Here is a 213,716-nt window from a genome sequence, read left to right on the forward strand (position 1 = left end):
TTGGGTTTTTACAGGGATTGCATTCAGTCTCTGTATTGCCTTAACGACTCTTAGCAATGTTGTTTGGTTTTATTTATTATTATTTTTTTGTAGAAATGAAGTCTCACTCAGCCAGGCTGGAGTTTAGTTGTTGGCCGGGATGGGCCTAATCTAATGACATCAGGTGATCCACCTGCCCCTGGCTCCCAAATTGCTGGGATTCAGATGTGGGCCACCATGCCCAGCCAGTTTACATTGTACAAGTCTTTCACCTTCTTGGTTCAGTGAAGCTCCAAGTATTTTATTCTTTCGGATGCTCTTGTAAATGGAAATGGTTTCGTCATTCCCCTTCAGATTATACACTGTTACTATGAAAAAAAAAAAAAAAAAAAAAAGACACACTTAAATGTCCCAGTGCTATGAAGCCTTGTCTGACCCACAGACACAGTAAGTGTGTGGCCTTCTTGGGTGCACTGACAGCAAGCCCATCTCTCTACAAGCCCCCGTGCAGTAAGCACTCTGAATCCTAACTGCCTATTTAGATGTCAATCTCTCACACTGAACTGTGAATAACAAGAGAGAAGGTGGACTAATCACCACCACACCCAGCTAATTTTTGTATTTTGAGTAGAGATGGGGTTTCATCATGTTGGCCAGGCTGGTCTTGAGCCCCTGGCCTCAAGTGATCTGCCTGCCTCAGCCTCTCAAAGTGCTGGGATTATAGGTGTGAGCCACTGCGCCTGGCCTACAACATGAAATCAATATCTAGGTGTAGATTTCAAGCAATATAGAGAATCAGTTTGTGAGAATGACATCGTTCAGTTGGAACAAAGTCCAGCTTTGGCAGCCCTGTTGGGAAAGGTAGATCTTGCATCCACCTGTGTGGAAAGTGGGGAGGATGGGGTCTGGAGAGAATGCTGGTGTGGGTGTATGCGTATGTACATATGTATGTGTGTGTGGCAGGAGGCTCTCGGCTCATACACTCTTTGTGACTATAGGGGAGGCTGGGGCTTCTTGCCCTCAGGCTCCTGAATTCCCAGAGATCTTGCTGACAGAGGTCCCTAGAGTGCAAGAGCAAGCTGGGATTGTTCAGGAAAATGGGCTTCCCAGGCTGGGGTGGCCAAGAGACCATTCATAAAAAACCAGGGAGCCCGTGCTTAGCAGTGAATGGCCCAGAAGCCAGGCAGTGTAGCTTTTCCAAGCAGGTAAATGTCCTCACCTGTGCCCTCATTGAGGCACTTCACCAAATACAGCAGCGGGTGGTGGGCGCCCATCGTGCAGGCGCTGTTGAAGAACTGCTGGTGATAGCAGCCCAAGTCTGTCTCGTGCTTGGATAGTAGGAACTCATAAATATCCACCTGGTCACACAGCATCATCATGATAATGACACCAAGTATCGCAGAGGATGGAGGCATCACTGAATCTCTTCTAGGGAGATTTCTTGCAGGATGTCCCACAACTCCAAGGCACCCGGGACTTGAGGATGTAAAAGGGCAGATTGGGGTGCAGCTTACGATAGCTCTTGTAGTTATTAAAGAAATTATAGTCTGGATTCTGGTACCACTTTGAAATATCTGAATGATATATAGATGCGTCCCATACAATTAGGATTCCTTCATTGTACAGACTGTCTCTGAGGAAATGCCTTTTCGTGGTGACCAACTGAGAGTTCAGCAGGCGAATGGTAGTTTTGTGGCTACATCTTGATGGAAGTTGGCTGTGGGTGCTTTATTAAACCTCAAGACTGCATCATGATCATCTAGATCTCTGCCCAGTTGTGAGGAATTCAGAGATCCTGCTGACGAGAAAACAGCACACTTGCTCCAAGACGTGGCCTCGGTCCTAATGCTGCCCTTGGGCAGGTAACCCTCCTACGCAGAGGTACTGAAGAGAAAATCTGTGGTCTCTACTGTGGATACGTTCACATGGTCCAGGGGGTGGCAGCGCAGGGCCTCTGCAGTGAACTTAATGGTGGGCCCTGGCCCCTTGTAGGACACTTTGTACTTTTTCATGCTTAAATAATTCTTCCAGGTGGTTTGCAGCCTGGGGATAAGGTTTTTGGAAAAGCTGTCATTGTTCCACACCTGGAAGGAGGCCTCTGGATAGCCTTGGCTGGGCCTCTGGGGTTGCTGAGGGCCTCACTGCCCCTGTGGGGGTCTTGGGTGCTGCTTGAGGATGCAGATTGGTAATAAGACCTCATGGCCACTTTCCCCAGACTCTTCAACATCTGGAATTTCTTGGTTTGAAATTTAAGGGAATCATAGTAATTCCCTTTCTTCTTTTTCCTTCACACACAGATGACCGCAAACAGGAGAAAGGCCAGGACAGAGCAGCTGAAGTTTTCTGCAGGTTGGTGTGAGCCAGGAGGAAGATGTGTTCAGGTAAGCCACTTCGTTCTGAGAAAGAAAGCAGGCCCTCCAGGTCCTCAGGAACTAGCACTATTGTCTCTTTTTTTTTTTTTTTTTTTGAGACGGAGTTTCACTTGTTGCCCAGGCTGGAGCACAGCCCCACGATCTCGGCTCACTGCAAGCTCCGCCTCCCGGGTTCTCGCCATTCTCCTGCCTCAGCCTCCCGAGTAGCTGGGACTATAGGCCCCCGACACAGCACCCGGCTAATTTTTTTGTATTTTTAGTAGAGATGGGGTTTCACCGTGTTAGCCAGGATAGTCTCGTACTCCTGACCTCGTGATCTGCCCACCTCAGTCTCCCAAAGTGCTGGGATTACAGGCTGAGCCACCACGCCCGGCTAGGAACTAGCACTATTCTCTATGGGAGAAAAGTTCGCTTTATTTGGCCTGGAGGCCAAGGCTTATTTTTCTCAAGATGATCAAAAACATCTCAGCTCTGGGATAGAACTCTGGCACCAGGGCTTGGGTCAGGTTCAAGGGGACCAGTTCATTTCAGCTGGGCTCCATGACACTCACTGCTTTTCTCAGGTCTGCTGGCTGCAGGGCTCTGCAAAACCAGCTCTGCCCTTGCTCCCTGCACTCTGGGCTACAGAGGCTGCGGTTGCTCCACCCTACTTGGTTCTTGGTAGCTCCCTCTGTTAACACTGGGCAGTGCCCCAGACGTCTTCCCCTGCCAGGCCCTGCCCAGGACGTCCCTTCCCCAGGTGCCTGCGGAATATGTGCCTGGCAGGCGCAGGAGAACCAGGGGGCTGGGAGCCCCAGAAGGGAATCCCAGAGAAGGGGTCTGCTGGGGAAGAGCTGGGACAGAGGCTGCATGGTGGAGGAGACCAGAAGACTGGGGAAGGAGGAGAGGCTGGAAGAGGGGAAGAAGAGCGGGGTGGAGGGGCAGGAAGCCAGCTGCATTCTTCTAATTTAGGTCCAGATGTGACTACCAATGGTACGACAGATAAATGACACTCTCAAAAAAGAAAAAAATCCAGTTGTTGAAAGAAGGATGGAAGAACCTCAATAAAAAATAACGCTGTAACAGGAGAGGAGAACATCAAAAGGTGGTCACCAGTTCACAGCACACATTACCTCCCTGCAACACAGGAGCAGCAAGCGCAAGCGCTCTTGGCTTGGGCAGCAGACACTGTTCTTCAGTTAGCCCACTTCATTGTCTCTGGGCTGCTCCCTTTGCCCATCCTCTTTGTCCATTGTCCTCCGTGATCACATCTAAAGTGTTTCTGGGATGGATTCCCCTTCTGAATTCTGCACAGCTTTAGCAGCTCATTTCCTGTTGATGCAAGATCTGAGAGCTGAGGATGCCTTAAGGTTATGCCAGCCATACTTGCTGGTCATAAGACTCATTTGGAGTGCTCATTAATACTTTAATTTCCAGCACTGCTTTTTACCCTAATGAAGGAGAAGATCCTGGGAAATTGTCTTTGCCTGGATTCCCTAGAGAATAGAGCAAGAGGCAAACGTTTCATGGGAGAGCCTTAATGGGAGGCGCAATCCTAGGGTAACAAAACTTAGGGACCAGGGGAAGGAAGGCAGGCAAATGCAAGATGGTGTATTACTGAGCTGACCACAGCTGCACAAGAAAACATAGCTTGTTGTGGCTGGGTGCGGTGGCTCACCCCTGTAATCCCAGCACTTTGGTAGGCTGAGGTGGGCAGATCACCTGAGGTCGGGAGTTCGAGACCAGCCTGGCCAACATGGCAAAACCCTGTCTCTACTAAAAATACAAAAATTAGCCGGGCATGGTGGCACACACCTGTAATCCCAGCTACTCAGGAGACTGAGGCAGGAGAATCGCTTGAACCTGGGAGGCGAAGTGAGCCGAGATTGCACCACTGCACTCCAACCTGGGGGACAGAGCAAGACTCTGCCTCCAAAACAAAAAGAATTAAATACTAGAAATTACAAATACTAGAACTGAAATGAAATGATAGTTTTAGGCCAGCTCTAATAGAACTGTCAGTAGTGATGGAAATGCTCTGTATTTGCATTGCTCAAATGCAAAGGAAGCGCCTTCTCCCTTCTCTTGCCTTACAATCTACAAATCAGGGAGATCTAATAGGCCAGGCTAGGCACAGTGGCTCATGCCTATAATCCCAACACTTTGGGAGTCTGAGGTGGGCAGATCACTTGAGGTCAGGAGTTCAAGACCAGCCTGGTCAACATGGTGTAACCCCATCTCTACCAAAACAAAAAACAAAAAAAAACAACAAAAAAAAGTACAAAAAAGATTAGCTGGGGGCGTGGTGTCAGGGGCCTGTAATCTCACCTACTCAGGAAGCTGAGGCAGGAGAATCGCTTGAACCTGGGAGGCAGAGGTTGCAGTGAGCTGAGATTGCACCACTGCCCTCCAGCCTGGGAGACAGAGCAAGACCCTGTCTCCAAAAAATATATATATATCTCTCTCTATATATCTATATATATATCTATATATAGAGAGATATATGCACACAAAATACACATAATAAAAAGAAAACACTGACCAAATCAAATTCAAAGTGTGGACCTTGTTTGTAACCAACTGTATCTTAGCCTGGGTTCTCCAGAAAGCATAATCTGATACAAAGGCTACGTGGGAAGGTTTTATGAAGGAGATCTCAGGGAACAGGAGAGCAGGGTGGTGATTTAAATAGGGAAGCTGGGAAAGCCAATGCAAGGAAGCATGATTACGTTGGCCACCACTAAGAGTGATTCTTTAATCCCAAAGGACCTCTGACAAGCTGCATGTGGTGTGTTTTAGGACTGTTGATCTAGGAAGGAAAGGGGGAAGCAGTTAAGGAGGGTTCTTATTTCCCATTGGTCAAAGTTTGCCTCTAGGAGTGCTAAGACCATGGGCATGCCTGGGTACAGAGCTGATTTCCACTGTATTCCATTCTGCAGCATTAAAGAGAAGTCCTGAGGGAGTGTCAGGCTATAGCTGTGTGAAGCTGGTGAGAGTCTATACAGAATTGAGGCAGCGATGGCTGGATTAAGAGACAAGTGAGCTTGAGAGGTTCTGGAGTAATGAGCAGAAGTTATGCACTGATACAAACTGTGCTCAAATGAGAAAAGATTGGCCATGTTATGTGCCGGTTTAAAAATGTTCACTAACTCTGACATTTCTCTCTTTAAAAGGTGGAGCCTTGCCAGGCACAATGGCTCACAGCTGTAATCCCAGCACTTTGGAAGCCTGAGGTGGGTGGATCACCTGAGGTCAGGAGTTTGAGACTAGCTTGGCCAACGTGGTAAAACTCCCATCGCTACTAAAAACACAAAATTAGCCGGGCGTGGTGGCTCATGCCTATAATCCCAGCTACTCGGGAGGGTGAGGCAGGAGGATGGCTTGAACCCAGGAGGTGAAGGTTGTAGTGAGCCGAGATTGTGCCATTGCATGCCAGCCTGGGCAACAAGTGCAAATTCTGTCTCAAAAAAAAAAAAAAAAAAAAAAAAGGTGGAACCTGATTTCCCTCCTCTTGAGTGTGGTAGGACTTAATGACTCACTCCTAATGAATACAGAAGTATGTCCCCCAAGACTAGGTCATAAGAGGCTTTGCCACTTTCTCCTTGCTCTGTTTCAGATCAGTGGCACTGGGAGAAGGTCACTCCAGCAGCTCTGTGGAGAGATTCACAGAGCCAGAAACTGGTGCCTCCTGCCAACAATTTAAGAGCCATAGGTGTGAGCCACCTTAGAACAGCTCCTTTAGCCTCTGTTAAGGCTTCAGATGACTGTAGCCCAAGCTGACAATTTGACTGAAAGACCTCAGACCAGGACACCCAGATAAGCCACTCCTGAAGTTCTGATTCACAGAAATTGTGTGAGATAATAAGTGTTTATTCCTGCTTTAATTTGCTAAAATAAATTAATTGTTGAAGTGACCCAGGTATTGCATTCATTGTACTATTCTCTCTACTTTTGTGTATGTTTGGCATTTTCTATGATTAAAACTTAAATATTGGGTTCCTATATTGCATCATTATATAACAATGTCCAGGTGGACTAAAGACTATCTCTAAAAAGTGAAAGTTTAAGATGCCTAGCTATCATTTTTGTTAGCACAAGATAAAGATTTCTTCTTTCTTTTCTTTTCTTTCTTTTTTTTTTTTTTTTGAGAAGAAGTCTCACTCGGTCGCCAGGCTGGAGTGCAGTGGCGCCATCTTGGCTCACTGTAACCTCAGCCTCCCGGGTTCAAGCGATCCTCCTGTGCCACCCTCCCAAGTAGCTGGGACTACAGGTGCGTTCCACCATGCCCAGTTAATTTTTGTATTTTTAGTAGAGACGGGATTTCACCATGTTGGCCAGGATGGTCTCCATCTCTTGACCTTGTAATTGCCCACCTTTGCCTCCCAAAGTGCTGGGATTATAGGTGTGAGCCACTGTGCCTGGTCAAGATAAGAATTTCTTAAATAAGACACAAAAAGCAGAGACTATAAAGAATAGATTGATAAATTTATCTATATTAAAAATGTAAATACTGGCCAGGTGTGGTGGCTCACGCCTGTAATCCCAACACTTTGGGAGGCCGAGGTGGGCAGATCACTTGGGGTCAGGAGTTTGAAACCAGCATGGCCAACATGGTGAAACCCCGTTTCTACTAAAAATACAAAAATTAGCTGGATGTGGTAGTGAGTACCTGTAATCCCAGCTACTCAGGTGGCTGAGGCAGAAGAATTACTTGAACCCAGGAGGTGAAGGTTGCAGTAAGCCGACGACTCTGCACTCCAGCCTGGGTGACCGAGTGAGACTCTGTCTCAAAAAAAAAAAAAAAAAAAGAGAAGAGAATAAATATTTATTAAACAATACCACAGAGAAAGTTAAAAGGTGAATCACAACCTGGAAAAATAGCCATACATATAATGAAGAAAAGATTAGTAACTGGATATTGGATATAGAAGTAACACTTATGAATCAATATGAAAAAGATAAACAACCCAATAGAAAAATGGGGAAAGACTATGAATATATAATTCACAGAAGAGAGACCCAAATGGCCAATAAACAAATAACAGATTGATCAACCAGGATCTGAATCTCTGTGTTGGCAGAGTAATTAACATCCTCTCCCCTAGTGACCCTCAACAATGGCTGACTGGCGTTGGTGTATAAAAACCCCAAATATGCCAGCCACCTTCCCTCTCTCATTTTCCACAGTTTTTCCTTGAAATTGAGCTCTAATTGCTCACAATAATAACTGGCTTGATATTGCACCCTGTACTGACCGCCTTTTCTCCTTCCTTGCCTCACTTCCTTCCACCCCTACCTGCTTCCTCAGATGATGTCCCACATTAACGTTGAATCCCTGCCTCAGGGCTTTCTTCTGGGGGAACCTAAACTAACATAAAATTGTTCAAGCTTCCTTGCCTGAATCAAACAGATTCTGAGTCCCTAGCAGCTCTGTGGGAACTTTCCACATTAAAAAAACACCAAAAAACAAAAAATGACAGCCTCCCTTAAAATGCATATGGGAGACAGGGCCTGTTGGCTGGGGGCCCAGACTATGGCCACAGTCACAGACTTCAAAGCTGCCTCAAGCCTGGGACTCCAGCTCGTGGACATTCTGCAGGTCTGTTTTCTTTCTGTCCTCTTTGAACCTTGTCCATAATCAGTGCCCTTGGCCCTGCCTTGCTTGTGTTCATAGCTAAACTCTCCCTGTTCCTTGAGCCATTTTTGATACGCGGATCTGACTGCAGTCTGTTTAACTTGGTAAACACTGCAATCTGGGCCATATCTCTAGTCACAGGCTTTTGGTCAGCCAGTTCCACAGACAGGGTTATGTGTCACCTATCCCCCATTTTGGGGTTCCTGCCACAGTCACAGCGCAAGTAAATGCAAGAACCACTTCACCATAAAAAAGGCTGCCTCACTGCCAGTGGCTTCTCAGATAATGCGAGTTGGTGCCAGTGGCTTTGGCAGCAACATGAGATAGGGACCTCTGTACAGGCATCAGAGGCCTTTGATCATGACCTTGGCAGTAGTCTGTATCAGGGCCTTGAGTAAGCACGAGATGGTGCTTCTGGTGGTGCCAGGACAATGTGCTTGTTTCTTTCTTTTTTTTTTTTTTTTTTTTTGAGACAGAGTCTTGCTCTGTCGCCCAGGCTGGAGTGCAGTGGCCGGATCTCAGCTCACTGCAAGCTCCGCCTCCTGGGTTTAGGCCATTCTCCTGCCTCAGCCTCCCGAGTAGCTGGGACTACAGGCACCCGCCACCTCACCCGGCTAGTTTTTTGTATTTTTTAGTAGAGACGGGGTTTCACCGTGTTAGCCAGGACGGTCTCGATCTCCTGACCTCGTGATCCACCCGTCTCGGCCTCCCAAAGTACTGAGATTACAGGCTTGAGCCACCGCACCCGGCCTTCTTTCTTTTTTTGAGATGGAGTTTTACTCTTGTCGTCCAGGCTGGAGTGCAGTGGCATCATCTTGGCTCACTGCAACCTCCACCTCCTGGGTTCAAGCAATTCTTGTGCCTCAGCCTCCCTAGGAGCTGGGCTTATAGGTGCACACTGCCACGCCTGGCTAATTTTTTGTATCTTTAGTATAGTCAGGGTTTTGCCATGTTGGGCAGGCTGGTCACTCCTGACCTCAGGTGATCCGCCCACCTCGGCCTCCCAAAGTGCTGGGATTATAGGGGTGAACCACTGTGCCCAGCCAATTTCTTTAGTTAACAATTAGAATACTTATCTGCTCTTATTAAGAAAAAAACAAATGTCTTCCTCTTGAGACCCTCTCTTTTCCACTGAATAAACCCAAGAAATCTGGGGCTTATTCAGTCTAAAACAGCCAGTCCAGCCTCCAAACGAGTCAGCCAAGCCAGGGTTGTGCATCTAACTTGTGAAAAACAGGTCACCTGGAGCGGACACTGTCTGAGAGCCACCCCACATCTACATGGAGATGGCACAAAGGAATGTTGCCAGCTGTGGCAACCGTGAAAATTCATTGTTCAGCTCTCCTTCTGTGGGGAGCGGAGTTGACTGGCAGCCCCAGCTGCTCCCCCTCCGGGTCCCCCACTGCATTTGTGCTAATGCAGGCTGATTCCTACAAGATGCTGCTGCTCTGACAGACAACTCCGGCTCCAGGACTCCCCACTGGCCTGGGAGAGCCTTCACTGAAACTGCACTGAGATCTGACACCCTTCTTAACCAATCTTTTCTTCCCACTTTCCTTCACAGCTGTCAGATTTTTATTCCTGTCTGAATCCTCTCTTGCCATTTCCTGTTTCCTTCCCCTTTATCCTTCACAGACGTTTCCCCCAATAAATCCCTTGTATGTCTAATTTGGTTTTGGCATCTGCTTCTCAGTAGACCTCCCAGGCGTACATGGTGCTGGAGCTGGTTCCCATTGGCTTGTGAGGGCTGAGCCTATGTCTCTCTTTCCAATTCCACACTCAGTGACATCATCATGGGAGCTCCAAATAGGTCATGGTGGGAGTATTTACACCATAGAAATCAACTAGTGCTACGCATGAAGGCTTTTTCTTCCCAGTGAGCTGGTTCCTAAACATTTATCAGCAAACCTCTGGTATCTACCCAATAGAAATGTATACGTATACTCACCAAAATACCTGTATTTGATTTCCAGATGATCATAGCACCATGATTCATAGTAATCTCAAACTGGAAACTACCCAAATGTCCATCAGCAGTAGAATTAATCAATAAATTGTCACATCATGATGTTTGTATATAAGTTTCTATTTTATTTTATTTTTTTAGACAGGGTTTCCCTCTGTCACTCAGGCTGGAGTGCAGTGGTGTGATCACTGCAGCCTCAAACTCCTGGTCTCAAGTGATCCTCCTGGCTCAGCCTGTCAAGTAGCTTGGACTACAGGTGCATGCCACCATGCTCTGCTAATTTTTATTTTTATTTTTGAGACAGCTTCTTGCTCTGTTGCTCAGGCTAGAGTACAGTGGTATGATCATGGCTCACTGCAGCCTCGATCTCCTAGGCTCCAGAAATCCACCCACCTTGGCCTCTCAAAGTGCTGGGATTAGCCGGGCACGGTGGCTCACGCCTGTAATCCCAGCACTTTGGGAGGCTGAGGTGGGTGGATCATGAGGTCAGGAGATCGAGATCATCCTGGCTAACAAGGTGAAATCCCATCTCTATTAAAAATATAAAAATTAGCCGGGTGTGGTGGTGGGCGCCTGTAGTCCCAGCTACTCGGGAGGCTGAGGCAGGAGAATGGCATGAACCCGGGAGGCTGAGCTTCCAGTAAGCCAAGATCACCCCACTGCACTCCAGCCTGGGTGACAGCGAGATTCCATCTCAAAAAAAAAAAAAAAAAAAGTGATTACAGGTGTGAGCCACCATGCCCAGCCTGTTTTTCTTTTTCTTTTCTTCTTCTTCTTTTTTTTAAAATACAAGCTATTCCAATGGCATGAGGAAAGAGAGGAATTTTGACACCCTTTTTCATTTCTGCCTCCTGGAGCATAGATCAGTGTTTGGTACACAGCAATCACTCAAAAAATGTAAGTTGCTTAAATGAATACACTGAATGAATTGACTGCCTGTGTAGTGTGTGAAGTGGGCTGAATGGTGGCTCCCCCAAAAGATACGTCCATGTTCTAATCCTTGGAACCTCTGGATGTTACTGTATTTGGAAATAAAGGTCTTTGCAAATGTTGCCGGGCACGTTGGCTCATGCCTGTAATCCCAGCACTTTGGAGGCCAAGGCGGTAGAATCACCTGAGGTCAGGAGTTCCGGACCAGCCTGGCCAACATGGTGAAACCCCGTCTCTACTAAAAAGTACAAAAATTAGCTGGGTGTGGTGACGGTTACCTGTAGTCCTAGCTACTTGGGAGGCAGGAAAATCGCTTGAACCCAGGAGGTAGAGGTTATAATGAGCCAAGATGGTGCCATTGCACTCCAGTCTGGGCAACAGAGTGAGACTCCGTCTTAAAAAAAAAGGTCTTTGCAAGTGTAATTAATTAAGGATCTTGAGGTGAGTTCATCCTGGATCATCCAGGTGGGCCCTAAATCCAATAAATGTCCTTATAGGACATACACACAGAAGACGGACATAGAGAGGGAGGTGATGTTAAGATGGAGGCAGATAGGGGATTTGTGGCCGCAAGCCAAGGAAGCCAAGGAATGTGGACAGCCACCAGGAGCTGGAACAGGCAGGGAAGTGTTCTTCCCTAAAGTCTCCAGAAGCCTAGCCTGCTGATACCCTGATTTCAGACTTCCGGTCTCCGGAATTGTAAGAGAATACATTTCTGTAGGTTTGTTTTTGTTGTTGTTTTAAAACTTTTATTGTTTTTAGCAGTAATCATATGTGCTCATTTTAGGAATATGGAATACACAAATAAGCAGATGAAAAAAAAACTTTTATAATCCTCTGTGGAGAGATTGTAACCTTTGTCTTTCACCCTTCACAAGTTTTTTTTTTTTTTTTTTGAGACGGAGTCTCGCTCTGTCGCCCAGGCTGGAGTGCAGTGGCTGGATCTCAACTCACTGCAAGCTCCGCCTCCTGGGTTCACGCCATTCTCCTGCCTCAGCCTCCCGAGTAGCTGGGACTACAGGCGCCTCCCACCTTGCCCGGCTAGTTTTTTGTATTTTTTAGTAGAGACGGGGTTTCACCGTGTTAGCCAGGATGGTCTTGATCTCCTGACCTCGTGATCCGCCCGTCTCGGCCTCCCAAAGTGCTGGGATTACACCTTCACAAGTTTTTATGTGCATGTATGTAATATCCAAATGTACTCTTACCTTTCAATAATGTTATTCACAACTGGGCGTGGTGGTGCGTGCCTGTAGTCCCAGCTACTGGAAGGTTGAGGCAGGAGGAGTTTCAGACCAGGAGTTTGAGGTTGTAGTGTGCGATTATCACATCTGTGAATAGACACTGCACTCTAACCTGGGCAACGGAGCAGGACCCTGTCCCTAAAAACTAAAAATTAAAATGATATTCACATATCACTTAGTAACCCTTTTTTCATTTTATATGCTGTCAGGAACCTCTTTTTTTTTTTTTTTTTTTTCTTTTTCTTCAAATGAGTAAAGCTCTTCTATAAAAGAGATTTGAAGATTGGTCCAAATATGGTAAACAATGAGATGAAGATAAGTGATGTATCTAAAACCACTAACAACAACAGGTTAAAAGTAGAAAGATGGACAAACGTATATCAGAAAAATACTAATAAAAAGAAAGTTGTATGGCATCGTTAATATCACATAAAATAAAAATAAAGGAAATTGCATTAAATAGGGGCAATGATGGTTTTGATCAACCTTCCAGTACATCCCTACAAGTTTGTTTCTTACTCTCCTTATCTCGCCTATTTCATCCACTTCTCCAAACATAACTTTATTGCTTAAATGCCTCTTATGTACATCTTTATATTCTGGAGAGATGGAATTAACCTTTCTCTAAAAGTTCCTTCTGCGTTTTCCTCCTTCTCTGACTTTTCCTCAAAATTTGGTTCACTATTTTCTGGCCTTCCTTCCATTGTTGGACAGGGTTTCATCTTATGTCTGTGGGGTTTCTCTTTCTTCCTTCCATTCTTTCTTTTTCCTTCCTTCCTTCTTTCCTTTCTTTTTCCCTCCTTCCTTCTTTCCTTTCTTTCTTTTTTCCTGCTTATTCCCCTTTGAGTGCAGTAACTTCTGGCACTGATCAGGTAAGTTTCTTTCTCCTCTTTGTCTAGTCTTGGATAGTGCTAAGAATAACAGGCCTGCAAAATTTCCACAAGTTGACTCCTCCCTTTGTTGGCCCCCAGCACCTTCGCCTACACTGCTGAAGGAAGCTGGTACCCAGGTGGGAACAAGAACCAGACTAGTAGGACTTCTGCACATGTCAACTCTTAAATTTCTATAGTTTTATGCCACCAAGTTTGTGGAAATTTATTATAGCGGTCACAGGAAACTAATACGTTATCTGTAATTAGGAGAAATTCTAATGGATTTTAATCTGAAAGGATGGCTTCAGTTTGGGAACTTCTAATTTGAAGTCCTTCGTGGCCATATTTAGCAAAGTCATTTGTCTTTTAACAGTAGTACTGTTTTCATAATATCTATACACAAGAGAAACTTTTTGTTCTCTGTTGTAGAAATTTGGGGGAGGGGGCATGAATCTAGCTCATTCAATAGAAATTTCAAGTCTTCTGCCTTTAAATTGATGCACTCATCCCAATGCAGGGTCGTGTCCCTTGAGCTGATATACAGGTCAACTCCTGAACTTGTGGGACTTGTATGAGGAGGCCACCAGGAGCTCTGCCCACAGCTCAGAGGTATAACTTTATGCTCCCAGATCAGGGACTGCTAAACACTTTCCGTTACAGTCTGCCAACAACTATCAGAATCTTATGCTTGTTGGTTGACAGTGGGATATCCATTGGAACTTTCGATGGCACTTTATTCCTACCTAGAATCCTCTCAGTTGTGTTTGTTCCAAACCTTCAGGATCAACCTCTTTCACAGGCAACATAGTACCTTACATTCTAGGTGAGATTTTAACATCTATAATCAGATAATTGCTTGGTCTCACATTGACTAAAAGTATAAGGAGAACTTTGGGACAATAAAATATATCGATGTTTCAAACCGTGCAGAATGAGGACCGGTGATGTTTGGGGGAAAGTCAGATGGTCAATCAGATCTTATTTGAGCAGTGTTCAATCTTTGCTATCTAGTAGATATTTGATAAACAAACATTTGTTATATGTATTACACACACATGGAGCTATCTATTTGTATCTATTGGTACCCCTCCCAAATTTCCTTTATAGGATCCTTCTTACTGCTGTGAATGTTGTTTGCTGAAAGAGATGTGTGTACAAAATGCTGCTCCCTTACCTCAAAGTGGAATCAATCCTATGGTACAATTCATGCTCTAGGGCTCTCCATAGGATCAGGCTGCAACTTAACTCTAGATAAGACCAGACCACATCCTTTCTCAACCCTCTCCTGGGCTCTATCTTGCTTCCTTCACTGTGTTTCTTCCGAGAGCAATCTTCCAATAAACTATGCACTCAGATCCTGTTTCAGGATTCTGCCTCTAGGGAATCTGACTGAAGACACTGCATGAGTAAAAGTCAAAAATTATAAAATCTATTTATGTCCATGACTCGGAGACAATGCAAGCAAAGATACAGGAAGGGATGGCATGAAATCAGAAAAAGGGCCAAGGTGAGTAAGATGCCTTACTTGAGTGAAAAAGAATAGGCACAGGCACCTTCAAACCACCCTGCACTAACCAAGTGGATACAAACCCTTTTGCTCTTGCAGTTGGCAAGAACTGTTATTTTAGTGTCTGGACTTTGAGCAATTTGTATCAAAGCCTGGGTGTTCTTTGCCATTGGCATTACAGTTTCTGGGACCTGGAAATAACCACCATGACAAGGACCAGTGGAAAAAAAGGGATTTCAGGAAGAACAGTTGCATAATCTTTGTGATAAGGCACGTGGGGTCCAACAGAAGCACTTCTGAAGCTACGATGACTACGGTGACCTCCTCCATGAGAAGCAACTGGACAATGATACTAGTGTATTACATATAGATGACTAGTTGTAGATTATATATTTATATACAATTATACTGTCATTCTTAATTCTTAATCAAGTCCCCATCATAAGACTTATTCTTGTCCTTGGAGGAACAAGGGTACGGAGTATTCTGGTAATTTATTGTTGTGTAACAAACTGTCCCCAGTTGGCTCATGGCTTAAACAAGTACACTCATTTATTTTGCTTACGTATCTGCAGTTTGGGGTGGGTTCAGCAGGAACAGCAACCCCCCTGCTTCATGACTGTATGAGGCCCCAACTGGGAAGACTTGAATGGCTGGGGGCTGGCTTCCTCACAGCCTGGTGGTCTCAGGGTAGCTGTAGATCTTTTATGGAAGCTGGCTTTCCCAGAGCAAGTGTTCCAAGACACTTCAGGAGGAAGCTGCAAGACTTCTTATGACCTAGCACAAGGTCCCATTTCTGGGACCTCAGAAATCCCAGTACATCACTTCCACCATAGTCTATCAGTCAAGCAAATCACTAAGGCCAGGCTAGATTCAAAAAGTAGGGTAGGGCTGGGGGTGAGGGTGGGGCCAAGGATTAGACCTGATCTCTCCATAGAAGGAATGTAAGAGAATTTGCAGCCATCTTTAATCTGTCACACAGACGTAGAATGTGTAGGGGACTCTTTGATAAACGCAGTAAAGGAAAAAGAAGATAGCAGGTAAGATTTTGTTTCTTTATTTGTTTTTAGAGACAGGGTCTTGATCTGTTGCCCAGACTGAAGTGCAATGGTCCAAACATAGCTTACTGCAGCCTCAAACTCCTGGGCTCAAGTGATCCTCCTGTCCCAGCCTCCCAAGTAGCTAGGACTACATGTGCACACGACCACATCTGACTAATTTTTTAAAAAACTTTTTGTAGAGACAAGGTCTCACTATGTTGCCCAGGCTGGTCTCAAACTCCTGGCCTCAGGTGATCCTCCCACTTTGGCCTCCCAAAGCCCTGGGATTACAGGCATGAGCCACTGCACCCATGGCGTTTGTTTTTTAAGGTCAAAATAATTTCAGCATGTTCAAAAGCTATGGAAAAAGAACCAGAGAAGGAAGTAGATTAAGGAAGTAAGAAAGAATGTTTGCTGCAGCAAGATTCTAAGGCTTCAGAGTAGCAATATCTAGTCTAGGGATTGCTGTTCTTCAGATGCATACCTTTTCTGTTATCCCTGAATGTTGGTAAAATCATGTGAAACTTCACAGTCTGGATTCAGTCTTGCTGTGGGGAGGGAAAGGAAAGAAAGGGCTGGTTCACTTCCGGCCTGGAAGAGTAGGGGGAGCAATGTCTCCTATAGCTAGGGCATGGCCTATGCCAGCCTCCCCCATCTGATGGGGTACTGCCAGAGGGTAGGGCCATGTCTTCAATTTCTCTGCCTTATCCTACATGGCAAAAACATAACCTGCAAACCAGAATGTCAGTGCTAGGGCCTAGGCCAAACAATAGTTTTCCTGTAGGAATGGGGAGTATGTGTGGATGCATAGCAGGGGGTGAGGCTTTTGTGCAATTCAGCTTCACCAGGCTTGAAGAAGATGCAGTGAGGACAGTCAGGACTTGAGTATGAGAGTGGGACCTGGGTATGAGTGTGGAAGTCCGTCTTAGAACCTTAGAATTCAATGCTCTGAGGTAAAGCTGAGGGGCTCCACAGGTCTATGAGGGTTTTTCTTTGTTTCTCAGGGACTGTAAGGTGCTCAAATTCTGAGGTAGGTGCCATAGGAATATTCCTCATAGCATAAGCGTTATGTCAGACAATGCTCTACTTATCTATTAGTGAGTAACAAACTTCTCTAAAACTTAGAGGCTTAAAATAACATAAATCATAATTTATGAAAAATTATAAATAATTCATCATTTAAGGGTTAAATGATAAATGAGTTATTTCTCATTTTGGGTAAGTCACAGTTAGGAAAGACCTGTTACTGTTGTGGGTAACATGGAACGGCCCAGATGGTTGGAATAACCCAACCCAGACAGCTTCTTCACTCAATGACTGATCCCTTAGCTAGGATGGCTCCACCAGCCTAGTGGCCCAGCTCTCCCTCTCCAAGTCCAAGTGGTCTCTGCACGTGGTTTCTCTACAGCAGGGTGGCTAAAGGGCAGCAGCTCATGACCACCAACAGCTCAAAATCAACGATGGCAGGTCTTTTTTTTTTTTCAGATGGAGTCTCGCTCTGTCCCCCAGGCTGGAGTGTAGTGGCATGACCTCGGCTCACTGCAACCTCTGCCTCCCGGATTCAAGCGACTCTCCTGAGTAGCTGGGATTACAGGTGCGTGCCACCACGCCCGGCTAATTTTGTATTTTTAGTAGAGACAGGATTTCACCATGTTGGTCAGGGTGGTCTCGAACTCCTGACCTCGTGATCTGCCCACCTCAGCCTCCCAAGGTGCTGGGATTACAGACGTGAGCCACTGTGCCCGGCCAAGTTTGCCAGATCTTTTTTAAGCTGAGAGTTAGAACCAAGACATTGCCACTCCTACCACCTTCTTCTGTTGGTGAAGCTGAATCACGGTTTCTCATGGTCTCAATCATGACCCAGTCCAGATTCCAGGGTCAAAGACCATAAAAGGCTACATTGATGGAAGACATGTCTCATTGAGGGACGCCAGAATAACAACTACCAGACAAGAGGGGGCAGGTCTATGGGAGCCCCAGTTCCTAATTCTATGTGGCCCTGTCTTCAGAGAAGATGGTTGGAGGGCAAATTGTGGGGAGCAAGGTAACTCCAAACTTTTACAAAATTAAAGGTAGGGGGTCTGGTCAGCTACAGTCCGTCTGTTACCAAGAGGCCTGGCTGTGTGTCTTCAGTCTATTAGGCATTTACTGAGCACAGCCTACATACCAGGTTCTTCATTTTCTGACACAGGGTCTTGTTTTGTTGCCCAGGCTGGAGTGCAGTGCTGCGACTGCAGCTCACTGCAGCCTTGACCTCTCCAAGCTCAAGCGATCCTCCTGCCTCAGCCTCTCGAGTAGCTGGGGCTACAGGCGCGCACCACCACGCTCGGATAATTTTTCTGTTTTTGGTAGAGACAGGGTCTCACCCTGTTGGCCAGGCTGGTCTCGGATCCCAGAGCTTAAGTGATCCGCCTGCCTCGGTTTCCCAAAGTGCTGGGATTACAGGCGTAAGCCTCCGCGCACGGCCTATGCCCGGTTCTACATGTGTTCTTGCTTTACTCCTGTGTTACAGAGGCTCGAATGAGGCCTGGCTTCTACAGTACCGCACCCAGCACCACACCGCGACGTAGCCTCCTGTGCTCTTTCTGTCCGGCAGCTGGAGTTGGGGTAAAGCGCCGGGTCTCTTGGAGGGCAACACTCAACGCGGTCGGCTCCTAGGCATCCAGTGGGGCTGCAACCCCGCCGCCGGGGGCGACAGGCGAAGGTGAAAACCTAGAGCTGGGATAGCGCAGCCGGGTTTCAGCTGGTTCTAGAGTCCACGTCAGAAGACCGTCCCCGGCGCCGCGCGCGCCGGAGATCACTGTCTGCGCCCCGGCACGCACGGACTCGCGCACGCGCGCGCCGGCCCCGCCCACCGCCCCGCTGTGGTCCCTGTGTGGACCGCGCGAGCCACCGTCCGCACAGCCCCGCCCCGCACGGCCAGGCGAAGCGGAGCCGGCCGTGCGGTGTGTGTGTATGTGTTCGCGGGGCGCCGTCTCAGCCCCGGGAAGATGGTGGCTGCAGCGGCGGCGACTGAGGCAAGGCTGAGGAGGAGGACGGCGGCTACGGCAGCGCTCGCGGGCAGGAGCGGCGGGCCGCATCGGGACTGGGACGTGACCAGGGCTGGGAGGCCGGGGCTGGGGGCCGGGCTGCGCCTTCCGCGGCTGCTGTCGCCGCCGCTGCGGCCGCGGCTGCTGCTACTGCTGTTGTTGCTCTCGCCGCCGCTGCTCCTGCTGCTGCTGCTGCCCTGCGAGGCCGAGGCCGCGGCGGCGGCGGCGGCGGCGGTGTCGGGCTCAGCCGCAGCCGAGGCCAAGGAATGTGACCGGCCCTGTGTCAACGGCGGCCGCTGCAACCCTGGCACCGGCCAGTGCGTCTGCCTCGCCGGCTGGGTGGGCGAGCAATGCCAGCACTGCGGGGGCCGCTTCAGGTGAGTGGCGGGTAGTGTGGGAGGCTGGGGCTAAGGGGCGTTCGAGACAGCTCCAGGCCAGAGGCAGATGCTGGACAGAAAGTGGAGAGGGTAGGGCCGCCCCATGGGGTTTGAGGGCCATTTGCTTCCGGGGAGATCATCGTCTCTGGCCTGGGGTCTTCCTCTGTTGGAAGGTGAAAAGGTGTGGGGCAAGGGTCGGGGCACCCCGACGGTATTTGGGTGCTTGGGTTAGATTGGAAGAGTGCTGAGGGACCCAAAGAGCATCAAAGCCGATCGCTCTAAAACTCGGCTTGTTTCAACTAAATGAGGTATCCAAGGAAAGGTGAGCTAGCCAGGTTTGCTTAAACACTTCCTTTTAACATCCACATGTGCCCTAGGACCCGATGAGTTCCCCGATGCACTGGAGATGTGGGGTGCTCTGAAGAAACAGGGCCCTGGAAATGCTTTGTTGGCTGGAGATAAAAGGGAAAGGGTAGCATTGTAAGATATTAGAGATGTAAGGACCAATGGTCCTTCTAAAGGAAAGTGAGGGAACTAGTCTTTTGGCAAAAGCTCATTGGAGGTGGCAGATTGGAACAGGGTCTGTGGTGAAGAGGGAATGGAAGGAGATTCCTATTTGCCTTGGTTTCTGGACAATATGAAGTTCTGAAGTGGCCTGGTTTGGGGCAGTTCCTCTTGGAGAAATCAATAAATTAATTAGCAGTTACCTGTTATTTGCTTCAGTTGTGCAAGGATTTTCCAGATAATACAGACAAATAGATTAGCCAGACTTTGGCCTTGTCCACAGGGAGTTTGGAATATAGCAAGAGAAAGATAACTTACGCACATAACCCTAGTCATAAGGGTTATAGAGTCATTCACGCGTTTGGCAGGTGTTTAGTTTACTGAACACATGTCTGATGTGGGGGAGTGGGGACATGTGAACAAGAGAGACAGGGTCCCTGCTCTCATCCATCTTAACATTCTAGTGGGAGCAACAGGCACTTAACAAGTAAATGAGAGAAATGAACATGCTAATTTCAGGTGATGGTAAATGCTATCAAGAAAATAAAAACAGCATGGTCTGATAGAGAATTATAACCAGTGGTGACTTTTGGAGAAGGTTCTCATTTGAAATGACATTTGATCTGAGACCTGAATGAGGCAATGGGGAGCCTGTGGGAATTCAGGGATGGAGAGGTTGTGGCTAGCTGGAGGGATGCAAGGAGGACTTTGAGGAGGTGATAACATTAGATTTGAGCATTTAAGATTAAGTAGGATTTGGAAATGTGGAGCTAGAAAAAAATTACAGATGGAAAGAAGGGTGCAAACAAAGTTGTGGAGGCTGGAAAGTAAAGTTTTGCTGCTGCCTATATGGAAGAGAGTTGTGAGAGAGGAGTTTGGAATAGCAAAATCGTAGACTTAGGTAATGTTAGGTCTTCTAAGGAACTCAGAAAACGTTGAGCAGATGAGCTCTTTAGTTTTATGGATGGAGAAACCAAGTGACTTCAGGATCACTATGCAGTGAAGCTGCTTTTGTAACTTAGGGTGTTCCGATTTATGAATTTCATTAATCTCCATGTATTTGTTGAGGGCTCCTGTGTTTTAAGTTGTGAGATACAGTGGTATATAAGACAGGCACAGTCCTGCTCTTATGGAGCTCACATTCCAGCTTGGAGTAAAAAAATCCAACAAAAATTTTATTGTAATTTTGTTTAAGGCTGTGGAGGTAAAGAACAGGAGACAAACAGAGGTCTTGACTTAGTCTGGGGGTAATGTAAGTCACTGAGGAAGTGACGTGAAGTCTAAGGGGTGAGATGGTGCTACCTACATGAGGGCTGGGGTGCTGAGGGGCCAGCAGGTACAGAGGCTTGGGGATGAAGGGGATGATGGCAGCCTGGATGGAAGACCAGGTGGCAGGAGCAGAGAGAGCAAAGGGGAGCTTGACAAGACTGGAGAGAAAGGCAGAAGCCAGACCAAGTGGAGATCTGTAGGTTGGATTGAGAATTTTGACCTTTAGCCCAAGAGCTGTGAAATGGCGTAGTTCACTCCTATTTTCATGACATTATAGGCTTTTAGACTGGAGCCAGAATACAAATGGCCTTGAAGGGAGGCCAGGGCATTTTCAATTTGAGAAGCTTCCAAGATCAGGTGAGTGGATGGTTGAGTCAGATGAGGATCCTTCAAGTTCTGAAAGTCTGGGACACAGTAGTAGGCAGTGGGGACCCACAATGTGGGAAAGGGACTTCATAGCAAGATCAATCTGTAATGTTCAGAGTAGGTTGACTCACTTTGGGCATGAGAAATAGTGGGTAGCTAGGTGGGATCTGTTGGCATGGGTCAGAGCAGTGGTAATGAGAGCTTGTGGTATTGTAGAGGTGAAATGGACAAGTCTTCCTTGTAAATTGGTTTGCTCTTGGAAAGGTGGGGGATGGTGAGGGAAAGAAAACTAGATCCTATCTTGGGTGATAGATTGGACAATGATACCTTTAACAGACACAGGGACACAGGAGCAGGTGTTAGACATTTAATTGCACACATGCCGAGTTTGGGGTGCTCTCAGAGTACACACCTGGCAGTTGTTAAGTTTGGAGTCATTGACCTATGAGGGAGATTGCCAGGGAGCTCTCTCTGAGAGTCCACATGGAAAGCCCAGAGGATTGGAGAAGAGCTACTTGTTGCAGGGAACAGGTAGTCCTGACAATGGTTGTCTCAAATGGTGTCACAGATGAGTGAAGGGACTCCCCTGCTTATTGTGGACATTCCCTTTGAGGTGATTCTAGGTGATGTCAGTGCTGTTTCCTGGGTAGACAATTATGACTTTGGTCCTGATGATACCATTATATTTTGTGGGCTTCGGGATTTTGCATTTTTAAAAATGAAAGTAGGAGGAACTTATGACTCTGGTCTTTTAAAAAAACTCAATAGGCTGGGCATGGTGGCTCACACCTGTAATCCCAGCACTTTGGGAGGCTGAGGCAGGCGGATCATGAGGTCAGGAGATCAAGACCATCCTGGCTAACACGGTGAAACCCCGTCTCCACTAAAAATACAAAAAATTAGCCGGGCGTGGTGGCGGGTGTCTGTCGTCCCAGCTACTCTGGAGGCTGAGGCAGGAGAATGGCGTGAACCCAGGAGGCAGAGCTTGCAGTGAGGTGAGGTCGCACCATTGCACTCCAGCCTGGGCGACAGAGCGAGACTCCGTCTCAAAAAAACAAAAAAAAAACAATAAAATTTTAGTCAAGGCCGGGCACGGTGGCTCATGCCTGTAATCCCAGCACTTTGGAGGCTGAGGCGGGCGGATCAAGAGGTCAGTAGTTGAGATCAGCTTGGTCAACATAGTGAAATCTTGTCTCTACTGAAAATACAAAAAATTACCTGGGCGTGGTGGCGGGCACCTGTAATCCCAGCTACTCAGGAGGCTGAGGCAGGAGAATCACTTAAAACTGGGAAGCGGAGGTTGCAGAGAGCCGAGGTTGTGACATTGTACTCCAGACCGGGTGATGGTGTGAGACTCCATCTCAAAAAAAAAAAAAAAAAAATTTTAGTCGAAGTATTCTTTTGGGGGCAAGAGTGAAATGTTGGTTTTGATTACAGTGGTTTGTATTTTGATTTAACTTACAAACTTCTTTGTTATTAAAAGACATTAAATGAATACCTTTCTGATTTAGAATGGCATCAAGTTGGAGTGTTTTCTGAGGTTTTTAGTCCTGTAAATCCTGTGTTATAATTGCCGTTATAGGGTTTTTTCATTAATTGAAGGGAACATAGGCTAACAAGGAGTGGATTTCCCTAAGGTTATCACTGAATGCATACTATGTGCCACAGAGCATTTTCATGTACATTGTATTATTTAATCCTCAGGACAACTTTCAGGGTGTTATATAAAATTTAGATTATTGAATTATTGTCATTAGTAACATTTTTTCTAAATAAAAGATGACATATAGGTGTATGTATGTGTGTATGTGTATATATATATCATGTCATGTATATATATACAGATATATATATGTATGTGTATATATATTTATTTTTTTGGAGACAAGGGTCTCCCTTTGTTGCCCAGGATGGAATGCAGTGGCATGATTATGGCTCACTGCAGCCTCAACCTCCTGGGCTCAAGCAATCCTCCTCCGTCAGCCTCCCATGTAGCTGGGACCACAGGCACATGCTAACACACCCAGCTAACTTTTTTGTGTGTGTGTGGTAGTGAGGAGCTCTCACTTTGTTGCCCAGGTTGATCTCAAACTCCTGGGCTCAAGTGATCCTTCTGCCTCTGCCCTGCAAAGTGTCGGGATTATAGGTGTGAGCTACCACACCCAGCCACTACTATTATTACTGTATGTGCTGGGCACAAAACAGATGTCTGATAAATGCTTATTTCCTTTCTGTTTTTTCCTACAGAAGGTACATCCTAACATTATCAGGCTCAGTCCGATTCACCAGATTATTCTATTCAATTCTCCTAAACATTTTCTATAGCAGGAACTTAAAATAATTGAATGCACATTAAATTCAAAAATGAGCTTAATTTATCCTATGGGCATATTTATCTTTTGAAGAAAAATTACACTGGTGACATTACAAGTAGAAAAAAATGATCACTGAATTATGAAGATTCACATAAGAATGAATGAAAGTAGTACTGCCTTAGAAATCACACACCAAAGATTCTATAGGTATTTTTATTAAACTGACATCCTTTAACTTATCCTTTAAAATTAGTCATTTCTATGTCATCTTTTATTTAGAAAAAATGACATGTCATGTCATATCATGTCAACTGCCTATTAGTTATTTCTAATAGGCAGTTGATGTGATATATATATACACACACACACACACATACATATACACCTATGTATATGTCCGTTAGAGTGAAGTTATTCCCATTTCACAGATGAGTAAACTTGAATGTACTGAATAACTTGTCCAAGGTCACGGAAGTTGTGCACAATTGGGATTTGAACTCAGGGTTGTCTAATGCCCAAACCTGTGTTCTTTTTATTGTACCATTTGGCGTCTCATTTTTTTCTGAGTCCAATCACTCTTTATGGACGTTCTTTAAAGAACTGACCTAATTCCAACAAACACTTTGAGAAACAAAGGAAGGAAAATAGATTTTTACAGTAGGAAAGCTAACATTTTAAAATCTTAAATTCACTTGAATCTCTCTGGCTGCCGATCTGAGGACCTAAATGCCTTTTTAACTAGTGAAATGAAAATTCTTGCCTGGGTGCAGTGGCTCATGCCTGTAATCCCCGCACTTTGGGAGGCCGAGGCGGGTGGATAGCCTGAGGTCAGGAGTTCGAGACTAGCCTGACCAACATGGTGAAACCCCTGGTCTACTAAAAATTCAAAAAATTAGCCAGGCATGGTGGCGAGTGCCTGTAATCCCAGCTACTCAGGAGGCTGAGACAGGAGAATCGCTCAAATCCAGGAGGAGAGGTTGCAGTGAGGCGAGACTACGCCATTGCCCTCCAGCCTGGATAACAAAAGCAAAACTCTGTCTCAAAAGAAAGAAGGAAAATTCTCGAAAATAAAATGTGAAGAAGTAAAAAGTTAAAAAAATTTTTTTCTTATAGTAATTACTAAGTGATGTTAACCTCAAGCCCTAAATTTATGTTCACAAGTCCAATTTAGGCTCATCTGTTTTCCCCAGTACATTATAAGTTCCATGAGGGCAGGGGCCTGGAGCATAGTGAGCAGTAAATATCTGTTGAATAAAGGAATGAAATTCTGTAATTTACTTCTTATGACTTTTTAAAAAGTCATCTTTACCCACGTGCCTGCCATATATGTCTTCTGTCCTTATATTGCTCCTGAACTTCTCTGTCTTCCACTGTTTGGTGGGCATCTTTGCTGGGATGTTTTATTGTCACCTCATACTGAACCATGTGTAACACCAAACTTCTTATCCTCATTGAAAAAAATAGTCTTTTTCTTTGTACTTCCTTATTTGGTTTAGCTAAATCCAAATTTAGCTAATCAAAGGTCAAAACTTAGGAGTAATCTTTGGCTCTTTCTACCTGTTTGTTTTTTCTGCTCTTACACTGTATAAATTTGTTTCTTTTCATTTCTTCTGTTGCCATTCTAGTGCACCTAGTCCTTTACCTCATTGCTGACCTGCTTCTGTTGCACTTTAACTGTTCTCTTACACCTGCAGAGTCTGTTTCACACTTTGTCATATCAGTCTTCTAAAAACAGTGATAGACTGGATAAAGAAAATGTGGCACATAGACACCGTGGAATACTGTGCAGCCGTATAAAAGGGTGAGTTCATGTTCTTTGCAGGGACATGGATGAAGCTGGAAACCATCATTCTTAGCAAACTAACATAGGAACAGAAAACCAAACGCCTGTTCTCACTCATAAATGGGAGCAGGGAGGGGAATATCACACACTGGGGCTGTCGGTGGGTGGGGGACTAGGGGAGGGATAGCATTAGGAGAAATATCTAATGTAGAATATGGGTTGATGGGTACAGCAAACCACCTTGACATGTGTATACCTATGTAACAAATCTACACGTTCTGCACATGTATCCCAGAACTTAAAGTATAATAAAAAGCAAAAACGTGTCTCTTATTTTACTTCTTTTATTACCTCTAAAATGATCCTCAGCAGAAGGCTCCCATTCCCTTCACATCCCTTTTTTTTCTAACCAAATCTTTCCACTTCATGGTTTTTCTGTTGGCTAAATTCAGCACCTCCCTCCTCACTGCTCCCGCATTCTTTCTTTTCGTCTCTACTTACCAAGACCCATCTTCAGTTCTCTATAATCTATAGTAGTTAATTTTCTCAAATCATACCTTTTTTTTTTTTTTTTTTTTGAGAGACAAGGTCTTGTTCTGTCATCCAGGCTGGAGGGCAGTGCTCCTGGGCTCAAGTGGTCCTCCCGCCTCAGTGTGCCCAGCCAATTTTTAAATTTTTTGTAGAGATGAGGTCTCACTTTGTTGCCCAGGCCAGTCTAGAACTCCTGTCCCCAAAAGATCATCTCACCTTGACCTCCCAAAGTGCTGGGATTACAGGCATGAGCCACTGCACCTGACCCCTATTATCTTCTTTTGAAATAAGTCATCAGCTATTTTACTTCATAAATATCTGCTGAATATTATGTGTTAGGTACTGTGCTGTTCCTTGAGGATATGAAGGTGCGTAAGAATCAGGCCTTGCTTTCCCCTCAGAGAACTTATAACTATGAAGGGAAGACAGCTACGTGCACAGCAATTAGAACTTCATAATAAAAATACAGGCAGTATGTGTTGCTGGACTAAGATGTGATCGACTAACTCTTTTGGGGGTTCTGGTGGAAGACGTCACAGAAGAGAGGACATTTGGGTAGGTCTGAGAGGTTTAGTGTAAGTAGACCATCTTGGGGAGAAAGGCATTCCAGAAGGAATGAAGAGCTGATCTGCAAAGGCAAAGAATTATGGATTATTGTACTTAGTGTATTAATTTCCTAGGGCTGTTACAGTGAAGTACCACAAACTCATGGCATAAAACAACAGAAATTTATTCTCTCATAGTTCTGGGGGCTAGAAGCCTGAAATCAAGGTACTGGCAGGGCCACGATCTCTCTGAAGACTCTGAGGGAGGACCTGTTTCATGCTTTTCTCTTCGCTTCTGGAGTTGCCAGCAGTCCTTGGCATTTTGGCTTGTAGATGCATCACTTCGGTCTCTGCCTCCGTCCTTTCAATCTCACGTGCTACTCTCCCTCCCTTTGTGTCTCTATCTTTTCTCTTAAGAGTACCAGTCATATTGGATGTACGAGTATGATGTCATCGTAACCTTGTTGCATCTGCCAACGCCCTGTTTCCAAATAAGGTCACATTCACAGGGACCCAGGGTTAGGACTTTGACATATCTTTTTGGGGAACACAGTCCAACCCACAGCATGTGGAGAATGGAATGTGGATGCGTGTTGTTGGAACATAACTTGTGAGGGGTGTAATGGAAGGAAGGGGGTGAGATTGTAAGGTTGTAATGGACTCCCTTCCTGACAATCTGCAGCTTCACGTGCATGCTTGACCTAGGATAAGCCCTCAGGGCATTCCAGTTTCTGGCCGTGCTGATTGTTTGGAAATGGGCTTATGATTGATTTTAATGGACTCAATCAGAGTGAATCTCAGGACTTTTGTCGGAGATCCCTTTCCTCTATGGGCATTTAGAAGGACGTGTGTTGCCTTCTTTTCTGTGTGGCGAGGCCATAATGCCTAGAACTGTTAGAGTTAGCATTGCTGTTGTAAGGAATTCACCTCAGGTCAGAGCAACTCCCAGAAGATGGAGGATGACAGAGAAGTGGAGCCGGAGACCTGATAACTTTCTGAATCTCTGCATCAAAACTTGCCTGAAGGTGTAATTTTTGGTTTGTGAAGTACTGCAGTCCGTGTTTTTCTTAAGCCGGTTAGAGTTGGATTTCCTGCCACTTACAGTAGAACAATTCCTAACATACAGAGGGAGGGAGGGAGGGTCAGCTGACTAGGGTTAGTCAGTTAGGGCTTCTGTAACAAATTACCATAGACTTTATCTCTGTGAAAGGTTCCCAAGATGGGCAGATGCTTTTTATTTACCACAGTATAGAGGACAGGTATGTACATAGGATAAAAAAGAGTATGTTTATGATCAAAACAGTTTTGACCATGTAAATGTGATTAAGTGATTTAATATATTTGTAGGATATTTTTATCTTAAGAAATACAGAAGTGGGTACCTAGTGTTATGACTGAACAGAAATCTTACACTGGGTTTTCTGTTTAACACAATCATATTTCCAAAACTGAAATGAAACTGTAGTTGTACTTTTTGAAATACTTGTGTCTGGAAATTGATTGGCCATTAACTTACTATGAAACTTGTTTCCCACTTAAATAATACTGTACTATTTTCTGTGAATTCACACATGCATTTTGGCAAGTGACTTCCATCTATATATTATATACTATTCTCATCTTTCATTTCATTACTTTGTTCCATCCATTTTCCCTTTCTATACTTTCAAACTGGTCTGTTATTATTAACGTGACTTCCTTCTTATGATGGCTTTCTTATATTTGTCTTGCTTGTTTTCCACTTTTCATTTTCTTTATGTCATATCTCTTTAACTGCTTTTCTTTTATCACTGAGACCATGGTTTGATATCATCCTTTCAATTAAAACATTAAAAAAATTTTTTTTTCTTTTTCTGCTAGTAGATTGATCTTTGAGTATTTGAGATAGGGTCTTACCCTGTCACGCATGCTGAAGTGCAGTGGTGCAATCACTGCTCACTGCAGCCTCAACCACCTTGAGCCTCTGGGCTCAAGTGATCCTTCCACCTCAGCCTCTGAGTAGCTAGAACTACAGGTGCGCACCACCATGCCTGGCTAATTTTTTAATTTTGTAGAGACGAGGTCTCACTATGTCACCCAGGCTGATCTCGAACTCCTGGACTCAAGCAATCCTCTCATCTTACCCTGCCAAAGTACTGGGATTACAGATGAGAGCCACCATGCTTGGACCCTTTAAATTTTTAATTCTTAAGTTTTCAGTTTTTCTGTTTACGTTTTGGGTGGACTTCAGTTCTAGCTATTTATTTACATGTTTACCTATTTAGAATTTTCTGGTTTTCACTTAGAGAAGTTAATTTTAGTAATGGGTGAATTTCCTTTTTTTTTTTTTTTTTTTATAGAATTTGACATTAAAAGTTATAATTATTAAATGAATGAATTTTCCAATTAATTTCTCTTGGTCGTTTTTGTATTCGAATAATTTTTTGATTGGTTTACTAAGAAGCCAGTAAACATTAGGGGCTGGAATTCTGTCAGCTGCTGTTAAGAGTCACATAAGTAACCTCCCTTGACCTGTGTTTTCTCAATTTTTGAATTCACAGATTCTTTCACAAAAATGTATAATCTTATGGATTCTCATAGGAATTAAAAAATAATCCTTTAAAAAAGTATCCTGTTTTTAAGATAATTTTAAATAAAGTAAAAATAGTTTGTTAATAAAGATTGTAAGGTATATTTTAAATATAATTTATAATGATATTCAAAGGAAAATTTGACCTTAACTCTATTTAAAACATGGTGCATATGTTGTTTTATGTGCTTTAATTATGTAAGGAAAAGCATGAGTTGTAGACCAAAAAAAGACATTAAATTTTGGTATAAAATGTGTATTAAAATAGAGATTGAATTTAACTGTGTTTTGTGCTATTAAAAATAGTTTACCTGTCCTAATGTTTTATATTCATAAATTTAGGCTTTCACAATTACTTTTTAGAATTTTTTTGCATGTTTTGATTCTAAATGATAAAATGATAGCGATTTTCAGCTATTTGTAAGCATTTCTCTACAAATATCACACTTCCTGTTTGGATAGTTTTTCTCTAAATTGAATGAAAAGGCCAACCTGGCTATAATTGCCACTCAGTTTTCCCTTTTGAACACTTGTTTTTGAAGTACTGAAGATATCTTGTCAAGGATTTTGATCAGAAGGTTTGGCAAAGATGATCTTGAGATCTGCAGAATTAGGTTCATTTTATGCCTTCTCATAACTTACACATAAATATCATTGTGTCTTATGCTTCTCTTTTGATAGATGCCATGACTGTCTTTTAATGGGAGCAGTATTTGACCAACTCTTTGAGAAACACTGACCAATACTGACAAAATGTATAACTCATTTCTTTAAAGTGATAATATGTTTAGTGCTGGTTCAGTCTCTGAACTAACTATAGCTTCCTATTAATATGAACTATTCGAAGCCTATGGAAGAGATACAAGGAATATCTCTTTGTACTTGCAACCTAGTTTTTCTGAATTTTCTTCATATTAATGTTATTCTAAGTAACAAAATGTTACAGATACTGACCAGGGTCCCCATGTTACCACCCCTTCTTAATCCTGTTCACCATACCCTTTCCCCAGAGGTAACTAGTATGGTGAAGTTGATGTTTATTATTTCTCTTGCATGTTTCTACTCTTATTACAGATATGAGAGAGAAAGTACAGAGAGATATTTCTGCAAACAATAATCTTGTTCCCAAAAACATGTAGCATTTTTTAATCTTGAGATGAGATATGCTGGAGATTTATCTGTTGATAAATATAGTTGTAGCAGATTCATAGTTAATATTAATTACAGAAGGATTCCAGTTTATTGACCCATTTTCCTGCTGATGGGCGTTTAGAATTTTTCAACTTTTGCTGTTACAAATAGTGCTACAATTACATTCTTTTTTTTTTTTTTTTTTTTTTTTGTGACAGGGTCTCACTCTATCACCCAGGCTGGAGTGCAGTGGTGCAGTCACCACACACTGCAACCCTGACCTTCGGGGCTTAGGTGATCCTCCTACCTCAGCCTCTGGAATAGCTGAGACTACATACATGTGCCACCGCACCCAGCTCATTTTTTGTGTTTTTAGTAGAGACCAGGCTTCACTGTGTTGCCCGGGCTGATCTTGAACTCCTGGCCTAAGCAATTTGCCTGCCTGGGGCTCTCAGAGTGTTGGGATTATAGGTGTGAGCCACCATGCCCAGCCCAATTAACATTCTTTACCTATCTCTTTATGCATATACATGTGTGATTTTTCTCTAGGGTGGTGATCTTCAGTCTTTTGAAACACCTCGAAAATAACTGAAATTCTTTTTACTTCCTTGCTTTTAGGTTGACCTGCAGTTGACACATTATTTTTTTAAAAAAATGAATTTAAAAAAAAAAAATTTTTTTTAAATAGAGTTGCAGAGATGCAGTTTCTGTATATTATAAATAGAGCTACTGAAAAAAAAACCATTATACAGTATTACTTTAAAAATATATTTTGAATAGAATCCAAATTCCATAGCAGTTTAATAACCATTCTCATTTTAAAAAATACATGAGGCCAGGCATTATGACTCACACCGTAATCCCAGTGCTTTGGGAGGCTGAGGTGAGAGGATTGCTTAAGCCCAGGAGTTTGAGAACAGTCTGAGCAACACAGTGAGACCCCATCTCTATAAAAAATTTTTAAAATTTGCAGGGCATGATAGCACATAACTGTAGTCTTAGCTACTTGGGAAGCTGAGGTGGGAGGGTCACTTGAGCCCAGCAGTTTGAGGCTGCAGTGAGCTAAGATCACACTACTACATTCTAGCCTGGATGACAGAGAGAGACCTTGTCTCTTTAAAAAGCCCCAAAAAACCAAAACCCATATGTAGTAAATGTTATAATTCTTTTCCTTTATGGCTTGTCCTTTTTGTGTTATATTTTAAAATTCCTGTACTAACCTTGTAAATATACTCTTTTATATTTCACTTCCTCAGAATTTAAAAATTTTGCTTTATTTCTTTCTGATCTTTTATGTACCTGTAACTTACTTCTGTGAATGATGTGTTATATATTGACCTAATTTAATTATCTTTATATGGTAAGCAGTTGTTGCAGTTCCATTTATAGAACAGTTTTGCCCCTGCTCCCCATTTGAATTGAATTGTGCTATGATCATTTAAAACTTCAGATTTGTCTTGATTGTTTTTAACTCTTGGCTCCTCTAATTTCAACAAAAATCCCTGTTGATATTTTGTTTGGAATTTCACTTGATGTTGAGATAAGCCTGGGGAAATCTGTCATCTTTATAATAGAGGGCTTTTCCATCCTTCGCATCCTTCTGGAAAGATGCTTTATATTTCCAGTTATTTAGGTCTCTTATATCTTTCAGTAAATTCTTATAGCTTTTTTCAAATGATCTGACACACTTTTATTAGATTTACTACTAGATAGAGAATTTTGTTATTACTAGAAACTAATTGATTACTATAGTACCTAGGAATGGATTTTAAAATTATTATTGCACTGAGTAATATTTAGCTCATGAGTATCAGTATTTATCTGGTCACTTCTCTGATGTCTAGTAAACTTATTCACCTGTCTGGATCTAGGCAGGAGGTTGACTGGGCTCAGCTGGTGGGGATGAGGGTGTCACAGCTGTCACATCTCTTTGTGTCAGAGGCTGGCTGAGCCTCACCGTCATGGTGGTGGCAGAAGTGCAAAGGCAGAATTGATTTCCTTGTATTTTGAATTTGTATATCTATGAATCCTTCCTAAGCTCTTGTAGTACTGGTAGTTTGTGTGTGGATTCTCCTGTTTCCCATGTTGATAGTCATGCTGCCAGTAAGTTGTGACAGTTTATTTCTAATCTGTATACACCTTCTTTCTTGTCTAATTAATGAGCTAGTTCATGTTGTTGAATATTATCATTGTAGGACATTGTTGAACGGTCTTGATCCTGACTTTAAAAGGAATCCTATGGAATAGTTCCCTGCACATAGAACGTGACCTGTGATCATACTGATTTTTGTCTTTCATCTGTTAATGTGGTAAATTACACTGATACACTTTTTAATTGTTAGACCATGTTTGTATTCCTGAGTTGAACCCATTTTGGCCATGATATGTTTTTTAATACAGATTTTTAGATTTGATTTGCCAATACTTTGAGTTTTTTTTTTTTTTTTTAGACAGAGTCTTGCCCTGTTGTCCAGGCTGGAGTGCAATGATGCGATCTTGGCTCACTGCAACCTCTGCCTCCCAGGTTCAAGTGATTCTCCTGCCTCAGCCTCCCAAGTAGCTGGATTACAGGCGCCCGCCACCGTGCCTGGGTAATTTTTGTGTTTTTAGTAGAGACAGGGTTTCACCATGTTGGTCAGGCTGGTCTGGAATTCGTGACCTCATGATCCCCCTGCCTCGGCCTCTCAAAGTGCTGGGATTACAGGCATGAGCCACTGCGCCTGGCCTGAATTTTTGAACTGTGCTTGTGAGCTTTTCTTTTGGCAAGCATATCAGATTTTGTCTATTGTTTTATTTTGTCTTTACCCTTGAATGCTCATATAGCTGGGGCTGGAATTTAAGATTGATCAGTGTTTTGTTTGAGCAATTTGAATATTTTTTTCAATGTCTTCTGATTTTTATTACTGGTATTTCAAAGTCAGCTGTCAGTCTAATTCATTCATAGGTAATTTTTTTTTCTTTCTTTCTTTTTTAGCTTCTTATTCTGGAAAATTTCAAATAAACAAAAATGGAAAGTATAACAAGTCTGATGTGTCTGTCACCAGCTTCAACATTTGCAGCTCATAGCCAGTCTTTTTCACTTTTACCACTGTCCCATTCCCATGCCCTCCCCTCCTTCCGCCAGCTAGCGTAGATTATTTTGAAGCATATCTCAGGTGCCATTTTGTTTCCTTTTCTTTTTTTCCTTTTTTTTTTTTTTGAGACAGAGTCTTGCTCTGTCACCCATGCTGGATTGCAGTGGTGTGATCTTGACTCACTGCAACCTCTGCTTTCCGGGTTCAAGCGATTCTGGTGCCTCACCTTCCTGAGTAGTTGGGGTTACAGTGTATGCCACCATGACCAGCCACTTTTTTATTTTTGGTAGATGTGGGGTTTCACTATGTTGGCCAGGCTGGTCTCGAACTCCTGGCCTCAAGTGATCTGTCCACCTTGGCCTTTGTGCTGGGATTACAGATGTGAGCCACCATACCCAACCATTCTGGTTTTTTATACGTGCTCTTGCTTTTACTCATAGTCTATCTCTCTGTTATTTTTTTTTTCCCTTCGGTTGATTGTATTAATGTAGTATTACTATGATGTGCCCAAATGTGGATTTATTTTTGTTTTGCTCAGTGTATGTGCATTCTTTATCTGAGGATTCAAGTGTGTCATCATTTCTGGAAAATTCTCAGGTATTATCTTTTTAAAGCTTCCTTTACATTTTGTTATTTTCTCTTAGTATGACTTTTAGACATGTATTGCGTATTCTTTTTCTCTTTACTTTCTACTTCTCATAATTTTTATCTCTTTATTTCCCTCTGTTGCATTTAGAATAATTTCCTCAGATCTGTTCTCTAATTCACAAATTCTCACTTTAACTGTGTCTAATTTGCAGTGTAACTTGTTAAATTTTCATTTTCAGTGATTATATTTTTAATTTAATTTCTAGAGGTTTTACCTTTTATTAATAAAACTGGTCACTTATTTTCATAGTGTTATTTTTTTTTGATACTTTTGATCCTATTGTGCCTTTAAGCAATTTAAATTAATTAATTAATTAATCTTTTGAGACCAAGTCTTGTTGTTGCCCAGGCTGGAGTGCAGTGGTGTGATCTCGGCTCATTGCAACCTTTGCCTCCCAGATTTAAGCAGTTCTCTACCTCAGCCTCCCGAGTAGCTGGGATTACAGGTGCGTACCACCACACCCAGCTAATTTTTGTATTTTTAGTAGAGACAGGGTTTCACCGTCTTGGCCAGGCTGGTCTTGAACTCCTGATCTTGTCATCCACCCATGTCGGCCTCCAAAATTAAATTTATTTTGTGTTCTTTATTGGATTGTTCTAGTAACTGAACTTTATAGGGTCTAATCCTATTGTTAATTTGCTGATTTTTGTTCATGGTGCATTGCTTCAATTTTGTTGAAAATTTGAGTTTCTCTTCAGTGAGACTTTATCAATAGACAGATGTCTCTAGAGAGAGTTTGTAATTATTTTTACTAGATATCTTTGGGGATATTCTGACCTGGGTTACTTTCTATGTTAATTTTATTTTCTTATGGGTAGCTAGAACCCAAGTGAGGGTAGTATATATTAGAACTGAAATGGGTGTGGGACTCATTATGAAGTAATTGGGAGGGATTTTCCCCTGCCTTGATCCATGCTGAAACTGCTTTCTTGTTGCTTTTCTGTGCCTAAGAGCTAGGTTTGGTTTTTAAAAGCTCTTTAAGGGTTCCACCCTTCTTGAAGGGCTCTCGGTTCCAGCTCCCTGCCTTACATTGACCTAGGCCTCAGTGTTTTCCTTTGGAGCATTTAGATCCAGATTCTTTTATAGAGAGTGATGTGCTCTTGGATCATGGAGATTGACAGCCTCTTACAGGACACTATGGAGTTGGCTAACATGTTCCCTGCTCTGATTTTCAGGTCTCTATTTTTGGCCTTTAGTGATTTCTCTTACTTTTTTTCAGGTTCAGCTGGCAGTTAAAATGATGTTATATTGCAGATTGCATTTACTTCTTGATTTTAACGTAGTGAAATGTATTGATTTTTTTCCCTTTGGAGAATGCTTTTTGTGTCTTGTTGAAATCTTTCCCTATTCCAAGATTGTGAAGATACTCTTCTATATTGTCTTCTGGACATTTCATTGTTTTGTCTTTCACACTTAAATCTACAGTCCACCTGGAGAAAGAGGGGTGTGTGTGTGTGTGGTGTGAGGTTAGAGTCACATTTATTTGCTTTATGCATATTCAGATTCACATTTATTAGAGTCAGATTTATTTGCTTTATGCATATCCAGTCCCATTTTTTGAGAAGACCTTTCTTTTCCCAGTGCTCCATGGTGCTGTCTCTGTTATCAATCAGGTGTTTATGTATATATGATCTGTTTCTGGACTTTCTATTCTATTCCTTTGGTCCGTTTGTCTATCCTTATGCCAGTAATACTGCACTGTCTTAATTAGTATAGATTTATGTCAAGTCTCCTTAACTTATTCTTCTTGTTCTTTTCCAAGTTTGTTTTGGCTATTCTTGGTCCTTGGCATTTCCATATAGATTTTAGAGTCACCTTGTTCATTTTTGACAAGAAGAATATCTTGAGAATATGATTAGGTTGGTACTGAACCTATAACTCAGTTTTAAGTGAATTGACAGCTTTTATAATATTGAGTCTTCTGAACCCCAAACATGGTATATACCTTTATTTATTTAAATCTTTTCTAATTTGCCTTAATGCTTTATAATTTTCTGTGCAGAGGTTTTATATATCTCTTTCCAAGATATTTGATTTTTTTTTTTTTTTTGAGACGAAGTCTTGGTCTGTTGCCCAGGCTGGAGTTCAGTGGCGTGATCTTGGCTCACTGCAACCTCCGCCTCCTAGGTTCAAGCAATTCTCCTGCCTCAGCCTCCCAGGTAGCTGGGATTACAGGTGTGTGCTACCATGCTAGGCTAATTTTTGTATTTTTAGTAGAGATGAGGTTTCACCATGTTGGCCAGGTTGATCTCGAACTCCTGACCTCAAGTGATCTGCTTGCCTCGGCCTCCCAAAGTGCTGGCATTACAGGTGTGAACCACAGATATTTGATGTTTTTTATACTTTAGTAAATTGTATCTTTAAATTTTTTTTTTTTTAACAAGATCTGGTTTATTTCTGGCAGAATCTTTTAAAATATAAAACACATCTCAACCCTGCAGTCTGCCAGCATGCCTTGTTTCTACAGCATGCATGCTAGACCATGAGATTATGTAACAAAGGGTCTTTAAGAGGATTTGTTTGGGAGAAAAAGAAAAAGCAGATCTCGGGGGAAGCCTGGGCTAGCCCAAAAGCTGAGCTACATCCCTGAACACTAGAGCAGTCCTTGTCTTTTCAGATCCTCATATGTCTTCTTATTCACAACATTCCCACTTGAGTCTTCATATTCTTCCTCAGTGTCAGGCTGCCATCATTCTGAAGCCTTCTGCAGTTTGAGTTTGGCCCACAAGGAGACAGCATCTTCAATCTGTGTCACATTAGCAAAGTGAGCAGTGCTCGGGATGCCCAAACACCTCATGCCACGAGCATGATGCCATTCAGCAAAGTGTTGCTGGAAGGCTTTGGGCCCTTGGTAGGTGTAGTTTCCACAAACCTCACAGTTATGGTTCATATTTAGGCCATGAAACTTATACAGCCAGTAGGGAATGGGTTTGCCATCCCAGCCAAGTGGCAGGTTTTTGGGGTTGTAAATGATCTCGTTCTTTTCGTCTTCACCCTCACTCTCACTGATCTGCTCTTCTTCCTCTTCTTGCTCTTCTCCTGTCCTTGCTTGCTTGCGCTGTACATTTTCATGAGTGAGATGTCACTGTTCCCCATGAGTCAGAGTATACATAGATCCGGGCTTCTAGAAAAGCGGTGTCTTTGTTCCTCTCAGTGTCTCGGTTGGTGCTCTTTGACTTGGGATTTTTGGCAGACAAAGAGTTATCAGGTGACTCCAGGGACTTTCCTTTGGTACTGAATAGTCTCTGGACTCGCTGTTCTAGGGTCCCGCCACATTTCAAGCCTAAAGCTAAGAGAGCAGATTTCAATCTGTCCAAACCCAGGGAGGCCAACTCTTCCCTGGAGGAGAATGTGGAGAGGTCAAGATGGGCTCCAGCATGGGTCAGAGCACCGCTTGTCTCTTTCGGCCATCCAGGAAAGGTCCCATTCTCCCATTTCTTCTCAGACTCAGCCTGAATCTTCCCAAAAAGTTCATTCTGGTCTTGGAGAGGCTTCACTCTATCTGTGTAATCCTGAAGGTACTCAAGCAGCATCTCTAGGTATGTCTTACACTCTGCATTCTTCCTTTCTTTTTTTTTTTTTTTTTTTTTTTTGGAGACAGAGTCTGGCTCTGTCGCCCAGGGTGGAGTGCAGTGGCCGGATCTCAGCTCACTGCAAGCTCCGCCTCCCGGGTTTACGCCATTCTCCTGCCTCAGCCTCCCGAGTAGCTGGGACTACAGGTGCCGCCACCACGCCCGGCTAGTTTTTTGTATTTTTTAGTAGAGACGGGGTTTCACCGTGTTAGCCAGGATGGTCTCGATCTCCTGACCTCGTGATCCGCCCGTCTCGGCCTCCCAAAGTGCTGGGATTACAGGCTTGAGCCACCGCGCCCGGCCTCTTCCTTTCTTTAGGAATGTCAAATAATTGGTCAAAGATGGACGGGTATGTGATTTAATCCATCTTCTCAGATGCCTTCAGGTTAATGTACTTGAGGTAACAGTCATGGAGATCGAGGTAACGACCACATCCCTCTTCATCTGTGAACTCCACCAAGTTTTGTGCCTCTTCACTTGGATTCTCTCAAAGTCTTCAGGAGCTCCTCAAATTCCACTGACATTAGCACACAGATCTCATTTGGGGGCTTCCAGTGGAATTCCTTTATTTGCTTGAGTCTATTATAGAATTCAGCAAACTCATTGGGTCCTGAAATGGCATTGAGCGCCTCCTCTAGTAATCCATCTTTATCATCATACAAATCCCTCGAGTTCCCACTGACCTCCATATACCTGTCTTGTATGACCTGAGTGCGGTGATCAGAATTGATCTGGTCCCGGAGCGTGGACTTCTTAGTCAGCATCTCTTTGGCCATGACGTCCATGAGCCTTTCCTTCTCATGATAGCGCTGCTGCTGCACCAGTATTGTCTCCATCTTCTCTTAGCCGCAGCCTCTCTTAAAATTTTTATAATTAGTTGTTTGCTGCTGGTTAAAGGAAATGCAATGGACTTTTTGCACCTTTCCTGAAGTATTTTATTTATTCTAATAATTATCTGTAGATTATTAGCTCTCTGGGGGGAAAAGAAACAACCCTTCTTTTATCTCCCATGACTTCTCCAAATGTGGCCTCATTTCTATGTTTCATTTTACAACAAAACTCCTGCAAATGAAATTGTTCTCTTGTCCTACTTCCTCACTTCCAATTTTCTATGTAACTTGTGACTGTCAGAGATCATAGGAGCAGCAGTGTCCATAGCTTGTCAAATCCAGTGGTTAATTCTCTGGCCTTGTCTTACAAGACTTCATAACATTTCACTGCTTCCTTTTTGCAAACTTGCTTCTGGATTTCTGGGACTCCGTGCTCTGTTTCTTTTTTGCCATGCTTGACTGACTGCTCATTTGCAGACTTTGTCTTCTTCTGGCTTGTAAAAGTCAGAGTTCTTCTGGGCACTTGCTGTGCATCTGCACTCAATCGTCTTCTGTATATGTACCTGAAACTCAGATGTTCTTCTCAGTCTGGGGACTTCGAATACTGTAACACTGAACTTTTAATTTTTACTCCAAGCCTGTTTGACCCTCAGTTTTCTTAGCACTTGTATGAGACCACGCAGGCTAGAAACCTGGGTGTTTTCTTTATTCCCATTTACTCACTTGCAAACTGTTGTGAAATCTTGTCTGTTCAGTCCCCAAAACTTTAAGTATCTGCTGGCATTCTTTTTTCTTCATTTATGGGTAGAAGCAAGATTGTGTAGGTCTTTGTAGTCTTAAATAACCATAAAAAATTTCTGGAAAGTGTAAGGTTGAATGTAAATGAAAGGTATCAGATGACTAAGAGGAGTGCAGTTAAATATCAGGATCCTTAAACTTCTTTTCTTTATCTTTGCCCATTGCCTTTTCTTTTCTTTCATTGCTATATATTTACATGGACTCTTTCAAAGAGATTATAGTTACAGAGACCTGATAGCCAACAGGTTGAATGTAACCCTTATTTATGCTTATTTTTGCCTAATATTCAGGGCCCTGTGAGAGATTCTGGTTGTTGAATATACAAGAACGGTTGAAAGCATATTCTAGATAGGGGAATGTGTGTGTGTGTGTGTGTGCGTGCGCGTGTTCTCCGGGAAGGAGGGGGAATACGGTAGGAGCAAAAGCACAGGAGAGGTAAGAGTGGGCACCAAGTGTCTGGGGGACCATGAGAATTGGCTTGGCAGGTGAGAGGAGAAGGATGGACATTCTTAATAGTTAAAATGTCAGAAACAGGAGGAGTTCAGACTTCATTCTACAGTCTGTACAGAGTTATTCTAAATATTGACAAGGGTAGTGACATGGTGACATTGGTGCTTTAGGAATGTTGTTCTGCTGTAAGGTGCTTAGTAGACTTTGTGGGCTGGTCTCAGAAGCTGCTGAAGGTAGCCAGAGGTGTTGGCAATAAGATTACCATGAATTATTTTTGAGCTTGGGGTAGAGTGGGAATGGAGATGAAGGAATGCATCTAAGGAAGTCTTTGATGGCAGTTATATCATAAATTGTTCATACATGTGATGAATGGGATATCAAGCACAGGAAGAAACTAACGAAACTCACATCAACGTTTTGAGCATTGGAGAATGGGGCTGTTTTATCATTTCAGGTGGACTGTAGCTGAATGGGAAGAGATAATTCTGCCATAAGATCAGGATTGAGTTTTGTTGGTTCTGGAACTCAGTTTTTGCTGTTGTTCTGTCCAGGGAGAGAGAGAGAAAGAGAGAGATGCGCGCGCGCGCGCACGCGCACACACACACAAATGACTAATATATAAAAATACATATGTATAGTGGGTATATATGTTTATTTATAATTATATAAAATATAAAGTATATATTATATAATTATCTATAATTATATAAAATGTATAATTATATGTGTATTATAAATAATATATAATTTAATATATATAATAAATATATATACATATGTAGGTATGTTTGTGTGTGTGTGTGTGTGTGTGTGTGTGTGTGTATGTATATAATTAAAAGAAACTTTTTTTTAGAGACAGAGTCTCACTCTGCCACCAGGCCGGAGTGCAGTGGCATTATCATAGCTCACTGCAGGCTTGACTTCCTGAACTCAGGCCACCCTTCCACCTCAGCCTCCTGAGTAGCTAGGACTGCAGGTGTGTGCCATACCACACCTGGCTATTTTTTTTTTTTTGGTAGAGATGGGGTCTCATGATGTTGCCTAGGCTAGTTTTGAACTATTAGGCTCAAGCGATCCATCTGCCTTGGCCTCCCATAGTGTTTGGGATTATAGGCATGAGTCACTGTGGCCAATCTATTTTTTTTTTTTTTGTAGAGATAGGGTCTTGCTGTGTTGTCTAGGCTGGTCTCAAGCTCCTGGCCTCAAGTGATCCTCCCAGCTCAGCCTCCCAAAGTGCTGGGATTACAGGCATGAACCAGTCTGGCTAGCCTGAGTTTTTATTTCTGTTTTAAAAAAACATGAACAACCTCTATATAGCTGCTATAAACCATTGAACTTTCTTTGTTCTTGAACTGAACTAGGCATCCACACAGCACCTGTTCATGTGAGGGAATAGAGTCAGTGTTCAGAAGACTTTGAAAGAAAGGTCCACCTGTAGTTCTTGGCCGGGCGCGGTGACTCAAGCCTGTAATCCCAGCACTTTGGGAGGCCGAGATGGGTGGATCACGAGATCAGGAGATCGAGACCATCCTGGCTAACACGGTGAAACCCCATCTCTACTAAAAAATACAAAAAAACTAGCCAGGCGAGGTGGCGGGCGCCTGTAGTCCCAGCTACTCGGGAGGCTGAGGCAGGAGAATGGCGTAAACCCGGGAGGCGGAGCTTGCAGTGAGCTGAGATCCGGCCACTGCACCCCAGCCTGGGCAACAGAGCAAGACTCCGTCTCAAAAAAAAAAAAGAAAAAAAAAAAAGAAAGACAGAAAGGTCCACCTGCAGTTCTCTAGCTTCTGAAATGTTTTTTTTTTTTTTTTTTTCCCCATACTGTGATGGATACACATGAGATTGTTCTGGACTTCCTTTATAGTAAATTTTGCTCTTAATAAGAGCTTGAACATTTTTGTTGTTGCAAAACTGTGTTAGAGTTGATGCTGTTATTTATTAGGCAACAAATGTTACATGAATATCTAGGATGTTTTAGGCACTGGCGAAAAAGAGGTGAATGAGATATGTTCTTGAGAAAATCTTGGCAGTGTCGTGGGCAGAGATTATTCTCTATAACAGTAATAATCAAACCACATGATGCGTTTACAACGGAGAAGGCATTAATCAGCTCAGCACAGAAAACTTGGGGCACAGGTTCCCAGAGTTCCAAGGGACATTTGAAGCGAGATCTGAAAGGTTGGTTAGGAGAAAATAAGTTATTCTAGACAGAGAAGTCAGGCTGTGCCAAGCCACAAAGACTTAATGCAGGTGAGTTGAGGAAGAAATACTAGTCAATATTGCCACAATATGGTCTGCTCAGTCTGGGGAGCAGTGGCTAGTGATGGAGCAGGCTGGGTAAGTTGGGGTTGGATTGTCACAGACCTTGCATGTTGTGCTAAGGCATGCAAAGGTTTCCAGGCAGGTTTTGACCTGATCAGATTGCCCTTTATAACATTATAAAGAAGATGACAAGTGGCTCTGCCAAGAACTGTCCAGACTGGGGAACTGGGCTGAGCCACAGTTAAGAGACTGTTGCAGTAGACTAGACAGGGAGGAGGAGAATTCAAATGAGAGCATTGGCGTTGGCAGTGGGATCAAAGAGGGAAAAAGATGAGATTGGTTTGTAGGCTGAATGAATGGAGGTGAAGGTGAAGAAAGAGTCAATAATTTTTTGGAAGATAGGGTAGATGACAAAGTTGTTTAAAGAAAACATAAAAGGAGGGGATTTAATGACTTAAGTTTTTGATATAAGGAATGTAAGTCTGAAACATGGGTCTAGCCTTGAGCTGGAAATACAGCTTGGGCAGTTAGCAACACAGAGGTGATAGATGAAGCCATGGATGCAGATGGAATTACCTGTAGGAGTATCTTGGAGACCTTGATCCAGCCAGGACAATTCCAGGGACAGCCCAGGATTTGAGCAAAGGACTGGTCCGTTGCTTTTAATGAATCTTTCAAGGTTCATGATTTATTATTATTTAAAAATATGAGGGAGCCATATTATTTTATGGTTGTTTTAATTATTGTGGATGGGTGTAGTAGAATGTCCTAAATATTAAAACATACAGCATTCATTTATAATGTTATATCATTTATAATGATTGTAGCTTTATTATTATTTTTAATAATTAGGACAAATGCTTATTATTTTACATTTTAGATCACTAGTGTGAGTAAATATTAATGATGAATCTTTGTCTTTCTTTTGAATTTAAGAAATTAGATCAAAATTTTGTGATTAGAGATGAAACTTTGGAATGCAGAAATATTTTTAGTATTGGTGCCAAAAATTTAAGTCAGTTACTTTAACACTTAGACATTACAAGATCATATATAGAAAGTGTTATTGATTTGGTGTATTAGAATCATTTGTGGAGCTTTTAAAGACACCAGTGCAATGCTGAATTCCACCCAAGAGGGGTTTGTGTCAGGGCCACATCATCTGTGTTTTTTAAAGCTCTGCGGATATTTCGATGTTAATCTGAGAACCCTATTATCAGGGGTCTGGGTAGGGGCTTTGTGAGCATATTTTGTGTCTTGTCTATATGGTTAACTTTTTTGTTGAAAGCTGTTAAAGCAAAGGCCAGAATACCAGCAGGTTAGCAATTTGGTCACCACAGTGAGACCATTTGAATTTTCATGTGAATTTAAACTGTAAAACAAAATTCAATAGCAGTTCAGTCTGGGCTTGTATCATTAGAGGGCTAGTTAAATAAAGTATGACATGTTCACAGAGCAGAGTACTATGTAACTATAAAAGGGAAGGAGAAATAGCTATATATTGCTGTTGGGGAGAATATATATATATATATATTTTTTTTTTGAGATGGAGTCTCGCTCTGTCGCCCAGGCTGGAGTGCAGTGGCCGGATCTCAGCTCACTGCAAGCTTCACCTCCCAGGTTTACGCCATTCTCCTGCCTCAGCCTCCCGAGTAGCTGGGACTACAGGCGCCCGCCACCTCGCCCGGCTAGTATTTTGTATTTTTTAGTAGAGACGGGGTTTCACCGTGTTAGCCAGGATGGTCTCGATCTCCTGACCTCGTGATCCGCCCGTCTCGGCCTCCCAAAGTGCTGGGATTACAGGCTTGAGCCACCGCGCCCGGCCACTGAATATATTGTTAAATGAAAAAAAAAACAACCCACTGTAGCAGAACAGTAGTATTGTACGCTATCATTTTTTAAAGAAAGGGGATCTATAAATCTATAAATGTATATTGTGCATACATATAAACACACCAATGGAATGATAAACCAAAAACTAATAAAAATGATTAAGGAGAGAGAGGGAACGGGGTGGATGAAACAGGGATGGAGGCTAGACTTCTGAATGTTCTTTATTTTGTGGATTACATTTAGAGCCATGCCAATGCTTTACCATATTATAAAATAAAAATAAATTAGAATGAGAGAAAAAAGGCAGTCTCTAAGAATCAAGTGCAAAATGGAGTAAGTGAACCTAAATGTATATTAAGTTTGAGGCTGAAGCACATGGTCTTTCAAATGACTTTGAAACATAGTAATTTGATTATACATTTCTAGAGGGACATATCCTCAAGGACAAACAACTGCAAAAATATTGTAAACTGTTTTTAGTAATTGTATAGCTGGAATTATTGGTATTATTCTGGAAGTATGCGTTGTTAAGTAAAACAAGTGGATAATTTTATTGGATTGGGGCCCTGGATTTTGGTGTGGAAAAGAGAGATACAAAGGTAGAAACAGAGAATTTGTTGATTAAGAATCTTGGAATCATAAATTTGGGTTGGAGATGTCAGTATGAACTCACAGTATTTTTTCTTTTTTGAAAATGTATTGTCTGATTTTCTCTGATGGAAAATCCCAGAAAGCAACCTAGGTAGCATTGAGCACTTCTAATGCCAGATTCTGTTCTGTAAATACTAATTCCCACTACAAGGAACTTAGGGTACCTTAGAAAAATGGCTTATTTCATGTTGGGGTCGAGAATGCTATAAGGTGATCCTGTGACATCTTTTTATATCACAAAACAGGCCACTAGGGGGATTTTCATTTCTGTCAGTGGTAGAATAGCTTTTTCTAAGTCAGTGCTCCAACTGAGACCAACTATTAGAGAAGATGGGAAATATTGTTTTAAAAATCTATACTTGAAGGCTTTGGAAAGTGAGCAAGGCAAAGAAGGGACCACAGAGACCAAAATTTTGGAGAGAAGGTAAACTCGGGGGCGAGGGCCAACTTTTGGTACAGCTTTTCCCTTGGGGTGATTGGCCGATTTGAGATGTGCAGCTAAGAGATTGAGCACAAAGTAATGGCAGAGAGACTGAGGTTCTAAGCAGAGTTTTGGTGGTTATGCAGCACCAGGGGACACAGTTGGATTTCAGGGGCTGCAAAGAAAGAAGGGGCACTGGAAAATACCTGAGGCTTTTAGTTGGGAACCCTGAAGGATGGGCCAGACCCTGTGCTTAAGGGTAAACTCAAAATAGATCACCTCTTACAAAGGCTGAAGCCCAGCTTTCACATTACCTCAATCCCTGATTGGATTAAAGAATCTGCTCCTAGCTTTATTGTTTGCTAGAAGCAAATGTAAATCTGTGGGGGAAGATAGCATCAAGCATTGCCTCAAGTTATTATTATAATTACTATGTATAATATTTTATAACATAATAAATATTTACATAATTGTGAAACTTAGTCTGGCATTCAATAAAAAAAATAAGACCTGAAAATTTAAAAATTGACTGAAAATCAGGAGAGAAAACAGATAATTGAAACAGACTTATAGGGAGGCTTTCATTACAAATGAGATAGTATAGACTCAGTTTTCCCTGCTCTTCCCTGCTGAATACAACTCTAAATCTTGGAGTTGGTACAAAAGACACACAAAGGAGAATTCTTGAAGTTTATAAGAAGAAAGTGAACTGACTTGGGATCACAGGATTCAAGAACAACATAGTAATAGAGCATCTTGCATCCTCCCATCCATTACAAGGCCACCTAGACCTGGTGTTTCCTGACCCTCCCACCGAGCAACAGAATGCAGGCTAGGTGGGTAGGCTCATTCTTCCCCTGAATCAAATGAAAGTCCCCTCTGAAAACATCTGGCAAGCCTGACAGCATTGACAAAGGGGATCAGTTAGAACTCTAGCCCTAATCTTAACCCTGTAAGTGGTGAGAGGAAGCACATTCCTTCTTTGCCTGTCCTGAGATGTCCCTTTTTCACTGAGGCAGGTTGGCAGAACAGGTAAGAGAGACCTAACTTTAGCACGCAGTCCAGTTTGAGAAGACTCTTCTTCCCTGTGGATGTGAGATTTTCCTCTTCAGTCCAGAGACACCAGGGTGGGCACTACCTGCAAAAAGGACATAGCCACAGCAAATGGCCCGGTCTGAGAAATCTCTGGCCATGTGGGCCTGAGCCTTTTCTCCCTTACCCAGAGATATGGGCAGGTGGGTGGAACTGGCAAGAGCAAGTGGTCCGTTACAGAAGACCTCTTTGTCTCTGTGGGTTCAAAGCTTGCCTTTTTCACACCAGCGATACTGAGGAAGCTAGGAGTAACCTAGGACTACCCCACCCTCTTCCACCAAGAGACAACTGGCAGCCTGGCTCGGGGAAACTTCTTTACCGTTTCAGGCAGCGCCAGCAGAGACCAGTGGGAGCTCAACGGCACTAGATAAACAAAGCAGGCTAAATAACACTGCAAAGGCTCTGAAAATTAGTCTGCCATTGGAACGATAGCCTAGAAAAGTAGACCAAGATACTCGTGCTAAAACTAAACAGGGTGGCTAACTGTTAAACTAAAAGATTTAGTGGAAGCCTATGTTAGATACTTCTAACGTAATAGACAAAATGTTTATGATACAATAGCAAAGCACTTGTCATACCACCAACAAAGGAAACCACAACTTGAATCAGAAAAGACAATCAACAGACACCAATACAAGATGAATCAGATGTTAGAATTTTCTGACAAGGATTTTGAAGCATCCGTCATAAAAGCTCTTCAAAATCAATTAAAATTCTCCTGAAACAAATAAAAAATATAAAAATCTCAGCAAAAAGCCATATAAAATTAATTAAAACTAAATAAACGAAATCAAAAAGCACCAAAATAGAAATTTTAGAACTGAAAAACAATAGAGAAAAACCACTTACTGGACAGGCTCTATAGAGTGGCAATGACAGAATCAGTAAACTTGAAGAAGGAACTATAGGATTCACTTAATAAGAAGAAAACGAACTGCAAAAAAAAAAAATGACTTGTGGGGCAATAACAAAAGACTTAACATTCACGTAATTGGATTTCCAGAGGAAAGGAGAGTAAGTAGGACTAAAAGAGTGTTTGAAAGAACTAATAGTGGAAATCTTACCACATTTGGCAAAAGAAACAAACCTAAGGACCCAAGAAGCTATGCAAACTTCATACAGGATGAACCCAGTGAAACACCAAGATACATTATAATTAAACTCTTGAAACCTAAAGGCAAAGAGAAAGTCTTGAAAGCAGCCAGAGAGAAATGATGCATTACCTAAAGGAAATACCAATTCAAATGGCAGTAGATTTCTCATCTGAAAACATGGAGGCCATCTGAAATGTTGTGTTACCTATAGGGAACACCAGTTCAAATGACAGTCGATTTCTTGTATGAAAACACAAAGAAGGACAAGACATGATGTTTTTCAAGTGCTGAAATAAAAGGACTGTCAATCGTGAATTCTGTATCTGGTGAAATTGTGCCTCAGGAACTAGAGGAAAATAGAAACATTCTCAGATAATGGATACCTAAAGAATTTGTTGCTAGCAGAACAACCCTTAAAAATTGACAAAAGGGGGCTGGGGCGGTGGCTCACGCCTGTAATCCCAGCACTTTGGGAGGCTGGGGCAGGCGGATCACAAGGTCAGGAGATCGAGACCATCCTGGCTAACATGGTGAAACCCCGTCTCTACTAAAAATACAAAAAAATTAGCCGGGTGTGGTGGTGGGCGCCTGTAGTCCCAGCTGCTCGGGAGGCTGAGGCAGGAGAATGGTGTGAACCCAGGAGGCGGAGCTTGCAGTGAGCCGAGATTGCGCCACTGCACTCCAGCCTGGGTGACAGAGCGAGACTCCATCTCAAAAAAAAAAAAAAAAAAAAAAGGACTAAAGGAGGTTCTTTAAGCCAAAAGGAAATGATAGTAGAAGGAATCTTGGAGCATTAGAAAGAAGGAACAATGGAAAGACAGAAATATGTGTACTTAAATTAATAGACTGTCCCAGGCTGGGTGCAGTGGCTCATACCTGTGATCCCAACACTTTGGGAGTCCGAGGTGGGTGGATCACCTGTGATCAGGAGTTCAACACCAGCCTGACCAACGTGGTGAAACCTCGTCTCTACTAAATACAAAAAAAAAAAAAATTAGCTAGGTGTGGTGGCAGATGCCTGTAACCCCAGCTACTTGGGAGACTGAGGCAGGAGAATCGCTTGAAGCTGGGAGACGGAGGTTGCAGTGAGCCTAGATTGCGCAATTGCACTCCAGCCTGGGCAATAAGAGTGAAGCACTGTCTAATAATAATAATAATAATAATAATAATAATAATAATAGACTGTTCCTTTCCTCCCAAGTTTTATCAGTATTATTTGATGATAGAATAAAAAATATAAAACCATCTAACACTAAAGATGATCATATTTAAATCAAGATAAAGGACTTAAATGGAAGTGAGGTTTCCATACTTTGTTCAGAGTGGTAAAATGTTGTTACTAATAAGCAGATTATTATAAGTTGCATGTTTATATTGTAGTAATTGAAGTAATCACTTAAAAGCTATACAAAAATATAAACTCAAAAAAATATAAACAAATCAAGCTGGAATCCGTGATGATTAATTTTAGGTATCAACTTGACTGGGTTAAGGAGGACCTAGATAACTGGTAAAGTATTCTCTCTGTGTGTGTCTGTGAGGGTGTTTCCAGAAGAGGTTGGCACTGGAATCAGTGAACTGAGAGTAAAGATTACCCCTGCCTAATGTGGGTGGCCACCATCCAGTTGTTTGAGGGTGTAGATAGAACAGAAAGGCAAATCTCATTTCTCTTCTGGAGCTGGGACACCTGTCTTCTCCTCTCCTTGGACTTCAGAACTCCAGGCTCTCTGGCCATCAAGACTTCAAGACTAGCACAAGCAGTCTCCCAGGTTCTTGGGCCTTTGGCCTCAGACTGAGTTATACCATCAGCTCCCTTGGTTCTCAGGCTTTGGGCTTGTCCTGCACTGTGCCATCGGCTTCCCTGGCTCTCCAGCTTGCAGACAGCCTATCGTGGGACTTCTCAGCTCCTGTAATTGTGTGAGCCAGTTTCCCTAATAAATCCTCTCTCGTATATCCAGTTTGTTCTGTTTCTCTGGAAAACCCTAATATAGGACTCTAAAAAATGTTCAAGTGACCTATAGGAAGGCAAGAAGAGGAGAACAAAAGATCAAGAACTTAAGCCTTGATGTATTAATAATTACCTTAAATATAAATGGACTAAATATACCAATCAAAAGACAGAGACTGGTAGAGTGGATGATGAAACATGACCCAACTATATACTGCTTTTAGGAAAGTCACTTCAAATTGAATAATGTAGGTAGACAGAAAAGGATGCAAAATTATACCATGCAAACATTGATTTAATAAAAAAACACAAATGGCTGCATTAATATTTGATAAATTAGACTTCAGAGCAAAGACAATTACCAGAGACAAAGATGGGCATAATGATAAAATGCTACATTAAGGACACAGGGATAGGAGGTATGCTGATTGTAAAAGGGCAACATAGGGAATCCTTATAGTGTTGAAACTGTTCAGTATCTTGACTGTGAAGGTAGATCATTGAATCTATACAGGTGACAGAATTGTATAGACTTGACACACTTACACATACACATATACTTGCACACACACTAATGAGTACAAGTAAAACTCTAGAAACCTGAATGCAGTTGACTTATTAATGTCAATATTCTGGTTGTGATATTGTACTGTAATTTTTAAAAATGTTGCCATTTGGGGAAACTCGTCAAAGTATACAAGAAATCTGTCTGTATTTCTTCTTATAACTACATGTGAATCTGCTGTTATCTCAATTAAAATTTCAGTTATCTAAGAGACTCAAGGAGACCAAGAAGACATGAAAAGTAAATGCAGTGGCCTGGCATGGTGGCTCATGCTGGTAATCTCAGCACTTTGGGAGGCCGAGGCAGGTGGATCACCTGAGGTCAGGAGTTCGAGACCAGCCTGGCCAACATGGTGAAACCCTGTCTCTACTAAAAATACAAAAATTAACTGGGCCTGGTGGCAGGTGCCTATAATGCCAGCTAATTAGGAGGCCGAGACAGGAGAATAGTTTGAACCTGGGAGGCGGAGGTTGCAGTGAGCTGAGATCACGCCACTGCACTCCAGCCTAGGTGACGGAGCGAGACTACATCTCAAAAAAAAAAAAAAAAAAAAAAGAAAGTAACTGCCCTGTGGGGTTCTGGATTGGATTTTGGAACAGACCAAAAAAAAGCCATTAGTGGACACACACACACACACACACACACACACATACACCAATCAGTTTTTAGAATGATTAGAAATAGACTTTAAAATAAATGATTAGTATCTTTAAGAATTTATATAACAAGATCCGTAATTTCAGTAGAGTAATAGAAAGTATAAAAATAAGCACTGGAAACTAGAAATACAGTAATTGATTTTAAGAACCTTAGGTGAGAAGAGAATTAGTTAATTATAAGATATGTTGGGAAGAAATACCTGTATAGAAGCCCAAAGACAAAGGAATGAAAAATACTGGGTTGGTGCAAGAGTAATTGTGGTTTTTGCCAGTTTTCTTTTTTTTTTTTAAATGGCAAAAACCACAATTACTTTTGCACCAACCTAATATTTAAAAATTGGCGTTAAAGGCTGGGTGTGGTGACTCATGCCTGTAATCCCAGCACTTTGGGAGTCCAAGGCGGGTGGATCACGAGGTCAGGAGTTCAAGATCAGCCTGGCCAAGATGGTGAAACCGTGTCTCTACTAAAAAAATACAAAAAAAATTTAGCCAGGCGTGGTGGTGGGTGCCTGTAATCCCAGCTACTTGGGAGACTGAGGCAGAGAATTGCTTAAACCCAGGAGGCGGAGAATGCAGTGAGCCGAGATTGCGCCACTGCACTCCAGCCTGGGCAACAGAGCGAAACTCTGTCTCAAAAAAAAAAAAAAAAAAAAAAAAGGAGTTAAAAAAGGCAAAAACTGCAATTACTTTTGCACATACCAGAAAGAGTGTGAATGATGTGGGACACAGTTGTAATTAGAACTCCAAAAGGTGAAAAAGAGTGGAGCAGAAGCAATACTTAATGAGATAATGTCCTAGAATGTTCACAAAGTGATAGTATGCTTAAAGGTGCTGATTTAGGAAATGCAACAAACACCAAATGGGGTAAGGAAAGAAAAGCATACTCAGCATTTTTGCTAAGAAAGTTAAAAATCTTTTTTTTTTTTTTCTTGAGACCAAGTCTTGCTCTGTCCCCAGGCTGGATCTTGGCTCACTGCAACTTCCGCCTCCCAGTTCAAGCGATTCTCCTGCCTCAGCTTCCCGAATAGTTGGAACTACAGGCGCGTGCCACCACACTCAGCTAATTTTTGTATTTTTAGTAGAAACTGGTTTTCACTATGTTGGCCAGGATGGTCTCGATCTCTTGACCTCGTGATCCACCTGCCTTGGCCTCCCAAAGTTCTAGGATTACACGCGTGAGCCACCGCTCCCGGCCGAATTTAAAAATCTTAAAGCAACCAGTGGGTTGAGACACATTATCTTTACACAAGCAAGAACAAGGCTGAGCGTGATGGCTCATACCTGTAATCCCAGTACTTTGGGAGGCTGAGGCGGGATGATTCCTTGATCCCAGGAGTTTGAGACCATCCTGGGTAACACAGTGAGATCTTGTCTCTGTTTTAAAAATTTATTTTCTTATTTAAAAAAAAAAGCAAGGACAAGACTGAAAGCTACCTTCTTAATATAAACAGTGGAACCCAAACAATGGAATGACAGTTTTAAAGTGCTGAAAAGAAAATAAATGCCAGCATAGAATTGTATACCAAGAGTTGACCAACTTTCTTTTTAAAGGGCCAGGTGGTACATATCTTAGACACCTGGGCCATGTGAGATCTCTGCCACAACTATTCTGTATTGTTGCATGAAAGCAGTCATAAATAATCATAAGCGAATGGGCATGACTGTGTTCCAGTAAAACCTTACTTACAGAAACAGGCTGCTAGTCCATGGGCTGTAGTTCTCTACCGTTCTATATCCAGTAGCAAATGTACTTCAAAAATGAAGAACTAAAGGTATTTTCAGATGAACAAAAACAGAGGGGATTAGTCACCGGCAGCCTTACAGTAAAGGGAGTTCCATAAGCAGAGGAGAATGATTGCAGAAGGAAATATAGAGATTGTAAGAGGAATGAGGAGCAGTGGAAAGAATAAAGTGTGGGTCAACTTAACTGAATGTTAATTGTATGCAATAATAATGTCCTCTGTGATTTAGAATATAGAATTAAAATATACACCAACAAAGCCCAAGCAGCTGGTATAGGTGGATGGGAGAAGTGAAACTTAAGGTCCTTGAATTGCCCAGGAAATGGTATAAGTACTAATTTATATTAGGCCTTGATAAATCAGGGATGCAAGTTATAATTTCTAGGGTAATCCCTAATAGTAGTAAAAGTAAAGGTAATAGCAAAATAAAAGTGAATAGTAAAAGGATGCATAACATAGTAGTTTATAAAGAAAAAATACAATAATAAGAATATTTAATCCAAAAAAAGGTAAAACAAGATAGGAAAAGGAACATAGAGTAACTGGGCAAATAGAAAACAAATAGCAAGACAGTAAATTTAATCCCAGTTATGTCAGTACTGAAATGAAAACTGACTCACGATACCAGTTCAATGACAGATTTGTCTAAGTGAGTTTAAGAAAACCAATGAACTATGATACAAAACTGTACTTAACTGTAGTGAGTCAAATATTGAAAGTAAAAGGATAGGGAAAAAGGTATATTACACGCTAACCCAAAGACAGCTGGTTTATGTCTATATCTGACAAAATAGACTTAAGAAGGATTGCTAGAGGCAAAATAGGAACTTATCATAATGGTCAAAGCACAGTCTACCAGAAAGAATGATTCTAAATGTGTGTTTACCTAATCTCGAAACCTTATGATATATAAAGTGAAAGATGTCAGAGGTAAATGTTAACAATTTTTTTTTTGGAGACAGAGCCTTGCTCTGTCGCCCAGGCTGGAGTGCAGTGGTGTGATCTAGGCTCGCTGCAGCCTCCGGCTCCCAGGTTCAAGTGATTCGTCTGCCTCAGCCTCAGCCTCCCAAATAGCTGGGACCACAGGTGTGTACCACCATGCTTGGCTAATTTTTGTATTTTTAGTAGAGATGGGGTTTCGCCATGTTGGCCAGGCTGGTCTTGAACTCCTGACCTCAAGCTATCCACCTGTCTTGGCCTCCTGAAGTGCTGGGATTACAGGTGTGAGTCACCATGCCCGGCCACAAATTTTTTATTTGTAAATAATTTTAAGCTCACAGAAAAGTGCAAGAATAAAAACAGTGCAAAGCATAACTTTGTATTCTACCCAAATTCATTGAACATCTCGCTACATTTGCTTTATCATTCCTCACCCCTCCCTCCACATAAGCACACATACACAGATATGTGTGTGTATACATAATTTTTCCATCTGAAACTTTCAAGGGTAAACTATATATATCATGGCCCTTGACCCAAAATACTTTAGTATGTGTTTTCTGAGACTAGTGATAGTCTTAAGAGTCTTAAGGTACAGTTTTTACCTTCAATATATTTGACATTATACAATGCTTTAATCTACTGTTTGTGCTTCATTCTGTCAGTTGACCTGCAATGTTCTTTGTGTAATTTTCAACCTGCAGTACAGGATGCAGTCTAGGGTTAGGTATTGCATCCGATTGCCACGCTTTATTCTAGTACAGAGATCAACATTTTCTCTACAGGGTCTGATAGTAAATATTTTTGGATTTGTGTCATAGATCTCTGTCACATCTAGTCACCTCTGCTGTTGTAGAGAGAAGCAGCCATTGACTATAAGTATGTGAAAAGATACAGCTGTGTTTCAGGAAAACTTTATCTACATAAGCAAACAGCAGGCCTGATTTGGCCTGGCAACTGTAGTTTGCCGGTCCCTGATTTAGAATATTTGTACCGCATTTCTTTTTCTTTCTTTTTTGTTTTTTAATGATATTGATAGAATGTCGATATCATTAAATTGATTAATACATTCCCCCTCTTTTAATCCACTTCCTTATTTTGCATTTATTTGGTTTTCCCATCATTAGATTCAAGTTACGAATCCTTGGCCAGAATACTGCATAGGTGAGGGGGTGTTCTTTGATCTGGAGGCATACGATGACCATCTATCTGTCTGATATTTTTTAATGTTGATTTTATTCTCCTGTTTGAGGTGCTATCTTATTTTTCCACTATATAATTACTATTTTTTTCCTATTTGCAATCAATAAGCAATCTTTGGGGAGATGCTTTAAGACCATGCACATGCCCTGCTGCTCGTCAGAATTTCCTTCTACTTTTTAGCATCCGCTGCTAATGGCAAAAGTAATTTTAATACTCTCTCGATAGTTCATAGAACAGAAAGATTTGAAAACACTTGGCCTAATTGACTTATGTAGAACATTGTACCATATAGTTTCTGTATACTTCTAAATATTCATGAATCAAAGAAGAAATCACCTTGGAAATTTGAAAATGTTTTAAGCGGAATGGCAGTGAAAGTATTATCTGTCAAAACTTTGAGATACAGTTAATGGCATTCTGAGAATGAAAATTATAGCTTTAAATGCATACATTAAAAAAGAAAGGTGAAGATCTAAGTTTTCAACTCCAAGTAGAAAAAGCACTGTACAATGTGCTCCAAAGGGAAGAAAACAATAAATATAAATTAGTTGAATATAAAACAGGTACAGTAGCGAGAATTAACAAAGACAAACATTAGAAAAGACTAATGAAATTGATCAACTGCTGGAGAGATTGATAAAGGCAAAAAACAAACAAATGACTGATATCAGTAATAGGAAAGGGGAGATCACGGTAGATCTTATAGACACTGACAAAATCAGGAGGATATTATTAATGACTATTCCAGTACATTGAAAATGTTAGATGAAATGGCAAATATCTAGGAAAGCCGACTTACTAAAAAGAAAACTCCAGGTCCAGATAACTTCACCAGTCAGTTCTTCCCAACTTTTATAGGCATTTCACCAGTCTTACACAGACTCTTCCAGAGCATAGGAAAAGAGGTGAAATTCTATTCTTGTTTTTATACAGCCAGCATCATTTTGTTATGAAAACCTGAAAGAAAAGGAAAACAGCAAGTCAGTCTGTGTTATGAACGTACATGGAAAAAATGTAAACAGAATATTTGCAGACTGTATTTAGTGAAATACCGAAATAATCATGACCAAATGGGTTTATTTGAGAAATTTAAGGTTGATTTAATACTTGAAAATCAGTATCACTCACAACATTTACAGTATAAATGATTATTTTAGTAGATACATAATTTTAAAAAATGGAGTTCAATACATTAATGATAAAAACCTTTAACAAACTAGGAATGGAAAATACTTCCTTGACTGGGTGAGGTGATTCATGCCTGTAATCCTAATACTTTGGGAGGCTGATGTGGGAGGATTGCTTGAGGCCAGGAGTTTGAGGCCATCCTGGGCAACATAGTGAGACTCTGTCTCTACAAAAATAACAAAATTATCCAGGCATGGTGGTGTGTGCCTGTAGTCCCAGCTGTTTGGGAGGCTGAAGTGGGAGGATCGCTTGAGCCTGGGAGGTTGAGGCTGCAGTGAGTCATGATCCCACCACTGCATTCCAGCCTTGGTGACAGAGCAAGACCTTGTCTTAAAAAGATAAAAGAAAAGAAAAAAAAGATACTTCCTTAATATATTAAGAGCTTGTACAAAGAATTTAGGATAACAATCACACTGTATGATGAAATACTGAAAGCTTTTCCCTGAGATTGGGAATAAGACAGGATACTTCTATCAGAAGTTCTTTTCATTTTCAGTATTGTAATGAAAGTCTAAAACAGCTGCAATAAGGCGAGAAAAGTAATAAAGTGATAAATGTTAGAAAGGAAAAATAGAATTTTTAAAAACAGATGTTATGCTTGCATTATTCCTAGTTTTTACTTGGAATAATCAGGAGAATGGTGATACTATTCTGGAGATGAAAATTTGGTTGTTAAAAATGTATGTAGGTTGTATGTAAAGCTTTGAGATAGTGTGAGATCACCTACCCAGTGAATTAGGTAGAGAAACAGGCTTTAGATAGAGAAGTGGGGCTACTTTTTAGAGATTGGGAAGGCAGGCAGATTTAGTAAAGGGAACTGAGAAGAAGCTGCCAGGGAATCCAGAGTGGAGAGTTTTGGGGACCAAGTGAAAAGGGTTTTAAGAAGAGAGTTACTAGCTTTTTGAATGCTATGAGATTTACCTTACGTACCTTAACAAAGGGATTTCAGAGGAGGGTAAGGGTTAAAGTCCAGTTGGAGTTGGTTAAGGTATTTGGTGAGAGCGTTAGTCAAAGTAGACAACTTTCAATAAGATTTTTTATATAAAAGTGAGAAGAGAAGTAGGCAGTAGCCTGAAGAATATGAGCAGAAGGAGGTTTGTTTTTTAAGAAGAGAATGCAACAGCTTGTCTGTAAGCTGATCCAGCAGAGGGTAAAAGTATTGGGTGGAAGTTAGAATTAGGTTTGCTCTGGTAATGCCCTTGATTTGGTGGAGTTTAAAAATTCTGGACCCGGGTAGACGATGCAACTCTGAATGGGCTTACACCATTTATCCTTTGTAACTAGAGGAGAGGCATAGTATGTGCATTTAGTAGTGGGGAAAAATATATATAGTTCTCTCCTCATTAGTTATTCTTTCTACAACTATTCACTGAGTGCCATTAGAATGCCGGGCATACTTTGCTGAATGGATGGGCAGAGTCTTAACCTGTGCTTGAGGCTGAAGCAGTGCTGGAAGATCTGAGAACAGAGAAGACTCCTACAGGTTAACACACAGTGTACTCACAGCCTGTCTGCTTGAACACATCCATGTGAGACTGGCTTTCCAAATTTTAAATTAAAAATCTAGAACATTTAAAATTGTACTCTCTTTAAATGTAAATAGTCAACAGAACAGACAAAAATCCATGCTGTTGTGAAGTTTACATTCCACTGGAAGACAATAGATATGAAACAAGTAGGATAATATACTAATTATCAGCTAAAATTGAAGGGAGGGAAGCAGGTTTAGGAAATTGAGAGAAAATAAGGTGTAAAAAGTGAATTGACTGGGGAAATGAATTATTGGTTGACCCACAGTGTGGAGACTGTATATGAGATGTGTGTTTATAAGTGTGAAGAGAGTCCAAACAGCATAATATTTTGTCTCTAGCCATGTCTAACTGCTTGTTGGTATATAACAGTAAGCAGAGAGTTGGGCTCCTCCAGGTTTAGAGTTGCCATATATATAACTGCACCTTACCAAGGTGCCATTGAGTGCAAAATACACTCTTATTTTGTGAACTGAGAAAAAACACTGTCACTTATAGTATGTGACATACCATAGATTTTATAATATATCCTGATTTCTGAGCTATTAGTTTTAAAAGTGTTCATTTTAGAATTGGTAAAATAAGTAGTTGGGATACTTTTGATTGGAAACAACAGAAAACCCAAACTCAGATGCGCTTTAATAATAAGGAGGAGCCAAGGGGGATATGAAGAAAATGGCAGCCTGAATGAGGCCTGCTTTCTTGGCTCCCTCAGTTACCTGTCTGGTTCTCTTGAGCCAGCCTGCTGTGGTGCCCGACAGAAAACTGCAAGATCTGGTTCTGTAGTGATCCTTCTAAGCAGAGAGAACTGGTGTGTAGCTGGCCATTGTAGCCAGGGTCAAGGACCATGAAGCTGCAGATCCTGGAAGATGGGACATAGCACCCATGTATGTAGTATAGTTGGCCTTCTTGATCTCTACAAGGCAAATGTATTGCTGAATGGATGGGCAGAGTCTTAACCTGTGCTTGAGGCTGAAGCAGTACTGGGAGATCTGAGAACAGAGATTACTACAGGTTAACACACAGTGTACTCACAGCCCGTCTGCTTGAACACATCCATGTGAGACTGGCTTTCCAAATTTTAAATTAAAAATCTAGAACATTTAAAGAGAGTTAAATGTACTTTTTCCAACAGATAACTTTCTGGAGCTGAAATCTATGATTTCCTTATCAAATAATTCAGTAAATGAATTAAAAGAGGGGCAGTGTAAGAAAATTTTGGAGAGCAAATATATAAAGAGATAGAAATCATGAAAGCAAAGAAACTTGGAGGAGAAATTTGAGATGTCCAAAATGTGGATAATATGACTTCCAGAAGGAGAGAAAGAAACAGATGGAAGAAAAGACTACATATTATGTACAGTGTACGCTGCTCGGATGATGAGTGCACTAAAATCTCAAAAGTCCCTGCTAAAGAACCCATGTATGTAATCAGAAACTATCTGTACTCCCAAAACTATTGAAATCAAAAGAAAAGAACCGATAAAGGAAATGGATGGAGGAGTGGCAGTAAGCCACAGGAGAAAAAAAAAGACAGGCATCACATTTCAAATTTGAAAACTATAGCGGCCGGGCGCGGTGGCTCACGCCTGTAATCCCAGTACTTTGGGAGGCCGAGGTGGGCGGATCACGAGGTCAGGAGATCAAGACCATCCTGGCGAACACGGTGAAACCCCATCTCTACTAAAAATACAAAAAAATTAGCCGGGCGTGGTGGTGGGCGCCTGTAGTCCCAGCTTCTAGGGAGGCTGAGGCAGGAGAATGGCATGAACCCGGGAGGCGGTGGAGCTTGCAGTGAGCCGAGATCATGCCACTGCACTCCAGCCTGGGCGACAGAGCGAGACTCCGTCTCAAAAAAAAAAAAAAAAAGAAAAAGAAAACTATAGCTAAAAAGCAGTGGATTACCATCTAGAGCTACTGAGAGAAAAATGACTGCAATCCAAGAATACCATATCCAGCCAAGGTATTTATCTGTACAGGTAAAAGAAAGATGTTTAGGGGGTCTATATAAATTCAGAGTATACCACTCAAGTATCCTATTTGAGGAAAATACTAGGCAAATAAATGAAGCAGAACAGAGACTATAAGACTGGGAAAGGTGAAGAAGAGAGTGAAGAGCAGTGAACAATGAACTTGGTTTTATATTTAAAATTATATCTTAATGGATGAAGTTGGACTGGAAATATGTAAGTGCTACATTACACCTCTTTAATAGAATGTACATAAGGAAAAGTTTTGAATGAGTATTGAGCTCTCTCTGCAGAGTATGGGAGTTAGGGTGCTCTGCAGAAGAAATGTGCCAAAGGTGTCATAGAGTAGAGAGGGAAGGGAAAAGAAGAAAAGGTAGATGTATTTTAGGAGTCTCATTTTTGGGGTTGGGAATGGGAAAGGAGTGGATAAGTGTGGAGTATTTTTGTAGGGGGGAAATGTTTGACATCTTGTTTATAAATTATAGTAAAGACATATGCTTTCAACGGTGAAAGTCAGGAAAGGGAAGATAACCATTGATAAGATGGAAAAGTTCAGTAGTATTTAGGTAAAGGGGGAAATGAAATGAATGACAACTTTTTTTTTTTTTCTTTTTGTGACAGAATCTTGCTCTGTCACCCAGGCTTGAGTGCAGTGGTGGGATCTTGGCTCACTGTTACCTCCGCCTCCTGGGTTCAAATGATTCTTGTACCTCGGACTCCAGAGTACTTGGGATTGTAGGCATGTGCTACCATGCCCAGATAGTTTTTTGATATTTTTAGTAGAGATGGAGTTTCGCCATTTTGGCCAGGCTGGGCTCGAACCCCTGGCCTCAAGTGATCTGCCTTCTTCAGCCTCCCAAAGTGCTGGGATTACAGGCATGAGCCAGTGTACCCAGCCTGCGTGCCAACTTTATCACACTAATAAAATAAGGAAAAAGAAAAAAGATAGCAATGTCAAATAAGCAACAAACAAAATATAGATGGAAAGAATAAAATTAATATTTAGGTCATCTACTAAATGTGAATAAATTATGTAGTCTCATAAAAAGAAAACTGGAGTAGCTATATTAAGATCGAAGTCAACTTCATGTGAATTAACACAGAAACAGAAAATGAAATGCCGCATGTTCTTGTAAGTGGGAGCTAAACAGTGAATACACATGGACACAAAGATGGGAACAGTAGACACTGGGGACTACTTGAGAGGGGAGGTTGGGAGCCGGGGGTGGGTTGAAAAACTACCTATTAGGTACTATGCGTACGACTGGGTGAAAGGATTCTTTGTACATCGAACCTCAGCAACGGGCAATTTACCCATGCAACAAACCTGCACACATACCCCTGAATCTAAAATAAAAGTCAAGAGAAAAAAAACCCAAAAACAAGGTAGACTTCACACAAACAAGGAATATTAACAGAGATAGAAATATTTCGTAAAGACAAACGTGTAAGTTCATCAAGAAGACAAAACAGTCCTACATTTGTAGGTGTTTAATAACAGAGTTCTAAAATACATGAAGTACAAATGGTCAGAACTAAAATCAGAAATGTACAAGTCCACAATTATAGTTGTAGATTTCAACCTTTGGCTTTCAATATTGATAAAACCAAGTATACAGAAAAATAGGACGGATATAGAAGACTTGAATAACATTGTCAATTAACTTGACATAAATGGCTCTTAGAGAATATGATACGTATCAACTGCAGATTACATATTCAAGTGCCTTTAGAACATTCAGTAAAATAGACTATATCCTGGATAATAGAACAAATCTCAATACATTTAAAAGGACTGAAACCGTACATCATGTGTGTTCTTTTTTGAAGACAGAGTCTCGCTTGCTCTGTCATCCAGGCTGAAGTGTTGCGATTATAACTCACTGCATCCTCTATCTCCAGGGTCAAATGATTCTCTCACCTCAGCCTCCTGAGTAGCTGGGACTACAGGTACACTGTACCAAATTCAGCTTTTTTTTTTTTTTTTTTTTAATTTTTAATAGAGATGTGGTTTCACTATGTTGTGCAGGCTGGTCTCAAATTCCTGGCCTCAAGTGATTCTTCCACCTTGGTCCCCCAAAATGCTGTTATAGGCATGAGCCATAGTTTCTGTGGAATTGCAATAGAAATCATTAACAAAAAGATAACTAGAAAAATTCCCCAAACATTTGGAAATTAAGCAACATCTAAATTACACATAGGTCAAACGAGAAATAAGGCAAATTAGAAAAATATTTTGGAATGAATGAAGGTGTAAACACAGTCTGTTACATTTGTGGAATGCAGCTAAAGCAGTATATAGAGAGGAATTTGTACCTGCAAATGTTTTTATTAGAAAAGAAAAAAAGATATAAATGATCTAAACTTCTGTAGCCAGATTGCCTTTCTAGATTCCTCCTCTCTGGGCAGGGCATCTCTGAAAGAAAGGCAGCAGCCCCAGTTAGGGGCTTATAGATAAAACTCCCATTTCCCTGGGACAGAGCACCTAGGGGAATGGGCGGCTATGGGCGCAGCTTCAGCAGAATTTAAACGTTCCTGCCTGCCGGCTCTGAAGAGAGCAGCAGATTTCCCAGTACAGCGCTCGAGCTCTGCTAAGGGACAGACTCCTCAAATGGGTCCCTGACCCCCATGCCTCCTGACTGGGAGACACCTCCCAGCAGGGGTCAACAGACAGCTCATACAAGAGAGCTCCAGCTGGCATCTGGCAGGTGCTCCTCTGGGAAGAAGCTCCCAGAGGAACGAACAGGCAGTAATCTTTGCTGTTCTGCAGCCTCCAGTGGTGATACCCAGGCAAACAGGGTCTGGAGTGGACCTCCAGCAAACTCCGGCCGACCTGCAGCAGAGGGGCCTGTTAGAACAAAAACTAACAAACAGAAAGGAATAGTATCACCATCAACAAAAAGGACGTCCACACAGAAACCCCACCTGAAGGTCACCAAAGGTAGATAAATCCACGAAGATGAGGAAAAACCAGCGCAAAAAGGCTGAAAATTCCAAAAACCAGAACGCCTCTTCTCCTCCAAAGGATCACAACTCCTCGCCAGCAAGGGAACAAATCTGGACAAAGAATGAGTTTGATGAATTAACAGAAGTAGGCTTCAGAAGGTGGGTAATAACAAACTCCTCTAAGCTAAAGGAGCATGTTCTAACCCAATGCAAGGAAGCTAAGAACCTTGAAAAAAAGTAAGAGGAATTGCTAACTAGAATAACCAGTTTAGAGAAGAACATAAATGAGCTGATAGAGCTGAAAAACAAAGCACGAGAACTTTGTGAAGCATACACAAGTATCAATAGCCGAATCAATCAAGCAGAAGAAAGGATATCAGAGATTGAAGATCAACTTAATGAAATAAAGCATGAAGACAAGATTAGAGAAAAAAGAATGAAAAGGAACAAACAAAGCCTCCAAGAAATATGGGACTATGTGAAAAGACCAAACCTACATTTGATTGGTGTGCCTGAAAGTGTTGGGGAGAATGGAACCAAGTTGGAAAACACTCTTCGGGATATTATCCAGGAGAACTTCCCCAACCTAGCAAGACAGGCCAATGTTAAAATTCAGGAAATACAGAGAACACCACAAAGATACTCCTCGAGAAGAGCAACCCAAGACACATAATCATCAGATTCACCAAGTTTGAAATGAAGGAAAAAGGGTTAAGGGCAGCCAGAGAGAAAGGTCAAGTTACCCACAAAGGGAAACCTATCAGACTAACAGCAGATCTCTCAGCAGAAAGCCTACAAGCCAGAAGAAAGTGTGCCAATATTCAGCATTCTTTTTTTTTTTTTTTTTTTTTTTTGAGATGGAGTCTCGCTCTGTTGCCCAGGCTGGAGTGCAGTGGCGCGATCTCGGCTCACTGCAAGCTCCGCCTATTCAGCATTCTTAAAGAAAAGAATTTTCATCCCGAAATTTCATATCCAGCCAAACTAAGCTTCTTAAGTGAAGGAGAAGTCAAATTCTTTACAGACAAACAAATGCTGAGAGATTTTGTCACCACCAGGCCTGCCTTACAAGGGCTCCTGAAGGAAGCACTAAATATGGAAAGGAAAACCAGTACCAGCCACTGTAAAAACATACCAAATTGTAAAGACCATTGACACTATGAAGAAACTGCATCAACTAACGGGCCAGATAACCAGCTAGCATCATAATGACAGGATCAGATTCACACTTAACAATATTAGCCTTAAGTGTAAATGCCCCAATTAAAAGACACAGACTGGCAGATTGGATAAAGAGTCAAGACCCATCGGTGTGCTGTATTCAGGAGACTCATCTCATGTGCAGAGACACACATAGGCTCAAAATAAAGGAATGGAGGAATATTTACCAAGCAAATGGAAGGCAAAACAACAACAACAACAACAAAACAGTGATTGCAATCCTAGTCTCTGATAAAATAGACTTTAAACCAATGAAGATCAAAAAAGACAAAGAAGGGCATTACGTAACGTAAAGGGATCAATGCAACAAGAAGAGCTATCTTAAATATATATGCACCCAATACAGGAGCACCCAGATTCGTAAAGCAAGTCCTTAGAGACCTACAAAGAGACTTAGACTCCCACACAATAATAGTGGGAGACTTTAACACCCCACTGTCAATATTAGACAGATCAATGAGACAGAAAATTAACAAGGATATTCAGGATTTGAACTCAGCTCTGGACCAAGAGGACCTAATAGACATCTACCGAACTCTCCACCCCCAAGCAACAGAATATACATTCTTCTCAGCACCACATAGCACTTATTCTAAAATTCACTACATAATTGGTATTAAAACACTCCTCAGCAAATGCAAAAGAATGGAAATCATAGTAGTCCCTCAGACCATAGTGCATTCAAATTAGAACTCAGGATTAAGAAACTCAGAACTGCACAACTACATGGAAACTGAACAACCTGCTCCTGAATGACTACTGGATAAATAATGAAATTAAAGCAGAAATAAATAAGTTCTTTGAAACCGATGAGAACAAAGACACGACGTACCAGAATCTGTGGGACACAGCTAAAGCAGTGTTTAAAGGGAAATTTATAGCACTAAATGCCCACAGGAGAAAGCAGGGAAGATCTAAAATTGACACCCTAATATCACAATTAAAAGAACTAGAGAAGTAAGAGCAAACAAATTCAAAAGCTAGAAGACAAGAAATAATTAAGATCAGAGCAGAACTGAAGGAGATAGAGACATGAAAAACCCTTCAAAAAATCAGTAAATCCTGCTAGCTAGACTAACAAAGAAGAAAAGACAGAAGAATCAAATAGACACAATAAAAAATGATAAAGGGGATATCACCACTGATCCCACAGAAATACAAACTGCCATCAGAGAATACTATAAACACCTCTATACAAAGAAACTAGAAAATCTAGAAGAAATGGATAAATTCCTGGACACATACACCCTCCCAAGACTAAACCAGGAAGAAGTTGAATCCCTGAATAGACCAATAACAAGTTGTGAAATTGAGGCAGTAATTAGTAACCTACCAACCAAAAAAGGCCAGACCCAGACAGATTCCCAGCTGAATTCTACGAGAGGTACAAAGAGGAACTGGTACCATTCCTTCTGAAACAATTCCAAACAATTGAAAAAGGTAGACTCCCCCCTAACTCATTTTATGAGGCCAGCATCATCCTGATACCAAAACCTGTCAGAGACACAACAAAAAAAGAAAATTTCAGGCCAGTATCCTTGATGAACATCAATGTGAAAATCCTCAATAAAATACTAGCAAACCGAATCCAGCAGCACATCTAAAAGCTTATCCACCACAATCAAGTTGGCTTCATTCCTAGGATGCATGACTGGTTCAACATGACAGAAATCGGTAAACGTAATCCATCACATAAACAGAACCAGTGACAAAAACACATGATTATCTCAATGGATGCAGAAAAGGCCTTCAATAAAATTCAGCCCTTCATGCTAAAAACTCTAAATAAACTAGATATTGATGGAACTTATCTCAAAATAATAAGAGCTATTTATGACAGACCCATATCATACTGAATGGACAAAAGCTGGAAGCATTCCCTTTGAAAACCAGTAGAAGACAAGGATGCCTTCTCTCACCACTCCTATTCAACGTAGTATTGGAAGTTCTGGCCAGGGCAATCAGGCAAGAGAAAGAAAGAAAGGGTATTCAGGTAGGAAGAGAGGAAGTCAGATTATCTCTGTTTGCAGATGACATGATTGTATATTTAGAAAACCACATTGTCTCAGCCCCAAATCTCCTTTAGCTGATAAGCAACTTCAGCAAAGTCTCAGGATAGGAAATCAGTGTGAAAAATCACAAGCATTCCTATACACCAATAATAGACGAACTCATGAGAGCCAAATCATGAGTGAACTCCCATTCACAATTGCTACAAAGAGGATAAAATACCCAGGAATCCAACTTACAAGGGATGTGAAGGACCTCTTCAAGGAGAACTACAAACCACTGCTCAAGGAAATGAGAGAGGACACAAATGGAAAACATTCCATGCTCATGGATAGGAAGAGTCAATATAGTGAAAATGGCCATACTGCCCATAGTAATTTATAGATTCAATACTATCGCCATCAAGCTACCATTGACTTTCTTCACAGAATTAGAAAACACTTCTTTAAATTTCATATGGAACCAAAAAAGAGCCCGTATAGCCAAGACAATCCCAAGCAAAAAGAAGAAAGCTGGAGGCATCATGCTATCTAACTTCAAACTATACTACAAGGCTATGGTAACCAAAACAGCTTGGTACTGGTACCAAAACATATATAGACCAATGGAATAGAACAGAGGCCTCAGAAATAACGCCACACATCTACAACCATCTGATCTTTGGGAAACCTGACAAAAACAAGCAATGGAGAAAGGATTCCCTATTTAATAAATGGTGTTGGGAAAACTGGCTAGCCATATGCAGAAAACTGAAACTGGACCCCTTCCTTACACCTAATACAATAATTAATTCAAGATGGATTAAAGACTTAAACATAAGACCTAAAACCATAAAAACCCTAGAAGAAAACCGAGGCAATCCCATGGCAAAGACATGGCAAAGACTTCTTGACTAAAACACCAAAGGCAAAGGCAACAAAAGCCAAAATTGACAAATGGGATCTAATTAAACTGAGGAGCTTCTGCACAGCAAAAGAAACTATCATCAGAGTGAACAGAAAAACCTACAGAATGGGACAAAGTTTTTGCAAACTGTCCATCTGACAAAGGACTAATATCCAGAATCTACAAAGATCAAATTTACAAGAAAAAAAGCAAACAACCCCATCAAAAAGTGGGCAAAGGATATGAACACCCACTTCTGAAAAGAAGACATTTATGCAGCCAACAAACATGAAAAAAAGCTCATCATCACGGGTCATTAGAGAAATGCAAATCAAAACCACAATGAGATACCATCTCACACCAGTTAGAATGACAATCATTAAAAAGTCAGGAAACAACAGATGCTGGAGAGGATGTGGAGAAATAGGAACGCTTTTACACTGTTGGTGGGAGTGTAAATAAGTTCAACCATTGTGGAAGACAGTATGGCGATTCCTCAAGGTTCTAGAACCAGAAATAACCATTTGACCCAGCAATCCTGTTACTGGGTGTATACCCAAAGGATTATAAATCATTCTACTATAAAGACACATGCACACATATGTTTATTGCAGCGCTGTTCATAATAGCAAAGACTTGGAACCAGCCCAAATGCCCATCATTGATAGCCTGGATAAAGGAAATGTGGCACATGTACACCATGGAATACTGTGCAGTCATAAAAACAAATGAGTTCCTGTCCTTTGCAGGGACATGGATGAAGCTGGAAACCACCATTCTCAGCAAACTAACACAGGAACAAAACTAAACATCGCATGTTTTCACTCATTAGTGGGAGTTGAACAATTAGAACACATGGACACAGGGAGGAGAATATCACACACTGGTGTGGGCCTGTTGGGGAGTGGGGGGTTAGGGAGGGACAGCATTAGGAGAGATACCTAATGTAGATGACAGGTTGATGGGTGCAGCAAACCACTGAGGCACGCGTATACCTGTGTAACAAACCTGCATGTTCTGCGCATGTATCCCAGGACTTAAGGTATAAAAACAAATAGAAAAACAACCAGAAGGCTGGGCGTGGTGACTCACGCCTGTAATCCCAGCACTTTGGGATGCTGAGGTGGGTAGATCACAAGGTCAGGAGTTCAAGACCAGCCTGGCCAAGATGGTGAAACCCCGTCTCTACTAAAAATAGAAAAATTAGCCGGGCATGGTGGTGGACGCCTGTAATCCCAGCTACTCGGGAGGCTGAGGCAGAGAATTGCTTGAACCCAGGAGGCGGAGGTTGCAGTTGAGCTGAGATCATGCCATTGCACTCCAGCCTGGGTGACAGGGTGAACCTCCATCTCAAAAAAGAAAAAGAAAAAAGATGTGGTACATATACTCCATGGAATACTACCACCTGTAAAAATGAAAGCAGTTGTGTCCTTTGCAGCAACGTGGATGCAGGGAGGCCTTATTCTAAGTGAATTAATGCAGGAACAGAAAACCAAATACCACATACTCTCACTTACAAGTGGGAACTAACCATTGAGTACGCATGGACACAAAGAAGGGAGCAACAGACACCGGATCTATTTGAGGGTGGAGGGTGGGAGGAGAGTGAGGGACTGAAAAACTGCCTTTCAAGTATTACACTGATTACTTGGGTGATGGAATTATCTGTACATCAAACCCCTGCGAAACCTGCACATGTACCCCTTGAACCTAAAATAAAAGTTGGAAAGAAGAAGAAGGGCGAAGGTAAGAACAAACGCATTACAAAATAATATGTGCAAATGATCAGTAAACACACAGAAAGGGTACTCAAAATCTTTTTTATTTTTTTGAGACAGTTTCTCCCTCTGTCATCCAGGCTGCAGTGTAGTGGCACCATCTTGGCTCACTGCAACCTCTGCTTCTTGGGCTCAAGCAATCCTCTACCTTAGCCTCCAAAGTAGCTGGGACTACAGGTCATACCACCACACTTGGCTAAGTTTTTTGTAGAGACGAGGTTTCACTATGTTGCTTAGGCTAGTCTTGAGCTCCTGGGCTTAAGTGATCCACCTGGCTTGGCATCCCAAAGTGCTGAGATTATGGACATAAGCCACCGTGCCCAGCCTCTGAAAATCTTTAAATATCAGAAAAATACAAATTTATGTCATAATGAGATAGAATAATGCATACTTACTGGAATAACCAATGAAAGGTCTGATTATACCAAAGGTGGGAACTGATGAGGAATAAGTAGAGCTCTCATACCTTGAAGATGTGATTGTAAGGTGGAAACAGTTTGGCAGTTTCTGAAAATTTTAAGTGCATATCTATACTTTGATCCAGTGATTTCATTTTGTATATTTATTCAAGAGAAAGATATATACCTGTCCACAGAAAGATTTGTCGATGTCTTAGCTTCATTTATAAAAGACTATAATTACATAATCCAAGTGTCCACCAATAAACAAGTTGTGTATTTTCATACAAGAGAATATTACTCAGCAGTGTGAAGGAGCAAACTATTGATACAATACTTAGAAAAGTTATGTTTATAAAAAGGAGCAAGACACAAAAGTGTCTTTAATTCCATTAAATCAAATTTTTTGTAAAACTGATCTATAGTGGGAAAGATAAGATCAATGTTTGAGGCGGAGGTTGGTAGGGATTACCTGGAGAGGGATATAAAAGAGCTTTGGGGGTGAGGGAACTGTTTTATATCCTGTTTGAGGAGATTACACTTCATGTATATATTTGTCAAAGCTTATCAAATTGTACACTTAAGTGGCTGCATTTTATTATATATAAATTACTTTTCACTAAGATTGATTAAACATTTGGTTGGAAGGAATCAAATAGGTATAGCAGTCATTAAACTAAATGCAAATAGATTATATATTGTGCCAGTAAAATACCGTCAGATTATATATTATCCCAGTAAAATACTGTCAATATATTGCACCAGTAAAATACTGTGAGATTAGTTTAAGAAACAAAACCTAACCAAGTTCTGTTTCGAAGAAACAAACTATTGAAAACTTGATAGACAAAGCTGAAAATAAAAGAGTTGAAGAAAGATCTAAGATACAGGAAAATATCCAAAAGATCAGTAATTATAATAATATTAGACAAGGCGAAATTTAAATATCAAACTAGGTAAATGAATTGTTACTATCGTAAAAGGCATAGTTTATGAACTATATATATATTATATATATATATATAATTTTTTTTTTTTTTTTGAGACAGAGTTTTGCTCTTTCACCCAGGCTGGAGTGAAGTGGTGAGATCTCAGCTCACTGCAGCCTCTGCCCCCACCAGGTTCAAGCGATTCTCCTACCTCAGCCTCCCAAGTAGCTGGGATTATAGGCGCTTGCCACCATGCCTGGCTAATTTTGTTGTTGTTGTTTTTGTAGTAAAGATGGGGTTTTGCCATGTTGGCCAGACTGGGTTTGAACTCCTGACCTCGTGATCCACCCACCTCAGCCTCCCAAAGTGCTGGTATTACAGGTGTGAGCCACTGCACCTGGCCAGGATTTCAGTACGTGTTTATCAGAATTAGGTCTAGTAGATGAAAATACGAGTATAAGGAATTGAATAGTGCATTTAATAAACCTGATTATATGTGTGTAGAAATAGTGTTTTAAATTCCTGGAATAGATCTTTTTTTAATGTCGAGGGAACTGTGGTCAAAGTTTAATGTCCAAGGTACTTGACCATAAAGAAAATCTTAACAGATGAGAAAAGTTGAGATTTTATAGGCTGTGTTGTCTGGTAATAATACAGGTAAAGTAGAAAGAAATAACTATGAGATGACTCCTTTGAAACCTGCCTCCTGTTCCCCTATTCTCCCTATATTTGTTTCCACTGCAGAATTGCCTCAGTATTCTTGAACTGAGAAATTGGTAGTGGCAAGGTCTTTATTCTTTATATTTGTAGCCTTACATTATTGAAATGCCTTTCAGTTTGATGCCTTTGTGTGACTGCCAGTGAACTAGGTTTTCCTAGCATACAGGTGTTGCCAATGCCCACACCTAGATTATCAACAATACTGTAAAACTTGACCTGAAATTTTAGGTTGATATTCCTGGCCTTTCTCTTTCAAATTCCTTTAAACTTTCAGTAACCACTTGTGGGACATTTATTAGAACACAGGGAATTTTGAATTAAAAACACATAATTTAAAAGAAACAGGAGCACCTAATGCTGAGAGGATGTGGAGAATAGCATATTCTCATACATTACTGGTGCAAATGTGAATTGTTACAGCCTTTTGGAAAATAATTTGACAGCTTGGTTAACAATTAAAATTCATATTCCTTTTGGCCTAGTATACCTCCTCCTAAGATTTCTAATCTTAGAAATAAAAGCCCAAGGAAGGCCATATGTATAGGGATATTTATTGCAGTGATGCGCATATTGTCAGCCAACTGGAAACGAAATGAACGTTAGTAGGGAAAGGCAGGAAAAATGATACCTCCATAGGTGGGATATTATGCTACATAAAGAAAAAATAAATTAGACTAATACCAGATTAGTTTGAGAAATTTCCGTAAGGTTTTGTTGAGTGAGCAAAGAAAGATGCAGAAAAGTATGTAATAATTTGCGTAACCAAAAAATAATTTAAGAGAACCATGCCTATATCATAGGCTCATGAGTATGAAGAAAAGTATTTAAGAATTCCTGCTAGGTGGTTAAATGTTTACCTTGGTCAAGGGTGGGTCAGAGTAACTGGGGAAGTAGGTTAAAAAAAAAAATTATCTGTGATCATATCTGTGCATTATCTGTAAAATTATATAAATATGTATATTTAAAGATACTAAGTAAACATTTAAAATAAAACTGACCTATTTCCCAGCCTGGGCAACATAGCAAGACTCATCTCAAAAAAAAATATTAATTAAAATAAATTAGCTAGGCATAGTGGTGTGTGCCTGTAGTCCCAGCTACTCCAGAGGCTGAGGTAGGAGAATCACCTGAGCCCAGGAGTTTGAGGCTGCAGTGAGCCATTGAGCATGCCACTGCACTCCAGCCTGGTTGTCAGAGTGAGATTCTGTCTCAAAAACAAAAAAAACAAAAACCACAATTATTTCTTTTCTAAAACTGATGTTGATTTGCAAACCTAAGTGTTCATGTGAAGTCCACTGAAACTCTTAGGAGCAGAAGAGGCATAGTGGAGAGCCATAAAACCTTTTATGTTAGGCCCTAAAACAAAGAATCAAGGAAGTGTGTACACACACACACATGCAATAAAACAATAACCAGTGGGAAATTAACTAAGAAACTCGAAGCCTAGAGTAAGGTGGTTTTTGTGGGTGGTTGATACTATTTTTTCAGGGACTTTGCATTCCTTTGATTTGTCATTTTTGGTGTTGGCTTTGTGTTTAGGCATAGCACAGGCTTTGTGTTCAGGCTGTAGTACTTCCAGCTGTAAAATCCAGCCATAGCCAAGTCCAGAGAAAGAAGAATGAGACGGTCTCTTCTTGGATGTTTGTCATAGGCTGTTTTTTTAAAAGCATTTGCTAAGGCTGATCTGGGTTACAACTTGATTTTAGTGTTATAGGGGAAGGTGTTTTAGGAATTAGGCAGAATTAGGCAAAGGAAGAAGTTGAGCTCCAATGCAGTCCTGACAAAGGGGAACTCTGGGTCAGGGTTGCTTATTTGAGTTGCCCTATGTTGGATTGAAATGCCTGGGCCTTTGTACTCTTTATGGTATGGGCTGCCATGGGAAGGGCAAAACCTGCAGCAAGGCAGCCCCTGAAGGAATTGATGTTCTGCTGACTACCTTCCCTGCTGCTACTGGCAGCAAGTCCTTCCTTGAAGAGGAGATCTAGGTGGCGTGTCTCCCTGTCCACACACTTTCTTAAGAATGAGAAAATATTTCCTGGAAGTCATCCATCAGATGTGCCCTCACATCTAAGTATTAGATTACATGCTGTGTCAGAGGTTCATGGTTACACATCATAGCCTTTTCGTACTTCTCTAGTAAAAAGAATTCTGATTTTGTGATGGGTACATGATTATCTGGGATAACGGCTACATTTTTCAGCCTCCCTCTACTTGTAGACATGTCAGTAATTTCTGACTAATCGAATGTAAGTTGAATTTTCATGTGTGACTTAACAGGGGGAGAGAGGGTGTACCCTCCATTTTCTTTTCCTCCTTCCTGCTGGGTAGAATTTGGGTATAATGGCTGGAGCTTGAGCCACTATCTTGGATTATGAGGTCGAAACCACATGTTGGGGATGACAGAGCAGTAGTATAGAACAGTATTAGGTCCCTGATGATCATGGAAATGCCTTGGATTTCCATGATCTGGATTGCTTACCTTTGGATTTTTTAATCTTGGTGGTTAGTCCATTACTATTTAGGTTTTTCTGTCAGTTGCATTAAAGCCTAATTTTTTTTTCCTCTCTCTCTCCTTATATGTGTATATATATGTGTCTATATAGATATATATTCTTTTTTTAAAATAGAGATGAGGGTGTTGCTGTGTTGGCCAGGCTGATCTTGAATTCCTGACCTCAAGCAATTCTCCTGCCTCAGCCTCCAAACTGCTGTGATTACAGGCAAGAGCCACCACACCCAGCCCACACCTAATTTTAATTGATACACATTTCTAATCAGTCAATGACAAGGGGCATGGGAAAACATGATTGGCTTCAACTAACATTTTGGGGTGGAATGGATTTTGGGGAGTAAGGCATGGATACATCTCTATCAGGCGAGTACAGCAGAGGTAGAGAAAGGCAAGAACATCAAGGGGTTTGCAGGGTATGATTCTTGTGATGGGCTATGAGGTCTTAACTAGGTATGTGAGAAAGTGACATGTGTGGATGGTAGGTGGTGAACAGTGAAGAAATGATAGTTCGGTGTATTGGTGGTCTCCATGGGGCTGAAGACTCATTGGAAAGGGGGAAATAGGCTAAATGAACTGGAGACATGAGACAGTAGTCAGAGGTTAGGGTGCTTTTTTTGTGGGTAATGTTGTTACTGGTAATAGCAAGGGCCAGAGAAGGGGATGGCTAAAGAGGGGTGGAGGAAAAGATAGTTAATGGTGAGGTTAAGAAATGGAGAGGCTGGGTTTTGGATGGAACATCTTAGATGTTGATGCAGATAGCGGAATGGAGTGAACGATTTATTAATATCTTTAGTGCATTAGGAGTAGCTGGGAGATGACTCAGAAGGTAAGGGAGGCAGATCCAGAAGCGAGCTTGTGTTCCGAGTGGCTGATGTTGTTGATGAAAGAGGGAAGAAAAATGATCTGGAAATAGCCATGATGAAGGAAATAGCGTCCTTCTTAAATATTAAGAATTTTTATATAGCAGCAGATACTTGCTGGTTGCAGTGGCTTATGCCTGTAATCCCAGCATTTTGGGAGGCCAAGAGAGGAGGATTGCTTGAGGCCATAAGTTCAAGCCTGGCAACTTCGTGAGACTCTGTCTCTACAAAAAATAAAAAACAAATTTAAGAAATTTATGGCTGGGGCTTCCGGGAGCAAGATGGCCGAATAGGAACAGCTCCAGTCTCCAACTCCCAGCGCGAGCGACACAGAAGACCGGTGATTTCTGCATTTTCAACTGAGCCTCTGCTGCTGATACCCAGGCAAACAGGGTCTGAAGTGGACCTCAAGCAATCTCCAACAGACCTACAGCTGAGGGTCCTGACTGTTAGAAGGAAAACTATCAAACAGGAAGGACACCTACACCAAAACCCCATCAGTACATCACCATCATCAAAGACCAGAGGCAGATAAAACCACAAAGATGGGGAAAAAGCAGGGCAGAAAAGCTGGAAATTCAAAAAATAAGAGCGCATCTCCCCCGGCAAAGGAGCGCAGCTCATCGCCAGCAACGGATCAAAGCTGGACAGAGAATGACTTCGACGAGATGAGAGAAGAAGGCTTCAGTCCATCAAATTTCTCAGAGCTAAAGGAGGAATTACGTACCCAGCGCAAAGAAACTAAAAATCTTGAAAAAAAAGTGGAAGAATTGATGGCTAGAGTAATTAATGCAGAGAAGGTCATAAACGAAATGAAAGAGACGAAAACCATGACACGAGAAATACATGACAAATACACAAGCTTCAGTAACCGACTCGATCAACTGGAAGAAAGAATGTCAGCGATTGAGGATCAAATGAATGAAATGAAGCGAGAAGAGAAACCAAAAGAAAAAAGAAGAAAAAGAAATGAACAAAGCCTGCAAGAAGTATGGGATTATGTAAAAAGACCAAATCTACGTCTGATTGGGGTGCCTGAAAGTGAGGGGGAAAATGGAACCAAGTTGGAAAACACTCTTCAGGATATCATCCAGGAGAACTTCCCCAACCTAGTAGGGCAGGCCAACATTCAGATCCAGGAAATACAGAGAACGCCACAAAGATACTCCTCGAGAAGAGCAACTCCAAGACACATAATTGCCAGATTCACCAAAGTTGAAATGAAGGAAAAAATCTTAAGGGCAGCCAGAGAGAAAGGTCGGGTTACCCACAAAGGGAAGCCCATCAGACTAACAGCAGATCTCTCGGCAGAAACTCTTCAAGCCAGAAGAGAGTGGGGGCCAATATTCAACATTCTTAAAGAAAAGAATTTTAAACCCAGAATTTTATATCCAGCCAAACTAAGTTTCATAAGTGAAGGAGAAATAAAATCCTTTACAGATAAGCAAATGCTTAGAGATTTTGTCACCACTAGGCCTGCGTTACAAGAGACCCTGAAGGAAGCACTAAACGTGGAAAGGAACAACCGGTACCAGCCATTGCAAAAACATGCCAAAATGTAAAGACCATCAAGGCTAGGAAGAAACTGCATCAACTAACGAGCAAAATAACCAGTTAATATCATAATGGCAGGATCAAGTTCACACATAACAATCTTAACCTTAAATGTAAATGGACTAAATGCTCCAATTAAAAGACACAGACTGGCAAACTGGATAAAGAGTCAAGACCCATCAGTCTGCTGTATTCAGGAGACCCATCTCACACGCAGAGACATACATAGGCTCAAAATAAAGGGATGGAGGAAGATTTACCAAGCAAATGGAGAACAAAAAAAAGCGGGGGTTGCAATACTAGTCTCTGATAAAACAGACTTTAAACCGTCAAAGATCAAAAGAGACAAAGAAGGCCATTACATAATGGTAAAGGGATCAATTCAACAGGAAGAGCTAACTATCCTAAATATATATGCACCCAATACAGGAGCACCCAGATTCATAAAGCAAGTCCTTAGAGATTTACAAAGAGACTTAGACTCCCATACAATAATAATGGGAGACTTCAACACTCCACTGTCAACATTAGACAGATCAACGAGACAGAAAGTTAACAAGGATATCCAGGAATTGAACTCATCTCTGCAGCAAGCAGACCTAATAGACATCTATAGAACTCTCCACCCCAAATCAACAGAATATACATTCTTCTCAGCACCACATCGTACTTACTCCAAAATTGACCACGTAATTGGAAGTAAAGCACTCCTCAGCAAATGTACAAGAACAGAAATTATAACAAACTGTCTCTCAGACCACAGTGCAATCAAACTAGAACTCAGGACTAAGAAACTCAATCAAAACCGCTCAACTACATGGAAACTGAACAACCTGCTCCTGAATGACTACTGGGTACATAACGAAATGAAGGCAGAAATAAAGATGTTCTTTGAAACCAATGAGAACAAAGATACAACATACCAGAATCTCTGGGACACATTTAAAGCAGTGTGTAGAGGGAAATTTATAGCACTAAATGCCCACAAGAGAAAGCAGGAAAGATCTAAAATTGACACTCCAACATCGCAATTAAAAGAACTAGAGAAGCAAGAGCAAACACATTCGAAAGCTAGCAGAAGGCAAGAAATAACTAAGATCAGAGCAGAACTGAAGGAGATAGAGACACAAAAAACCCTCCAAAAAATCAATGAATCCAGGAGTTGGTTTTTTGAAAAGATCAACAAAATTGACAGACCACTAGCAAGACTAATAAAGAAGAAAAGAGAGAAGAATCAAATCGACGCAATTAAAAATGATAAAGGGGATATCACCACCGACCCCACAGAAATACAAACTACCATCAGAGAATACTATAAACACCTCTACGCAAATAAACTGGAAAATCTAGAAGAAATGGATAATTTCCTGGACACTTACACTCTTCCAAGACTAAACCAGGAAGAAGTTGAATCCCTGAATAGACCAATAGCAGGCTCTGAAATTGAGGCAATAATTAATAGCCTACCAACCAAAAAAAGTCCAGGACCAGATGGATTCACAGCTGAATTCTACCAGAGGTACAAGGAGGAGTTGGTACCATTCCTTCTGAAACTATTCCAATCAATAGAAAAAGAGGGAATCCTCCCTAACTCATTTTATGAGGCCAACATCATCCTGATACCAAAGCCTGGCAGAGACACAACAAAAAAAGAGAATTTTAGACCAATATCCCTGATGAACATCGATGCAAAAATCCTCAATAAAATACTGGCAAACCGGATTCAGCAACACATCAAAAAGCTTATCCACCATGATCAAGTGGGCTTCATCCCTGGGATGCAAGGCTGGTTCAACATTCGCAAATCAATAAACATAATCCAGCATATAAACAGAACCAAAGACAAGAACCACATGATTATCTCAATAGATGCAGAAAAGGCTTTTGACAAAATTCAACAGCCCTTCATGCTAAAAACGCTCAATAAATTCGGTATTGATGGAACGTACCTCAAAATAATAAGAGCTATTTATGACAAACCCACAGCCAATATCATACTGAATGGGCAAAAACTGGAAAAATTCCCTTTGAAAACTGGCACAAGACAGGGATGCCCTCTCTCACCACTCCTATTCAACATAGTGTTGGAAGTTCTGGCTAGGGCAATCAGGCAAGAGAAAGAAATCAAGGGGATTCAGTTAGGAAAAGAAGAAGTCAAATTGTCCCTGTTTGCAGATGACATGATTGTATATTTAGAAAACCCCATTGTCTCAGCCCAAAATCTCCTTAAGCTGATAAGCAACTTCAGCAAAGTCTCAGGATACAAAATTAATGTGCAAAAATCACAAGCATTCTTATACACCAGTAACAGACAAACAGAGCCAAATCAGGAATGAACTTCCATTCACAATTGCTTCAAAGGCAATAAAATACCTAGGAATCCAACTTACAAGGGATGTAAAGGACCTCTTCAAGGAGAACTACAAACCACTGCTCAGTGAAATAAAAGAGGACACAAACAAATGGAAGAACATACCATGCTCATGGATAGGAAGAATCAATATCATGAAAATGGCCATACTGCCCAAGGTAATTTATAGATTCAGTGCCATCCCCATCAAGCTACCAATGAGTTTCTTCACAGAATTGGAAAAAACTGCTTTAAAGTTCATATGGAACCAAAAAAGAGCCCGCATCTCCAAGACAATCCTAAGTCAAAAGAACAAAGCTGGAGGCATCACGCTACCTGACTTCAAACTATACTACAAGGCTACAGTAACCAAAACAGCATGGTACTGGTACCAAAACAGAGATATAGACCAATGGAACAGAACAGAGTCCTCAGAAATAATACCACACATCTACAGCCATCTGATCTTTGACAAACCTGAGAGAAACAAGAAATGGGGAAAGGATTCCCTATTTAATAAATGGTGCTGGGAAAATTGGCTAGCCATAAGTAGAAAGCTGAAACTGGATCCTTTCCTTACTCCTTATACGAAAATTAATTCAAGATGGATTAGAGACTTAAATGTTAGACCTAATACCATAAAAATCCTAGAGGAAAACCTAGGTAGTACCATTCAGGACATAGGCATGGGCAAAGACTTCATGTCTAAAACACCAAAAGCAACGGCAGCAAAAGCCAAAATTGACAAATGGGATCTCATTAAACTAAAGAGCTTCTGCACAGCAAAAGAAACTACCATCAGAGTGAACAGGCAACCTACAGAATGGGAGAAAATTTTTGCAATCTACTCATCTGACAAAGGGCTAATATCTAGAACCTACAAAGAACTCAAACAAATTTACAAGAAAAAAACAAACAACCCCATCAAAAAGTGGGCAAAGGATATGAACAGACATTTCTCAAAAGAAGACATTCATACAGCCAACAGACACATGAAAAAATGCTCATCATCACTGGCCATCAGAGAAATGCAAATCAAAACCACAATGAGATACCATCTCACACCAGTGAGAATGGCGATCATTCAAAAGTCAGGAAACAACAGGTGCTGGAGAGGATGTGGAGAAATAGGAACACTTTTACACTGTTGGTGGGATTGTAAACTAGTTCAACCATTATGGAAAACAGTATGGCGATTCCTCAAGGATCTAGAACTAGATGTACCATATGACCCAGCCATCCCATTACTGGGTATATACCCAAAGGATTATAAATTATGCTGCTATAAAGACACATGCACACGGATGTTTATTGCAGCACTATTCACAATAGCAAAGACTTGGAATCAACCCAAATGTCCGTCAGTGACAGATTGGATTAAGAAAATGTGGCACATATACACCATGGAATACTATGCAGCCATAAAAAAGGATGAGTTTGTGTCCTTTGTAGGGACATGGATGCAGCTGGAAACCATCATTCTTAGCAAACTATCACAAGAACAGAAAACCAAACACCGCATGTTCTCACTCATAGGTGGGAACTGAACAATGAGATCACTTGGACTCGGGAAGGGGAACATCACACACCGGGTCCTATCATGGGGAGGGGGGAGGGGGGAGGGATTGCATTGGGAGTTATACCTGATGTAAATGACGAGTTGATGGGTGCAGCACACCAACATGGCACAAGTATACATATGTAACAAACCTGCACGTTGTGCACATGTACCCTACAACTTAAAGTGTAATAATAATAAATAAATTAAAAAAAAAAAAAAAAGAAATTTATGGCTGGTGTGAAGGCTTAAGCCTGTAATTCTAGTGCTTTGGGAAGCCGAGGTGGGAGGATCTCTTGAAGCTAGGAGTTTGAGACCAGCGTGGGCAACATAGCGAGACCCATCTTTACCAAAAGGAAAAAGGATGACATAAAATTAAGATTTAGGTATGTTTTGTTCATTCCTGTTGCTTTTAATATTTTGCTGTCTTCTTTTTTCATGTATGTGATAAGTATTTGTTTCATCTAAATTTATGCAATCTGAATATAACTAGTCATTTTCTACTGGTTACAGTATGTGTTAATGTGCCCATTATGTTTAATTTGTATTATATTAGGAATTAAAAAATACTAATATATGAAAATATATAAAAATATATGAAATTAATATCATAGACTTAAGGTTTCTTTTTTGATTTAAATTACAGACTAACTGGATCTTCTGGGTTTGTAACAGATGGACCTGGAAATTATAAATACAAAACGAAGTGCACCTGGCTCATTGAAGGACAGTAAGTAGAAATGGCTGACTTAGTTTTTGTTTTTTAGGATAGAGGTCAGTGTGGCATTAGTTTTCCCACAAATAAAATTAATGATCTGTAGCATAAAGTACTTAAAACATTTACTTGATAACCTTTCATTTGACAAGTGAATTTTATTTTTCTTAGCCTTCATTAATTTAAAAGTTTCATGTTGATTTAATGCTGCAAATGAATTGTACACACCACAAATTTGTGTATTTCCAACTGTAATAGTTCAGAAATGGTTACATATATATATATATATATATATATATATATATATATTTTTTTTTTTTTTTTTTTTTTTTTTAATGGGACAGCGTTTTGCTCTTGTCACCCAGGCTGGAGTGCAGTGGCGTCATCTCGGCTCACTGCAACCTCCACCTCCCAAGTTCAAGCGATTCTCCTGACTCAGCCTCCTGAGTAGCTGGGATTACAGGTGCGTGCCACCACGCCCAGCTAATTTTGTATTTTAGTAGAGATGGGGTTTCACCATGTTAACCAGGATGGTCTGGAACTCCTGACCTCAAGTGATCCGCCCACCTTGGCCTCCCAAAGTGCTGGGATTACAGGCGTGAGCCGCTGCGCCCAGCCACAGTTAAATATTTTTAATGGTTTGCTTAAAGCATTAGAAAATTACAATATTGTGTTATTTTTCTAAGTATCTATTTTTGTTGTGGATAAGAAAATTGTAATAACTGTTACTGCTTAAGTGATCCCTTCTCTGGACCCACTGTGTCCCTCTAGCTGTTGCTTTTTTTCTCCTTGTCTTCATGGGAGACTTTTAAAGCAGTATTTCTCAAACTTTTTTGGTCTCAGGACTTCTTTACACTCTTAAACTTTGAGGATTCTAAATAAGTTTGTTTATTATTTATTTATTTTGAGATGGCGTGTCACTCTGTGGCCCAGGCTGGAGTACGGTGGTGTGATCTTGGCTCTCTGCAACCACCACCTCCCGGGTTCAAGCGATTCTCCTGCATCAGCCTTCCGAGTAGCTGGGATTACAGGCATGTGCCACCACGCCCAGCTAAGTTTTTGTATTTTGTAGTAGAGACAGGGTGTCACCATGTTGGCCAGGCTGGTCTCGAACTCCTGACCTCAAGTGATCGTCCTGCCTTGGCCTCACAAAGTGCTGGGATTACAGGTGTGAGCCACCGCCCCCGTCCCCAAATAAGTTTATGTTTGTCTGTGTTCACCATATTAGAACTTATAACCAACAAATGTTATTTATTCATTTAAAAGCAACAATTAGAAGCCCACTACATGTTATTACAAATGATATTTTAATGAAAAAGAACCTTATATTTAAAAAATTGTAGTGAAAAGAATGACATTGTTTTACATTTTTGCGAATCTCTTTAATATCTAGCTTGATAAAAGAGCTGAATTATCATATCTTCTGCATTCACTTTGTTGCAGTATGTTATTGTGATTGAAGCATGTCAAGAAGATGAGGCCTCACTTAAATATGAAGTAGGAAAAAAGATATTAATAGTACAGTATTATAAAATAATTGTATATAGTCTTCTTTGATACCATATCAAAACTTAACAAGTAGTAATTTCTTAAAAGTAAATTGCAGTTTGGAATCTGAAACTATGTGAAGGAACTTCTGGTACTTGTTAAATTAAAATCCATTGGTTTTCTTGCACTGAATGGATCTTTTGCCCATCCATGATTTGGTAACATGATATATAGGTCATTTGGAAAACAACAAGTCATTGAATTATGCAGATCTTCCATATGTTGATATATTTATTCCCTTACATAATATTTAAAAAATTACATTGGTTAATATCACCATCAGTCTCCTCAAAAGTTCTAAGTATGGCAGATAACAAATTTTCCAAAATCCTGATTACTACTTGAAAGCTTGTATTTTATCTTTGGCAGCAAATACTGTCAGTTGTTTTCTTTGAAGTGACAGGCTTGCTTTCCTAATTTTTAAGAAAATGTCTGCCAGATATCCAACTCTGAATAGCCATAATTTGTTGATTGTTCTTTCAAGTAAGCATGGTAAATGGTGTTGTAAGAAAAAAGTAGCTAATTCAGCTTGCAACTTAAACAGTAGCAAAAGTGATTTTCATTGAGAAAACCATGGTGCTTCTATTAGGCAAGAGAAGTGTTTTATATTTACTTTCCATCTTGTCAGAATATTAAAGAGATGTCTACTAATTGGTCAGGATTTAATAAAATTAGAAGTTTTAAACTGCTTAATCAAGATATCCTTACATGAAACTGGCAGTTTTTCTTTTTCCTGTGAGCAATTGGTGGTGAAGAACAGCAGTGGTCATTAGTACCATTTGCTGCTGTTGTCTTGATTTGTTCTAAGATGCCCACAGTTTCACCCACCATTGCTCTTTGAACCATTAGTAAATGCCAGGATGGCGATAAAATATATGCTATCCTAGTTTTACTGTGAATATAGTTTTGACCTCCGGGACTTCCCATAAGGGTCTCAGGACTGTAGCATTTTGTAGACTTCATTTTGAGAAGTGCTGCTCTAAGGAGCTCTGCTCTGTCCTATCAGTTCATAACCACCTGATGCTCTCTTCCACTTGTTTTTCTGAATATGCTCTCAATGGTGGTTCCTCCTCAGCGTAAGCAAAAAACTAAGCAAAGAAACTTTCATTCCTCCTTTTCCTTATTCCCCACATTTAGCCTCTCAGTAAGTTCTGTCAGTTTTCCCTTTAGAATGTCGGCCGGGCGCGGTGGCTCAAGCCTGTAATCCCAGCACTTTGGGAGGCCGAGACGGGTGGATCACGAGGTCAGGAGATCGAGACCATCCTGGCTAACATGGTGAAACCCCGTCTCTACTAAAAAAAAAAAATACAAAAAACCAGCTGGGCGAGATGGCGGGCGCCTGTAGTCCCAGCTACTCGGGAGGCTGAGGCAGAAGAATGGCGTGAACCCAGGAGGCGGAGCTTGCAGTGAGCTGAGATCTAGCCACTGCACTCCAGCCTGGGTGACAGAGCGAGACTCCGTCTCAAAAAAAAAAAAAAAAAAAAAAAAAAGAATGTCTCCCCAATCCATCACCAGACTCTTTTCACCTCCATCTCTACAACTGGGAGACCCACCATCCTCTCTCTCCTGGGCCACACAGTAGCCTTGAAATTGGTCTCCTGCTTTTGCCCCTTGCCCACCTCCCACTTCTCATCTCTTAAGATTTTCTCTGTTTGCTGTGTTTCAGGCATGTTGATTTTCTTCATGTTGCTTGGACATGTCAGCTTCTTTCTCCCTTAAGACCATGCTGTTCCCTCCCTGGGCTTTTCACATGGCTTGTCTCTTGTCATTCTCATATTGCCAAAGCTTACTGGGCTATCCCCCTACTGCTTTTTGTGCTGCCACATCACCTTCTTTTAATAATTCTTCACAGTATTCATCACCATCTGAGTTTACTTGTTTATGTATTTATTTAGTTGTTAACTTAGAGATGTTAGATAAGTGTGGGGTAGAGGAAAGGTCTAAACTGGAGAAATAGAATTAGGCATCAGCAGGATATAATGATGTTGATATTCCCAGAGCTTTCTGAGTGGAGTGTTGGACTGAAGCCAGGCTAGAGAGTGAAGGGGTGAGTGAGATAGAGGCACTGGAGAAAGCAAAGTTTTCTGTGAAGTTTTACCTTATTAGGAGGAGAAATGGTAGGGCAGGTATTTGGTAGAGGGAGAGTCGGGATTTGAGGCTTTTTGTTTTTATTTTTATTTTTATTTTTTTAATTTTTTTAATTTTTGAAACGGAGTCTCGCTCTGTTGCCCAGGCTGGAATGCAGTGGCGTGATCTCGGCTCACTGCAAGCTCCGCCTCCTGGGTTCACGCCATTCTCCTGCCTCAACCTCCCGAGTAGCTGGGACTACAGGTAACCAACACCACGCCTGGCTAATTTTTTTGTCTTTTTTAGTGGAGACGGGGTTTCACTGTGTTAGCCAGGATGGTCTCAATCTCCTGACCTCGTGATCCGCCCACCTTGGCCTCCCAAAGTGCTGGGATTACAGGCGTGAGCCACCGCGCCCGGCTTGTTTTTATTTTTGTAAAATATGTGATACTTAAGGAGATTTAAATGTGGATGCGAAAGTTCCAGATGAGAGGGAGATGTAAAATATTTGAGAAACAGAAAGAGAGGCAGATAGGTATAGAATTTTGGAAAATAGGAATTTAAGGGTTTTTTGTCTGGTTGCTGAGCATAAGCAGGGAGGTGGGACTGGGTGATTTGAAATAGTCGTTGAGAGTAGCAGTTGTGGAGAGTGAGAGAGAATTGGTAGGATTGCTGGCAGAATCTAAGTGCCATTTGCAGTTGGAGAGCAGAGACCAATGCCAAAACCAATCTACCCAGTGGTGTGGTATAGAGGTATGGCTTTCTCCAATACAGCTTAGGTTTGTTTTTTTTTGTTTGTTTGTTTTACCTCCACCGCCCCCCCTCTTTTTTTTTTTCCTGATTCAATCTTAGAGCAGATAACTGGTTTCCTGTAGAACAGAGCTTTTGCCAGCCAGTGTCATGAAAAATCAGAGGGGCTGGCAAATTTAGAGGATTGGCAGGCATGTTTATGAAATGACGTAGTGTGGAATCTGAAGTTGAATAAGGAAGTGCAGAAATGGTAAGGCTAATTGGTTGGTTCAGAGGCCATTAAAGAGTGGCCACTGAATGGACTGTAAGGCCCAGAATCATGGACCACATCAATTTTGTTTCCCATTGCATGTTTAGTAGTCTTGCACATGGAGAGTACTAAATAAATCTTTGACAAATGAAGGAGTACTGATGGGGCAGTTGTTAGACTGTGTTACATATTATTAATTTAAAAATCTGAATTTTTGTATTCTCAAATGTCTGATAGTTACGATAATTTTATTATAAATTCCTTTTTTTAATTCTTTTCAGGCCAAATAGAATAATGAGACTTCGTTTCAATCATTTTGCTACAGAGTGTAGTTGGGACCATTTATACGTTTATGATGGGGACTCAATTTATGCACCGCTAGTTGCTGCATTTAGGTAAGCTCAGTCATATAAGCGTTCTTTCATCATTGTTTGATTCTAAATTTAAACATATCTTCTGGATTGCATTCTTACTGGGTTCACCTTTATTATCACTTAACACATTTATTTTATGGAAAAAATACTAGTTCTTGAGTCCCACCATCACTTGTGTGTTAGTGCTAACTTGATTTCTGTAGCCCTGAGTAAGTTTCTAGGCATAGTACGTGACTTCTCTCTTCAGTTTCCTGATCTGTAAAATTGTGATAGTTCTATTAAGTTCACCTGCTCCTTCTGGTGGTGGTGAAGTTTATCATTACAAGATATTTTGAAAGTAATATATTGAATGAAACTATTTCTGTGAAAAATTTAAATCAGGAATAACATCCATCACGTTCCTTGTGTAGTGCCCATTGCATAGGCCTTCAGGAGTTATTTGTTGAATTCAGATATAACTGTGTGTGTATATGTATGTGCATCATGAGTGAGGGAAACTTTTTGGAACAGTACACATAAAATGAACAGTGGCTACCTGTGGAGAAATCAGGAACACACTTATTATATATACTTTTTTCAATAAGTACATTTACATTAGTAGTTAAACAGAAGCAATTTAACACCAAATATATGGAGTGTTCTGAATTGTTAGGGTGTTTTACTTTTGATTAGCAACAAGTAGCTGTGTTGTTTGTTATGTTTTTGGCCACATGGGAATTCAAAACTGTCTCTAATTTTCTTCCTTTTACTTGATAGAGGATTTTAAAATACAGTCATGTGTCACTTGGCAACAGGAATACGTTTTGAGAAATGTGTTATTAGATGATTTCATCATTGTGTAAACATCATAGGGTGTATTTACACCAATAGATGGTATAGCCTACTGTACATCCTGCTGATATGGTACAGCCTATTGTACCTAGGCCACGAATCTGTACAGCATCTTACTGTACTGAATACTGTAGGTAATTGTAACCCAATGGTATTTGTATATTTAAACATATCTATACATGGAAAGGTACAGAAAAAATACAGTATTGTAATCTTATACAACCTCTGTCATATATGTGGTCCGTTGTTGACCAAGTGTCATTATGTGGTGTATGACTGTATATTTTTCTAAAATGCATATCCTCTTAGGAAACCACCTGCAACTGGCTTTCTAAATTTCTTTGTCTCAAACGTTTTATTTCCTTTACTTTAAAAAGAAATCAGTTCAACAAATATTTTTTGTGTTTCTCACGTGGGACTTGTCTGGCTGATGTCCTGTGTGGGTGAGGGAGTTAACAGGGAGCAAACAGTACACAAGGACAGGAGATCAGGTGACTGTTGTGTCCTCGTGTTTTTCTACCCGCTTTGGCTTAGAAATCTCTCTGACGTATCTTTGAACCGAGAACCAAGGCCATTTTCTGGGTTTTAAAGGTTCACTTACAAGGCCAAAGAGCAGGGTGGATGGCTGTGCTGAACATTTAAAGTGGCATTGGCCAAGTGTTGGAGTGTGTATCTTTATGCCAGCATTTGAAACGTAACTTGTAGCAAGAAGCATCCCAAACTTTAACACAGGCCCAAAAACTAAGTGTGATGTTATCATAATAGTACTTGTTGGGGATTCACTTGTTACTGTGTTTGTTAATCAGAATTCATGGAGCTCTTGTTGTATGCCAGGCACTTTGAATCAGCTTATCAGGAGCCTTGTAGGAACATGAGCCAAGCAGGGGTACATCACTCTGTGGTTCACCTGGATGGTATATTTGATAAACAGTGGTAGCAGCGGTAGAGCAGAGAGAGTGATTGAGAAAATTCTTCAAAAGAACATTATTCCTTTTAGAGTTTTTTTTTTCTTTTTTAAAGAAAGTTATGTGCTGGTGTGTGCTTTTTAAAGAAAGTTGTTAGACTGTGTGATCTAGAGGAACCCTTCCCCTTCCCCCTTTCCTTTTCCCCTTTCCCCTTCTTCTTCCCACTTCCCCTTCCCCTTTTCCTTCCCTTCCCCTTCCCCTTCCTCTTCCCCTTCCCTTTTCCTTTTCTTTCTCCCCCAGGCTGGAGTGTAGAGGCAGGAACGTAGCTCACTGCAGCCTCAACCTCCTGGGCTCAAGAGATGCTCCCACCTCAGCCTCCCTAGTAGCTGGGACCACAAGAATGCAACACTATGCCCAGCTAATTTTTTTTTTTTTTTTTTTTTTTTTTTTGTGGAGATGGAGTCTCACAATGTTGCCCAGGCTGGTCTTGAACTCCTGGGCTCGAGCAGTCCTCCTGCCTTGGCCTCTCCAAAGTGTTGGGATTACAGGTGTGAGCCACTGCATCCAGCTGAAGATTGCTTTTGACATACCTGTTTCCAGGTGGCCCTGGTCTTGTCAGTACTTATTCCTTCAGCATTTCAAGGGATTCTGGTGTATATAACCAGTGAAAGCATGATGATGGTTAATCCTTCATTTACATCTCCAGTCAAATGTCACCTCTTCCAAGAGGCCTTCCTTTCACCCTTTCTAAAGTAGCACCTTCTATTCTTTCCCTCTGCTCTCCTTCCCTTCATAGCGTTTGTCTCTACCTGGCATTATGTATGTGGGGAGTATCTGGGCTTATTTGTTGTTTTTCTAATGTGAACTACATGAAGGCAGGGACATAGTCTTATTCACTGTTGTATTCCTGGTACCTAGAACAGTGTCTCACAGGTAGTAAATATTTATTAGTTGAATACATAGTAGAAAATGCATCAGTATTTTGTACTCCTGGAGCACCAGAGTTTCAGAGTTCCTAGAGTTCTGTCTTCATATTAAAAATTGAAGGGCCAGGCGTGGTGGCTCACACCTGTAATCCCAGCACTTTGGGAAGCCAAGATGGGCGGATTGCCTGAGGTCAGGAGTTCAAGACCAGTCTGGCCAACATGGTGAAACCCCATCTCTACTAAAAATACAAAAAAAAAAAAATCATCTGGGCTTGGTGGTGTATGCCTGTAATCCTAGCTACTCAGGAGACTGAGGCAGGGGAATTGCTTGAACCAGGGAGGTGGAGGTTGCGATGAGCCGAGATTGCGCCACTGTGCTCCAGTCTGGGTGACAGAGGGAGACTCTGTCTCAAGAAAAAATATATATATATATTGAATAAAGGGCCAGGCACAGTGGCTCAGGCCTGTAACCGCAACACTTCGTGAGGCCGAGGCAGGAGGATTACTTGATCCCAGGAGTTCGAGACCAACCTGGGCAACAGGGTGAGACCTCATCTGTACAAAAAATTTTCAAAATTAACCAGCCATGGTGGTGTGTGCCTGTAGTCCCAGTCACTCAGGAGGCTGAGGTGGGAGGATTGCTTGAGCTCAGGAGGTCAAGACTGCAGTGAACTGTAATCGTGCCACTGCACTCTAGCTTGGGCGACAGAGTAAGACCTTGTCTCAAAACAAAACAAAGCAAAACAAAAGAAATGAAAATCCCTTTGCCTCTTCATTTTGATTCCTTGCTTATGGACTCTTCCAGTCATTTTTGTATGCATTTATATAGGTACATGTAAGTGTACACATGTACTAGGCCCATTGTTTTGCAGCTTGCTTCTCCCCTATGCCCTTATCAGAATGCCTGATGAGCCGCTTTTTAGTCCCGCAGACCTATGTAATATGCAGTGACTTATGCAGTCAGATTTCTGGGCATGAGCATTTAGATGGGTTCCAACCTGTTGCCATCTGAACAGTGCTGTGGTTAGGATTCTTGTATATTGGTCATTGTGTACATGAGCAAGTATTTTTTCTACAAAGAAATAGAATTGCTAGGTCAGAGTGAATGAGCATGAGGTTGTATGTCTGGGACAGATTGCGTAGGGCTTGACAAGGATCTTGGCTTTTACCAAATATGATGGTAGTGGTGGTGGTCGCGAATCAATAATGAGGCAAAAATCATGGACATATGAAGAAATGCAACAGCAGGTAGACATAAGAAAAACGATTAACCTCAGGAGTAAAAAGAACTCAGAACCACAATTTAAAAATTTCTTTTTACTTATTAAATTAGCAAAATTAAAATAGAACCTAGTAGTCCTTGCTGTTGGCAGAGTGAAGTGGGATGGACCCTTCATTCTGTATTTATATGATTTCAAGTTACATATCTCTTCTGGAAAGCAAGTTGGTATTATGGCTCTAGAGTCTTAAAGGCATCATTTAGACCTTTTTACTCAGTGTTTTTGTTTGTTTGTTTGTTTGTTTTATACCAGTCACACAACAAACATTTAGAATCTATTATGTGCTGGGTTGTGAGTGAGGTCCTAAGGAGAACCTAGGGAGCTTTTAATGATATAGAAAATGCATATGTTTTATTTGTAAAATAGAATATACAATGTAAATAACATCAATTAGGCTAAGAAAATGCATTAGAATGCTAACAGTGTTGGAGTTATGGGTGTTTGTTTAGCTTCTTCATATTCTTATATAAATATTTTATATAAAATATCTTGGGCGCTGTGGCTCACGCCCGTAATCTCTACATTTTGGGAGGCCGAGGTGGGTGGATCACCTGAGGTCAGGAGTTCGAGACCAGCCTGACCTACATGATGAAACGCTGTCTCTACTAAAAATATAAAAAAATTAGCTGGGCATGGTGGCGGGCACCTGTAATCCCAGCTACTCAGGAGACTGATGCAGGAGAATCGCTTGAACCCCGGCACACAGAGGTTGCACTGAGATTGCGCCACTGCACTGTAGCCCGGGCAACAAGAGCAAAACTCTGTCTCAAAACAAACAAACAAACAAACAAAAATAACTCATGTCTTTCAGCAATATATGTGTAGTATTCATCACTCATAAAATTTGTAACTTTACGTGATTGTGGAAGTTTATTTTTTCAAAGAAGCACTATAAAAAGTTTTATAAGAAAAAGAATAGGGTCCTTGATTTCAAATCTCATTAGAAATACAACTCAGAATAAAGGAAGCCTAGCAAAAGATTCAGATCTGTTCCTCAAGGATCCAGAACTAGTAGGGTAGCACTATGTATTTATCACAGGAATTTGCCTCTCTTCCTGGATGTGGTTTTTAAATTATGAGGACGGATTTGTTTTAAATTTGTGTCTGCTACAATTTGACATGTCTGTGCTTGTGCTTCCCTCTATAAGAAGTGTGTTTTCATTTCAGTGGCCTCATTGTTCCTGAGAGAGATGGCAATGAGACTGTCCCTGAGGTTGTTGCCACATCAGGTTATGCCCTGCTGCATTTTTTTAGTGATGCTGCTTATAATTTGACTGGATTTAATATTACTTACAGGTAAGATTCTTAAGTCTAGTATTTGTGGTTTCATTCAGGAGACTATCTACTATGTTTTAACAACAATAATGGCTAACATAGATTGAGAGCTTACAGTGTGCCAGGCGTAGCATCAGGCAGTTTACATGGATTTTCTCATTTAAAATTTTTCTATAAATTCATTGAGGTCTGGGCTCTGTTTTTCTACTCATTTATAATTGAGGAAACTGACAGGAAAAGGTTAAGTAGATTGTCAAAGTAAATGATGGGAACACAATTTAAACCCAGGTGTTGCTGCTGTTGAACTTCTCGTAGAAGAGGGGGACTTTTCTGCTAATGGACAAAAACATTGGAATTTTACAAAGTACAGCTCAACAAATATTAGTAGTTGTCATGTACTCAATAGTAGGAGAAATCTATATCATTAAAGTACTTTGATAGCTCATTTATCCCCCTCTTTTAAATTCTGAATTACATTGTTTCAAAGCACTGTCAGTACAAGTATCTTATGTTATTATGGGATGCATTATAGTTCAATTCTTTTTTTGTTTTTTGAGACAGAGTCTAACTGTCATCTGGGTTGGAGTGCAGTGGCACGATCTCGGCTCACTGCAACCTCCACCTCCTGGGTTCAAGCAATTCTCCTGCCTCAGCCTCCTGAGTAACTGGGATTACAGGCACCCGCCACTATGCCCAGATAATTTTTTGTATATTTAGTAAAGATGGGGTTTCACCATGTTGGCCAGGCTGGTCTCGAACTCCTGACCGTGATTCTTCTGCCTCTGCCTCCCAAAGTGTTGAGATTATAGTTGTGAGCCACTGCACCTGGCCATAGTTCAATTCTTACATTAAGTTAAAGTAGCCTGCCTTCTTCCGTCTGAAATGAGTAGATAAAATTACTAAGGAATTTTAAATATACCAATCTGGGCAGTAACCTTAAATTCTATTATATACAAATTTTCAGAGACTATACAGAGGAATATGTACCATGAGGATGGTGGTTTATTGTTGGCAGTGTGTTTTATTCTTTTCCTTTCCAAACTTGCAACCATGAACTCAGCAATTCTGTAAAGCTTATCATTAGCAGGCTACTAAGAAGAATAGGATAATCCTCCCACCCTTGAGGAGCTGACAGTTCTGCAAAAATCTCCTCCCTTCTTGTAATTTCTTTGACTTTATGAGTTATTTATTCTTATCCTCTTATTATGAGAATCCAGCAGGGTTGATTTGATTTCATTACTTGTACCTCAGGCTCTAGCTATGCAGTGTTGAGCAAACCCATTTGGACTGAATCTTTTAAGTACTGAAGTTATGCTTGTGAATGAACTGAGACAGTGAGATTCTTAAACCTGTGTGGGAGAAAGTTCTGCTAAGTTAATCGAAGTGTTGTGTTGTGTTCTGTTAATGTAATTTTCCCTGCTATTTTCACAGTTTTGACATGTGTCCGAATAACTGCTCAGGCCGAGGAGAGTGTAAGATCAGTAATAACAGCAATACTGTTGAATGTGAATGTTCTGAAAACTGGAAAGGTGAAGCATGTGACATTCCTTACTGTACAGACAACTGTGGTTCTCCTCGTCGAGGCATCTGCAATTCAAGTGATATCAGAGGATGCTCCTGCTTCTCAGGCTGGCAGGGTAGGAGCTTCTTTCATTTTTATTTTTTCTTCTATTTATAGAACATTCCCAGCTAAATAAATAGATTGACTTTATTCTTAGCACCTATATAGTTTATATTAATCAAATACCAGGTAGCATTTAAGCTTGAAACATCACTCTATACAGCTGCTTATGAATTTCAATTTCATAGATGTGTGGTTGTGGTCTCTAGAATTATGGAGGGTAGGCCGTTTTTTGTAACCTGTTTGTGAAAGTTGAAGAACTTGGACTCGATCATAAAAGGATGTAGCAGAGAGCCAAGCTGGGAGATCGGACAAGAGCTGACAATAATGATATTTCCTCAGAAACACACTCTAAGTTCAGAGAAAATTGGAATCAGTTATATATTGGAATCTTAAAAGGAGTTAGCGAATAGTATTATCTACAGAAATAATTAAAGAAGCTTTAGGGAATTCTTTAAGGGATGAGTGATAATAACTGTTATTAATTTGGTAATTTTCCTTGTAAACTTACCCCTTCCTCAGAACCTTTTTATTTTGAAAGGAAATATGCTTGTTTAAATTTAGTTTGTTGGGTTTGGCTGACATTGTAGAGTTAATAATTGAAGCATTTCAGTATCTACCATTGTGCAAATATTGCAGCAGAAGCCAAACCTCCCAAGAATGGAGCCTGTCTCTTCAGTTTGTTTAAGTTTCTTGATTTACCAGAATATGGATAGTTTGTATGATTGCTCCCAGGTCTAGTTATCACACTTATTCGTCCATACCCACAAATTCTGCATCTGCAATTTCAAACAACCGTGTGTAGAAAATATTCAGAAAAAAACACAATAAAAGATAATACAGGCTGGGCATGGTGGCTCACGCCTATAATCCCAGCACTTTGGGAGGCCAAGGCAGGCAGCTCACCTGAGGTCAGGAGTTCGAGACCAGCTTGGCCAACATGGTGAAACCCTGTCTCTACTAAAAAATACAAAAATTTAGCTGGGCATGGTGGCAGGCACCTGTAATCCCAGCTACTCAGGAAGCTGAGGCAGGAAAATATCTTAAACCCTCGAGGCGGAGGTTGCAGTGGGCTGAGATCATACCACTGCACTCCAACATGGGTAACAGAGTGAGTGAGATTCCGTCTCAAAAAAAAAGATAACACAAATAAAAGATACACATATGAAAACCATTTACATAGCATTTACATTGTGTTATTTATAAGTAATCTAGACGTGAGTTAGAGTATATGGCAGGATGTGTGTAGGTTATATGCAAGTGCTACACTACTAGTTTAAATTAGGGACTTTGAGCATCTGTGGATTTTGGTACCAAGGGGGTCCTGGAACCAATCCCCTGTGGATATTGAGGGATAACTATATATTTTATCCTTAAGATTTTTCATGTGAATTAATTATTTATTTATCTGGGCTTTCTCCTGAGAGTTGCTTAAGCAGGTATTTCATTACCAAAAAAACTCTAACCTGGATATAGTCAAGTCATCATTAGAAAGTATGTGATTTACCCTTGGTCAATGCCCTGAATAAATTAAAATAACAAATTAAAGGATTTGTCTGATATTTAAAAGGTAAAGGAAAGACTATTATTTAAATATTTGTTACATTTAGATGATGAAAACTTGAAATGCAGTAAGCTTTAAAGCTGTATTTTGTGAAACTAATTCATTATGTTTTTATTAGGTCCTGGATGTTCAGTTCCTGTACCAGCTAACCAGTCATTTTGGACTCGAGAGGAATATTCTAACTTAAAGCTCCCCAGAGCATCTCATAAAGCTGTGGTCAATGGAAACATTATGTGGGTTGTTGGAGGATATATGTTCAACCACTCAGATTACAACATGGTTCTAGCGTAAGTTGTTTTAAACATTTTTGCAAGAAGCTTAGTTTTTTATTTTGAAAATTTATAAAGCACAGATAAGCAAAAATAAATCACCAGTAATTCTACTACCTAAGGAAAATCTCTGTTAATATTTTGGTAGTAGTCTTTCAAATTGTTTTAACATATGTTGAGTTTTTAAAATTGAATGCTACAAAAAATTCATTGTCATGATACGCATTCATGTTTTTCAAATACTGTCTCTGATGTTTTGCTTTAAGTTTTGTAGTAAGTTCTATATAAGTAGGGGATTACTTTATATTTAATTTAATTAATAGTTCCAAGGTCAAATGGTTTGAATTTATAGTTTGCTAGTGGAAATTATACCATCGTCTAATACGTCCCAGGGTTCAAAGTCTATTTGCTGATCCCATGCTGCTCATTTTGAAGGGAGAATATGTGTTGTCATAGTGGAATTAGTTGTGGAGGTGGACTTGTAGAAAAAAATTTATAAATTTAATCTTGCTGATTTTATTACCTGGAACTTTTTTCTAGGCATTTTCTATTAATGAAGATTGTCCAAAAAACCAGCATCTGTTCATTAAGGGATTCTGGAAATATGGCAGCGGTGGCCTAGTTTCTGCATCCCCCCATAGTCGTTAAAACACATTGCACTACTAGTCTAGCAAAATCAAAGAAACACAAGCAAATTCTGTAATAAAACTTGGTCAGACTGGGCACAGTGGCTCATGCCTATAACCCCAGCACTTTCAGAGGCTGAGGTGGGTGGATCACTTAAGATCAGGAGTTTCAGACCAGCCTGGCCAACATGATAAAACCCCATCCCTACTAAAAATATAAAAATTAGCCAGGCATGGTGGCGGGCACCTGTAGTCCCAGCTGCTCAGGAGGCTGAGGCAGGAGAATTGCTTGAACCTGGGAGACAGAGGTTGAAGATCAGATGGTTGTAGGTGTGAAGCCTTATTTCTGGACTCTATTCTGTTCCATTGGTCTGTGTATCTGTTTTTGTATTAGTGCCATGCTGTTATTGTTACTGTAGCCCAGTAGTATGGTTTGAAGTCTGGTAACCTGATACCTCCAGCTTTGTTCTTTTTGTGTAGGATTGAACTGGCCCAATCTCTATTCCCATTGCTGCTGCCTTAGTTCAAGCCCTTTAATTTCTGCAATGGGCAGGTCAGGTTAGTAGTCTTCCTCCAGATTCTTTTCTTTCCCCATACATAGATTCAAACTATTTTCTTTGCCTGGAACACAAATGCTTTCCTGAATATGAATTTAAAGTCACATATTATTATAGTTTTTAGGTATACAGATTTTAGGCATTTTCATGGTTTTCATCAGAAGAACTGTTTGCCAGCACTGGGAGTGGCACAGGTGGCACCCAGAGATCTCATAGGAGATTAGATCTCTACAGAGCTTTTCTTACACATCCCCCTTCCCTCTGGGGGAAAGAGAGCTGTCAGTCTCTATTCTTTCTTGGCTGGACAACCCAGAGGAAGCCCCAGAGTTGTTCAGGGACTCATGCTGTCTTTCCAGACTCTACCTCAGCAAGTCATTTGTGTGGGCACCTCCTAGACTGTGTCATTATCAATAACTGCAGCCCCTCTATAATCTCATTTCTAAATGTTCCACATTCTACCCCCCTTCCGTGGTGGACACTGTTGGTGCCTTGCCCAAATCTCTTTATTTTTACCTGGCTGGTGCACACAGTTACCTGATGCTGTGCAATTTGGCTGTTGTCAGTTCATAGCTGACTCTTTCTCTGAAGAATTCTCTCAGCAGACTGGAGCTGTCTTACCCAGGAACACCTAGAATACGATGCTCTACCCCCAGGACAGCCCCTAGTACAGTGACCAACCAGTTTAACTGGAACTCTCCCAGTTTTAGCACTGAGTCTTGTGTCCTAAGAAACCCCTCAGTACTGGATGAAATGGGATGGTCACCCTGGCCCCCAGCCGCTGACTGGCTGGATGGAGGTACATGAGTCTGACCCTGCTTCTACATGGGAAAATTCATGTTCCAGGGCTCCCCTTGGGATCAGGCAAAAGCTATACTTCAGCTGAGACCACCTTTTTGCTTATCCTCTCCTTCTTCCTGCTGCCTTGCTTGTCTCACTTCCTGATGTTTATCAAGAGAGCATTCCCTCAGTAAATCACTTCTACAGGAATCCCCATCTCCAGCTCTGCTTGCAGGGGATCTTACCTGAGACACTTTCCAATCTTTTCACATCTTTCTCTCTAATACCCTAATAGTCTTTGATCTCCACATGGGTCCATAGTTCATTGATTCTTTCTCTCTCCCTCTCCTGTTCTCCTTCTTAACTCTAATATATTCTTTTCATTTTCAAATTCCTACTTTTCTTCTGTTTTCATTCTCAGTTAATGGCCTTGCTTCCTGCTTCTCTTTTGAAACATAAAGGTCAGAAAACTATTTCCACAAACTCCTGCCACCACATTTCCCCTTCACCTACATCTGTGCCCCTTTATTGTCTTCTGTAGATCAGTGCTGTCTCATAGAAGTTTCAGGCATGATGCAAAGGTTCTGTATTACCCTGTCGTGTCACTGGCCACATGTAGTTATTTCACACCTGAAATATGGCTAGTGTGACTTAGGAGCTGAATTTTTTATTTTCCATTGTTTGTTCTCATCTTACTTGATCTGGCACCAACATTTGATGTAGTTAATCCTTCCCTCCTCTTTTAAATACTTTTCTTTAGTTGACTTCCAGGATGCCACATTCCCTTGATAATTTTTTTAATTCCATATTCCTTCTCAGCCTCTTTAGCTGGTTTCTCTTCAACTGACTGACTTCTGAATGATGTCAGACCAGGGCTTAACCCTTGGTCCATTGCTGTCTGTTTATTCACTCTTCTGGTGACCTCATATAGTATCTTGGCCTTTTATATTTGGTGACTCCCAAATTTGTATTTGCAGCCTAGACTTTTTACCTGAGCCCCTATCTCCAACTCTTTAATTGACGTCTCAACCTTCTGTCTGTGTACTAGGCATCTTATGCTCAGCATGTCCCACACTCATCTTTTTCTCAAGGCTGCTCTTCCCCCAGATGTCCCTATCTCAGTTAATGGCCACTCCATCCTTCTCTTTACTTAAGGCAGAAATCTTGGGTCATCTGCGATGTCTTGTTTCTTCACACCCCATATTAGTATATTTATTAGTTATCTCTCGCTACATAACAAATTACCACAAACTTAGCAGCTTAAAACAATTTGCATTTATTATCACCATTTTGGTTGGTTAGGAGTCCTCTGTAGTCAAGGTGTCAGCTGGCCTGCATTCTCATCTAGAGGCCTGAGTGAGGAAGAATTCATTTCCAAGCTTGCTCAGATTGCTGGCAGAGTCAATTTCCTTGTGGTTATAAAACTGAGGGTCCCAGCTTTCTGCTGGCTATTGACTTGAGGCTGTCCTCAATTTACGGAGGCTGCCTTCAGCTCCTAGAGCTTACCTCAGTTCCTAGAGGCCACCTAGTTTCTTGTCAGCTGGACTTCACCAGTATAGCTGCTTACTTCATCAGGCTGCAAGGAGAGTCTGTAGACTGAGTCTGCTAGCAGGATGGATGTCACAGAAATGATATCCTGTCATCTTTGCCATATTCTGTTGGTTAAAAGCAAGTCATAGATCCTGTTTGCCTCCTAGGGGAGGGGGATTATACATGGGAATGAATACCAGGAGGTGGAGATCATGAGGACTACCCCAGTGTCTGTCTGACACGATAGGTCAAATCTTGTTAGCTCTACCTTTAGAATCTATCCCAAATCTAATCACCTCTAGTGCTGCCACCATGAGAAGAGAAGGTGAAATTAAAGGCATGAAAGTGATTATGCCTTCTGCTGTTATACTAGATGTTATGAAAGGCGCATATTTGCCATTATGTGATTTTACCCTAACATCCTCCCTCTCTCTTGACGCAAGAAATCTGGTAGTCTTTAGATATTTCCATATGTTCTCCTCCTCATACCATAATTTCATATTAAGTGCCCTCAACTCTGTCCCCAAATACATGTCATATTTATTCTTTTGTCTTTATGTACAGCCTGTTATTATCTCTTACTTAGTCTTCAGCAGTAGACTTCTATCAAATCTGTTCATTTCCATTTATTCCTATCAGTCAAATTGCTAAACATGAACTGGGGTGCCATTTAACAACGTAAATAGTATCATTTACTACCTTCTTAAAACCCATCAGTGTCTTACCTTTGGACTTAATGACCCTGCATGATGTGACCACTGTTTACCTTCCCAGACTCAGTCTTTTCCTATCCTGCCATCATTCACAGCACTCCTGCTCCACCAGCCTGCTTTCTTACCCGAAACATACAGTGTACATCATTACCTTAAGAGCCTGTGCGTTTGCCATTTCCTTGGTCTAGACTGTTCCTGCTATTGCGCCTCAGGGCTGGTGTCTTCTCACCCTTTAGATCTCAGTGTGGTTTTCCCACAGAGAGATCATCTCTGACCATCCAGTTCAGACATTTCTCCCTTTAGTTCTTTTTTATAGTCCTCATTTTCTTTATGGCATTGTTCGTGATTTTTAGTTATGTCAGTGCACGCTGTTGTACTTGCTCATTGTCTGCCTTTGTGAAGTTCTTCAAGGTTAGAGACCTTGTTTACTCACTGCACTCAGAGCTTAGCTCATAGAAGGTACTCAGATAAGTATTTATCAAATAAACGGGAGAGTAAATGATTTATTTCCTTCACAAATGTCTGTTCCTGGAAATATTAAAATCATCTATTACTTTTTTTTGACTGACATACTTCATGAGCCGCATTGTTTTTTGGATCATAAATTTTTTTTCCTACTTGATCAAAACATGATTTTCTACAGCTTTATTGGTTTCATGTAAATATTAGCATAGTTCCAAATAATGAACTTTCATGAAAAGTTAATTTAGTGATTCATTTTAGAAGTAGTGTTTCTGGAACTTAGATAACAGATTTTTTTTTTTTTTTTTTTTTTGAGACGGAGTCTTGCTCTGAAGCCCAGGCTGGACGACAGATTGTGTGGCACAATCTCGGCTCATTGCAAGCTCTGCCTCCTGGGTTCACACCATTCTCCTGCCTCAGCCTCCTGAGTAGCTCGGACTGCAGGCACCTGTCACCATGCCTGGCTAATTTTTTGTATTTTTAGTAGAGTTGGTGTTTCGTCGTGTTAGCCAGGATGGTCTCAATCTCCTTATCTCGTGATCTGCCTGCCTCGGCCTCCCAAAGTGCTGGGATTACAGTCGTGAGCCACTGTGCCCGGCCAGATTACAGATTTTATAGTCATTTATACTCTTACATGAAAGTATTTTAGGAATTGCTCTTACTGTCCATTTTCCTCACAGTCCTATTAATGCAAAACTTTTTAGTTGCATTAAAAAGCAGTTCCCATTTTGTTACCCAATGGTCCTCTTGTGAAATAAGTGGTCTTGGTCCCCTGGATTAAGATTGGCAGTTGAAACTTTATTACCAAATTTCTTTCTCTTGAGCAGAAGAGAGTTTTTTTTTTTTTCTTAAGTTTAAAAAAATAATAATAAATCGATCAGCGGTCGACCAAATAAGCAAAATAACATCACCGAATCCAATAAATGTGAAAGCAGACTCATGGAACACCAAGTGTGACCTGACCTCTTACATACCCCACGGAAACCACACTGGGGGAGATTCTGATAATTCTCAGTGGTAGCCCAAAATCTAGAAGGGAGCAAACTGAGTGAGCATTACTGTTTTTGACTATAACTAAAGAGTAGGAGACATAGTTGCTGGGGAGCATCAGGTGAAAAGGGGAGAAATTGACCAAGTGGCTGATTCCCTACCCAGAACTCAGGGCTTCTATTTAAATTAGAATATGATCTGAGCACTGTGGTAGATCACAAACAAAATCTCAGAGGAGAGGAGAGGAGAGTCTGGGTATTTTATTCTAACTGGCTACACACTCTCTTGTCTGAGCCCCAACATTTCCTTAGACTTCAGAAGAATAGATAAAACATATAATACCAGCCCTCACATTAAAGCTATGGAAAGGATGGAAATTCGATAAACTTGTCTTAGATACAGTGGGAACAGAATTAAGAAATCACCCACACTTTGCAAATAAAATGTCTGGAGAGCTATGTCTAACGTCAAACAAGATGAAAGAAGTGGCATCGTAGCTAGTGCAAATATTCTATGATGAAAAAATAAAGAGGAAGAAAGACTGCAGCCTGTAAAATCTAACAAGAACCCATCATGGAAGAAAAGCAGCTTCAAGGAGTAGAAGGAGATTCCTTCCAACTGCTTCGTGCTGCAGATCAACTTAATGAGAATTTGAATTCAGAAAAACAAGCTAGAAGACAAGAAGATGATAGTAACAGAAGAATTGGGAGGTTGTAGGCCTAAAGAAATACGAATAAATTAGATACAGCAAAAATTAGAATGAAAATTTAATTACTGACAGGTTAAGATAATTGTGTAATACATTGGAAAAAAAACAGAAAAGCAAAAACACATGAAGGACAGAAGGTGATCAAATAGAACTATAATTGCTGTCACTGAAGAAAAGAACCTAACACACGTAACAGATGGGTTGAAACAGCACAAGGCGTTTCAGAAAAATTCTATAGTTTCTCAATGACAAAACCTGATTTGATCAAGTTATTGAACTTTTTGTGCTTGGAGTGTATCCAAGAAAAATAAAGTCATTGAACTTTTGGGATAAAGGACAAATTATTATTTGGGAAGCCTCAGGTAGTTTTGTGCCGTCTGCTGGCTGGGGTCATGTCTAGTCTCCACAGAACCTTTGCCTTGGTCTTTAGGTGGCCCAATTGGGTTTCCAGTCTGTTATGGAGTTTGAAACCTGTACCCTGTGGTACATGATGGTCATTGGCTTGCCAGCCATCCTAGAGGGGTCGAGGGAGGTGCTGTCACTCTATGGAAGACATCTTTTTCTGAATTCCTGGAGTCTGTCTTTGTTATCTTGAATTCAGTTCCCAGAAGGAGCATTTATCTGGTACTTGGAATTTATGTTTTATTGCATCAGTATTATTGTTCTTGTCTTATTTTTTTTTTCTCTGTGTTAAGAGATGATTAACATGTTGTTTAAGTGTCTTTTGGCAGTTCACCTTAGCCAGATTTTGGGGACCTGCCAGCACGTAAGTGTCTCTGACAAGCTCTTGGTCTGACTTGTTGACAGAAGAGGAACAAAATACATTAAGAGACAGATTGGGCACTCTCTGTGCCATTTGACAGAAATGTGGAGACCTGTTTCTGTGCTTCCTCTGTTTCTTTCCTTTCTTTTAAACTTACAGAAATAAGCCTCTGGCTTGAATGTAAGGTCTATATGTGTAGTCGGAAGCTATATGAGTCCTCGGGAATCACCTTTCATAGCCAGAATTCCACAGAAGCTTTGCAGTGGTATGCAGTCCATTTTATAAAAACATATTCCTGGATGGATTTATTTCTATTTGAAGTAAAATACAATATCATGTCATAAAAAAATACAGGTTGCGGGTTGGCAGAGAAGAAGAGAGAAAGAGAATGATTCACACTTCTTCAGGCTTCCAGGCAGAAAAGCACACCATGAAAAAAGAGGGAAATAAGCCGGCCACAGACTTCTCCATAGCAACATTTTCAATACCAGCAGTGTTCAAGGGAGCAACATCTGCAAGGTTCTGGAGGAAAAAAAGGATGGTCCAAGAATAGTATACCCAGCCAAGGTGTCATTCTGCTATAAACCTAGAAGGTGGATATTCTCAAACAGGAGCGAATTCAGGGAAAGAGTACTATGAGCTCTTCTTAAACAAAACAAAACAAAAACCCACTTGACAGTGAAATCCAGAGGAGAATTGAAGAGCTCAAGAAAGAGAGGTTGTGGTAAAGGGACTGTGAGGCGATTGATTCAGCTAAAATTCAGGACTAAGTAACTGTGGAATTTTACTGATTGTAGTGCAAATGTTAAGGACCTGGACATTATAAAAATTTTATAATAAAAATTTGAAGAAGAAATGAGAGGAAATGTGAATGCTAAGATTTTTCAACTTTTAAAGCAAGAAGTTAGTGAATTCTGTACAAAAATAAATTGCATATAACTTTAAATTCAACCTCTAAATAATTTTTCATGTATTTTTAAGTGTGTAATATTCCAAACATATGTAAAATAATAGTTGGTGCCAATTTATATGCAATTCATATTTAATAGTTGTCACCATTTGTTATATTTGCTTCAGATCATGTATAAAATATTTAAGATTAAAAAAAGGCTTAGAGAAAATTAACACCAATGGATTCACCACCAGATTAGAAAATAAAACACTGCTAACACAGTTGAAGTCCCTTGCATGTCCCTCCAAAGTCCCAGAGATAACCTGTATCCTGATTTTGGTATCAGTTGTTCATACTTTCATATGTATGTTATACTTTACATATATGTTATACATTATATATATATGAAAGTATAGTATAATTAATAAATTTTCTGTTTTTAGTCTTTATAGAAACAATGTTTTGCAGTGTGCTATTTCAGCTTAACATTGTTTTGAGATTTATGTTGACATATGTTGCTGGAGTATATTTTTCATTCTGTATACTTATTCTTTATGTTATCTGTGTATATTACCATTTATTTGTTGATTTTCAATGGATGGACATTTATTTGTATTCCTTTTTTGCTATTGTGACAAACTTTCTTATACCTTTGTGCTTATATATGATAATGTTTTTCAAAATGTTTTAAGTACTTGGAATATCCAGGTAAACTTTTATAGAAAAGAAACATTTACTTAAGGTATAGCAATATCATTTGTTTCTTTTTGGTTTATTTTTTTCTATTTTATGAAAATAATTAAAATTAACACTTTATTAACATTATCCTCTTATATGCATAGAAAGATGTCTGGAATGATGTTTACTTAATATTAATGATATTTATTTCTAGATCATGGAATGTGGGAACTTTTTAAAAAATTTTGGCTCTTTATTCTTTTATTGGTTACATTCTTTATAATGAACATGTATGCTTTTTATAAAAACGGTAGAGTTTTTCTCAAAAGCAAAAACTCAAAAGTGAGTACTTTAAGATATTGAATGTAATTATTCAATAATGCATGAATAAGTATAAATTGCATGGCAGGATTATACATTATTTTCTTTTTGGCATTTTTGTATTTTAAGGTCTTTATATTCATAGTACAAGTGAAATGCTATAATGGTATTCTGGCTTTTGAAAATGTATTTTTAGTCAATTATATAAAGAAAAGGAAAGGTTAGTAATTTTCTTTTACTTATCATTCCTTTTTTGGTACCTATCTTCAGTTTCTCATGATTAAATAAAAGTTATTGTAATAAAATTTTGAGTCCCTTGAGTACAGTGCAACCTTTAAATGATTTAGACTGTTTATAGAAGAGGTTTTCAGGAAGTGCTAGAACCTTCCAGTAGGTTTCTGTTCCTTTCTTTTCCCAGGATTTCATAGTCCAGCTCCTTTTCCCGAGCTATCACTTGTCCAGTGGGCCCAGGTGTCAGGTTTATTTGTGAAGGTGACAAGTGCCCCCCATATCCATGGTAGATTTAGTGAGCATCTCCAAAGTGGATTATATCACAAATAAAATAGTATGAGATGTTCTGTCTTATTAGTTGGGTGAAAATATGATCTGTTTGTTTTGTAGGTATGACCTTGCTTCTAGGGAGTGGCTTCCACTAAACCATTCTGTGAACAATGTGGTTGTTAGATATGGTCATTCTTTGGCATTATACAAGGTAAAGTATTTCCACTCTGTGCTAAGCAAGAAACTAAGTTTTCCTCAGTTACTTCATGTATTACATAGTTGAAAAGCTACCTCAGTGTTGGTTTTTAATTGGAGACAACTTTTTGTTTGGGGGCATTATAAAATTGCCTAAGTTTTAAGTAGAAATTAAAATGGAAACTTTTTTAACTCAAGAGATTCTAATGGTTTCAAACTGTAATGGGGTATTATAATTATGGCACTAAATGGTTAAAGATGTAGATTAAAAAGTGTAGATTAGCTTTTATTCTCATAAGCAAGTTAGCCAAGAATAGCTACACTGTAATGTGGCTGAATAAACATTTTCATTTCCTCATTTTTGTAGATAGATGGTAAGATGAGGCAACTTTATTTTTCCAAGTCCTTTTGTACTGTAAAAGATTCATGTGAGGAAGTCCAAGAAAACTGGTGAAGTATTAGAGATGTAAAATATGATAAGTTTTATTTCCCTTTTTCCTTTTTTTATCCTTTTCCTAGTAATTCACTGAAAGGTGCCCTTTGCTAACCCTTAAAATTTTTTTAATTTATTTTTTATTGAGGTAAAATATACATATATAATGGTACCATCTTTACCATTTTTAAGTGTACAGTTTGGTGATAATAAATACATTTACATTCTTTTTTTCCGTCTTCATTCTCCCCCGCCAGCCTGCCAGCCTCTGGTAACCACCAATCTATTCTCCATCTTCATGAGATCCACTTTTTTAGCTCCCACATATGATTAATAATGTGATATTTGTCTCTCTGTGCTTGGCTTATTTTACTTAACATAATGACCTCCAGTTCAATCCATGTTGCTACAAAATGACTGGATGTCATTCTTTTTAACGGCTGAATAATGCTCCATTGTGTATATATACACCACATTTTCTTTATCTAATTATCCATTGATAGACACTTACATTGATTCCATGTTTTGGCTATTATGAATTGCGCTACAATTAACATAGGAGTGCAGATATCTCTTTGGTATGTTCATTTCCATTCTTTTGGATATATACCCAGTATTGAAATTGTTGGATCATAGGGTAGTTCTAGTTTTAGTTTCTTGACTAACCTTTTTTAAGCTGAAAATAATATTGAGCTTTTGTTCTTCTCTGTTCTCAGATTTAATCTTTTCAGTGTTTTTTAAAATTTTGTTTGCATTTTTTTCCTAGGATAAAATTTACATGTATGGAGGAAAAATTGATTCAACTGGGAATGTGACCAATGAGTTGAGAGTTTTTCACATTCATAATGAGTCATGGGTATTGTTGACTCCTAAGGCAAAGGAGCAGTATGCAGTGGTTGGGCACTCCTCACACATTGTTACGCTGAAGAATGGCCGAGTGGTCATGCTGGTCATCTTTGGTCACTGCCCTCTCTATGGATATATAAGTAATGTGCAGGAATATGATTTGGGTAGGTATATTTTTTCCAGTAGATGCCTTTTGAACATCAGATTCAAAACCTCTAAGCTTATTATTTTGACTGTTTAGAAAGGTTCAACCTCATATTGATTCAGTACTTTATCTTGAAACATAGTTAACACTGGGCCCCCCGGGGGTGGTGACTCATGCCTGTAATCCCAGCACTTTGGGAGGCTGAGGTGGGCGGATCACCTAAGGTCAGGAGTTCAAGACCAGCCTGGCACCAACATGGTGAAACCCCGTCTGTACTAAAAATACAAAATTTAGCCCAGCATGGTGGCGGGCACCTATAATCCCAGCTACTCAGGAGGATGAGGCAGGAGAATCGCTTGAACCTGGAAAGTGGAGGTTGCAGTGAGCCAAGATTGCACCACTGCACTCCAGCCTTAGGGAGAGAGTGAGCCTCTGTCTCAAAACAAACAAACAAACAAAAACCAATATAGTTAACATTGATGTATTACCAGTGAAATACAGATTATTGATACTTCTATGTAGTATGTGTTTTTTACTGTCAGTTTGGTAAGGAGCCAAAGATGACCCAAAATACTCTGGGTATTTAAAATAAATGAAAAGAAAATGGTTCAAAACAACAAATATTGAAGAAAAAAAGTATTTGCCTAGCCCTTTAGAGATTGGTTTAGCGGAGTATGATTTACCCTTAATATAAAATATTTCCTTTGGTTAAATTTCATTGTATCTGTTGTTGTGCAGTAGGAATACCAGGTATAATTAACATTTTGTGAAAAGTAGGCCTATAAAATATATCTGTATATTGGTCACCAAAGGTTATAGGGAATTAAATGTTCATTTGAGTGAAATCTGATCTTTTTATTTTATGTATTGAGACAAGATCTCACTCTCTCACACAGGCTGGAGTGCAGTGGCACAATCATAGCTCACTGCAGCCTTGATGCCCTGTCCTCAAGTGATCCTCCCACCTTAGCCTCCCTATTAGCTGGGACTACAGGTGCGTGCCACCACTCCTGGCTAATTTTTTAATTTTAGTAGAGATGGGATCTTACTATGTTGCCCAGGCTGGCCAACATAGCAGGCTTCAAGTGATCCTCCCACCTTAGCCTCCCAAAGTGCTGGGATTATACATGTGAGCCACTTCGCCTGGCCCTGAGTGTTTTAAATTTAGTTAATTCTTTTCTTACATGGCATATTAGAACATCAGAACATAGAACAGACTGAAATTAGGCCACGTGGCTTTGTTACAAGTTTAGGTGACTTTCTTTAAAATATAAAGATAAAAAAGTATATGTATCGAGTCTCCTGAAATCCCTTCTCATGCCCTAAGCGCTTTGGACATTTTCAGTAGTAGAGAGGAGGAGCCTGCCATGCTTGCCTTTAACTGTTTTTCCTTTCCAGATAAGAACACGTGGAGTATATTACACACCCAGGGTGCCCTTGTGCAAGGGGGTTACGGCCATAGCAGTGTTTATGACCATAGGACCAGGGCCCTGTATGTTCATGGTGGCTACAAGGCTTTCAGTGCCAATAAGTACCGGCTTGCAGATGATCTCTACCGATATCATGTGGATACCCAGATGTGGTTGGTACTTTTTCTTGAGCTTTCACTTTAAGGTGTAAATTCTGTAGAGGCAGTTGTTGAGAAAATATTGTGCTATCTTTTTGTTTTTATGCCTGGCAGATAATTCTGTTCAGCATTGTATATAGAGAAATTGGGAAATAAACAGAGGGTAATAAAGTAGCTAGTATTTGTTTTGTTGCATTATTCTGTAATTCTGTAGTAGGTTGGTTAGAAAATGCTTAGAGTTTTTTTTAACAAATGTAAAGCAAATTTGAGTTATGAAATAATGTAATTATAAAGCGATGGTTTCTCTTCTTTTTCCTCACCTATTTGATCCCCTGCTATGGATACTGTTTTATATTCTGTCATAAAAATTATCATTTTGAGTAGCTGTGGAATACTCCATTTTGTGGGTATACTGAGACTGTGCAGGTGAAAGTTTTGGTTTCTTTCTAGTTTTTATGTTATTAAGAAACCATTATGCATTAAGCTTCTGTCAATATTTCACATGATTTCTGCCCAGAAACTAGAAGTATGTAGCTACAGAGTGTGAAGAGTTTAAGGTTCTTAATATATTTTGCCAAAATTCTTACAGGTCTTTAAAATTATCTATATTTATTGTTGAAAAAGTTACTTATATGTAGGGAAAAATCTGGAAGGATTTGTACCTTCGGGTCTGAGGTTAATAAAGTGGTTGTGCTTGCATTAGCAGATACATAAATATTCTTTAAAAACTAACCTTGTATTTATTATTTCTAAATAAACTCAAAAGGACCATTCTTAAGGACAGCCGATTTTTCCGTTACTTGCACACAGCTGTGATAGTGAGTGGAACCATGCTAGTGTTTGGAGGAAACACACACAATGACACATCTATGAGCCATGGTGCCAAATGCTTCTCTTCAGATTTCATGGCCTATGACATTGGTAAGTTTCCCAAAACCACTTTAGCTTCAGGCATCTTTTTGTCTATAAGCAACATTTAAAAGGAGACCGAAAATATTGCCAGTTAAAAATGGTCAGGCCTGGCTAACCCGGTGAAACCCCGTCTCTACTAAAAAATACAAAAAACTTGCCGGGCGAGGTGGCGGGCACCTGTAGTCCCAGCTACTCGGGAGGCTGAGGCAGGAGAATGGCGTAAACCCGGGAGGCGGAGCTTGCAGTGAGCTGAGATCCGGCCACTGCACTCCAGCCTGGGCAACAAAGCGAGACTCCGTCTCAAAAAAAAAAAAAAGGTCAGGCCATTTGAAAGAGGTCCAAATGGTATTTTTTATATTCCTTTGACTAATGTTACTTATCTGATAAAAATTATTTCTACATTAAATTCTTTTTGAAATAACTCCTGTTAATTGCTTGAATGCTAATTTTTGAGGCTGAGTTAAGGTGTCTAGTCTCTCCTTTGTAATGTTATGCCTACCTGGTAGTGTTACATAGTTGCAACCACCAGCATTGTGTTAAAATTGGTTCACTTACTAGCTTTATCTCATTCCCTAGAAAACTGGTTTCTCACATGGTCTTGGTGTAGCAATATACTAGACCGGAAGAGGGCAGTATTTGTTCATGCAAAGCAAATGCATACTGGATGATTTCTTTCATAAAAATCATCAGATGTTCATTTTAAACAAATCATTATTTTTTTGTTTGTGGTAAAATACACATAAAATTTACCATCCTAAATATATTTAAATGTCTAGTTTAGTGATATTAAACACATTCATAATGTTATAAATCCATCACTGCCGTCCATCTTCAGAACTTTCTTCATCTTGTAAGACTGAAGCTCTATACCCATTAAACAATAATTTCCCATTTCTTCCTCCCCACAATGCCTGGCAACCACTATTCTACAGTCTGTCTCTGTGATTTTGACTATTCCAAGTTAGACATTTGTTTTTAACAGACATTTGTGTGCCAGCCACTCAGTTTGTACATTGAGAAGATCAGATGAATAACTTAAAGCCCTTAGCCTCAAAGTGGAAGAGGTAGAGAAATGAGCAGACAATAGAATTGCACTTCAGGGTATTTCTGGCTGAAAAGAATGTATGAGAGCACCTCTGAGTACCCTTTAAGTCATGGAGGGTAAGAGTGATGATAAACAGGGAACACTTTCTTGAAGAGGGGCCATCCCCTCTGGATCCTTGGGAACACTAGGTGTCAAGTAGGTGAAGTTAGGCAGCACTCTCCAGTCAGAGGAAACCCACTTTGCAGAGACACAGAGATAGAAAAGACCAGCACATATTTAGGGCTCAGAGAGTGAGACACTGAGTGTGAGGTTGGCATGGTATAGCAGCACCAGTTGGTATTAGATCCAGAAGAGATGTTGCTAGTATGGGTCACAACAGAGGAAAATTAATCAATCTAGGGCATCTAGGAAAGGACTATTAAAAATTAGATAACATTTAAATTTTTTGAAATTTCGTTTTCCGCCTGTATTTTTCCATTTTATTTACTAAATTTGGGCAAATCAATATAGAAAAGAGTGGAAAATAGTTATGAAACCCATATGTTTTGCTGATACAAGCTTTGTAGAATGTAAAGTTTGCTTGCTTTAAAAAACATTCTTGGCCGGGCGTGGTGGCTCACGTCTGTAATCCCAGCACTTTGGGAGGCCAAGGTGGGCAGATCACGAGGTCGGGAGATTGAGACCATCCTGGCTAACACGGTGAAACCCCGTCTCTACTAAAAATACAAAAAATTTGCCAGGCATGGTGGCAGGCACCTGTAGTCCCAGCTATTTGGGAGGCTGAGGCAGGAGAATGGCGTGAACCTGGGAGGTGGAGCTTGCAGTGAGCCGAGATCACATAACTGCACTCCAGCCTGGGCAACAGAGCGAGACTCTATCTAAAAAAATAAATAAATAAAAAATAAACAGCAACAACATTCTAGTGGATCAAACTGATAGGCAATCGGGTGAGTGATCCATATGTCATGGGTTTTGGGTGTGTTTGCTAGTCAGAATTGCGGTGTGATCCCGCCTTTCTTCCATGCCTTGTTGCTCTGCTGCTGCTGCATTTTAACCCAGAAATGATGTAACTGAGAAAATTGAGAGGCATGTTTTATGAGGTTCTCTTTGTTGTAGTAGTCTTCCCAAAGAAAATGTCAGGTCCTATTGATTAGAAATGGTAGTCCCTTTTAAAATACATTTTTCTTTCTCCTAGCCTGTGACCGCTGGTCAGTGCTTCCCAGACCTGATCTCCACCATGATGTCAACAGATTTGGCCATTCAGCAGTCTTACACAACAGGTAATTAGAGAAGTATTGCTCCTTTTCTTTTGTGTTTAAAATGAAAATAAAGGGCAGGGTACGGTGGCTCACGCCTGTAATTCCAACACTTTGGGAGGCTGAGGCAAGTGGGAATACGAGATCAGGAGATTGAGACCATCCTGGCCAACATGGTTAAACCCCGTCTTTACTAAAAATACAAAAATTAGCTGGGCTTGGTAGTGCGTGTCTGTAATCCCCCCTACTTGGGAGGCTGAGGCAGGAGATCACTTGAACCAGGAATCCTGAGGCAGAAGAATCGCTTGAACCAGGGGGTCAGAGGTTTCAGTGAGACGAGATCACGCCATAGCACTCTAGCCTGGCAACAGGGCAAGACTACATCTCAAAAAAAAGAAAAGAAAAGAAAAGAAAAAAGAAAATGAAGTAAAGTGGAATTGGACTTAACGTATTATTCACAAGATTCCCTCATCCCAGTAGTTTTTTTACAGGATTATGTGGGTATAAATATTCTGATTGCTGTTTAAAATATTTGATGTGGAGGTGAATTACGTTAAATGCCATGTTTGTTGATCTGGTTTTGTTAGCACGCAAGAGCACGCTTTTTGGTGTGGTCTGAGTGCCTGGGCAACAAAAGTTACGTGCATGTCCTTGTCTTATGTCCTTTGTTATCATTTTTGGTACTCAAGTTTCTAGTAGTTGTATCTGAATTGTAAGGAGTTTGGAAAAGAGGAGAGAGGTCACTTCAGATGGGGGATAAGATAGGAGAACAGAGGTGGGGAGATTGTGAAGCTTAATATAGATCAAGTCTGTAGGCTCTGGATAATCAGAATTCTGCAGTTCATTGCATTGTATTGCTCAAAAATGCCTGGCCCAAACTACCAGAGCTCTTAAAAAAATCGGCCCTTGGAGAAGTCTCAGTCAAATAAGGGAGGTTTAGAGTGGCCACTCTACTTGCTCCTTACAGTGTGCTTTAGAGATTTTTAAGAAGTTAAACAGCCTAATCATGTTATTAATTTTTCTCATTCAGTTTCTGCTGTTATTACTGCTGTCTGCTTTCCCTTTTAAAATTCTAAGCCATATAAATCCTAAGGATATTTAAGTGTTAGAATGCCTGTATCATGTTAGAATTCCTTTGGCTTTTGAAATTTCTGTTGTAATGATTAAAGATGGATGAGGAAGGTAATTTAACTTAGATTAGGAAAGATGAGAGGCCAGGCACGGTGGCTCATGCCTGTAATCCCAGCACTTTGGGAGGCCAAGGAGGGCAGATCACTGGAGCCCAGGAGTTCAAGACCACCCTAGCAACAGCATGGCAAAACCCCTGTCTCTACTAAAAATACAAAAAAATTAGCCAGGCGTGGTGACAGGCGCCTGTAGTCCCAACTACTTGGGAGGCTGAGGCAGGAGAATCACTTGAACCCAGGAGGTGGAGATTGCAATGAGCCGAGATTATGCCACTGCATTCCAGCCTGCGTGACAGCGAGACTGTCTCAAAAAAAAAAAAAAAAAAAAAAAAAGGAAAGGTGAGAAAGTGACGTATTTTGGAGATGTTGTGAAGGAATAGTTGACACAATTTAGGAACTAGCTACTAGGAAAAGGTGCTATCTTTTATAAGGTAATTATTTAGTTTTTTTAGCAATGTGTATGGTTTTACTGTGAGAACATTTGACAGAGACTAAAATGGAAGGATTTCTGGCCACCTTGCTAATTTGATGTGTTATTATAAATCATAATCTGGGATTTCCTCAGTACAGAAGACCCTTAAACCTTTCTAGCAAGTGCCTCTTGAGATTTTCATCTGGAATGCAGTGGGAACATTTTGTCATTATCATGCCTGCGGGAGCCTGGCCTCAACTGTCTTCGTTTGTGTTCCTAGTTCTCCTAGCACAGGATTTGGCACGTAATAGACATTTGCTAAATTGCAGGTATTAGTACAGTAATAACTAGCAAACAAATGAATCTTTTATAAAACTTTCTTAGGTTTTATTCAAACTCAGAGTAAGTTGAGACTTTACCATAAAATATAATTTAACCATGAGTCAAAATTGGGAATACCTTGCCTGAGTTGTAATTTTTTTTTTAATGTGATTCCAGTGGTATGTTTGAACCCTGATATGTAAGTATCTGTGTGTTAAGATACGATTGGGTAGGTGGCAGGGGACCCTGAGGGAGGCCAGCTACTAAAAGGTCATAGTTTTGGTTTAATTTTATGAAATAATTTACTGAAAAAGAAACTGTGATTCACATCATTTCTTCATGCTTTAAGTGGGTCAACAGCATTGAGTGAGCTGTGCCTTCCTTAGTTGTCATTGAGGTTTTGAGGGAGGCAGGAAGGAGGAGGAGAGATGGCTGTGACACACCAGGGTGGCAGGAGATGCAGCTGTGCCTCTCAGTTGCCTGCTCCATGTGTCTCTGAGGGACTCTCCCTAACTCTGCAGAGCCCCTGTGCAACCAGATGGATTCACAATTGCTGAGAACACCAACTGTACTGGGAAGAGGAGGTTGCTTATTTGGTTTAAGCAACAAATTAACTAGTTGAATCTAGCCTGCTTAATGTGGTACTGAGTAAGCTGATAGCAAGGTTAAAAATGAAACCTGGCAGGCACGGTGGCTCACGCTTGTAATCCCGGCACTTTGGGAGGCCGAGACGGGCGGATCATGAGGTCAGGAGATTGAGACCATCCTGGCTAACACGATGAAACCCCGTCTCTACTAAAAATACAAAAAAATTAGCCGGGCATGGTGGCAGGCACCTGTAGTCCCAGCTTCTTGGGAATCTGAGGCAGGAGAATGGTGTGAACCCAGGAGGCGGAGCTTGCATGAGCTGAGATCACGCCGTGAGCCTGTTATCCCAGCAGTTTGGGAGGCCAAGGCCAGAGGATCTCTTGAGCCCAGGAGTATGAGGCTGCAGTGAGCTGTGATGGCGCCACTGCACTCCAGCCTGGGTGACAGAGTGAAACCCTAACTCAAAAAAATATATATTTCAGATTGCAATTTATTTTCATTATTCACAACTCTATAAAGTAACTATACACACTGAATTCTTGAATATTGAATTATTTCTGCTAGGGAAATACAGGGTTATGTTTCTGTAAGCATCTGATGACGACATCTTCATCAACGAGTCAGCATACATAACTTTCTTTTATGTGTGTTTCTATTTAAAAACATCTTATTTAATATATATTCTTGATTTATTAACATTGAGCTCACAGCCAACAGCACTTTAACTCATGCCTGAACAAAGCTTATGTAACACATGTACTTTCTCAGTAAGGCTCATCACAGCCTTCTTACACTTAGGAACACTAGACAGCACTTCAGCACTGCATAGGGGGCCATTTTCAACAGTGAAAGCACTAACACAAGGTACAAAAATACTTAAAATATGGCACTAGATAGATCATGGAAGGGACACTTGTTTGTAGTGCGAGAGTTGAAACAAGAAGGGAGAGCATCTCCTTGTTTGACCTTAGCTGGGAATATGCATGTGTGTCAAGTCCAATTTTTTGCCATTCTGTGCACACACATGCTGGTAACTGACCGTGAAACTACTGCAAGTATTGATTTTGGAGTTAGAAATAAATTGATTTTGGAGTTAGAAATAAATTTTGTAGGCCGGGCGCGGTGGCTCACGCCTGTAATCCCAGCACTTTGGGAGGCCGAGGCGGGCGGATCACAAGGTTAGGAGATCGAGACCATGGTGAAACCCCGTCTCTACTAAAAATAGAAAAAAAATTAGCCGGGTGCAGTGGCGGGCGCCTGTAGTCCCAGCTCCTCGGGAGGCTGAGGCAGGAGAATGGCGTGAACCCGGGAGGCGGAGCTTGCAGTGAGCCGAGATTGCGCCACTGCACTCCAGCCTGGGCGACAGAGCGAGACTCCGTCTCAAAAAAAAAAAAAAAAAAATTTTGTAAGTAGGTGAATTTGCAAATATGGAATCTACAATCTGCAGATAATGGTCATGCTTCGCTGAATGTTAGGGATACGTTCTGAGAAATGCATCCGTAGGCAATTTCATCATTGTGCCAACATCGCAGAGTGTACTTACATAAACCTAGGCTACACATCTAGGCTATATGGTATGGCTTGTTGCTCATAGCTACAAGCCTGTGCAGCATGTTACTATAGTGAATACTGTAGGTCTTTGTAATGCAGTGGTAAGTATTTGTGTGTCCAAGCATATCTAAATGTAGAGAAGTACAGTAAAAATGCAATATGAAAGATAAAAAAATGTACACCTGTACAGGCCACTTACCATGAAGGCAGGGAGCATGCAGGACTGGAAGTTGTTCTGGGGAGGTCCGTGAGTGAGTGGACTCAACCCTACTGTGTACTTTGTAAACACTGTACACTTAGACTACACTAAATTTATTTAAAAATTGTTTTCTTCAATAATAAATTAACCTTAGCTTACTAGATGACAGCCATTGTACATGCCATCCATCATTGATGGAAACATCATTATCCAGCACCACATGACTATAATGAAGATTGGCTGTCTTTTAAAGATGAAGACTTAATTTTAAAAACACAGCCCCTATACAGTTATCACACTTTTAAAGTTAATTCTTTAAGCCAGGGTTGGTGGCTCACACCTGAAATCCCAGCACTTCGGGAGGCCAAGGCAGGAGGATTGCTTGAGTCCAGGAGTTCAACACCAGCCTGGGCAGCACAGCAAGACCTCATTTCTACTAGAAATACAAAAATTAGCTGGGCATGGTGATGCGCGCCTGTTGTCCCAACTACTCGGGAGGTTGATGTGGGAGGATTGCTTGAGCCCACGAATTTGAGGTTGCACTGAGCTATGATGGTGCCATTGCACTCCAGCCTGGGTAACAGAGCAAGACTCCATCTCGAAAAAAAAAAAGAAAAAAGTTGTTCTTTAATATCTCTCAGTGTCCATTCAGTGTTTACATCTCCTAATTGTCTCAATTTTTTTTTAAGTTTAGTTCCTTCAACTCAGAATCCAAATGAGATCCATATGTTACAATTGGTTAAAATGTCTCTGTAGTTTCTCTTAATCTGTAGGGACCCCATCCATCATTTTCCCCCTTACTTGTTAAAGAGACTGGGTTGTTTGTCCTGTAGAGTTTTCCATAGTCCAGATTTTGATTGTTGTATCCTGGGCTTTCATATAACATATTGTTCTCTCTCCTAAAATTACTGCAAATTAACTTGATCAGATTCTCTTCAGTATTTTGGCAAGATCACTTCATAGGTTTCTTTCCCTTTGTTTACCAATTTTCAAAATAATGTACTGATTTCTTAGCGTTGTCCAAAGATGACAAATTAGGTTTGTTTTTTTTTTTTCAGGAATGAGAGATGTATATCATTATGAACTCATGGATTTAAAAATATTTCATGTGTTTTAATCTATTGTAGTTTGTGTTTTTATTAAATTTCAAACATTTTCCATCTTTAGCCGATGAGGGCATCTTTACATTAGCTTTTGAGTTTATCTGATACTACCCTAGTCTTCTTTTCTTTCCAGTATAACAAGATCTGCTAGACTCATTGTGAACATTTCTTCATCCAGACATGAAATTAGGTTTTTCTCTAAAAAGTTCTAGTATTTAAGGGGTGACAGGAGGGAGAAAGAATGGTTTTTAGATACGCACAATCTAAACACTAGTTATATTCATTGCTACTGGGTTGGCTGTTGTTTCTAGGTTTTTTAAGAAGGCAGGTTAAAGAGAAACTGTAGTGTCCTTTTTTAAAAGGAAAATGAATTATATCTGCATGTTTGTGTGTTTGACCTTCTTGTTCCCTCAGTAGATAAATGACTACATTGTTTAAATACTTTTCTCTGCATTCCATTTTCCCCCTACATAACAGTATGTACTGGAGCTCACTCCATAGAAGTATGTAGAAATTTTCCTCATTCCTTTTACATCTGCCTAATATTTCATTATGTGGATGTATTATAGTTTGTCACATCCCCAACTGATGGACATTTGGGGCTATTTGAGTCTTTTGCTATTATCATTAACCCATTTATGCCTAGTGTTCCATTATTGGAAAGCTAAGCTTGTGGGAGTTATTTATATCCTACTGCTCAAGGTCATCCCCAAGGTCTGATTTTTCACACACACAAAAAATGTGCCCTCTGGCATAAGTGGTTAGTGCTGTAGTGAATAGCCTCATGTACTTCTTCTTGTATTTTTACTGTTCTGTCTTTGTGATAGACTTCTAGAAATGTGATTTCAGATTCAAAAAGTAAATGCAAAGTTTTGTTAGAGCTTGCCAAATCCCTCTGTACTGCACCATTTTACATGCCCAGCAGTAGTGTGTGAGAGTGACTGTTGCCCCATAGTCTCACCAATCCATATATTGTCAATTGTTTGTGCTGTTTTTGTTTTGCTAGTCTTATAGGTGAGAAATGCTACCTTAGTATAGTTTTAATTTGCATTTTTCTTGCACTGAAATTAGAGCATCTTCTCATATGTTTAAGGTCATTTGCATTTTTTCTCTGCAAACTGGCTGAAGCCCCCCTCTATGTTAGGGATAGTCCTTTTCCTATAACATAACTTGTAAATCTTTTTTTCATAGCATATCATTTGTTATTTTACTTTGCTTATAGCATTATTTCCATGTAAAACGTCTTTTTAATTCATATAACCAGATTTTTCAATCTTTTTTCCCCCTACCTTCTGGATTTTAAGTCTTTTTTTTTTTTTCACTCTCAGGTTATAGAGAAATACAGCCATTATTCTAGTACTTGTGTGTTTTGTTTTTTTCAGAAGGTGTGGAATTTATCCTGGAATATAGAGAAATAGATTCAATTTTATTTTTTTCCATATGTTTAGTTATCTTGATACCATTTACTAAAAAGACCATCTTTTCCCACTAATGTAAGATGCTGCTTTTACTGTCTACTAAATGCACATGTGTGCTTTTATCTGTTTATAATTGGGCTCATATCCATGTACCAGTACACAACTTTAATTGTACCAGTGTACAACTTTAATTACAGAGGCTTTTACCTGTGCTTTAAATTTGTACATTTTTATTTTTAATATTTAAAAAATGAAGATATAGAATTGCTGTTTAGTGTTAAAAGATGTGAGCATATCCTGACACTGAAATTTTCCAGTGCCTCATGGTTAAAAGTCACCAGGCTATCATGAGAACTTTTTAATACAGTAGCTATGATGAGGAGGCAGCTTATTGGAACTATTCTGGGTGGTTATAGGCCAGGATGAAAGGATGAATTTGGAAAGGAAGGGAACAAGAATATTTTTTAAGACCTTGAAAAATAGTTTCTTAGAAGACTTATGATATGTAAGATTTGTTTGAAGATTGTCTGTAAAAAGTGTATCATGGTAGCTGGATGTGGTGGCGTGTGCCTGTAGTCCCAGCTACTCAGGAGGCTGAGGCGAGAGGATCTCTTGAGCCCAGGAGTTTGAGACCAGCCTAGGCAACAGAGTAAGACCCTGTCTCAAAAAAAAAAAAAAAAAAAAAAAAAAGTATAGCATGCAATTGTTATCTAAGTCTCTGGTAAATTTATTCTCTCCCTTTTTCCTCTTAGCACCATGTATGTGTTCGGTGGTTTCAATAGTCTCCTTCTCAGTGACATCCTGGTATTCACCTCGGAACAGTGTGATGGGCATCGGAGTGAAGCCGCTTGTTTAGCAGCAGGACCTGGTATCCGGTGTGTGTGGGACACAGGGTCATCTCAGTGTATCTCGTGGGCGCTGGCAACTGATGAACAAGAAGAAAAGTTAAAATCAGAATGTTTTTCCAAAAGAAGTATGTTTTTTTTTCCCTGCTTAGATTTTAATGAATTTGAGACCTCATTTTATCTGAATTGTGAAGGAACTTAGCATATGTATACTTTTTATGTTCACCTTATTATCCAAGATTATTCAGTAATAACTTGTAGAAAGTGTTTTTGGATATTTGAAAATTGGTTTGTAAACATCTCAAATGGGGACATGCCATGTGGCTCGTAGAGGCTGTCTGCGGGTGATGGAGACATAACCTTCTTGGCATTGCGTAGACTTTGCATACTGACCCCAGATCCTGGCTGTGGTTGCTCTGAGGCAGTGCCATCCAGTAGAACTTTATTTTTGATGATGGAAATGTTCTGTGTCTTGACTGTCCCGATATGGTAGCCACGAGCCACGTGGGCTATTAAATACTTGAAATGTTAATTTAATTTTAATTTAAAATACATTTGTGGTTACTGGCTACCATATTGGATGCAGATCTAACATTAAGAATGAAATTAGGAGAGTCAGCCCAGAAAAGCCATGTTGAAGTAAATTATTTTGGTGGAGAGAGGGAGAGCTGCTGTCCTTGCAAAGTATTTTTGTCTAGCTTCTCTAGTTGGATACAACAGTGATATCAAGACAGACAGTTACTGAGGATGGGCAATGATCCCTGCTTCTAGAACCTCCCCTCATGTTTTCCAAGCTGTTTTCTTCCTTCTACCTGCTTTGCTGCTTGTTCTGTATTGCTGTGACATAGAGCACAATGCAGTACAGTGAAGCGATATATTAAAAAGTTCTTTTTTATTTTATTTTTATTTATTTATTTTTTGAGACGGAGTCTCTGTCGCTCAGGCTGGAGTACAGCAGCACGATCTCAGCTCACTACAACCTCCACCTCCCAGGTTCAAGTGATTCTCATGCCTCAGCCTGTAATACTCAAGTAGCTGGGATTACAGTCACCTGCCACCATGCCCGGCTAGTTTTTGTATTTTTAGTAGAGACAGGGTTTTACCATGTTGGCCAGGCTGGTCTGGAACTCCTGACCTCAAGTGATCTGCCCCCCTCAGCCTCCCAAAGTGTTGGGATTACAGGCATGAGCTACTGTGCAGGGCCAGAAAGTTCTTTAAAAGGAAGAATGTTGTCTCTACAAGATATTTATTTACATCAACTAATTTAAAGTATGTTGGCTGAATTTCTTACTAGTAGGATTGGTGTTGCAGTTAACTTGAGAGTTATGATGGATAGAAGCAGCTTTCATTCCTGGAATGCTGCTCCAAGTTAAACTTTCACGAACATAAATTCTCAGTAAGAACACCCTGGGCTGGCCACAGGGGCTCATGCCTATAATCCCAGCACTTTGGGAGGCTGAGGCACAGGGATCGCTTGAGCCCAGGAGTTCAAGACTAGCCTGGGCAACATAGTGAGACCCTGTCTCTACCAGAAACACAAAAATTAGCTAGGTGTGGGTGTGGTGGTGCACGCCTGTAGTCCCAGCTACTAGGATGGCTGAGGCGAGAACGCGTGAGCCCAGGATGTTGAGGCTGCAGTGAGGCATGATTATGCCACTGCACTCCAGCCTGAGTGACAGAATGAGATTGTCTCAAAAAAAAAAAAAAAAAAACAGGCCACCCAGGTTCATTGGTGGACTGGTGGGTGCTGGAGAACCAAGATTACCAGAACTTAGCAGGGTTAGTTCGTCTCTTGAAAGGGATAAAATCAGTGAAATAGTTCATTTTTAAACCAAATTTTAAAAGTTCAAATTACATGTGCATGTTTATAGGAAATAGTGTTGAATTACCTTAGGTGTTCATATCAACCTATTTGCTGTCATCTCATTTGAGACTTCAGTTCCCTGTTTCACCCCACTTTCTGGGTGATCCCAATCCTTGGGATAATGACCAGGACAGCAAGAGCAGCCTAAGGAGCTGACTGCTGGGGTCTTTGTGAGGGTGGGACGTGCCTTTTCTTGTTTGTGAATTCCCCCATGTGTGGAGTTTTTGAGACTCTGTCTCAAAAAATAAATAAATAAAAACAAAATAAAAAAGAACTTTTTAATATATCGCTTCACTGTACTGCATTGTACACGAGATGGTTGAACAGATGAGACAACATGGTTGTGCAGCTTCTCTTTTTTTTTTTTGGGCGGGGAGGGGCAGAGTCTCACTCTGTAGCCCAGGCTGGAGTGCAGTGGCGCAATTTCAGCTCACTGCAACCTCCGCCTCCCAGGTCCTGATTCAAGCAGTTCTCCTACCTCAGCCTCCTAAGTAACTGGGATTATAAGAACGTACCACTATGCCCAGCTAATTTTTCTATTTTTAGTAGAGACAGGATTTCACCATGTTGGCCAGGTTGGTCTTGAATTCCTGACCTCGTGATCTGCCCGCCTTGGCCTCCCAAAGTGCTGGGATTACAGGCATGAGCCATTGCGCCCAGCCGTGCAGCTTCTCTTTTCTAGAGTCAACAGGAGATGCAGCAGGTCTGTAGTAGCCCAGAAGTTCTCAAACTTGCACTCTTGAATTTACATGTACGTACAAAATGCAGCTCAGCCTAATACCTCCTGCGCAGTTCTGTGGTGCTGCCTACTTCCTGTGCCCAAATTAGCCTTGCATTTATAACTAGGAGGAATGACTTGATCTCCTACAATATTTTGGCTCCTGGGCTTCTTTGGTGTTCGTTCTATTACTAGTTGATTTTTTTTTCTTGGAAAGAAAAGTATTCAAAGAGCCAGAATTTACTTTCATTATATCTTACAGTAGTTAAATTAACCTATCCTTGTTTTCACTTTCTGTGTACTTCTGTCTTTGGGGTACAAAGCAGTGTTTCTTTAGATTGTCTATCTCTAAATATTATTTTAACCAGAACATACCGAATATATTTTCCTGCCAGTTTCATTCTTCATTTTACTTCTTAACCATTGTTACGATTTTTTTTAACTTCAGTCTCAGATTGTGCTCAACTGAAGTTGTCCCAGTTGATGAGATTTTCTTTTCTTTGTAGCTCTTGACCATGACAGATGTGACCAGCACACGGATTGTTACAGCTGCACAGCCAACACCAATGACTGCCACTGGTGCAATGACCATTGTGTCCCCAGGAACCACAGCTGCACGGAAGGCCAGGTCAGAGGCTGTTTCTCAAAGATTTCAGAAAAATCCTAATTTGTCATAGGTTTAGCTTTTATAGTGTATATGATATAAATAATGGCCCAGAGTTACTTTTCAAATGGGTTTCTATTTGGATTTTATTATCCCTGAGGTTTTCCTTCAGGAAGAGATGTTCTTTATATTCCAAGGGTCCTACTAGCCCTGGGAATTTGTTGTGTTTTAGAAGAAGGTAGGACTGTTGTCCGTGGGCATGGCCGTGACTAAGCACTGGATCCTTAGTTTGAGGCATCTAATAGTGCCAGGTTTACCAGTGCCAGGTTTTGATAGCAAGTTAGGGTTTGAGACTGAGAGTGAGTCAGGTGTATAGTGGCCCATATTGAACTGTGGAAATGACAGACTTTGCAAAATCTCCTTGTTTTATATCTTGGTTTGGCATAATCTCACTGCTCATCATATATAGATTTTTAAATTTAAGTTATAAGATGACCCAGGCTTTTATAGTTTTTGACAGCTTACAAGACTTTTTTTTTTTTGTCAGTCTCATGCAGTTCATAAAATAGAAAACTTTCAGACTTTTGAAGTGAGCATTTGAAAAGCAGCAAGTTCAACATTCCCATTTTACAGATGAGCAGGTTGAGGCATGGTGTTTAAAAGAGTGGGCTGCTTCCTTGCCAGTTAAAAGCATGTCCTTGAATAGAACATTACACTGTAGTGTTCCCACTGCAGAGCTACTGCAACTTTGTCTGTCTATCTATCTATCTATCTATCTATCTATCTATCTATCTATCTATCTATCTATCTGTTTATCTATCTATTTATTTGCAGTTTGCTTCCTCAATTAGATTTTATTGTCTACAGTGTCCTGTTGGTCCTCACCATAAGTTCTCTCTGTGGATACAGGAGAAAAGCTTTTGTCCACTGTGTTCTAGATCTCCATTTTTAGGTATGAGAATTGCCCCAAGGATAACCCCATGTACTACTGTAACAAGAAGACCAGCTGCAGGAGCTGCGCCCTGGACCAGAATTGCCAGTGGGAGCCCCGGAATCAGGAGTGCATTGCCCTGCCCGGTAGGCCTTGCAGGGTCATCTTGGTCTGTGTGGGTCCAAGACTTCACCCCATTTCACCCAACACTGTGCAGCCTAGCTTGAACCTAGCAGAGGGGAAAAGCTAATTCTGTCCATTCATCCCCCACACCAGTATTATGAGGTATTTTGTTTTTAACTAAAATACGGTTCTTAAGTATTTCCTCTTACTGGCCTTTGAAATAAAGTGAAATGTCCTTCACTGCTCTGGAGAATTGAGTGACAGCTTGGTTCTGTATCACTGAGCCTGCTCCTTGTCTCTTTCCCATCCACCTTCAATAACCTGGGACTAGAACACGACGTCTCAGCAGCCAGTCTCAGCAGCCAGGGCACTTTATGGAGAGTACTTCTTGTTAACCACTGGGATTTATTTGTCGGCACCTGCTAATGGGCCTTCTCTGAGAAGGAGAGGATGGATATTTCTGTCAGCAGCACCTTTTAGGGGTGATCTCCAGCCCTGAAAACCTCAATATATGCTACTTCTGAGGTTCAGGATGATGAATTCAGGGCCTGAGACCAGCCAGCCATGATTGAACCACTGTGATATATTTGTTCAACCAGGATGGTCCAGGAAGGGGAACTTCCTTGGCTCTGCACAACATCTGAGCTTGTTCAGGGAAGTTGGTTTGGACCAGGCCCTTTTTGAATGTCCCTTGGAAATTTTTGATTCAGCTTGCAGAGTGGGACTCTTTTCTTTATCTCAGTGTGTCCCAAATTTTAAGGTACAGCAAAAGACCTGGGAATTTTGCGAAAGGCATATTCTGGTGCAAATGTGGGGTGGGACCTGGAGTGTGCGTTTTATCTGATTGACTGCTACACTGTGAGGAGCAAGTCTTTGTTCTTAAATGATCTCTTTCCCATGGTACCTTTCTTTTATCTCAGTGACTGTTACTGTTAATGAACATTGTTGATGTCTCCAGAGTACTTTGGTTCTGGTGAAGTTACTTTGTTCTTTCATTGTCTTCCAAGAAGCATTCATAGCTTCTGTGCAGTACCTTGTGTGGGTTCAGGATGATCACAGGTAGCAGATTACAAGCTTGCCTTCTATGCTCTAGCCATATCACTTGGGTTGTTTCCCAAGAAGGACCTTCTCATCCTGCTTTTGGGATGCTGTGTATACTCGATTGTACCTTCCACCTGATAATATGAAAATATAATGCAGCTTTTGGAGACTATAGATTTGTTAATTCCTTGATTCGTTTCCATTCTTGCAGTTTTTACCCCAGCCGTCCAATATGCATATTCATTTGTCTGCTCTTCACTTAGGATTTTAGTTTTCTTTCTAATTGTTCTTCAGAAGGAAGTGTACCAATCTAATATTGGCACCAAACTGATGTTTTCCTCTAAGACATAGGAGAAGTGACCTCAGAATATGCTTTTTAGGATCTGGGAGATATCACTAGTAAACATTTTTAAATTATTGTATTCTGCATTTGGCCCTTAATAATGTGTCAGAGGCTCCCACATCCTAATGAAGTGCCTAGAATTTAAATTAGAAAGGCCATTTCGGTATTCAGTAATTTGAACTAATAATATAGTAGTTTTGTCTGATTTCTAAAACTCTTTTTTTTCTCTTTTCCCCTTAATGAAAGAAAATATCTGTGGCATTGGCTGGCATTTGGTTGGAAACTCATGTTTGAAAATTACTACTGCCAAGGAGAATTATGACAATGCTAAATTGTTCTGTAGGAACCACAATGCCGTTTTGGCTTCTCTTACAACCCAGAAGAAGGTAGAATTTGTCCTTAAGCAGCTGCGAATAATGCAGTCATCTCAGAGCATGGTGAGTTAAAATCCTCAAAACTTAAGTTTCTGGTATCCACCTTTCTATCAAGGGCATTACTGCAACTTGCATGTGGAAGGCTGTGGATATGTGTGATGTGCTTGGCAAGAGGGGGAGTTCTGGTAAACACAGCCTGAGGGACTGTGGGTTTGTGCTGTCAGAGTCACTTCCTCATATGCCTTGTTAATCTTAAAATTTTTAATACTTTGTATATATAAGATCTATGAATAATTATTTGGGGGATGAATTGCAACATGTATATGTGTACATACTCTGGTGACATCAGTAGGTGATTTCATATCTGTTTTACCTCTGGATTCTGCTAGGGGAGAAGGAGATTCTCAGTCACTGATAATTAGCTAGGTTGGATTAAATCACCTGAGTTCCTTGAAGTTAAGGTATTATAATAGTGCATAATACTGTATAATTACCATTAAGAAATATACATCTTGGCTGGATGCGATGGTTTACTCCTGTAATCCCAGCACTTTGGGAGGCTGAGACTGGTGGATCACCTGAGGTCAGGAGTTCGAGACCAGCCTGACCAATATGGTAAAACTCCATCTCTAGTAAAAATACAAAAATCAGCCAGGCATGGTGGTATGCGCCTGTAGTCCCACCTACTCAGGAGGCCGAGGCAGGAGAATTGCTTGAACCCAGGAGGTGGAGGTTGCAGTGAGCCAAGATCACGCCACTGCACTCCAGCCTGGGCGACAGAGCGATACTCCATCTCAAAACAAAAAAACAAAACAAAACAAACGAAATGTACATCTGCTTGGGTCTTTCACAGCCCAACCATCTCAAAAGAAGAAAGTACCTTCTTGTCAAGAGTTTCTAAGCCCAGAAAGGCTCAGTTCTCTGCCTGTCCACCCAGTGCTCTCAGGGGGCTTATAGTCGATATTGCATGATCACATTTTGTCATTTTTAGTCCAGTCATAAATTGTGATGCTACCTTCAGTTAAGTAGACTCATAAAACAAAGTTCTTTCAGCAGTTTCAGCTGTGGTACAGAAACATTTAGTGGAAATGTTCTTATCAAGCAGGAAGGAGTTGAGGGCAACACTTCTTTGGGTACAGCCTTCTTCATGTGAAGGTATGGAAATGTGGCCTGGGTCTTGGCTGCATGTGGCCTCTGTGTACCACCTATAGGGCCATTCTGAGACTGGTGGGAGGTGCCCTGTATTTACTTTTCTCCAATTAGTCCCTTTTTTCAGTGCAACTTCATTCTGAGACTGGTGGGAGGTGCCCTGTATTTACTTTTCTCCAATTAGTCCCTTTTTTCAGTGCAACTTAGATAGGGTATAGACACTCAAACATTGGCGACATATTCTTAGTGTGTTTACCTCAGGCTACTGTGACCACATTTGGCATTTCATAATATTTTGATAGCTTTTTCAGATTTCAGAATCTCCATTGGCAACTGTCTCTGTTGTTTCTCTTCCCATGTCCAAATGTGGGTCTCTTCCAGCATTCCATCTTTGGCTGGTAGCTGACCTTTCCCACAGTCATTCGTTTCCTCAGAAAATGGATGGCTCCCAGCTTTGTTGATTACCCTGGCATCTCTAACAATGACTCTCAAGTCCACAGAAGTTAAAAGGGTTCAACCAGGTGGCCACAGATATACTTCTGGTACCCTTTCTCTCTTCCTTAGGTTTTCTAACTCTAAACGTTTCTAGGTATTCTAATCTGCTGTGGCCATGTTTATGAACAGAAATTCACAGTCTTAATGATAAGACTGACAGATGAGGGACAACTGAAGTGTAATGACCTTCCACAGCTATACCTCTAGATGTAGCCCAGTTGGTAGAGCCCAGATTTTTATGGAAAAATAAGAAAGGGTACCCAGCCTAGCCTTTAGGACAGAGACTGGCTGGTAGAAAGCTGGAAGGAGGTGAGCCCTGAAGGTGAGAAGGAGTGAATTAGGATGTCGAAGAGGGAAGGGCTTCCTGTGTATTAATTAGTACCCCCATGTGTGAGATGTAGAGGGAGATGATTAAGGGAATGGCTCTTTGAGTGAGCTGCAGGTAAGTTTGCATGGTTGACTGCAGGCTGGATGGGAGGGGGTTTTTATAGTTGAGCTTCAAGAAGGAACCAAGGCCAGACCCTGCGAGGCTGTGGCTACTGTAGTAATGGATCTGAGTTTTATCATGAAGGCAAAGAAATTATTGAAGGGCCTTTAAAAAGTATTTTTAACTTTCTTTCTTTCTTCTGGATCTATTTATTTTTTAGGTCTTTTAGTAGGCATGTGTATTTTTTCCTCTCAAAAATGGAAATAGACTGGGTATGGTGGCTTATGCCTGTAATCCCAGCACTTTGGGAGGCCAGTGAGGGAGAATTGCTTGAGCCCAGAAGTTCAAGACTAGCCTGAGCAACATAGGGAGGCCCCGTCTCTACAAAAAGTTTTTTTTAAAAAATTAGCCTGGCATGGTGGCGGCACATACTTGTAGTTCCAGCTACTTGGGAGGCTGAGGCAAGAGGGTTGCTTGAGCCCAGGGATTTGAGGCTGCAGTGAGCTGTGATCATGTCACTGCACTCCAGCATGGGCAACAGAGCGAGACCCTGTCTCAAAAGAAAACAAAGGGAGGGAAATACAGTATATCTTTTGTTTTATAACTACCAAAATTAGGAATACTTACCATTCCTTTGCTAAACTTTTTATTTTGATTTTTAAAACTTTTTAAAAATTGCAATGAGAAGGAAATTTCCGGAGAGCAGAAGACAGACTATCCCAGGTGTCACTGTCCTATTATTCCCTATAAAATCCAGTGCCAGGATGGATGAATGGATAAAGCAAATGTGGTGTAAGTTGAATATCCCTTATCTAAAATGCTTTGGATGAGGAGCATTTCGAATTTTAGAATATTTGCATTATACTAACCAGTTCAGCATCCCTAATCTGGAAATCCAAAATGCTCTAGTGAACATTTTCCTTCAGCGTCATGTTGGCACTCAAAAAGTTTTAGATTTTGGAGTGTTTTGGATTTCAGTTTAGGGATACTCAGCTTGTGTTTGGGGATAGCCATCTCTTCGTATAGGTATTTCAGAACTTAAATACTGCTTGCTATAATTTCTGTGAATTTTACGATATATTGTCTTCTCTGAGCTACATTTTTATCCTTTATAAAATGGCCATATTGAAGTGATGATCTGTCCTAATCTACCATGGCTGAGTCAAGGGATAGAGAGGTTTTCCTATGTCTATGGGGTATACTTAACTTGGTGGTTTTTATCTAGAAGCTTGTTTTGGTCAAGATGTTGGTTATATTCAAGCCAGGCATGGTGGCTCATGCCTGTAATCTCAACACTTCGGGGGGCCGAGGTGGGAGGATCGCTTGAGCTCAGGAGTTTGAAACCAGCCAGGGCAACATGGCAAGACTCCATCTCCAAAATTTAAAAAAAAAAAAAAAAAAAAAAAAAAAGTTAGTTGTATTCATAGTTGTGTCTCTTTTGCCTTTAGTCCAAGCTCACTTTAACCCCATGGGTCGGCCTTCGGAAGATCAATGTGTCCTACTGGTGCTGGGAAGATATGTCCCCATTTACAAATAGTTTACTACAGTGGATGCCATCTGAGCCCAGTGATGCTGGATTCTGTGGAATTTTATCAGAACCCAGTACTCGGGGACTGAAGGCTGCAACCTGCATCAACCCACTCAATGGTAGCGTCTGTGAAAGGCCTGGTAAGTTCACGGGTGAATTAGGTGGTATTCAGAGTTTAATGTGAGAGAAACCATAGGAGGCATAGTTCATTGCTGAGATGTGTGAAGTAGTGATGAAAACAGATGAAGTGTTGATTTCAAGCATGCAAAGCAGAGTATAACCCAGATTTCAGAAGCAGAAGGAAATATTCTGGGACCCTAAATAGTTTTTATTATAAACAAAACCAAAAATAACTAACTATTCAAAGTAATAATAACCTACTCAAAGAAACTGATATTTTAATTAACAATGAGATTGATAGGTTTATTGACCAGAAAAAGTATTGAGAATTGCTCTGAAAGGTAAATATACTGGTGTTGGCAGAGAAATGCAGTGGAAGAACAAACAAAGAAGGAAAATAAACACAAGGAAAAGATTAGTAAAGCAAGTCACTACAGGGACAGTGTTCAGAAAGGTAGTGTCACCAGGGAGAAAAGTGATGAGAGCAGTTCTGTAACCGAGGACAGAGGCAACCCAGAACTGCGCGAGAGCTATGGGAGAGTACTGAGCGGACAGACACTCAGAGTAGCTTCCCAGCTTTCAGTCTCTCTGGGCTACATTTCGGCTAACTAAAGGCAGGCCCAGGGGTAGCTGCTGTGGCATGAAGACAACCCAAAACGAGCCTCCTCCTCCTGCAGAGCAACTCACAAGCGGTCGGTGGAACTGTGGGTTATTTTGGGAGGCTGGACTCCATTTGCATTGTGTCCAGTTTTGGGAAAATAATTTGTGAGGAATTACAGAGGTGTAGAAGAGAATTCATAGCATTGTAGAAGTCACCTTAAAATATGATTTTTAAACTTCTCTAGGGGAGCTGCCAAGCAGCCTTTCAGAATTCTGAAGCCTTTGGTGAATTTAATGAATGCCGTGGTCCTTCGTCCCTCCAAAATTGCAAACATGAGATTTTACATACTCAAGTGGGTTGTAAAACCCTAAAGTTCATCCTGGGTCCCCAAACTCTAAGGGGCTTACAGCCCTACTTTTATGGAAAGATTCACTGTTTCCTCATCTTTGTCCTTGATGCTCTTTGAAAAGAAAATTTATTTTTTCCACAAGTATGTAAATACACTTGACTAAACAGTACTTGATGACTTTTACTGTTTTCTGTTTTCTCTCATTTAATTGATTGCATGGCACATTAATGGGTCATCACCCACATTTGAAAAGTCTTGACCGGGCGCAGTGGCTCACGCCTATAATCCCAGCACTTTGGGAGGCCAAGGCGGGTGGATCACGAGGTCAGGATATCGAGACCATCCTAGCTAACATGGTGAAATCCCATTTCTACTAAAAATATAAAAAATTAGCCGGACATGATGGCATGTGCCTGCAGTCCCAGCTACTCGGGAGGCCAAGGCAGGAGAATCACTTGAACTGAGGAGGCGGAGGTTGCAGTGAGCCAAGATTGTGCCACTGCACTCTAGCCTGGAGACACAGTGAGACTCTGTCTCAAAAAAAACAAAAAACAAAAAAAAAAAGAAAGAAAGAAAAGTCTTTAACCTTAGCAGACATGGTGGGGGCTCTAAGTGTCTCTCTTGGGTTTCATTCCCAGCAAACCACAGTGCCAAGCAGTGCCGGACACCATGTGCCTTGAGGACAGCATGTGGAGAGTGCACCAGTGGCAGCTCTGAGTGCATGTGGTGCAGCAACATGAAGCAGTGTGTGGACTCCAATGCCTACGTGGCCTCTTTCCCTTTTGGCCAGTGTATGGAGTGGTATACAATGAGCACCTGTCCCCGTAAGTGAAAAAGGGAGCCCTAGGCACTTATGCATGCCCTCTGTATAGGCAACAACTCAGACATGGGGCTGTGCTCTCAGCCTCTTAACATTTTAGAAACAAGACTGGACATGACCTCTGCTCAAACCTGACCGGAGACTACCATCGAGACATTGCTGCCTGATGACAACCGTTATACAGAATCAGGCACATTGACAGTAAATAAATGTAGGACAGATCACAGAGTACAGAAATAACTTGTCCATCCTCAATGGCATATTGCGCAATCCATGTAATAGCTCCATATCTGAATGTCCTAATTTGTAAAGTAAATGCTTTCCAGTAGATAACCTCTAAGGCCCCTTTTGCCTTCAATATCCTGGAATTGAGAAAGGAGGGAAGGGTCATCTCTGTTATGTATTGGGCAAAATACTGGGTTCTTTACATTCGTTATCTCTTTTAAATAATCAAGACAGAATAGTATTTTTGACTCATGCCAGTTGAATAGTCTGTTAAAGAAAAATGTAATTTAAATACAGTGAATTCAGATCTACCTGTGATAGTCAATTGCAACTTTTTTTTTTTAATAGCTGAAAATTGTTCAGGCTACTGTACCTGTAGTCATTGCTTGGAGCAACCAGGCTGTGGCTGGTGTACTGATCCCAGCAATACTGGCAAAGGGAAATGCATAGAGGGTTCCTATAAAGGACCAGTGAAGATGCCTTCGCAGGCCCCTACAGGAAATTTCTATCCACAGCCCCTGCTCAATTCCAGCATGTGTCTGGAGGACAGCAGATACAACTGGTCTTTCATTCACTGTCCAGGTAAGATGCTTTGCATATCCAAATTCAAGTGTTTCATTACCGATTTATGAAGAATAAAACCTTGAAAGCTACGTTGTGTGTATGTAACTCCCTCCCCTCAGCCCCTTCCTTCTTCCTAATGATTGGTACAAGAAGGAATAGACGAGAAGGTGATCTAAGGCCTGACCTGGACCTGCTGGGAGTGGTGGTGGGTTTCTAAGAAACTAATTCTAAGAAATTGACCTTTGATTCAGACTTGAAGTGACCACTCAGCAATGTGTCTGTCTGCTTCTAGAACAACTGGGAGAGGCTGGGCTGGTGCAAAGACTGCTCAGATTAGCGGTCAAGAACTTCTCTAAGAGCCTGTCAGACAGTGCTCTTGACAACAGGGCTCTTTGTGAGTACTTTATATGGGGAAGTCCACTGTAAACAAAGGTTAAAGGCCAGAGACAGACTGGGAGAAAATACCTGCACTGTATGTAACAACTGATGATCATCCAAAATATATAAACTCCCACCCTCCAGAGAAAAAATAAAAAGCTAAATGTGAACCCAACCGAAAAAGTGGTTATTGGAGATAAAGAAACCATTATCAGAAAAAGAAATAGAAGAGGAAAATGTAAACTAACACCAGGAACCAATTTTTTGTCTACTAAACTGGATCAAATTTTCCATGTTCCCTTTTTTCCATACTAAGATTTGGGGGATCTGCAATTCTATTTTTAATCTACTAGGAGTTAACTTTTTAATGAAATATTTAAATCTCTGCTTTTTCATTAATATCAAGAATGTATCTAGTAAAATGACAACCCAGAGAATGGGAGAAAATATTTGCAAATTATGTATCTAATAAGAATCTAATGTCCAAAACACATAACTCTTAAAACTCAGCAATAGAAAGACAACCCAATTAAGAAATGGGTAAAGGATTTAAATAGACATATGTCCAGAGAAGAAATACAAATGGCCAATAAGCATACGAAAAGATACTCAGTATCATTCATCATTAGAGAAATGCAAGTGAAAGCCACAATTAGATACCACTTTACAACCGCTGAGATGGCTATAATCAATAAATCAGTTAGTAACAAGTATTGGCAAGGATATGTAGAAATTGGAACTCCCATGCAGGTTGGCAGGTCCTCAGAAAGTTAAATGTAGAGTTATCATATGGCCCAGCAGTTTTACTCCTAGGTACATACCCAAGAAAATTGAAAACATATGTTACCCAAAAACTTATATATAAATGCTCATGCTTATAGCATCATTCTCATAGCCTCATGCTCATAGCAACATTATTCATAATAAGCAAAAGTGAAAAGCCAAATAGCTGGCGATTGGATGAACAAAGTGTTGTATATTCATACAGTGTAATATTATTTGGCAATAAAAAGGAATGAAGTACAGACATTTTTTCTGACGTGGATTACCTTAAAAAAGCATGCTGTGTAAAAGAAGCCAGGTGTAAAAGATGATGCATTGCATGATGCCATTTATATGAAATGTCCAAAGACAGTAGATGTTTAGTGGTTTCCTAAGACTGGGCATAGAAATGAAGAATAATAGGCATGAAGTTTTCTGGAGTAGCTGCAGCATTTTATGCCCTCACGTGCTTGCCAATACTTGTTACTGACCATCTTTTTAATTAAAACTGTTCTAGTAGATGAGAAATGGCATCTCACTGTTGTTTTGATTTGTATTTTCCTGATAACTAATGAAATTGAACATCAACTTCATTAGTTAGCCTTTTGTATATCTTCTTTAGAGAAATATATATTCAAATTCTTTGCCCATTTTTCAGTTATGTTATCTTTTTTATTATTGAATTGTAAGAGTTCTTTATGAATTCTGAAGTCCCTATTGGATATATTATTTGCAAATACTTTCTCCCATTATGTGGGTTTCTTTTCACTTTCTTAATATGCCTTTTGAAATCAGAAGTTTTCAGTTTTGATTAAGTTCCATGTATCAATATTTTATTTTATCCCATGTGCTTTTTGGTATTGTATCTAGAAAATCAGTGCCCAGAGCAAATCACATAGATTTGCTCCTAAGTTTTCTTTGAAAAGTTTCGTAGATTTATGTCTTACGTTAGGTCCTTTATCCATTTTGAGTTAATTTTTGTCTATGGTGTGAGGTAGGGGTCCAAACTCTCTTTTTGCCTGTGGATGTGGTCCCTGCACCATTTGTTGAAAAGACTTTTTTTTTTTAACCGTTGAATTTTCTTGGCACATTTGTTGCAAATCAGTTGGCTGTGAATCTAGGAACTTATTTCTAAGCTCTCATTTCTGTGCTGTTGACCTGCGTTTCTCCTTTTGCCAGTATTACACTGTTTTGATTACTGTGGCTTTGTATAAGTTTTGAAATTGGGAAATCTAGTTCCTCCACCTTTGTTCTTATTTTATAAGACTGTTATAGCTATTCTGGGTTTCTTGCATGTCCATATTAATTTTAAGAAGAGCTTGCCATTTTCTGCAACAACAAAAAGCCAACTGGTTTGATAAGGTTTGCATTGAATCTATTGACCAATTTGCGGTGTACTGCCAGTTTGTTTGTTTGTTTGTTGAGACAGGGTCTCACTCTGTCACCCAGGGTGGAGTGCAGTGGTGCTATCTTGGCTCACTGCAACCTCCACTTTCCCAGGCTCAAGTGATTCTCCTGCCTCGGCCTCTACAGTAGCTGGTACTACAGGCGTGAGCCACCAACACCCGGCTAATTTTTGTATTTTTTTAGAGACAAGGTTTTGCCATGTTGCTCAGGCTGGTCTTGAACTCCTGAGCTCAAAGCAGTCCTCCTGCCTCTGCCTCCCAAAGTTCTGGGATTGCAGGTGTGAGCCACCACGCCTGGCCTTTGCCATCTTAACAAGGTTAAATCTTCTAGCCTGTGAACCTGGAATGTCTGTTTACCTCTTTACTTTCTTTTGGCATTGTTTTGTAGTTTTCAGTGTACATCATTGTCTTGTTCCCTTTTTTAGGGGAAAATAATTCAGTCTTTATTAAATATGATATTGGTTTAGTTTTTTTTTATACATACCCTTTATTGGGTTGAGAAAGTTTCCTTCTATTCTAGTTTTTTGAGGGTTTTGTAATGAATGAGTGCTAGATTTCGTCACTTTTTCTGTGTCTACTTAGATGATCATGCAGTTTTGTTCTTTATTCTATTAATACTATGTGTTACACTAATTAAGAATGTTAAGCCAGTTTTGCATTCCTGGGATAAAGCCCATTTAGTCATGATGTATACTTTTTTATCATGATGTATATTTTTAATCTGCTATTGGATTCTATTTGCTAGTTGGGGATTTTGTGTCTGCATTCATGAGGGGGATATAAGTTTGTGGTTTTCTTCTTTTGTGATTACTGTCTGGCTTTCATAGCAGGGTAGTACTAGCCTCTTAGAGTAAGTTGGAACATACTCCTTCTCCTCTGTTTACTGGAAGAGTTCGTCAAGGATTAGCATTAATTATTCTTTGTAATCTGTGTTTTTCTAGGAATTTGTTTATTTCATCTCAGTAATTGAATTTGTTAACGTACAGTTCATAATTTTTTTTTTTTTTTTTTGGAGACAGAGTCTCGCTCTTTCACTCAGTCTGGAGTGCAGTGGCATGATCCCTGCCCACTGCAACCTCCGCCTCCAGGTTCAAGTGATTCTCCTGCCTCAGCCCCCCAAGTAGCTGAGACTACAGGCACACGCCACCACTCCTATCTAATTTTTTTGTTTTTGTTTTTGTTTTTAGTAGAGACAGGGTTTTACCATGTAGACCAGCACGGTCTCGATCTGACCTGTGATCTGCCCACCTCGGCCTCCCAAAGTGCTGGTGTGAGCCACCGCGCCCAGCCAGTTCATAGCATTTTCTTGCAAGGGGTTGCTCTTTAGCAATACGTAGTCACGTATTTAACCTGTGAAGGATTTTTTTTTCTGTCTAATTTGGTTTTATTCATTCTTTTACATTTTGCGAGGGCTCTAAATATTGTGAGGTTTTTTTTTTTTTTTTTTTTTTAAAGAACTTGCTCTCTTATATTGTGGATGCAATAATTAAGCCTTGTTGAATGTACTAAAATTTGTATTTTTCATTTTCTCATATTTCTTCCATTAACCCTTCCTTCAGGATTTGTTGCTGTGCATGTTTATCCTGGTGGTATTTGGAGATTGAGAATTTTCTTATACTGGTTAATCCTCAAGGTTAATTTCTATTAATAACTAAATGTGTAGATCTGTCAATATTGGTCGGTGGTTGGGTGTGCTGAGCTGTTGTAAAGGTGTGGTATGATGTCCTAGAAAAGCTAGCAAGCCAGCCTCAGGACACTCCAGCTCTGGTCCACTTGGACTGTTGTTGACTGGTGTGTGCTCCTCCCTCATGGGAAGAAGGAAGGAGCAATGGACCTGGGTGTCTGGGTGCAATTAGCATGTTCATGGATGTGCCAAGTGCCTCCCAGTCTTGGGTGGTAGGGCCACCTAAAGATAGCTGGCACATTGCCTTGAGTCTGCCTGCCTTTCTTTCTTTCTTTCTTTCTTTCTTTCTTTCTTTCTTTCTTTCTTTCTTTCTTTCTTTCTTTCTTTCTTTCTTTCTCTCTCTCTCTCTTTCTCTTTCTTTCTTTCTTTCTTTCTTTCTTTCTTTCTTTCTTTCTTTCTTTCTTTCTTTCTTTCTTTTCTCATTCTCTTCCTTTCCTTCTCTTTTCTGTTTTCTTTTCTTTTCTTTCATTTTTGAGGTGGAGTTTTGCTCTTGTTGCTCAGGCTTGAGTGCAATGGTGCTTTCTCGGCTCACTACAACCTTCGCCTCCCGGGTTCAAGCAGTTCTCCTGCCTCAGCCTCCCAAGTAGCTGGGATTACAGGCACCTGCCACCACCCCTGGCTAATTTTTTGTATTTTTAGTAGAGACGGGGTTTCACCATGTTGGCCAGGCTTGTCTCGAACTCCTGACCTCAAGTGATCCACCCACCTCGGCTTCCCAAAGTGCTGGGATTATAGGCGTGAGCTACCACACCCAGCTGAGTTTTCTTTCAAACACTCAAATACTAACAGGTGCATAAACAGAACAGGTACAAGGCTATAGAAGGTTGCCAAGATGGTGAAAAACTACATCACATTGATCAACCAAGGCAGATCTGAAGAATCAGATTTTGCTTACAGAGCAGGTTGTGCAACTTGTAAATATCTCCCCCATCCCATTCCTCCTTAGAGTTCTGCAGTGCACAGCCTGCGCAGCTGTCCTGAGCAGTCCTCAGAGGTCCAAGCTTCATATACCTTTCTAGTTGTAAAGCCTTATATCTATTAGGAGTCTTAGTAATCCCACTTGTGGAAATGTTTATCCATAAAGATGGTTATTTTTCTAATAATGAAAAATGTAAAGCAAACTAAATATTAGAATATAAGAGAATGGTAAAATAACTGTTAAGATTCATCAAAATCATTCTGCCATTTAAAGTTTTGTTGATAATTAATGAAATAATGTGGTAAAATAATTATGATCTAAGTTAAAAAAGAAAGATGAATATTAATATGAACATAATTGTGTAACACTGTATAGAAAAATACCAGAAGAAAAGATATCAAATGTGAACAGTGGTCTCTGGGTGGTTGGATTGTATATGATCTTTCCCATCCTTCTATTTTTTAAATATACTGTCATGAGCATATGTTATTTTTTAGTGAGTAACAACAAAAAATATTTTTTAGTGTCACTATGGGCTTTCACCTTGCTGTGATACATTTTCAGTTTTCCTGGACTAGCTCTTCTTTGATATTTTTTATCTTATTTCTCAAATTAGTTTTTAATGGGCCAGTTTGGGTGATTTATCAAAGATAAATTAACTACAGAGATAGTTGCAGATAAATCTTGTTGAACTTACTCCATGCAGTTCTTCCATGGTACAGACCCCTTGAAACTCTTTTTCTTCCAGCTTGCCAATGCAATGGCCACAGTAAATGCATCAATCAGAGCATCTGTGAGAAATGTGAGAACCTGACCACAGGCAAGCACTGCGAGACCTGCATATCTGGCTTCTACGGTGATCCCACCAACGGAGGGAAATGTCAGCGTAAGTCAAATTGGTCAGATTTACTCATGGCAAATCGGTGTGGAACACAGTACTTCTTTTTGACTTGAGTAGGAGGAAAAAAGCCACTTTGTTTTGGATACCACATTTCTTATTAAATCATACTGGTCAGAGGCTCAGCTGATCTGGAAGAAAGAACTAAGGTTTCAGTGTAGCCAGTTAAAGCAACAAGCCAAAAATGTTAGAGTTAAGCTGACCACATTCTGCAGTGGTATAAACAAGGGCCCAAAACCAGAGAAAGTGCCAACTTCTGTTTCCTTTCCTCCCATTGAACAGGGCACAGGTCAATAGTCAGAGGGATCAGCTCAGACATGGGAGTCTTGGGGCTCGTCTCACTGAGGAGAGAGCCCTGGACAAAAGGTTCCAGCAGTATATGGACCCTAAGGTTGTGGGGAGGGCAAGGTGTAAGGGCTAGGAGTAGGAAAGTCCTGAGTTGGAGTCAGTTAGGAAAGTGTCTTCTGAATTCCCCTTCTTCCCCCCATCAGGAGGCCTTGGTGCCTGAAGAAGACCTCAGCCCAAGGCCTCAGATAGGGAGCCTGGGAATGAAGGCTCCAGGGCTAGGAATGTAAACATGTGAAGGAGCGTGACCCATGAGGTAGACCTGAGTCCTTAACTGCACCTCTCTCAGAGCCCCACACTCAGGCCCACCTCATAGGTCACACTCTGCCTGTAGGGAGGTCCCCCTTCCCCGAGGGCAGCCAGGTAAAGCCTATGTCATTGCCTATGGTCAGGCCTAAAAAATCACACAGAGGCTTTTTAACCAGGAGCCAGACTCCTCAATACTTCTAGTGTATTTTAAAGATTTAAATAGTCCCGTGTTGGCTGGGCACAGTGGCTCACACCTGTAATCCCAGCACTTTGGGAGGCCAGGGCGGGTGGATCACTTGAGGTCAGGAGTTTTAGACCAGCCTGGCCAACATGGTGAAACCCCATCTCTACTAAAAATAGAAAAATTAGCTGGGCGTGGTGGTGGGTGCCTGTAATCCTAGCTACTCAGGAGGCTGAGGCATGAGAATTGCTTGAACCTGGGAGGCGGAGATTGCAGTGAGCCAAGATCACGCCACTGCACTCTAGCCCGGGCAACAGAGTGAGACTCAGTCTCAAAAAAAAAAAAAAAGAAAGAAAGAAAGTCCTGTGTTTCCCTTTTATGTCAAATAGAAGCCTGCAAGCAATAGGACATTTTATTATGAGATCAAAAATTATGACAAGTAATACTTATGAACTGCTTTTTTTATTCTAGTTTCCAGCAGAAAAACATATTGAGTACTATAGTTGAAAGACTCTTCAAAGTTCTGAGCAGGAAAAGTAAACATAGGGAAATCTCTACCTACTTCCCAGATCCCAACTCCAAACTTTGGCATGACCCTTCAGAATCTAATCCAAGACCAGCCAGGAGAGAGGCAGTGTTCTAGCTGTATGTCCCTTACTCTCCCTGGGGTTCAGTTTCCTCATAATAATAGGGTGGTTGTTGAGATGAAAGCAGAGCAGTACATGACACACATTCTGCAGGATACTAGTCAATACTCAGTAGACGTGGGCAATTCTTATTACCCTTCTAATGCCATTCCCCACTACTCCTAAGTAAAAGTTCTTGCTCAGATTAAAAGGTACTTGGTAAAAATATTTTCCCACTCTTTGTGAATAGACTTTATCCGTTAGACAGTAACTAGAGTACCTAACAGAGTGGTAGAGTGTACAAGGCATTGTGCTGTTAGCCACTCAAGATACAGGTGCTTTTATTATCCCCAAGATCAAGTAAACTGCCCAGGGTCTCTCAGTGAGATATGGCCAAGCTGAGAACCACGTCCAGTCTGTGCTGACCTTAACTACTGGGCTGGTTGTACTTCCAGATGCCATCATCCCCACATCAGCAGCTACTATCTGGAAGCATCACCTTTTCCTCTGTGAGATCTATAGGGCCTGAGTACAATTGTATAGAACTTAGAGTTTGCCTTATTTTTCAGAGTCCTAATCCACAGTAGAAAGCGTGGTGTTTAGAATACTGCAAATCGGCCGGGCGCAGTGGCTCACGCCTGTAACCCCAGCACTTTGGGAGGCCGACGTAGGCGGATCACAAGGTTAGGAGATCGAGACCATCCTGGCTAACAAGGTGAAACCCCGTCTCTACTAAAAATACAAAAATTAGCCAGGCATGGTGGTGGGTGCCTGTGGTCCCAGCTACTCGGGAGGCGGAGGTAGGAGAATGGTGTGAACCCAGGAGGCGGAGCTTGCAGTGAGCCGAGATTGCGCCAGTGCACTCCAGCCTGGGCAACATAGCAAGACCCTGTCTCAAAAACAAAAAAGAATACTGCAAATGGCACCAAGTCTTTGATGTTTTCTTCTTAAAATTGTATAGTCCTCAGGTAAGGATAGTAGCCATGGTTTCTTGGATGCTTACTATGTTTGAGACATCATACACATATCATCAAAAACACCCCTATGAGATAGGTACCGTTGTTATCCCCATTATATGGACAAGGAAGCTGAGACTCAGAAAGGTTAAGTAGCATTTCCAGAGTGACAGAAGAGCCAAGTAGAGTAAGCTGGATTCAAACCCAGGCAGACGGACATAAGGCCTTTGCTTCTCACTAATAAATTACACACCTTCCCCCAGTCTCAACAGAGCCAAACATCAAACACTCACGATTCTGACTTTAGCATCCATTCTGTTAATCTCTGCACTATTCTGTTTTATAGTTTTCTTTGGGTGATTTTTTTCCCCAAAGGATTTATTTTTAAAGCATACCTTCCTCCAACTGAATGCCTTTCGTTTATTCACCAGCAAAACAGGGTATAAAGTGAAAAGGTGTTGACCAAAAAACCTTTCATTTTCTTCAACTGGAGTATAATATTTATCACAGCTTGTATTATGTTGGATGATAAAAGGAGAGATGTTGAGATGGCCAGAGGAGGGAGATGGAAAGAGCTATTTTCTGTAAAGGCAAAAAAGAAGGTGAAGCAAGGGTGGCACGTCTGGAGGGCCCCTAAAGCGCTGACCTTGGCGTTGGATCCTGGTTCTGAGTCCTGCGGTAATTCCAAATGTGGCCATCATGGAGAAGGCACCTCAGCCAAGACCAGCCCTCCTTCAGAGGACAGTCACCTCCAGAGCACCTTCCTAGAGGCAGCGGCTATGTCTGTGTCCCCACACCCGCCACCTGGCATTCTAGAGATGCTTCACAAATATTTATTGAATGAATGAAAGAATCATAGCAGTGAAAAAGAGAGTCTATTGAAAAGATCAGAATAGTCATTGCTTCAGAAGGCAGTGGGTACCAGCATTTACTTTCCTCCTGTCCTTTGATTTTGGTTCCTTTAATGTTACCTATACATTATTATCATTAGCTGAAAAATCATGAATCTTGCCCATTGAATGCTCTTACTTTAATCTGTCTTTCCTACTGAACTCAATTCAGATAAAATTGCTTGTTTTGGAAAAAGTCTCCAATAGTCAGAATTTTTTAAGCCAGTTGTGACCTCCATTCGTTTTTCTTCTCTGCAGCATGCAAGTGCAATGGGCACGCGTCGCTGTGCAACACCAACACGGGCAAGTGCTTCTGTACCACCAAGGGCGTCAAGGGGGACGAGTGCCAGCTGTGAGTACCACACTCCCTGGACCACCAGGGAGGACCAAGAGGCTGTGCAGCTGCCTGAACCCCATCCTGAGAGCCACCCGCTTCCCTGTGTCTTGTTGCTGTGGACTCGGAGGGATCTCTGGGTTGATTAGTTTGAAAGTTTGCCCATTCTACTTCAGACAGGTCAATCTCCAAACTGAGGAGGTCGTCGAGTTAGCAGCAATTCCTTAATGGCTCTTGAATTCACATTTTTGTTTAAGTGATACTGACATTTCCTGGGTTGTCCATTCGGATTAGTCATTTTAACTTCAGCAACTACTTGATTTTTGTCATGTGGAGAGATTGTACTCTCCCAAAGAGTAGAGTTGGAAGAGCTGGTGTTTTGGTGATGGCATTTATTTGGCGTTTGGTTGTCTGATTGTGGAAATGATCCTCTTACCTTTAACATTTGCTGTTACTCTAGTATTTTCCTTGTTGAAGCATGTCAGGCATCTTCCTGGAGAGGGTTTGGAGTCCCCATCCATGAGGATGCAGGTGCAGCAGCATCAGGCACATTTAAGATTTCAGACCTGGCCCTGCCTCCACTGAGCAAGGTGCTCTTGAGGCAAATCACTGTTCCCCACATCTGTCAATAGTGGGACTAGCCATAGTTGTTTTTGATGTCCTGTTAAGTTGAAATAGAAGGATAGTTCCTCAATCAGTGTATACCGGGCTGTCTCACGGGGAAACCTCATAAAACGCATGCATCCGCATTTACTCATTCTCAAGAGGCGACTTAAAAGTATTTAGTATCAAAACACTGAGCCGATTAATCATTGTAAACATCATTATTTCTTTTTTTTTTTTTTCCGAGACGGAGGCTTGCTCTGTTGCCCAGGCTGGAGTGCAGTGGCACGATCTTGGCTCACTGCAAGCTCTGCCTCCTGGGTTCATGCCATTCTCCTGCCTCAGCCTCCCGAGTAGCTGGGACTATAGGCGCCCGCCACCACACCCAGCTAATTTTTTATGTTTTTTAATAGGGAAAGGGTTTCACCGTGTTAACCAGGATGGTGTCGATCTCCTGCTCGTGATCCGCCTGCCTCAGCCTTCCGAAGTGCTGGGATTATAGGCGTGAGCCACCGTGCCCGGCCAAACATCATTATTTCTTAAATAACAGTAGTAATAATGCCACCAGTGATTGAGACGTCATCGCTAGTGCTACTCAGCAGGGTTTGGTCTGTCTACCTTTTTAGTTTATATTTGCATATATGTTTACTAGTTTCATGTTGCCCTAAAGCCAATATGTGAAGAAAAGTCTAATCCAAGGTTAAATTTAACTTTTAGGTCCACATTCCTTTAAACAGAAAAATATGATCAGGCAAAATTAATCACTCTTACCGTCAGCTGATGCAACAAAGACATGAGGTGGCATCAAGTAAGACTTTCAAGTTCCTTCAAGATCACAGATGTAGGCAGGTGCTGCTCATCACCCTGGCTGAAGGGACACAGCATGCCTGCCTGGGAAAGGCCGTCACCTGCTTCCCGCCCTTTCCTCTTCGTGCATAGCTGTTGTGTTTACCTAAATGGCTTTGTGAAGTGGGAGGCTGGGTTTTGCTGATGTTTATAGATGATATCTATGGGAAAATTGTTTTCTGAGGAGAACACATTTTTTTTCTACATACTGGTGAACACTTGTTCCAGGGTTTTAAAAAAACAGTGATTCTTGGTATTTAGTCTTCTCTCACTTGTGTTTAAAGAAGAGAATTAGTTTATCCAGGGAACATAGGAAAGAAGTGAGAAATTAGTATTTGAAAAATGTTTTGACTGCACTTTTAGAAGAATATGTAGTCCACACAAAATTGAAAATGTGTTTTTCATTATAGCAAATAGGTGTATTGCGTTTGGATTTTTCTCATTGCTTTGGCAAATGCTTGTCAATTGTCTTCATATAGTTGGTGTGTGAACTGCTGAGCAGTCAGTATTGAAACATGCATGCTCTTCGTAGACTACCTGAGCTGAGTTATGGTGAAGGATGCAGTTATAATGACTCCAGACTGTCTGTACTTTATATAAAAGGATCTGCTTGGTTTTAAAATGAATTCAGCTTCAGTTTTAAATAGAAGTATAAATAGTCTTTGTTTTTTCCCCCAGATGTGAGGTAGAAAATCGATACCAGGGAAACCCTCTCAAAGGAACATGTTATTGTAAGTGGTTTTGCAATTCTTATTTCTAGAAGCAAAGTAGTTCAGTAAAACTTCATTGTTTAACCTCGTTTGAGAATGATAAGTGCTATAGGACTATAGCAACCACCAATGAAGTGTTCCCTAACTTGATATGTTTACATTCTGTTAAGTTTACTACTTATAGGAGCACTATTTTAACCTGTTTTAATTGTGTTTGGGGTTAACGTTAATGTGTCCATAGCAGATAGCAGGAGAGAGTAGAGAGGCATGCATCTCTGTCTTTCCATGTTATGTTCTCTGAAAACTTTATTTGCCATTACCTAGTTGGGGTCATCATATTTCGTGTTTTAGGACATAGATCAAAAACAGAATTCTTAAAATATGGTTGAAGTTTTTGTCATTCTGTCTGGAACTGATTTGTGTTAACCACCTTGGGGTGAAAGGTCAGTCTGGCAAGGTCACCAGGTTTTTATGGGTAAATGTGTTTTCTCTTTATGGGAGAATGCACATGGTAGACCAGAGTATGGAACCAGAAAAAAGGAGTTAATGTTATGGCATATCCATTGTAATTATATACCTGCTGTACTGGGTTGAATAACGTCCCTTCAAAATTCATGTGTGCTTGGAACCTGTGAATGTGACTTTATATATATATATGTATATACACACATGTAACTTCTAAAAGAAAATAAGAGAAAAATATCTTGACCTTCCGTGGGGAAAAGTTGTTAGATATGTTTCTAAAAGCATAATTCATAAACAGAAAGTAGATTAATGAAACTATATAAAAATTTAAAATGAAACTATATAAAAATTTAAAACTTGTAGGAAAAAACCATCCAAAACATAAAAAGCCACAGACTAGAGAAAATATTGACAAATTATCATATATTTGATAAAGAGTTTGTATCCAAAATACATAAGGAACTCTTCTTACAACTGAATAAGAAGACAGTTCCAGTTAAAAACAGGCAAATATTTGAAAAGACATTTCATGAAAGAAGATATTACAGTGGCCAATAAGCACATTAAAAATGACTTAACATCATTAGTTATTTGGAATGGAGATACTAAAACCACAGTCAGATACAGCCCTAAAGTGATTAGAATCCAACGCTAATGCCATGGCTTTACAGAAGACAGTGGTAATCTCGTGTCTGCTTCTGCATTCAGTCTGTTGCAGGACATCTTTTTGGTTAAACACATGAAAAAAACCTGGCCTTACCAGACATGCAGTTGGAAAAGGGTATAATAATACCCTTTTAATAGCCTTTTCAGATAATTACAGATGTTATTTGATATTATGCTGAAACTGTACAACTGGTCATTTCTTTAAAGCAGTTTGATGGGTTAACCCAAATAAAATGATACTGCCCACAGACTTGATTTTCTTTGAGGAACCTAGGTACAGGTGAGTTAAAGTGCCTTCCTCATTACTTTATAAGAAAAGCAGCCTGTATCTCTAAAGACCTGTTGTATTTTGTGCGTGTGTGTAGTTTTTAAATATGCATTTCTTTCTTTCCATAGATACTCTTCTTATTGACTATCAGTTCACTTTCAGTCTATCCCAGGAAGATGACCGCTATTACACAGCTATCAATTTTGTGGCTACTCCTGATGAAGTAAGATTTTTTAAAGTCTTCCTATTTTGTTTTGAATTTGTATGGATCTCTTTCTTGGTCATAATGGATAGAAGTACTGCCTTAGCAGTGCTCTCCAAACTGGAGTATACGAGATGATCTCTAGAGGTATAGGAAAGAAATGTTAGAATCTGTATTATCTCCTTTCCACGTAAAAGGCAAAAGTGGTGTTAATAAGATTTACCAGGATCTTAGACGCAGACTGACATTGATTCCACACATACTTACTCTGCCTGTCAGCCCATCACGGCCTCATATAGAAAGGGGACTCCACCATCAGAGGGCAGACACCAGAGCCTGGATTTACTCTCTCAAGAGTGACCAGAAGCTCAAAGACTCTGCTGATTGAAATGCCAGTGATGCAGCCCCAATCAGACAGCAAAGGAGGGAACACTTCTGCTCCTAGAGTGAGTTCTTAGCCTCATTAGGAGGCAAAACGGCAAAGGCTTAGTGAGGTCCAATAAGAATTTAGCCAGGAGTACTTTAAATTGTTAAAATATGTGTGTAAAATGTGGATTTTTTATCTGCTGTCATTAATGATGAAGCCCAGCCTGCCTTAAGGTATTACCTAATGGTGGAAGGAAGGCCACACTGCGTGACATTTAAAACTGAAGCATCCAGAACACGAAGATGCACCTGTACAGCTTCTTCAATGAAATATAAAGCCATGCAGTACCCACCTCTGTATTTAAAGAAATTTTGCTAAACTTAATGGTAAATTATTTAGGAACTTCCTTGGAGATTTCTTACTTCTCATGAACATACACAAAGCCATTTACCATTACACAATTCCATTGACAGTAAATGTGACAAATAATACATGGAAAACAATATGACAGTAAGCCAAAGTATATTGCTTTGTTAACAAATGTTATCTATAAACATTGCTAAATTTAATTTTAAAAGTAGAACAAAGTCTATAGTGTGGTATGTTTACTATACAAGTAAATGAAAATAGGATTTGTTTTTAATATTCTATTTCAATGATAAAATTAAGAAAAAATATACTAGAAAAGATACATTCTCAAAAGTAAATTGCTTTTTAAGTAAAAATAATAAATTACTTTAAGTGAATTATTTTATGGAAAAACTGTAGGTATTAATATATCATTTGAGTGGCTGTATTGACTGGAATTTTTTTCTTAAAGATTTTAGAATAAGATTATAACAAAAATACCACACATGTAATATATTCACTGCCTCATAAGCAAGTGTTTGAAGTGCTCAAAATCTTTCAGGATGTACTTGATGCTATTAATTTCATTAAAAAAATAAATATAGTAGAATCTTTGTAATACTTCTTAACCAGGTGGGAAGTGATCATGAAAATATTTGGACCTTTCTGGATTTCCCAGTTTATCTTAACAGAATACTTACTAGAGTTATCCAAATGCATATGTTCTGTCTTCTATAAAAGCACAAGGATTTTAAGTTTATTGATTCTTTCTGTGGAAAGACGTATAGTTGACCCTTGAGCAATACAGGTTAAAACTGTGAAGATCCACTTATACGCAGACTTTTTTCAACCAAACGTGTAATGAAAATATAGTATTTGCAAGATGTGAAACCTGAGTATACGGAGGGTGGACTTTTCATATGCAAGGGTTCTATGGGCAGACTATGGACTTGAGTATGTGTGGATTTGGGCATGCTCAGGGATTCCTGGAACCAATGACCCACGTATACCAAGGGATGACTGTAATTGTTAGTTGTGTGCTGCCAGCAAATACTAAATACAAATAAGTAAACACTTGAGCTGTCCTTTCAAGATGAAGATGAGGTCTTATCAGTAAATGAGAAGGTAAATGCTTTGTGAGGGCAATTTCTGGTTTAATGATCACATTTTAAAGATAGCTGTTTGGAAATGCTTCCGTTGTTGTGATTTTGTGCTATTAAAGTGATCAAAACAACACCCTTATTTATTCTAACCTCTCAAGATCTTTTAAAAATGAATAATTTCAGTACAGTTGGATTCTTCTGTAAAAGATAAAAATATAACATTGATTAGTTTGCAGAAATAATTAGACTCCAGTTAAGAAATGTACTAGTAAAATTTCAGTTTGACTAATTATTAATGTTATAATTTACCTAATATCACCGACAGTACACTTCCTCCGTTGGCTTAACAGATTCCTCAGCAATATCTTTATTAGTCATTAAGACCAAGGATCAAAATAAATTAAGTTAGATTAGCCCTGTGAACTGCTATAAAGTGGTCGACAAGATTTTCAAAACTAAGAAGCCATACTCAATCATATTTCTCTTGAAATTATATTTTTAGTAAGAGAAAAGTATTTTTCAAATCATGAATATAATAAAATTATTTTTAAATTAAGTACATGTCGGCTTTATATGCTGTTTTTAAAGGCTGTTTCAAGTTTTGGAGAAGTTTTACACTGTATATAATCTATGAGTTTAGAATTACATGGGTTTCAGTTATAAATAAATATAATTTAGGGCACTTGATCAAGTGTTTTATTGATAGGAGTGAACTTCAGACATTTGAAAACAGCTGCCCAGAGAATCTTTAGGAGGCTGATCCCCCAACACGAGTCAGAAGATGCAAATCATTGTGCTCTGATAGGGGTCTTTTTAAAAGGCACTTTCTCATGCAGTTAGGCATTTGATAAAGCATTAAATTACGTATACTTTTTATGGGAGGGAATGAAATTTTATTGGGATATGTGCTTGTATTAAGGAAAATTGGTTAGAAATTTTGCTAATTCTTCTGTGAGTTTCTCTAAAGACATCATAAAATATTTGTTATTAAGAACGTTTAGAGGAGTAAACTTTATTGCTTTATTTTAAAATCTAGAAACTGTTTTAATTAATTTTCTAATAATTTGTACCTCTCATCAGCAAAACAGGGATTTGGACATGTTCATTAATGCCTCTAAGAATTTCAACCTCAACATCACCTGGGCTGCCAGCTTCTCAGGTAAAGACACACCTAGAGAAGACCCCCCAAATGGAGGTGTGATAGATTAAGAAATGTAATATAGGAATTGAGAAAGCGAGCTTAGGAGACAGATTGGTTTGAAACCACCCTTGCCACTTATTAACTATGAGACCTTGAGCAAGTGTCTAAATCCCTCTATAAACCTTAACATTATTTTATTCATCTGTAAAGTGAGCATGATACTTACCTCTTAGAATTGTTGTATAGATTAAATTAGGTTATACCTACCAGAGTTTGCTGTGGTGTCAGGCTCTGTGTGGTTACTACCCTAGCCCACCACCACCATTTCTGTTCTTGCTGTGGCCACTGGCACTACCATCATTGTCTAAATCCATGCTTCAGAAGTGAAAAATTCAAATGACTCATCGTTTCAATAAATGAAAACATTTTAAATAAAATGAGATTTCAGTAGGTGCAGAGAAATGTAACTTGGGAATTACATCAAGCTCTAAAAGCGCAGCTCTTACTGTCTGTCTTACTGTGATGCACTGAAGATCTACTGTGTAGAAAATCTAAAGAAATAAAGGGTGAAGGGCAAGTGCTATGACTCATGCCTTTAATCCCAACACTTTGGGAGACTGAGGCAGGAGGATTGCTTGAACTCAGGAGTTTAAGACCAGCCTGGGCAACATAGTGAGACCCTGTCTCTACAAAAAAAAGAAAAAAAAAAAAAACCGAGTGTGGTGATGCATACCTGTAATGCCAACTACCCAGGAGGCTGAGATGAGAGGATCACTTGAGCCCAGGAGTTGGAGGCTGCTCTGAGCCATGATCGTGCCATTGCACTCCTGTGTGGGCAAACAGAGCAAGATCCCATCTCTTCAAAAAAAAAAAAAAGAAAGAAAGAAAAAAGGATAATCACTACTTGATAACTCAACAAGTAGATACGGGTTTGAAATTTGTCCATTAAATTTACTTGCACTGTGCTGTTAGGCAAGTTACTTAAGGTTTCTGAGCCAGTTTCCTCCTGTATAAAGTAGGATAGTAAAAACGCCATCCTGGCAGGGCGTGATAGCTCTTGCCTGTAATCCCAGCACTGTGGGAAGCCAAGGTGGGCAAATCATCTGAGGTCAAGAGTTTGAGACCAGCCTGGCCCACATGGCGAAACCCCATCTCTCCTAAAAATACAAAAATCAGCCAGGCGTGGAAGTACGTGCCTGTAATCCCAGCTACTCAGGAGGCTGAGGTAGGAGAATTGCTTGAACCTTGAAGGTAGAGGTTGCTGTGAGCCGAGATCACGCCACTGCACTCCAGCCTCGGTGACAAAGTGAAACTCCATCTCAAAAAAAAAAAAATTTAAAAAAACAAACAAAAAAAAAACCACCTTCCCAAGTAGAGTGATGTGAGAATTAAATGGGATAATAAATGAAGTAGTCAGTGTAGTGCTTGAAATGTTACGGTAAATGGTAACTATATTTTATCGTCATTATTACTATTACAATACTGGGTTTTTTAAAAATCAAAAACACAAACCAATTAGAGTGATGCAAAATAAGAATATTACCTTGTGCACGCCACTTACATTTATCGTCTTAAAACATTGTGTTGAATTTGAGAAAAGTTCAGAAACTCGCAATGAGGAGAGACTTTTAAGAAAAAGTCTGAATTATCAGAGTCTTTGGAGAAAGGCAGCATCTCCAGGCATGTGAAAGATTTTCAGTGAGCTGGGCCGTGGCTCATGCCTGCAATCCCAGCACTTTGGGAGGCTGAGGCAGGTGGATTACCTGAGGTCAGGAGTTCAAGACCAGCCTGACCAACATGGTGAAACCCCGTCTCTACTGAAAATACAAAATTAGCTGAGTGTGGTGGCGCATGCCTGTAATCCCAGCTACTTAAGAGGCTGAGGCAGGAGAATTGCTTGAACCTGGGAGGCGGAGGTTCAAGATTGCGTCATTGCACTCCAGTCTGGACAACAAGAGCGAAACGCCATCTGAAAAAAAGAAAAAAAAAAAAAATTTGCAGTGAGTGTCTCAATGAAGACGTGATAATCTGGGCTCTAGTCACAGGGTCTAACTCAGACATGGAAAAAAGTCCATTTCATTAATCTTTATCAGCACTTGAATTCCTGGCTGAGGGAGAATGTGGAACATTGAAGGACTGTCTGAGAATAGGATGGAGTTATACCAGATTAGGAGGACTTAAATACCATGGTAGCTGGCAGTAGAAGGGAGGACCGAGTGACCCCTTGAGCCCCTCCTCCCTGCTACTGTGGGTTAGGCAGTGAGCGGTACATCAGCATTACTGGCATGGGAGTCTGGCACATTGCCAAGGAGGTGTAAAGGAGAAATGCAAAGGAATTGAAGTGGTGTGGGCAAAGTGAATGCCAGTGCTTGTTGATAGGATTCTACTGGTGTCTGTGTTTTCATGATCATGTATGTCGCCTGTTTGGGGGTGGGGCAAGGGTGGAAGGGAGTTACATGGATTCCTGGTAAAACTTTTTTTTTTTTTTTTTTTGAGACGGCATTTCACCCTTGTTGCCCAGGCTGGAGTGCAATGACACGATCTTGGCTCACCGCAACCTCTGCCTCCCGGGTTCAGGCGATTCTCCTGCCTCAGCCTGCTGAGTAGCTGAGATTACAGGCATGCGCCACCACGCCTGGCTAATTGTGTATTTTTAGTAGAGACAGGGTTTCTCCATGTTTGTCAGGCTGGTCTTGAACTCCCGACCTCAGGTGATCCACCCACCTCGGTCTCCCAAAGTGCTGAGATTACAGGTGTGAGCCACCACACCCAGCTGGTAAAGCCATTTTGGTTAGGGGCATAGGCTTGTATATCAGCCTGCCCAGCTTTAAATCTTATCTTCATTTCTTGCTGGCTATGTGACTTGAGGGAAGTTAGTTACTTTCTCTGAACCTCAATTTCCCAATCTGTAAATGAAGATAATAATAGGGCAACTGTGAGGATTAAATGAGATTGAGCTCTTAAAGGCTATTACTGGAACACAGGAAATGTTTGATAAATGTTGTTGTCCTTATTATTAATGAGGCCAGATTCTGTTCTCCCCCTACCCCCCCAAAAATGTCTCTTCTCTTTCATGTTTTTCTTCTAACAGCTGGAACCCAGGCTGGAGAAGAGATGCCTGTTGTTTCAAAAACCAACATTAAGGAGTACAAAGATAGTTTCTCTAATGAGAAGTTTGATTTTCGCAACCACCCAAATATCACTTTCTTTGTTTATGTCAGTAATTTCACCTGGCCCATCAAAATTCAGGTAAGAAGAGCTTTTTGGTCTCATACCTGCAAAGATGGTGAAATCTCTTTAGTAAGACTAAATTTGCTAATTTGGAGCTTGTGATAAATGAGATGTGCAGTGTGGCCTTGCCTTTGTAATGTCTATGGCAGAGAAGTGCTGAGTACATGCATGCTGCACAGAAGATTGGAGTGGGGATGGACTGTATCACTTGGGAAGGACATTTGCAAAAGCACTGTTGAAAGCAAGTTGGCATGTAACAGATTTGGTCATTATAAACGTATTCACTTCCTCAGTAAGCACTTGCCATGTGAAAACCTGTAGGGCTTCACAAAGAACTTCAATTTTAGAGTAAGGTGGATGTAAGTGAAACAAACCCACATATAACGAGTGAAAGCCAGAGTGTGGAAAGTGACATGAGATGATCCCAGAAATGCTATCAAAGTTTAAAGGAGGACAGCTGGGGAGGCTGTGTTGAAGAACATCAGCCTTGTAGTCAGACAGAGGTGGTTTGATTCCTGGCTCCTATACAAATCATGCAGCCTTTCCAAGTCGCCAGTTCTCTGTGCATGTGACCTGAAGGGTAGTTGTCAGCGGCTGTGCGACTGCTGCAGTGTCTTGTTGTCAGCCTACTCCTTTCCTCTGTTCCCAGGGGGCCTCTGTTCCCTCTTTTCCAAGACCCATGGCCCCATTTTAGCTTTTTATACTCATGTCCCCTGGGGCCTTTCCTCAATACCTTCTGCTTCTTACCTTCTTCATTTAGGTGAATGTGGAGGTTAGGGATAGGTGGGCTTTCAGGGACTGGTTCACCTTTAACCACAGAAGCATGGTCACTGGACGGAGGCTGTTGCCGTTTGCCAAAGTTCAGAAGCATAATCAACCTCAGAAGCAAGTCATCACAAACATGAAAAAAGTTCAACATCACTGATCATTAGAGAAATGCAAATCAAAACCACAGTGAGATACCATCTCACACCAGTCAGAATGTCTGTTATTAGAAAGTCAAAAAAGAACAGATGCTGGCAAGGCTGTAGAGAAACAACAATGCTTTTACACTGTTGGTGAGAGTGTAAATTAGTTCAGCCATTGTGGAAGACAGTGTGGCAATTCCTCAAAGACCTAGAGGCAGAAATACCATTTGACCCAGCCATCCCATTACTGGATGTATATCCGAAAGAATATAAATTATTCTGTTACAAAGATATATGCACATGTATGTTCATTGAAGCACTATTCACAATAGCAAAGACATGGAATCAACCTAAATGCCCATCAACAATAGACTGTATAAAGAAAATGTGGTACATATACATCATGGAATACTATGCAGCCATAAAAAGGAATGAGATCATGTCCTTTGCAGGGACATGGATGGAGCTGGAGGCCATTATCCTCAGCAAACTAATGCAGGAACAGAAAACCAGGTACCACATGTTCTCACTTATAAGTGGGAGCTGAGAACACATGGACACATGGTGGGGAACAACACACACTGGGGCTCGTTGGAGGGTGATGGGGAGGAGGGAGAGCATCAGGAAGAATAGCTCATTGATAACTGGGCTTAATACCTAGGTGATGAGATGATGGCACATTATGGCACATGTTTACCTATGTAACAAAGCTGTATATCCTGCACATGTACCCCTGAACTTAAAAATTAACAACAAAAACAAGTTAACGCTCATCAATTAGGATGCCTTGGGACTGTGACTAAAGAACAGTTGATCTTTCCATTCTGGAAATATAGAGCACAAAAACTATGTTGTACTTTTTCTCACCACCCTCTCTCCTTTTCCTGTTTCCATGGTCTAAGATTTGTTAATCCTCTCATTGGCTTCTCCCTTTGCCCTTGCATACTCCCTGTGTCCCTCCTCAGCCAGTCTTGTAAGCATCAGCTACGCTTCCTATTCCTGTTTCCTCTTGTCTAGTCACACATCTGCTCACAATGGTCTGGCCTCTTCCCTTACCACATCCTGAAACCGTCCTATCATAGTGGGCCCCAATGATGGAATTCTTCAGTCCCCTTTTTCTCTCATTGCATGGCTTTGAATCATCATCTTTCTTGTCTTCCTGGATTTTTCTTTCCCTCATTCTCTGGCCAGTCTTTTTAGGGAATCCTCTTCCTCTTCCTTAAACACTGGGCTTCTCTAGGATTCAGACCCCGTCCTTTTCTCTCTTTACTCAGTTTCCTGCATGTGGGACTTGTGGTGCCACATCTATTCTGGTGATTCTCCGTACTGTCTCCAGACCAGCACTGGCAGTTGCTGCCTGGACAGCCCTACCTGGGTAGTCAAAGCTCCCTATGTTTGGTGCATATTTCTTGTTGTGATCTTAGCCCCAGACTTCCATGCTTCCTTTCTCTGTAAACAACACCACCATCACCCTGTTGCACAAGCCAGGGTCTGCAGATCATTTGCACTCCTGGGATAAACCCAATTTGGGCATGACGTATTATTGCCTTACTTTACACATTGTTGGATTCAGTTTGCTAACATTTTCGATGAGAATTTTGTATCTATTTCATGAGTAAGAATGTCCGATAATTTTCTCTTGCTGTCCTCGTTATGGTTTTGGTATCATGTTAAACTAACCTTTAATAATTATAATTTGAGGAGTTTTCACTCTTTCTCATCTCTGGAGAATATGTAAGATTAGAGTTAACTGAACCTCAAGTACTTGGTAGCTCTCACCTGTAAAATCATTTGATCCTAGTGTCTTATTTGTGGAGTTATTTTTTAGCTACTGATTCAGCTTCTTTAGTAGTTATAGGATATTTTGAATTTCCTCTTTATTTGATTCACTTTTTAATATTTTTTCTAGGTATTTATATCATGTTTTTAAATGTATTTTTAATTTTACTTTTTAAATTGATACATAATTGTACATATTTATGAGGTACATGAGATATTTTGATACATGCATACAATGTATAATGATCAAATAAGAGTAATTAGGGTATCCATCACCTCAAACATTTATCATTTCTTTGTGTTGAGTACATTTCACATCTTCTAGCTATTTTGAAATAATGAATAAATTATTGCTAACTATAATCATGATGTGTATTGTGCCATTGAACACTGGAACTTATTCCTTCTAACTCTATTTTTATGCCCATTAACCTCTATCTCCCCAGCCCCTCAGCTGCTGGTAACCACCTTTCTACACTCTACCTCCATGAGATCAGTTTTCTTAGCTCACACATGTGAATGAGAAAATATATTTGTCTTTCTGTGCCTGGCTTGTTTCACTTAACATAATGACCTCCAGTTCCATTCATGTTGCTGCAAAGAACAGGATTTCATTCGTTTTGTGAATGAATATTTCATTGTATAATACATACAACATTTTATTTGTCCATTCGGTTGTTGATGGACACGTAGGTCGATTTCGTATGTTCACTGTTGTGAATAGTGCTGCAATAAACGTTTGTAGCATGCAGTATCTCTTCAGTATACTGATTTTCTTTCTTTTGGATATATACCCAGCGGTGGGATTGCTGGATCATGTGGTGGATCTGTTTTGAGCAGTCTTCATACTGTCTTCCATAGTGGCTGTACTAAATAATTTACATTCCCACCAGCAGTGAACTAGTATCCTCTTTCCCTGTATCCTTGCCAGCATCTGTTATTTTGTCTTTTTAATAATAGCCATTTTAACGGGGATGAGATGATTTCTCATTATGGTTTTGATTTGCGTTTGCCTGATAATTACTGATGTTGAGTTTTTTTCTTATGCTTGTTGACCATTTGTATGTCTTCTTTTGAGAAATGTCTCTTCAGATCATTTGCCCATTTTTAAATCACGTTTTTTTTCTATTGAGTTGTTTGAATTCCTGGTGTATTCTGGTTATAAATCCCTTGTTGGAGGGATAGTTTCGAAATATTTTCTCCCATTCTATAAGCTTTCTCTTCACTCTGTTTCCTTTGCTTTGTAGAGCTTTTTGGCTTGATATAATCCCCTTTGTCTATTTTTGCTTTTGTTGCCTGTGATTTCGGCGTCTTACACAAAACATCTTTGCCCAGACCAATGTCCTGAAGGATTTTCCCGATATTTTCTTCTAGTAGTTTTATGGTTTTAGGTCTTGTACTTAAGCCTTTAATCCATTTAAATTTGATTTTTGTATGTGGTGAGAGAGAGGGACCTCGTGTTGTTTTTCTGCACATGGATATCCAGTTTTCCCAGCACCATTTATTGAAGAACCTGTCCTTTCCCTCACTGAATATTCTTGACTCCATTACTGAAAAACAGTTGGCTGGGAATATGTGGATTTATTTCTGGGTTGTTTATTTTGTTCCACTGGTCTGTGTATCTGTTTTTATGCTGGTATCATGCTGTTATGGGTACTGCAGCTTTGTAGCATATTTTGAAGTAAGGTGATAGGATGCCTCCAGTTTCGTTCTTTTTGCTCAGAAATGCTTTGGTTGGCTGAGTACAGTGGCTCATGCCTATAATCCCAGCACTTTGGGAGGCCAAGGCGGGTGGATCACCTGAGGTCAGGAGTTTGAGACCAGCCTGGCCAACATGGCAAAACCCTGTCTCTAATAAAAATACAAAAATTAGCCATGTGCAGTGGTGGGGCCTGTAATCCCAGCTACTTGGGAGGCTGGGGCAGAAGTGTCTCTTGAACCCAGGAGGAAGAGGCTGCAGTGAAGCAAGATTGCACCAGTACACTCTACCCTGGGCAAACAGAGCGAGACTCTGTCTCAAAAAAAAAAAAAGAGAGGAAAAAAATGGTTTGGCTATTTGGGGTCTTCTGTGGTTGCATACAAATTTTAGAATTGTTTTTTCTATTTCTGTGAAGAATGTCATTGGTGTAGAGATTACATTGAATCCATAGATAGCTTTTGGTAGTATGGTTTTTTCCACAATCTTAATTATTTCAGTCCACAAACATGGTGTCTCTTTCCATTTTTTTGTGACCTCTTCAATTTCTTACATCAATGTTTTATAGTTTTCCTTGTAAAGAGGACTTTCACCTCCTTGGTTAAATTTATTCCTACGGTTGTTTTTGGAAGTTTTTAAAAAATCTATTAAGAATGGGATTGCTTTCTTGATTTCTTCTTCTGCTAATTTGTTACTCCTGTATAGAAATGCTTCTGATTTTTGTGTATTGATTTTGTATCCTGCAACTTTACTGAGTTTATCAGTTCTTAGTTTTTTGGTGGAGCTTTTAGGGTTTTCTATATATAAGATTATATCAACTGCAAATAGGGACAATTTGACTTCCTCCTTTGAATTTGGATGCCCTTTCTTTCTTTCTTTTGCCTAGTTGCTCTGGTCAAATATATTGATAATTTGTTGATGCTGTCCTCTAATCTTCGTAGCATCTGTGTTCATGAAATCCTTTGTCGTATTCCAATGTTGATAGCATTATTCACAACAACCGAAGTGTGGAAACAACCCAAGTATCTATCAGTGGATGAATGGATAAACAAAATGTGGTATGTATGTAGGGGTGTGTGTGTGTGTGTGTGTGTGTGTATGTGTGTATATATATACATACACACACACATACATACATACATATATAAAATGTTATTCAGCATTAAAAAGGAATGAAATTCTGATACATGCAACAACACAAGTAAACCTTGAAAACACGCTAAGTGAAATAAGCTAGTTGCAAGAGGACAGATATTAAATTATTCCACTTACATGAACTGTCTAGAGTACACAAATTCTTTTATTATTATTATTATTATTATACTTTAAGTTCTAGGGTACATGTGCATAACGTGCAGGTTTGTTACATATGTATACTTGTGCCATGTTGGTGTGCTGCACCCATCAACTCGTCAGCACCCATCAACTCGTCATTTACGTCAAGTATAACTCCCAATGAAATCCCTCCCCCCTCCCACCTCCCCATAATAGGCCCCGGTGTGTGATGTTCCTCTTCCCGAGTCCAAGTGATCTCATTGTTCAGTTCCTACCTATGAGTGAGAACATGCAGTATTTGGTTTTCTGTTCTTGCGATAGTTTGCTGAGAATGATGGTTTCCAGCTGTATCCATGTCCCTACAAAGGACACAAACTCATCCTTTTTTATGGCTGCATAGTATTCCATGGTGTATATGTGCCACATTTTCTTAATCCAGTCTGTCACTGATGGACATTTGGGTTGATTCCAAGTCTTTGCTATTGTGAATAGTGCCACAATGAACATACGTGTGCATGTGTCTTTATAGCAGCATGATTTATAATCCTTTGGGTATGTACCCAGTAATGGGATGGCTGGGTCATATGGTAGTTCTAGATCCTTGAGGAATCGCCATACTGTTTTCCATAATGGTTGAACTAGTTTACAATCCCACCAGCAGTGTAAAAGTGTTCCTATTTCTCCACATCCTCTCCAGCACCTGTTGTTTCCTGACTTTTTTATGATTGCCATTCTTTCACAAGCATTCTTATACACCAGTAACAGACAAACAGAGAGCCAAATCATGAATGAACTTCCATTCACAATTGCTTCAAAGAGAATAAAATACCTAGGAATCCAACTTACAAGGGATGTAAAGGACCTCTTCAAGGAGAACTACAAACCACTGCTCAGTGAAATAAAAGAGGACACAAATAAATGGAAGAACATACCATGCTCATGGATAGGAAGAATCAATATCATGAAAATGGCCATACTGCCCAAGGTAATTTATAGATTCAATGCCATCCCCATCAAGCTACCAATGAGTTTCTTCACAGAATTGGAAAAAACTGCTTTAAAGTTCATATGGAACCAAAAAAGAGCCCGCATTGCCAAGACAATCCTAAGTCAAAAGAACAAAGCTGGAGGCATCACGCTACCTGACTTCAAACTATACTACAAGGCTACAGTAACCAAAACAGCATGATACTAGTACCAAAACAGAGATATAGACCAATGGAACAGAGCAGAGTCCTCAGAAATAATACCACACATCTACAGCCATCTGATCTTTGACAAACCTGAGAGAAACAAGAAATAGGGAAAGGATTCCCTATTTAATAAATGGTGCTGGGAAAATTGGCTAGCTATAAGTAGAAAGCTGAAACTGGATCCTTTCCTTACTCCTTATACGAAAATCAATTCAAGATGGATTAGAGACTTAAATGTTAGACCTAATACCATAAAAACCGTAGATGAAAACCTAGGTAATACCATTCAGGACATAGGCATGGGCAAGGACTTCATGTCTGAAACACCAAAAGCAACGGCAACAAATTGACAAATGGGATCTAATTAAACTAAAGAGTTTCTGCACAGCAAAAGAAACTACCATCAGAGTGAACAGGCAACCTACAGAATGGGAGAAAATTTTTGCAATCTACTCATCTGACAAAGGGCTAACATCCAGAACCTACAAAGAACTCAAACAAATTTACAAGAAAAAAACAACCCCATCAAAAAGTGGGCAAAGGATATGAACAGACATTTCTCAAAAGAAGACATGCATACAGCCAACAGACACATGAAAAAATGCTCATCATCACTGGCCATCAAAGAAATGCAAATCAAAACCACAATGAGATAGAGTATACAAATTCTTGGAGACAGAAAGTAGAGTGGAGGTTACCAGCAGCTAGAGGGGAGCGCGAAATGGGGAATTACTGCTTCATGGCTATTATAGAGTTTCCCTTTGGGGTGATGAAAAAGCGTTGAAAGTAGGTAGTGATGTCGGTTGCACAAAATTGTAAATGTAATTATTGCCACTGATTTGTACACTTAAAAATGGTTAAAGTGATTTTATGTTATATCTTACTACAATTTTAAAAAGTCTTTAAAAATCATAGCAAGATGCTTTTGTAGATACAGCAAGCTTATTCTGAAATTTATATGAAAGGGCAAAAGTTCTAGAATAGCTGTAACAATTTAGAAAAAGAAGAATAAAATGGGAAGAATCAATTTACCCAATGTTAAGGCTTACTATTAGGTACAGTAATCAAGACATTGTTTCAGGTGGAGGGGTAGACACATAGATCAATGGGATAGGCTGATCTATAGATCCGAGAAATAGAACCACATAAATATGTCCAGCTGATTAGGATTTGATTCTGTTTTTGGTGTTTTTTTGAGGCAGGGTCTCACTATGATGTCCAGGCTGGTCTTGAACTCCTGGGCTCAAGTAACCCTCTTACCTCAGCCTCCTGAGTAGCTGGGATTACAGGTGCACACCACCACACCGGTTCCAGCTGAATTTTTTTTTTTTTTTTTTTTTTGGAGACAGGGTCTCACTTTGTTGCCCAGGCCAGAGTGCAGTGGTGCAATCACAGCACACTGCAGCCTCAACCTCCCTGGCTCAAGTGATCCTCCTGCCTCAGCCTCTCAAGTAGCTGGGACTATAGGCGCATACCACCATGCCTGGCTAATTCTTTTTTTTTTTTTTTGGTAGAGATGGGATTTCCCTATGTTGCCTAGACTGGTCTCAAATTCCTGGGCTCATGTGATCCCGCCTTGGCCTCCCAAAGTGCTAAGATTGCAGACATGAGTCGTTGCACCCAGCTGATTTTTGACAAAGGCGCTGCAAAGGCAATTCAGTGAAGAAAGGACAGCCTTTTAACAAATAGTGTAGAGCAGTTGGACAACCATAGGCGAACAAAGGAATCTCTAAATCTCACATCTTATATAAAAATTAACTCAATATTGATCACAGATCTAAATGTAAAACATAAAACTATAAAACTTTTAGAAAAAAATATAGGAGAAAATCTTTGAATCCCAGAACTAAGCAAAAGGTTTTTAGACTTGATACTAAAAACATGATTCATAAAAGGAAAACTTGATAAACTGGACCACATAAAACCAAAAGTTTTTCTCTGTGAAAAACCCTGTTATGAAGATGAAAAGGCAAACTATGGACTGGGAGAAAATATTTGCAAACCATATTTCTGGGAAAGCGCTTGAATTTAGAGTATAAGAACTCTCAAAACTCAACAGTAAACAAACAATTCAATTAGAAAATGGGCAAAAGGCTGGGCGCAGTGGCTCATGCCTGTGCACTTTGGGAGGCCGAGATGGGCGGATCATGAGGTCAGGGGATCGAGACCATCCTGGCTAACATGGTGAAACCTCCTCTCTACTAAAAATACAAAAAATGCCGGGCGCGGTGGCTCATGCCTGTAATCCCAGCACTTTGGGAGGCCGAGACGGGCGGATCACGAGGTCAGGAGATCGACACCATCCTGGCTAACCGGGTGAAACCCCGTTTCTACTAAAAAATACAAAAAACTAGTCGGGCGAGGTGGCGGGCGCCTGTAGTCCTAGCTACTTGGGAGGCTGAGGCAGGAGAATGGCGTAAACCTGGGAGGCGGAGCTTGCAGTGAGCTGAGATCCGGCCACTGCACTCCAGCCTGGGCGACAGAGCGAGACTCCGTCTCAAAAAAAAAAAAAAAAATACAAAAAATTAGCTGGGGGTGGTGGCGGGCGCCTGTAGTCCCAGCTACTCAGGAGGCTGAGGCAGGAGAATAGCCTGAAGCCGGGAGGTAGAGCTTGCAGTGAGCCAAGATCACATCACTGCACTCCAGCCCCTGGGCTACAGAGTGAGATTCCATCTCAAAAAAAAAAAAAAGAAAATGGGCAAAAGACATGAAGAGACATTTAACCAAAGAGGATATACATATGGTGAATAATGACATAAAAGATGATCGGCATCGATAACCATTAGTGAGGTCGGGTGTGGTGGCTCACACCTGTAATCCCAGCGCTTTGGGAGACCGAGGCAGGCAGATGACCACTTGAGGTCAGGAGTTCAAGACCAGCCTGGCCAACATGGCATAACCCAATCTCTACTAAAAATAAAAAATTAGGCAGGCACGGTGGCACATGCCTGTAGTCCCAGCTACTCAGGATGCTGAGGCAGGAGAATTGCTTGAACCCAGGAGGCAGAGGTTACAGTGAGCTGAGATTGTGCTACTGCACTCCAACCTGGGCGATGGAATAAGACTCCCTCTCAAAATAAAAATAAAATAACCATTAGAGAAATGCAAATTGAAAGCACAATGAGATATCACTAGACACCTGTCAAAATGACTAAAATTAAAAATAGTAATAACACCAAATGTTGGAGAGAGTGGGGAAAGATTGGATCACTCATACATTGTTGGTGGGAATATAAGATGGTACAGTCACTGGAATATAGTTTGTCTGTTTCTTAAAAAACTAGTGTTATACTTATAACCCAGCAATTGCATTCCTAGGCATTTATCCGAGAGAAATGAAAACCAGTGTTCTCACAAATATCTGTACACCCGTGTTTATAGCACTTGACAGTAATATTTAACAGCTTTATTTATAATAGCCCAAAACTGGAAACCAGCCAAATATTCCTCAACAAATGAATGCTTAAATAAGTGATGCTACATACACACCATGGTCTAATACCCAGCAACAAAAAGAAATGAACTATTGATATACAGAAACACAACAACTTTGATAAATCAAAAGCAAATTTTGCTGATTGAAAAAGAAAATCTTAGAAATGTATATATGGCATGATTGCATTTATATAACATTTGAAAATGAAAATTTTAGATCTTATATTCCTACACACATACTGAATATGTATCCCGAAGCTTCAAATTTCTCTGGCTTCTTAGGACTCTGATCTCTAGACCCGGTTTTAAGGGAACTTATCTGATTAGGTCAGGCCTACCCACACAGAAGGAGGGAAGATACAGAGTGTGCCCGTCAAGAGGTGGAAATCTTGGGGGCATTCTTAGAATTCTCCCTGCCGTAGACTGCATTTGGAATAGAGCTTGCAGGGGTTTCAGTTGTTTCTCCGATCCGAAAGGGGTTGAGCTCTAGGTTCCAGTTAGTATAATTTCATTTTGGCAACATCTCCTGACACTATTAAGATATAAGTTATATATATTTAGTAGGTTATTTTCATGTAAAACACTTGATTAGGGTTCTAGTAAATAAATTTTATTAACTCATTTTAAGTTGAGATTGTTTTTGTACTGACATACGTCTCCATATTCTGAATCTAATTGAACATCATGTTTTGTTGCTTATAGCTGACAAATGATTAATACTTTTTAGATTCTTAGTGAAAATCTTGACTTAACGCTGCTGACACTTTTCCCAGTCTGTGCGTATAAGCAGGCTTTTGTGCTGGAGGTAGCCATACTTGTTGCCAATGCCGAGTTCTAGTTTTTTTCCTTCCAGTTCCCTATTGCTCCACCCTCTGAAAGTCACTGAAATGGTTTTAGAGCTTTCATTCTAGAGGGAGCTCTTCCCCACACTTACTTCTAAGAAGTAATAATTTTAAGTTTCAGAATCAAGGAGATGTTGATTTTCTTCCTGGTTTTTTGGTGCTCCTTATCTGGGCTCGATCACTAACTTAAATTAAGATGCACTTATGAACACTGCATTTAGGAGCACTTGTGAAAATAAACGATGGCATGCTCACCATTTAGTTTGCCAAGATTTCCTTGAAAACGCAGGTAAGTTCTATTGCAAGCGTGTCTTTTTGCTGTTTGGTACAAATGACCACACTATTCACTGTGACTAGACCCGTATCATCGTGTGTTCTCAGTCCTCGCACGACAGCCTGGTTGATACTGGTTCTCTCTGCTTTGGGAACCGTATCTGGCTGTGCGCTATGTGGAGGGCTGAGCTGGTGTCTTCCTGGATAGGTACATCATGTTCTCAACAAGGGCTGCATGTTTCTTTATTGCTGTTTTTCCCCGAGAGCCTTAGCTTTTCTAGGTGTGTAGCATGGCTCTTAAATACACACATTTAGCAACTGTGCAAATTCAGTAAAAATGGAGAGACTTATTTAAGGAAGAGAGTAGGGGAATGTCTAAATAGTGCAGTGTAGGCCATTCAGTTAAATTTCAGTATGGCTTTCAATGCAGGCAAAGCCGTTTTGCCTTTGATTCTCATTTTTTAAATGAGATTTTAAAAATTGAGATTATCATTTTTTTAAAGCAAAGTAACTGAAGAAATCTAATTCTCTACTTGGAAATTTGTGTAAGCATTGGGTCTTTAAAATGGTGATACTAAACTCAAGTTCCTTCACTCTGAACCAATCCCAGGATTCTTTTCCATAATTAGGAACAGATCAAACTCTATAACTGCTGAGGGAATTTGAAACTGACTATAAAAATCTTTGTAGATGCAGTTAAAAAACAAACAAAACCCACAGAATGAAAAGTCCTGTTTCTAGGAGGGTGGCGAGTGTGTTGGGGCCGGTCGTGCCTGTTTTTTGATCGGTTGTTCCTATGGGTGAGCACCCTTCCCTCTGCCCCTGCTTTCTGAAAGCTATCCTAGTTCTCCCCAGTAAGCCGGGGCTCAGCCGGCTTTAGCTATGTTCATAGTTTAGGGGTGTAGGTATTCGAGATAAAAGATGGATGGGCAGACAGTGTGTGTGTGAGGTGGGAAGGTGGGGTGGTGAGGCTCTGGCTTGTTCCCGACTCTACAACAGAGGTTGTTACTGTAATGTGAAGCTAATATAGAAGCTGTCTGCATGCTGGGTGTTTCATCTACTGTTTTATGTAAGAGGCCAGTGTTCACAAGTAGAGGCAACACAGAATTGGTATTGAGAACTGGGCATTCATTTAGATTTTAGAGTTCTGTTTATGGGTGCTAACAGGATCGCTGTACTGAGCAAGGGATGTGTGAAACTTTTGTTCACTTGAATGTGCTTTTTTTCTTATAACAGCTTTATTGAGATATAATTTACATACCATACAGTTCACTCATTTAAAGTACACAATTCAGTGGTTTTCAGTATATTCACAGAACTGTGCAGCCACCCGTCACCACAGTCAATTTTAGAATATTTTCATCACTTCCAGAAGCCCCTTAGCAGTCAGTCCCCATTCCTCCCTCATCTGGCAACCCCCAGTCTGTATTTCCTGTGTCTATGGATTTGCTTATTTGAGTCACATCATGTTTTCAAGGTTCACCTGTGTTTAGTATGTTTCAGTACTTATTCCTTGTTGTTATAGCTGAATAATATTCCTTATATGTATATACCACATTTTGTTTATCCATTTTTCTATTGATGGATACTTGGGTGGTTTTCACTCTTTGGCTGTTATGAATAGTGTCAGATATACTTTTCATGTTTATATTTACTGTATAATAACTGCATATCCGTACCTCCTGGTGTTAGTTATCTGTATCTTAAGAGTTTTAAGAATTATAAAGTCATGCTGTAATTCTAGCACTTAGGGAGGCCGAGGCGGGCAGATCGCTTTAGCTCAGGAGTTTGAGACCAGCCTGGGCAACATAGTAAATCCCTGTCTCTACTAAAATACAAAAAATTAGCTAGCTGTGGTGAAGTGTTTCTATAGTCCCAGCTACTTGCAAGACTGAGGCACGAGAATCACTTGAACCCCGGAGGCAGATGTTGCAGTGAGCCAAGATTGCGCCACTGTACTCCAGCTTGGGCGACAGAGCAAGACTCTGTCTCAAAACAAAACAAAACAAAACAAAAAAGAATTAAACTGTACTTAAAGTATGTGTCTTTCTTTGTTTCAAACTATATTTAAGGTTCTTGTACAGCCCTGTGGGTTTCATCATAAAGGAAAAATGTGTCATTCCTTCGTCTTGAAAGTCCCATCTCCTGCTTTTCAGCTTCGGCTTTGGTTTGTCTCTTGTCAGCTCTTTAATGCTGTCGTTCCCTTGGGTTTCATCTGGACTCTTTTTCCCTGGGTAATCTCATCCACACCATCTGGGAACATTGCCTGTGGCTGGATGGGTAAATCTTCGTCTCTAGCAGACTTCTCTCCTATGATCTCCAGAGCCAGGAACCCACTAGACTTCCTTAAAATTCATTCAGCCAGCAGACTTTCTGGCCCAGAGCAGCAGCTGTGAGTGGACAGCAGGCACCTCCATTAGAAGCTCAGTGTTAGAGGTGTGCCCATGCATTCCTGGGAGCCATGAGAGGGGAGCGGAGTGCTCTGTGTCACCTGAGCCCAAGTTAAGAGAGACCACACCAGAGCTGATCCCTAAGGAGCGTGGGAGCTGGGGGAAGGGGGTGTCCATGGTGGGCAAAGGGAATGACCTGCCCTTTCAGGAGCTACCAGGAGTTTAGCAGAGCTGGTGACAGTGCTGTGAGCAAGGAGGTGGAGAGCTGGGGAGGGCCATTATGAAGAGACTGGAGATTGTGGGCTGTGAACTGGAGTCCAGATGTGACTGGGAGTCGTTGAGATGTTTTAAGCTGAAAAGTCACCAAAGATCAGTGTTTAGAAAGACCCCACTGGCAGCAGTTGGGAGTGTGGATTGGAAGGAGCCAGGCCTAAGTCAGGGAGTCCAGGTGGAATTCTTGTGTAGAAACCCAGGGAAGGGGACCATCTGATGACACACATCCCATAGCAACTTCCTTTCCTCCTCTTCACCTCCACAGCGGAGTGTCTGTTTTCGCCATACAAAGATTCCTTAATGGCAAGGACTGTATTTTATACCTCAGTGTCCTCAGTGTCCTGTGCTAATCAGTTGGAGATACTCCCTAAATGTATGCCATATGAGTATATAATTGTTAGTAAGAGAGCTTTATGGTAGGTACCAGAACTTTTTCTTTTTTACAACTTTTATGACTTTTAGAAAGGAGCCAACACCTTTTTCTGATATTGTCAGAACAATTGCTGACCAGTGCTGTGGGCTGGCTGAGGTTGGAAACCAAGAATTTGTTATCTTAGTCTATGCAGCGTGGAGTTAGAGGATTGGATTGTTCTTGGTTAGAATTTTGTCCAGAGAGTTAGAAGGTAGAAGAAAAGGGAGGGCTGAGGACATAAACATCCAAATTTTACAAAGCAGATAGTTAAGTGCTCCTGTCTATAGTGAAATAGTAAAGAGGGAAATGATTGGAGGTCTGGGATATGCTTCAAAATAATATGATCATAGGGAAAGTAAGTGGAGTGCGGATGAAACAAGGTTGACCATGAGCTGATAATTTACTGAAACAGGATGATGAGCACATGAGGTTCATTATAGTGCTCTTTCTACTTTTTAAAAAGTTTAAGATTTTCCAAAATGAAAAAGAAGCTGGGCATGGTAGCTTATGCCTGTAATCCCAGCACTTCGAGAGCCTGAGACAGAAGGATCACTTGAACCCAGGAGTTTGAGACCAGCCTGGGCAATATAGTGAGACCCCCATCCCTACTAAAAAAGAAAAAAAGTACACAATGAAAAAAATAATACAGGTGGTAGAAGAAGAAATAAAGGTATGAGTATATGATTTGGCCTCCTAAAGACAACTCCAGGAGCATGCCTCTGCTGGGCAGGCGTGCAGCATAGTGCACCCTGGAGCTGAAGTTCTGTTCGCCTTTACAGAAAGCACACAGCATTGTACGGGGGTTTTACCAGTTACTGGTAGGCAGTCTCTAAAACACTCAGGGGTCAGGGGCAAAACTCCCTCTCCCTCAACCCAGCCCACCTGCCTTGGTGAGAATGAAAAACGGAGCTTCCCAGCAAGCCTCCTGCCTTCACCCCCACGCACAGGTGCATTAGGGTTTGAGGGTTTCTCCCTGTGGGGCCCTGGAAGCCGCCCTTCAATGGGCTATGGCTGCATTGTCTCCTGATCTTGTAGCTGTGTGTGGGTAACAGGCACATCGTCTCCCCATATCCCAGAGAGTTATGTCCATTTCCTGTCTGTAGTGGCATCTTTCCATCACTGTCACCCTCAGGATAATGGCGCAGGAACTAACAGAGGCACTAAGAGCAGTGATATATACTGGAGTGAGGGGGGCGGGGCTGATTACCAAAATCACCTTCTGTTTCAGTAAGAAGTTGGTTAAAATGATGCCTAAAATGGATAGATCAGGAACTAATAAAAACATTAATGATAAAAAGGCAACTGCCAGAAGAACTGAAAAGTAACCTAGTTAAAGGTGGGGGCCCCTGGAGAGAAGCCTTCAGAAGAGCAGAGGAGGAGCAGGGAACATTGCTTCATGACTAGCCTTTCAGTACCTTTTGATATTTCAACTATGTATGTAGTTCTCTAATGATTTCTAAATTGTTAATGAGTGTGATAGAATAGAAATTCTAGAGAGTGGTAAAAAGGAATTGCTAGGAGAAAATTAGAGAAAGCAAGCATAGAGCAGTATTGAGGTGAGAGGTTGGGAGCAGACAGATGGTGAGTGTTCGTTTGCATGGCAGGAATGAGTGGCTGAATAGTATTAACTAGCCATGGGAGCTTGGGTATACAATTTCTGTGCCAGCACAAACCAGCATTAGGTGTGTGGTGTGTGAGGCCAGGTGATGGTCATATGGATGTGGTCCAGAGCTGTGGTCTTGACATAGAGTTCCATATATGAACTTTGGTGGTGGTTGTTTTGTTTCATTTTTAAGAAAAAAGAAAGAGTTGTTTTATGTCACAGCAAAACTCAAGGAGGTGACAGCACAAGACCCAGGTTAGAATATACTCAGCCAGGGCTCACAGAATCTTCCATCCTTTGCAAAGCCAAGGCCTGAGTAGAAAGGCTGTTGGCTTACAGGGCTAAGCTCTTACGGGAGGAATCAGTCCTCTTCTGGCTTCCGGCCTTGCAGTGTCCAGAAAGGAAAGATTGACATGGTCAGACCAGGAGCCCCATGGCAGCCATGGGCACTTAGGCTCTCTCTGGTTCTGATGTGAGTGGTGGACACTCACGAGGTTTTCAGTGTCTGCAGACACTGGCCTCAGGGAGAGTAGAGGAGCACATGGGCTCATTCTGGGCTGGGCTCTCACCCTTCGTGGAGCCACTGGTCCACAGGGGTCCATGGGAGCCTGCAGAGATTCTGCCCAGTACATACATACCTTGCGTTTTCTCAGACCCTGACAGATGCTGCCTTGAAGCAGAAAGACTTCACCTCACAGGGTGGCCAGCTGTCCTTTCTCTTCCTCTCCCTGTCTTGCGTGCTTGTAATAATGGATAGACAGACATCTCCACGGTAGGAATAATACAGCCCTTCTGCAGTCCATGGTTCCGCAGCATATGGTCAGTAGAGTTAGATGAGTGCTACATAAAGTGTAATTAGTTCTGCACCACAGGGTCTTACCTTCCTAAAAGGAAACTCTGGTATTGACTTAGAAATGCCAGTTTTATCCTTCCGACCAAAACCCAAGTCCTGACTGAGGCCAGAGGCAAATGAGAGGTCCTTTCTTCTCTCTTTTCAAATTTTCTGATTAAACAGTGACTTTTCCTAGTCGTTCAGTATTCATTCATTCGTTCATTTATTCAAGCTTTTGAGTACCTACTTTGTGGATGGCACATAGTAGATGCAAAAATATCACATTGTTATGTGGTAGTGGAATATAAGAAATGCCATACTTCCTTATCTTTATGGTAATCTTGTACTCAGGTTCTACCCACTGTACTTAATTAGAAATTCATTCTCAGCCTGTTTTGGCACAGACCTATTCTCTTCCCTCAGGAACATACAGAAACCTCAGGGCTGAACTGAGCTCAGAGGTTGGGGAAGGCCCCCTGGTCTGATCTTCAGTCGCTGACTGCTGTGCCCGATTCCCTGGCCCCTCACTCTTGAGGGCAGCATCCTCACTCTCATGTGTCACAGGCTTGGACATAGAATGACACTTAAGCTCCAGAGCCTCCCTAGCCTGCCGCAAGGACACCTCACATTCCCAGGCACTTTCAGAATGCGAAACTTCCCCACCGTTCCCTCCCTTTCCCTGCCTCCAGGTTTCAGTCCGGCCTCTCCTTTTGTTTCAAAGCACTGTCCTGTCTTCCTTCACCCTTATCCTTCCCCATCTCCCTCCCACTCCCCAAAAGAGCCAAACTAATTTTGGGGCTTTAACCTTCCAAGTAAAGGTGAGAATATTTTTTTTCAATGCAGTTCCTGAAATGCTAAAGAAATTGTCTAGGGAAAGGAGCACAGGAGAAGTTTTGTTTTGTTTTGAGACAGTCTCGCTCTGTCGCCCAGTCTGGAGTGCAGTGGTGCGATCTTGGGTTACCGCAACCTCTCCGCCTCCTGGGTTTGAGCAATTCTTGTGCCTCAGCCCCCCGAGTAGCTGGGATCACAGGTGCACATCACCACTCCAACTAATTTTTGTATTTTTAGTAGACACAGGGTTTTGCCATGTTGGCCAAGCTGGTCTCGACCTCCTGACCTCAAGTGATCCACCCACCTCAGCCTCCCAAAGTACTGGGATTACAGGCGTGAGCCACTATGTCCAGTCTGATGTTTAATAATTTCTTACTTCAGAGTTTCCTGAAGTGTGGCCTATGGAGACTAGTATCAGAATCACTTGAGGAGCTTAAAGATACAGAGATAGGGATAGGGCCTGGGATTCTGACTTTGTTGTAAGCTATCCAGAGTTTGAGAGCCATGGCCTACTTCTTGGAATACAAAAGTATATCTGCTCTTGTATGGGAGGTAGGGAGTTACCTTTTCATTCATTCTTCTACAACAGTAATTTAAAAGTTAGGAATCGGTATTTTCATAGACAGAAGAATGCAGGAATCCTCTTCTCAGGATATCTATCTGTACATAGCCATGGTATATGGTAAACCAAGTTTGTCCAACCCATGGCCCGCGGGCTATGTGCCGCCCGGGACGGCTTTGAATGCAGCCCAACACAATTCATAAACTTTCTTAAAATATGAGGGTTTTTAAATTTTTTTTTAAAGCTCATCAGCACTGTCGTTAGGATTAGTGTATTTTATGTGTGGCCGAAGACAATTCTTCCACAGTGGCCTAGGGAAGCCAAAAAGATTGGACACCCCTGTATAGACTGTGATTATCACACGCCCTGAGAGGGTAGCAGATCAGTGGTGAGGGAGCGTAGAGGAGAGCCTGCCAGAGTTTCCAGTGGGGCCAGGGGTGCTGAAAAAGGGAGGCAGTGATGTGCTGAGCCAGGAAAGACAGGGAGGACCCGCATGCACACAGGCAGGGAGGCTCTCTGGTGACCGTCTGCTGTCAGGTATAGTAGTATAGTGAGCAGAAGCACTTTTGGCTGAAGCGCAACATTAGTGGTTGAGGAAGTACAGGTCCATAATATCTTACCCCAAACCCTGGGGCTCACTGAGCTTCTGAGTTCAGAGTTTTTCAGAATTGATGAACACATCCAGAAGGCCCATGGGGCAGATACACCTTAAACATAGTGATGAAAGTGGAGTTGGAATTGGGTTGTGGGAGGGGGCGGAGCAAGATGGCCGAATAGGAACAGCTCCAGTCTCCAACTCCCAGCGCGAGCGACACAGAAGACCGGTGATTTCTGCATTTTCAACTGAGGTACTGGGTTCATCTCACTGGGGAGTGCCAGACGATTGGTGCTGGTCAGCTGCTGCAGCCCGACCAGTGAAAGCTGAAGCAGGGCGAGGCATTGCCTCACCTGGAAAGCGCAAGGGGGAAGGGAATCCCTTTTCCTAGCCAGGGGAACTGAGACACACAACACCTGGAAAATCAGGTAACTCCCACCCCAATACTGCGCTTTAAGCAAACAGGCACACCAGGAGATCATATCCCACACCTGGCCGGGAGGGTCCCACACCCACGGAGCCTCCCTCATTGCTAGCACAGCAGTCTGTGATCTACCGGCAAGGCAGCAGCGAGGCTAGGGGAGGGGCGCCCGCCATTGCTGAGGCTTAAGTAGGTAAACAAAGCTGCTGGGAAGCTCGAACTGGGTGGAGCTCACAGCAGCTCAAGGAAACCTGCCTGTCTCTGTAGACTCCACCTCTGAGGACAGGGCACAGTAAACAATAACAACAGAAAGCTCTGCAGACGCAAACGACTCTGTCTGACAGCTTTGAAGAGAGCAGTGGATCTCCCAACACAGAGGTTGAGATCTGAGAAGGGACAGACTCCCTGCTCAAGTGGGTCCCTGACCCCTGAGTAGCCTAACTGGGAGACATCCCCCACTAGGGGCAGTCTGACACCCCACACCTCACAGGGTGGAGTACACCCCTGAGAGGAAGCTTCCAAAGCAAGAATCAGACAGGTACACTTGCTGTTCAGAAATATTCTATCTTCTGCAACCTCTGCTGCTGATACCCAGGCAAACAGGGTCTGGAGTGGACCTCAAGCAATCTCCAACAGACCTACAGCTGAGGGTCCTGACTGTTAGAAGGAAAACTATCAAACAGGAAGGACACCTACACCAAAACCCCATCAGTACATCACCATCATCAAAGACCAGAGGCAGATAAAACCACAAAGATGGGGAAAAAGCAGGGCAGAAAAGCTGGAAATTCAAAAAATAAGAGCGCATCTCCCCCAGCAAAGGAGCACAGCTCATCGCCAGCAACGGATCAAAGCTGGACGGAGAATGACTTCGACGAGATGAGAGAAGAAGGCTTCAGTCCATCAAATTTCTCAGAGCTAAAGGAGGAATTACGTACCCAGCGCAAAGAAACTAAAAATCTTGAAAAAAAAGTGGAAGAATTGATGGCTAGAGTAATTAATGCAGAGAAGCTCATAAACGAAATGAAAGAGACGAAAACCATGGCACGAGAAATACGTGACAAATGCACAAGCTTCAGTAACCGACTCGATCACCTGGAAGAAAGAATGTCAGCGATTGAGGATCAAATGAATGAAATGAAGCGAGAAGAGAAACCAAAAGAAAAAAGAAGAAAAAGAAATGAACAAAGCCTGCAAGAAGTATGGGATTATGTAAAAAGACCAAATCTACGTCTGATTGGGGTGCCTGAAAGTGAGGGGGAAAATGGAACCAAGTTGGAAAACACTCTTCAGGATATCATCCAGGAGAACTTCCCCAACCTAGTAGGGCAGGCCAACATTCAGATCCAGGAAATACAGAGAACGCCACAAAGATACTCCTCGAGAAGAGCAACTCCAAGACACATAATTGCCAGATTCACCAAAGTTGAAATGAAGGAAAAAATCTTAAGGGCAGCCAGAGAGAAAGGTCGGGTTACCCACAAAGGGAAGCCCATCAGACTAACAGCAGATCTCTCGGCAGAAACTCTTCAAGCCAGAAGAGAGTGGGGGCCAATATTCAACATTCTTAAAGAAAAGAATTTTAAACCCAGAATTTTATATCCAGCCAAACTAAGTTTCATAAGTGAAGGAGAAATAAAATCCTTTACAGATAAGCAAATGCTTAGAGATTTTGTCACCACTAGGCCTGCGTTACAAGAGACCCTGAAGGAAGCACTAAACGTGGAAAGGAACAACCGGTACCAGCCATTGCAAAAACATGCCAAAATGTAAAGACCATCAAGGCTAGGAAGAAACTGCATCAACTAACGAGCAAAATAACCAGTTAATATCATAATGGCAGGATCAAGTTCACACATAACAATCTTAACCTTAAATGTAAATGGACTAAATGCTCCAATTAAAAGACACAGACTGGCAAACTGGATAAAGAGTCAAGACCCATCAGTCTGCTGTATTCAGGAGACCCATCTCACACGCAGAGACATACATAGGCTCAAAATAAAGGGATGGAGGAAGATTTACCAAGCAAATGGAGAACAAAAAAAAGCGGGGGTTGCAATACTAGTCTCTGATAAAACAGACTTTAAACCATCAAAGATCAAAAGAGACAAAGAAGGCCATTACATAATGGTAAAGGGATCAATTCAACAGGAAGAGCTAACTATCCTAAATATATATGCACCCAATACAGGAGCACCCAGATTCATAAAGCAAGTCCTTAGAGATTTACAAAGAGACTTAGACTCCCATACAATAATAATGGGAGACTTCAACACTCCACTGTCAACATTAGACAGATCAACGAGACAGAAAGTTAACAAGGATATCCAGGAATTGAACTCATCTCTGCAGCAAGCAGACCTAATAGACATCTATAGAACTCTCCACCCCAAATCAACAGAATATACATTCTTCTCAGCACCACATCGTACTTACTCCAAAATTGACCACGTAATTGGAAGTAAAGCACTCCTCAGCAAATGTACAAGAACAGAAATTATAACAAACTGTCTCTCAGACCACAGTGCAATCAAACTAGAACTCAGGACTAAGAAACTCAATCAAAACCGCTCAACTACATGGAAACTGAACAACCTGCTCCTGAATGACTACTGGGTACATAACGAAATGAAGGCAGAAATAAAGATGTTCTTTGAAACCAATGAGAACAAAGATACAACATACCAGAATCTCTGGGACACATTTAAAGCAGTGTGTAGAGGGAAATTTATAGCACTAAATGCCCACAAGAGAAAGCAGGAAAGATCTAAAATTGACACTCCAACATCGCAATTAAAAGAACTAGAGAAGCAAGAGCAAACACATTCGAAAGCTAGCAGAAGGCAAGAAATAACTAAGATCAGAGCAGAACTGAAGGAGATAGAGACACAAAAAACCCTCCAAAAAATCAATGAATCCAGGAGTTGGTTTTTTGAAAAGATCAACAAAATTGACAGACCACTAGCAAGACTAATAAAGAAGAAAAGAGAGAAGAATCAAATCGACGCAATTAAAAATGATAAAGGGGATATCACCACCGACCCCACAGAAATACAAACTACCATCAGAGAATACTATAAACACCTCTACGCAAATAAACTGGAAAATCTAGAAGAAATGGATAATTTCCTGGACACTTACACTCTTCCAAGACTAAACCAGGAAGAAGTTGAATCCCTGAATAGACCAATAGCAGGCTCTGAAATTGAGGCAATAATTAATAGCCTACCAACCAAAAAAAGTCCAGGACCAGATGGATTCACAGCTGAATTCTACCAGAGGTACAAGGAGGAGTTGGTACCATTCCTTCTGAAACTATTCCAATCAATAGAAAAAGAGGGAATCCTCCCTAACTCATTTTATGAGGCCAACATCATCCTGATACCAAAGCCTGGCAGAGACACAACAAAAAAAGAGAATTTTAGACCAATATCCCTGATGAACATCGATGCAAAAATCCTCAGTAAAATACTGGCAAACCGGATTCAGCAACACATCAAAAAGCTTATCCACCATGATCAAGTGGGCTTCATCCCTGGGATGCAAGGCTGGTTCAACATTCGCAAATCAATAAACATAATCCAGCATATAAACAGAACCAAAGACAAGAACCACATGATTATCTCAATAGATGCAGAAAAGGCTTTTGACAAAATTCAACAGCCCTTCATGCTAAAAACGCTCAATAAATTCGGTATTGATGGAACGTACCTCAAAATAATAAGAGCTATTTATGACAAACCCACAGCCAATATCATACTGAATGGGCAAAAACTGGAAAAATTCCCTTTGAAAACTGGCACAAGACAGGGATGCCGTCTCTCACCACTCCTATTCAACATAGTGTTGGAAGTTCTGGCTAGGGCAATCAGTCAAGAGAAAGAAATCAAGGGGATTCAGTTAGGAAAAGAAGAAGTCAAATTGTCCCTGTTTGCAGATGACATGATTGTATATTTAGAAAACCCCATTGTCTTAGCCCAAAATCTCCTTAAGCTGATAAGCAACTTCAGCAAAGTCTCAGGATACAAAATTAATGTGCAAAAATCACAAGCATTCTTATACACCAGTAACAGACAAACAGAGAGCCAAATCAGGAATGAACTTCCATTCACAATTGCTTCAAAGGCAATAAAATACCTAGGAATCCAACTTACAAGGGATGTAAAGGACCTCTTCAAGGAGAACTACAAACCACTGCTCAGTGAAATAAAAGAGGACACAAACAAATGGAAGAACATACCATGCTCATGGATAGGAAGAATCAATATCGTGAAAATGGCCATACTGCCCAAGGTAATTTATAGATTCAGTGCCATCCCCATCAAGCTACCAATGAGTTTCTTCACAGAATTGGAAAAAACTGCTTTAAAGTTCATATGGAACCAAAAAAGAGCCCGCATCTCCAAGACGATCCTAAGTCAAAAGAACAAAGCTGGAGGCATCACGCTACCTGACTTCAAACTATACTACAAGGCTACAGGCTGGAGGCATCACGCTACCTGACTTCAAACTATACTACAAGGCTACAGGCTGGAGGCATCACGCTACCTGACTTCAAACTATACTACAAGGCTACAGTAACCAAAACAGCATGGTACTGGTACCAAAACAGAGATATAGACCAATGGAACAGAACAGAGTCCTCAGAAATAATACCACACATCTACAGCCATCTGATCTTTGACAAACCTGAGAGAAACAAGAAATGGGGAAAGGATTCCCTATTTAATAAATGGTGCTGGGAAAATTGGCTAGCCATAAGTAGAAAGCTGAAACTGGATCCTTTCCTTACTCCTTATACGAAAATTAATTCAAGATGGATTAGAGACTTAAATGTTAGACCTAATACCATAGAAATCCTAGAGGAAAACCTAGGTAGTACCATTCAGGACATAGGCATGGGCAAAGACTTCATGTCTAAAACACCAAAAGCAACGGCAGCAAAAGCCAAAATTGACAAATGGGATCTCATTAAACTAAAGAGCTTCTGCACAGCAAAAGAAACTACCATCAGAGTGAACAGGCAACCTACAGAATGGGAGAAAATTTTTGCAATCTACTCATCTGACAAAGGGCTAATATCTAGAACCTACAAAGAACTCAAACAAATTTACAAGAAAAAAACAAACAACCCCATCCAAAAGTGGGCAAAGGATATGAACAGACATTTCTCAAAAGAAGACATTCATACAGCCAACAGACACATGAAAAAATGCTCATCATCACTGGCCATCAGAGAAATGCAAATCAAAACCACAATGAGATACCATCTCACACCAGTGAGAATGGCGATCATTCAAAAGTCAGGAAACAACAGGTGCTGGAGAGGATGTGGAGAAATAGGAACACTTTTACACTGTTGGTGGGATTGTAAACTAGTTCAACCATTATGGAAAACAGTATGGCGATTCCTCAAGGATCTAGAACTAGATGTACCATATGACCCAGCCATCCCATTACTGGGTATATACCCAAAGGATTATAAATTATGCTGCTATAAAGACACATGCACACGGATGTTTATTGCAGCACTATTCACAATAGCAAAGACTTGGAATCAACCCAAATGTCCATCAGTGACAGATTGGATTAAGAAAATGTGGCACATATACACCATGGAATACTATGCAGCCATAAAAAAGGATGAGTTTGTGTCCTTTGTAGGGACATGGATGCAGCTGGAAACCATCATTCTTAGCAAACTATCACAAGAACAGAAAACCAAACACCGCATGTTCTCACTCATAGGTGGGAACTGAACAGTGAGATCACTTGGACTCGGGAAGGGGAACATCACACACCGGGGCCTATCATGGGGAGGTGGGAGGGGGGAGGGATTGCATTGGGAGTTATACCTGATGTAAATGACGAGTTGATGGGTGCAGCACACCAACATGGCACAAGTATACATATGTAACAAACCTGCACGTTATGCACATGTACCCTACAACTTAAAGTATAATAATAATAAATAAATTAAAAAAAAAAAATCTAACATGTTACCCAGAAAAAAAAAAAAAAAAAAAAGGAATTGGGTTGTGGAAGTATTAGGACGTGAGTTCTAGGTTTCTTAGATTGTGGAGTATGGTGTCTACTGTTTGGAAATGTAGAAGAATGACATTATGAGTTTTATTTATAAAATATAATTAGAATTTCTTCTTTGTATTAAAATAGATTTTTATATAGGAAATTTTCGTTACCTTCAGTATCAGAAAGGGCCCCAAATCCGTTTCATCATTTCCATAATAAATTATGAAAGAAAGATTTGATTGTGATATTGTCTTTAAAAATGAAACAAAAAAGTATGGGAAAATAATTTTAGAGTTAACAAAATTTATAGTTACAATCACGAAGCAGGTATGATCCTGCTTCATGAGTCAAATTCATAAAAGAAAAAAAAAATCAATCAGATCTTACTGAGTTCTATGAGACAGATCATTATTTTTCTTGTTAATGTATTGGCATTTATTCAGCAAATGCTTATTAAGTGCCAATTAATGTATCAGTGGCTGCTTTAGGCACTGGAGATATATGGTCAGTGGGGATAAGGGGAAGTCTCTGTCCTCAATCCTCACAGATGTTATTTGCTATAAGTAAGTGTGCAGATACGGGCTATGAATTAAATAGAGCAAGATAAAGAGATGGGGGTGTGGCTTCAGTTGTGCACAAGGTGCCCAGAAATCAGATAGCTGCATCATGGAGTCCTTCACTTGAGACTGATTTCACAGCAGGATGTAAAAAGCAACAGCCAGGAAACTCCTCAGTTTTCCCAAAGTCCTCTCTTAATCTCGTTCAGAGAATTATGAAACACTTCCTATGCCTTCATCCTTTATCCCTTCTTCAGTTGATAACTGAAGGGCTAAATCTGCCAAGTCTTCCTTTGCCAATGGTTTTGTGTGAGCAGTTCTCCAACGGCACCTCCACTAAAATCTTGTCTTTGCAAAATTGATTTTACAGTTGGTTTGCATTGTATGACTGTGAGTAGCGAAAGCCCAATTTATGCTTGTTATCAAGTTTATGCTTTTTACATTGAGTAATTTTTAGTTACCTAGTGTAATTTTTAACAGCACTCCCCTTCATTTTCAGAAGTGTTCAGTTTGAAACAATAAGTTCATCACCTTATCAGTCAAAGATTGACCAACAAAGACTGACAACAGTGGGTGGGGTGTTCAGCAGAGTTAGATGCTTCTAAGTGGTCAGTGCATTCGTAAACATTTTCATCTTATGAGTTTTGCCTCCTCACACAATCTTGTAGCTATGGAGACTTAGATGATAAAGATTCAACATAAGAGGACCCCTTTAGAGTCTTGGGTACCAGCCATACTGGCAGCTGTTTTATATGAGGTTCTTTATGATTATAATTTGGACATGAACATGGAGTTGTCCTGCTTCAGCAAGAAATCAGGCTAATAACCATTAGCATCCAATGTGGGGAAAGGCGGGGGCTGCCCTGAGGAGTGTTGTGTGGCACATGAACACCAGATAGGTCCTCAGACAGTGCCCTTAGCATCCTGTGGTTTTTGGCATCTAGCAGGGAGTAAAAGTATCTCATGGATTCTTTAAGTGTAAACACTAAGGACACACGTTTTAAAAGACTGAAATCCAGACAGGGCTGGGGTGTTCTCTAATCTGTTTCCTTCTTTCTCTTTATGTGTTATAACTTGGATTATTCATTGTTTATATAATTGTCCTCCAATTGACCTTGTTTATATAATTGTCCTCCAATCTTATTTAAAACTTTTGTTTGAGGACCATGGCTCATATTCCTCAGCTTTCCTTCTCTCGAGGAGCTGGAAATGGTTATTGTGATAAATGAAGGACAAGAAAAGAAAGTGGGTTTCTGTTTATTATATGAAATTGATGTAACTTTGTATTTCCTATTATAAATGGTGGCCAGAGGGAGGACACAAAAGCTTCAAATTCCAAGCCCCATAATGTACTATGACTTGAGTAGTGTTGGAACTTATTTGTTTATGGAATGTCAAAAAGAAAATACGGCCATCAAGAAAGCAAACAGTGGAAGTCTCTTTTCTGACCCCTGTGAGTCTGGCTCTAAAAACAGTGCAACGGTTGGGGTTGTGTGGGACTAGGAAAGCAGATCCTGGTCATTTACCTTCCTGTATTTGTCATGCAAATTGTCTGTACTGGGATTGTCACCTTGGTCAGTGATTGTTTCGTTGATAGTACCATTGTCTCTCCAAACAGAGCTGAGTTCCCTAAAAAAAGCAGGCAAGCCACCACAACATCTGGCTAGTAGCACGTATATTGTAGGTGATAGTAAGGATGCAATTCTCGTATTTTATCAATTCAGAGGTATGCATTTTTTTGTGGACTAATATCCCTGAAATCACAATGTGTCTTATGGTCAGTGACTTAAAAAGCATTATTATGTCATAGTTAAATTGACAGTGTTTTTCCTAAATAATACACAGAATATTGCCTTTTTCAGCCAATGTTATTTTAGAGTTGATGAAATATGTTGTATTTTTATGTTCTTGGCATGAAGACTATTAACTGTATAATAAAATTATTTAAGTTCTGATGACGTATTGTCAGATGATGTTCAATGTAGCAAAATGTGAGGTACAATTTTTTGTAAAAAGGACAATATCTTGCAGTCAGTACACACTGAGTACATAAATGTTGACAGAATGAAGAGCACAGAATGGGGCTGCCCACCTGGAGGCAGAGCCATGAATCGCTACTGAGGCAAACAAGGAGAGCTTTGTGTGGGTGGAGGCGCAGGGCGGGAGCGCCAGGCTTCATGGAGGCGTGCAAGGGTCTCCAGGGTCAAACGAAGAGAACCTCAGAACTGGTATGAAGCTCAGAGGGGGTTGCAGGAGGCCGTGCTAAAGCCTTAGCATATTGCTATGGGGCTGGCAACTAAACAAGAAAACTAAAAGGGTGAGGTACTTTTCCTTAAGTGAAAAAAGTTTCCTTAACTCCTTTAAAGTGTAAACTCTGTTTTCAGCTTAACTCTTGAAATGAGAAGCCTGAATCCGTGGTGGTTTCATGACCTGCATAATCACACTATCTGTTTTTCTGTCACAGATTGCCTTCTCCCAGCACAGCAATTTTATGGACCTGGTACAGTTCTTCGTGACTTTCTTCAGGTAATTTTGCTTATACAGACTCTCTCTGTTCTTTTGATTTAGGCGCTAGATCCATTAATAGAGTATCAGCTCCTAAAAGATAAAAGAATAATCCTGTGTTTCCACCACAGATTAAATTTACTTCATATGTGTTCCTGAAAAGTTAGATGTCAGTTACAATAATATAAACTCAGTCTAGCATGATAAAGTGAAAACATTTGTTCTGTATGTTCTGGCTTCCGGCGGGGGGCTTTGCATGTATCCTGTATTAATTTTGCATGTATCTATAGATAATTTGACTCTTCATATGGGGAGAATTTGGGACTAAAACAACATTTAATTAATAATGGTTACTGATGTGAGCTACATATATGCTTATTCTTGTTCAAGAGATGATTCTGGTGATTATCCAAAGTTTTAAAGCTGAAAGTGATTTTTTAGTGCCCTGAGATTTTCTCTTTTATTTCCATAGATTTTTTCTTAGTTTAATTTTATCTTTATGGTAATACTATGTACGAATAATTGAAAAAGACAAAAAAAGTGCTACAGTTTTTAAAACAGAAAGCAGCAATAGCCTGCCTTGCACCTTCCCCACCCCATGTCCCACAATTTAAATTGTTTTAGTTGTTTTTTACTTCTCTGTATTTACACTTGGTTTTTCAGTTTTCTCTTTTGATGTCCTACTGTAGAAGATGAGAATATACTGTGTTACATGGCCTCCCCTAGCATCTCCCCTCATACCACAAAAGCATACAAAAGCCCCTTCTTCTCTTTCATTTAATACCATTGTATCACAATGCATGGCTAAATCAGTGATCCCTATTTATGTTATGGCCAGAAAACTCTTATTTACAGCTGCATTGAACAGTGATTACACTACCACATTTTTTGGGTAGAAGGATCATTCTTTGCTTATCCTACATGTAGTATTTTCCATGTTTTGGTTTTTTAATTGTTTGATTTTTTTATATGCCTACCCCTGATTTATCACTATACTCTTGCCGAAGTACCTTTAGAACAGTAAAAAATAAAATAAAATAAAGTATCACTGTACTGTGACAGAACTGAGAAATTTCACAATGCTCACACACAGGAAGGTGTTCTCTTGGTTTGAATTTCTTTTGGAGTTGCCCACCCTAGAACCCTTCTGCCTCCTGCCCCCAAGTGCACTTGTTCCTGGGGCCTGCTGCCCAACTGTCATTTGGAAACTTCCTTTGCCTTCCTCCTATATTGAAGTCTTTGTTTCCCAGATCCCATGTCTTCATCTTCCTATCCATTCCCTCTTTTTACTGGAGCACATTCTCCAGATTTATGAGAAAAGATGCCTGGGAGATAACTTTACTGTGTGCTCTCCTGACTGAAAATATCTTTATTTTATCCTTACAATTTGATTGAATTTCTGGGGGCAGGTGCTATGGCTCACACCTGTATTTCTAGCACTTTAGGAGGCTGAAGTGGGTGGGTCACTTGAGCTCAGGAGTTTGAGACCAGCCTGGACAACATGGCAAAACCCTGTCTCTACAAAAAATATAAAAATTAGCTGGGTTAGTGGCACAAATCTGTAGTCCCAGCTAATAAGGAGGCTGAGGCAGGATAATGGCTTGAGCCTAGGAGGCGGAGGTTGCAGTGAGTGGAGATTGCACCACTGCACTCCATCCTGGGTGACAGAGTGAGACCCTGTATCAAAAAAAAAAAAAAAAAAAAAAGTCCGACTACAGAATTCTAGGTTCAAAATCATTTTCCATTAGAATTTAGAAGACATTATACTATTTTTTCTAGCGTCCAGTATAATATTGAGAAGACTAGTGCTGTTATAATTCCCACTCTTTGTATGGGATCCGTTTTCTCTCTTAAAAAGTATATTTAAGTGTAATATAAAGTTACAGAAACATTTACAAATCCTATGTGTGTAGCTCAGTGAATTATCACAAATTGAACATGTCTAGAGTATTGGTAATACTATCTCTTGTTCACCCAGAACATTTCAGGCTCCTTATTTCTTCTATGTCAGTTTTGGCAAGTTGTATATAGTTTTCCATCTGTTCCATTCTCTTGTTCACTCAAAACACGAGTTAATATTAACCAATACTTTAGAAGTTCCTCTTGTGTTTCCCCTCACTCATAACCCCCTGCCTCTTCCCCAAAGGTACCATTTACCTGACTTCTCAAACCATGCATTGCATTTGCTATTTTTGAAATGCATATAAATTATTATTTCTTTTTTTTGAAACTGAGTCTCTCTCTGTCGCCCAGGCTAGAGTGCAGTGTCATGATCTTGGCTCACTGCAACCTCCGCCTCCTAGATTCAAGCAGTTCTCCTGCCTCAGCCTCCTAAGTAACTGAGATTACAGGCACGTGCCACCATGCATGGCTAATTTTTGTATTTTTAGTAGAGACGGGGTTTCACCATGTTGGCCAAGCTGATCTTGAACTCCTGACCTCAAGTGATCCACCCGCCTCAGCTGGGATTACAGGCATGAACCACCGCACTCAAAATGTATATAAATTAAATCAGAACATAAATTTTGAGATTATTTAGTTGATGAAGAAAATATTGAAAACTTGTGGGATGCAGTTAAAGTTGTACTTAGAGGTTATAGCTTTAAATCTGTGGTTCTCAATCTTAGCTGCACCTAGAATCACTTGGGGAGCTTTTGATATCCAAGCCACTTTTCAGACCATTTGACTCAGAACCTCTAGGGGTGCACTCCAAACATTTGAAAACTCTCCAGGTGATTCCAGTGTGCAACTAAGGTTGAAAATCACTGCTTTAAAAGCAATATTAGAAAAGAAAAAACATTCCTCTCAGTAACTCAGAAAAAGAACTGCTAATTAAACCTAAAGAAGTAGAAGAAAGAAAAATATAAATAAGAGCAAAAATTAATTATCTAAGGGAAGAAGTACAGTAGAGAGGATCTTAAAAACTGTGAATTGGATCTTTGAAAAGAGTAAGAATAATATTGACAAACCCCTGGCAAGATTAACCAGGAAAAAAGAGAGAAGGAATATGTAGCCAATGTAAGAAATAAAAAGGGGGGCATTCCTCCAAATCCCGCAGACATTTTTTTCCTCCAGAAGGATATTTGATGAACAACTTTATGTGAATGAATTTGAAAATGAAACAGATGGAATGGGACCATTAAAAGAAAAATATGCAACTTGCCAAAATTGACTCAGAAGTAAGAAGCCTGAATAGTTCTGTATCCATTTTTAAAAACAATACTAATTTAAGTTTTGTCATAGTGAAAACTCGAGGCCCCAGGTGGCTTCACTGGTAACATAACCTTTTTAGGCCAGGTGCAGTGGCTCACGCCTATAATCCCAGCACTTTGGGAGGCTGAGGTGGGCAGATCATGAGGTCAGGAGATCGAGACCATCCTGGCTAATATGGTGAAACCCCGTCTCTACTAAAAATACAAAAAATTTAGCTGAGTGCGGTGGTGGGTGCCTGTAATCCCAGCTACTCAGGAGGCTGAGGCAGGAGAGTGGCATGAACCCGGGAGGCAGAGGTTGCAGTGAGCCGAGATCACACCACTGCACTCCAGCCTGGGCGACAGTGCAAGACTCCATCTCAAAAAAAAAAAAAAAAGGAGAATACTGTGATCATCTTAATCAACGGAGGAGATAAAGCATTTGATAAAATTTAATACCCATTCATTTTTTTAAAACTTCTGAGAAAACTGGAAAGAGAAACTTCTTGAACACTGATAAAGTCAACAGAAAACCACTTTCTTAATGGTAGAATGTTAGAAGTTTGAGTTTGGGAACAAGACAGAGATCCACTGTCACTTCTACTCAGCATTGTGCTCGAAGCTCTAACCAGTACAGTAACACAAGAAAAATAAAATATGAGAATTGGGAAGGAAAAATCAAAATCATTATTACTTGTGACATGAGTGCATTTGTAGAAATTCAAAAGTATCTGCAGATAAAGTATTAGAAATAGTAAGTACAGGCCGGGCGCGGTGGCTCAAGCCTGTAATCCCAGCACTTTGGGAGGCCGAGACGGGCGGATCACGGGGTCAGGAGATCGAGACCATCCTGGCTAACATGGTGAAACGCCGTCTCTACTAAAAATACAAAAAACTAGCCGGGCGAGGTGGCGGGCGCCTGTAGTCCCAGCTACGTGGGAGGCTGAGGCAGGAGAATGGCGTGAACCTGGGAGGCGGAGCTTGCAGTGAGCTGAGATCCGGCCACTGCACTCTAGCCTGGGTGACAAAGCGAGACTCCGTCTCAAAAAAAAAAAAGTAAGTACAAAGTTGTTCTACTCAAGAAATGTAAAATATCAATTCTGCATTGTTCAGAGACATATTCTTGGAGCTCTTATCAGTAAGGACAGATGGTGGCATGAAAACCGTATGATTGTATTTCCTATAGAAAGCCATTAGGTGGCCCTCTACCCTCTTTACCATGAAAGAAGTTCTTTCCTGAGTGATGCTGGAAGCAGATGGCCTCCTGTCAAGATCCATGGACATCCTGACAGGCCTGTGTTTGCCTCCTGTGGGCTGATGAGATTGAGAAATAGAGTTACTGACAAATTCTTAACTTGCCGTTTTCAGTATAAAGTTCACTTGTAATTTTTTTTTTTTTTTTTTACCTCAGTTGCTAATGCATTTTGTTCTCCAAAGTGTGAGAGATCCCTTCCTCTATGGTCTTTAATTATTTTCTGAGTGATGACCTCTCCACTAAGAAGCAACTAGTTGTGTTCATCTAATATTGGAAGAAGATAAAAGAACTTCATAAACAAAAAAGATAAATGTTTGAGGTGATAGATATCCCAATTACCCTGATTGGATCATTACACATTGTATACAGGGATCAAAATATCACATGTACCCGCAAAATATGTACAACTATTATATATCAATAAAAATGTTTTTTAAAAATTTAAATAAAGGCATTCAGTATGTCTAAGGGAAAAATCAATTCTATTTCTCTATTTCACCCCCAAAAAATAAATTCACATTTGTATTCCTTTGATAGATAAAATTGTTCAAACTTACAGCATAATTAGATGAAGAAAGAATGACCAAGAAAAAAATGAGTCCTAGAGTGAGACAGCCCACTATCCCTCCCAGATAGTGAACATTTTGTCAAGCTACAGTGATCACTGTGGTACTGGCACGAAATGAGATTGACCAGTAGGATATAATACATAACCAAGGATCAAAGTTTAAAAGACTCCAATTGGCCTTAAGTGAGGAAAAATTAAATGAAAATACAAAGTAGATAGTAGTAAATAAGAAGCTACAAGGTCAGTACAGACTTGAAAGCCACTAGTCACATGTGGCTTGTGACCCTTGACTAAGCAACTGAATTTTCATCCTACTTAATTTTAATTAATTTAAATATAATTTAAAAACTGATATTCAGTTCATTCATTGGAACACTTGTAAGTGTGGTCACCACAACTTGGATATATGAATCTCTTCAAATGTTTTATAAAATTGAAAAACATCAAATATTTTTAATGAAAATTTAGTGTTCAAATTAAGATGGCTTAGAAGTATAAAACACGAGGTTTTGAAGTCTTAGTAGAAAATAAGAGTGTAAAATGACTCAATAATTTGTATGTTGATCACATGTTGAAACGATGTTCTACCTGTCTTGGGTTAAATAAAAATATATTATTAAAATTAATTTCATAATGTTTTAATGTCATAATGTTCAGAAAAAGCTGTTTTTATTGTTTACTATGATTACTATGACACTTAAAATTACATATGTGACTCACATTAAATTTATATTGGATAGCAATTATGTAGAGAATGCAAAGGGAAAGAATGTATAAAGACAGCACAAAAAGGTATAATAAATATGCTACACTAATCCAAATATTTTAAAGCAAAAATATTAAATCTTAAGACTTTTTAAAATAGAGAACCATCATGAAGATAAGAATTCTGATATTGTACACTACCAAAAGTAATTTATATTCATCGTAAAACTTAGGTAATATAAAAATAAAGTAAAAATTCAAAATTTCCCCAAGTCACTCTCTGGAAACTACCACTGTTAACATTTTGTTGTTTCTATTTCCAAAAGTTTTTCTCTATGTGTGTATGCTGCACATAAATTGTGTTTTTTTCTGACTTCTTTGACTTATAAAATGGGCTACCTCCTTACATGTTGTTCTACAACTTGCTTTTTTACTCAGTGTTACGTGTTTTACTTCTCCCATGTGGAGATTTACCTCGTTTTTTTTAAAGCAACTTTTCCCATAGTTTGAATGTAGCATATTTTTTTAATCATTTCTTCTTTCAACTGACTCTTATTTGTCTTCAGTTTGTTTTTTTTTTTGTTTTTTGTTTTTTGTTTTTTTTTATTGCATATGTCTTTGCATTTTTCTGTGAATATCTTTCTGGGATCGTTTTTTATCCTATAATGGGTGTATCAAGATGCAGAAGCACTGCCAAATGGCCCTTCACAGCAATGGCATGAATTTTCACTCCTATGGCAAGAATGAGCGTGCCTGTTTCTGTTACTCTTAGCAACAGTGGAAGTTGTCATTGTTTTTAATTTTGCCAGTCTGGGAGGTGTCAGTGGTATCTTGTTTTAATTTGATTTCTTTAATTATTAGTGATGTTTACTGGTATATTATAGTTCTTGTTCATATCCTTTGCTCGTATTTCTATTGCGATGTTTGCCTTTTTTTCTTACTGAAATTTAGGAACTCTTTATATTTGTGCATGCCTGTGTGTACATGTGTGAGCATGTATGTTTGTGTGTCTTTCTATCTCTGTTCTAATCAGCTGTTTGTTTTTTAATCCCATTTATGGTATTTTTCACCAGATATATCTGTCAGTCTTTCCCTATATTTTCTTCATGGGTGTTTTATCTGTTACTGTTTTTTGTTTGTTTGTTTTTAATGTTTAGTTCCTCTTTTATCCATCTTTAATTTATCTGGGTATAGTTTTACTATTTTATAAATTTTAGGCAAATTTAGTCTATTTGCCTCTCCATTTGAGGCAAGTGGAGTCTATCCATTTTCTAAATGGATAGACTTCCACAAACTTGTGGTGCATCAAGACAGAGTATCACTCCCTCAGCTCCAAGGCTGCACCATCCACTAAGCCAGGAACTCACCCTCTATTGTAACCTTTTTCAGAGTATGCCGAGCTCAGCTCATTGGAGCTTCGAGGGTACTGCAGAAACCTCCCCCAACTGACACAGTGCCAGTAATGTGGAATGTTGGAAATTTGGTGAAACTCCTCCCGTTCACAAGGAAGTCTGTTCTTTCCACAGAAATGTAGATTCCAAAAGGAAACCACTGTCTATCCTGTTATCACAGAAAAATTAAAATCCTAAAATCTCCTCCCATATTTTTCTTCTGCTTAGTGCTGAACAGCACGGACTCACTGATGCCAGCCATCTCCCATGGTTCTCCCAGGGCCAAAGAATCATCTTACGTTCCTACAAATTCAGTATTTCATGAAGCTTTGTCCTGTGACTTCCACCAAATTATGAGTCCCTTTGAAGTTGTAATTTCCTTCCTTTTTGGCTATGTGAACAGCAGGGCCTTTGAGGCAAATGGAGAGGAAAAGTGGATATATGCACCCCCAACCCCGCTGACCTGTCATATTACTCCTTCACAACCCAACATAATTGTCTACTCTGTAAAGTCTTCTGTCACATTTACTCCAGAGACTATCCCTCTTGGACTCCACTCTATTCGTGTTATAGCACTAATCACCCTGTAATGCAGTTATTTAACAGTCTAAATCTTAAGGGCAGCTGATGTATAGACTAATCTACAATATGACCTGCAGAGATGAACAAGGCCAATTAGAGGTCTCCCAAAAATTTAAACTGGATTATGAGAGCTTGGAGCAGTTATCGCATGACTCAGCCCTAGCTACACATTAGAACCAATGGGAAGCTTAAAAGCAGCAGCAGCCTGGGCCTTACCCCCCAGAGATGCTGGTCTAATTGTTGTGGTATAGGCCCTGAATTTTAAAGGCTTTCCAGTGGTTCTGATGTTCAGCTGGCATTGAGAAACCCTGAGTTAGTTGCAAGTTATATGGAGTCAGAGACTGGGATGGTATTGCACCCATTTATGTGCAGGCGAAAGCATAGGTGGCCAGATGGGAAAGAAGACAGATATTCTGAGACTGCTGAGATAATGTGAGCATGGCCCCTACTCTTGGTACCTCCATGATCCCAATTCCTACAGGGGCTGGCTGCTTTAGGGTTCTGAGAGATCCCCATCTTTATTCCCCCACAATCACTTATAACCACCTAAATAGGAGTTACCTGGCATTTAAATTCTACATTGTAATTACAGTATTTTACATCATGGAGGGACAGTTTTTATAAGTTTTACCATTTTGTTTTTATGTGCTTCATGTCTTCCCCTTCTTTGCGTATTTTTGTTGGGTGGAACTATGTCCTAGAGTAATTCTCTCAGAGAAATTGTTGGAAAGAATTTGATACTTGTGGGGAGCCTTTCAGTGTGAAGACTGGAGTCTTTCTGCAGTTTTGCAACATTACCTTGTATTTCTTTGATTGTTTCCTCTCCTTTAATTCTATTTGCTTGTTCTAGAATTTTCTGTTAGATGAATGGGGGAGATTCTGCATCTTTCCTCCATACTTCTTAACTGGACTCTCACTTTCTCGTTTTCCTTTTGCTCTGAGCTCTAGGTGAGCTCCTCAGCAGTACGTTCAAGCCCATTAATTTACTCAAAGTTAGATCCATTTCTTGGAGCCCATGCAATGAGTTGTTTTATTTTACATTTTAATTCTAATATATTTTTTCTAACAGCCTGTTTTGGTTTTATGAATGAAATTTCCTTTCATATTCCTTTGCAAGATTAATAATTTTATTTGCTTTTGGAGCCTTATTTTTTGCTGTGAATAACTGTTCCTCAGATTTGCGGTTTGGCACCTCTCTTGCATAATGTTCGTTTTTCTCAAAATGTCTGATTTTTGGTTGTGTTGAGGATTCCATGTTTGCCCATGTGTACTGTTTCCGTTTGCCTCAGCCTGCAGTGAGTGTGGAGCAGGGGCAGCATGTGGTGGGTTGTGCTGAACGAGAGCCCCTATCCTGCTTGGCCTCCCTGGCCCAGGGCCAGCACTCACTGCCTTACCTCCACCGCTCGGCTCAGGCAGAGGAGGGGAAGACACTGTCTGGTGTGGCCACTCAGAATGCAGCTGCCCATGAACACTCTGGCAGTTTTCAGAAACCACCCTCTCCCTTCTATCCATGGGTTCTGCGCTTGGAGCATCTTTTTTTACTTTTCAGCCCTCTCCAGTCAGACTGCCATCCCTATGCCCCATCTGGGTTTTTTGTTGAGAGTAACTAGCATATATAACCTCCCTTATCTGTGGTTTCACTTTCCACAGTTTCAGTTACTCAGGGTCAGCTGTAGTCCAAACATTAAGTGGAAAATTCCAGAAATAATTTATAAGTTTTAAATTGTACTCCATTCTGAGTAGTGTGATGAAATGTCATGCCATCCTGCTTTGTCCCACCTGGGATAGGAATCATCCCTTGATTCAGTGTATCCATACCCCTATGCTACCCGCCTGCTAGTGTCTTGGTTATCAGATCTAAAAATCATAGTATATGTAGGGGTCAGTACTATCCATTATTTCAGGCATCCACTGGGAGGCTGGGAATGTAACCCCACAGATTAAGCAGGACACTATATTGCCAAATCCAAAGGATACTGTTTGGTTCTCCTCTTCTTGATTTCTCAGTGGTATCAACCAACTGACCGCTTTGTGAGCGAGACTCTTCCAGCCGTCTGTGACGCATGCTGCCCTACCGCTGCTTCTTGGCCTCCCTACTGTGCAGTCTTTTCTATTCAGCCTCTCACTGTTGATTTTTTCCTAGACCTTGACCCTGGTCATCTTCTCTGTGTTCTCTGACTGAACCCTGCCTTCCCCATCTGCAACACAACATGCCCAGAAGTGACCAGTTCCATCCTTCCTCACCAGCGTTCCCCACCTCACTAATTGGCAACATGGCTCTGCCGGTTCCAAGCCACTTCTCTTGCTTTCACTCATCAGGCACTCCCTTACCAGGCCCCAGAGCTACAGCCATCAGTGCACTCTCCACCTCCATTCCCCACCCCACCAACCCTAGCATCACAGTCTTGCCTGGACCTTCAGTTGACTTTAGCCCCTCCAGAATCCACAAAAAGTCCAGAGAAGACCTTTAAAGAACATATGTCTAGCACCTTACCTTCCTGTTGTATCTAAAATAAAATTCAGCATCCTGGGTGAACTGGCCTCTGCTTACTTCTCCACATTCAGCTTGCACTCTATTCTTCCACATTTCTGCTACCAGGGGCATCTCCTATGTCCTCAAAAGCACAGGCTCTTGCCCTACACTGAACATTTGTACATGCTTATCCTATTTTCTAGAACACTCTTCCCACTACCCTTCATTCTGTATACTTTCATGCCTTGGTTGATTTTTCCAGACAATAACAAATTCTCCAATTCTCTCTCCAGTGTCCCACAGTTCAGTTCCATTTTGACACTACCCATAGTTGAAGCAAATCCTGCAGATTAGGGGCTCAGTTCCATAAGACTGCTCCCACTTCAGACACTAAGCACACATGGGTCCCCAGGCTACCTCACTGCTACTGGGCCAACTACAAATTCAGGGCTTCTGGTGACTGCTCACTCCAAGATTTGACAATTTGTTAGAACAGCTCACAGAACTCAGGAGAGCACTATACATAGAATTACAGTCTTATTATACAGGGTACAACTCAGGAACCGCCAAATGGAAGACATGAATAGCACAAGGCATGGAGGTGGGTGAGCACAGCTCTTTCATGCCCTCTCTGGACAAGCCTCCTCCCTGCACGTGGATATGTTCATTATCCCGGAAGCTCCCCTAAGCCTCATCATTCTGAGTTTTTTTATTGAAGTTTCATTACATAGGCAGGATGGATGAAATCACTTTCTATTGGTGACTGAACTCATCTCCAGCCCCTTTCCCCTTCCTGGAGGTTGGGGGATGGGGCTGAAAGTTCTAACCCACTAACCACCTAGTTGGGTTTTCTGGTGACCAGCCCACATTTGAGGCTCTTTAGGCCCCTCTCCCCATGAGTCATTCATTAGCACACAAAAGACACTCCTGTCTGTCTGAAAATTCTAAGGGCTAAGCTAAATTGTCTCCCCTTGTTCCTCTCTCCCGTAGAACTGTATTATTTTTCATCATGGTATTCATCACACTTTGAAGAATATATTCATATGTTTACTTGCTTAATATCTGGGTCAATAGACCAAGCTTCAGGGGAGCAGGGCACTGTCTCTCGTTCAGTCCTATACACACACGCCTTCAGCATCTAGTACATAATGTGGTAAGATATTTGTGGCAGGTAAACTTAGACTCTTCAGGATAAGTGCAGAGTAAGGAGGAACCATAGGCACCAACCTCTCAGGGAAAAAAGCTTGTGTCAGTGGCTTGCTTTTAAGGGATATAGGGGCTGTATTCTAGCTCCACTTAGTAGACATCCTTAAATTCTTAGAGCATGTGTATGGAATAAGATGGCCCTGCTGCCAAGTACCAGCCCGGTGAGGACCAGCCACTTCTACTGGACGTTCAGTCCCTGGACGACCGAATGACACTATCAGAATACATGGGGGAAGTATTTTTCAGGCCCATGGCCTCTCATGTAGTAAACAAGGACAGATGGCATTTTCATTACTTCTCCCTTGTGGCGGTTGAAATTCTGGAAAAGAATCCGGAACTTTGGTTTTTCTAGACAATGTTTACTAACTAGTGATGATAAACTTTTAGCTAAGAATAGAGTTATTTTCATGACATGGGGAAGAAAATATTTTCCCAGAGCAAGTTAACTATGTCTAAAAGAATTTATTTAGCTTTTTTTTTTTTTTTTTTTTTTTTTTTTTTTTTGAGATAGGGTCTCTGTTGCCCAGGCTGAAACACAGTGGTGCAATCCTAGCCCTCTACAGCCTCAAACTCCTGGGCTGGTCTCAAGCAGTCCTCCTCACCTCAGTCTCCCAAGTAGAGCTGGGACTACAGGGATGCACCATCATGCCCAGCTAATATTTTCTTTTTTGTAGAGTTGGGTTCTCCCTATATTGCCCAGGCTGGTCTTAAACTTCTGGCCTCAAGCAGTCCTCCCATCTCAGCCTCCCAAGGTGCTGGGATTGCCAGCGTGAGCCACTGCTCCCAGCCTGGTCCAAAGGAATTCAAAATGGAGCCTATAAGGAAAAGGGGAAAGGTATCCAGATAATCCTAAGCACTCTGAAAAATGGCTAATATATGGAAAAGAGAATAAAAGTCGGGGGGAAATTCGATGATTCAAATGAGAAAATCAATGTAAGGTGAGTTAGAAAAAGTATTTCCAGACTCAGGGCACAGAGAAGTAAACTCTAGGTCCTGATGCAGTCTGTTGAGACCTCTTTGTGTCCTAATGAGATGCTTTTCCAGCCTCAGGAAGGAGCCTCTATAAAGAGGGAAATAAGAGACTCTCCCTTGCTTGCTGTTCTGTCACTTCTTGTAGCTGGAGGAGCAAGTAGAAAGAACTGGGTAACTGGTGTTGTCAACAGATCTGCATTGAATACAGAAGGGCCCTCTCACCTTCTCTGAGAGGGAAGCAGGCACCAACTGTATTACAGGTGGACCCAAGAGAGGCTTCTGAGTGACACCAGGGTCCTCGCCTCTCAGCAGCGGCAACAGGCTCTTGACCAACTTAGAAGCTGTTCCCGTTGGCTTCGTGCTTTTCCTTGTGAATTTGCTGCCTCCTTATGTTTATCTATTAAAATAAAAATGACAAAAATCAGGATTACACACGGAAGCCAAGAAAGACTGAGAAGGTTATTCTCAGACCTCTTTACTGGTTCTTCCTGTTCTCCCCAACTTCTCATTGTTAGGGCAGCCCCAGGACATTCTCGTCTATCTGTATTCACTCTCTTAGTGACCGTGGCCAGGTTTATTGCTTGAAATACCATATATATCCTGATGCTTTCCAAATGCCATGCCCAGCCCAGACCTGGCAGCCAGCCTCCAGGTTAGAATGTCTGCCCAGGATATCTCCCCGGGCTGTCCGGTAGATGTCTCAGGGTTCTGCATGTCTAAAATGGATCTCCTGATATGTCCAGATTCCAAAGTGCTTTTCACACCTCTGCTACCACTGCCCTGGTTTGAGCCACCATCATCTCACCTAGACTGCTGGTCTCCCTGATAATGCCATTGCACCCCTAATGGTCTTGTCAGCAAACATTAAATCACAACACTTCTGTTTAAAAACCTGCACTGGCTTTCTCTCCCAGTGCCCTCATAATGCCTGCAGTGCCTCACATGATCTGCCCTTCACCCTCACCCTTCTCTCTGCATTTATCTCTGGCCTTACACACCCCACTCCAAACATGCTGGCCTCCTGAGGCTCCCCAAGCCATCCCAGGCACAGCCTTGCTTCGGGCTTTGCACTGACTGCCCCTTTTTCCAGATGCACTTTTGCAGGCGTCCATGAGCCACCTCCCATACCTTCTCCAAGTTGTTGCTCAAATGTCACCTTCTGAGAAAGAAAGGCCCAGCTACTCTGACCCTCCTGCTCTGGAGTGCCACTGGTACTCTTGAACCCCCTGCTCTTACCATCTTTTTATTTCTGTAGCACTTACCTACCTTTTGGCATGCTCTGTAATTTGCTTATTTACTTACTGTTTGTCTCCACCTGCTGGAATGTAAACTCCATGGGACAGTAGTCTTTGCTCTGTTTATCAGTGTTTTCCATGAGCCTAGAACAGGACCTGACCCAATTAAAGTATTGATTAAAAAGACAATGTAGGCCAGTCATGTGAGGCCTGTAATCTTTGCCAAAGTAGGCAGATCACTTGAGGTTAGGAGTTCGAGACCAGACTGGCCAACTTGGTGAAATCTCGTCTCCACTAAAAATACAAAAATTAGCTGGGCGTGATGGCACACACCTGTAGTCCAAGCTACTCGGGAGGCTAAAAGAGGAGAATAGAATCGCTTGAACCTGGGAAGCGGAGGTTGCAGTGAGCTGAGATCATGCCACTGCACTCCAGCCTGGGTGACAGAGCGAGACTCTGTCTCAAAAAAAAAGACATTGTAGACTGTCAGAGAGAAGAGTTGCCAGTGTCCTGATAGCAGAAAGGCCCAGAGATGAAGGCTTTCCACCAAGTGACGATCCTGGGGGGTTTGGAAGGCAATCCTGTTGAATTGCCTTTTGTCAGGGCACCCATTGGAGGGGTCTGCACCCTTGTACCCCTTAGGGAGGCAGTGAGCCTTGAGGGAGCCTTGAGGTAAGGGCAGTTCAGTCATCCTAGCATCTTAGAGTCCCTTTATCCAGCCAGCCCAGGAGGGCTGTGTTGGTATCAGCACTTGGGTGCACTGAGGTGCCATTCATGAAGCTGACCCCATCCTACAAACGCAGAGCTCAGCCAGCAAGAGAGTACCTTGATGACACTGGCAGAGAGCCTTATGTCTGCATGTAGCACTCTGGAAAAATACCCTGTAGCTAGCCCCTTTTACAAGTTAATGAGTAAAAATGCAGTTATAGCAGTTATCTATTTTTTTTACTTGTTAAACTCGTTCTTCCTTTTAACCGCAAGTCAGCTATTCTCTTTGCCATCACTGTTGCTTTTCAAATCATTCCACACCTGGTTTATACATGAGAGAGCATTGAAATCCTCTGCAACTATTAAGGTCACTAGGAGTTATTTTCTCTTAATATTTGTAAGAAAGTTGTTGGCTTGGGTTTGATCATTTCAAATGTGTTTTATTTAAAAATACATATTTGTAAAAATATTGAATATACACTAAAAATTATACACATTTCTTCTTCTGTTTGCCTCTTCCTTATGAAAAGTTGATTGTTACTTTAATAATTAACTTTTTCACCTTCTTAGATTTTACCAGTAAATGTTTGCTAACTTGAATAAACAGCATGACTAATATTTGTTGTAATTATCTTAGAATTATTTTTCTTATTTGGGATAAGCCACTGTGGGCCATTGTGATAAAGGCCGAGTGGAAGGTCAGGGCTCTCTCTGAGTACCACGTGGGAACAATACAGTCTAGAGGCCTGGCTAGGAAGCCTGGCTCACCGAAGTTGTCTCACTCATTGCCTCCTGAGCCGGCACATTGCTGTGACAGAGCATCAGAAGGGAGCCCAGAGGTGGCATTTGGGAGCTGTTTTCACTGCCTGGCCTGTGGTGTGGGCAATGATGGGTGCTGATTCTGGGGGCTGGGATAATAACTCAGTACTTTGCTTTCTCACAGTTGTTTCCTCTCTTTGCTCCTGGTGGCTGCTGTGGTTTGGAAGATCAAACAAAGTTGTTGGGCCTCCAGACGTAGAGAGGTAAGCCTCAGTGAGTAAAGATTAAAGAATCTCTGGAAGAGGTTTTTTTCTTTATTTTTCTCTTAAGCAAGTGGGTTTTAGCTATTCAGTGATAATGGACAGACAGACATCTCCATGGTAGGAATAATGCAGCGCTTTCTGCAATCCATGGTTCCGCAGCATATGGTCAGTAGAGTTAGATGAGTGCTACATAAAGTGTAATTAGCTCTGCACCACAGGGTCTTACCTTCCTAAAAGGAAACTCTGGTGTTGACTTAGAAATGCCAGTTTTATCCTTCCGACCAGAACCCGAGTCCGGACTGAGGCCAGAGATCCAAGGGCTTATTAGCACAGCTCAGCCACCATATGATTAGGCACCACCTTCACGAGAACTTTTCATGGGAGAGGGAAGTCAGCCATTTAAGCATCTCAAAAATTTTTCATTTTTCAAGGAAAGATAAATGTGTGTGTAGTTAAGTTTTCCACTTGAATTTTATTTTTTAATAAGTCTTGATTTGTTTCCAGAGCTTCATTCCAAAAGTAGTAAGTCAAGCAAACATTTACAGTTGACAAATTTAAATACATAAACTTGGTTGAAAATTACAACATATCAAATGCCCATCAATCAATGAGTGGATAAAGAAAATGGGGGGGTAGTGTAGTGTGTATATATATATTTATATACATTTGCAGCAACCTGGATGGAATTGGAGACCAGTATTCTAAGTGAAGTAATTCAGGAATGGAAAATCAAACTTCATATCTTCTCACTTACAAGTGGGAACTAAGCCCTGAGGATGCAAAGGCATAAGAATGATACAATGGACTTTGGGGGCTCGGGGGAAAGAGTGGGAGGGGGGTGAGGGATAAAATACTACACATTGGGTACAGTGTACACTGCTCGGGTGATAGGTGCACCAGAATCTCAGAAATCACCACTAAAGAACTTATTCATATAACCAAACACCACCTGTTCCCCCAAAAACCTATTGAAATAATAAATAAATAAATAAATAATTTTTAAAAAAATAACCACCATTAAAATAATTACAACATAAAAACTTTGTTTATGGCAACTTTCACTTGCATCATTACTTTGCCTTTCATTTAGTCATGCCTGTTGCATTGTTGCTAATGGAAATGCTCACCTGTATATAAGAGCTAGACAAAGAAGCTGTCTGGGGTTTTTTTTGGATCTGCTCATGCCTTTTTCTACATAAAAATTTATTTATAGATAAGATTTAGAAGAGAAGGGAAGTATCTAAAATCACAGCTCACAAGCATTCAGCACTGTTTATAGGACGTTCATGTCTGAATAGGATTAAGACAGGCTCCAGGATAAGGGCCTTTTGTTGTGGGCCACAGTACCACCTTTTCTGACCCACATAAAGATGATGTTATCATAGAGGGAATGTTGCACACTCTTTATTATTAGGTTTTAAATTCAGGGGATAACATATTCAAAGGGTTTTTTAGATAGCTGTATTACTGATACACTTTAAAATCCTAATGAATTACATGATGTTCTGAAAAAATTATATTTTCAATTTAATTTAAATGTATATTTATTCACAGTGGAGTAAGAAGTAAGAAGCCACAGTAAACCAGTAACCAAGAAAGGAGTTGAAAACTTTGTCTAAGTGCTACTTTCTCCAAGAAGGACATTAGACCCAGGGAGTTTCAAGGTTGAGATGAGCTTATGGAGATAATGATAGCCTGTTCCTCCCTGAGTGCTTATGAGAATTAATTGTTTCTAAAATCTGTAAAGCAAAGGAACAGATGGAAAGCTCGAAAGAGTCTGAATGATTTTATACACAGAAATCTTGGTACCAAAACCTGACAAAGGCAGCACCAAAATATAAAGGCCAGCCGCATAGTGACTGTGTGTGCAGCAGTCTAATTGTAGTGTAATGAAAGAGTCACTTAATATTAGAAAACCTATTACATCATGTGAAAAAAAGAATATATCCTGTCAATGGGGAAAAAATAACACCTGAATTCTTCCTAGAGGCCAAGTAATCATTTAGTCATTTATTAAAACTCAATACCCATTCCTAATTTGAAAACAAAACTCACAGTAAAATCAAAAATACCTTTTTAACACTATGAAGAATATCTGGATAACCAGCATCACTCATGATAAAACAAACAAACACCAGAGGTTGTATCCAGACAAGTCAGTTTTAACAAGAGCTGACATCTGAGCATTTCAAAATTCCAGGCACTGAGTTCTAAGTGGTTTTACACAGATGAATCCTCATCTCAAACCTATGAAATAGGTATTGTCACTAGCTGTGTTTTATGGATGAGGGGACTGAGGCTCAGAAAGGTGAAGTAACTTAACACCACATAGTTAACTAAGAGGGAGTACGAGGCTTTAACAAGGGACTTCTGGGACTTCTGTCTTCACAGCCTTAACTAGGGACTTCTGTCTTCACAGCCCAAGTTCGTTATCTTCTTGTAATCCTGCAGTCACTCACCTTTGTGCTGGATGTTCTAGACTGTGCACTAAATGAAAGGGCACTAAGAAGTATTGTAACTATTGGAAAGAAAACAAAATTATTATTTTTGTATAAAGTTATTAAAATAGTATAGTAGAGATTTGTCTGCATAAAAATGAAGGCTTAAGTATGTCAAAAATAAATGAATAACACAGAAGCTAAACAATCAACTGGAAATTGTAACATGCATGAGAGAAAGTAAGATGCACAGCCTATAGGAAAAAGGTTAAAATATATATATATATATGTTTAGTATGGAGTTGATCATCTAATAAACTATGCTTTTACCCATGTGATTTGGAATTTCTCTGTAACTGTGAAGCTGACCATTCAGAATATATTTCATCATTTCTAAAATGTCAGTCATTATTTATTCCCTCTCAAAAATTGGCAATTATTTGATATTATTTTTAAAAACAATAATAGTAGCGGCTGACGCTGTTTAGTCCTTGCTACACACCAGTCCCCGTTTTAAGTGCTTTTACACATGTTGCCTCCTGAACCCTGTCTTATTGTGACCCCAGCAGTTAGAATAGCACAGACCCCAGAGGAACATTGCTGCCTTTTTTAGTTGAGTAAATGGACCTACAGTTTTATAAAATGTAAGAATGTTGGTATTTTAAGAAAATACTTATCATAAAAATGCCCTTCTAGAACAGAGCCATATCTATCCAGGCCAAGATTCTGTCTCCTACAGTAGTTCCAAGGAGGCAATTTGAAGTAAGGCCTACTTGTCTCCCAAGGCATAACCTCAAAGCTTCAGCATCATGCCCAGAAGATCTCTAATATCCTTAATGATATGTGAAAGGCCGTTCACCATGTGCTAGGCACTGTGCTATAGTATCTCATTTGATCCCAGTGACAACGTTATGGGATAGGAACACATTTCAGAGGGAGGACACTGATGCCCAGAGACTTCAAACACCTTTCTTAAGGTCACACAGCTGTAGACTATTGGAGCAAGCAGGAGTTCACATCAAGCCTCCCTAAATCCAGTGCCCCTGTCTGTTCCTCTACTCTGCAAAATTTCACATTTGTTTATGTTTTTAGCTTATACCACCTCTCTAAAGGAGGGTTCGCTCCGTTCCTATCTGCCATATAATGAGGCATGGGTTTTTGTTGTTGTGTGAGTTATTGGTGCAAGTTTCAGTAGGAAGAGAGCAAGCCTGACTTTAGTAGTAGAAAGATGAGGAGATAGGGCCATACCATTTTATGTATTTGACAAGTTGACATCATAGCATTACATCTACAGTACTTTTATTTTTATTATTTTCTTATTTTACTTTAAGTTCTGGGATACATGTGCAGAACTTGCAGATTTGTTACATAGGTATACATGTGCCATGGTGGTTTGCTGCACCCATCAACCCGTCATCTAGGTTTTAAGCCCTGCATGCATTTGGTATTTGTCCTAATGCTCTCGCTCCCCTTGACCCCCCACCCCCTGCAACAGGCCCCAGTGTGTGATGTTCCCTTCCCTGTGTCCATGTGTTCTCATGGTTCAGCTCCCACTTAAGAGTGAGGACATGCAGTATTTGGTTTTCTGTTCCTGTGTTAATTTGCTGAGACTGATGACTTCCAGCTTCATCCATGTCTCTGCAAAGGATATGAACTCATTTTTTTTAAGGCCGCATAGTATTCCATGGTGTATATGTGCCATATTTTCTTTATCCAGTCTATCATTGATGGGCATTTGGGTTGGTCCTAAGTCTTTGCTATTGTAAATAGTGCTACAATAAACATAGTACTTGAATAATTATCTCTAACAGGGGCTTTTTAAAAATATAAGAACAATGGTGTTATCACATCCAACAAAATTTAATAATCCCTAATGTTACCTAATATGCAGTCTAAAAAGTATCATTTTGGACTTGATTTGTTTGAATCAGGGAAGATGAGGTGTTTTTAACATGTAGCATTCACTAATAAAACCCCCTCAGTACTCATTCCATTAATGACTTTGCCATATTATTTATCAGCAACTTCTTCGAGAGATGCAACAGATGGCCAGCCGTCCCTTTGCCTCTGTAAATGTCGCCTTGGAAACAGATGAGGAGCCTCCTGATCTTATTGGGGGGAGTATAAAGGTGAGAATGTGACTCAGAAGTCCCTATAACTTGACTTTTTAAAACTTAGGCTCCTAAGTCTGGGAAACCAGAGAGGCAAAAGCCTTATTCCATTACCTCCTTTTTTTCCTCTCTTTCTTTTTAACAATAAGCTAAAACAATGAAGTTGTTGGGTACTCTTTTGCTTTTGTTTTTCAGTCTTTGTTTCATGTCACTGAGCAGTCTTGTGTTCAGGGGATTTTAAAATATAAATGATTTGTCTGATTTTCTTTTAAGTATTCTGTGGCATACAAAACTTTTATTTGAAAATAACTACATTGAACATTGAATCGTTTTTCTTTATTTTTCTTTTTCTTTTTCTTTTTTTTTTTTTTTTTTTTTTTGAGACAGAGTCTCGCTGTGTCACACAGGCTGGAGCGCAGTGGCGCAGTCTCGGCTCACTGCAATCCACCTCCCAAGTTCAAGTGATTCTCCTGCCCTAGCCTCCTGAGTTGCTGGGATTACAGACGTGCGCAACCATGCCCAGCTGATTTTTGTATTTTAGTAGGGACTGAGTTTCACCATCTTGGCCAGGCTGGTCCCGAACTGCTAACTTCAAGCAATCCGCCCGCCTCGGCCTCCCAAGGTGCTGGGATTACAGGCGTGAACCACTGTGCCCAGCCCATTGTTCTTCATATTTTAGGGAATTTTTTAAGCAGAAAAATGATAATACACTATGTATTCACACTGTATGGAAAATATTTATCACCCACCTCCCCAAAAGGATGAAGAAAATGGTAAGACTTTCTCCTTGGGCAAAATGATGGAATATTTAAGATACATTAGAGAAATAGCTATATATCTTGAATAAAACATACTTATTTAAAATGTTACTGAGCTCACAGGAAATAGGTAAAATCAGGCAATAGCCTCCTTCCCTACCCTAAAAAGAACAAACCATAAACCAAAACCAGAACCATGATTTGTCCTAAGTGGTTCCAGATGGTAAACACCGTGACGCCCACCTGAATAGATGGAAATCCTCTCTGTAGAAAAACATCTTCAATTCAGTGCTGTTGGAGTCCCACAGACCAAGATGAAGTAATTAAAGATCACCAGGGACAAGAAGAGGCAAGCCACCATAAATAAGAATAGCAGAAACAACAGAAGATTGATGTGGACAGGACTCCAAATGTTAGAATTGAAATCTAAAGAATATAATGTAACTGTGTATGAAATGTTTAAAGAAATAAAAGATGAAATCATAACGATGAGAGTCAAGTATGGCCAAGCGGAGCTGAAGAAGAACCAAATGGAACTTCTAGAAATGAAAAATACACTCATTGAAATTTTTAAAATAAACTCAGTTTACATGTTAAATAGCATATGAAACAGAGAGAATTTACGAAGTGGAAGATGAATCTGAAAAAAGTACACAGAATGCAGCTCAGAGAGACAAGGAGATAGAAAGCACGATAGATACTAAGAATATGGAGGATAGAATGAGAAGATCCAACTCATGTATTTCCAGAATCCCAGAACAAAGGAGAGGCAATATTCAGGGATGATAGCTTTCCAGAACCGATGGAAAACATGAATATACAGATTCCAGAAGCAAAACATATTGTAAGCATGATTAAAGAAAGAAAGAGGGAAGGCAGGAAGGAAAGAAAACTAGTTGGATTTCTCATAATGAAATTGTATAACTCCAAAGACAAAGAGAAATCTTAAAATCAGCCAGAGAAGAAGTATCACATACAGCGTGGAGAAACTGGAACCTTAGTGCACTGTTGATGGAAGTATAAAGTGATGGAGCCTCTGTGGAAAACAGTACCACTGTTCCCCCCAGAATTAAAAATAAAGTTATATATGATCTGGCAGTCTGGGTTTATACATAGAAGAACTGAAAGCAGAGTCTTAAAGACATATCTTGGCAGCATTATTCACAGTAGCCAAAAAGTGGAAGCAGCCCAAGTGTCCATGGATGGATGAATGGATAAGCACAACGTGGTCTAAGCATCCAGTGGAATGTTATCCAGCCTTCCAAAGGGAGCAAACTGACCCATGCTACAATGCTAAATGAAATAACGCTAGAAACAAAAAAATAAACATTGTATGATTACACTTTTAAGAGATACACTTGTAGTAGTCAAGTTCATAAAGACAGGAAGTAAAACAGTGGCTCCCAGGGGCTGGGAGAGGGGGAAATGGGGAGTTAGTGTTTAATAGGTACAAAGTCTGAGTTTTACAAGATGAAGAGAGTTCTGGAGATGGATGGTAATGATGGTTGCACAACAATGTGAATATACTTATTACCACTGAACTGTACATTTTTAAATGGTCAAGATGGTAAATGTTATGTGTATTTTACCACAATTTTTGTTAAAAATGGGAAAAGAGGCCGGGTGTGGTGGCTTACACCTGTAATCCCAGCACTTTGGGAGGCCGAGGTGGGTAGATCACTTGAGGTCAGGAGTTCAAGACCAGCCTGGCCAACATGGTGAAATCCCGTCTCTACTAAAAATACAAAAATTAGCCAGGCGTGGTGGCGCGCATCTGTAATCCCAGCTACTTGGGAGGCTGAGGCATGAGAATCATTTGAACCTAGAAGGCAGAGGTCGCAGTGAGCTGAGATTACGCTGCTGTACTCCAGCCTGGGTGACAGAGTAAGACTCTATCTCAAAAAAAAAAAGGGGAAAAGATCACCTGCAAAGGAATGACAAGCTGACTGCTGACTTCTCAGAAGTTAAAAGAGAGTGGGAGAATGTCTTCGAAGTACTGAAAGAGAGCTCCCAACCTAGAATACTGTAGTGTGCCCAGTAAGTACCTTCCGAGAACAAGGATGAAATAAAGGTATCTTCAAATTAGAAGAAAAATTGAGAATTTGCCACCAGCAGACCTGCACAAAAGAAATGTCTAAAGGATGTGCTAAAATGAAGGAAAATTACCCCCAGGAGGATAGACTAAAGTTTTAGTAAGAAAGAATAGTGAGTAAATAAAAGTATAATCATGTATATAAATCTAAACAAACAAACATTGTCCTGGTAAAATAATATTTGTGGGATTAAAAAATAGACAAGCCTAAAGTATTGAACAACATGGTATATGTCAGCAGCATATGACACAGTTAGTTGCTCCTTAAAACACTTCCTTGATTTTCTTCCAGGACACCACACACTTGCCTTCTAGCTGTTCTTGCTCAGTGGTCTTGGCTCAGTCCTCTTCATCTTTTGACAGTGGTGTGCATCAGGCCGTGTCTTTGTCCCCTTCTTGTGTCTTTTATACCCACTCCTTCAGTGATCTTCACTATCACAGGTTTAAGCACCATGATCCTCTCACCCAGACTGCTCCCATGAGCCTCTAACCCAAACATCAGTTGCCTACTCAGTGTCCCCACTTGGATATCTTAACATGGCTATGGCCAAGCTGAGCTTTGGATGTTTATTTCTCAGGCTTGCTTCTCTGACATACCTTCCGCCATTCAGCACATAACACCTTCATCACCCTAGTTGCTCAAGCCAAAATCATGGAATTGTTCTTGTCTCGTTCTCAATGTCATGTTCTCATTGGGCAGCCAGTCTATCAGCAAATCTTGACTCCGTCTTCAAAAATGTTACCCAGCCACTGTGTCTCACCTCTGCCACTGTTCCCACTTGATCTAGGCCACCACTGTCTCTCACCTGGATTCTTGCAGTTACTTCATAACTGATCTCCCTGCCTCTGCCATTCACCCATCCAGTCAGTTCCTTGTGCCACAGCAGAGTGGTACTGGAAATTATTTTCTTCAACCAAATTGAAGAAATTGATGACATATTTGTGGGTGTAAGCAGAATTCTAAAGGTGGCCCCCAAGATTTCTGTCCCATGTTTATTTAGTCACATACTACTCTAGGTACTGCAAGAGGGATTTTGCAGATGTAATGAAACAAGGGAGGTGATTGTAAGATACAGAGAGTTTCTATGGTGGGTGGCAGAAGAGGAAGCCAGAGAGATTGGAAACATGAGGACTTGATACACCATCCCTGGTTTAGAGATGGAGGGGCCACAGAAGTTTTTCTGTTTTTGTGAAACAGAGTCTGGCTGTGTCACCCACACTAGAGTGCAGTGGCAAGATCATGGCTCTTGGGCTCAAGGGATCCTCCCTCCTGGATCTCCCAAAGTGCTAGGATTACAGGTGTGAGCCACTGCATAAGCCCTGAATGCGTTTCAAAGCAGAGTCTTCCCCAGAGTCTCCAGATAAGAGTCCCATCCAGCTGACAACTTGACTTCAGCCTGGGAGACCTCAGGAGACAGCTGATTATTCCCCAGAACTCATGGAAGACATGAACAGAGAACGCTACAGAGCTTGCTGGGACTTCTGACCTCTAAAGCTGTGAGATAATAAGTGTGTGTTGTTTTAAGCAACTAAGTTTGCAGTAGTCTATTACACTAATATAAGCTGGGTGCGGTAGGTCACACCTTTAATCCCAACACTTTGGGAGGCTGAGGTGGGAGGACCGCTTGAGCTCAGGAGTTCAAGACCTGCCTGGACAATATAGTGAGACCCCATTTCTAGTCTTTAAAAAAAAAAGAAAGAAAAAGAGAAGAAACTAATATTGGGGACAAATCTCATCTAAAAGCTCCAACAGAAGATTAAGACATATTTTCCAGAGCCAAATGCATCCAGAGAATAGACAAAGAATCCACTTGGTCAGCCACCCAGCTTTTACAAGCTTTTACATCCAGCAGGCTTGTCTACTTAGTGTCTAAAGGACAGACAAATAGAATGTTTTTTAGTCTCCATAATATCTGCATCTGTGTTTGAGCCAGGTATGCAGAACTATCTGACAAATCTACCGAGCACTCACCACTGCCATTCCTGTGACCTACAATTCTGAGTTAGAATTTCAAATCGAGCGAAAGTACAGCATCCAGAAGAAACCCACTTGGCATGAGCCCTTCCCTACAGTTCATGCAGCCCTTTGGCAGCAGACTGTGAGACCTCAGTGGAAGGTAGCAAGCAGTACCACCCCTGTCACTGGTGCTCAGAGAGTACTGTTAGCTCTCACCTGCCCTTTTTTGTTTTCTTAAAAACTGCAATGTACCTTTTTTATAGACCTAAAATTGATGGTTCTTATAAGCACCAATGACCATTAAGTTGTAAGTGTACGTTAAAGCTTATCACTTTAGGTAATTTTGTTTTCTTCCGCCAGACTGTTCCCAAACCCATTGCACTGGAGCCATGTTTTGGCAACAAAGCCGCTGTCCTCTCTGTGTTTGTGAGGCTCCCTCGAGGCCTGGGTGGCATCCCTCCTCCTGGGCAGTCAGGTGAGTAGATACGGGCCAGCGACAGACACCTTCTAAACATGTGAGGGAGCTAAGCATGGGATACTTCCCTTTCCTAGAGAACAAGGTTATGAAGGTGATAATCAACAGTGCCTGCCCATGCCATGGCAAGGATTCAGTGAGATAATCCCATTTTCATCTATATGCCCAAAACTGTTTTCCCAAGGTCATCATCCCTTCCTGGGGGGACGTCCCGGGACCTCCTCAGCGTTCCTGCCTCCCCAGCCTCTCAGTGCTCGTGGATGCCTCTGAGCACACCTTCCTTTGCTGTCAGAGTTTCTGGTACCCCTTTGCCTCTGCTGCTCTTTCCCTGTCTCCTTTGCCCTGTCCTACCCCTGAATCTGGGCATGCTCCCTTCACTCTGCATGCTCTTCCTCGGTCGCCTTCTCCACTCCACAACTTCCAGCCATCTGCCCTGGGCTGGTGTTTCTTCAACTGGTATTTCTAGCCCTCCTGCATTTCTTTTGCTTTTTCTCTGTTTTAAATATAAGGTACAAACACAACGATAACATAAAGGAAACGTCTGATAATCCACGCACAGCTGTCCCACAACCCTCCAGTTTTCATCGTTCTGTGTTCTTTCCAGCCCTGACCAGCAATTTAGTTGAAATGATTGTATAGATCTAATTTTTATTCTGCTTTTTTCATATAACTATCTTAAACATTTTTACAGCCTACTACATAATATTTTACCAATGCGTGTGACACTTCTCCATCAAATATATGAATCGTAATTATATAAACTCCTATTTTGAAGACAGAAAATATGGAATACAGTTTTGAAAGTATCTCGCTTAATTACAGAGTGCTTTGGAGGATGCTTCAATGTGATCATTTTAGACAACTTTCAGTTGAGATGATTCTGAGGTCAGGGTTACCTTAGCCAGAGAGAACCCTGTGTCTGGTGGAAAGGCTGCCTCAGGATACTGGTCCAGGCCCTGAGCTCCACTGTCCCTTCAGTGCACCCTCAGACCCAGAAGATCCTCCAGCACAGCTTTAGAACGGTTAGGATCTGTGGTATCTTCACAAGGGAGGCCTTTCTGCATGGCTTGGCCAGGATTCATTGTCTTCATCTCGCCTAGGGATTCCTGTGAGTTGAGTCCCTAACTCGGCCTTGCCCATGTTGAGGCCAGGACAACTCTCTGATCTGTCATTCAAGTGCAATTTGTGTCTCCTGCCACCACCCAGCCCAGCAAACAGTGACTGATGCTCCCTGAAGGCAGGGTGGTGGCTGGGGCAGCGAGGTGACAGATGTGCAGCCCTGTAGCCTTTCCTGCTCCAGCCTTTGCCTGACGTGCCCCAACCACCCAAAACACCTAATAAAGGTCTGTTCATTGCTTGAGACTCACCCAACAATGGGGCCGTCTTTGCTGCCCTTTCTGTACCCCCTGTTTTAAGTGGTGCCATTTTCTGGACTCCTAGAGCATTCCCCACTATGTGCCAGGCACTTAGAGCTGTCTATCCCCACCCCCAGTCCCCTTCACAGGCTCAGCAAGGCGAGTAACACGCTCCACTAACACAGCTCCTGGCAGGTCTCAGCAGGGCTCCGAGCCTGCGCTGGCCATTTCCCACGCGTATTAGGAATCCAGGTCCCCCAGAACCGTGCCTTCCCTAATGGATGTCAGATTACTCTGTTACCAATACAGGAAGGAAAACAGGATTGCAAGTTGCCAAAGCAAAGTGGGCGGCGGGGCAGTGTATGCATGAAGGGTAATTGCTATTGATCGTTGGTTGCTGTGTGCCAGATACTAAGATTTTATGCCTGCCAGGTACTAAGACTTTATGTCAGTTCACTCATTGACTTCACATTAGCCCTGTGCTATTATTATCCCCATTTTACAAATGAGGGAACTAAGGCATGGGGAGGTTAAAGAACTTTGCTTATTCCAAAGCCTGGCCCCAGAGCCTGCCCTGCCTGTATCGTGGTATGGAATGGAAGTGACTGATGCTAACTGAATGATGTGGGTGAATCCAAATCTCATCATAAAGGGTGCTGCTGTTTCTTGGCTCCTTTTGGAGGCAGGCAGGAGAAATTGGGCACTTAGCATATGTCTGCAATCTCATTTATGTGTTCCCACCACCAAGCAGAGCACTCTGCTTGGTTGATGTGCTGAAAAGCAAACTACACCTTTTGTGTAAAAAGTAGGGAAAGGAGAAGAATATGTATTTGTATTTGCATAAATACACACTGAAAGAATACATAAAAATTAGTGAAAACATTTACCCAGATGGAGAGGAAGGTGGAGGGAGGGTCAGGGTGGAAGGAAGACTTTTCCCTGTGTATGTGTACCTTTTTGGGGGTTTTTATTGTGTTTTTTTTTGGGTTTGTTTTACATCATGGGATTGCAAAATAAATGTTTACATTATTTTTTAAAACAAAAGCCAGCTGCTCCCAACCTATGTTCTCTCTGTGGTTCTCCCAAGGTCTTGCTGTGGCCAGCGCCCTGGTGGACATTTCTCAGCAGATGCCGATAGTGTACAAGGAGAAGTCAGGAGCCGTGAGAAACCGGAAGCAGCAGCCCCCTGCACAGCCTGGGACCTGCATCTGATTCTGGGACCAGGGACTCTCCCGCGCACGAGCCAGTGAGTGGCACACCAGAGCTGTCTGCAGAGAAGGACGCGGCGGGGAAACGGCTGTGCGGTGCGGGGCAGAAGACTGGAAACCCTCAAAGCATCTGACTCACCTGCATGATCACAAGCTTTCTTTGACGGTTTCTCCCATCTGTGTTCCAGCATCTAACCTTTTACTTTTGCATAGGAAATACTTGATTTAATTACAGGTCCAGGAATGAGCTGATGGTTGCTGGAGGAGGCCGGTGTAGAGCCAGTGAGAGAACTAGGAATGACACTCAGGTTCACTGTGGAAAACTGTTCTTGGGACTGTCTCAACTGCAAAAAACAAAAGATGGAGTGTTTACAAGTAGATGTTCGTCATCAGTTGTTCTTGAACATGGTCTTTTAAAAACTAGTCAGATGAATTAACTTGTTTTCATCTGAAGCCTGCTATCTTTTTTAAAAGATGTGCTGTTTATTCTTGCACGATTTAGGCAATTATCTCTCTTCCAGGGAGTACCTTTTTTTCTAGTTGAGAATTAATAATGGTCCATCTCTTTTGATCATATCAAGCTAGGATAGAAGGGGGGCTATTTTCAATGTCAAGGTCAGCAGCGTTACTTCAAATGTAAACTGGTATAACAGGTAGTTTTCTATAGCAACTTGATTAATTTAGTCTTAATCCATTTGAAACTCTCTCTTCCTTTCTCTCTGCCTGTCCCTCTCCTTCTCCCTCTCCATCTTACCCTCCCTCTCTCTCACATACACACACAAATACATACACACAACACTAAGTGCCTAGACTTTAAATAGATCTAGCAATTGGAAAGTTAGTAAGCCTAAGTTTTTACATAATTGCATTCCTACATTCTTGTAAAATTTAAATAGCTACCATTGGCAATCTGCTTTTTTTCTAAAATCTGATTTGCAGCCAGGAAAGAATTTTCTCACCCCAAGGAACGTCTGACCTAACAGCAGGGATGAGAGGAAAGCAGAAATGAATGAACTGTGAAAGCTCCTGTTTTTATTATCAAAAAGGACACTGTCAAGAAGGCGCCCCTTGCCCCCACCCCCATGTCACCCTAGGCCTGATAAGTGATCAGAGGAAGGGACTAATTCATGTCACGTTTCCTTGAGCAGAAAAGAGCACTGAGAACACTTGGGACCCCTGGATCAGAGAGCAGCTGTGTGTCCTGCAGCCTCCTCTGAACTTGTGGTTCATTCTCAGGCATGGGTGGACTCAGATGCCAGGAGAGAGACAGCCTCCCATTGTCAGGCAGAAGCTGCCCAAAGCCTAGAGAAGGACCTGTTTGCCCTCTTTCCCCCAGGAGGGGCTCGACCCACCCCCCCACCCACCCTCACTCTCAGACCAAGGTGGTGACTGTAAGGAGGGCCGCAAATGCTGACAAGGATGAAAAGCACATGGAAAAAAAAATGGATGAGGAGGGAAAACTCTATGCCAAATGGAAAATGACCAAATTTAAATTTAAGAGAGTGGGACAGTCCCCTGCGCCTCTCCCAGAGGGCACTGCCTGGAAATTGTGTTTTCCCGATTTATGGTGCTCCGTTCTGGCATTACGCGGCCGCCTCCCATAAGCTCTCTTCTGCTTCAAAACCTGGGATCTCTGGCATTACCCTATTGGGATGGACCGCTGGACAGCAATGCTCGAGTTTGTGAATTTGGAGAAATACTCAAAAGAGCCAAAACTGTGGCATTTTACCTTTAAATGCCATGCCTAGAGAGAGAGTATTGTCTCTTCCCCAACACTAACTCCACTCCCATGAAGAATTGCCTGGAAAGATGTTTTCAAGGAAGTTGAACCATAAAACACTATCTGATGCACAAAACACCTCTACTTTGAGACTCACCTCTCATAAAGCTTCTTTTTCACATTATTGTTGAAGAGCAGACGTTCTAGAAAAGACCCCTCCTCTCATGAGCTCCCCTATCCCTGCTACAGAAAACAGCACCCATAGCACCTGCAGTGGACTGGCCCATCAATTCCCACAGTGCCCCCGCACCCCCCCCACTCCGCCCCGCCGGCAAGGCAAAAGGGAGGCCCCTGGGCATTGTCCTCCCACAAGGAAGATCCTCTTTGTTTGTTCAAAGAACCAGTTTTCCTTGGCCAAAGAAGTCTCTTTCCCATGTTAGTCTTATGCCTTGAAATATCATGCACCATGACCCACAGCCATCTGGTTATGTCTTATTTTTTTTCCTAAAAGATAATGTTTATTTTTAAAAAGGAAGGAAGGAGCAAGTGAAGTTTCATTCTGCTCCAGCAGTGGGGAAGCCGCTGAATCCACCTGCTTCTCCTTTGCAACCAACAGCAAACAGCTTCCTCTGGCCTCAGGGCAGAAAAAGGGAATGGCAGGGAGTAAGAGGCACTGGGCTTGGAGCCTGTTACCAAGAAGGAATGGGTTGTCATCTGGCAATGTTGCGTGTCACAAGAGAGCCTGTATATAAATTAAAATAGTCAAGACAACACTGACCTTAGCACTTGTACATAACTATACAGTAGTGTCCAGAATGCTCAGACATTCGGAGTGTACATAAAACAGAAAAAATCTTCATGTATTTTTATTAAATATAACAATGTCTGAGTTTCATCTAAGATGTTTTTGTGCCATATGCTGGGTATCCAGGTTCCAAGAGTTCCTCTTGCCAGGCCCTAATACATGAATAACCCAAGAAACTCATCCCCATTGTGTGATGTGTTCAGATGCATCTGGCACCAATTAGGTATTTCTTAAAACAGGACCCATCTGTCAGAGTCATATGAAAAATCAGGCAGGGAATCAAAACGGCAGCGCTTGAGGAGACTCAGGAGGCAGAGGCATCTCTGCTGCTGCCCTTGGCCCTGCAAGCACATCATGACCCTTTCTGGCGGCCTCTTGGTACTCTGGGGAGTGAGGGATGAGCAGTCTTGTCCTGAGAAATGTTTCTGTTAGTCTTAAGTTCAAAGACTATAACCTGTGGCAATCAGACTTTCCAAAGGGGGGTTCTCCATTTTTTGTAGTTTTGTCTAAATTTTTAATGACCATTTCCTGGAATCAGTTTATTATACTGAAAACTGGGAGTGAGAGAAGGGAGCTAGTTTGTTGATAAATAGTTCCCATTTCCCCGTGGAGAATTCGACATACCCTGAACTCCTGTGTGCCTCCTGCCGTCCCTGCACATAGCCTGGAAAGAAGCCTGCGCCTCCCTGTGTGGAGAGAAGGCAATCCCAGATCCCCTGAGCTAACCTGGAGAAAAGGCAGTCCTAGACAGAAGACTGTCAGCAGAAGGAAAGTCCTGGACTACCCATGGGTAAGGCCTGCCATTCAAGACTGGAGACACCTGGGAAATAAAAAGAGCAGGGCACTGCCGGTGGGAAGAGGCATTTTACCTTCCATTGCAAATCCTGCTCCTTTGATTTAATGGGGTGTATTGGGGCCAGGGGCTGATTCACTTCCTTGGGAGATGGTGGTGTTTTCATGAACATCTTTGATCCTTCCAGTTCATTTATTCACCCATCCATTCAACAAGTATTTGCTAAACACTAACCCAAGCTAATGCTAGGGTAGTGACTTAGATGTGAAAATAGATTTTAGAATTAAAATCCAAGGCCTCACACCCCTGTCAACCCAGGAGATCTTTCCTTGTGGTAGTTTCTGTGAGAACTGGCTATCCTGAGGACAGAGCCAGGATGGCAGAGGCCTCCTGTCCTCAGGGCATGCCCTGCCTACCTTCTGAAATGTTTACCCCATTGACCAAACTTGGCTTCAGCCACTGTGGTGGTTTCTAAATAGCCGGGCCCACCAAGAGACATTGCCCCTTGATGAGAGTCAAACACCCTGCCTACAAGGAGATGTTTTGAAGTGGAGAGGAAAATTGGCGCCTTCTCTTTTAAAGGCAATAATGGAATTGACTTTCAGTAACTGAATTTGTGCACAAAACATTCTAAACACTAGTGAAGCCTGTTTCGTTGAACTAATTCTGGCTCTGGAAATGTTTTTGTTTTATAGTTATTTACGGTTTCGTTTGTTTGGATTCAAGCTTAGTTTGTTAATATGTATAATTTAGCATCTATTACACTCATGTAAATATGGAGTAAGTATTGTAAACTATTTCATTGCTGGGGATTGTGGGTGTTATACATACATTTAGGACTGCAATTTTTTGGTATTTTTTGTATTGTAAAATAACAGCTAATTTAAGCAGGAACAAGAGAACTAAGGGAGGTCTGTGCATTTTAAACACAAATGTGAAGAACTTGTATATAAACAAAAGTAAATACTATAATACAAACTTCCTTCTGAAATAAAAGTAGATCTGGTAAAAATGTGGCTTTTGTTCTGAGTGTTTCATTTTGATTTTGCATTGTTTTGCCTATATTTACATTTTGTTCATTAGAACCTAAAGGGAAAAAAAAGCATTTACCAGTTTTCAGACTGCCTCAGAGGAAGCACTTGGCAGTTATGGAGGTAAGAGTGAAAACCCCTGGCAGGTACCTCAGACACTCCTCCAGGCAGCTTGTGAGCCACAGACCTTCCACAACAGCCTTTGTGTGCCTACAGGGCAGCTGGGCCCGTAGGGGCAGGGACAGATCTGAGCAGTGAGGTATGGACAGCTGTCTCACTCCTCCACTAACCACGCCATTGTCTCCAATGTATTCTTCCTTCCACTTTGCGCTGTTCTCATGGGCTCCTGAATGTCCCTCTAGGTTGTCTCCAAACTGCTAAATCTCAGGTGTGCTGACAGGTCTCAACCGTGGCCACAGTGTTGTCCTTGGCCTTGAATTTTTGGTGAAGTTACTCCCATTGGCAAGGCCTTGTTTGGGGGCCTCCTCTGCGTCCTACATCACTTTGTCTCCTGCCCTCAGAGTGGGTCAGAGTCGTGCATTTCATTGCCCCAGTGCAGAGTGCAGATTCCCAGTGCTATGGGTTCCTTCCAGAAGGATGAGGTCATTGAAAGGAGGAAACACAAGACAGTCACTCCTATAGGGGAAGGTGGCAGGGTACTAGGGCCAGGGCCCAAGGTGAGGGCAGGAGCCTGGAGGAGGCCTGCCCACCAGAGCTCAGGTCTGGCTTGGGGAGGGAAATGGCTGGACTAGTGGCCACAAACAAGTTGAGAAAGACCTTGAAACTCTTCCAGGGAGGGCTGTGGAGCCACCAACGGTAACAGGATAGAAACCCTGTGATTTGGTGGTACTGTGGCAGAGGCAATGCTGTGTTTACCAAACCTACTGGGCCCATAGCTCATCATTTCCCCAGCCCCCCTCCAGTTAGGTTGGGACCAAGCTAAGCCGTGGCCAAGGGAAGGTTGGAAGAAGTGATGGGCACCAATTCCAAACGGCACACAAATGCTCCCACAGGGGACTCTCCTGGGGGCCACATGTTAAAGACACTGGAGGGACTGTGGGTCCCTGAGTCACCCCTTAGAGGTCGGCCACCTGATCAGTAAGAGCTCTGCTGACCATTGCATCACTGGAAAGCAAACTCACTCTACTGATCCACTGAGATTTGGGGCTTTGTCACCAGTTAGCTTTTCTTATTCTCACCAATATACAAATCAGCACTTTGAAGTGCAGTGTACCTGTAACCAAAACCTTAGGTACATGGCACTGGCTCAGCGTGTGGCCAGGTGGCGAGCAGTGAGAAGACAGGTGCAGCTGGCAGGACAGCTGAGGTCCCTGCCAGGCGGAGCAAAACATCTGGTAAGGCTGTTTCGCTTGGTAACTCGGAAAGCAAACTCCATGTCTGCTGACTTTTTGACTTGAGGGGAATCAACAACAACAACAATTCCTATGTGTTGATTGTTACTGGCTGCTTTTGGCGAGGCATCACTAGAAAAAGTTTACTTCAAGAAAGAATTAGCCAGTTTACAAGCAGAAGGGAAAAGGGTGGAAAGATGTCAACCAGGGCCTTGCAATTCTGGAAAAGCCAACTGCTTCTAGTCTCCAATAGTAAGAGGTGCAGGTGAGCAACAAAGGCCCCATGAGACTTAGTTGAACACAGTGACTGGGCCTCGTGGTGACCATCCAATGAAGGGTGTGGTCTTCCCACTGGAGCCTGGAAACTGCAAAGCCAACTTGAGGGAGGGGCACGTGGTTAAGGAAGCAAAGAAAAAGCTGACGTGGGAACTCTTTCCAGGAACAAACCACGAATGTAGTCACTGACCCTGGACCTGCCTGGAAATAAAGATGTAGTAAGTTTAAGAAACCATTAGCAAGGCCTTAAAAAAAAAAAAAAAAACAGTGGCGATTCAGGAAGTCTTATATTCATCTTCAGGCAGGAAGATGGTTGTGAAAGCTGTGTCCAGCGAGGATGTCACAAGCTCAGATGTGGCCCCAAGAGCAGAACTGGGCCTGAGCAAGGACTCCCCGCAGCCCAGGACAGGGCCCAGCAGGATTGCAAAAACACCGCAGAGCAGCAATTGCTGCATCTGCACCCGCTCCTTCCTGGGCAGGAAGGCTTAGGAGGGTGTCCTGCCCGTTCTCATCACTATCTGCTGGATGTGAGGTGGATTAGCCACCTGAGGGAGGTTGCATCTCCTGGAGGTCTGAGCGGGATGTGACCGTGTATTGTCCCCCTTGGAGAGGGTGCCCGTGACCCATGTAGGAGAGGAAGCACAAAACTGGTTTTGGTGATCACAATAGCAAACTGGGCCAGATGCTTACCACACATTTCCTCTTCCTGAGTCCACAGCTTCGACTGCATGACCTGGGCCCATGGCATCTGGCTAGAGCTTTGGGACCAGCCCTCACCAATGATGTGTCATTTCAAGGCCATTTAGAGTGACAGTGTCTCCTCCACTGTCTCCATCAACCTTGAAGGCTTATGTTGAAGATGGTAATACAACAGGATTGAAGGAGACTGGGCCCCTGAATGACTTTGTGGAACAGAGCCCTATAGGCCAAAGGTAGTAGAATTAGGTATATTTTCTTACCTTGCTTAAGTGAATTAATTATTCTCTAGATTTATTCACCTATTCAACAAATTTTTATTGAGCACATCAGGGCTAGGCATTGTGTCAGGACCAGAGATTTTGCAATGAACAAAACAGACAAAAATCCATGTCCTCCAGGGGAGTTGATAATAAAATGTCAGATAAGCTCTATGAAGAAAGGTAAAAGTAGGGTTGGGGGTAGAAAGTGCTGGGGGGATTGCTTCTTAACATAGTGTGGCTAGGGAAAGCCATTCTGCTAAGGTGACAGCTGAGCAGAACGATGAGTGGAGGGGGCCGGAAGGAATGTGGAGGTCTGGGAGAAGAGCATTCCAAACAGGGATGGCAGGTGCAGAGGCCCTGAGGGGGCAGCATGCCTGGTAGGCCTGCTGGATATTTCTGAGAATGAAAAAGTCTGTTCCCAGTTGCTTGTGTGGAGAACCTAACCCAGTTATAAACATAAAGTACTTGAGAGCTGGTTTAATATACAGCCACCTTTCCAGCAATGCAACTACTGTGTACATCAAAGGAAAACTAAACTTCGTTTCCCTTAAAACTTATCACCAGCTGGTCATCATTTTGACAAATTCTGTCAACAACAGCAATGTCATTCCTGGAATCTGTATGGGTCGCATCTGAACAGACACACGCCCTGCAGCCCTGCAGGTACTGGCTGTATAACACACCTGGCAAGAATTCCCTTCCACCCTGTGTCCCAGAAACAAGAAAGTGATTAGACCGGAAGATCCCAATGGCTGTCTCAAATGTGCTGGACGGAATTGCCAGGGCCCACTGGCATGCCCTGAAGCCTTTCCTTCCACGTTTGGTTCCTGCCCCTTGAAGACCCCATTTCTGAGTTTCTGTGTGTTTTACTTTCTAGTGCGTATCCTCGTCTTAATTTTTCTCTTCTGCCTTGAACTGAAGTTTCACTTGGGTGTGGAGAGACATGTCCCCAGCAGAGCAGCTTCCCAAGACATCTTCCAACCCAGAGCTTCCCTGCAGCCCGGCAAGGCAGGCCCGTGCATTTCTGCTTCAGCTCACAAGCATGCCAGGTTCACTGGCAAGTTGCTGTCTGGCTGAGGGACTGCTTCTAAAGCCCACACAGCCCCTGTCCTCCTGGCCCTCTAGAAATTTCACCAACCTGTGTCCACATTTCATGCAAAAATGAGCTGGTTCTGTGCGCATGGCCCGGCCTGACTCACTTGGTGCGTGGTGAGTCGTTTCCACTTCAACCTTGCACCTAATCACTGGGCTCCACACCAGGATGGGCATTCATGAGCCGTGAAGTTTCCAGCAATAAATCCACAGATGCTTCCAGCACCTGCCTTTTTGCATCACCCCCACTCCCAGCCACCTGCCAGGCAACAGGTAACAGAAAGACCCAGTCACAGGAGGGTAGTGTGGGGGCAGGACTGCAGTCTCCCAAAGCCCGTGCACAAAAGTGACAACTCCCTGCAGGACAAGGAGGCTGACAGTCAGATATGGAGGAATAAGGTATGACCTATTCCTGGTCATGGGGGCCACAGCTGGACTCAGCCTTGAGGCTTGGCCAGACTTAACACTGTGTATAACTCAGGACCTTTTTAGGTAGAAGTAATGGAAACCAAACTCTAATGATCTTAGACAGCGCTATTAGTCTCCAGACTTCTGGAGATGAGAAGTCTGAAATGCAGGTGTTGGCAGAGATGTAGTCTCTCCAGAGGCTCTAGGGGAATCTGTGCCTACCTCCTCCATCTTCCAGTGGCTCCTGACATTCCTTGGCTTGTGGCCACATCACCCCCATCCCTATCTCTGTCTTCCCCTGGTCTTTTGCTCAAAGTGTCTTAGTTTCCCTCTAGACACCTCTGCATCGCTCTTATAAGATGCAGATGTGTGACATGTAGGTGTTGAGAGTCCACTCAGATAATCCAGGATAAGCTCCTCTCAAGATCTATAACTTGGGCCGGGCACGGTGGCTCACGCCTGTAATCCCAGCACTTTGGGAGGCCGAGGCGGGCGGATCACAAGGTCAGGAGATCGAGACCATGGTGAAACCCCGCCTCTACTAAAAATAGAAAAAATTAGCCGGGCGCAGTGGCGGGCGCCTGTAGTCCCAGCTACTCGGGAGGCTGAGGCAGGAGAACGGCGTGAACCCGGGAGGCGGAGCTTGCAGTGAGCCAAGATTGCGCCACAGCACTCCAGCCTGGGCGACAGAGAGAGACTCCGTCTCAAAAAAAAAAAAAAAAAAAAAAAAAAAAGATCTATAACTTGGCTGGGCGCAGTGGCTCACGCCTGTAAGCCCAGCACTTTGGGAGGCCAAGGCAGGAGGTTCATTTGAGGTCAGGAGTTGGAGACCAGCCTGGGCAATATGCGGAGACCCTGTCTCTACTAAAAGTAGCCAGGCGTGGTGGCACACACCTGTGGTCCCAGCTACTCAGGAGGCTGAGGTAGGAGGATTGCTTGAGCCTGGGAGTTTGAGGCTGCAGTGGGCTATGACTGCACCACTGAATTCCAGCTTGAGTGACAGAGTGAGACTGTCTCGAAAAAAAAAAATAATCACATGTTTGCCACAGAAGGTAATACTCTTGCCTACATATAAGGTAATATTTACAGGTTCCAGAGATTAGGATGTGGGCATATCTTTGGGACCACTGACAGCCATGAAGCAATCTCATAATTTTCAAATAGGTTCTGTCTTTTTTTTTTTTTTTTTTTTTTTTTGAGACGGAGTCTCGCTCTGTCGCCCAGGCTGCAGTGCAGTGGCGCGGTCTCCACTCACTGCAAGCTCC

At 41.1% G+C, this 213,716-nt stretch overlaps 1 protein-coding gene, 1 long non-coding RNA gene and 2 pseudogenes across 5 annotated transcripts; 1 reads left to right on the plus strand and 3 right to left on the minus strand.

Moving 5' to 3' along the window:
• Positions 1-408: 408 nt before the first annotated feature.
• On the minus strand, positions 409-2,439 carry LOC103214265 (beta-galactoside alpha-2,6-sialyltransferase 1 pseudogene; annotated as a pseudogene).
• Positions 2,440-15,522: 13,083 nt separating this feature from the next.
• On the minus strand, positions 15,523-18,372 carry LOC140709251 (uncharacterized). Its single transcript, XR_012089682.1, has 2 exons — positions 17,689-18,372; positions 15,523-16,069 (listed from the first exon to the last, which is right to left on the minus strand). It is a non-coding gene; the product is annotated as an uncharacterized lncRNA (long non-coding RNA).
• Positions 18,373-18,401: 29 nt separating this feature from the next.
• On the plus strand, positions 18,402-208,347 carry ATRN (attractin). Of its 4 annotated transcripts, XM_073007331.1 has the most exons (29): positions 18,402-18,927; positions 78,774-78,857; positions 83,739-83,852; positions 88,941-89,069; positions 90,480-90,685; positions 92,352-92,520; positions 102,142-102,232; positions 103,416-103,659; positions 105,039-105,222; positions 105,974-106,128; positions 108,360-108,444; positions 115,952-116,172; positions 119,133-119,254; positions 120,169-120,307; positions 121,915-122,105; positions 125,562-125,781; positions 127,350-127,535; positions 128,105-128,338; positions 134,218-134,355; positions 137,873-137,966; positions 140,076-140,128; positions 141,635-141,729; positions 144,607-144,685; positions 147,759-147,916; positions 176,273-176,334; positions 191,543-191,621; positions 196,081-196,188; positions 201,338-201,452; positions 203,895-208,347. In XM_073007331.1, the coding sequence occupies exons 1-29, from the start codon at positions 18,512-18,514 to the stop codon at positions 204,017-204,019; spliced, it is 4,296 nt and encodes a 1,431-aa protein (XP_072863432.1). In that variant the 5' UTR covers positions 18,402-18,511; the 3' UTR covers positions 204,020-208,347. The 4 variants fall into 4 exon arrangements, with proteins under 4 accessions (XP_072863432.1, XP_072863435.1, XP_072863437.1 ...); XM_073007334.1 differs by lacking the exon at positions 201,338-201,452 and having other exon boundaries at positions 203,895-206,635; XM_073007336.1 differs by lacking the exons at positions 191,543-191,621; positions 196,081-196,188; positions 201,338-201,452; positions 203,895-208,347 and adding an exon at positions 180,691-182,493.
• LOC103247379 (splicing factor 3A subunit 3-like) lies at positions 36,176-38,588 on the minus strand (annotated as a pseudogene).
• Positions 208,348-213,716: the final 5,369 nt, after the last annotated feature.

Source organism: Chlorocebus sabaeus, chromosome 2 (genome assembly GCF_047675955.1).
Source record: "Chlorocebus sabaeus isolate Y175 chromosome 2, mChlSab1.0.hap1, whole genome shotgun sequence".
NCBI lineage: Eukaryota > Metazoa > Chordata > Mammalia > Primates > Cercopithecidae > Chlorocebus > Chlorocebus sabaeus.

What these genes read in the sequence shown, in the direction of transcription:
- ATRN (XM_073007331.1), top strand. Translation starts at nt 18,512, where the DNA reads ATGGTGGCTGCAGCGGCGGCGACTGAGGCAAGGCTGAGGAGGAGGACG. An exon ending in CAACGGAGGGAAATGTCAGC is followed by an intron (nt 134,356 to 137,872) that starts GTAAGTCAAATT and finishes TCTTCTCTGCAG; the next exon opens with CATGCAAGTGCAATGGGCAC. An exon ending in TTATTGGGGGGAGTATAAAG is followed by an intron (nt 196,189 to 201,337) that starts GTGAGAATGTGA and finishes TTCTTCCGCCAG; the next exon opens with ACTGTTCCCAAACCCATTGC.